The sequence below is a fragment of the Lycorma delicatula genome, chromosome 4 (genome assembly GCF_047948215.1).
Source record: "Lycorma delicatula isolate Av1 chromosome 4, ASM4794821v1, whole genome shotgun sequence".
NCBI lineage: Eukaryota > Metazoa > Arthropoda > Insecta > Hemiptera > Fulgoridae > Lycorma > Lycorma delicatula.
In genome coordinates, this window is record NC_134458.1 from 205188803 (window position 1) to 205423683 (window position 234881).

Genomic DNA, 234881 nt, shown 5'->3' on the forward strand with positions numbered 1-234881 from the left:
GTACGAGTGGCAGATGTTAATAATAGTCAGGACTGGATGGTCAGACTGGGATGGGCAGCCTCCCCGCCGAGGGGCTCTTTAGCCGTCTTGAACAGGTGGTCGAATTGCTCGTATGTCGCGAGGGGGAACCCGATGGATTAAGTCCAACGGGATAATTTATAGGGGGACAGTCAACTGCTACGGCATCCTGGGGCGACTGATGTAGTGCTTAACGGCGTTTCCAGTTGCCCAGGGGAAGTTAAAAAAAAAATATTGATACGGACCTTTTTTAATAATGTTGGTGTTGTGAAGACGTTCATTTCTCATTTTGTTTTTGTGTTTTGTTTACTGTTTCATTTTAATATCAGGGCCCTTTAGATTCTGTAAGTGTTCTCAGTTTTTTTAATATATATAAGTGTTTAAATGTTCTGGGTTGTCAATTTTGGTGTTTTTAAATAAAATGTAAGAGCCCTTTACCTTCTTAAATATGACGAACCTGATGATGATTTAACCCTTTTTAAAGAATGTGACGAAAGCCTTAGAAAGACCTTAGAAGTCGATGCCTGTATAAAAAAAAAGTAATAATAATAATAATAATAACAATAAAATATATATAAAAATATAATAAATAATAATTTTAAAAAAAGAAGGGGAAAATGACAATAGCCCCTCCCCTAAAACCATAAAACCATAGCCCCATAGTCGATTCCCCATATCGTACATGTTAGAAATAAACATTACAATAATTTATATCGGTCAGTTCTAAACTTCTGAAACGGAATAAGCATTTTTTTTTTAAATTTTAAAGTTGTTAATTTTGAAGATATTTTTAAACAAAGAAAAAGAAAATCTTTTCTTTTTTAATAACAACTAACACTATTAGTGGTAATGTTAAATTACACCGTTAGTGTAATAATATAAATGTGGATTTTTAATGGTAGTATTACATGATACGTCCTTATCTTCGTCCTTGGTCTTATAGTTTTCGTATTACGGGTCATACCGTATATAAGTAGTTGAAAAAGCTCTTCAGCATATAAGGAAATTAACATCGAAATAACGTTGAAAGGTTCTCTAAGACCTATTATGAAAAGAAATAAAACTAGAAGATATAAGATAGCAATAAGAAATAAAAAAACAAACAAAAATTTTAATATTTGTTTATATTCTTTTAACTGAAACTGAAGATTGGTTAGAAAAGATTATTGAATGGTATGAATTCACTGATAGGAGAGAAATTTAATTTGAAAATAAATACTAATAATGACATTTTTTTTTGGTTTATTTAGATAAAAGCTGTGGGTACCGAGGCGGTTCTAGTTTATATAGATTATTGTGTAAGGATACACCACATACATCATGGTAAAAACCTTTTTAATATTTTTTTAAAAATAACAATTTATACATTCTTAAAATGTAAGAATTTCACAAAAATTTGTCATAAATGGTTAATAATTTAATTTTTGGTTAATTTTTTTTTTGTTAATAAATTTTTCCCTGAATTATTATTATTAATTTTATAATCGGTTATTTTTTGTGTACTTCTACATACGCCGCCAGAAAACTATCATTTTACCTACATTTCCCGGTGTAAAGAAGAATATTTTTAATACAACGCTGACCTTTCTGGAGAAGTGTTAACCGCTACCTTTCATCCAGTGGGGCTTGGCATTTTGTTGTTATGAAAACTTGGAGCTTATATGGTGAATTAATAAAAAAAACTTCTTTTGGAAGGGTACTTGAATTTACTTCAGGCTGTAGGCTTATACTAAAAGGTTAATTATAATAGAGATTGAAGGTTTTTCCTATTTTAATGCAGTATAGCATTGCTTTTATCATGTTTATTTTCATGACTTACTAATTATCATCTATTTTTCGTTATCATAAATTAATTGAGAGCATAACTTTTTAATTTATTTACGAATTCGTGATCTTGTAATGAATTTAAACCCAAGATACTTCATCCGGTGTGTTATGTTCTGTCATTGTAGCAGCAACAATTCTAGTGATGATTATATTGAATGTTATATCTTTAATTTAATGGGTAATTTTATTCATATTAATGGTAAAAATTCATTCCTTACTTGGTCTTATTTTACATCCAAATTTAATTTCTGTTAACCTATAAAATTTCAATTCATTACTGAAATTTTTGGACCAAGACTGTTTCGCAAGTAGTAACTATTTCAGTCAGGGATGGTTATTTTTCATATCTGAATTCATTTTTTATTCGGTTTGTAAAAGCAAGTCTACAAACATGTTTATTTTAACGAATAACCATGTCTCACTAAAATAACTATTGCTTAAATAATATTTATAATCGGAAAACCGTGAATTGAAACAAACTCTATATCTATGAGAATAATCAGAAAAGATTGAACCGGTTAATAGGGCATATTTTTAGAATATTATATCTGTATTTCTGTATTTCTTAGTTGTGTAAATACCAGTAAAATTAAAGGTAATCAAAATGGGTAAATTTCTCTTTTTTATAGTTTTTTTTTTTTTTTTAATAATGAAAAAAACTTCAAAGGTTTACAGAAATATGTGACTACAGTGTAAAATAAGACCATTCTCGATTTTTTTCATTATCATGAAGCGAATTTTTAAGCTTCAAACTTATCGACACAGATATAAAGGACTTCTTAGAATAGATATTTTCAAATGAATATTTTGTAAAATGAACTATTAAACGTTTAAGATTTTTTTCTTTGAGAAAGCAGATGATGGATTCTTACAAAAACGTTCACATTTCTTAATTCACGTTCACATTTTTGCGTTAAGGATGAATTTTTCGATTATTCCAATCAACGGGACAGTATTTTACCTTCAAATACTGAAAAAGCTGGCTTTCTACATTTCAAAATCAACTACAGATATAACTTTGTGGTCTCAAAGATTAACGTACGTACTTTCAGAACATGGAAAGGTTATAGAAAATTCAAAATTGTGGAACAAACAGAACCGAAGCATATCGAGAAATCATTTCGATTCGTATTTGATAATGAAATTTGCATGGAGGCGCATTTCATGAACAATCCTTTCATAGAAATCATCCATTCTGTTAAAGACTTCTGGCTGTTTTTCATCGTTCAATAATGTAAATAAATGTCAAAAATAGTTCAATTATAGGTATGGCTTATGTAAGTAATCTTGTTTTAACGAACAGAAGATGATCTTTCGATCATTAATGCATTTATTATTATTTTGGCATATATAACGAAATAAAAAATAAAAAATAAAAGGTAACGCTGAAGAACCGTAAAACGAAAGATTAAAACTTAAAACTAGAAGCGTGTTTCGAGTTACAATCATCATCATCAATAAGACATAATTTAAAAATAAATAAAAACATTTATTGATTTAATTTAATAGTGAAATTTCTTCACTATTAAATTAAATTTGAATGAGAGTGAGAAAAAAATGGGGGTAAATTACAGAAAACCGATGATTTTTTTCTGTAGTTTAATGGATGTAACAGCTTAAAAATTTAGTAACGTAAAAGTTATAAATTATTATGAACTTACTGTGAACTGCAATACCTAAAAGTCAAAATTTAAACATTAGATGAAACAATTTTACACTACTGAGATCTACTCTATGTTTCAATTTTCCTCGTAGTCAGTAAATTTCATCTTAACAGTCTGCCGTTATTGTTTATTTGTGATTTCATAATAATTATTAATAATATTGACAGTTTCTGCCGAGATTAAAAAAAAAAAAACAAAAGTCAACATGAAAAGAAGAAGAGATAAATATTAAAAACACGACTACCAAAATAAACATCACTTTTTTTGTTCTGGTTTGGTTTGGTTCCATCGTGATTTTGTATTATACTAGCAAATACTCCGTTTGAATTTTGAAAATCGGAAGATCGGTTGCGAAGCTATAACATTTCCGAATAACCGATCTGTTAGATTGAGAGTGTACCTGATGCATGCAAAAGTTAGTCTTCAACCTGCATACAAATACCCCGTTGGAGTTTTGAAAATAGCACGATTATTTTCAGAGATTTTATAAGAGCATCCCATTGAACCTCCCAAAACAGCCCCCAGGGCAGCCCGTTTGTTACCAGTTGATGATGATGATCTGTCTAGCCTCACACGAGGTTCTCGCATCAAATTATCATTCTAGCTTCACACACAGTCCTCCACGGGAAGCCAATTATTATTAAATAGAATTTTTAAAAATTATATATAATTTTATTTAATTTAATGTATATTTAATTATATTATTTTTGTAATTTATTCATTCGAATCATTAATTCAGTTCAAACCCAGATCACACAGGATAGAGGCTCACAGTTCATTAATTCAATTCATTAAAGTTTGTGCTTTAATCGGCAAATCTCCACTATGTCGCGGTAACGAAAGGATTCTAACGCGAGATCATACATCTAAATGGTTCAGCGTTGAGCTGCTACGGTGGAACAAATATACATACAAATAAACATACATCCTAAATACATTACACTCCTTTTTGGGCAGTCGCGTAAATATACTAACATTAAAAAAAATAAACAGCCGTGGTCAACAGAATTATACACCAATTCATTTAAAATAACGTACATTACTGTTGAAAAACAGCGGAACAAAAATAATTTAGTTTGAATACCATGAACTGAATACTAATTTGGTTGCGCTATAAACAATAAACTCACTCACTGATCAGTGTTGAATTCACGATGTTTGCATACGGATAAAGATAGTAATAAATCATTTAGAATGGAAAAAGTGTACAACTAAAAAAATAAAATGGATATTTTTGGAAATAATAGTTTTATTATTTTCAATTCATATAAGGTGGTAATCAAACAGCAGGAGTAAAACTCAACCGTAGTAATTCCCTACTCTACCAACTGTTATGCAAAGTAATTACACTTATTATACAATGTCATTGTTTAGAATGATCGTTTACAGAACGACAGGTGTTGTGACAAGCCATAATAAAAGCACACCGTGTTCAGAATGACCGTATTACCATTAAACAACATGAAAATACGACATCAGACTTTAAAATTACATGTTGAATATTAAATGACTTACGTCTATTGTAATACAGCTTGTTGTTTCAAAGGTTTTTCATCAGATCCTTGTTCAATTTATTATCCGGTAGCGCTGTAAATAAATGTTCCTGTCTTTAAAAGTAAAAATTTCAAACAAAAATTAAATAGTTAATATAAAATACAAAAACATCTTTGTTAACCGAATACACTTTTTCATTTAAACCAAAATTCATAATTATCTAACTAGATATATCAATTATATTTGAGTTTCTGCACCTAGACACTACCTAAACGTAAGCGCATAACCATTAGCAAGAAATATCCATTAACCATTAAGTCAATTAAGTGCATAACCATTAAGTCCAGAAATACGGTGTGAGTAGCTTGTTCCTTTCCTTTTCAATAACGCACATAACCAAGTAATGTTTTGTACATGAGCACGGAAAAATTAATAATATTCAAAATGCAATCAATACATGACATTTTCTAGAGTATATTAATAAATTTCATCTCCCTCTAATAAATTATTATTTTTTTTTTTTAATAAACAGTTTGGCAATGTCAGTGCTTGACGACTACCAAATATTTCACTTCAATGAAGATCTTGGAATAATTATCAAAACTCAAGTATTGATATAAATCTGACAATTTATGACAAAGGGCTAATAAAGGGATTTAAGGGAAATGAACAATTTTATCTAAAACTAATAAATTTATTGCTGTCGTTATTATAACCAACTTTTACAGTAATTAATAACTAATTGTCTCAGTTGTATAGATATGATGGTTGCAAAGTGCCTGAGATATGTAAAGTATCACTAACTGAGGTTGCTTTCTTTGAAAGTAATGTTGTTCAGTATAAAGCTACTTATCATATTGATTGAAATGAAGGTTTGACCAAATATCACCTGCATTTTGCTTGACTTAGAATCTTGATATGCAACAACACATTTTATTGTGAAGAATTCAAGATGAAAACACTTCATTCCTCACCCATCTTAGAACCGGGGATGAAATTCTTGGGAATACATATGCCTTTTCTCTTCCTTTTTTTTTAGGAATAATTGGTGTTCCATATCAATTTACCGACAGTCGTCAGATTTGTGGCACGTACCGTCCATAATATTCGAGGTATGTTCGGAAGTAAGTTACATTTTATAAAAATCGAGAAATGTATATTTATTAATGAAATTTATATGACATATTTCACAAGTATACCACCAGTTTTCTACGTATTCGCCGTTCAGTTCCAAGCATTGGTGAACCGGGGTGTGAACTTTTGTATTCCTATCACACGTTCCTGCCGCCATTTCCTTTGACCATTCTTTGACACACGGCATTCTTAACCTCTTCGTCAGTTGAAAAGCGTTTTCCGCTATATAGTTTTCCGAAATTGAAAAATTACTTGGTTCCAGGTCGGGACTATGGGCAGGTGGTTCAGAACATTCAAAGCCAAACTGTTGAGGGGATCGACCGCTTTGCGTACGGTGTGGATCTGAGGTGTGGTGCAAGAGACACTCCCATTTGAATGGCCCAACGAAGCTTTCAGTGGGGGTCACAGTATCTATCGATATTTATGATTGACCTACAATCAAAAAATCAATAAACAAAATTTCTTTTCGATCCCAGAAAAATGTCGCCGTGTTTTTTTCATAGACTGTTGCGTTTTGAATTTTATGCCGACGAGGAACCAGTATGCCACCACTGTATAGATCTTCACTTTGAATTCCGGTGTGTAGTGAGCCACCCAGGTTTCACCGCCAGCCACAACAGAGTCGAGGAATTCTATACCTCCAGCTCGAGCTCGTAACGGAGAATTTTTTTCTGGGTGCACAATGAAGTACTGTGATCACGGCCCGGACACTATATTTATGTAGTAGATAAATGAATATTAAAAATTAAATTAAAAACTAAAAACCCAAAAATTGACATAAAATCACAATGAAATATAACATCAATAATCTAAGTTAAAAAATAAAATGACTAGCCGAAAGCTACTACTGAAAATTCAAATATTTGAATATTAACGGACGGCCCGGAGAAATCGTAAGAGATTATATAATATTTTTTCATTGTTTTCCAGCGGACTTTGCATTGGTTTGTCTGGAATTTCTCCCGCCACCACCCCATTCGGTCGCCCTAAAGCATAAGACCGAATGTCCGTGCCACAAACGGCAAATGAGCCTCGAAACAGTTTAGCGACCAGTATCCTAAATAGCTCCTAGAGCTTACCTAACAGCGTTAGCGGACTAAACGCTCTGCCATACACCACCCGCTTGCGTTCCTATCGCTCACTTGTCATATATTACTAAAATGGGTAGGCGCACGTCAACTACTAAAAGATATGATATCAATAAATTAAAATTTATTTCGTCTAGAAAGCAATTCGCTGCCACGCCTAAGTCTCTGAATGCCAGCAAGTACCTGTCCACCATTTTACAGGGCTTGGAGCCATAATTGGCTGGTGGTCAGCCATGCTCAAGGTTACCTTCCACCAGCAATGCGGTAAGAGTCATTCCCTTAAGTAAACTACTGATGCCGGTTGAACAAAGCTTTCGCATCAAGGAACTTCCATGCGGTCCGACAATGCGACTCCCGCCATATTGACTCACCGCTTGTGGGGCCAAATTTTACCCTTGACCTCTAAGTTTCAGGGTGGCCCGGTCACAGGGCCCCCCCCAAGAGCAGGACAGTCAAGCATCAGGTGTTCGTTCAACTGGACCTCCTCGCAGACGCACAGCTCATGAGCTGCCAAGCGGAACCGCAACAGATATTGGTTCAAATTGGCGTGGTTGGTGAGCACCTGAACATCCGTTGCCCTTAAAAACGAAGTCGAGGTTTACCATCCTCCCAGATCCTGTAGCCTCCTCTGAAGCCTCCTCCACAGGCTGGAGATGGGCGACTGTTCGAAATTTACATCCGGTGCATTGTGGTCACCGTTCCACTCCGGTACTGGCCCAGCTCAAAACTACATCCCTAATATCTCGGCCTCCCTGCCTCTTCGCAATATCCACATGGTTGCCCGAACTTTCACCACTAAATCGATTGAGGCTAAACCTGCAAGACCTCCCGAGGTTCCGCGCTCACCAAAGGTGGCGTCAAAAACACTCAGCCGCCCCGGCGGGAAAAAGCCAGAAGCCGCGTCCTCGAAGAAGAACGCCGGGAACGACTTTCTGTCGAGGATGTCAATAAAGGACGTTCTGCCCGAAATTTTGGCTGTATTGCCCCGCCTGTTACATGCAAAATCTATTAGGGACCTACTCCAGTCCTTCATTGAATACCTCATGACGTTACTCACCCGGTATGGCTAGGCAAACTTTGCGACTTCTGCAGTAGAACGCCCGTTCTATAGCAGGCAAGACGGCGGAGTTATGCCACCTGGCTGATGACCTACAAATTGATGTGATATTGTTAGCGGAAACGTACCTCAAGCCGGAAAAATCACTGACCCTTCAGAATATTTCACCTACAGAACCGACAGGGTTGTGCCACGCCGAAGCCCCGCCAGTGGCGGAACCGCTATTTTAGTCCACAAACGAAACACGCATATGCGAATCGCGGTCCACACCGATGTCATGGAACAGACCTGCATACATGTGCAGCATCTAGGCACTGTATACAGACTGGTCTGGGCATATAACAGGCCGAACTCAGCTGTACCCGGTGCTGACCTAGATGCCGTGCTGGAAAATTGGGATGGTCCCTTCACACTCATGGGCGATCTCAATTCTAACCACACGTCTTGGAATAGCAACTTAATAAATGCTAATGGCAGGTTGCTATGCGAAGAGGTGAGGGCTCCCAGACTAGTCGTCACAGGCCCTGAAGTGCCCACCTTCGTGAGTGCAAACGGTCGGTTGAGACCTGACGTGCTTGACATCGCGATTCTGAGAGCGGTACAAATGCCGTTCGCGGTAGAAACGATCGAGGACCTCAGCTCGGACCATTATCCGGTCTTACTGGAGTTGGGCCTAGTAATGGCCAGGCGAGACCCACCATTAACACCCCGGAGGTCAGTGAACTGGAGAAAATTCCATGAGGCTCTACAACGGGATTTTAGGCCGGTAGATCAAGAACTGTTGACCGCACCGGAGTACATCAACGGCACGGTCGATCGCGTCACGTCGTACATAAACGAGGCTCTGTCTTATAGCACTACGGAAAAGACCGCACAGCACCTCCGTAACGATCGCCTACCTCTCTTCTCCGAGGTAATCTTGGAAAAGAGCCGGCTGAGGAGATATAGCCTCACCCTATCTCCCGACGACAAGCGGGCATTTTTCAGACGAACGGACAGGGTGAATGTACTGCTGATAAAACATCGCAAAGAATCTTGGAGAGATTATCTTGTCTCGATATCGGACGACATCTCTTCGGTGTTCAGGTTGAATAAACGGCTACGCAAAGGAAATAACTCTCGCCACCCGGTGCTGGGACGACGAGGTTTCTTGGCTTATTCCGAGTCGGACCGGGCGGAGGTCTCTGCGGACACACTGGAAGAACAGTTCACTCCAAACCCTGTCGGCCCGAACAACGACCACGCAACCGAAGTGGAGTCTTTCCTCGCGGACTACTTCGCTCAGGTAGAGGATACTCCCCGCGAAATAGACCGCGTCAATGAAGCAGAAGTGACCGCTTCTATCAAGGCTACAAGCCCCTATAAGTCCCAAGGGGACGGTCTACTATCACACGACGGCCGCCATATCAAGAGCTAATAAGGTCTTACCTACTGGAAAGACAGTTCGCAGTACGCGTTGGTATTCTTATTAACTACCAGGGCGATAACCCCCGGGGTTCTCCAGGGAGCACTCCTTTCGCCGATTTTTTACACTGCATATACAAACGATATGCCGTTGTCGGAAGGCGTTAACACCGCTTTATACGCCGATGATACAGCATATTACTACACATCCCAAAATATGGATTATGCAGTCGGGAAACTTTAACGGTAGCTGGATTTAGTGGAGCCGTGGCTTGATATATGGAGAATCAAGGTCAACGGGGAAAGGTCCGTGCTATTCAGATGCAAACGACGGGTTCTGGTCAGACAGCTGGAAATCTCAGGGGAAAAAATACCCTTTGAGACAAAGGTTAAGTTTCTAGGAGTGGTCCTGGATAAACGGCTTACTTTAGGGGGAAATGTAAAATATGTGACCCCGAGGGCAAAATACACCAGGACTTCCGTATACCCAGTGCTTAATCCAGCCAGTTCCATTCCGCTGGTGACTAAGACACTCATATACCGACTCAACGTCTTGCCAATTTGACATACCCCTACCCGGCACGGGGGGTTCTGTTGTGATCTACGTTCTAGAGAAAGCTGGAGGCCGTCGAAAACGTGACGCTGCGGACGATTTTCGGAGCGCTGTGGTTTGTCAGAAACGCTACACTTCGCTACGACGCGGACATAAAAACCGTGTCGGAAGTGGACGTAGTACAGGCGCGCGGATTGTTCGGGGGAGCGGTCGTGTCCGAGCACAGCCATCTAAGGGACATCTGCTGAGAGAACCCTACACCGCAAGGTGTGAGGAAAAGTCCTCACGCCGTGTTAGATGAACCACCGTGAAAAGACGTGACGAGAGTTTGTGTATGATAAACCAGGTCAGGAGCCTCTACATCGGATGAGCCAACAGGGAACTCCCAGAAATGATTACGAGCCTTTAAAAAGAAATTCCGCATAAAGTCTCATATTGCGCGTAAAGTTGTTACAATTCATAAATGTATGGACATACGGTTTTTTCTTTTTGACCAAAATTAAATCAATTTTATTTACCCCATTTCAGCGCAGTACTACAGAAATAGAAAATATAATATAATAACCTAACTAAAGCTTAACAAATAATTAAACATTTAGTTGTGTTATATTTTATTCAAATTAAACCAAAATAAAATAAAATAAATACTGGAACCAAATTAATTTAATTGAGCCATTATAATACCCTACAATAGTGTAGACATATATAAAATCTAAAGTCTTTAAGAAGTGCATAATAATAATAATTGAACGTATGGTTTTGTTGAATACAGGACACAATATGATAAGACGCTGCTTCCCGGCCGGACCCTTTTCATTGTCTACGGTCAAGTTAGTCGAAGTCATCAGTTAAATAAACAAAATAAAGTAAAATATCTTTTAAACCTTTTATTCAAAATCCATTAACTTGGTATTATGTTGATCCCATCCTAATTTAATATTCACTATTACTGTCGTAAATATATCTTACCTGCCACTGTTAACTACTAGTAGACTACTTAATTATTCAAATGATAAAATAAATAAATTAACTTTTATTGAAATCATCTGAATCTAAGCCCATACTATCCTAATTAAATTTTTTTCAACATTATTAGGGGTTTTTCTTTTTTTGCGCGTGCGTGGGAACGTTAAGAACGATTTTACCGCGCTTCATAAAAAATTTAATTTTATAAAAATTTAATATGTAGCTAGGATGATACATGAGATGTTTCGGTTAGTCTGGCATTTCTCCCACTGCCAACTCGTTCGGTCACCCTAAAGCATGAGATCGAATATAACGGCTACTGTGCTTCAAAACGGTTTAGCGACTAATATCCTAATTATCACCTAGAGCTTACCTAACTGCGTGAGCGGAATAAGCATGGTTCCCTACACCACTGCCTGTCCCACCACTCACTTGTCATATATTTCTAAAATGGGTAGGCGCTTCCCGTTTACATATTTGGTTAACTGGCATTTCTCCCGCCACCATCCCATTCGGTCGCCCTAGAGCATAGACCAAATGTCAGTGCCAAGATACGGCTACTGTGCCTCTAAAACAGTTTAGCGACCTCGTTACCTAAAAGCTCCTAGTGAGCTACCTATCAGTGTGAGTGGATTAAGCAGGTGCTATTCACCACCCGCTTATGTGTCCCAACCGCTCACTTGTCAAAATAAATCTAGATCGGGGAGGCGCACCCCGTGTTACTAATTACTAAAAGTCATTAAATTTAATAATTTAAAAGACAGCAATTTAGGCTGTCACGCCTCGGTCGCTGTATGCCAGCTAGTGCCTGTCCACCATTTAAAGCGCTTGGAGCTTGTATCTAGTTAGTGGCCAGCCATTATCTCAGGAAAAACTTCCCACAGCAGCGCTATAGGAATCAGTATAACCCAGATTAATTAAAAAACTCTAGTGATGACGGTTGAACTTCGCAACCTCATCGAGGAACTCCCACACGGCCCGACAATGCGGCTCTCGTCACACTGACTGCCGAGTCAGTTTATGAGCGGCCAGTTTTCCCCCTGTCCTCTAAGTTCCAGGATGGCCCGGTCTCTGGCCTCCCCAAGAGCAGGGCAGTCGAACATCATATGCTCGTTCGACTGGTCCTCCCCGCAGACACACTACTCATCAGCCGCTAGGCGAAACCGAAACAGATATTGCTTCAAACCCACATGGTTGGTGAGCACTTGGGCACCCGCTGCCCTTAAAAATGAATTCGAGGCATACCATCCCCCCAGATCCTGTATAAACCTATACAAGGATCTTACCTTAGTCGTGGTGTGCCATTCAAGCTGCCATGCCTCCATCACGAGGCTCCATAGCTTCTTCTGCAGGCGGGAAATGGGCAACTGAACGAAATTTAGATCCGGTGCATTGTGATCGCCGTTCCGCTCCGGTTCTAGCCCGGCTCGAAACCGCATCCCAAATGCCTCGGTTTTCCGACCTCTTCGCAACTTCCACATGGCTGCCCGAACTTTCACCACTAAATCGTTTGGGAGAGCCTTTCCCAGTACGGTGGTAGCCACATAGGAGGTTGTTTTAAAAACACCAGTGCATACAATTAAGGCTCTGCGCTGGGCACTCCTTAAATTTTGAACAAGTGCTCTATTCATATTCAATCTATGCGCCCAAACGGGCGCCGCGTAAGAGGTCATGCTTTCAAAGACACCTCGGTACACCATCACAAATGACGGTCTGACAGCCCGTAATCCTTTCGAGCAATCCTAGGAGGATTGCTCTATGTTGCACAAGCTTAGGAAGCTTGTGCAACATAGAGATGGCGTCCGCCGCTACTTGCCTAATATGGTTGCTAAACAGCAACTTCTCATCAAACAAAACACCTTGGTACTTATGAACTCGAACTCGGCTGATTACACAGCCTTTATACTTAATATGGGGGTTACGACTGTACGATAATTTGTCTGCACGCTTGAGAAGCATATACTTCGTCTTGGGCACAGCAATCTTTAAATTCTGGGTGTCTATCCAGCCCTCTACGGTTGACAAAGCCGCCTGCGCCCGGTCTTCTAGCTGCGGTCGTGAATTAGCACAAACTAACAGAAGACAGTCATCGGCAAACGCCTGAGCCGTGTCCCCTTCTGGGAATGTCAATCCCAGAAATCCGTCGAATACCAGGTTCCACAGTATGGGACCGAGAACGGGACCCTGCGGGCTTCCTCTAGTGACGGAGTTTTCCACAAGTACATGCGCATCTCTAAACAGAGCCGTACGATTAGACAAATAAGGACTACAGCCTGCAGGGCTACGGGAACATTGCGGCGTTCCAACTCATAGAGGACAGAACTCCAACACAATGAAGGAAATGCTGTCTCTATGTCTACAAAAATTGCCAAAACATATATACAGTCGGCGCTTTCCACCTCGGCAAGAGCATTTAAGATGCAATCCTCGGTGCCAACCCCTTTCATGAAGCCATACTGGCCTTGATTTAGAAAACAGTTCATCTCAATGCTTTCCCAGAGCCGTTCCACAACCAGCCTTTCAAGCAACTTGCAGATTACCGGCAAGAAGCAGGTGGGCCGATAACTGCCACCTCACTAGGATCCTTTCCTGGTTTTAAGAGCATCCTCACCAAAGCCATTTTACAACAAGTCAGGAAGAAGCCCCAGCTAAGGCACTCCGTGAACAGCCTGCCATGCGGCACTCCTATGACAGGCAGCAGATGGTAGAATATATCCGGGTCAAGTTGGTCAGTCCCCGGTGCCTTTCTCAATGCCATTCGAGAAACCACTCGGTCTATATCTATGGGATTCACAGCCCGTACGCCAGGGAAGGGCGTAGCCCCCCCCCCCTAACACCGACTTCTGTTTCACCCTCCGAAGCATCTGGAAACAGAGTATCCAGGAACGCCTGGTAAGTCGCCACAGATGTTAAAGTGTGGTCACGACCACCAAACCCGCATCGAACACTGGACAGGAACTCTAACAATGAGAGGTTTGTCATATTTTCCTTAACGAGGTCTGTTATATCTTTCTTGCAATATAGAACATGCCTCCTTTTTATGTCTGTTTCAGGTGAACCAGCAGAATTTCGGTGGCCACGCGATTCCCCCAACCCCTTCCCGGTCAACAAACAATGTCTGGATAACAAACACTAGGGCCTCCACAGAAAGAAAATTCCTGTTAGACCGAAAGGGCTTCAGAGGACGGACTGAATGGGAATATTTTTGCCAGAAGTACAAAGTACATACACGCTTAGTCTCCCCATATCAGCCCCAGTCAATTATATCTCATTGGTCTAAAGGACCGGAACGCAAATACCAAATCCGTCCATAAGTAAACACAAATAAAATCTATAACCGCCACTAATCAAATAATAACCCGCCAGATAAAATAGAAAGACACAGCAGCAAGGGACATTCTCCAGGTTCTGCAATTGGTAGGGAGATTTTTTTTGGTTTGCTTGGCATTTCTCCCGCCAACACCCCATTCAGTCGCCCTAAAGCATAAGGCCGAATGTCTGTGCCACAAACGGCTACTGAGCCACGAAACAGTTTAGCGACTAGTGTCTGAACTAGCTCCTAGTACTAACCTAAAAGCGTGAGCGGATTAGGCGTGGTACCATACACCACTGGCTTGCGTGTCCCACCGCTCTTGTCATATATCACTAAAATGGGTAGGCGTACCCCGTCAACTACTAAAATATATATGACTATCAATAATTAATTTATCTTGTCAAAGACAGCAATTCGCTGCCACGCCTAGGCCGCTGAATGCCAGCAAGTACCTGTCCACGATTAAAGCGCTTGGAGCCTTAATATGGCCAGTCATATCTCTCGGTTAGCTTCCTACAGCAGCGCAGTATGAGTCTTTTCCCTTAGGTAAACTACTGATGTTGGTTGAACAAAGCAACCGCATCAAGGAACTCCCACACGGTCCGACAATGCGGCACTCGCCACATTGACTCGCCGCTTATGAATGGCCAATTTTCCTTTAGACCTCTAAGATCCAGGGTGGCCTGTGTTCTGGCCTCCCCCCCCCCAAAGATCTAGGCAATAGAACATTATGTGTTCGTTCGATTAGACCTTCCCGCCGATGCACAGCTAATCAGCTGCCAGGTGGAACCGAAACAAATATTGGTTTAAATTTACATGGTTAGAGAGCACTCGGGCTTCCATTGCCCTTAAAAACGAAGGACAGGCACACCATCACCGGGATCTTGTATAAATCTATACAAGGACCTTCCCTTAGTCGTGGCGTGCCATTCTTGTTGCCATGCTTCTATCGCGAGGCTGTAAAGCCTCCTCCGCAGGCGGGAGATAGGCAACTGTTCGAGATTTATAACCGGTGCATTGAGATCACCGTCCCGCTCCGGTACAGGCCCGGCTCGAAACCGCATCCCAAATACCTCGGCCTCCCTGCCTCTTCACAATTTCCACACGGCTACCCGAACTTTCACCACTAAATCGATTGGGAGAGCCTTTCCGACTACAGTAGTAGCCTCGTAGGAAGTTGTTTTAAAAACACCAGTGGATACAATAAAGGCCCTGCGCTGGGCACTCCTTAAATTTTGAATAAGTGCTCAATTTCTTTCCAACCTATGCGCCCAAACGGACGCCGCGTAAGAGGTCATAATTTGAAAGAAACCTCGGTACACCAAGTACAAATGACGGCCCGACAGTCCGTAATCCTTTCAAGCAATCCTCCTAAGCTTGTCACAGAGACGGCGTCCGCCGCTACTTGCTAAACAGCAACTTCTCATCAAACAAAACACCTTGGTACTTATGAACTCGAACTCAGCTGATTACACAGCCTTTATACTTAATACGGGGGTTACCACTTAATTAGCAAGGGAAACAAACTCCCGCTATCCTTGCGTTTTCTCCGTTCTATATACGTTCTCTCTCACACTTCAACCTATCCATAGCGTGACTTACTCGCAGTCACGTATAACATTCCCGATCACCTGGCAGGTAAAACGTACCACCAAAATGGCCTGTCCTTTTAAATATGTGTTTTTTCAGGGTATAAATATTATTCTATCTAAACCTCAGCATGCCTCTAACATGTTTTTTCTATATTTTTGAAATACAATTTTAAAACGGCCGGCCAAAATTTTAAACCCGACTAAAAAATAATTTTTTATTTTATTTTTTATTTTGTATTTCACTAAATATTAAATTTAAAGTTATTAGTATTTCAAAATGTCTCAAGGATTTTTTTTGAAAATAAATTTCGCAAAGTTAAAAATTCAAGGGTTGGGCTAGGCTCCACTATCCTTCAGCCAGATCTTCGATTTTGTATTCAGACATTACAAAAAAAGTGTAACACAAATTTTCACGGTGCCTCAAATACCTACCCAGTAATGTGTAACGGCTCTCGGGCTATCTTACCTAGGAAGCCCGGGCTCGCCTGCACGCAAGAATGTGGGAGTTGGGGCGTATCCGATGATGGCATGGGGAACCCTCATGAGTGGATGGGGTACGCGTGGCAAAGGGTACGCACAAGGCTTGTCTGGAACCAGGTAGTTCATGACCGGAAAGGGCTGCCTCCCCACCGAGGGGTTCTTTGCCGTCCTCAACAGGAGGTCGAAATGCTCTTATGTCGTGGATGGGACCCCGATGGGTTAAGTCCTACGGGTCTAGGGGGGTGGGTCAGTAAACTGTCACGGCATCCTGGGGCGGCTGATGTGCTGCTTAACGGCGGTTCTGGTTGCCTTTGGGGGTGCTTAAAAAAGAAGGGAAGGAAAAGAATTCTATGGATATGGACTCTTATGTTTTTAATAATGTTGGTATCGTAGGTACATTCGATTTTTATTTTTAGTATTTATTTTATTTATTGTTTCATTTTAATATCAGGGCTCTTTACACCCTGTAAGTGTTCTCAGTGTTTGTGCTTAAATTTTCTGTGTTGATAATTTTTGTGTTTTTAATTAAAATGTAAGGACCCTTTACACCCTTACGTATGACGAACATGATGGTGATATAAATCTTTTTTTAAAGAATATGACGAGGACTAATGACTGTAGAAGTCAATGCACATATATCCTTATTAAGAACAATAATAATAATGCCTTGAGGTAGATCCCACGTCCAGAAAATAACACCTATGTTTCACGTGCATGGTGGAAACAGTTGTTCATAAGTACGTTTCATAATGCTGGCTAATGGGACTCCAAGTGTTTTCCTCGGAGATGGAATTTTTCTTTGATCTGATTCCATCTACAGGCTGTAATACAACGACTGGATTTTCAGCCACCTGCAGATATGAAAAACTTTAATGATTAAGGAAATGGATTCACACCACCTTTAGAGCTGGTAATGTGGTGGCCAGGGCCGAAGTGATTTGGAGGTGTAACGGAGGCCCTGTCCACATGCCCCTCGCGATGGCAAGCATGTAGCTTAGGTGCCTATGTATGTCAGTGCTTGGGAGCCCTGAAAAATTCGGTGTGAAAGGGCCTGGAGTCAGTGCGGAGACTGCTCATCCATTCTCTGTCAGGACATATGCCGGTTCCACCAGAGTACCGGATCGGACTTCCAGGGTTGGTAACCCTGGGTGGAGTGGAGTGCCCTGGAGTGGCCGGTGGCTAGCCTTGCTACAAAAGAGACAGAAAATCATGCAAGTTGAACAATCTCCAAATGTGACAGAGGGTTCACGTAAACACCCTAGTCTTGAACCAGCCGATTTGTCTGAGATGAAACGGGGAAAAGGTTTGGAAGATAGAAAATGATGCAAAGAGTTTGTAGAGAGCTCTATTTAAGAGTAATGTACCAAAACCCAAGTATTTGGTAATTATAAGAGATGATGGCAATTTTTCGAGAGTAAGTCCTTTTCTTATTGCTCGAGAAATAAGTATTTACTTATTTCTCGAATTTACTTATTTCTTTAACTGAGCCTCCAGCATATTTGTGCTGGAGGCTCAGTTAAAGAAATCAGGAAGACATATAATGGACTTCATGTGGACATTACTATGCACAGTCGCAGAAGATCCTAGTGCTTAAGAATATTGGCAAATTTTCTGTACATGTCGATCCGCATGGCACACTCAATACCTCAAAGGGAGTTGTATGTTAGGATTTTCAGAATTGCACAGTGCAGGAAGTAGCTGAGGAATTGGTACCACAAGGAGTAATAGGATGCCAGAGGTTGAACTTGAGAAGCAACGGCGAAGTCTTACCTTCTGCTTCTCATGTCCTCACCTTTAATAGACCAACGCTGGTGGAGAACGTGTGTGCAGACATACACCGACTGGATGTGCGGGCTTTTATACTACAACCAATGCGGTGCTTCAAGTGCCAACGTTTTGGCCACACTGCTGCCCGATGCGAGATACTGCAAATTTGGATGTGTGGTGAAGAGGTTCATAAAGGGGACCATATAAGGTGTTCTGTTCCATGTTGAGCCGGTTGGTGCTGCACTCTAGCATCTACTAGTGCTGGCCGGCAAGTTAATCTAATATGACCATTCTACGTCAGAATCCTGCACAGTGAAGTCGTGTTTTCATTTCAGTCCAAGGGGACTCATAGTTTCTTGATAATGTTCAAGTTCAATTATGACTTAAGTGTCACACATTCTTAAGTTTAATGTAACTATTGTAATTCAATCAAAATGTCAAGGGTGACAAGAAATTAAATATAACAATTCAAGTAGAACATAGCATTGCTTCATTTCATCATCTACCATCTCATCAAAAATACAGTCCATTTACAGCTCTAAATTCTACCATAAGGATTCTCCTTCATGAGTAAACTGTAAAGGACAGCATTCATGCAGATCGAGAAACTGTCCTGTTTACAAAGATGAAGTAGTTATACAGGAAGTTAAAAACCCTGCAGAAAGTCAGTTACCTTGAGGCAAAGAAGATTGTAAACGCCCGCAAGCCTAGAACAACAACAACTTATGCTCAGGGTGCGGCAGCTGTTCCTGCTCCTGCTGCAGTTACAAAAGGAAGTCTCTCACTCATAAAGATCTCACAAAGCCAGTGATAAAAATACAACCTCCTGATGATACCTTGATTAAGAACAAAAGTGCTTCTGATAAGAAGAAAACAGGTACCAAACCAGAGGTCCAAGTTTGTTTAAGTGAAATATTGGGTGATGATGCGAGGAAAATTCTATGAAGGTCCCCAAGCCTCCTGCAACTGAGGTGGCCACAATACTACAGAGACCACAAAAATCCAAACAGCGGGGCCTTTCCCCCCTACCTGAGGTGGTATCTGGTTCGACTCCTGTAGCAGTGATCTCAGAGGTTCCCGCCTCTCAACCGGTGATTAAAGCAAGCGCCGATCAATGCCCGTTGTCGTTAGCAGTTACAATGGTCTCCCATTTGGAGGCCGGGAGCTTCACAGGCGATGACATACTTATCGAACACGAAGCTGTTCGAAAAATGGAAAAGAAGAGGTAGAAAGGATGGTCGAAAGGCAAATCAAGAGATTAAATAATTAAAAATTTAGTGAGTTGATAATTCAATGGATGTTTGTCAAACATCCATGAGCTCCAACGCAAAAAAAAAGTGTATAATGCTTTTAAGAAACTTCCAACATTAGAAAACCTAATTGCCATTAAAAAATACAGGAAGTATGCAAAAAGACTTATGATAGATGCTAAATAACGATCCTGGCAGCAATATGTGTCATCCATTAACAGAAATATGACTGCGTTGGACATCTGGAAGAAAGTGAGGGCTGTTTGTAGGTGTACAAACTTTACTCCCGTAACTTGCCTTCAATATGAAGATAAAGTTAGAGATCCTCCAAATGAAATTGCACAGTTACCAGCCAATCATTTCGAAGAAGCAAGCAAAATGGCTAACTACGATGAATATTTCAGTACACAAAAAACAGAACTTGAGGGTCTGCTAAATTTTTCAACTGAAATGAATTATTCATATAATGTACCATTCAAAATAGAAGAACTTGTGAAAGCATTGGAGAAAGCCGCAAAATAGCTGCTGCTCTGGATGAAATTCATTATGTCATGATCAGGCAGCTGAATACAACTGCAAAATGTAGATAGTTAGAGCTATATAATCAGATATGGTGGGATGGAACGTACCCGCAGCAGTGTAAAAAGCACATGTTCCAGTTCCAAAGAAAGATAAAAATATAAAAGATCCCAATAGTTACCATTGTATTTCTTTGACATGCGCAATGGGAAACATTTTTGAAAAAATGATAAATAATCTAAATCTTTTATCCTCACGTCAAGCAGGTTTTCGACAATACCACTCAACTACTGATCAAATGATTAACTAAGAGAACTTCATATATAACAGCTTCATCACAAGAAAACATTGTGTCAGAGTCTTCTTCGACTTGCAGAAGGCATTCGATATGACCTGGAGTTATGGAATATTGCTTGAAATACATGAATGGGGCATTCGCAGCAATCTGCCGGTATTACTCTGCAACTATATGAATGAATGTACTTTTCAAGTATCTGATTGAAAGATTGGAAAATGGCATACCACATGGCCCGCCATTGAGCGGTACCTTGTTCACGATCGCCATCAATAAACTAATATTAACCATTCAAGCAGAAATCAGAAAAAGTGTTTATGTTGATGATCTAGCAATTGTGTATGTCAGCAAAACCACAGCTACAGTGAAGTACAAGTTGCGATGAACGATAAATGCCCTCAATGAAGTTGCAAGGAATAATGGATTTAAATTTTCCCCAGAGAAAACATACTATATACACTTCTGTAGGAAGAGAATTCCTCACCAGAATCCTGTTTTGACCATGACGACCATCCAATAGAATACAAGGATATGTGCGATTTTTTACTAGATAAATCCTTTACATGGGGATTACATATACAGGACTTGAGTGATAGATGCAAAAAACCCTAAAACATTATTAAATATTTATTCAATATCAATTGGGGCTCAGATAAAAAATATTACTGAGGTATATAAAGCATATGTTCAATCGAAGTTTGACTACGGATGCATTGTATATTCATCTGCCAGAAATTCGCATTTACGAAAGTTAGACGTAATACATAGTAGCAGAAAAAGATGTGCCACAGGCACATTCAGTACAAGTCTGATGACTAGTTTAATATCGGAAGCCGGAATAATGCCATTACATTATAGAAGAGAGATCCTACTGCTAAGCTATGCAGCAAATATGTGAACCTTTTCTACCCATATAACAAACTTTATAACAATCATCCTTTGGCTGCATTATATGAACATCGTGCTACCTATTTCAGACCAGCTGGAATAAGGTATCACGAATTGACAAGAAAATATTAAATTGCTCTACCAGAAATATTAGCAATTTCTATGAGAGAAATATCGCCATGGCTTTTGCCATCAGTAAACACAAGGCTGGATCTCTCTTGGAAAGAAATAAAAAAGAAGCCAGCAGTAATCATCCAACAGAAATTTTTATCAACCATCAGTAGTTACGAAGAACACATTAAAATTTATACTGATGGTTCTAAAACCGAACATGGTGTTGGATGCTCCATATATGTAAATGGAAAATCCCATTTTTGGAAACTGCCAGATATGGCCAGTGTTTATTTGGCAGAACTTACTGCCACACAGCAAGTTCTTCGATACATGGAACACTGCTGTGAAGAGAGAGTGCTAATATGTTCTGACTCTCTAAGTGCACTTGATGTAATTCGGAACAAGAACATTAAGGACGTCCTAATGGCCAACATCCTGTCTATTTTAAATAAATGAGAACAGTGATTTATATTTATATGTACTCCTGGGCATACTGGTATAATTCCTGTACAGTTGGCAAATGTTAAAAATTGTCAATACTGATTGGAGAACAATAAATACAAAATTAAACTCGGTTAAAACTTCTCTGTTTAAATGGAAGAATAATATGAAGTTGACTCGTCGAGAACTAGTGGCTGTGATCAGACTTAGAATCGGTTACATATGAACAACAAATTTATATTTGTTAACTGGTGAAGAAAGACCAATTTGCGGTGTTTGCAATAAAACATTTACAGGCAAGCATCTAATGTAAAAGTGTACCATATATGAGGACCTCAGAAAGCGGTTCCAACTAAGAAATAATATTGCTGTTGATTTGGAAAAAATATTTGGTTATCTACATGCCAGTGGACTTCTTAAAAATCTGTAAAAAATTCAAGCTGTGTTAAAGAATCTCTAAGGGAGTGGCTTCTACGTATACAATGGGGTCTCGAAGCATGGCATGTATAGTGATGGGAGGTAACCCTCTTGCCTAGGCTGCCCGGGCTTGCCTGTATGCAAGAGTAGGGGAGTCGGAACATATCCAATGATGACATGAGGGACCCTCAAGGGTGGACTTAGGGTGCGAGGCCAAAGGTATGCGCAATGCATGCCTGGAGCCAAATAGGTCAGGACTTGGAAGGGCAGCCTCCCTGATGAGGGGTTCTTTGACCATCCTCTACAGGTGGTCAAATTGCTCTTATGATGTGGGGGGGACCCCGATGGGTTACGTCCTACGAGACTATTTACAGGGGGGAGTCAACTGTCACAGCATCCTAGGGCGACTGATGTGCTGCTTAATGGCGGTTCTGGTCACCCCAAGGGTGCTTAAATAAAATAAGTGAGACAGGTAAAAAAGGAGATATTGGTATTATAGTCTTTATATATATATATATATATATATATACTTGTGTTTTATTTTCTTTAATTTTAAGATCAGGGCTCTTTACACCCCATAAGCGTTGTTTTAATATTTTGTGGTTAAATGTTCCGTGTACTTTTGTACTTTTAAATAAAATGTAAGGGCCCTTTATACTCTTACATATGACCACCCTTATGGTGATATTAACCTCTTTTTAAGAACGTGATGAGGGCTAATGACCTAAGAAGTTGATGCCCATAAAAAAAAAATAATTTCATTTAAATATTTATACAGTAGAAGACTTGTATAAATATTTTTCCAGTTACAACTTTCATTATCTGATTCTAAAAAACTTAAATTTATAATAGTTTACTAAAATTATTCCCTTTTTTAAGGAGATTCCCATAAAATCAGGAATGTTATTTGTTTAAAATTTGTTATAAATAACATTACAGAAATAGGAAACATGATAAAACATTTTGCAGCTGTCTGAAGAATTAGTCAAGGCCCTACAGTTATTTCTTCACTGTTTTAAATATCTTTTCTTTTTATTTGAACAAAAATTGTTTTATTTGATGAATAATTTTAAGAAAATGTATTTGTCAGTAAGTTTAAAATGAAAATTAAAGTTTGGCTTCTTACTCATTCTTTGGATGTTATTCACTGTTGATATGATGCAGATGGTTGTATTTTTGTTTCTCAACTGTTTTCTAGTTAACCATTTTTTTTAATTTAAAAAAAAGTTTTTACCTTACCATATAAGTTGGGTACTTTTTGATAAAATTTATATTAAAAAAGTATAAGTTTACCCTTTTGTAATAAAAATTTCAGATAAAGGCCAAGAAGTACTATGTACTCATAATTTGCTTGCTAGAAATATTTTTCTGTGTATTATATGTCATAAAAAATATACTATTACATATTTGATGTAAATGTAAATGAAATAAATAGTTCATGAACACAACCAAATACAATAGGAAATGCATTTTATAAGTTTCTGTTTAACATATTATCCTATACAAAACATTACCTGCATTATGCAATTACACATTTGCATGAGCAAATCAGTAAATATCACATTACATTTAGATTGCAAAGGAAACTAATTATAAATCATAACAATGAGAAATAACTCTCTATTCTGGAATTGAGCATACTGCACTCCTTATAACTCAATGGTTCCACAACAATAAGAACATCTCAATGTAGCTTATATAGAAATAAAACTGTTTAATGGTTAAAACCACTTTAATGATTTAATTCCTTTAAATTATAAAAATTAAGTGGTGCTAGCGATTATTGGTATTCAACTGTACATTGTTGGCATTTAGTTACTGGTTAATGACCATACAGTTAATGCCAATTAATATAATATATATGTGTATAAATAAACAAAAATAATAAATTTCAAAACATTTTAAAATAAATGTAATCATAAAAAATAGTTTATAACAAATTAAATGCATTACATAAACTAAATAAGAATATTAAATAGATTCCTAAGCATGACCTTAGGAAATGAAAAAAAAAAATTAAGAATACAAATTAGAAGGCAAGTAATTGAACAAGTGAGTGATTTCAAATATCTGGGCAGCAAGATTAGTAAAGTGTTGTTCTTTAGTTAGGAAATTAGCAAAATTTGCAATGGCACACCAATTTTTTAAAATTAAACAAAGGACTGTTGTATGAATGTCCGAATAAAGATCTGAGAAGAGATTGAAGAAATGTTATGTCTAAAGCATGCCAGTATGTGGGAGAAAAACATAAGTACTGAAGAAAGAGCATGAAAGAATTACTAGAAGCTTGTAAAAATATGAATATGGAACAGAATGAGCAGGCAAAGTGCCAAAGTGGACAGGAAAGTGCTGAACATAATTGGAGAACAGAGAAAAATCATTTAAGTAATAAAGAACAGAAAAACTAACTATATAAAGCAGTGATTGAAAAAAGTATACTAATGAAGGCTTTAGAAGATAAGGTGGAAGAAAGGGATGGAAAAAGGAAGAGAACATTTCAAGCAATTGATGATATTAAGGAAATATCAGAAAAAGGTTGGCGAAAGATTGATTAGCTTGAAAGCTGGCTACTTGTTCAACCTATTGGGAAGCAAAATAAACACTTATCATCAAACAACAATAAAATGCCAAAAGTTAAAGCCATAAATTTGTTCAGACAGGCAAACTATTTTAAATAATATTAGTTGTAGTTTTAATTTATTTAAATAATTTCAGGTGAATTGTTGGCATTTTCAGTTGTGATGTTAGTGGCAATGCCACAAAAAACAAACCCAAAAAGTACTATTGATACATAAAACAACAGAAAATAATCTGGTCAGATAATTAAAGTTTATTAAATGATAATAATATGCAAAATATTATAAACTAAGTAATGTGATACTAAAGTAATATCACAGAATTTTAATATTAATGATACATGAGAACAGTTTCGTATCTAATAAAACTAATTAATACAATAGAACCTTGAGAATTTGTCATACTTGGGGCTCAATGATTGATAAACTGGAGAAAAATCTAGTAAATGCAACAAAATGAAATTTACTACAAGATATTCATACGTTGTTTTTTTTTTTGAAAATAAATGTTACTGTGTACCTTTCCCATACCATACCAAAAATTTTTGCAATGCCTCTAAACTATTGAAGTCATAATAAAGACAAGAAAATGATTGGTTTAAACTAACTAGAGAGCATAATTATACATCGGTTAATAAGAAAATAGGATAGAATTATATTGTTAGATATAATGATTGCAAACTGAAATGCAATCGTTGATTGCATTTCAAACTGAAAAGCATAGCAACAAAATGTTTTCTTCAAATTACTGAAAATGATTTTAAATCTCACTGAAAAAAAGTTAGTTACTCATAACTGATAACTCCTTTTTCACTGTGACTTTGTTAAGCATATTCTGTGATCACTGGAAATGAGAATACAATGGAAAAGGAGTCAAAGATAAGGAAAATAGATGGGTGATGTGAAGGATATTTCCTTCAGGGTAGATCAGAGTAGTTTACTGTCTCGTCCAGGACTGAATCCCTCCAACTTTTTTAATAACATCAGTGTTGATAACTACTGAACAGTCTCAGTGAAAGAATACAAATTAATATAATATAGATCTTCAAAGAGTCTGACACAGGATTGGGCATGATTTACCCCAATCAGAGGCAGTTCCTTCTACAGGTTGATTGCCCCCAACCTCTTTTGACTTTTTCCCTTATTCTTTATTTCTTCTTATTTGGATGGATAAAGATGGGTTTTTGACAGCTATCGTAATGGTTTTAATTGTGAGTGCAATAAAGGCACCTACTAGTTTCCGGCAGGGCAGCCACTTTTTTATTGTAGTTCAGTAGGTTGCAGAATTGCCCAAGGACTCTATCTGGGGGTTATACAAAAACCTAAACTAGTAGCTGAAATACCAGCAGTTAAAGCCAGCTCTAAAAATAATTCTTCAACATATATACATAAATAAATAAATATATATATATAAATTTAGGGAGGCAAATTATTAAGGTTCTACTGCAATAATATTACATAATAAAAATAAGTTAAAAACTGAATATATACTAATTAATTATTATAATTATAAATAATTAAATAACTAATTTAACTAAACAAATTGTGTATTTTTTACAATCACTCCCTATATAAAAAAAGATTATAAAATATAGACATACCTTTTTTAATAATTAATTTAACAATACCAATAACATAAAAACAAGATAATTTTCTTTTTAATTTCTGATGCAATAGTTGCTAAACACACACACACACACACACACACACACACACACACACACATCATTGAAGTCGACTGCAGTTAAAATTACATCATATGAACTAATTCCATCATAATAAAGATATGAAGCAATAAAAGATAATATAAAATAATAAATCTTGCTTTGTAAAAGTAATCAACACATGATGAAAAAAATGAATCGATACAATTAATTTTAGTCTTTTAGATGAACAGGTATGAGTAACATAAAACAAAAAAGTTACATTGATATATATTAATTACCAGGTAATTACTACATACTAAAATAATTTTACAAATGTATACAACTTTTTTCCTTTAATCAAGCAATGATTTAAAAAAAAATGTGCCTGTAATATGTATGTCTATTTCTATACATCACAGGTAAGTATAAGTATACATAAAAAAAATTAATTAGTACAGTATAATTTTTAAAATCATTTAAATACAATAATACTGATATAAATACATTGTGTATATTTATATATTTGCATTTTATTAAATACTGGAATATCAATAAAAATATTAAAGAAATTAATATTTCCTAAAGATAATTATGATTATGAAAAGCAATCTATATTTTATTTTTTGTTGTAAGTATATTTATAAATGTCATAATTATTAAACATTTACTTTTATTTTCATATGATTTGTTTCAATCATGTATATAGATAAAAAACTTTTTAATCAAAATTTCCTATTTTGATAGAATAAATTTCACCCACATTTAGCAAATGTGGATTTGCATTAAAAACCTGTAATACCACCTGGTCTCCGATAATCTGTATTTCCTTCAACAATACCACCATATAATGATATAGCAGTTACACAAGATCTCCATGTTTTTCCAAGGCGTTCTGTTTCATGACCAATTTTTCTTAAACCTTCAATAATTTCCTAAAAAAAAGAAACAAAAGTAAACATATATTTTTATTTATTTATTAATGATGAAATATGTTGGATAGCAAGCAGCATCCTGGAAAAATATAATGCAATATAAAAGATTTGAACTAAAGATAAAGTAAGAACTACCAAAGCCTAGTGAGTAAGAGAAATAACATTTATTTTTCTGGGCTGGTCAAAGGCTTTTTTAATTAAAAAAAGAAAAATGTATTTAGCAACAATATACTAGTATATAAGTTTATATTGTTTTAATAATAATGCAACTGATATTACTAATATATATATATATGTGTATGTTAGGTGTGACTTCATAAGAGGAAATGAATAACATTACTCTCGGTGAAAGCAAAGCATGACTGGTGTGTCAGGAAATTCTGATGCATTATAATCAAAAGAAGGAATAAAGCTGGTAGTGATAAGCAACAAATTAATGTAGTGGATTATATCTGTAATGAAATAATTCATTAAATACACTGTCTCAACACAATAAGAAAGGCTTTTACGAGATCAACAAATATAAATTGTGAAGGTGCGTATTTTAATTAAATATAATGTATTAACAACATATATATTATACTTTTATTTGGTCCTAAAGAATAAATAAGTTAACAAATTAATATAATAATATAATACAATAGAACATGATTCAAAGATTAAAACGAATAAAATAAGTAGTATTGTTACAATTAAATTTACCTAAAAAAAATTTGAATTTAAGCTCATTTCTTAGATGATATAAAAAAAAATAAAACTTAAAAATTATTTGTTTTTTAGTTATGAATTTCGTACATAACATTTTTTTGGTTTTATTTAGAATAATTTCAAACAGTCACTTTAAATTAATGTTACAAAACTGAAAATTCATATCATACTGTCAGCCAAATAGTTGGATCTTGAATATTAAGCTTAGCTGTAGATAGTGCTTACTTTTAAACATATTGCATCATTTTCTAGAAATGATGTAGGAAAAAATAACTAATATTAAATGATAAAATTATCTTTGTCTAATGACCTTTGTTAAAAATTGTCTGCGTGTCAGGGAATGAGAGATGACATGGCTAAAACATTTCAGAAATGGCACTGTTGGTAATTTTAGTAAAATATCCTCACTGGATATGCATTCTTACTGATCATTAACTAAAATATCTTATGCTTTATTTATTGTTGCTATTATTTTTTTATATCAAGAAAAAATTACCCAAGAAGAAATATTACCCAATTATTACAAAGCAGTTTAATTGCTTTAAAAGCAATGATTTCAGACCTCTATTCTCAGATTTCTTTTCAGCAGGGGGGATCAAGGCTGTAATTGAACGATGATTATACAACCAAACACAAAGTTAGAGAATGTTGATAATTAGATAAATTTGAAGGGAGAATAACTAGCTTTGCATTTCCACCTGTGACTCAAAAATAGCTGATAATATATAAAGGATGAAATACATGAATACTAATATAATGGGATAGTGATGAAAGGTGCAGAATGTGGATTTGTATTAAAAAAAGTTTTTTAATGCAAATCCAGTTTTTTAAGTTTGTTTTTATGAAAGTTATAATATAACTTCCATATTCATCACCTCTAGGGCTTCTAAGGTGATGGAATGAGGGATATTATGAATTTATGAATTCATCAACGTAACATACAGTTATAAAATATTAAAAAAATAAAAAAATACAAATTTCATTAATGTAGCCTCGACCATGAAGAAAACATATAATGCTATGTAGTCTAATTACTGTTGTGAATAAGATAAAATTACTGAATCTATTTTTACACTAATATAGTAGGAATTCAGTGTTTGTATGTTTTTTTTTCAACTGAAGAACATAAAGTATGTAACCTTTTTACCATAAGAGATTACAAACTGTTACATTAAAAATGTATAAAACTAACACACTAATGAAAAGAAATGTAGCTTTGTTCTTTCTCTCATACCATCTTAGATACATTTTATGGAGCAATTCACCAGCTTCCCTGCACATAACTTCACTTACCACTTGCAATTAACACTTCTTCTTTGTAGTCTTTCTAATATACTTTTAATTTGAGAATAAATAGTTTCTTTATTATATTTAAAATTTCATATCAAGCATTAATAGCGTCTTGTTTTGCCCATTCTATCTATTCTTGATATAGTGTTATTTTCTATCCTGGGTATATTCTGACATACTTCTTTTAATTCTAATATGAAATAGTTTTTATTCATTTCGGTGACTAACCTATTACTTCAAGTTTCTTGTAATATTGGTATATAACATGCACTCAGTAAACATGCATGATTTTATACACAGATAATGTCTATATATTATTCATTTAACATATCAGCAGTATCTTGTTTGAGAAATTAACAGATAATGTCATTATATCAATAATAATAAAGTCAGTAATAAATATGTAAGCGATACTAACCAGCATTAATTTGCTGTATGATGTTTGGTTAATTTGTAAAAAATGAAATAAATGTGTCTACAGAAATTATATACTATATAAGTTATGAGCAAATTGAGCAACAAATTTTTCTTTCCATTTTTATGTGCAAGTATGTTAAAAAAAGCATGCACATTCAGTTAGATGAATTCAGTTAAATTATAAGGGTATAGAAATAAAGGTGTGACAAATTAGAATAGTTTTTTAAATTAGAAAAAAAATCATTTTAATACAAATTAAAACTTTTGTTTTAAATTAAGAAAAATCAAATGGCTAAGGAAAAGACATAAAATATGGCATATAGATTTCAGGGAACTGTGTAAAGTAGTTTCATTAAATTAATCAATTTTATATTATAATGAAAATTATACTTTTACAGATAGGATGGAGAAGGATGATACAAATTAAGGTGGGACATTTTATTTCCAATAATAAGAGTAAAGTTTTTTATACATATAAATAAGGTTGAATTTATATAATTAAATCTTGTTAAAGAACTTTATACTTAAATGTGTAATAATATTATTATATTTGTCATTTCTGCTGCATCTTATATCACAATAAATCAAAATTATATACCATTTTACAGAATACTTCTGCATGCTTACTGTAAACTCCTACTGCTTCTTTATTCCTTTTAAAAAAGAAGTTTGACATGAATTTTTATGGGATCTTAACTCCAAAACAGATGAATTAATTTTGATAAAATTTTCTTTAGAATTAAACAATTTTTTGGGAGGGTTCTTCATTATACATAACCAAATTCACTTTCCAGAAAACAAAGTAGTAGTGATTCAAATGAGCTTAAATTTAGTTTTGCATACATTTAGTGCTTTAATTCAAGATCAAAACTGAAAATATTAAAGTAGTTTTGTTTAAATAATTAATTTTTCAGGAAGTATTTCTTTAAGAAGTGCAAAAAAAAATTAACAGGGATATTAGAAACAAATACAGGCTGCAGTGATTTCTTTTTTTTTATAATCAACTATGTATGCAAGAAAAGTTAATTTTCCCATTTTTAATAAAATTCCAAGAATATCATCAAGTAACAAAAAATTGAAATTAGAATTTTTATCAAATTATTTATAAGAAACATGTTTCACAATCTGAAATAAACAAAATTAAACAACATTAAAATTACTTATGTATTTTTTAATGCTGATTATTTAATTGTAATGAAATATTTCAGACATTTTATTTTAAGATACAGAATAATTTTTTTTGTGTAATTTCATGATGCAGAAGTAAATATTTGGGCTATATATTTTTTTTTTTTTTTTTTTTGTCTTCAGTCATTTGACTGGTTTGATGATGCAGCTCTCCAAGATTCCCTATCTAGTGCTAGTCGTTTCATTTCAGTATACCCTCTACATCCTACATCCCTAACAATTTGTTTTAATGTAAAACAAATCCTACATCCCTAACAATTTGTTTTACATTAAAACAAATTGTTAGGGATGTAGGATTTATTTATTTATTTTATTTTTTTTATCCTTTAAAATACATTTTCCAGCTGATTTTGAAGTTTTTAAATGTATCACCTTTCTATATTTCTTATATTGTATTATTTTGTAGTTATTTAAAACAGAGTCTTATAGTTGTATTATGTATGAACTATAGCCAGCAATATCAATTAAAATACCCAAAATAGAATTTTTCATTATTACTATACAAGTATTATAAAAAATATATACATAATAACAGATGTCTCGCCAAGATATGAAAAGAATTTCAAGACATGTATCAAAAGTAAAAATAAAGAAAAAGGTTACCAAAAAAAAAGGACCCAAACATGGGTCTGAAAAAGCTTCACTGAAAAAATGTTATTCTGATTTCTGTTAAAACGGATAAAATGAAGCAGTTCTTAAATTAAGAGTTAAATTTGATGATTTTTTTTTATGATTTTTGATCTAAAAACTTAATAGAACAAGTTTCAGAACTACTATCTCAAGTCATTTTAAAGAAAATTATTATTAAAAAATAAAAATTTAATCTTTTAAAACACAATTTTTAGGGTTGATATGCAATAATAAATAAATAAAATTTTGTATTTAATTTTGAGAAAATCTATGTAATATCAATGAACACGAAAAAGAATTTAAAAAATTTGACTTTTATTAAAAACAAAACAAACTGAAACATAGCAAAAAAAAGCTGTATCATAATTTATTAAACTTTTTAACATCAAAAACCATAGGAAACATTGATAAATATAATTTTTGTTTCCTAATATGCGATACATGATTTTAATCTGTTTTTTGATGCTGAAAACAAATATGAACTCAGAATTTTTCTATCACCCACCATTTTGAAAAATTTTTTAATTTTAATTAAAGGATCTTTTTTTTTTAATTTTTCAGCGTATAATTAGCATTTTAAGCTCCTATATTGTATTTTGTTAGCTCATTTTTTATTGTTTAACTTTGTTAACATAATTTGTAAGCTACAAATAAACAATACTAGACAAAGAATTAAATCATATTATAGTCACATATTATGACATCATATTAAATACTGAAGAGTGAGCCTTCATGGACAAGATTAATCATGTCTGTGCAGGTCAAAACACGTAGATGAAAACACAGCTGTGTTGTTTGTATTAAGCACCGGATTTAGGAATGAATTAATTTTTTTCAGTCTTATCGCTGTCTTAAGTTAGTTAACAGTGCAGTGTCATAATGCCTTGAAATTGTGTAAATGATGTGGATGCCTTTTGTTTTATATGTAGTGAGTTTGCCGTAAAATCAAATAGAAAAAACATTACACACCTTTAATTAAAAACGTATGTCATTTGTACTTTCAGTGTAAAATGGGTGATCAGGATAAGGTGTGAGCTCCTCATATAATAATTGTTCTGTATATTTAAGAGAATGGCTGAAAGGTACACGGAAGGCTTTGCCATTTGTGTACCTATGGTTTGGTGTGAACCAAAGAAAGGATCATGTAACCAATTGTTACGCTTGTTTAATAAGTGTGTCTGGAATTTCTAAAAAATCTAAACATACTGTAAAATATACTTCATTGCAATCTGCAATCAGGCCTGTACCACACAGTGAAATTATTCCAGTTCCTGAGCCACCTGTGAATGCATGTTTCAAAAGCAGCGATGAAGAATCATGCAGTACTAAAGACAACAATGATTTTGATTTTGAATTATCTTCCAATAAGCCACATCTTGTATAAATGACTGATCTTTAATTAAATGACTCGGTTAGGGATTTAAATTTATCAAAAATCTAGCTGAACGGTTAGAATCAAGACTGTAAGGTTAGAATTTACTTTAAAAAAATACAAAACTTTGGGGCTTTCGAAGGCAACAAAAATAACTTTCTCAGTACTTTATTGATGAAAATAATTTGGTTTATTTCAGAAATATTGATGAACTTATGTTGCACTTACAAGTTTGTTTTCATAAACCTGAGGACTGGCACCTTTTCATAGATTCGTCTAAGTATAGTTAAAAAGTGGTTCTACTACACAATGGTAACAAATGTCCTTCAATACCAATTGCTTATGGTATTAATTTGAAAGAGACATGCGATGAGATGAAATATGTTCTTGAAAATATAAATTATAAAACCATAGCTGGAACATATGTGGTGATTTGACAGTGATAGCTATTTTGTTAGACGTGCAGTTAGGCTATACTAAGTACATATCTTTTCTTGTGAATGGGACAGCCAAGCTAGGAATAAACATTATGTTACCAAAGAGTGGAAGAAACAAGACAACCCCAAATGGGAAAAGTATTATTCACAAGCCCTTAGTTGAACCCAAAAAAATATTTTTACCCTCTCTCCATATCAAGCTGGGCTAATGAAAATTTTGTAAAAGTAATGAAGAAGGATAGTCCCGAATTTTTGTACAGCAGGCAGAAATTTCTGATTGTAAATGAAGCAACAATTAAAGAAGGAATATTTGTTGGTCTCAAATAAGAGAGTTCGTCAAAGATGACGTATTTAACTCAATGTTAAATAACGTAGAAAGTGCAGCTTGGGCTTCATTTAAAGATGTTTACAAAAATTTTCTCGGCAAACAAAAATCTGACAATTACTGCATTATTGTTAATCAACTTCTTACTTAATACAGTGCTATGGGATGTAATATGTCTTTGAAAATACATTTCCTCCAGTCAAATCTGAATTTTTTCCCGCACAACCTCGGAGACGTAAGTGATAAACACAGTGAATGTTTCCACCCAGACATTTCGGTGATGGAAAGCTGCTATAAAGGGAATAACATGCTAGCCAATTACTGCTGGACATTAATTCAGGATGTGCCTGAGGCTATTTATAAAAGAAAAGTATCAGTGAAATCATTATTACACAGGTATGGTCATGCAAAGTTATAAATTTTACAGATTTGAACTATATTTTCCCTCAATTTTTTTTGAAGCATAATTTATTTAAAACTAAGGGTGATAGAAAAATTGTATTTACATGTTTGTAATGTACGCAAAAAAAGCCGTTCAAGAAATTGTATCACACTTGGAGAAACACAAAAAAATTGTTTTTTGTCTATCAGTGAAATCATCAAATTTACCTCTTAACTTAGGTTCTGAGAATTTCAGATGCTTAATTTTCCCCTGCAGCATAAATCAGGGTGAAATATTTTGCAAGTTATAACTCAAAAACAAAATGTTTCCAAACACATGTTTTTCTCTATTTTCACTTGTAGAATGTGTCCTGAAATGCTTTCCAATTCTTCATGAGACAATCTGTATAATGTTGTATACTTATACAGCAACATGAAAAAGTTTGACAAAACTAGAGATGATCATTTGCACACAAAATATGTTTGAAATTAAATAATTATATTTTTTTTTTATTGATGGTAAATTAAAAATTATTTATATCTATCTGAACTATAGACTGTCAACTGGATTTTACAAAATCTCTTCATTCCTAGATACTTCTACAAGAAATGAATCATCTATTATGTTGGTTCAAGATATGGCATTATTCTAGCACCATTTAGTAAATACAAAGGCAGCTAGCTACTTCCTTATTTAGAGTGGGGTGGCTATGGCTGTGGATTGGTTGAAGGAAAAACCTCCCTTGAGGAAATACTATACTCATGTTGCACATTAAGGCAAACTAATAGCAGAGTTCCATATCACTTAAATTTGGCCTCCTTTTACCAACAATCAATCTGATCAATAGAAGGTAGGTTTGAGGTTTCAAAAAATTGTGCAACACTATATTTTCATAATCAATCATCATACCACAGATCTGTAACACCTCAATAACAATGTCACTCAAGAAAAAAAAAACTGTCATGTTTAAATAGAAACAATTATTCAGTGCTGTATATCCAAGATAAAGTAAGGAGTGAAGTGGTTTCCCTTTGCCTGAATAATTCACTCAACACCTAACCTATCAGTACCTCCTCAGATCATTTAACCACCTTTTCCTTGGGCATTCTTTCATTCTCTTGCTTTACTTTTTTGTTAGATAACAACATTTTGGCAGTCTTCCATTATCTACTCTCATTAGAAAACAAAACCAATGCCTTTTTATTTTAACTTTTATCAACACTACAGTGAAACTGATCCAGATACCCTTGTTATGCATGTGGTCCTGCCTGTCTTATTCCCTAGTTTCTGCAGGTTTTTTTTAATAGTTTCCAGGATTCACAATCATAAATAAAATGATCTGTAGATTCAATAAGTGGTTCTACTTTATGAGATTTGAGTGTTAAAAAAAGAAGTTAAATTCATTTTGCCATTTTTCTTAAAATGGCAACTGAAGCCTTAAGAAAGCTTTTTGGATTTAAAACTTTAAAATCCCATCAAACAGTAAATGCCTTGTTACTCTTTATAATGCTGTTAATGAAGTTTATATTTCATAATTCATGAGTTTGTTCTGCGCATCTTGTTCTAGACCATCGACAAATATATTTTACAATCTGGTTTTAGGATTAATCAACATTTCAGTTCATATTTTCATAAAAGATTAGGATTACTAAGAGTTTAGGGTTTTGAATCCTTTTCATAATATTTATCATTAAAGTATTAATTACACTCTTAATTATAGCTTTTATCTTTTCCTTTCTTTTAAAATTAACAAACCTAATTACAACTAATTTTTCCTTTTTTATCACTTTCTTGCTATAAGAGTTTCAATTTTTGTATATTACTTTCTTGACTATTTAACTGGTTACAGAAAAAAGAAAGAAAAGAACTGTTAAATTTTACTTGCTATTACAAAGCAGATCTCAGTAGTCATATCATTATTATTTTTATTTGTCACATCAATTAAATACGAGTGCGTGTTTGTTTCATTAAATTCATGAATGCTGTTCTTTTATTTATTTATTTATTTTTTAAGTTAAATAATGTTTAGTATTGTATCTACAGAATGGCGCACGAAATGATCCAACATTTGTTTTGGCAATAATTGTTCAGGTAAATAATTAATTATTAATGTGTTTTATGTTGGCAGAAGTGACAGCAGTTCATGAATATTAGTTTCTTCTCTTTCTGAGTGCACTTCTTGTGTATCATTCCAAGTTGGCTGACAAAGGAAGACAGACTGTTGAACAGCATGTAACGACTGTATTGTTTTTTAATGAAACGAAAAGTGTAGTGCTTACACAGAGACAGTTTCTTGCACATTTTCAAACTCGGTGGTCACCCTCATTTAAAATAATACAGACTTTACAAAAAATTCAATAGTGATGGTTCAGTATTTGAGAGTAAGCATAAAGAGCCTGCTAGTGTTTGTACTCTACAGAATGTCAAAGCTGTCAGAGCAGTGTTGCTGAGCCCAGGCAAATCAACAAGAAAAGCAACAGCACAGCTTGGGATTTCTAGGCGATCTGTACAGCAAATTTTAAAAACTGATTTGCACTTGTATCCTTACAAAATAACAGTATTGCCTAAATTAACAGTAAAGCAGAAACATAATTTTAAGCATACTTAGGTAATCAGAACATATTTTCCAGGTATATAGTCCACACAAAATATGTAACACATTATATTTTACTTTTCTGTATTGCAATTCAAATAAATATTTTTTAACAAAACCGAATGTTGGATCATTTCATGCGCCACTCTGTACATCAGTGAAGCTCTACATCAGCTTGTCTTTAGGCTTTGTATGTACTAAACAGATAAATAATAAAAATGTAACAAGTAATGTTTTCTGTAATTTAAGTCACCAACAATTCTTTTCTATTGTTGCAAAATATCTTTGAAGTACTTCTTAAATCCTCTGACTTGTTTAAATGGAAACACCTTTTTAGTCAGTGATTTATCTCTTGTAACTTTGCTTCATACCAAAAGCTGAAAATAATGTATGCTGAAAGAAATTCATATTGAATTGCAGACATTGCTTAATGGACTTCAAAAGAGTTCTTCCAGGGAACAGCTGAGCGTGGCAAAAGTTCTGCGATCATTTTCATTCAGACAATAATTAATTTAAGATGTGATCAAATCTAAGTATAACAAATGTTATAAAAAGCAATGAAAGAAAAAATAACCTTTTCTGTTTTTATTTTTATTTTATACGTTAATCTTTATAATCTAATTCCAGGAACTTTCTGGTAGCATCTTTTAAGTGATAGGTAAATTAGTGAAAAGTGTCTTCAAAATTTGACATAATGTGAGAGTAATCTGCCTATAATGATATAAAGATATTATTAGGTTCTGGGTAAAAGAGTAAGTGCATCGCTTTACAATGTGCTGGGGTTCTACAGTACCACCCAGAGGTTCAAAAAGGATAAATGCTACTGCCTGAAGCAGCATATAACCTACCAGTTCCCATTCCATAAATCATTGAAATTTTTGTTTCAGTATTGGAAGCATTTATTGTACGCTGCTGGCATTTGTAAACTGGCTAATATCCATAGCACACACATTACAAAAAATATGACTAATGCCACTTTTAGTAATGCTCATCAAATTTATAGGTGCAAACTATTCTACATCATTGATAAAATATCTGCTTTGGCAAAATGCTAAATAAGTATATCAGAATAATCATTTCTAATTATACTTAAAAAGCATATTATGTTAAAAAGTTGAATAATATTTTGATCACTCATCTGCAAGTAATCCAAAATGTTAATCTCCATTTACAACCACCATGCAACTAAATCATAAAAACTATGAGCATTACAATGCAAATAAAATAAATAAGTATATTTTCTTTTGTATTATATATTGGTCGGAGATAAAGTATAAAAACATTCTTAGAGTAAGGTAAATAATTTTGGGATGAAAACATATAAAAAGTTAGTAACATACATGCAATGTATCTTAATATATATATATATTTGTTTTTTCTACCTGTGTTAACAATAATTATGATTAAAATAACTAAAACTATATATCACAGTTTTCAATGAAAGATTAGTAAATTTTAATGATTAATCAATTCCAGCAACACTTCCTATACGACGACGATCACAGTTTCCTGTAATATAATCTCCAAGTCTAGCAATACCTGTTACACTATTAGTTATAGGAGGCAGTGTAACACGTTCTGTATCATGCCCAATTTTTCTCATTCCTTCTATCACATGCTATTTTAGAAAACAAGATTGTCATACTAAAACAATATAATCATGCAAAAGACACAAAAAAATTTACAGAAAATTAATTTTTAATACAAAACTTAAAACTAAATATTAATTTTTTAAAACTTTTATTGGAGATAATACAACATGCATCTAAAATTTATCAAGAAATCAAATTATAAAAGTTCTTGGGACTGTTCAGAAAGTAACTTAAGTTTTAAATGTAACATTTTAAATATGGGAGTAATGCTACCATCTTAGTGCAGCAGTCTAGTGGGACTCAGTATGCACTTAGCAGTGGTAGAAAGAGATCCATGCTTATTTACATGCTTATACTCTTATTTGCTTAATAACAACTTTGTAAAATGCATATTGCAATTGAGAATACCACTAGTAGTAAAGTAATAAGATTCTTGTTAACTGCCAGCGTAAAATGGTTGAAATCCATTTCAGTTTAATAAATTGGACAAAGGACAAAGCCAGAAAGATGTTGACAAATTTATTCTGCCAGGAAAATCACAATAACTATCTTTTGCAACAGAAGACCATCATCAAAACAAATGTCTTAGCAGGCTGTGCTCTGGTATTGTTTTTTGAATGATGACTACTAGCATATTGCTGTAGTACTGCTGAGCGAACTCAATCTTTGCTGTTACAATCCAACTAGAAAATGTTACTTATTCTCCTTAAGCCTAGATTTGGTATCCAGTGATAATCTCGTCACGAACATAAAAAAGGCTTGGATTCCAGCACATTAACAAGAATTCTGTATTGCAGTCCAGTATGGAAGGACTTAAATTTCAGGTGGAAGAATTTTATGACAATGAAATTCAAATTTTGTGAAGTGCTATGACAAGTTTCTCAGTTTGGCTGGATAGATTATAAAAAAATAGGTAAAAGTTGTAATTTTAAGTTATATATATATATATATATATATATATATATATATATATATATATATAAATATATATGGTATATTTACATTTTTTTTTTTTTTTTACTTAAATAGAAGTAAATTACTTTCCAGATAGTCCTGATAAAACATATAAAGATCTTTCAGGTTTTTAATTTTTGTTTATGTTGGTAAAATAGTTAGGTAGTAAATAATACCATTCTTAAGCAACAAGTCCACGTCACGACACTCCAGGTATGGCGTGTTGTCTGAAAGGGGCATATAAAATAAAAGATTACTCTCAAAAAGAGCTACCGGTAGGCCGACCTGCCATGCCAGTATATAGCTGGTAGGCGGGAAGGCCTATTTGAGTATAAAGACACTCCCCTGGGTGGCGTAATACCAACAAGTCAACAAGGCCCAGGGGAGCTGAGAGAAAAAAAAAACAAAATGCAACAAGTTATCTCCTAAATGAAAGGTTTTACACCTGCATAGGAGTATGAATAAGTGAAGCAGACTAAGCTACTTCTTTCACAAATGATTCTCAGATAAATTAACGATAAGAATTACAAATGATTGCCTTTTAAACCCATCAGTTTAAAGACTTATATCCATTATAATTTACATAGGAGCAGTAAATACAACCAGGTGATAGAAATTATCAGTCAGGTAATTACATTAACAAACCGTTTTCTAAACATTGATATAAACTAAAATAACTAAACTGTTTGTTTGGTAAACTGAGACCAAATAATGAGAATGAAGAGTATGAAAGCCAGCATCTCTTAAGACCAAACAAAAAATAATTTGTTTAAAGGTATGTTTACTGATTTAAAAAGAAATTCATTATTACAGAAATTTTATTGAATGAAAATAAAAAATTAAAATGCCATAAAAAATACAATTGCAATGAAATATCAAAAAAACACCTTACTATTACTTCAGGTCCTTTTTCAACTTAAAAAAACAATTCTACTTTTAAGAGAAAAGAAATATATTTTAACTGATTATTAATCAAATAATTGTTTACTGTTTACTAGGGAAAGTATGATAGAATTCAGGAATTATGGAAATCATGAATACAATAAAAAATAAATATAATTTAAATGAAAATTACAATTTCATAATACAATACTGATTGTTTATCTTTGATATGGGAAGGAAATATTTTGAATAATATTATTATTTGAAATTATACAAAAAAAAAAAAAAAAAAAGGTGTTCTATTATAACACAAAATTGTTTCAAAACTGAAGGCTGCTAATAACAGTCAACAGAAATTAAAGAACACATTTTTTCATGACAAAAAAATAAAATAAAAACTGATTTACAATCCTGCAACTCCTCCATGACGTCGATAGTCACAATTTCCATTTACTTCATCGGGCATTTTAGCGATTCCGGTAACAACTGAGCCGCCATTTAATCGAGACACATTGTGTCCAATTTTTCTTAAACCTTCCACAACATGCTAAAATGGATATTATAAAAAAAATAAATACATGCAAACAGGTTAATTAGATACAAGCACAGTAATACTACAACTAATCTTAATAAAAGCTATTATAACCTGTTAATATATTAGCTATTATGTATGTTATTAAAGAAACAAACCATGCATTTACTTTTTTAAATATTACAGCCTGTATGTATTTATAAAAAGCTAACATAATATGCTTAATTGAAAAACATTATTCTACAACAGGAATAAGCCAAACTACATACTTAATTCTTACAACATGCTTCATATAAAACAACTATCACTAACAAACACTAAGCAATCTATCAATCACTATCACTAAACAATTATCACTAGATGTCAATCAATACATTCTAAGAGGTTAATTTATTTGTAAAATTATAAAGTACTTAAGCACTACAAAACCATCAACGCTACGTTAGTGAAGCGCTAATATCTTAATTTCAAAATTTTAGACAAAGTTTTTCATTCTAATGTACTTATGGAATTTTTTTCTTTTAAATACTGCTTTAAAACTGAATAACAAGTTAAAAAAAATCCTACTTAATGTAACTGTCATTCACACATATTACCAGTTTCACTTTCTTCATTAACACTCTTGATTAATTCCGTTTACAAAAATTGTAACACTAGATTTCCTGACTAAAGAAAAGTAAACTGATATTACTAAAATTCCTTCAAATGATATCTGGATTTATTTTAAATACAGTTTGTCCACAGACATGGTGAATTTTTAAATTACTTTTATTTTAAAAAAAGAAAGCATTTAAACATGAAACAAGTACCAAATTAAAGTAAAATTTCAAAATTTAATGATGAAATCTAGAGTGAGCTTCATACAAAGAGTTTGGTCTGAGCACATCATGTGGTAATACATTTCCAGCTCTTCTGAAAAAATGCATGCAATTATCTCTGAGATTTACTGTTTTATACGATAGATATCACTGAACTATGGTAAACAAATTTGTATGATAAATTTGTTTAAAAAAAATCTCATAAAAATATCTAAAGGAATGTATATTGCTTCTATTTACCTTTCCATTCCATCATTAAATATGTCTCACGGAAGAAATTAAAATACAGTTTACATAATGTGGCATGTTGAAAGATGGCAATATCATCTTCTATTTAGAGAAATGAAAACTGTTCAATTACATCTAAGTAATAGTAAGATGTCATAGTAAGTTTCACAAAAACGTCTATTCCTTGGTCTTTTCCAAAGCACACAAATTAAACAATTTGTGTGCTTTGGAAATTTGTGTTCAAGGGATCATTTTCATGTTCAAAAAATTCATAAGAATTTTTGGTGGTCCAATTCCGTATTGTATATTATATGCTGGCTTAAGGACATAACCAATCAATCTGTTACAACCAGTCAACTGTTGTAACAGATGTACTACGTGATCTAGGTTCAAATTCAGCTAAAGACAATAGCTAAATTTTAAAAGTGCTTGAATTTTCATGTTATTGTTAAACTTTGGTTGTTAAGGTTTAATTTGCACTAAGGTCTCAGAAATTTTAACCTGGTTAGGGCTTAATCAACTATAATTATTAGTTAGCTTTGGTAGTAACATCATGAAAAAAAACATTCTTGTGATATTAAAAACTTTCAAATTATGTTTGTCTTTTATTGCAATCTATTCAACTAATGAAAAATAAGCAACTCTCCCATGATTCAATAGGATGAGGATGGTATATATGATATGTAAATGAGGTGTAGCCTTGTACAGACTCAGGTGGACTGTTTAGAATAATATTGTAAAATGAAATGTAATTTTTTAATTCAGTAAACAAAAATACTGATGATGTTAAATAATTTTTATCAACAGAATCTAAAAGTAACAGTTACTTATTGCGGGAAAATAGAAAATACACTTAACATGTATCAATTATGTGTTAATTATTGTTTAAAAACTCAGCATTCATTTCATTTTTGGAAGACAAAAAATCCATTAAAAAACACCAATGTACAATAAAATTAAAATTCAGATAAAAAAAATGTGAACAGGTAGAAAACTGCAATTGATAAATGTAAACAAGACTACACCTCGTTTACAAGATGGAGTCTTGCACAGATTCAGGCCGACCACTCCTGAGATGTATGGTTGATTGTATCCCAACCACCAAAAGTACACTCGTATCCATTGTCCAGTATTCAAATCCATATGAAAGCAACTACCTTTTACTAGGAAAATCAGCTGCTAAACAACTGATTGTGATGATGAGTTAACCACTAGACCAGACTGGTGGGCTTAATTACATTTTGTAATTTAAAATTTCAGCACAGTCGTACTTTGTTGATAAAATATACATAAATTGTGTTTGACAAAGGATGAAAATATTCTAAAATTTTAAACTGCAAAAATACATTAATATGTATTTTTCCAAATTTTTAATGTTTGGATGGACAGAACAGCTCCTTTAGAAGGTGAAAAATCTTGTAAATGTTCAGAAAAGGGATTTAATTAGATAGATTATTAATATTTCTAATTTTAAACGTATACTTTTCAATAATACATAATAGGTTGCAAATCAATATCAAAATTTAATGTGCATATATAAATTTTATGTTTGTTTAAATTTATAAAATTATATTTTTATTACATATGTATGTACACTTATTTATTTTTCCCTACTGAATGGAGACAATGTATACTGTAGAAAGGGGTACATCGTTTGTAATTTTATGTCATCTATTCCAGTCTTTCTTATGGCTGTGATGCATATAAATGACTGACATACAGAAAACAGCAGTTAGGCTTACTTTCTCTGAGAGTAATGGTATTTATTATCCAGTCAGAGTCTACAATGAACAATTTAAAGGTTGTAGGATTGGATTTCTCATTTATTTCAATGGGCTTGGCATACTACTGAAAAATATATATTCATTGTTTCTATCAAAAAGAAAATTAGGAAAACTCTTCACTTGTAGTGTACAGTTCATAATATTCAAATCTGTTTTATTCAATTGTCAGGTCAAAAACCATAAGGAACCATCAAGTTTATCCCTTAATTTGGGTTCCTAGAATCTCAGTATGGTTTTATTTCACTCTTTGCCCAAGAATCAGGGTGAAATCTTTCGCTAGCCATAATTCACTAACAGTATGTGAATCACTCTGTATAACAGTACAGATAAAAAAAAATTAGTACAAAAATAATAAACAAGGCTTTGAAGACTGAACTACTGATTATCAATTAAGCAAGTTATTGGAAAAAAGCAAAAGATAAAAGAAAAAACTACATTAACTAAAATTATTTGCCACCTGTATAAATACTAAGAATTTAAATCATAAAGCGTATGGTATTATGCTGCAATTAATCATTTATACTTCAACATGCCATAACAAAGTTCTAAGAAAATGTTATTTTAAAGAAAAATAATTATGACAAAAAATACTTAGATTGAAATAAATTTTATATAAAAAATAAATAAAATCCTAATACTTACTCTAAGTACACCATATTCATATGTTATCTTCATTGGCATCAATTGATGATGTATACGTGGCTCATCAATTGCTTCTTTAATATTTTTACCAAACCATAAATTAAGTAATGTTACCTAAAGGAATAATATCAATGTAACTGAAATTAGCTTAATTATAAAAAAAATTAATAAAGTGAGATATAAAACATAGAACAAAGCAATTATTTAATAAATAAAGAGTACAAATTTTTACAAGAAGATTGTAAAATATGGAACAGATTAATAATTAACATTTATTTACATAATATGTATGAAAAAAGACTAAGAGAGGGTATAACCAATGCTATCATTATCTTAGAAAAGTAAACCACTTTGTTTACCTCTGAAAAGAAGTACATCTTCATTTACTGATTTCATTATTCTTATTTTTGTCTTCCTGTCCTGTACTTTTTTATATGTTATTGTCAATAACCTTTTCTTCAATTTGCCTTAAATATCCTCTTCATTTGTACTAATCATTCTGTAATAACATTACTCACAGCCTCTATTCTTGTTTTTCTGGGTTCTTTTTATTAGTCATATTTTGCTGTTCTAAAGCAAATCAATACTTATAAATATTTCAAAAAAATTCTTTTAAATTCCTAAATGTATGTTTAATATCTACAGATTTTGGCATAAAATCTCTTTTGGCATGTTTAGGTTAAAATATCATCTGTATTTCATCCATCCTTTATAATTTTACAATATAAAAAAAGATTGTACTGTGTTCTATGAGGGTAATATTTAATTCCTCATTATTTTCCTTTCTGTTAAATTTAATTACTTCTCTTTACTTCTTTACTTTCAAAGTGAATTTCTCTAATCCATACCATTCATTAATTCTTTTAGCTCATTACTAGCTTCAATTAAAATAAAAACACTATTAGGTAATCTTAAACAATTTTATTGAAGTACATGAACTGTTTCTACAGTCACACATTTTAAGAAATTGAAGCACAAGATGCTAAAATGTTAGTGTTATAGTTCTCACATATTTATTTGGTAAAATAATGCCTTTTTTAAAATGTGAGGGTAATTCTGTGGTCTCATAAATTTCTCCAAAAAATATGTACAGCCTATTTAATATAATTCTCCCGGGCAGTGCAACAATCCAGAAAAGTACATCACCAAGTTCCTACTACTTTATTCTTGTTTAAATATTTCAGAGCTCTGTCAAATTCTGATTGTAGCTTTTTCTGAAGTCATAATCAATTCCTGACAATGAAAACAATTTTACTTTCTGTTATGCTTAATTTATACATATGAAGCTTTTACAACAAAGTAGTACATCAGATTTTACTTGCAGGTTGGTACCATGCTAAATGAGAACACATTTTAAAACCACTGGAAGACAGAGGAATATATATACACATCGTATATGAACAGCCACACATCGTGGTGTTGCTATTAAATAATGAGACTAATGCTGTAAAATATTTTATTTCAAATTTATACATATTTAGTTATTATCCCCTTCAATATAAAACCCTCCTCTAATCCTACAATGCTCCATGCAAATTTTCCATTGTTCAAAATAGTGCTGTAAGTCTTCTGTGAACTCTTTCATGACACATGCCGCTTTTTCTTTCACAGCTTCAATGGTCTGAAATCTTGTTCCTTTTAATGCAAATTTGAACTTGAGGAACAGATAAAAGTCACATGGTGTCACGTCAGGCAAATAAGGCAGATGATCTAACACTGGGATGTTATACTTGGCTAGAAACATCTTGACAGACAATGCAGTGTGAATGGTGCGTTATCCTGATGAAGAACCGTTGACTTTTTCTTCCACAGTTCAGGTCATTATTTTCTTATTTTTTCACAGAGTTGAGTAAGGTCCTCAAGGTAGTAATGTTGATTAATAGTTTAACCTTCAGGAACACACTGTAGGTACACAATCCTATGCATATCGAAAAAACAATTACCATCTCTTTGAATTTTGATTTCTCATGCCTTCCAATGCATAGACTGATGCTTAGTTTCTGGATGTTATCATCTGCTGATGACATACTGAAAATTGAGCTGGTAATGCCAGATAACAAATAAAATTGATATGAAAACAATCTCTGCATTGTGGCATATAATGTGTAACATGCAATCTGGATGGAGGTAGTTGTTTAAGTGCAAAACGTTCCTCTGTTCTGCTATGAGGACTTAATATTTATAGAATTACTAAAGTTTACTATTAATCTTGTTCTTATATATTATAATCTTTACTTCTTTATATTTTTTTATGATAAAAATTTCAAGGATTATATCATTACAATATAAAAAAATAAAAGGAGATGAACACACTTTGAAAAGAAAAGTAAAAGTTTTTCTGTACAAAATAAAAGAAAAAACAAAATAAATTGAGCCTATTTTACACAAAATAAAACTTTAGCTAAAAAATTTAAGCAATATTTTAAAATGATTTTGTTTCACAAATAAATAGATTACACTCATACCATAAATAAAAAGGATTTCATAGAGTACAGACTGAAGTATCAACATGAATAACAGATTAAATGATCCGTTCTCAAAATAATACGTTGTAAATAAATAACATTTATACTAATCGTTGTTAATATAAACAAATCAATGATGAACTGATCAATCAAGTTATGTTTTTTAATTTTAAGAGTAAAAAAACCAAGAACATTATTATAATCTATACCCCAAAAAGATGGCTGATGCTGTACAGTTAAAAAAAATCAATTATTCCATTTAAAAAAAAAGAAAATAGAAAGTAGTCAAAAGTTTACAAAAGAAAGATTTCTAAGTCACAGGAACAGTGTGGTGCAATGCAACAGAAAGAAACAAAAAATAGGAAAAGGTTTGTAAAGGGACTCCATCAAAACATAAACAAAAACAGATTAAGGTGGGCATAAACAATTGATGAACAATTAAAAGAAAAAAATATACTCTCAATAGACAAACAGTATTGTAATTATACATAAATTGAAAGGAATCTAAGTGAAAGCGTTAAGAGAGATATTTTGAATTAAGGAAAAACTACATTCAACTAGTAAACATAAACTAAAATTCTTTTGAAAGGCAAGTAGTTTTGAAAAATATAAACACTTTATTTATCTCAACCACATTATTACCTAACTTACTACCAATTTTATGTTAACTTAAATTTTTGCAATAACATGTACAACATGCTCAATCAAGGAGAATTTAACAAAATATTGTACAGCACTATCGATGGAACACATTAGCACATCCCTAAATGTCATAACTCATCATCTGGTCTGGTTTTCTTTTTTAGGGTGAACTACCTGAAGGATATTATTGCCAGAATGAAAAATATTCCTAAGTGGAGAACATAAATTATGTTTAGAAGAGTTTTAAAAACAAAAACAAAATCATAGGAAAAATAACAAAATTACAAACTAAACAATTGTATAAGGGTGCAGTCTTTATTGACAATAAACTTTTAATTTATTTTAGAATGCCAAGATTAAACATTTTTAAAAATTTTGATAAATCTTGTATACCTAATTCAATTGACAAAGGACAAATGTCTCACATGGATGGTAATGCACGATTTCTAATATGATAACAATGGTGAGATCTGACATTCTTCTAAAAAAGATAACAAATCGCCTTATTAACAATGTACAGAAGTTAGTATTTCGATTTATTATCCTGACTAGGAACTGAAAGTTGCAGGTTTATGTAGTGATATAATAAAATTAATTAAATTGTTAATATAAAAAAGAAACTTAAACGAAACTAAAATTAAAAAAAAAATAAATGAAACACTTACATATGCAATAGATGTGGTAATTTTTGTACCACCAGCAGAACCAACAACCAATCTAACATCACCATTTTTATCCACAATGATGGTTGGAGCCATAGATGACATTGGCCTTTTACCTGGTTTAATAAAATTTGCAGGTGAAGGAGGTACACCGAAATAATTTGTAATATTTGGAGCAGAAAAATCATCCATTTCATTGTTAAGTATAATTCCTGTGCTATTTGACACAAACAAACTACCAAATCTGTGATAAAAAGAATAAAACCAAATAATGATAAAGCAATACAGACACAGTAAACAGTGTTAAGATTCATTATTTTTAAATCCAGGCATCATCTTTCAATGTACATATTTTAGTAGATTAAAATTAAAATTCGATGATAGCAGCTCAAAAAATTATTCAGTGGATTGATTATAATCATCTAACCTTAAATATGGATAAAAATGTTGCATTATGGTTCTCAGGTAGACAAATTATCTGGATAGAATTTTCATTAATGATAACAATAGTATTTCAGTTGCACTTAAAGCAAAGTTTCTGAGTATTTTATTTATTTATTTCATTTTCTAGATGATAATTCATCATATAAGCTGGAAGCTTGTGCATGGGAATATGAAATGGAAATTTTGTAGCATATGAAAAATGCCATGTCTAACCAAGATTTGAACTCAGAACCTCCGGATGAAAGGAAGCGACGCTAACATTCCACCACAGAGATTGGCATATTCTTAGATGACAATTTCTCTTGGGTTAATTAAAATTGATTTTGTTTAGAAAAAAATCAAACCAAAATGTTTTGCTTTAAAGTGCCTTAATAAAACACTAAGCTTGTCATAATCATTAAATATTTATTATGCTTATACATACTCTCATCTTAAGTATAATTTCATCTCTTAAGGCTCCCTCAAAAAGTTAAATGAATTTTCAAGATACAAAATTGGGCTGTTGGATCATTGTTTGGCGCCCTTACGTATGAATCATATAGACCGTTATTTAGTAAATTAAATTTTTTGACTTATCCATGTGTTTACATTTATGAATGTATGTATAATCTTTACTAAAAAGAATAGTCACTTATTCTTAAAAAAATAACAATATCCACCTCTACCAAACCAGAAAACAGAACTGTTTTCATAAATCTCAGCACAATATTTTGACTTATGAGAAAGGGCTTTGTTATGTTTGTGTTGCCATTTTAACAGATTAATAAACTGTTTAAAAACTCTTTGCACCAGTTTATCTAAAATACAATAAAAAGGCTTTCTTTTACAGAAATAATATTACTTGGCTGATAAATTTTTAAATAGTACTAATAAAACATTTTTAAAAAACCCTGAATTTTCTACATCTATTCAGTATTTATATAAACTCCTCAAATAATTTTTAATAAGTCTTCTGAATTGTGAATTATTTTGTAGTTAATTTTTTATATGTAATATCTTCATACATTTAATATTTTAGCATTTTTAATATAACTATATTTTAAATAATTGTTATGGACTTTAAATACATCTGTTTTTATCTTACGATTAAATGCCCCATTCCTGATGTGATTTATCTAATGTATTATTATGTACCATTCAGAATTTATTTAGCAATATTATTAACTTAGATAAAACAGCATTTTTTTAATCTTTTATTAATACTAATATATTACAGAGAGCCAAGTTTAGTTCCCTAGCATCTATTCGCAATAAATATTCCTTCCAACATTTTCATTTTCCAGTGTATTTACTATTTTATTTATTTACTTTTTTAAATTTTATATTTGCATCACATTTACCTTTTTTAATGCTCTCCTGATTTTAATTTATAACATTTATCTTTATCCTTATAACATATATGTATTTTTCCCTTTTGTTTTACTTGTATATAAACTATGAAAATGCTTTTTTGTTTATATTACAGCTATACATACATTTGGATTTTAATTTTATTTCCCTTTTCATAGTCCTATGGTTCTGTACTGTGTTTTTTTTGGGCAATTATGACTTTCCTGATGATTATTTGCCTACATGAACTCACATAAAAAATACATAGTATTTCTGATTATAAAAAAATACATAAAATGCAATATTATAATAAATTAGAACAAATTTAATTTATAAATAGAAATTACTTACACAAGGTTAACGGTGCTTGTAACAGAAACTGCATCACCATTTGGTGCAAGAACAGCAATATTTGCAGTTCCATGATCTGGTTCCAAATCAAATTTTGCCCCATAATATTTGTAATCCTGTGATGTAAAGGTGTCTGAGATATTATTCTTAATCTGTTGTATATATTCAGGGGAAGACAGTTCTTCTAATAACTATAAAAAAAAAACAGCTAATTAATTTTTTTGAAATAAAGAAATAAAAATGAAATTCTAATTTAAAATTACAAACACATTTCTTTTGGTTTATACACTATAACATTTAATGCAGATGCAATATATTCATAATTTTTTCCAGGTCTGTTTGCTAAAATTTTGTTTAAAAATTATCGAAGATATTTTAATAAAATTTGAAAATGATCTTACATTTTATTCCTTTCAATACAACTGGAAATTTTTATGACTTCTTTTCAAATATTCTAATTCATCAGTGAATGGAACTTAAGCAACCCAAAAAAAACAATTTCATTCTAAAAGTATTAGTGACTCTCTTTATGACAAAAACATTCTGAAATAAAAAAAAAAAAATGGTGAATAATACAAACCTTCAAAAACATTTACTGTGTAAAGACAACCCTCAAAAATAATTGTTTGCCTTGATTCAGAAAAAAAATGATATTTTTAAAATTACAAAGGTTCACTCATTATGGCTATTTCAACCACAAAATAAGTAGCAAAATAATGTTATTCTAAATAGGTGTTGCTCTTAACAATCGAGTAGCTTTTTTCATGTTTTTTTTGTGTGTTTTTTAGTTGTTATATTTTGAAACAGCTATGTGGTAAGTGAATCCATTTTAATTTTAAAAATATCAATTTTTTTGCGATTCAGGGCATACAATTGTTTTTTGAGAGATACCTTCCCAAGGTAAGAGTTTTTTTTTGGGGGTTTGCCTTATCTACCATTTGTTTAATTTCATAATTAGTATTTGTCAAAAGGAGATTCACTGACATTTTTTCAATGAAATTTTGTTTTTGGTGGTTGTGATATCAGTTATTCTGGTTATATCTTTCGATCACTTTTGTAATGATGTGTATGATAACATAAAATAAATAAAAAACAAATGGACCACTTTACCTTTAGACCGTATTTTTGATTTTTCTAGCAAAAACACTTCTTTCATATATGTGTATTATTAATTAATTTTTCTTATTTATTATTTACTAATAATAAATTTAAGTGTAATATTTCAATTTTTTTTATTTCAATTTGTGGTTATTCCTTTAACGTAGACTAGCCAATCATAATTCAGTTTAATTTTACGATATTTACCCTTCATTATAATAATACACAAAAAAATATAATTATATTTAATTAATATAATATATATATATATATACAGGATCATTCACGGGAACCGGATGTTTTTAAAATAATCATAAAAAATTGAATACTTTCTTAAAAAAAGTTTTATTGGTACTGAAACACTTGTTAAATCAAAGCATTTGTTACTTACTCATGAACGAAAAATTATGTCCGGCAAGTGATGTCCATTTTGGGCAATACATTGTTGTAGCCTTTCACGGTAACTGGCCTCAATTCTTAGCAGCATGTCTACATCAATCTGGGTGACGTGATGACGAATTGCGATCTTTAGGTCCTCCAGTGTACGCGGTTTATTGCCGTACACACGCGATTTCAGAAACCCCCATAGAAAAAAATCACAACTACTCAAATCGGGGGACCGAGGGGGCCAAGGAATGTCGCCAAATCTGGAAACGATCCGTCCCGGAAACAAGTTACGGAGAACAGCCATCGTTGCCCCCGCTGTGTGCGCTGTAGCTCCATCTTGCTGGAATAACACATTTTGCAAATCGATTCCCCGGTTTCGTAACTCAGGGATGAAAAACGTATTCAACATCGCAATGTAACGATCAGCTATTACAGTTACGGCAGCGTCATTTTCTTCAAAAAATACGGTCCAATAACACCGACCTTTCCTATTGCACACTAGACGGTCACCTTTGGGCTATGAAGTGGTCTCTCGTGAAGCTGATGCGGGTTTCTTTCTGCCCAATACCGGGAATTCTGTTTTTTGACGAAGCCATTCAGATGAAAATGGGCTTCGTCACTCATTAACAATAACAATTTTCATTTTCTTCAAAAATGGTAAGCATTTGTCGACAAAATTGTAATCGCTGCATGAAATCTTGCTCGTTTAACTGCTGCACGACGGCTATCTTGTAAGGATGGAAATGCAGGTCTGTATGCAGAATTCGTCTTACCGTACTTGTGCTCATTTGAAGCGCCCCTGAATGCCTCTGAATAGAGCGGCGTGGGCTTCTGACAATGGCTTCCCTTACTCGTTCGATGTTCTCCGGAGTGCTAGCAGTTCGTCGGGGACCCGGTGGTTTTTTCTTCAATATTGAACCACTTCTTCGAAGGTTGTTTACCCACCCAATATTGTGTTACGAGAAGGGACACTTGCATTACGATGGATATTATACTGACGGCGGAAATCTCTCTGAACAGCAGTTACGGATTCGTCATTTCGCACAAAACTGTCATACGCGTACAGGCGTTGGTATAGCGTCCACAGCTCCATCTCAACGACTAAAATGTAAATGCTATGAAGAAAGGAAACGTCAGACACCAGCCACGTGCCCCTCCCACCACGAACGCCCGAGTACAACCCACTTCAAAAACATCCGGTTCCCGTGAATGACCCTTATATATATATATATATATATAATTTAATTTTTTTTAAATTTATTTAATTCATATTCAATTATATTTTTATGTCTAATTTACTAAAAAAATTCATAATAACCTTTTGATACATCCTAGAATTTCTGAACCCTGATAGCTGTTTACGTAATACACATGGAAATATAAATGTTTCAATTTTTGTTGATTAGAAAGGAGTAAAACATGTAATAATAGCCTGCACCATCTGACTAAATATAGACTAAAAATAATCTATTTTTTATTAAGTCAATATAAGTTGGCTTGCTGTGAGAGAAGAATAAAAATGGCGGATTCATTTTGCTCGACTAGAAATATTAAAAACATATAAAATGTGTCATTTAATGAATATTTAATAGTGAAAATAGCTTTTATATAAAGAAAAATACACAAAGCAGTATTACCAGTGATCATGTTAGTGTATGTTTTTGTGAACGAAGTCACTACCTTTCATAAGAAGCTATAACTTTACTGTGAATAACACATGTTTGTTGTTTTCTTGTGTTTTTTCACTCTTGTCTTTTGGCGAAGATTCACTCGACTCCCAAACAGGAGTCTTGGTATACTTCTTTTTTTTGGTTTATTAAAATAAGGCGTACATCTGGTAGATCAAATACAAATCAGGGGTACGCCTGGGATGCAAGAACTACCATTGCTGTTTCCAGGCACTTAAATCATCATTTCCCTGAAAAATGGATTGGGTCGTGGAGGTCCAAATTCCTGGCCACCAAGATCGCCTGATCTAACATCTTTAGATTTTTGCACCTGAGATGGATGAAACATATTGTATACAAAACAAAAATACTTTCTCGTGAGGAATTAATTGACCGCATAATGGATGCGGCTGAGCAACTTGAGGTGCTGAATTCCAAGTGAAATCTTTCACTAGCTATAACTTGCATAAAGCATTTTAGGACATATGTTATATGAACTTTTTCATATAATAAAAACGTTATGATACACTCTGTATAGTATGTGTAACTAAAATTTTAAATATAACTTCATGTAAATAAACATAACTTGAAATAGAATTTAAAAAAGAAGTACATTTTTTCCTGGTTTGAATACACTCGTATGCTGACTTTTAGACAAATAATAACATGTTTAAGCTGTATTTGACATTAAAAAGCTTCATTTCATAATATGGAAGTAAATGTATGACTGTAGTTGCATATAGATCTGAATATAGATTTTTTGCTGAATAAGCAAAAATTATGCACTGGACATATCCAGCAAGTAGCTCACCAATATTTTTTAAATCTTGGTGAGTTAAGATCTGGAAATTTTCATATATCCAGATTCAGCTTGTGAAAGTTTTAATTATTAAGTTCCAAATTATTTTTCCTCAGGTATTCTGTTCAATAGTCATTAGAGGAAGTATGAATGATACAGTGAATTGCACAACCACATATCACCAGTGCAAAGCCAGCAACAACAAACATCTGTTACAAATGTATATAAATAATTAATATACGAACCTCTGCAATATCAACAAAGAGTGGATCACCAAATTCTGTTCTTCTGCCATATGCATGTTTAAATGTTTCAGTAATGCGTTGTATATTTGTTACATTACTACCACCTTTCGCTGGTACAAGTCCATCTAAAACTTTTAACATGAAGGCAAGAAGAGCTCCAGATCCTGGAGGTGGCATTGTATATAAAGTTAAATTATTACTAAGATTTGCCACAATTGGATCAGCCCATCGCACTCTAATAAATAAATTAAAAAAAAAAAAGTTAAATTTATTAACTTCATTTCATTAAATGAATAGGGAATTTTAACAATTTGTGAATTAAAAATTATTGTTATTAAATTACAAATTAACAAATTTAGTTTATATAAATTATTAGTATTTAAGATCTCAGTTACCACAAATTGAGTTAAGATTTAAATTTTAAGAGTAAGGCTAAGATTTACTAGATTGACACATCCGACCCACCGGGTTGGTCTAGTGGTGAACGCGTCTTCCCAAATCAGCTGATTTGGAAAGCCGAGAGTTCCAGCGTTCAAGTCCTAGTAAAGCCAGTTATTTTTACACAGATTTGAATACTAGATCGTGGATACCGGTGTTCTTTGGTGGTTGGGTTTCAATTAACCACACATCTCAGGAATAGTCAAACTGAGAATGTACAAGACTACACTTCATTTACACTCATACATATCATCCTCTGAAGTATTATCTAAACGGTAGTTACCGGAGGCTAAACAGGAAAAAAAAAAGAAAAAAGATTGACACATCCAGTAATTGGGGATTTTTGTGTAACTCGGAGAGTTCAATGGGAGAGTCATCACAAGTCCCAATAAAAATACTCATACCTTTACATGGAATAAGGAATGAAGGATAAAAAAATGTAGGATGGGAAGGGGGCCCATCGGGCTGGTCTAGTGGTTAACTCATCATCGAAATCACTTGATTTCGAAGTCAAGAGTTCTAAGGTTCAAATCCTAGTAAAGGCAGTTACTTTTATATGGATTTGAATACTAGATCATGGATACCAGTGTTCTTTGGTGGTTGGGTTTCAATTAACCATACTTCTCAGGAGCAGTTGACCTGAGATTGTACATGACTACACTTTATTCATACATCATCCTCTGAAGTAATACCTTATGGTGGTTCTGGAGGCTAAACAGAAAAAGAGAGAGAGGACGGGAAGTGGGTGTCAACACTTAGATACTGCCTTCAGATTGAAGAAGGTTGGGTTAGAACTGAGATTAAATTTATCACCACAATAAAATCTTTCAATGGATACATCTATTTAGTAGATCCTTCTATTAAGCAGACACATCCGATCCAAGGTTTCCTTGATGTATGCAACATTTAATTTACTTAGAAATCTGGTGTTCCAATATTTATCCAATGTTCTATTGCAAAATGGGTAGAAAACAGTTTAAAATTCTGTAAATGAATGATTCTTTAGTCCAGCTTACACATAAGATGTTTGATTGTGATTTACAAAAAACGAATTGCATTTGAACGCTTTATTGCATTTGAACGTTTTGGAAAGCAACATTTTTAAAAGTAGGTGTGTCTTTGGTGAACAGCACAATCTTTATTTAAATAAAAAATAATTCCAGTAAAACAGATGTAGGCATTTTTATTAAAATGTCTTTTATTGTAAATTTAACTTCAGAAGAGCAATATAATTTGAAAATTTTCATAGCAACTGAAGATGATGCTACACCGTGCAACAATGAAATACCTACTGATTGATCTGTAGGAGATATTATGTTGTGTTTAAGTAAAAAATATTTAGGAACTGAAGGAATTTGTTAATTCAGTGCAAATGAAGCAGGTTTTTTTTATGCAGAACATATGTTAATAAATGAAAGCTGTGCAGCAAAACAAAAATGTAAAACTATAATTATGAACTACTTATAACATAGTTAAAAAAACAGCAGTATTACATTTTGCAATACAACTAGATCAAATCACATGAATTAATTTTACAGCTTTTTACAGTTTCCTTTTTTTTCTTTCTAATTAATAATGATTTTTTTCTGATTTTCATGAATTTCATTTCATATTTTTACAGTAACTGATTTATTACCTTAATTTTCACCTTAAATGTCATGTTTCATACTATAATAACAGATTCTTTAATTCATATTAGTATAGATTACAGAAAGTATCAAAGTTAGATTTAATTTGAAGGAATTACAATATACATTGAAAATATAGGTACTGAATTATCTATCCCCTTTAAATGATACCTCCAGAGTATGCACAAGCAGCATAGAATCAATGATGCCTACTGTTCAGAAGTTACACTGAATTTGCATCAGACCAGTTATAAAATATTGTTACATGTATATATTTGATTTAAGAGAGGTATTTTCAATCTGTAGATGAGTGCTTGCTTTTGATTAGAAATTAGTACTTCATCTTATCGGGAATTGCTTTTGCCGCTTTTTTTGAAAGAAGAGTTTTAATTGAAATCTCCTTTTAAAGCATCAAAAAACAGCTTAGCTCATCAGTCCACTATGCCCTAAAAGTGGTTCTAAATCCATTCCTCCTCCCTCCAGGAATTCTACATTTTTTCTTTTTATCCTCCAGGACCACCATTAGGTATTACTTCAGAGGATGTGATGAATGTCAATTTTTATAGCATGTGAAGATGCCATGCCTGACCGGGATTTGAACCTGGGACTTCTGGATGAAAGGCCAAGATACTACCACTTGTGCCACGGAGGCCAGCAGGCTGGCCTCCTTAGAGTGAGTGGAATTCTACATTAGTACAAGGAATTCTACATTGCACAACTTTTACCACACACAACATTGACAAACTTTATGAATTCAGACACAAGTAATTCAAAAGTAAACTTTCTTTAAGTAAATACAAGGACTGATAGATAAGTCTATGTAAAATCAAAATATGGTGTTTGTAGTACATTTTTGAGGTCATTCTAGTTTTCTCCATTTCCACTAGAAGCATGCACCAAGTTTCAGACAGATAAATTTATAATTCTTTAGTTGGCAGTTACTTGAGTCAAACAAATACTGAGATTTGTGAAAAATGAATGAAGAGAATTTTATGAGGTGATCAAACATTACTTTTGGAAAGGTTTTGCCTTTCCAAAATGTTTCACCTATTTTCTAATATGAAGAAGTGGATCTGCCTGTTTTGAAGACTCTGTTAAATCAGACCATAAGGATGGAATATATGAACTTCAGCAGCATTAAAGTAAGTAAGTTGGACTTGAAAGGAGATTGAGAAATTTAAAAGGTTTTTCCTGAAGTTGTCTTTTTATTTTTGCACAGATTTCAAACCCCAAACTTCACAGGGGTATGCAACAAACATAAAATGGTGGCTGATTAAACCAACTGGTTCAGGTTTTTATGCCAGATAAACGGTACCTGTAAGATTTAATTCCTCATTTCAGTTTGGAATTTTTTCACTATTTCATACATTTATATTAATAAATATTCTTGCTAAATTAATTAACTGGGGGAATATTAAAACAAAAAAACAAAAAATGAATTTTTAGAAAAATTTAATTCATTAACTATGAAGAAAATATTTCAAATTAAACATTAAAAACCATAAAATAATTTCTTTAAAACAAACAACTTTACAAAATTTAAAAAATTTGTAATAGTTACTTGAAAAACTATTACAGATGAACTCCAAAGTAGGAATATAAGTGTTTTTAAAATACTTATTTGATCTTCACAACTAATGGACACCAGATGTTATATGTTGATAGAGTGTAAGAATTTATAATTTTTTTCATAAAATGAAAGAATTTTTTTCTTATATTTAGTCCAATTCTGATTTTTTTCTCTATATTGTACTTACTGACTAAAGTAATTAATTCTTCAAGTGCAAATTTCTTATTTATACAACTATGTTTTATAATCATTTTAACGTTCAAATACAATAAAGTAATCAAAGAAATAGATGAATGGGTGAAACACAATATATATTTTTAATTACTAAATTGAAATACAAAAATAATCCACACTTATAAAAATAAATTTAACATACTATTATAAACAATAGACAACATGCTGTTCTATTATGAACAGCATACAACAAAATAAATTAATGTACTACTTAACATTAAAAAATCGACATGTATATAACTATGAATATTTAAGTGAATGCTAAGGATGTATAAATTCATAATAGTATTCAGATGTCTTATCTTATTAGTATTTCTTGTTATCATATAATGTATTAGTTTTTATTTCTCGATTAAAATTTTTTTTCTCTCATTCTTTAGATCATGAATTTATTAATTTTTATTTTACTGATTTCAATGTCAATTCAAATAATTTTACATTCTGGTTCTATGTACCTTTTCTTTCAGGTCTATTTTATTTAACTTAATTTTTCAATTTAAATTTTTTATGTTTATTTTTTTTTTATTTTTATGTATCATACTACAAAAATCATGTATTTTCATTTAGTTAAATTTTGTATTTTTATTTAGTTCTTTTTAATAATCATCCTGTTATTACAATATGAACTCACAGCTAGTACTCAAGATTTCTTTTACTAGTTGCATCAAGGATAAATATGTTGAATAAAACTGCATATGTAATCTTCAATTGCCAATAAAAAAAAAATATATATATATGTATATACGAGGTGCGACAATAAAGTAATGAGACTGATTTTTCTTTGCAAGATGTGGCAACCCTGCAGCTAGCGTAGGCTCACCATCTTTGACCTTGGTCTATAAGCTACTTCTAGTCCAAGCGGCGCATTGATGCAACTGCTCAGTCGTGAGTTGTGCTGTAATAAGTGAACACGTGTTTGTGTCTCTCGTCACAGAAATGAAACCGCAAAATATTGCGCAACGGTATGCCATTTATTTTTGCGTTAAATTGGGTGAAAACGCGACGACAACTTATGGTAAGCTTCAGAAGGCTTTTGGAGAGGAGGTTATGTCAAGAGCTCAAGTTTTTCGGTGGCATAAAATTTTTAGTGAAGGCAGAACGAATGTTGAAGATGAAGACCGCAGTGGACGACCATCAACCTCACGGACAGATGTCAACTTGACCAGGGTGCGTGAAATCGTACGATCTAATCGAAGATTATCCGTGAAAATAATTGCAGAAGAATTCAACATCAATCGAGAAACGGTTCGTCTAATATTAACTGAAGATCTTGGTATGAGAAAGATTTGTGCAAAAATGGTCCCCAAAAAACTCACACAACAACAGCGAGAAACACGGAAAAATGTGGCAGCCGATCTGTTAGAGCAAACGGAAATCAATCCAGATTTGTTGAGCCGTGTTATCACTAGCGATGAAGGTTGGTTTTTTCAATACGATCCAGAGACAAAACGCCAAAGTTCGCAATGGTGCTCAAAGGGATCATCCAGACCAAAAAAAGTTCGCATGTCAAAGTCAAAAGTGAAATGCATGCTTGTGTGCTTCTTCGATTCCAAGGGAATTGTTCATAAAGAGTGGGTGCCTCCTGGACAAACAGTTAACCAATGTTTCTACAAAGAAATTTTAGAAAGACTTCGTAAACGAGTTCTTCGTGTCCGTGCCAACATTGCTGATAATTGGATTCTGCATCACGATAATGCGCCATCCCATACTGCTCTGTCAGTACAGCAATTTTTAATCTAAAAACAAATTTCAGTACTACCACAGCAACCTTATTCACCAGATATCGCTCCGTGCGACTTTTTTCTATTTCCAAGAGTGAAAATGGCGGTCAAGGGACACCATTTTCAAACAACACAAGATGTCCAATAAGCTGTGACGAGGGTCTTGGAGGATATTACAGAGATGAGTTCTAGAAATCAATGGCAGAAGCGCTGGAATAAATGTGTGCAATCAGAGGGGAACTACTTTGAAGGAGACAACACTAAACATGACTAAAACGGTAAGCAACATTTTTTTTCACATCAGTCTCATTACTTTATTGTCGCACCTTTATATATATATATATATATATAACTATGTAATTATGACAATTTAAATTGACTACAGCAATCAACTCTATTTGTGCTAATTTTATATTTTCATAATAAATATGTTTATACTTCAATTGTTTTGGGAAATAATAGTAAAAAACAAAAAAAAAGACAAAAAAAATGTTACATGGTCAACACACCAATGATCTCTGAGGGAGACATGATAACATCTGTGCACCTCTTAAAAATTAAATTTGAATTTTTTTACAAAGTTCATGTATTGTCTGACCTTAAGGGGCCTTAATAACATTTAATGAAAAAATAATCTTCTTAAATGGGAATCAAAATGTAATTAACAAGTAATGGTTATTTTGTAGATATATCTAGATATAAAGTTAGTTTACATTTAAATAATGCTGTTCGATGGATCTCCCCAAACCTATCTACATTCTTTTTTCATAGCTATGATTGTCTAAATTTAGAATACCTAATAAGGATTAAAAATATCCCCTTTCCTTTACATTATATAGATTTGGTAATGTTAGATCTCAAATTCTTAAGCCACCGGCTTTGGTTGTTAATGTATTTGAAAATCCAATAATTACTTATTTAGTCATGCTAATATTCATAAAAGGCTTGTTTCTTGAGTTCTAAGTATAGATTAGTCTTCAAAGAACACAAAAAATTAATAATTACAGAAAACTTACGTGTAATTTGCCATATCCTGTCTAGTTATTATTCCACCTCCAATTTTTATGTCTTCAATAAATGCATCAGTTAATGATCCATCATATAATTCATCAGTTTTGTAAGTACTGTATGCTATCTTTCTCAAAGTTTTTGCTAATTTTGGTAATTTTATTGTTTCACCTAATTTGGGCAGTGTACCATCTGGTCTTAACAATATATTACTGAAAAAAAAGTCAATGTAAATAATGAAAACAAATATAAATTTACTTTATGATTACTTAAATGTAACAGGTTTAATTATTGATTGTCTCACTATTGTCTCTCAAATTATTGATGTCTAATAAAATTTAAGTTAATGTAAATAAAAATAAAAAAATTCATTTGATCAGTAACTGCTGTATATATAAATAATTACCAGACAAACTTTTTTTCTCTTTTTCATCACAATTATTATTACTACATTAATAATTAGTAAGTTATAATTAAAAATTAAGTTGATTTAAAAATCAAAAGACATCCCTCTAATGGTGAGTTACGTTCAATTAAAACTGTATTTGGTAGTTTATTATTGCAACTAATGACTATGAATACATTTGTAACACTATTATTAAATGCAGTCTTTATATTACTATATCAAGGGCGTGATTAATTAATATTTATGTTCAATAAAAATAGATTGGATACTATATTTACATTAACTTTAAAATCAGCACACACACACACACACACCCAAACACCACACACACACACACACACACACACACACATATATATATATATATACAGAATGGCCGGGAAGTCACCGTACTCCTAAAGTTAACGAAAAAATTGAGTTAGGATACGTGTTTAGAACATACGGTATTTTTGTTGGGGATCGGTTGGCAACAGTTTTTTACGTTACACACTCTTACTAAAAGGCAGTTGTGCTAAAATGGCTGACATGAGGAGCTACAGCGTCGAGGAGCGGTTAGAGACAAGTTCATGAACGACAACATACGAATCAAACAATGAAGCTAATTAGTGATGTGTTTCGGCAACGCTTTAATAAGCAGCCACCACGAAAAGCAACAATATTGGATTGAGAAAAACGTGCGTTTGAAATTGGGCAAAGATAGGCCGCGGAGTGAATGAAAGTTAACGCGGTTAGAAACATGTGCTGCTGTTGCAGTTTCCATTGAACAATCCCCGATGAAATCGACTCGTAAACGGTCAGCTGAACTTCGTATACCGTGGATGACAATGCAAGACCATATGAAAAAGGACATTAGTTTGGCCATTTCTTCCGATGTTCATCGGTGAACTGTTTGTCAGATACAGACATGGAACGTTCTACCTCGGCTCTTGGCCGAGGTAGAAGACACAGTCGTTAGCAACTGGCAAACCGCATGGTCATCCGCTCAAACAGGAGAGTGGACAAGGAGACTTATTCCCAATCTGAAAGAGTGGTTGGGTAGGGAGAAAGGCGGACTAGATTTCCACACCACTCAGTTGATGACAGGACATGGGTCGTTCGCGAAATACCTTAATAGAATCGGGAAAAGGCAGACGTCAAGGTGTTCGTACTGTCAGGAAGAAGACGACGCGGAACACACCGTATTCAACTGCTATAGATGGGAGGGTCTCAGACATGAAATAAGGCATAATAACCTGACACCTGACAACCTGGTTAGCTGGCTAATGCAATCCAATAACAACTGGGATTGGTTTTACAATTTAGCGAGCACCGTCCTCAAATCTAAAGAGGAAGAGACAGACACAGACGATAGGCGCGAAGATAGGGCAGGGAGGACAGTCCCAACCCGGAGGGCCCGTATGCTTAGGTATGCGGGTTCCGGTGATGGGGTGGGAACTCCTGGGGTTGCTTGAAAGGGATAAAGAAAAGACCGAGTCCCGGCCGGCGGTGTCGGTTCCTGGGGGCGCTTCGGTGCTTGCTGGGGCTGGCGCCGCCGGTTTGAGGAAGGCATAAAAGAGTAAAGACCGAGACCCGGTTCTCTGCGTGTGGGGGGGGGGCAGCATAGCTGGACCTTCCCTTACGTGCGGAGGATTAGAGGCGGGCAGCAATAAGAAAAGATCCGGAACCGGGGGGGCTGATCTGCCGTGCCGGACGTACAGCCAGTGGGTGGGGAGGCCCCCTTAGAGTCACAAGGACACATCCCTGGGCCGTGTATACTTGAGTGGATGTCCGGCCCAGGGATGTAGGGGAAAAAAAGACATGGAACGTCGCGCTGCATGCTGCCGGGCTTTATTAGAAGAATTCCTCGCTGCTCATTACAGATTTTTTGTACTAACTTTAAGGAGTACGGTAACTTCTCGGCCCCTGTATATGTAAACTGTGTGTCCCACGAAGAGGTATACGCTTTTGATTTAGGATCACTCACACATCTCCCTACCGATTCTATTGAAACTTTGCAAACCTTTTAACGAACGTTTTAAAAATATTTTGTGAAAAAAAATATTACCTTTATTAATCTCTTGGGTCAACTGATAAACTATACAAACTTTTTTTCTAGTAAATTTGAAGTAAAATATGTCTTATTACATATATATATATATACACACACCACAATAATATACAGTGTTCCGGGATGTATCAGTTGAAATTCAGGAACTGATTCAGACATCAAAATGAGCAAAAACGTTCATATCGACATTAGTCCTATTTTGCTTTGTTTTCCTTCTGGACGTAATTTTGTGATTTTCAAGAAAAAAATTATTTCTCAGGAACGGGTAAACCTGCTTTAATTAAATTTGGCATATCTAAGAATAAGTGTTTTGTTCTACAAAATAAAAAAATTTGAAAACGTCACCTTCAAAACTTTAAAAATGGCGGCCATCTTAATTTTTTAATTTTCAATATCTTTGTGATTATGTTTGATCAAATTTTTACTTTGACAAAATTTATTAAGTATTTTATTTTGAACAAAATGATACTCATTTGTAAAAATCTGTTGACAAACAATCGAGTTATTGAGTTATTGCTTGCACCATAATGCAAGCTGACAATCTTTTGCCTGTTTTTATTTCCTCCACTAAATGTAATAAAAACTGTTAATAATAAATAATAATAGTCAATTAATAAAAACTATTTTATGAAAACAAATCAAAACAGGACTTATGTCGATATGAACTTTTTGTACTCATTTTGGTGATATAAATCAGTTCCTGAAGTTCGGCTAATACGTCCCGGAACACCTCCGTATATACCTTCATAATAATGGTAAACTGTTGTCCCATGTTTAGTGAGTTTCTCTACAATCCAACGATAACAGTCCTGTGTGAAAATATATTGGTTTTTCCTTTACATTTGTATGTATTTTCAAAACGTTCAAAGAAGATTTTAGTTCCGTAAACAGAAAAATGTCTGTAGAAATTGATTTTGGAGACATGAACAACAGTCACAGCGTACTTTGCTAAAACTTGATAAGAGATGGCAGATGAAGCAGTCTATCAATGCCTTTGACTTACTTCATTTTCGCTACCTCTCTCAAACCCTTCTCTACTGTTAAATAAAATTTTTTATTGTCTGTTAACCTTGCAAGAAAAACTCTTTATGAATAACAGAAATGTGAAGACAATCAACATGACCTAGATGCTGGAATGACAATCATGTTGTTTCTTGTCAAGGTGATGACTTTACCACTCTACAATGATAGTGTTTTGGTTTCCTTATCATAACTATAATGAGTCACATAACCTAATATGATGTTTTCAAAATAAGGTTTTTCTATTACCATTTAACTGATTCAAAATATTCCAAATGGCAAAAATTGGGTTTCTTCTTGTTTAATTCCCAACACAAATTATGCCATAATGTGAAACATGATAAATCTTTTTGGTCAAAGCAATTGACCATTTTAATTATTAACACACATTTTTTCAATATAGTTTTTGTCAGTCAATATTCATGACTCTAGATTTTATTATTATTATGCCTAGTTTGAAACAATTAAACTGCTGTATGTGTATATCATTTATAGATTATTACCCATACCTTTGTAGAATATTTAAAAAATTTCAGTAGAAGTATACATATTTATAAAAAATTATGTAACAGAAACACTGCAAAAGACAATTTGCATTCTCAAATAATAAAAGTAAATTTAATGCAAAAAATAAACTGACACTAGTAACAGCAATATACTTACAATTAAATCATATTTTGCGATCAAGTAGTGACAAAAACCTATTATGTAAATTGAGTAAACTTTTTCAACAGCTGACATTAAAATTGAATGAATAGTATGAATTTATTATAGCAAACACAATACATAGAAAATATCATTTTAAAATATTATCTGCCAATTCACAAATGTGACATAAAATTTTGTCTGCTAGATTGATGATAAAAAAGGAAAACATTACTAAAACAGTACTGTTAACAAAAATAAAAGTAAAATAATTGCTTGGCATATAAAAAAAAAAAATTATCTACCTATAGCTCTGATCTCAATAGTTAAGTACAATATAATACTTTCAAATAAATAGGAAATTTAAAAGACTTTTAATCTAGTATAAATTTTTTACTACATATAAAGATTACTTATAATGTAAAGCATACTATATGTTGTAAGGAGTATAATATAATATTTCCTGTACAAGGAATAATAACAATATGACTGGTCAGTCTTTTAATAACTTTGCATTTTTATATTTATTAATCAACATTATTATTTACCTTCAATCATAATTCAACTTGTTTTACTGTTTACAAATAACTAAATGGATTTAATAAAAATATTACAAATAATGAACCCCTAGAATAAAAAGTATAAAATTTATCTGTTTAAAGTTTTTCACAGTTCTGATTCTCATGTAATGGCAAAGTGGTAAAAATTAATTTAGTTCAACAACTGATATATGAAGTAATTTACATTTTCTATTTTTGTGACTATTGATTGTAAAATATGTGTATTACAGAGAGGTTAACAGTAACTCTGCAAATTGAAATGAGTTCAAACTGATGATTTTATGGACTGTTTACTAAACCTATATCTGTCCCAATACTATCATTTTTAAAAAAATATATTTTTTACCTTAATGTTTCACTGATTCTGATTTTATCTTCTAAGAACATTAGATTAGCAGCAAGATGTTCATTTATTGGTACTCCTTTTTCACATAATTCAATAGTGGGATCGAATAATTCATGCCATTCTATATTTCCACTTCTATATTTTTCAAATGCTGCTTGATAACCTCTCAATTCACCTGGTATCCCAGCAGACCTTGCTCCTAAAATTTTTATTAAAACAATAAAAACTAATTCATGGTTAAGATATTAATGTTAGGAGAACTGTCACTTAATAAGCTTTGTATTATTTGCAAGGTACTTACTAATTCATAAAGTGTACATATTATTTTTTAATAATAATGACTGTTGGAAGTGCAAATGTAATGAAAGGGAAATAAATATAAAGCATAGTTTTGTGTTTTAGGAAAGATCTGTTTGAGATTACAAATAGGAAAAAAACATTATAAGATAAAAATAATTTATTATAGGCAAATACAATCTTCTTTATCTTACATACAAATTTTTATTTTTCCACAAAATCATCATTGAGTCTCATGCATTTTTTAAACTGTTTCAACAGCTTACTTATTTTAGTGATATAAAGTCCACCACTTGATACATTTAGTAACATTGTTCTTCAGTTCCCTGTCATTTTCGAATCACTGTAATCTGAATTATATCTTTAAATGCATGAATGAGTGGTAATCATTTGGTGTGTAATCAGAGCAGGTGGTCCAAAATTTTCTAACAATTTTTCTGATAACTGATCTGTTTGAATTGATGTGTGTGGTGGAACATTATGCAAGAGTATGATCCAATTGGATAACAACCCACATCTTTTGTTTTGAACGGTATATTTAACTGTCAGTAGAATTTCATAGTTCATTTCACCAAATAATAGTCATTCTGCTTTCCAGAAAATCAATCAAGATGGTTTTCTTATCCCAGAAGACAATGGTCATGATTTCTGAAACAAAAGGTACTAACACAACTATAACGTTTGGAGATGATGAGTGTTGTAATTACATTAATTATTATTTTGATTTGATATTTATGTAGGAAACCAAGGTTTCATCCCCGGCGACAATGTGGTCAAATAGACCATCCCTTTTTTAAAACACTACTCATAAATATTAATTAATTAATTAATACTCATAAATATTAATTAATATTAAGCATTTTTGGCACTTATTTTCTGTGTCACAATGTTGTGAATTAACATGAGTGAAATGTTCAGTAACTAAACTAAAAATTCTGAACCATAAATCACTGACTGCCATGAACTTTTGCAGTCATTTCTTTCAAATACTGTTCTGTTATCACTGTTAGTCAATTGCTATAATTTGTATCATGAATATTTGTTCATTCTTCCATAAACTAATGACTCTATTCCTTAACTTTACTATCGCTAATGATGTTTGGCCTGTAAACCTCACAAAGTTGCTTTAAATTTGAGCAGAAGAATTGCCTTTTGCTGACAAAAAATATTACAGAGTGAAATTATCTGTTGTAACACATCTATTGTAAATTGCCCCCACACAACAACAATCACAGAGCTGATGCTAACTAAATGGTGAAGAGCTGGGTATTGCATCATATTGAAACATCGCATATCCACAATCTCAATGTTACTACAATCATCAGTAATTTCAAAAAAAAACTTACTTTAAAAAATGTACCCAGTAAATTAAAATGTAATAATAGCAGAAATAAATTAACTATAAACATTCTGTATTAGTAAGATATATAAAATTAATAAAAAACTCAAAATTCAGAAAAACATCATAGTGTTTTTGAATTTTAATTAACTTAAAAAATGAGAAGTTATGTGGTTCAAACCGCATTTTTTTAAGTACGTTTGAACCTTACTGTTCTGAAGCTAGTGATTATTTTTTAATTTTATTTTGAAGATACTTTTTCTACTGATTTCCCTGAAAGTTTCTTCCTTACAACTTAATTGGAACACTTCTTAAGTTTGTGATCACATACATCACAACAATGATCTAAGTTTCATTTTTAATGAATTAGGAGTAAAATAATCTATACATTTATTCTTTCATTTATTATCACCATTATTTACTATTTAATTGTTATATGAGAAATGTAGGACAATGTGAAGTCATTTTGATATTCAAAACTTAAATAAAATTGACTGGAAAGCTTTAAGTAAAATAATAATTCATAATTCCAAATTCCAGACAAGCTCAGCCACACTACATGTGCGTGTAATATATATATATGTATATATATTATTTTAAAGCTAGAAGTAGGATGGATCAAAGAAATTAGAGAAGATATGAAAGAATTGGGAATTTCCCTGACTGACCTACAGAATAAAACTGGAAAAATTACAAAGCTAAAAGACAAAAGCATTAGATTTAAACAAAAGACAGACAAACTATAAAATACAACGAAGAGGGTGTTTACGGATGAAGAAAAGAAAGCAAGATCTGAACAGATGAAGAAATACTGGGCAGCTCGGAAGAGTAAAATAACACGCTTTTCTCAGAAAAGATCCAACTAAAATTGACTTAAGTGGTCCCATGTTGGCTGTAAAAGCATAATAATAATAATAATATTATTTTACTAAAATTAATTTTTTTCCATCTGTACAGATGGACTGTACTAAATTATATTAATATAAACCACCTAGTACAGAATATTGAGATAAGAAATATTTTAGCTTATCTTAATTTTATCATGAAAGTACTTTTCGCAGGATCCCACATCCTTAGTCATTGAAATATTTAATTAAATATTTAATTTGCAATTTTCATTATAATATTATAGTAATGTAACGTTACATCCATGAATGTAATGTTACATTACATGTTTATTGTAATGTAACTTTGTTACATTACATCCAATGGAACCACATCATTCAATGGCAATCTTTGAAGAAGTTTAACATAGAAGCTAGCTCAGACAAAGGAAAAGTTTTTTGCAAGTTTCCCTGTTTAAAAATGGTTTGTTTTAAATTTGACACATCTGAAAAAGTTGAAATCTGAAGAAGTTAAAATTTACAGAATTGTGTAGTTTACGGATTTATTTTTTATTTTATGTTTTGTGTTTTCAACCTTATTTACTCTTGTAATAAGGTCTATATTTGATAGTTTTGGTGGTTTACAAGAACCAACAGGCTGCTGAGTTGTTTTTCTTAATAGAAGACTGATGTCAGTAATACTATGTCACTAGCTTGGTGAGTCTTAGTTAAACATTTTCTAAGTTCTTACAAGACAAACTAGGGGAATACTACCTATCCTTTTTTCTCCTAACCCTTTCCTCTCCCTCTTAATCTCTTGGGATGGGGGCTCATAATCCCAACCCCCCATCTTTATACTCCCTTCCCTCTTCCAAAAATTCAGACCCTAGATTTGGGAGAATACATTTTCCTACCCCCCACTCTTCCAAAACCCCCCTAGCGCTTCCAAATAGTGCCTTGTGAGGTATAGTTTGATTTGGAAGAAGGTGGACATTACGAAAAAGGTGGACATTACGAAAAAGGTGGAATTTATTATTTTTTTTATATTGTGTAAGAAAATCCAAAAAAGCAGTGACGGCCTCGAAGGAGCACAGCACTGAGCATGGCGAAGTTATGGAGGTTGTGCCCTCTTAGTCTAGTGCGAGCACTTCGGTGTAGATGCAGGTTGGAGCCCCAACTGGGGAAACACTGGAGGAAGGATGTTCCCTGGTGGCCCAGAAACCCCGGATGGAACTAAGGAAATCTGCCAAGAGACTGAAGTAGTATCACAAGTCTTCTAACGAGGAAGAGGAGCTACTCCGTAGCCGATGGTGGCCGAGAATGCGGCTTACGGCTACCTTTCGGGTTTCGGAGAGACTGATTGCCACATGTCGGCTTCCCGCGGCTTTGGCCGCTGACATAAGAGTAATGGTAGAGTAAAGATAGGGTATCTTGATGGGTAGATACTATTGAGACCCCATTAAAATGCTATAGGTGCTTCAAAAAAGGAAAGGAGCAATTGGAGCACCTCGCCTGAAATTGTAGTGGTGTAAACATGGAAAACAACTGTTTTAGGGCGTAGCTCTGCCTCGCCGGGGGCGGTCCTTGGTTGTGACTTGGTAATGTCACGCGGGACTCCATGATGGAACTGGGTGGAAGTGCGAGGTTTGTCCCCAGCTTCTATGCAGACCGGGATGGGGTCATATTTCCCTTGGTAGGTGACCAGATTTGGTCAACTTATTGGGTGTAGATCTGAATTTTTATGTTGCGTAAAACACGCTTTTAACTGGTATGAGTGTAGCGCTTATTTGACTTATTACATGTTAATTTTCTGAGGCGATTATAGACACGAGCGGTGATGTTAAAAGTGTACTAGGCGCGGGGTTCGCGCTTCCGTGATTTCGGTTAGTTAGTTTTGAGAGTGTCATGTTAGAAAGGGTGTAAAAATGTCCATTAGATGCCTAGTGAAGGCGAAATCTGATTTGTGATTATTTACCGATGTAAATGTCTGCCGAGGGATTTACCTCGGTGGCATCCCGACTAAGGCCTGGCTGATGACTGTGATATGTAATCAATTAGAGGGTCAAAAGACTACCTCCGGTAAAGCCCCTCAGAGCTCGGAACGGAGGAAGTGGTCTGGCGACCTTTAACTTTACAAGGTGAGTGTGTCTTCCCCTACGGGGTTGGGATGTGGTGAAGAGGGCCATTGGGCTGCTGAGTGCGTGAAGAGTTCTAGGTGTCTGACATGTAAGACTGAGGGGCACCGTACTGGCGCCGCTGCGTGCCCTAAGGGTCTTGCAACTACAAGGAGTACGGCAAACCGGGGGAGGATGAGGAGTTTTTCTACCCGGAAATGAAGCTTGTTCAAATAAATTTGAATCATTCGGCACTTGCCCAAGATATTTTGGCACGTAGTATATCAGAGATGAGTGCTGATATAGCAATCATCTCCGAACCATATCCGACCTGGCGTGGTGCGGACTGGTTGGAGTCGGCGGACGGTGTAGATCGGCCATATGAGTGTGCTCTCCTCTGGTGATTCTTGAGCTATTATGTGAGTATGGTTTTGTTCGGGCCAGGATTTCCGGAATCTATGTATGTAGCTGCTATGTAAGCAACGGTTTAAGGAGGCATTGTCTGCGCATACTGGAGACATAGCTACGCCTTGTAGCAATACATAGCTATGCATTGATTGTGGGCGATTTCAATGCGTGGTCGACGACATGGAGTTCTGTCAGAACGGACGCAAGGGGAAGACTGTTGACCGAGATGACTGCATCCCCAGTATTAATGAGGGGAACACTTTTACTTACCGGAGAGGAACCTTTGAATCGACCATTGATGTTACCTTTGCCACCCCCACCCACGCAGCGAGGATTGGTGACTGGCGGCTATCGAAGGATTTTACTGGAAGTGACCACCAGGCGATATGTATTACCATAGAGGACGGTAGACAGAGTGCAGCTGTATACGTGGCTGGAGCATGAGGAGAACTGACTCTCATGCACTTATCGAAGGACTTAACTTTCACAAAGTTACTGCTGCGGAAGAGAATGTCCGCTGTTTGATGGAGGCCTGCGATGATCTCCTCCCCCGAAGGTACATCAGGAGGGGATGTCCTTCGGTTTATTGGTGGACTGAGGAGATCCCGCAAAAGCGGAAAAAATGCCTGAGGGCCAGACGGCAGGATCAGATAATGTACTACAACTCTGCCATAGATTACTGCACAAACAGGTACAAGGAGTGTCGGAGAGAGCTCCAGAAACTTATAAAATACTCTAAGAGGGCCTATTGACGAAAATTAATCCAGGAAATAGAGAATGACCCGTCGGGTAGGCCTTGTAAAATCTTAGTTAAAAATGTCCTTAAACCGAGAGCTCGTGCTACCCCGAGTCGGGGACGTAGAAGTTATAATGAATGGTTTATTCCCCCATGGTGAAGGAGTATTTCTGGATGCAGATGAGGTAGAAAGCCTCTGTCATTTACTAAAGAGGAACTTGTTCAAGCAGTGGAACGTCTACCTCGTGATAAGGCCCCAGATCCGGATGCCTTGCCAAATTTAGAGGTCAAGCTGGCAATTGTGACATTGTGTTTTCCTAGACATATAATACCTTTTTAGAAGAGGGACTCTTCCTTGAACTTTGGAAGAGACAACGTCTTGTCCTAGTACTGAAGCCTGTGCGCGATCCGGCTCTCCCGTCTTCCTTTCGTCCCCTAGCAATAATTAATGCAATGGGAAAGGTCACGGAGCAAATGATACAGCAGCGATTGGACCGAATAATTGAAAACTCTGGCGGCTTTTCGAAGAGACAATTTGGCTTCCGAGCTGGAAAGTCTGCATTGGACGCGGTGGCGGAGGTGACTGATGCGGCCCGTACTATCGTTACTAAAAGGAAGATGTGTGCGATAATGGCATTAGATGCGAGGAACGCGTTTAATTGCGTTTCTCATACCGCCATCGCCTCAGCATTGGTGAATCTTCAGGTCCCTAGCTATTTAATGAGGATGAAATTGTCATATCTGAGGGATAGGAGGCTTATATACGCTTCTGACAATAACACTTAAGAGAGAAGTGTCGATTGAAGTGTTCCGCAGGGATCGGTCCTGGACCGACCCTGTGGAACGCTGCGTATGATATACCCTATCATACTCCGCAGTATCCTATCGCGCTCGTGGTTTGTGCAGTCACTAAGAAGGATATTGCCGACAAAATTCGGACTTCATATCGAGCCGTTAGTGCCTGGTTGGCTGGTGTAGGATTGGAACTAGCGCCAGAAAAGACAGAGATGGTCTTAATTACTACTAGGAAACGACGCTCAACCCTGATCGTTGAATTGGAGGGAAGGAGGATTGTGTCCAAGCCTGCCATCAGATATGTGGGGATATGGGTTGACGCGCATCTTAGATTTGGGATCCATATGTTGGATGCCAGAGAGAAAGCAGAAAGAGTAATGCGTGCGGTTGAGGCTCTCCTCTCCAACACAAGAGGACCTAGCGAGCAGAGGAGGAGGCTTCTGTCGAGCGTGACGTACTCCTCGCTATTATATGGTGCAGAGATTTGGGCTAATGCGTTATTATACACTAGATACAAGGAAGCGTACTCACTGTATCGTAAGTGTTGCCTGCGGATATCTTCCGACTATGGGACGATATCTCGCTAGGCAGTGGTGGTACTGTAGGGGCAATGCCGGTTGATCTACTGATAGTCCTCAGAGTGAAACGAGCGGAAACTAGGAGGTTGCCACCCCAGGAGAAAAAGGAACAGCTTCAGGCCTATACCAGGGAACTAATGTGCGTATGACAGGATCGGTGGGACATAGGCCAGAAGGGTCGGTGGACCCGCCATCTGATTGGGGACATTCGAGCTTGGTGTGAGAGAAAACGTGGCCAAACTGATTTCGGTACTTACGTATTAACGCCACCGCAGCTACAGCTTTATTTAAAAACAAAGTAGTCAATCGGATTTCGGTGGAAAATGAACAGTCTCTTTATTAATTTTAATAAATGGTTATTTATATTTATTTATATTATAAATATAATTTAACCAAACTTAACCTACGCTCGCTAACCTTGACTAATTAACACCGTAATTTTTTAAGTATTTATTTAATAAATTCAGTAATTATTGCAATTATTTATTATTTAAATAATCAAAACACTCCTGTTAATTAACACTCCGATTAACTACTTTGTTTTTAAATAAAGCTATAGCTGCGGTGGCGTTAATATGTAAGTACTCTGATTTCTTCCTCACGCAGTTTTTGGCGAGGGCACGAGGGTTATGGGGCGTACCTTTATAGGTTTGCCCTGGACCACTTGGACCGTTGTCCGTTCTGTGATGACGAGAAGGAAACGGCGCACCATGTTTTCTTTTCTTGTATGGGATTTAAGGCTGCTCGACGGCGTATGTTGGATTTACTGGAACGTGAGGACATGTTTACACCAGAGGAACTCCAACGCATCATCCTAATGGGAGAACAGAAGTGGACAGCAATTGCAAGTTTCAATAATTTTATAATGGAAGAACTAAGAGCTGCAGAAGCAACCCAAGGGAGACGTTGAGGGTGCCGGTGAGGACAGGCCCGCAGCCGAGGGAACCTCCTGAGCGTCTGGGGGTCGCCTTGATATGGTGAGACGTGGACACTCTGTTTCTGGTGCCCGATGGTGTTCTCGTTACTACGGAAGACATTTGCCACTTGGTAAGTTCTGTTTTGTGATTTTTTACTCTTTGGTGTTGGTTATTGTGGTTACATGAGTTATGTTGTGTGAGTGTGTGCTACCATGAGTGTTCACGATATGGGGAAAAAAAATTCTTTGTTATGTGTATTTTTTCCTTGTGATGTACAAGGGATTTGTTACTCTTTGTGAAGATGTTATCTTTGGTGTTGCATGTGTTGTGTTGCGTGAGTGTGTGTTTGGATGTTTCAGTTGTGATTACGGTGACTGATTGTGTGTGCTGGTGTTTCCCCCTTCCTTAAGTAATGCTGCATAAGCTGTTCCCAGGAGGGGTGGAGGTTAGTCGGTAGTGTGCAGGAACAAATACGCACTTAATAACTTCTTGTAGAACCTGTTAGTAAGTCCGACACTGCTTTGGCGCCTGAAAATGGGGTCCTCCACCTCTATAATAAAAAAAAGAAAAGAAAAAAAGCTATTCAATGAGTACACAAAGTATTTGCTATCAAAGGATCTCCTTGGCAGAGTGGCAGAGTCTTGGTCTTTCATGGAGGTTCCAGGTTCAAATCCTGGTCAGGCATTGCATTTTTCATACACTACAAAATTCCATTTCCCATGCACAAGCTTCAAGCTTATGTGGCAATATCATCAAGTCAAAAAAAAAGGAGAGGAAGAATACGTAAATATTAATTTGATTACACATTTAAATATTTGTCATCAGAATGATTAATTATGCCAAGATTATCTAGACTGAAAAAAGTGGCAAGGGCTTCAAGAATACTAAATTTTATTTTTATTCAACTTGTTTAAACATGTGCTCAAATTGATATGTACTCACTGTCACTTGTAGACTGACATAAGAGTTTGATACTCATATCAAACACAGAAAAGGATAGTTTCAATAGAGAAATAGGATCAGAGAAAGTGTAGATAAAAAATGCATTTAGTTCTCCAAATAGCAGTAAGATTAATAATATTTTTTTTTAAATTTACAACTATAATGTATACATTTCCTGTACAATATTTTTTTTGGAGTTCAATACAACAAAAAACATAACAAAACTGAAACTGTTATCCAAAATATTATTTTCATATCAAATAATCAATGCCATTTGTGAGATTAATGATCTTAACTTTAGTTATGATGCTAATGATTTGGTTAGATGTTGTATAGGACCAAAATGATGTAAAAAACAAAGGAATAAACATTCAAAACTCTCATCTCTGTAGGGCTACATTAAGTTTTTCAGGGCTTTTATATTTATGAGTTAAAACATAAGATGAAATTTTACAGAGTGGTCAGATCGTTATTTCTTTTAATGTAAAACCCATTCTTTGATTATTATAAAATAGGAGTATACAAAGTTATCAGTTTAATGGATGAAACAAACACTTCTTGATTTAATAATTACTTTTATAAACAAATAAATAGAATAGGAATACGTACCCCAGTCTGGATTCCTAGCTTATGGTTACCTTCAAATGAAAGCTAAAAGTGAATTTCAAACTTCCCACAAATTTTATAGAGATGTATGGACTATTTTTCTGCTGCTTTTGATAGTTCTTATCAAAAACATTGAAAACTTTGTTAAAAAATGGAACAAAACAAATAGAAACATTAAATTTATGCATGAAATGGAAATTAAACATTTGATAACATTTTGGATTTAAAATTAATTCAAATGTTAATTAGTCACTTTTTATAACGTACAGGAAAAAATGATGAACATACTGATAGGTATATTCTGTTCCTTCTAATCAACAAAAGATGACAACTTTTAATGCAATGGTTTTCAGAGCAAAACCGAGTGCCATTTAATCTGAAAGCTTGTCACAGAGAAATTAATTTTACTTAAAATACATTTGTATTCAATGGTTTCACTAGAAAAAAAAAACTGATAAAACTTTTGCAAATACAGCATGACGATCTTACTCCTGAGTAACAGAGAAACAGGATCGAAGAAAGTGTAAATAAAAACTGCATATTATCCTTCACATAGCATTAGAATTAATAATATTTTTTTAAATTCACAATTATAAAAATTCCTTATAAAAATTAAATCCAACGAAAGAGTAGGTATTTGTAAATTGATTTGTAAAGGCAATAATTGCAAAATAAGATGCTGGACAAACTAAACAAAGAATTGAAATTAGAATAAATAAGCTTTAATTCTCATTATAAATATAGAAAATTGGAGAAAGTAAACATTTGTAAATGAATTTTGACTGTTTTCTTGGTTTTTAATTCATTAAAAAACTTTAACAAAAATTACCAAAATGTGATGCATATTGGCTGCCATGATACATATTTTCATTTGCAGCTGCTGGTGCTGTTTCTCTAGCATCCAGTGTTGTTGCAGTTTTAGTTTTTCTTTCATATATTGTCATTAAAAACCCTCCACCTATACCCATGTATTGCATACAAGTCACTCCATCACATAGAGCTGTAGTAATAGCAGCTTCTACTGCACTTCCATTTTTTAATAATATCTTTCTGGAACAGAAAATAAAATCAATAAAAATTCACGTAGTTTTGTAATTCTATAGTTTTAAATTGTATTATTTTTTCAGAATTACAATGAAACACTTTATCTTCATATCCAGTTTATTATCCATGTTGAGAACAGATGACAGTTACAAACTCCAAACTGTCAACTTATTATCTGGGAACCTTTCTGAAAAATGAAGTCTTAATAAAATGAAGTTGGGTAAGAAGAAACAGAAATATTTTATTTAAAAACAAATTACTTCATTTTTACTTGTTCAAATAAAAAAAAAAAAAAATTGTCATTAGTAGAATGTCTCAAGGCTCTTATTTACATTGTAAGTACTTAGGCTGCCTTAATTTGTATTTAATATTTGTTAAAAATCTTAGTGTATCTTCATGCTTTTAAATCTTTATGAGCAATATATAATGAAAATGTATTAAGTTACAGGTAATATTTTAACAATAATTATCTTTAAAACATGAACATGAACATGAAATATTCTTAAACATCTACATTTTTCCACAAAAAACTACTTCAACTTATGATCATTAAACAAGGAATTACATTTGAGACAAAGGTTATTTTGTCAGTAATATTCAAGTATGGGTTAAAATAGGTTAAAATATGAATATTTAACCCATGTTGATAATATTGGGTAAAAGAAATTTACAGCAAAATAGTAATAAGGAACTGAAAAAGTAAATTTAGATAAAATATAAAAAATAAACATTACTGTAAATTTTCCAGAGTATAAAGATTTGCAGAAGACAATAAAGATTAAAACACTGATGTCAAGTCTATAAAAATCCACCATCTTTTAGTGACAACAATTTTATAGTCCCACAAAACTTGGAATATCTGAAGGAGAGCACCCTGGAAATTGAGAAGGATATGATGTAAGGATAAAGAGCTAAGTTAAAGCCATATTTATTGGTTCCAGCAGGTAATAATAAGTGTTGCTTCATGCATGGTATTGTAGTACTTATTTGCAGCCAAAGTTCTTAGCAGTTGATTCTACTTAAAACTGAAAGTGTAAGAAAAGAAAAATTAGCAATTTGAAACCTGTACCTGAAATTAGGCGTGGTCTAGAATCCGGGAGATATTTTATTTTATCTTTCTACAAAAAAAGTTATAAATACCACTGACTTAAAATTACAGGGATAATGGGATTTTAACCTCAGAAAGCTGAAATGAACCACATTTTTAAATTAAAATAATGTAACTGTTTTATTGCACAGAAAAATAGAGCTTGAATACATTATTACTAAAATAACACAAAAGAGAATGTGTTACAATTATTTACGTTAGTTACTTAAATAATTTTATTGAATATTAAAAAAAATTAGCATTAAAGATTCAATTTCTTTCATATAAAAAAAATTACGTTTATGATATTTTATCTGGAAATTGAGTTAGATCTATTAATCCACTAATATTATAAAAGGTATTGAAAAATAAATAAAAATTTCAATTAAGATTTAAATAATTAAGCTATACAGCTAATCTGATAGTCAATAGTTGACAAACACTTGAGTTTAAAATGACAAACATAATTTAAAAAAACTTATAGGTTTTATTCATTTTTAAATGTAATTTGAAAGTTATCCAACAGATCAGAGATCTGGATGTATTCAGGCATTGCTTTAAAACTATCAATATTTTATAATATTTTTATTCAACGTTGCAACTATCACAGAAGATGACTGTAAGATTAGTTTAGTATTTTTGTAATATTTGTTTAATATTAATAACATTTTTATATAGAAAATAATATTTATGTTTTGGAAATGTAAAACAATTGAATTTTATTTTCTTCTATTTTAAATAGCAAAACTTGATATGGTTTTTTGCTACAAATAAATTTTTAATGTAAAAATACTTATGACAAAATGTACATGAAAGCAGAACTAAAATGCTCAGAACAATAAAACATGAAAAAAAGGAAATGTCATCCATAACAATTTAGTGATTTAATATTCGTTTTAACATCTGCTGACTTCACGTTAAACTGAATAATTAAATTGGAAACTATCAATGAAAGAGTCTTTGAAGCCAAATGAAAATAAGCCCCTATATTATTTTATTACAAAGAATTACGTAGGTACAAAAAGAAGTTACGCAAAATAATTTTTAAAATTAACTAAATTTTTTAATTAACTTAAAATTGCCTTATAATTTACTAATTTTATAGTAAATAGTAATGTGTACGATTTTGCCAAGTAAAATTTTTATGAAAATAAAACTGTTATTTTGAAATTTATGAAAAGTCCAATTTTGATTAAAAAACTGATAATTTTTGTTTTAATAGCGATCACCACTACACCAGCTACAAGAAAGTGGTGAAACGTCTTAATGCATTCCTAATATTCTAAGAAGGATAACTGAATAATTAAATATGGATTTCGCCTTCTCGACTGTCATACACAGCAAAGGGAAAGACCTCTGAGATTTTGCATTTATGGATTTTGGAGAATCCAAAATGAGAATATTTGTAAAAATATTTTCTAAAAGATATTCTAGATGTATCTATTATGTATATGCATTTCTCCCTAAATCACTTAATATTTTAATATAGAATATAAAAAAAGTTATACAAATTTGGCATGATGTCTTATTTGTATATCTAATTGATGGCATTCAAATTTATTGCTGATATCTTATGGGAGTAAGGAGATACTTGTGGTGAGGAAGGTCATATTTTGTGATATGTAAAATCTGGTGAAAAGTTTAGTCTGATTCATTTGAATGCTGATCAAGACATTCATAATTAGTAAAAAAAAATATTTTAAAACACAACCCCAACCATTAAATAATGTATTCTTTAATCTTTTTTTGTTGTTTTTATTATTTTCTTAAGCTTTAATTTAACTTGTATCTAATGGTGTGTAAAATTTGGTTATAAAAATATTTCTTTGAAGCATTTTAGCACTAGTCAAGAAATTCATAATTATTTTACTTATTTTACTGATTAATTTTGCAAACTAAATTAAATACAAAACTGCTGGTTTTATAAAACCAGCTTAGACATTTATTTAATTTTTTCTGATTGTAACATTATTCTTAAAAGTATTCTGAATAACATTTTTATATGAGATTATCTTCGTCTAATATGTGAAAAAATCCTTAACCTATCTTTTACTTTTCATACTCTTTAAATACCTATCTTTTATCCATCCACTAAGTCAGTCACTATTAAAGATTAAATAAACCTCAATAAAAAAATAAACAATTAAATCTAAATAAGCTATTAATCTATAATAAACTCTTAACATGATAAAATATATTAATAAAAAATAAATAAATAAAAATATATATTTTTATTTACACCTGAAAAATTTCTTCTTTATTACTTTAAACATATTAATAAAAATCAATTTATAATTCTATTATCCTTCTCAATGTATTAGATATGTATAAACAAAATTTCATCTTTTTCTAATACTGTTTTAGTAGTAATCAAGGTTAAAATAAAAAAAATGATTAATTTTCTATAATTATCCTTTTTTACGGGGCAAATATTATGGGTAAACAATTTTCTATAAGATAAATACATTTTAGATGATTTAAGAACATTTTATGTTAGATTGTATTAGCTAAACTGGTAATGTAGGTCTGGTTTTGCACTCCTGAATAAAATTCTTTCTGTCCCCAGATAAGCAGCAAGGTAGCCCAATATACTCAAGTTTCAAGGTGTTAATTAATATCTCTAGTTTTAATATTACTAAAAACTATCAATTATTGTAAAAATGTATGAATATAGTAAACTATGATTAAATAAATGCTTGCAAATAATTAAGACAAAGCAACATACTGTCCAAATTCTGCACATGGTCCACCATTACTCACAACTGCTGCTTGTTTATATTGACCCAGAATTGATTTAGATTGGTCTAATGGTTTATCAACATCTGGAGGATTTAATTTATCTTCATAATCATCAATGATTGTGGTGTTTTCCTTTGGCTTTGTGATATAATAAATTCCATAGCCAGCACCAATCACAATTAAAGCAGCAATAATAAGAAGTAATAAACGTTTTCCTGAAAAGCTACAAAAAAAAAATTACATAATATTAGAAAAAATGTAAAATATATATTTAAACGCATAAAAATCACCAAAAAGATTAATATGAGCTGAAAAAAATCTTTGTAAATATATTTCTTTAACATGATAAAGGAACATAGATATGTGTCACAGTTTGATGTTTACTACTGAGTGTACATGCTTTTGTTTTATTTTAATAGAGTATGTAATAACCCACCTGCTTGTTCAGTATAAAGGTTAGGGCAGTAATTACAGATGATCTTACATTTGGGGATGACAAATAATGACAAATTTTCAGTAAATGTATTCATTAAAAATATTTAAAACAATTTTTAAATTATTCATTCCTGAATGTTATTTAACATTTTTTTTTTTTGGAAGGACGAAAAACGCTTTGCGTTATCATTGGCAAAAACAAACATATTCTAACAAAAAAAAAAGAAAAGAAAAAAAGAAAAAACTAAAATTAGATCTAAACTAAATATAAAAAAAACAAAGTTTTATAGTCAATATATCACAGGTATCACTAAAAACTTACTTAAAATTAATATTACAAAAGCAAACAAAAAATATAAAATTTAGACAAACTCAAATAAAATTTAATGAAGTCTGAAAGGAGTGAAAAGAGCCCCTTGTCAGATAACAAAACACATTAAAGAACTAAGATAAAAACAGTCTCAGCACCATAAAAAATATACATGCGAGTAAACAAAAATTGAATCAAAAATGATTGTTAGTTTCAGATGGTAAAACAATATTAAATTCTAAGAAGTATATTGATACTTTGTAAAAATAATATCTGGTCTAAAACCTCTTTGTCATTGCCTAGGATACAGCGAATTTTTCTTTATAATTTAAATTTATGACACAAGGCTGCATAACATATGCAATCCATAAGGATATAGCGCACAGTCAAGCAGTAGTTACATCATACACAAAGTGATACATTTTCTGATGACATCAGATACCCATGGATAGTTCTAGTATGTCCTAACTGCAATTGGCTGATGACCACTTCCTCTTGGCAAATTTTTCTACATGAGGTATCCCATGGCAGCACAGTATCCTTGATGTGTCAGAGTTTATTGTCTACTTTAGCAGTCTAGTCACCTTGCCACTCTGCTCAAAAAGTGTGTTTTACAAAATTAATAGTCAGCAGTAATAAGACAAGTGGTGAAAGACAGTTGAATACATGCATCCTTACCAGTGGAATCCGCATGTTCATTACCCAAAATTCCAATGTGGCTTGGGATCCAGCAGAAAATCACTTTTGAGTTGCAATAGTTCAATTCAGCGATGGCATTATAGATTTTGCTGGTGATAGGATGTCTAGAATACAAATTTTCTAAAGCTTGGATTGCACTAACAAGTTGCTACAAATAAGGACGTGATGAAACTCTGGGTTAATGATACTCAAAGCTTTATTAATGGTGTACAGTTTGACAGTGAAGACACTTGTGATACTTGGCAGATTTAACATATAGGTTCTGTCATTAACGATAAATGCGCATTCAACTGTGTCATTCTGTTTTGACCTATCTGTGCATACTACTGCATCTGGGTTTATCTTGGAGAGAAAGTTGTAAAACATTTACTGAAAGACAACAGGAGGTGTTGTTCATTTAACATGAACTAACTTAAAATTATGGAATATCTAAATAGGAATCCATACATATAAATTTATAAATCTTACATTAATTATATAGAGGACGGAACTCAATACATTGGAGAAGCTTGAAACAACTCACTTGACAGACTGAAAATATCCCTTAATGAGCGACTAAAATTCAGATTGCACATTCTATTTATTTTGATGATAAAATTATACTTCAAAAAACCCTTCTCCCTAAACCTTTAAATATATTTTTTACTCTTCTACCTATACTTTTACATTTTCTCCTCATATACTAATTTTGTTATTATAGTGATTTTATGCTCATATTAACACCTGCATTTTGGAAATCTGTCAAGAACTTATTATATATATATATATATTTAATTCAAGTATGATTGAACATTAAAAAAAAAGAAAGTTATAGGTGTTTTTGTTTGCAGCAACAAACTAAAGTCCCTTTTTTTATGTAAAAAAAAAGAAAAAATTGTTTTCATTTGTTAGAAAAAAAATATGTTCTAGAAGGTCGTACGAATCTCTGTTGATGGAGACTACCTACCTAGACATTAATGTATAATTTCATATTTGTACCCTCTACATGACTACAGAGTAATACTTAAAGCAACTTTAGCTTTGGTTAGTAAAGGCATTTTCAGATAATGGATCTGGAAGTGATAGAATTCAAGAGAACTGTAGAATTTTTATTGCCACAAATTGAATTTTTCTTTTAAACTTTTTGTAGTACTGCTGAAATTATATCCATTGTTTATTTCTTCGAAGGTTACTAATACTGATCTACTGATACTAGTCTAATACTAATACTGATCTATCACCAATGTCAGTAACGAATAATGTTATCAATTTTTATAATAATTATTTGTAATGTTCATGAACAGGTTACATGAAGGCAAAAATTATTTAAAACACTTCTTGCTGAGTTTGGTGTTGTCAATATCAAAATATGAAGGATATGACTGAAACAAAATTTGTAGAGAATTCTCTTCATCAAATATTTTGTGATAACAGTTCTTAAAAAAGAAGGGACTAAATTAAAAACATTTGTTCGCGATCTATTCTTTCTTTTAACTAATCCTGATGTAATGGGTGGGTGATATCAAACTCTGTAAAGGATAGTAAAAGAAGCTAACACAAACAATGAAGGTCATCATTTATTATAACTGGTTGAGTGATCAGAAACTTAAAGATGGTGAAAATTTAATTACAGCTTTCTCTAACTTCCTGTGTAGGTTTTGTTACAGTTTTAGTTGGTTTTCATCTACATTAGAGGTAATAATTCAGGGTTAGACTTGTTATATTTGTTTAAAAAAATTAGAAACTAATATGGAGCTGAGCTATAGTCATGTAAATGCTTGTGTGTAGTGTATGCGTGCGTGCATATGTGCGTGTGTATAACACACAGACACACACACTTCACCTCAAGTATTTCATGAAGTGTTATGAATTATCTGCTGAAGTGTCATGAATTGGATGTTGTGTAATCATTTTAAAAGCTGTCCTTATAAAATAAGGTAGGACACTTATTCATATGATAATTATGTATCAGCATTATTAAACACGTTAATTATTTTCTAGATATTAATTTTTTTTTATCAAGATCACAGATTACCGAAAATTTTTATTTAATATTCACCCCTCCCCCAAAAAACTACTTTATATATTTTTATTTTTTTATCTATATATTGATTCAGAAAAGGAGTTAATGAGAGTTTCTTGCATCTTTATTTTTTACATCAATAGGGTTCCAAACTGTTATAAATTTTTAAAAAAATTTAAACTATCTCACAAGTTATCCATTGCATTTAAAATGTGTAAAACTTAATTTTTTGATAGCCCTTACTCTTTAGTATTAAAAAAACTAGCCAAGAATTTTCACCCCTTCCTAGAAAATTAAAACTTTATTTAGAATTATGGCTGTATCCTTGCATTTTTAAACACTTTTTAAATTTATTATTACTACTTATGGATTATTTTCCTACAAATTAATTTTATCCAAATGCTCTCTTGAGTATGGAAGCCCCCAAAATGAAAAAGAAGTAGCTTTTTATAATTTCAAGTTTTTCATGCTCAAAACATATTTTGTTAAACAATAAAATGACTAAAATAATGTAATATCCCTTCCCTGATGGGGAAGTTCTCAAATTAAAAAAAAATAATTTTAATTTTAATTTATTTAAAATCAATTTTTTGTGAATTTTTTTAATTATTAAAAAAGCCCCCTGATGCATGAGTCCAAAATTTTCAAAAAGTCTAAAACATGTTTTTATAAATTGTGATGCTAATATACTAATAATAAAAATTTTGGTTATTGCTTTATTTTGTTGAGCATCTTAGCTTCAGAAATTAAAATTAAAAGGCTTAAATATAATCACACAAGTAATTTTATATTTAATTAAAATAATTTTTTAAATTAATAATATTAAAATTTATTATGAGACATAATTTTTTTTAACATGTCGAAGAAATAACTGAAACTGGCTAACTGGCTTTAGTCAGAAAGTTTTTTCAAAAATGAACTGCATTACTTGACTGGCTTAGCTGGGAAAGTTATACAATTCATTGCAGGCTTTTTTTTTTAATGTAATACTAATGGTTTAAATGATCATCCTACCCATTTATTTTGAAATTAATTTGAGGAATTCTATTTATAGTACAATATTACTCTATTAATGAATCCTTTAAATAGTATTTTTTAAATAATTAAATAAATCTGAAATTTTTGCGTCCTGAATTTGATGTTCACTTAAATAATTACTCAAATATTTTAAATATAATTCTTATTTTAGAAATTATTACATTTTCACATAGTACCTCATTATTATTTAAATAATTGTTAAATTTATATATTATTTTAAATTATAACAATTTCTCTTTTTTATTCAGTAAAATTTTACTTTGTAATGCTGCTTTGATAAAGACTTTTCCATAGTTTTTCTTTGATCCTTTGATGAAAATTATTGGATGGAATAGTTTTTTTTTGCTACTTGTGGAATAGCAGATTATTTCTGATGACATCTATAATTATGTTTTGACCTGAATAGAACTAATTTATTTATCAGAACAAAAATAAACTGATAATCTGAATACTGAAGACAATAACATTATTTTGTATTTCCATGTATTTCTTTCAATATAAATGACATTTCAATTTTTTTTAGCATTAAAGCTCTCTATCGTTTACTTTTTTGTAAATAATGTGAAATAGGCTAAATCAATTTTAATAAAGTTTGCAGTAAACTTTTAACTTTTTTAAAGATAAATGTGATAAGATATCCTAGACAATATCTTATCTTAAACTCTTTGAGGCTCCATCTTTAATCTAGATTTAACTACTTTTTTGTTTTCATACTCAGGATACATTCAGAGAAAAACTTCAAAGAAAAAATATTTCAAGTACACAAAATATTCCAACAATTTATGTCTGAAATATTTCTTGATACGTTTATGAGGGCTCTTTATATAAAATTCTTTATTTATCATTGGTGTAATACAGATGAACTGGAGGAAAGTAATTGATCATGAATGATAACAGATCAAGAATTAAATTTTACAGTGAAACTAATTTATTGTGATTTTCTATTCATTATTTTCTATCTATTTATCTCTGCTATAGGCTTCATACAAGTAGTCAAAGGAATATTTTAGAAATCTATTCTTTAAGATTTGTGATGGATAATGATATATATTTTTTACTTACAAAGGATTTTAACAGAAGCAGAACAGAAACAAAATTAAGTTAATAAAAGATATTTGTTACATTGATAAACTAAGATGTTTATAAAAAGTTTGTTCTAAGTTCCAATCCTTTCATGAAGAGAATCATTGTTAGCCAGTTAGCTTTTTTTTTAATTTTAGAGGTTTAATGGGGAACAAAAGATTAAATAAAAATTTAATTTGACCTTATACATTTTTTGTATTGAGGTTATGCGGTAGACTGCATGACATGTAGCTCAGTGTATTGGTTGCTAATACATATTTTTAGAAACTAAACTAGATTTTTTCTGTTTAAGTCTTAAGCAGAATATTTTCTTTATATACTCAGTATATCTGTAATAATTTAACAATGTGTTCTATAGTCAAATTAAAGTAAAGAACTTTATATAAATTTGGGTAACTTTAACTTTATGTAAGTTTGGTAATGGATCATTTTTAAGTTTATTATAAAAGTTTATAAATTAAATATAACCTAACAAAACAAAGTGTTTACAAAGGCAAGAAGGCAGCATTAATTTTGTTTACATGGTGCTAGAGAGATAGTCTCATAAAGATGGGTAAAACTGCCTTTGTTACATGTTTTAGTTGTTATGCAACATGAACCATAGAGATTATGTCAATAAATGAAATCTTTATTTGTCATATAACTTTCATTTACATGTTATACTTATATGTTACTTTTTTACGTAGTAGACTTAATGTTATTTCATAATTATAGCAGTACACATTATATGAAATGGAATAATTTAAAAACAAGGGTTTCTGAAAATAATAATTAATTTCTGCATAACTAACAATTAAATTAGAAATTACAGAGAGTATTGAAAGACATATAAAATTACTATTTAGTAGTGTCATTGAATTCAAACTAAACAAGTCGCCAAACTCCTTGTTAGCTACTTTATTTTAGTACCTAATATATTTTGTATATTTTATATGTTCTTGGGTAAAATAACAAAAAAACTGTTATAACATGCAAAAAAAGCTGTAAATTTCCTCAATTATTCTTTTTGCATTGAAAGCAATTTTTTTTTTTACTATACTTTTATTTCTAGCCATTAACTTACTAATAATAAAAACCTTTTCACTTACACAAAACAGCAAAAGGAATTGTTTCTGTTTGCCATAAAATACTATACTGATTTTTAAAAGCAAAACACACTCTTAAAATACTATTGACTTACCCTGAAATACCTACAAGTTAATTAAATTAGACAAGTTAATAGAAAATATAGTTATTACTTTAATAGAGAAACTGCTAATACTTCAATGAACTACATAAAAAGTTAATTAAAAATTAAAATTTTACCTCTCTTCCAACTTTTGCACCCTTTTTTTAGCAGGTAAGAGAAGAACATCTGATGTCGGTGATTCATCTTTTTTACCTGGCGTTTGATTTCCCTTAAGTTCAACAATATCATATAAATTCTCAGATTTTGATTCACTTTCCAATGATGAGAAACTCATTTTCTTTAATATATTAAAATGAAGAAACTTATGTTTTAATTTTATTATTTTATTATTTATTTTTTTTTGAGAAAGAGAATACATAAACAATAATGGTAACACAAATATTAATAGTACATAAATTATTTGTATGATTATTTTGAAATTACGATTTATAAATTATTATTATTATTAAAGCCCCTTCAATAAAACTAAAAAAAGATCACATTTTTTATTTTGTTTTTTATACGTTCACTCATCTATTCACATCAATAGTCCGATACAAAATAACATAGAATTCTTTTTGTATCATATTTAATCAAAGCAAGGTTACTTGAAGTCTCTGAATGAAATGAATTAAATCATTCCATCCTTATCATTTTTCTTTGCTCTTTAAACAAAAAATTAACCTCTTAAATAATTAGTGGGTCAAAGATAAAGTGAGTAAAATGATTTATGCTTACATAAGAAGTTATGTTTATAAATAAAATGTGATATGTAAATGTAGCAATATGTAAACCCCAAAATACCCTGGAAGACAGTTTTTATTAAAGTTATATTTATTAAATATAAAATTATTATTTTACTTATAATATACTTCTTGAATAGTAATAATACTAGGTAAATCAGTATGGGGAAATCCACATATGAGGGGATAATTTAAAGAAACTATTTAAAAATATTATTAGTAGAGTAAAATAAGATTACATGATGGATAAATAAAACTGAAGTACTGAGTGTGACTATTTTGCTACAAAAAAAATTTCCATGGCAAATTTTTTCATTGAAATGATTATTTATTCATACACATCATTTAAAAAATGTTTTTTTTTAAATTATGGTAAATAAATTTTTAAAAGTTGTGCTTGGTATATCTACTAAGATGTATTCTAAGAAAATCATGCAGAGGTCAGTACAACCGTTTCAGAGAACATGCAGTGTAAGAATGTAAGTTTTTTGTAATAAAAATATAGGTTTGTTTTCATTTACAGAGTAAATCATTAAGTAACAGGAATGTTTTTTTGAGGGTGTTTGGTACTGTGTTTTACTTAATGATGTGATTGGATCACTCATATTTTTACAAATGCCTTAAGGGAAGTTACAGAAACTTACTTATTTCTTCTTTTGTAAGATATTATTCACCAACAAACTGATTAATAAAATATGATTGACAATTAGTAGGCGTATATTCAACAGAAATTTTAATCTCAAACAAAGAAAAATCATCAAAGAAAAAATGACCCAAGAATGACTCTGATGCATGGTCTACTACATGAAGAATTGGACCAACAACCAATGAAATTGATTAGAAATCTATAAGGCCAGGTTGAAAAAAATTTTACACATTTTGAAGGTAATTCTGTAAAAAAATGATTCTAAAAAATTTGAGAGAAAGAGAAAAGTAAACTTGTTTGGAGAACAGCACTTTACCTATCAATGATTATGCATAAACTAGCTGAATTATATGCTGCCATCAACTTATATAACTGCTTTGCAGCTATTCAGCTCCATATATTTTATATGGAGCTGATAGCTCCATATAAAATATATGGAGCTGAATAGCTCCATATAAAATATATGGAGCTGAATAGCTCCATATAAAATATATGGAGCTGAATAGAAACTTTTAACCACAGAAACTTTTAATCCAACATCGAGGTTGCAAACCAATCTATCAATAAGAACTCTCCAGATTTATAACACTGTTATCCCTAAGGTATCTTAATCTTTTAATCAAAATAAAGGATCAAATCTACATAAAAAAATGTAAAAAAAAAATAAAGATTAAAATTTTATTTGTCACCCCAACAAAATTTAATTTATAAAAATTTAAAAAATAAACTAAAAAAAAAAAATTAAAAACAAAATAAAGATCTATAGGGTCTTATCGTCCCTCTTCTAAATTTAAGCTTTTTAACTTAAAAATAAAATTCAAATTAAATTTTAAAAATAAAGTATAATTTTCGTCAAACCCTTCTGGAATGAAGGGTTTGACGAAGGAAGAAGGGGGAACTTCATTCGTAGTTACTTTTGCTTTTTTAATGCAGCAGAGCATTCATTATCCATTAATATAGATGGGTAATATCTAAGAGGCAGCAGAATAGAGTAGGGTTCAAGCAAAAGAAATTAAGTTTTTGAAATCAGTAACATTTTTAAGAGATCACTATACAAGATGGGATAGGATGAGAAAGTTTGACATTAAATATTTATTACACTGAATGTAAATAGTATAACAAAAAAGATTTTTTAATTGGTATTGTTTATGATTGTTTAGGCAGATGTAGATTTTTTGTTGTTAGGGGTCTTTTAAATTATTTACTTTCTTCTGAGAAGAGTAGATCAGGATGGTTTGGATATGCAAGGAGGATGGAAGATGTGAGAAGCCTGAGAGAACAGAAGAGATGCAAGTAGAAGAAATGTGATCAAGAGGGAAATACAATGTTTGGCACTACCAAGGTGAGTGTAGAGAGAAGTGTTTCATGGGAAATGGTGGAGGAGAAGTAATGTTGGAATGATAGGAGAACGTGATGGGATTATTAACACTCAGGCCCAGTGACCTGGAGACCTGGAGAAGGAACTACTTCAGACATAGGTTTCCTTAAAGAAAATAATAATGAATTCCCAGAATGGTATAGAAGTACCTAAATTAACTATAAAACAATCAGTTGGACTCATTATAAGATAATTGCCTTAGTTCCTTTATCATTTACTACTTCATTACATATAGTCAGTATAAAGCTGATTTTGTATGTAGTTTTTATCAGCTAATCATATGGAATGATAAAGGAAGTGGGAGATGTTCCAAAAAACATATTTCACCATAAAATAATATAAAAATAAATGATAATAATCTAATTAATAATTACTCACAAAACCACCACAAACACACCAAATTAATAGCAAGTTAATGCAATTCGCCAATTTCCAGAAAAAGTACTTTTTAAATTTATTGATTCATTATCAGTGACTTAGATACTATATTAGGTAAGGAATTACTTTGCCATAAGTTAAAAACTGATACTTATCACAATCAACTAAGCTAAGATTGGTTAGAATTAACTGATGAATATCAATGGATTTGAAAGGTAATTTTTATATAAATTGTTAAGTTACCATTCAGATTTTTTAGTAATTTGGCATGTTTATGTTGGTAAGTATTCATCATAACACACTGGACAACATGCTTATTAAAATTAATTTAATTATTTTTAATGGATTATTTTAAATTACTGTCATAACACTTTGTTATGGATATGACAAAATAAAATCCATCAGTTGAATAAAAGATTGGCATCGTCAATAAACTGTTGTGAGAGATATTTTGTGATGTAGAATCTTTTTTTTAAGTATGGTTGCTTTTAACTAAATTTTAAATATTGTAATACTGGTGTATATAAGTCATTTTTAGTTCAATTAATGAAACTATCTTGGAAATGGATGTCATGGATGAATGAAAACAATTGTTGAGATTCAGTTAAGAAGATTGTCAATAAAGCGTAGTTATTTTTCAACTTTTTTTTATTTAGTCAATAAATATGAATGATATACTGCTCTATATTACAATAGAGGATTTTAATAATTTTGAAGTATTTAAAAATTACTGTCAATATTGTCTGAAGAGTAACTTGATATGGCAGTGTTAAATTAATATCCATATGAAGATTTATGAGATAATAAAAAATTATCAGGTATATGAGAAGTCTTCGCTGTTTTACACTATCAGTTTTATGGTGGAATTAAAATTTATTAGCTTTTGTTAGTAATAAATATGTACATGTATAATATATATATTAAGAAAAAAAATTATCTTATTTAATAGACTAATCCAGAATTTAAGTGAGAAGTATATCAATAGATATAGAGATAATATGAATAAATTATAAAGAAAAAAATTCTGAAAACTTCAATTTAATTCTTTAACATATTAAAAAACCTTAAAAATTTAAGAACATTAATAAGAAAAATGAATAAACATTTATTAACAACCAGTACCGAACAAAGGAATATTTCTACACACTATTTAAATTGATCTTTATGTAAATTTTTATAGTCCATAAATAAAAATAATATGTTAAATCTTTGAACCTCTCCTTTTTACACAGAAGAACAAAGAAGTTAAGTATATAGGTATCTATTTATTAGATGTAACATCTACTTTTATATACTTTTAATGATATTATACATAATCATTTTTGTTTATCTCTTCCTTTTTATTATTTAACCTTTTTTTCTTTACTTTTTTTTATTACTTTATGCATATGGATATATTTTTAGGTTATTTTGGTAGAGATTACATTTTATAAAGATAAACAATCAACCATCATAAAGTTTACCAAAAACACAATGATTGCTCAAAAAATATTCAGAAATAATTTGTGGTCTAAATTATTTTAATTCAATTTATTATTATAATTTTCCAAGAGTTATTAAAAATATTGGTGTGATATGAATAACAACAATAATAATGAAGAGTAGAGAATTAGCAATGGACCTCCATAAAAGTTGAGCCATTTCTTATAATAAGAAAATTATTGTTACGGTTTTTAAAATCATTTGAATTCTGTCATATGTAATTTATCTATCTAAAACAAATGAAAGATCTAGTTGTAAAGCAATGTAATTAAAAGCTACTTAACACGAGATTCAGAAGCTACTATTTTTGGTGAAAACATGATCAATCTTTTATAAGATATCTAAATAAACTGTTAAAAAACTGGTAATAAAAACTGGTTCAAACTCTAGTAAAAGTTTGTTGCTTTTAATAGATTTGAATACTAGATACAGGATACTGATATAATTTGGTGGTTGGGTTTCAATTAACCACACATCTCAGGAATGGTCGGCCTGAGTCTGAGCAAAAGTACACTTCATTTACATGTTACACATATCACCCAAATCTCATTGGGCTGGGAGGGGGTTTACTTATTGTTCATTAGTTGAACAAATTGCAACATACACATTAAGAAAAAAAAACGTTTACATGAATCATACGATCATTTTGTTATTTAAAAATTAAGGCTGAATTCAAAATGTCTGACAGCTATTTCACACTTTCTATAAAAAGCAGTACACTCAGCATCTGTTTTTGTCACCTAATTGCACTTAACTTTGTAATATTAATTTTGTAACTTATACATTTTTTATTAACACAAAATAATAAAATTCAAATATTTAATTTATTAAAAAATGAAATTATAGTCATAAAATTAAAAAATTTATATTTTAAAATTATAATTAATATAATATTGTAATATTTGTCATTAATATAACATAATAAAAAATTTTAATTTGTCATGACACCAAATATTATCTGCATTAGGAACAAATAAAACTGGGCAGATGAACTTAAACTTTCCTTTTTTGTAGGTAAATTTCAATGTATTATCAGGAATGATTGTTATAGTATGATAATTGTATAGAACAGTGTTATAGTACATTTAAATACATTTTAAACCATTAAAAAAAAATCCTGTTAAGTTTAGATTTCAATAAAAATCTAAATTTCTTTTTCACAGATGTATTTAAATAATTAACATATGTTATTTAGTATTAATCCTTTTAACATTACTAATTTACTTATTTATGTATAAATATATTGTACTTTTCAGTTGGGGGGTTCTGTACTATAATTTTATAGCCAGTTATTTTCTTCTTTTAATTTGAAATTGCCACAAATTACTGTACTATTTGATGCACTGCTCTTATTTATTTTTTCTCTGTTAATTCTCTATTTTCTCTCTGTTGTTTTGTTTTTTATCTGTTAATTCTGTAATAAGAAATAAATGGATTAGAGTTGTTCCATAATAACAAGTTACACCTTCTGCTCATGGTTAAAAATATTCCAACAAAAATTATTTTTCCTCTTCATTATCTACTTACAGGTCTAGGCAACATGGTATTACTTATGTTTGGTAAAATTAACTTTCTTTAAAAATCAACATAAATAGGCTGATATATTTATTTTAATTTTTTTCGTTTAATGTACTATTTTTGTGAGCACCCAACTTCTGTATCAGATACTGTATATGTGTATGACAGCGTAGATAATATATCCATATCAACTGGAATCAATGATTAGTTTAAAAAATTTAAACATTCTTTACCACCAATAATTGGATTAAAAAATCAGTGCAAACACTTAATTGCCTTGAACCCCTGCTGTGTATATGTAAATAATAACCTTTGAAATATACTCTACATAAGCTACCACCTACATATAAAAAAGGAATCTGCAATTTTTTAATACAATGAAAAGTTCAAATTATAAGTATTCTTAAAAAAAGAATTATGTTATCTTCAAAAAATAATAAAAATTATACTTACCCAGAAACAAGCATCTTTAAACTTGATTAAACTTCAAAAAATTAAGGAACCAATAGATATCTAAAAAAAAAATTATATTTTAATTATGATATATTATTATAATTGTTATATTATATTTTCAAATAAGGAAAAGAAACAGAAATATTAGTTTAACAATAATACAAAGAATTATTGATTAAAAAAATATTTGTATACAGTCTTCCTCAATTACAAGTAATATATTTATATAATTTATACACATTGAAGTTACAAATACTAATGGTTTTATTATCAACATTTTTCAAGACAGCATAATAACATTTTTGTTTATCTGAAAAATTATATTAGAAAAATAATATAATAATTTGAAGCAATTAATACCATATTGCTTATACTGTCAAAAATATCTATTTCAAAACATCAGTACTTATTACACAATAAAGAATAATTTAATAATGAGCTATTTTATATATACTATAGACAGCCATGTGGAGAATATGGAATGGTCCATGAAAAATTACATTTGACTTATTATAAAATCAAATTTTTTTTAGCCTGGAAAGTAGTTCATCTCTATCCTGAAATTCAACATCCGCGATTTAAATATTAGGAGACCTAGCTAATAAACTTTTTCTTATGAAAGTTGATTGAAGTTTAAAACAAGTTTATTACATTGGGATTATAATATTTTCTTTTTGATTAGCGATAATTTACATACTACTGACAATGGTTGTAATGTATACCAATAACAGAAAGAACATGTTAAAAAAACTATTACTAAAATTATCAGAGTACCAGTTCCTAGTCCTGGAATTTTTAAACAATATGTGTTGTTTCTGTAGATATTATCAATTAACTGATTTAGACATTAGCTTGTTCAGTATGTTTTAAAAATAATTGATTAGCGTGTATTGCTACCCATTGTTAATTGATTGGTTTTATAAATAACTAAATACATAGAGTTGTAAAACTATTATAACTAAATAAACTTAAAGTAAACTAATAAAAAGTATACATTGATGTAATATCTCAGTGCATGAATATCAATATCTATTCAAGAATAAAAAAAAACATAACTAAGTTGTGAAATAAAATTACTTTAATAAATCAATAAAGTTAACAAATAATGAATTTATGCTGATAAATTTACTGTCTTAGTGGGCTGTGTAAAACAACTTGTGTACATTTTATGTTGCTATTAAGTATGAAAAGTGATTTATCTTATGGTTCATATTTTTTATTTTTTTATGAATCTGTTCTTCATTTTTATAAAAAAATTATTATTTAATTTAAAATTCTTAAAAAGTTTAATAAAAACTACCAAAAAAAAAATACTGAAAATATTTAACCTTTTCTTTACATTGTAAAAATTACAGACTACTACTATCACCTGCATTGTAGATGGGTTTGGCATGGTTATATCCAACAATATATTTGGCTCAGTAAAGAAGGCAGTAGAAGACCACTTCACAATTCACTTTCCCTAGTAAGTCTGGGAAAAGATGCTTGTTATTCTTGAAAATGGCTTTGTAATTTTTTGGAATGATGTGACTCAAGTTGGATTGCCTACAAGCATTATAGTACAACATACGTACAGATACGGCATTCTTTCATGCACGTACATCATAATTCTTTATTTTAATGGATTTCACAGACTTTGGTATACTTCAATCAGTAATTCTTGAGAGGAAGAATCCTTTCTCCTTTAAAAAATCAACTGTTTTCTCCCCTACATTCTTCAATTTATAAAGCTACATTGGAAAATTGTTTACATATGTCACCTCTTTTAAACTATCATAGGGAAGATTATGGAATGCGAACTGTTGTAAAAATAGAAGAAGAATAATACACTAACAATTATTGATTACATATAAACGCTGAAATTATTCATAATAATTAAATACATAGTTAATGATAAGATAGGATGCAATTTTTTGGTGTCCATGCCATAATCTTGAACTAAATTAAAGTTTTGATCATTATTGATCAAAAGTGAAAATAGGAAGAGAAAAGATTATGGAGGTAAAAGAATTTTGTTATTTGGGAAGTAGAATTACTAAAGATGGACGAAGAAGGAGTGATATAGAATGCCGAATAGCACAGGCGAAACGAGCTTTCAGTCAGAAATATAATTTGTTTACATCAAAAATTAATTTAAATATCAGGAAAAGATTTTTGAAAGTATATGTTTGGAGCGTCGCTTTATATGGAAGTGAAACTTGGACGATCGAAGAACCTGAGAAGAAAAGATTAGAAGTTTTTGAAATGTGGTGCTATAGGAGAATGTTAAAAATCAGATGGGTGGATATAGTGACAAATGAAGAGGTGCTGCGTCAAATCGATGAAGAAAGAAGCATTTGGAAAAATATAGTTAAAAAAAGAGATAGACTTATAAGCCACATATGAAGGCATCCTGGAACAGTCGCTTTAATATTAGAGGGTCAGGTAGAAGGAAAAAATTGTGCAGGCAGGCAATGTTTGGAATATTTAAAACAAATTGTTAGGGTTGTAGGATGTAGGGGGTATACTGAAATGAAACGACTAAAACTAGATAGGGAATCTTGGAGAGCTGCATCAAACCAGTCAAATGCGAAGACAAAAAATAAAAAAAATAAATATATATAAAGCAAATATCATTTACAGTGACCTCCAAGGAACCGACGATTTTAGGTCTTTATGACCGACAGTCACAAAACTGATGTTTAGGTAGCTTAGTGGTACTACTTTAGTATGCCATCTACATGGGTATCGTAATAGAGTAAAATAATAATAATTTATTTCTGTAATAAGATAATATAAAAAAACAAAAATATACAATAATAAATACAAATACGGTAAAGTAAAAGAAGATAGAGAAAAATTGTAAAAAATACTTTATGCAAAAATTCGGTAATTTTGCTTTGTTTTGAACATTTTATGTTGTAATACGGTTTTTGAAGTTTGTTTTCTAAATCAAAACACTCTTTGTTTCTTCATTAGCAGTTTCTGTAAAACTGAGGAACCGGCAAACGGTTTTCATTGCCGCTAAAACTTCCGAAAGAATTGGCGGGTTGATGGCTTCATCGTTATCTTCGTTGTCATTACCTACGTCCCCGTCTATTTCTGCTAGTACTGAAGCCACTACATCATCATCTGTTACAGTTTCATGCGTTCTTTGTCAACCTCTTGATAATCTTCAAACAATGCATTTGACAACGTTTGATTTTGCAGACTCTTGCCCCATTCCGCTAAAGATTTTTCTTTGAATGTGACATCAGTAACTTCGCCAGCCTGTGGTAAAAATCCTACATATCGAAAGCAAATTTTTACAGTCAGCGGAGAAACCTCATTCCATGATCATTCTAACATAATTATAGCACCCAGAATAGTTATTTGCGTTTCCTTTTTTTGATCTAAATCCTGTATCATTTGTAAAATTAGGTGTTTTCTGTAGTGGACTTTTTTACCACCGCCTTGATCTAAGGACTGTAAGACTGCTGTTGTTTTCGGTGGTAAGAACACTAACTTTATACACGAAACATTTTCAACGTGTGGATGAGCCGGACAGTTGTCAATGATCAGATTTTGTCATTTTCAATCTTTAATTCACGGTCCCATTTTCGTAACCAAGATGTAATGATATCACTTGTATTCCAAAATTTCTTGTTACTTTCGTACATAACAGGAAAAGATTTCAAATTCTTAAAATATTTTTAACACTTTTCCCTATAACCAGAATCTTTTTTTTTGTCAGTTCCAGTCATATTTGTAGCAATTAGTACTGTTAGTCTTTCTTTTGATAATTTTCCCCGAAAACGTTTCGCCTTTAAACCGAAGGGGTTTTCCGGCATCAGTTTAAAAAAAGACCGGATTCATCAGCATTATAGATTTTTTGGTCTGAATAGCCCTCTTTTAATTTTGGCCAAATGGTTTCTAGCCATTTTTCTGACACACCAGTTGGAGCTGCTGCGGCCTTACAGCTTATTTTCCCCGACACATTATCGTGACGCTGACGGAACCGTTGTATCCAAGCTGAAGTTACTTCACGTGGTTTAGCGAATTTTTCAGAAAAATCGTTCGCCTTAGTTTGCAATATAGGGCCGCTAATAGGGATATTACCAGCCCTCTGGTATTTAAACAATTTTAATAGCGCTTGGTCTACATTATTATGCTGTCTAGGCCGTAAATTTTTTTGATTTCATAGAATTTATTTCAACATTTTTCTTAATTTTTTCACGGTTCTACCATATCACCGATATTGTCGAATGACCTACGCCTAATTCTTGGGCAATGTCCTTATTAGTTTCACCATTCTCTAACCGCCAGATAATGTGCGCCTTTTCCTCTATCGTGATTGTTTTTCGCGAAGTCATAATTAAATCACTATTAAATGAATTACACAGGATACGAAAAATAAATACTGTACTCGCACGAAACTATACTTTCATAGCAAAAGTTTAATAATTGAATGTGGCTGCTTCAGTTTACAATAATCTGGTACAGGAAGAAGATAAAAAAAACAAGAACTTTAGTAAATATGCAGGTAAAAAGGAAAAGGTGACTCATTTTAACCGTCAAAATACTTCCGTAGCTACAGTGTAGATATACAACGTAACTGACGAGTCACTTCTGTCCATCATTATAAGCGATAGAGTGTTGCTTTGCATTAGAAAAAATAAGTCATAATAACCGATATGTCATTACAATCGATGTAATTATAAACAATAAACATACTGTATTTATGTATTAACAGCATCACAAACCAACCAAGAGACAAGTTTTTGGTCACTATATCCGATGTCACTATAAAGAATATTTACTGTATATATTTTATTTTTTTTTTACAAAAATTTAATTAAAAAAGCCTACTCATTGCTTATGAGTGAACACTGTTTAGGCTAATAATCATTATGTCTGTTAATTTGTTGCAATGAATGAAACACAAAAAATATAACATTCTTTTAATTTTATACGAATTAAATTAATAAACAAGCAGACTGTGTAAAAATTTTGCGATTTAAATTTTATAAAAATAGAAACAAATTACATTATTGCTGAAATAAATTATTACAGCAGTAATAATATATTTCTAAATAAAGGAAAAATAAGTGTAATGATTGAAATGTTACAGTAACAAACTGTACAAAACATTAGAAAACATGAAAAATACAGCTGCTATAAAAAATTTGTACTGATTCTGGTTGGATCACTGTGACTAGACGGTGGCACATTGGTAGTGATTGGACGGATCAATGGCCAGTGAAACAAATTTGAATTTTAACTAACTTTTTTGCATTTTTAATACTCTTCCCTTTCTTTTTGTCTAAAATCTGTTTGATGCACAGCTGGGGGTAATTTCCTATCCAGAAATACCACATTTACAGGGATTTGTGTTGATGGTTTTTTATAAATGGTGCAAAATAGTCATCTTTTCGTAGCATGTTATATACAGAAAGATAATTAGTAAAGTAAAGAAAAAAAATTATTATTAATTATGCAATAACCAAGATAAATTAGAGAAATAAAAATAATAATCAGTAATACTTACATGTAGGAAACCCTTTGAAAAGAAAAAAATGTATAACTTTAAAAAATAAAATCAAAATCAATACAGGACTCTTACTATAATAATTATGTATATCATTTAAAGCTTCTTAGTACAATATTTAATAAGTTTTTACTGCCTATTAATCATAGATTCAATTTATATACAATTAAAGAAAGCTGGTAGTTTACAACATAATTATCAAACTGATTTTTATGGCAGATGTAACATTAATGATACTAAAACAAGAGTACTTGAGTTAGTAACACTAAGTTTTAGTAATTGTAATGAAAACATGTAGTCCTTGAAGTATTCTATGAAGTACAAATGTAATCTATAAGTACCACACTAATAAAAGATCGTCTATAGATGACATCATAGCTAGGCTAGATAAGTTGAGCCTTGTACAATTTGTCGTAACACAAAAGCATGAAAATATTATGACTGAATTACTTTCATATAAACTTCAATAAGAGTAATTTACAACTGAATTTAGGGTGATAAGCCTACAATAGGGTTTTGTTTTTACGTGAGCATTATCTTAGTCTGGTTGATTAGTTGGAGTACCTTATAGAATTAAATAGATTATTTTTAAACTATTAAACTTTCCAGTTTGAAAGTGAGTAAATTTAATACTCAGTAATTTTAACATGAAACAAGAGTTTATCATTCTACAACAAAGTAAATAATAAGGCAATCCTGCATAGAGAATTTTAAAATGAGCAGTTTAGTACTTAATAATTTTAATGATTATAATGCGATGTATGATTAACTTTTTGTAATATATTACAACATTCATAACATTTTAAGAATATCGTATGCTTATATTTAATATTATAAAAGTAAGAATTTTAAACTTTAGATTTATTTGGACTTTTTACACTTATATTTGAATGGTGTATTTTTTTAAAGAGCAAAAACTGTTGGTATCATATTAACTGTCTAGTTATAATTGTATGTTTAGTTTTGTTAATTCAATTTTCAATTCATTAACTCAACATTCAGTTGAATTAAGTCTTTTAATATGTATTCATTATTATTATTATTATTAGTATTATGTACATATTTATTTCATATATTTTATTCATGTTTATAAAGAAATTTGATTTGATTTATATTCGTTTTAAAATTTCAAATATACGACTAAACATATATCTAAGGTTGTAAAATAAATAACGAAATGGTAGGATACTACGTTAATTACATATTAGCGATCAATTTTGTCCTGCTTTCAGATAAATATGTATAAAATTGTTATAATTAAACTCTAACAAACAAAATGAACTGGCAATATGAGCATTCAAATCCAAATTAAAAGTTATATGTAACTTAAACTATAGTTTAGTACGTAAATCTTGTAGCATCTCAGAATAACTATTTTCATAACATGACATTCCAACCCCGTAGGAGGAAGACATCCCCACCTTGTGACAATACCGGTCGCCACACCACCTCCTCCGTTCCGAGCCCTGAGGGGCTTTACCGGAGGTCGTCTTTAGACCCTCTAACTGATTACATCTCATTGTCATCAGCCAGGCCTCGGTAGGGATGCCACCGATGTAAATGCCTCGGCAGACATTTGCATCAGTAAAATACATATCAAATTTAGCCTTCACATAGGCCTCAAACGGACATCTTCACATCCAACCTAACTTGATTCTTTCAAACTAACTAACCGACAAAGCGGAAGCGCGACCCCGCGCCTAGTCCAGATTTGACAGCACCGTTCGTGACTTTGAATGCCTAAGAAAACGAACGAGTTAAAAGTTAAATCCGTGCTACACTCATACTAATCAAAATTATGTTTTGCGCAACACTGAAATTCAGACCTGCACCAAATAAGTCCGCGTAGGAGTCGGGGACAAATCCCGCAGCCCCACTTGGTCCCATCATGGAGTCTCGCGCGGCATTTCCAAGTCACAACCAGGACTGCCACCGGCGGAACGAAGCCACGCCACCGGTCGCAAGGGCTACCATATCCCGGCAGCGCGGCCGCCCTTACCAGCGGGAGCCCCAAATCAAATTACAAACATCACCAATGTAATCGTGGCACAATGCCAATGCGCCTACCTCCAACCAATCTAATGCCTAGGCCGGAACCCTAGCCATCCGCGATCCTACCACGATGGTGTACCTAGATTAAACTCCCTCTGCAGACCTACACACCGTAAGGGCGCGAAGAAAACCAGTCACTATAGACCACTCCTCGTGGATCATGCAGTTAATACGGAGATCCAGAAAGGAGTGTATTCTCTCAAGTTCCCTAACAGCTTGTGAACGTTCGATCTCGTATCGGGGACAGACGTAGAGGACGTGGTCCACTGTATCATCAGTCCCACAATCCGGGCATTGACTCGAATCCACCAAACGAAACCTAGCCAAACTCGCCCGAAAGGCACCATGCCCGGAGAGAAACTGTGTGATAAACCGATTGGGGGAGAACCATCCAATCGCCCCTAAATCAGGCACTGTAGGAATACACCATCCGTGTAGCGACCTGTGGGGGATTCGTCCCACCTGACCTGCCAAGACGCAAGGCCTCGGTCTTCAATCTCCTGCTTTTGTTCTGACGTCAATAGGTTATTTACCTTGGAAATGTAACGTTCCTTACGCTCATAGCATGACAGTGCAACCACTTACAGTCTTCTTACATAACTTTTATAATGATAGTACCTAACATCATTTTTGAATTTCTATGTGTTGATTTCCCTGCAGAAAATTTAAGGCATTCATATTTCATAAAAATTTGTAAGTCATAATATATCATTCATTTTTCACAAATAATGTACTGGTCAATTGAATCTAATGTTGAAATGTAATCATTATGTCTTGATGAATCAGATACATTAAATTAAAAAAAAATCTCCCTTAGCTAACTTTCTTCTTTGTTAAATTTACGCTTCAAACTAAAATCCTGCATTTTTATTAATAGTATTGCTATGAAAATAAAGGAAACTACGTGAAAACAAATTATTAATTGTAACATACTGGGTGGACTAAAGATTTAGCACTTTTAAAGAACATTGAAATTATAAATAATTTATTTACAGAATGAAGGATTATTGGTAATTGTTGAATTGATTATTATTAGTAGGGTTCTAAGTAAAACCATCAGTATCATGGCGTAGCCCAGATTATTAAATGAATTTTTGAAATACATTAGTCATTTGGGTGTACCCATAATATTTTATATAGTTTCACATAAATTATCCAGGATCAAAATCACAATTCTGCAACGGTTGTTTTTTAAGTGGTGCTGACTTATATAGTCATTAACTACTAAAAAATACCGATACAGTGAACTACACACCCAGCATTCTTAACTTTGGTGATCAATGGTAATCAGTTCACTCTTTTTCTTTTTTTTAGGGGAAAAACATTTTCGTGATATCATCGCCCGGAAAACAAAAATATGAAATATAAAAATAAATTATAAAATCTAATAAGACAACAATAAAATTAAAACAAAGTAAAAACTTAAAGTAGAAATTTAAATACAAAATTAAAACTCAAACTAAAATACTAAACACAAAAACAAAATAAAAAATTTAAACTAAAATGTTAGATACAAAAATATACAACTACCGTAAAAAAAGAAAATTTTAAGAATACTATTAAAAAGTATGTAAAATATTAATACTTCAGAGAAATAAAAATACCCGGTTCAGAACTTCTTTATTATTGCCCAGGATTTGACGAAAACTCCTAGGCAATTTAAATTTACGACGCAAGGCCGCATAATATATGCAATCCACAAGGATGTGGCGGACAGTCATGCGGCTCTTGCATCGTGTACGCATGTCGGTGCATTTTCTGCTGACATCAGGTATCCGTGAGTAGCGCTCGTCTAACCTATCCGCAATCGGCAGAGGACTACTTCCTCTCGGCGAATTTTCCTGTGAGAGGAATCCCATGCTTTGATATAGCGAAGTTTGATGTCGACTGTGGCAATCCAGTTGTCTTGCCACCTCGCGCAAAGTGCGTGTTTGAAATGGTTAATAAAGTCGGATGTAGTAACACGAGTAGTGAAGGATGGTTGACTACATGCGTCTTTAGCACCGGAATCTACACGTTCATTACCCGGAATCCCCATGTGACTAGGGATCAGCAGAAATTCACTTGTGTGTTGCGATGGTTCAACTCGGAATTTGTATTGTAGATTTCAGTGAGGATAGGATGTCTGGAATTAAAATTTTCTAAGGCTTGGAGAACACTACATGAGTCGCTACAATTATGGATGTGACAGTACTTAGGGTTAATGATATTCAAACCCTTATGTATAGCGTATAGTTCAGCAGTAAAGACACTCGTAAGACCGGGCAGACCAAACATATAGGCTCGGTCATTAACAATAAATGCGCATTCAACGGTATCGTACTGTTTCGATCCATTTATGTATACTACTGCGTCTGGGTTTGTCTTGGAGAGAATATGGCGAAATATTTGCTGAAAGAAAATAGGTGGTGTTGATTCTTTATTGTATATCGTGAGGTCAAACATAAAATTTATAAGGTTGGTTCTCCACGGAGAATACGAACACGGATAAATCAGAAAAATGGAAGGTGCGTCAATATTTATAAGAGGTAGTAAACGCCGGGTACGAATACCTACAGGAGTAGTATAACGTGGATGGTCCTCATATCTTCGAAGATATGGATTTCCAAGGACTGCGTCAAAAGCCGGGTGACTTGGCTATCTTTTAAGACGGGTAAAATAAGATGCTAAAACCTGGACCCGTCTATTGCAAAGTGATGGCTCACCGCAGTCAACAAGGATGCTTAGGGCAGGGTTTGATCTAAAGGCACCAGTAGCTTTACAATTTGCATTGTTTTTTTCATTACTGACATTCTTGTCCGGCAAAGCTGATCGAGGCCTTTTCACAAGATTCTTTTTGGTGATTTTTTCAGATGGACCACCAACCATCATAGGGGTTTCTTGTAGGCTTGTAATTTTGGTCCCACGAGTACCGGCGATATAACGGACCACTTCAGCAGAGTACACGCGTACTGAAGCTAGAACTAAATACAACTGGTTTCGCCCAGGTGCTCAGAACATCGTTCGAGACTCACTATGTAGAGCCATTCACCCATTGGCACCATAGTTCCCACCTTTGGTTACGGTTGTTATACCTACTGCAACGGCTGGTGAAAACGAAGTATTGATATTATCCATGGTGCATAATAGGGATCTTGATGCGGAAGTGATGGCCTATGAGGTCCTGACTACGGTCAGGAAAGTACTGAAGGGCTCCACTTAGGCCAGAGCTTCCTCGATACGCCAAGCTTATGACAATTCGCAGAATGCCACTGTTATTTTGCCGATGGGCGAGGCAAAGAGCCTGACGACTGAAGGCAGAATAAGGATTTGGTGTTCTGTCGTGCTGAAATCAGGAAGCCTCATGTTTCCTGTTTTCGATGATGGGAGTTGGGCCATTCCGCAGCTGAATGCAAGGGCACGGACAGACGTAGGCTCTGTTACAACTGTGGAGGCCTAGGACACAAGAAGTACGATTGCAGAGAAAAGATACGTTGCGTAGTGTGTGATAGTGCTGTTCATTGCATGGGGAGCCGGGATTGTAAGCAAAGGAAATGATGTGTTTTTACCTTAATGGTAACAGAAGCACGGTCTCGCATGATCTGCTTTGGCAGTCAGCTGTTAATTCTGGGGTGGATTTCCTTCGTTTCGGAGCCGAACAAAAGGTCAATTACTTCTCAAGAATGACTCACTAACGAGGATGGGGACTCCGCTATTGGAATCATCTCGAGCAGGTATGCAATCACGAACATTGTAAGAGGAGTTGGTTTTGTGGCAGCTGAACTGTCGGATTATCTACTAGTCTGTTGTTATATTTCCCCTAATTCTGGTGTGGACAGATTCCAGGAATTTCTTACTGATCTTGAGAACCTTATTAGGGGCACTTTGAAGCTGGTTATCCTGGTTGAGGATATGAACGCAGAGTGTGCAGATCTTGGAGGTCATTGTTCTACGGCAGAGACCTTGGACCTTGTTATATATTAACAACAATGCTAGGGGGTTTAGACTTGGTGACTGTGAACACCCTCTTTGCCCCGACTTTTATCGGTAGAGGACAGTGTTCGGTATTAGACATTACTGCTGTCTCTGCATGTTGTATCCACAAAATAGTTAAAAGATTCTCAGAATGTACTGAGCAGGTGGAAGCGGTGTATAGATCAGCTAAATACAGGTTGTGCACTGAGATCAAGGCACAATGCCAAGAAGGAGGTATGAATAAATCTTGTTGATGGACTCGGGGTGGCCCCGTGGGGGAGGGCCTACCGAATTGTCATGAAGATATTTGGGGACCCTTCCGCCCCGCTACCCAGGGGGCAAACTTTAAAGACTGTATCAAAGCTTCTGTACCCAAGAAAGACGATTTTCCATAAATGAGCTTAAGTGGGCAGTCATGAGAATAAATCTTAAGAAAGCCCCGGGGCCTGACGGTGTCTTGGGTATCTTCATTAAGAGACTAGCAGAGAAGTACCCATGGGAAAATCTTGAGGCGGTTAATAAAGCATTGACAAAATGTAGCTTTCCTAGAGCCTGGATAGAGGCTTGGTCCTGATTCCTAATGATAAAAGGGGTCAGGAGTCCACATTAAGACCGATTTGTTTCCTCATGCCATAGGGAAGGTCTACGAGCGTATGTTAGCAGAAATATTGAGTGAAGAGATACAGGACTCCGGGGGACTTTCTCCACAGCAATTTGGATTTATACGAGGCAAATCCACCCTTGATGTAATAAGCAGAGTGACTAAGTGAGCTAAGGATCGGGCAGTGGGAACCAGAAGAACAAGGCAAATCCCGCTGGTCGTCCTATTAGATATTCAAATTTATTTGGAAGTCTTCCTTGGTGGCTTGTTTTGAAGGAAATCAAGAAGAGAGGCATTAGCGAATATCAGTTGGCTACCATCAATAACTACCCGTTTGACAGAACCATTAGCGTGGCTACGGAAGAGGGTGATATCGAGTTTCGGATGGGTGGAGGGGTTTCGCAGGATCGGTGCTGTGCTCCATTCTTTGGAACTTGGCATTTGATATTTTACGACAGAAGCTCCCGGGGAACAATACTTTGAATGCCTACGCGGATGATTTCGGTCTTCTCACTGCTGGCCATACCGAGTTGGAGGTTGAGGCTTCTGCAAATGGAGCAATAAGGATTATTAATTGGTTACAAGCAAGAGGCATGAAATGTTATTTATTCAATTGCCTCGAATATTGTGAGACATTTGCACACAAATTGGTTCTGTAAAGTGTAGAACTAACCGCTGGTTTCGTGCTTCCACGAGCTCGGTTAGCTAGTTCAGAGGGAAATGATGTAGGACATTCAAGATGTCCCTATGAGGATGAGGCCTGCAGCGAAGGCAAAATATGAGTTATAAATCAGTAATGTAAATGGCTACCGAGGCATTTACATCGGGGGCATCCCAACGAGGCCTTGCTTATTACTATGAGATGTAAAAGATAGAGGGCAAAAGACGATTTCCGTTAAAGCCCATCAGGGCTAGGAACGGGAGGGATGGTTTGGCGACCGGAAACATCAGAAGGCGGTGTCTTCCTCTACAGGATTGGGTTGTTGGGATTCTCTCTTACTTGATAAATTGAACTCTCAGTATGGTATCCAAGATATTTCAGTGTTATGGAACCATCAAGTTGTAAGGAAATACAACATATTTTACCCTGATAAAGATCAAATATAAACTGTAATGCATGTAAAATTATTATCAACCACTTGCAATTATAGCAAATTGTAATTATAATTTCCAATTATAAGCTGGCAAATTATTATAACGTTTATTTTTAAAATTATTATCTTGTATAAAATATAACTTTAGAAGATTATTAAGTAACAGTGAAAGCTGAAAATTATTGAGATATAATACATAAAAACTGAAGGTGTATGAAAAAAAATTCAAAGTAACGTGAATGAGTGACCAATTAAAAAGTTTAGGAAAAGAACAGAGCTACTATAATGATTGTACAAAGAATCATTTGCTACATAAAAAAATCTGATGTTGACACCACATGATCCCTTGTACGCCTATTAAATTACATATATACATTTTTTTTAAAATGAAAAGTACATAAAAGTTTATTTCATTAATAACTTCTGATACGTTTTCATATTTTTTTTTGATTTTGGGCTTTTTTTGGACATTTTTGGTTGAGTCGATTGTAATCAAAAGGGGAGGTGCACAACTAGATGTTACAACAGTCCTAAATCCATAATTTCAATATCCTACGGCTAATCGTTTTTGAGTTATGCGAGATACACACGTACGTACAGACGTCACGCCGAAACTAGTCAAAATGAATACAGGGATGGTCAAAATGGATATTTCCTTTGAAATCTGAAAATTGCAATTTTTCGCTATCACAATTCTTCCTTTACTTTGTACAAGGGAGTAAAAAGGAACAAAATTTGAATGCCTGTACATTAATAAAAATTTGTTTAAGAGTTATTTCATAACGCTTAACGCTTAACTGCCAATCACTAATCTTATTGGATTCAGTGACGGCTCGCGTATAGGCACTGTGGAACTGCAGCACTATTTCTACTTGATATTATCGATAACATTTAATGTAATAAGTCCTTTTTTCTTTAATTCTTTCTTGATACTTGTAAAATATATAATCCTTAAGCTTAATGTCAGTAGCCATCCTCCAGTTTATGAAAGGGATACAAAAATGTTTGTATGGAACTGTGCGCTTCACAGTTCCAGTGACATGGTGTTTGGCTGTTGCGCACATAGGAAGCTGCACGCGTTCCTGCGAGGGAGAGGGAGCACTGTCGCTCCCGCAGTGCCGACCCTGGAGTGCTGGTGGAAGTTTTTTTTACTCCGTGGTATGGACGTTCCTTGATCGCTCCCTTTTCTAGTTTAGTCGGTGAAAGGAATAAGAAAGTGGTTTAGTTTTTTTTCAATAGTGATCAGAAGATGGCAGAAAGCAAGGGCTCTGATTGCCAAATCTGTCCAAAAACACGCTGGAAGTGCGAAAGAGAAGGATATTAGTAAAAACTAATTATGTATTTCTTTCTGTGCAAATAGAAATCTAAATTAAATACCATTGGACTGTAGTATTTTTAAGTGGATATTTTATTAAGTTATTATTTAATAATACTAAAAAAAATATTATTTATTTATTATTATGATACTCGGTTTTTAAGCACAATTTGCTTAAAAACCGTGTATCATATTCTTGAATGTGATAAAGGGTAGAATTAGATTATTATTCTGCTTCCAGGTATACTATTTGATTCATTTTTTTTTGGTTCTTTTATTTTACAGAAAACTTTAATCATGGCCTTGAAAAGGTCCAGAAAAAAGTTTTCTGGAGCAGCACCCCCAATAATTTTAGCTACAAGCCACCGCCACTGTTTGGATTAACAATTATTAATTTTTGCAATGTTTTTATCTTTAAAAATCACAGAATCAATAAAAAAAAAAGAAGAAATGTTGATTGATGCTTCAGAATCAAAAATAAAATACAAATCATTCATTTATAATTTAGCTGAAAAGAATAAGTGAATGAAGATCATGCTCCTTCCTACTTATTTGACTGGTTTTAACAAAACGAATTCAAACACACATTTTTTAAAATAGGAAAAATTTTTTTATGTGATATACTTGAAGTATTTATAGTTAAAGAATTAAAATATCATGCTTAAAAAAAATTAACTTTGTTACTGATTATTAAATATAACATGTTATACCTTAAAGTTAATAAAATGTCGATTATAATATACATTTATGAAATTTTTCAAACAAAGAATATATTTATAAATAGAATTATCTATTTTTTTATTGATATGTTTATACTTAATTTCTAATTAACGGTACAGTCTTGTGTAATGACAAGAGACAAGCCAGATACAAATTAAAACACAAAATAGTATCATTCTAATAAAAATATAAGTAATAAAATATAATAGAGTTATAAAGATTATGTAAATCAGTAAATTGTGAATTTAATTGCTATGTATCTGTGTGTAAAAAAAGAATTATAATATTCTGTACAAATTATTTTAAGTAGGTTGAGATAGAGAGAATAAACAATTTTTTCTAACTGATGCTGAATATTGACTATTTACAGAAATATTTCTTAAAACTTATGGTAAAATGGATCAGTCAATATAAATTCAAAATGAAAACTAAGTGTACATTTTTGGAAGCTTAGTTGTTCATATGCACTGATAAAATTGTTACTACTGTTAAATTCGTTTTAATAATATTAATATTGGTAAAAAATTGACACCCTAATCAAATATGAGAGCCTGAGAAAAACAGCAGTATCATATTTTAATCTGCTTAGAGCAATTATAATTATGGAAAGAAGTTATGAGTAATCTGTAGATGTTTTCAAGGATAAAAAAATACATATCACTCTTAGAATTTCTGTTGTCTTGAAGTATTGATTTAAAAATATGAGATTTGAACAAGTCTCTATTGAGGTCAATTTTGCCAAGAAAGGTTGATGTGTTGTATGTAGTGCTCATACATGTCATTTCTATCTGTGTGTAAATTATGCATCCTACCTGTTTGGTGAAGTATTTAGGATAATTATTAAAATTTAACTTACTTACTCTTGGTTTGCTATAATTGTGTCTTTTTTGGCTTGTAGTAATTACCAGTAGTTATGTAAAATTATCAATATATTTAGGAAGAATGAAACTGTCATTTTATAAACTACAAACAAAATATAAAGATCATACTTGTACTTACTGATGATCTTAACAGCGATACAATGTCTTTAATGTATGACAGTTTTTCAAATGGTTTTTTTATCTTGCACAAACACTTTTTAGTATTATATATAATTATTTCTTTTAACCTAAATATATTTTACATATTAGAAAAATATAAATACCACAATTCATAATTAAGATAATTATACAAAAAAAGTAATAAATTTATTAGCATAAAATAAGGAAAATCAGTTGACAACCATAATATTATTATAATCACAAATAAATTTGACCTTCAAATTAGTTCGTCAATAACATTCAGATTATGCATGAATCGTGTAATATCCTTAGACAAATAATAACAAAAGACTTGATGTAAAAGATAAAACATAATATCTCATTAACTATCTGTTTTGTATTTCTATAAAATTTTTTTTAAAGAAAAAATGCTGATTGCTTATCTTCTGATTTGCTTGAAGAAATTTATAATTTATTACTTTCCTGGTTGTAATAAGGGAAAGTATTGTAATAAATAAAAATGTTGGATACCTGGCTTTTCACAGTTTTTGATACTTTGAGATTTCCTCAGTTCAAATATGTAAAAATAAATAACAAATAAAAAAATTAAGATTATATTTTGTATATATTGAAGTGTTTTGTGTAGCATCTGTTTTAAGCAATACCTCTGGAGTAGGTGAATCAGTAATCATTAAATTTGCTGTGATGTACACATGAGGCTTGAATACAATTCAATTTTTATGGGAGCTATCCAAGAAATCTAGGGTAGTTCTGTGTGAATTCACAGTGGGTTTAAGTACAGCCACAAAAGTTTTACATCCTTGTTGCTGGTTTGAAAAAAGGATATAATAAATAAAAAATGTTTACTTAACTTTCTTTATATTTTAAATTCTGTAAAAATTTGTTATTTCCTAATGTGCCTTACATATCATTAAAATATATTCATTAAAATGTTTATAAAGAAGAATGTTACTCTGTTTATTTAAAACTCAGCAGATATGCAAATATATAATTTTTTTCAGTACCAGTTATAGTTAAAAAATACTTCTTCCCAAGAACATATTACTTTTTTTGTTGATCAACTATAACCTAATACCCTTTTGATAAATACTGGCTTTGACAGAGTTTTGTGGGTAAAATATTTGACTTAAAATTTAAAAAAAATTATGATTAGAAATATCTGATATTTTATTGTGGAGATGATTGGAGAAAACTGTATGACATGTAAAGTAGGAAGTGAAGTACAAGTTAATCATTTATAAAAAATCAGACACAGAATTTGACCATACTTGAAAATATCTAAACTTAACGATCTGATGTAGAAAGCAACTACGCAAAGATAGCAATTTATCTTCATGTGTCATCTAGAGATGATTATCCAAAACAATAACTTTTTTGCAATTTAAATGATACATGATGTAAATACAAAGTCTCAAAAAGATGAACAAATAATTATGACCATGACTTCCATTTTTATTTGCTAAGGTTATAATGTCAGAAATTAAATTGTATTTTAAGATGTTTGATGGAATAACAATTTAAAAAATCTACAAAGCAAAAATTAAAAATAAGCAAAAACCGTTTGAGAGGTTAACTATTATAGTCTTTACTATTTTGCCAAAAAGGACATTTGTGGGGATTTCCAGTGTTCATCTTACTGAAGAAATCCCAGAAACCCCATTTCTTTTGTTCTGTGGTCATGCGGCATCTCTGTAAGATCCTTGCTGTGTGCTGGTTCAATCACGTTTGGTAGATCCCATGTAATGTTGTTTTGATGATGGCTGTACTGAGAACACCAATGTCCTTTCTATTGTGATTCATTCGGTTATTCACTGTTTTGGGCCTTTGCTTTTTGTGTTGATAGATGTGGCAAAGGTCTTTAAAGAAATATTCCATGTAGTGATCTTCTTTGCTGTTAAGTCTCTTGTTTTCCCAGTCCCTTTTTTAACTACATGTCTCGTTTTTATGATTTTTCGGTCACCCTGTTTTCTCTTCACAGCTCCCTTTCTTCTATTGACCCTCATTTTTCAAGAGATTCGTCAGGTTAATCTCTCATGTCTTCCCTTTTGTTTTTTTTTTGTCGTAGATCTGGTATTACAGAATCTCTCACCTGATGTGTTTGTGTACTACCATTATTACAAGCACTTGCTGTTGCTTATTCCGAAGATGTGATCTTGTTCATTTCCACTATCTGGGGTAAACAAATGATCTCAGTTACTGGAGGAGTTGAAGTTCAAGGTAAAGGGAATGGTGATGACTTTTTGGAGGAAGATTAGAAGATTGGTTTGCTTGGTATTTCTCCTGCCACCACCCTATTCGGTCGCCCTAATGTCTAAGACAAACTGTCAGTGCCATAAACGGCTACTGAGTTTACTCAGTAACAGTTTAGTGACCAGTGTCCTAATAGCTCCTACTAAAATTAAATATGACTTCAATAAATAAATTTATATCATCAAGATAGCAATTCGCTGCCATGCCTAGGTTGCTGAATGCCAGAAACTACCTGTCCACAATTTTAAAGCGCTTGGAGCTTTAGTTGGCTGATGGCCAGCCGTAATTCTCGGGTACATTCCCACAGCAGCGAGGTAGGGGTTTTTTCCTTAGATAAACTACTGATACCGGTTGAACAGAGCAACGGCATCAAGGAATGCCCATACAGTCCGACAGTGTGGCTCTCACCACATTGACTCGCCGCTTGTGAATGGCCAATTTTCCTCTTGACCTTTAAGTTCCAGAGTGATCTGAGTTCCAGCCCCCCCCCCCCCTAGAGCTGGGCAGTTAAATATCATGTATTCGTTGGAACACCACCACATATGTTCGTCGGTCGACTGGACCTCCCCACAGACGCACAGCTCATCAGCTACCAGGTAAAACAGAAACAAATATTGGTTTAAATTCACGTGGTTGGAGAGCACTTGAGTTTCCATTGCCCTTAAAAACGAAGAAGCATAGCATCCCCCTAAGTCCTGCATAAATCTATACAAGGACCTACCCTTACTCATGGCGTGCCATTCTTGCTGCCATGCATCCATTGCGAGGCTCTAAACCCTCCACCATAGATGGGAGATGGGCAACTGAATGAAATTTAGAACCGGTGCATTGCAATCACCGTTCCGCTCATGTACTGGCCCAGCCCGAAACCACATCCCAACTACCTCGGCCTCCCTACCTCTTCGCAACTTCCACATGGCTGCCGAACTTTCACTACTAAATCGATTGAGAGAGCCTTTCCAATACAATGGTAGCCTCGTAGGATGTTGTTTTAAAAACACTAGTGCCTACAATTAAGGCTCAGGGCTGGACACTCCTTAAACTTTTAATAAGTGATCTCTGTCCAATCTATGCGCTCAAACGAATGCAGCATAAGAGGTCATACTTTCGATAACACACCCCCGGAACACCATGTTCAAATGACGGCCCGACAGTCCGTAATCTTTCCGAGCAATCCTCCTAACCTTGTGCATCACATAGTTGGCGTCCGCTGTTACTTGCCTAATGTGGTTGCTAAACAGCAACTTTTCATCAAACCAAACATGTAGGTACTTATGAACTCTAACTTGGCTGATTACACAGCCTTTATATTTAATATGTTGGTTACGACTGTACAATAATTTGTCTGCGCACTTGAGAGGCATAAAATTCGTCTTGGACACAAAAATCTTTAAATTTTGAATGTCCATCCAGCCCTCTACGGCTGACAAGGCCGCCTGCGCCCGGTCTTTTAGATGTGGTCGTGAATTACCACGAACTAAAAGAAAACAGTCATTGGCGAAAGGTAGGACCCCTTCTGGAAATGTCAATCCCAGAAATCCGTTAAATACCAGGTCCCATAGCAGGGGACCGAGAACGAAACCCTGCGGGCTTCCCCTGGTGACAGACTTTCCACAGCAATGTTCGCATCTCTAAACTGAGCCGTACTATTAGACAAATAGTCTCGCACTACGGCCTGCAGGGATACGGGAACATTGCAGCGTTCCTACTCATAGAGAACAGAACTTCAACACAAGGAAGGAAATGTTGCCTCTATGTCAATACAATTTGCTAAAACATATTTACAGTCAGCGCTTTCTACTTTAACAAGAGCATTTAAAATGCATTCCTCGGTGCCAACCTCTTTCATGAAGCCTTATTTACCTCAACTTAGAAAACAGTTCATATCGAAGTTTTTCCAGAGCCGTTCCACAACCAGCCTTTCAAGCAACTTGCCGATTACCGGCAAGAGGCTGATTGGTCGATAACTGCCAACCTCACTCGCATTCTTTCCTGATTTTAAGAGCACCCACATCAAAGCCACCTTCCAACAAGTAGGAAAGCAAACCCCAGCTAAGGCACCCCGAGAAAAATCTACCAAGCGGCTCTCTTATGACAGGGAAAAGATGGTAAAAAAATGCCCGGGTTAAGTTTGTCAATACCCGGTGCCTTTCTCAGTGCTATTCGACAAACCATTCGGTCTATATCTACGGGATCAACAGCCTGTACGCCACGGAAGTGCATAACTCCCGCCCTAACGCCAATTTCTGCTTCACCCTCAGCAGCATCTGGAAACAAAATATCCAGGAACGTCTGGTATGTCGCCACAGATGTTAAAGTGTGGTCGCGACCACCAAACCCGCACCGAACACTGGACAGCACGTGCAATGGCTTTGGCCGGTAACATGACTTTGCGAGCTGCCAGGGGTTACCCTACAACTCGCGCATGGAGTCTTTCCAAAAAACTTGAGTTTGGCTTCCTTGATGGCATGAACGTATTCGCTCCGGACGCGCCGGTAGATACGCAGGCCCTCAGCACGCACGTTATCCACGATAATTCCCGTCAGGGGGCGACGCTGGTAGATTCTACGCACGGATCTAACTCTTGCGCGCAGCACACTCAGGTCAGAGGACCACCACTTGTTCTCACCACCGCCTGCGACTAATAGACGGCCCCCCGGAAACAGAAGTCATGGCGGCTCCATACTCTCTTTGATCAGCGGACTGGCCACTACCTAAGGGTCCGTCCATTTGCCGTGGTCGCCGTAGAACCCTCTCGCAGCCAGTCTTGATGGCCCAGCCGAATTGCTCAACATCAATTCCACCTCCCCCTGTGCTCCATACGCAATTCCAACCCCTGTAAGGCAGCTGCACACCCGTCGCAGCCTGTCCTGATCCAGGTTCTTTAGGTTGTAGCGACCTGAATTTAGAGTTCTTAAAACGCCTCCGTAAGCGATCTCATAGGTTACAAGCCTACGATCGCTCACTCTAGCGTCGGGCCAGACAGTCAAACTACTTGTACACCTAAGCATATCACCCGTCACCAAGATGAGGTTGATGTAACTTTCCCCCATTTTGCAAGAGAAAGTCGGCGGTTGTTCTGCCTCGTTAATCAAGTAGGTTCTGGATTCAACGAACTGTTCGAGACCAGCACCTCTGGGGTCAGTGAGTGGTGAACCCCAGGCGGAAGACTTGGCTTTAGCGTTCACAGGAAACAGCATTCTGGTATCCGGGAGACCGTCCAGAATCCTTTCCAATTTTTCCAGCAAGTCGTCGATACTTCATCCAAGCTGGAAGTATCCCGAGACTAGTACAACATCGAGCGTACCCCTCGTGACTCGCACGACGGTGAATTGCTCATCAGAAAACTGGGACATCCAGAATACACCCAACGAGACCACGACCGCACAGAGCGTCCGTCCCCCACGAGAGTGAATAACATCAACTCCGTGGAAGCCGACCACCCTATACCCGACTGTGTACGGCTCCTGGACAAAGAGGACCTCGAGATCGTACTCCTCAAGGATCCTCATAGCTTCACTGGTGGCCGCCCGGGCGAGATGCATGTTTAACTGTCCCAGGCGCAAGCGTTCGATATGGTGTCGACCATCCTCGAAAGCTTCCCCCAATTTAGGGGTCGCTATACGCCGTATTATGCACGATGTTTGCCCGGGCTATGTCATGCGACCTGCATTGTTTGCCCCCGACCCGGTGTCCGGCATCAAAGCCTTTCACCACGGCACAAGGAGCGCGCTTTGCAGGCGCGGTCTTTTAGGGCAGTCAGCTGCCCTGTGCCCAGCAAGGACGCAATGACCACACATCTCTGACTGTTCTCTACAGCGGACAGAGGTGTGATCAAAACTTTGGCATTTGAAGCACCGGGGTACTTTTGTATTGTCAACGATCCTGCAAGAGGTCCACCCACGGAAAAACCGACCAACGGCCACCAAGACCTGCCAGATCTTTGGCAAGGTCTCAATTATCCAGTGGCTCTTTGTGGTCTCTTTCCGCCCCAACTGCCAGACCACCCTGGTCCCCTTGAAGAAGTCCTTGACAGCCATATCCGATACTGGATTTTGCCTATGTATGGCCTTGAGGATTTCAGGCTCCTCCATCCTTTTTGCCTGAAGGAGTGAAGTTCAAGTTAAAGGCAATGGTGGTGACATTTCGGAAGAAGACTAGAAGATAAGCACAATGAGGAAAAAGGTCCTGAAAATCTTTCATACGGTGCTGATCATTATTTAGTTTAATAATCACCAATATTAACTTCCAGCAATCTTCAAATTCCCTTTTCGAGAAAAAAAATGTTATACTTTTAAGTAAAATTTTCTCAGGTTCCACAAAAGATAGAAATATAAATCTAGTCTCAATTTTTTCAGCTCATTAATCTCTACAAACTGAGTGTTTAGAATCAAATAATATTCATAATGAAAAAAAACATAAAATCAATCAAATTTTTTTAGTAAATGTGGACATTAAAAAATATTGTTTTTTATCAAAACGAAGTTGTTACTCTCTCCTTAATATTGTTTTATAAATCTGAAAAAGAAGTGAAGGGTGGTACATGATAAAAATGTTGCTATTTTATGTGGTACATTTACAGGTTTAGTGAATCACAGTGATAGTAAGTTTTATTTGATCATTACTCTATGATTAACTGCTTAAATTTCTCAAATTCTTGAACCAAATAAATGAAAATGATCAGAATGTTGTGTATGTGTTAGTATCGTAATTATAATAGTAGCATAATGTACCTAAACTAAATACTATTGATATTTAGCCTTTCAATCGTGACCTTCACTATTTTCGCTACAGGAACTGGCTACACAATAAGTTTCTCTACAGCAACTCTAAGCATTACCTTTTTATATCTAACGTGCTTTACATGTATCACAGCCATAATAGTGACTGTGGTGATAGCTTAAAGGAATAAATTAATGTGTCCTTTTCTATCATGAAGCAATCCATTATGCATGCTGCCTCAGTTCAGATGGGAAATATCAGCATATTAATAGTGGCTACATGATTAAATCTCCAATTAATCACAGATAGTCACAACAAATTGCAACATATGATACATTTGCTAAGAATTAATAACAATAATAATAATTAACATAGCCATAATAGTTGTAATAATATTAATGTTAATTAAAATCATCGCATATTATATAATTATTGAAAAATCAAGTTTTCTAATAAACATGCTTCATTACTGATTTTTAATCAGTATGACAGTTATTCTTAATTAAAAATAAACAAAGTCATCTTGATTTAAGAATGAAAATCAAAAATGATGTAATTATTATCTTACAATAGTAAGCACTTAAATGCAACAATAACAACATATCACATAAAATAATCTTTTAAATTAGTCAAAGTAAAAAAAATTATAACAAAATTAATGATTTATACACTAATTAATTTTTAGATAAAATTTAACTAGCTAACCTAACATACATTAAGAAAACATTTAATGGTTATTAAAGCGTGAAGATATGTAAAAATTAATTAATTACAATTATTTCTACAATATTGTAAAATATATTTATATTTTTATTACAATATTTCTATACTTAAAAAAAATAACAACACTTGAAAAATGATAAAAAAATTATTGTTAGAAAAAATTGTCATGGGTAAACCTATATCCCAGATTAAAAAGAACATACTTTTTTTAAGAGGGGCAGTCTTAGAACTAACATTTTGTTTGCCATGAAGCACTTAAGATTAGATATATGTGTTAACCTTTTAAATGTGTTAATGGATTTTTTATCTTAATGAAAACTCTAACATATTTATATGTATAAACTACAATAACAATGTTAATTTGATATATAATGAATAATTTAAAAAAAAGAAAAGTTTTAAATGGTTGTTACATCAGTTAATAGTTCTCATTATTCTTAACTGTTGATTAAACCACTTTCTGATCAAAGTTATAAATTATGCTATTATGCTAATTATGCTAATCAACTTGCTAACAATTTGAAAATTTTAAATGAATGGATTTATTTTAAAAAGGTCAAATCATAATGCTTTCCATCACTTTTGAGGCTATTTTTCAAATGAGAAGTGTTGCTATTTTCATCCTTCTGGGTCAGAATATACAGATAACCAGCAATGATGGATCCACTCATTCACGATACCATAAACACCCCAACCTCACAAAGATTATTGCTTTTGGAACTATGGTAAATATTTTACGCAACCCCTCCATGTCATTTGAAAATCATATCCACCTTAAGATTATGAAATATGTAGTATACACATAATATACAGTTGTACAATCACTGATTCATATCTACACAAAATAAAAACAAACATAAAGATAACCAAAACAAAAAAGTAGATCACATTATCATATGTAACTATGACTCAGAGAAAATAGTTCAAAATTTAAAAAAGTTGGATACAATGTAACCATCAGAACAAAAAAATAATACTATTTCATGCGAAATACAATCTCTAAAATATCAATTCATCAAATACAAACAATATCCTTGAAATATAAACCAAACTGGTCTGACCGTCCAATATTCTACACTGGACAAACAGGATGAACCTTAAAACAAAGATAAAATAATTCATTTAAAAGCATTTTGTAGCAACATGCAGTCAAGTTTTGCTATCTTATAAATAAATCACAAACCTAAGAAGATTAAAAACAATCTTGATACTCTTCAAGCGCACCCACGCTCGAAGAGGATCAAGTCACACGCACTGGTGCCCACACACACACACACACAAAAAAGTACCAAATCTTAAAGCACTTGAATGTTAAAAATATGAATAAAAACATACCTTTATAAAGTTACTAAGATTGAAATAATGTTAATAATTTTTAGACAGATCCATCTTCATCAGAAGTGTAATTTGTAATAAACATTAAAATTAACAGTTTTAATCTATCCACTAAATCAAAACTTATTACCTTCATATTTTTTATTCTTTGTGTTTTTTTAAAAATTATTCCTCTGATCAAGGTGGATTCATGGAAAACATGTATGACAGTACTTTGATTTTAGCAAATTTATAAAGGTAAGTTTTTTATTTTTATTAATATTGCATTATGAAATATATATATATATTCAACATTTGTGCAAAAAAATGTGCTAAATGAACAGAATGGGCCCATTTAAGGGTTTCCCTGAATGGATGATGAGGTTGGTGAAGATGATTGATGATTTGATGGATTTCCACTCTCTGGTGTAACATACCTGACAATAGTGTATAAACTGTCATATTAAATTAAAAGACAATTGAAATATTAAGTATAATTTTCAATCATATCCTGAACAGATCTTCCTGACCTAAGAAATCCATACAATAATATCTTGTGATACCTGGATGAACTCAGCATTAGCCACTGAAGATTAGCAATATTGACTAAAGCATTACGACATGAGATTTAAAAATATTACATTTAATAAATTTAGTTCTATTTATAATTAAAACATTTAATAGTTTAATAAGATCTAGCAAAACTACTTAAGAACAACTGATACTTTGCTTGTAATTACAATCAAAATATCAGCATACAAACACTAGATTAAAATTTTTTAATTGAACAACTTGGTAGCTCAGAAAGTAAATTTTAAATTCAGTTTTAATTCATAAATGAAGCATACAGACATTCCAGAAAAATGAAATTTCTGTATTTGAAGTTTATATTATATTAGAGTGTTAGAGATTAATGGATGCTCTTTAAACTCAATCGCAACACTTTACATAGTCTACTTTCTATATAAATGTAATGATTTGTAAGATAAGAAAGATTATCTTATAACAACTTATAATTTATACATAAACTATTATAGATTTTGGAAAAATCATTTAATTTCATTGAAATTACATAAAATAAATATGCTTCATAATATCTTTCAAAATAAAGAATCTGTATTTTAAAAAAATCGTCATTTCTAAGCAGTGAATTCATATGAACATACAATTCATATGATAAGAAATACAAGTTGATCACATATGTACAATCTAATTTTAAATGAATTTATCATGAACTCCCTGAAAACAATTTTTCCTGTTTTAAAAATGTCATCATATGCAATACTCTTTGCTAACAATAATCGTGTTATGAATCTACTAGCAACTGTTAACAGGTTACTGTCTTTTTGTATAATGCACCATTATCACAATAGTTTTGATGAGCTATGAGTCATTAATATGAATGACACAATCATTCTCAAGAATAACAAACACCTCACGACAGCCTTACTAGAGAAGAATTGAAGTGGTTTCCTGTTGTCTTTTTTACTGAACCAAATATATAACTGCATCAGCATGCTAAGTCTAACAAAATGCAGGTAAAATTCAGTTTAAGTGTATTCAGCTCTCACTCTGTCCCTTGAAATATGATGTAAGATGAAAATCATATATATTTTTTTAATGAAGGATCAAAGGAATCTTGAAGAATGTCTGATCAAGAAACATGGCTACAGTGAGATTAAACATTTTGCTGGTCCTCAGTATGATACTTTGGAAAAGAAAGGATTGAATATTCTAAGCTCTCAATTTTGAATTAGGAACTGAAGGCCTTTAAAGGGCAAGGAAGATTGATTATCTTATAAAACATTCTGTTTATTAACATTTTTTCAGAAGATAGAATACGTTTTTAAAAAGAACAGTTTTAATAGTCTGATATTTAAATTTTTGTTAATTAAGGGACCTTCTAGGAACATGAGCTATTTGGAGGCCAAGAAGAGATGAACCTCTTCTTTGCAAGTTTTTTGAAGGTAAAACACAGTTTTTTAAAAGAAACATTTGAATATTTCAATTTTTACAGAAGCAAATTGTGAGGTATGTCTGATAAAAAGCTATGGAAGACTTAAAATCTTTTCAACCTTGGTGATCATATGCTTCTGGTCCTGTAGAATCGAATTCCAAAGTCTAGAGGTTGTGTGATGAACACTTTTTTCACCACCAGACTTTTGTTTTTTATTTATATGTTATAATTTTATTTTATTATTATGAAGGAATACTTGAGGACAAACTTGAGGGATATTTAGGGGGCACTTCATGATGAGAAAATTGGTGTATGGTGTGCTGTTTCTGATATTAGTATAGTGGAGGCCAATATTTTTTGATGACTGTCAATTCAAAAGTGTACCATACAATCTTTGAAAAATTATATGATCGATTAACAGATTGTGAAAATGGTATGGCTTCTTCCAAAAAAACAGAGCAACATGTCACACATCAAACAATTTACGTTCATGCAGCTTTTACAGAACTGTTATCAGATGGTGGTGACCTTTGCTTTCCCCAAATTTGCCCAGTTGCAATCTTTTCCTCAGAGGCTATTTCAAGGATAGAGTTTACGAATCAAAGTCTCACGCTATCAATAAACTGAAGGTTTCAACAAGAAATTGATGGCACTGATAACATTTTGTGTCAAGTGACTGAAAATGATTACTCAAGCACAAAAGTGCATCCCTACACAAGGCACTCGCTTTGAACATTTTTTTTTATATATGGTGAATATGTAAACTTCTGTTAATTTAAAAAAAGAATTTAATTTACATATATTTTTTTTTCATTTCATTCATACAATGTTACATGTGGAAACTCACTAAAACTGTGTTTAGTGTGTTGCAGTTTGGTTTTAAGTCGCTCGTCTGGTATAATATAGACAGAAATGACTATGTAGCTTGTGAAATTCAGGAAAAAGTAAAGTTTAAAACACTGTGGAAATTTTTATATCGGTTCAGTAGTTTTAGAGTTACCCTAGACAAATAAACAAACAAAAAACTCTATATTTTCCTGTATGAATAACAGTACAAATCCACAAGGGTATGATTTTATATTTTATAAATTCAGACCTTGAATGCAGTGAATGGAACAAATCATACCTTTACAGTCAGTTTCAATAGACATCCTGCTATCTTATTATTGTGATAGCATATATTATTGTATTACAATAACATAAAATAATAAACAATATTGTAATTTTCTTATTAATGCAAGTTATATTGTTGCACAAAAAGTTTATAATTTCAAATGATGTAATAAAATCTTACAGCGTATAATTATGTAATTTTATTGCAATAAATTAGTAGTGTTAAGACCAGTAGGCCTTACGCAATAAAATAATTCATAAAAAAGGGGCCAAGGTTCACAAATAATGGTGAAAAAGGTTTCTACACAAAGGAAAAAAAAATATATATATATACCTACAGCGTGTCCTACGAAAAAATGGAGAAACACTCAGGATATGTTCTTCTGGTGAAAATAATGAAAAACGTCCGTATAATCACAGGTCTGTAAACGCTTTGTTTTCGAGTTACGGCTACCGAAAGATTTCGCCCTAATTTCAGCACTTCTAATAAAAATTACCTACTGTAATTTTTGGACCCCAAATTAAGTAGTAAAGTTGGTGATATCTTATGTAATTTGAGCTGGTAAGTAGGATAAAACAGATCCCAGAACTGTAACTCCAGTAGTTTTTAAGATATACGACATAAAACATAAAATTCGGTGTCTAAAAACAAGTTATTTTAGGTTTGTCGTAAAATAGCTTTGTTAAATGACTGAGAAATCGGAAGATTTGGTGACAAAACTCTACAGAATTTAATTCTGAGAAAATTAATGTAAATACAGCCAATAAAAAGTAAATAAAAACTTTTAACAATCGGCTTTTTATTCAAGTAAAACACGAAAAATTGACGAAAAATCGAATTAGTCTTTTTGCACCTAATAAACATTCTTTTTAAAAAACAAAAACACTAATTACTGAAAATAATTTTAAAAGAAATACATAATTTATAAAACAATATTTGTGCTGTGTATTCAGTAATTTATACAGGTAAAACGAAATAATTACATAAAAACCTAAACTGAAATGTATGTTACTTACGGATATTTTAAAAAAAAATTATCGTATAAGTTGGCAATTCTAATAGCAAGTTAACAATAAAAACTGCTTATTTCATTTGAATCTGTTGTCATGAATTATCATACAGATAAAGCAAGTGTAGTGTTATCACATCGTTGTGTAAAAATGCTGTTTCAATTTTCTAACAAGGAATAAGACGAAATTATTTTTGTTCGTCGATTTTATAATGGAAATTCTGAAGCTGCTCGACGTGAATATCAGGAGAGATTTTCTGGAAGGCGGATTCAAATATGAAAACCTTTTCATTAGTGTATCAGTATTTACGAACGAAAGGGTAATTTGCAACGTGCTTATTTTCTGTTGAACGCCAATTAAATCATCTTTTTAATAATGAACATCGTGTGATTCAACATATTCAGCGTAATCCAGGCAGTTAAATTCCAGGATTAGTCCAGGATACTTTTACGAGAAACGGAATCTTCAATTCTAAGAATAGTCCTTTTATGGACACTGACAATTCACACTGGTACTGTGGAACTAGTTCCACAAGTTCTGACAACCACTGTGGAACTAGTTCCCAACATAGATTTCATATTAATGTTTGGTGTGGCATTATTTATGACAAAATTCTGGGACTGTTTGCTTTCAATGAAAACCTTACGGGAGATGAATACGTTCATGTCTTGAAAAATAATTAGCTGGCTCTTTTGGAGGATGTATCTTTACAAACTAGGTTGCAAATGATTTTCCAGCACGATGGTGCAACGCCGCATTTTTCTTTAGTAGCTAGAAATCACTTGAATGCTAATTTCTTAAACCGGATTGGATGTTGTTGAACAATTGATTGGCCACCATGATCGCCTAACTTAACGCCACTAGATTACTTCATTTGGGGCCATATGAAAAGATAGTATACCGACAAAAAGTTAATACTAAAGACGAGTTACTCATTAAAATCGAAATGAGATTGAATTTATACGAAACGATCCTGACATAATACGGAAAGCCACAGGAGCAGACTGCACCGGGCAGAGTGCTGTGTACATTGTGAAGGATGGAATTTGAGGAATTACTGTAACTGTGATTTGTTATTCTGTTACCATTTATCATTTCATGTATTTTATTTTTTGTTTTGCTTTTTTTTTTGTCTTCAGTCATTTGACTGGTTTGATGCAGCTCTCCAAGATTCCCTATCTAGTGCTAGTCGTTTCATTTCAGTATACCCTCTACATCCTACATCCCCAAAAATTTGTTTTACATACTCCAAACGTGGCCTGCCTACACAATTTTTCCCTTCTACCTGTCCTTCCAATATTAAAGCGACTATTCCAGGATGCCTTAGTATGTGGCTTATAAGTCGGTCTCTTCTTTTAACTATATTTTTCCAAATGCTTCTTTCTTCATCTATTTGCCGCAATACCTCTTCATTTGTCACTTTATCCACCCATCTGATTTTTAACATTCTCCTATAGCACCACATTTCAAAAGCTTCTAATCTTTTCTTCTCAGATACTCCGATCGTCCAAGTTTCACTTCCATATAAAGCGACACTCCAAACATACACTTTCAAAAATCTTTTCCTGACATTTAAATTAATTTTTGATGTAAACAAATTATATTTCTTACTGAAGGCTCGTTTAGCTTGTGCTATTCGGCATTTTATATCGCTCCTTCTTCGTCCATCTTTAGTAATTTTACTTCCCAAATAACAAAATTCTTCTACCTCCATAATCTTTTCTCCTCCTATTTTCACATTCAGTGGTCCATCTTTGTTATTTCTACTACATTTCATTACTTTTGTTTTGTTATTGTTTATTTTCATGCGATAGTTCTTGCGTAGGACTTCATCTATGGCGTTCATTGTTTCTTCTAAATCCTTTTTACTCTCGGCTAGAATTACTATATCATCAGCAAATCGTAGCATCTTTATCTTTTCACCTTGTACTGTTACTCCGAATCTAAATTGTTCTTTAACATCTTTAACATCATTAGTTCCATGTAAAGATTAAAAAGTAACGGGGATAGGGAACATCCTTGTCGGACTCCCTTTCTTATTAGGGCTTCTTTCTTATGTTCTTCAATTGTTATTGTAGCTGTTTGGTTCCTGTACATGTTAGCAATTGTTCTTCTATCTCTGTATTTGAACCCTAATTTTTTTTAAATGCTGAACATTTTATTCCAGTCTACGTTATCGAAAGCCTTTTCTAGGTCTATAAACGCCAAGTATGTTGGTTTGTATTTCTTTAATCTTCCTTCTACTATTAATCTGGGGACTAAAATTGCTTCCCTTGTCCCTTTACTTTTCCTGAAACCAAATTAGTCTTCTCCTAACACTTCTTCCACTCTCCTCTCAATTCTTCTGTATAAAATACTAGTTAAGATTTTTGATGCATGACTAGTTAAACTAATTGTTCTATATTCTTCACATTTATCTGCCCCTGCTTTCTTTGGTACCATAACTATAACACTTTTTTTGAAGTCTGACGGAAATTCCCCTTTTTCATAAATATTACACACCAGTTTGTATAATCTATCAATCGCTTCCTCACCTGCACTGCGCAGTAATTCTACAGGTATTCCGCCTATTCCAGGAGCTTTTCCGCCATTTCAATCTTTTAATGCTCTCTTAAATTCAGATCTCAGTATTGTTTCTCCCATTTCATCCTCCTCAACTTCCTCTTCTTCCTCTATAACACCATTTTCTAATTCATTTCCTCCGTATAACTCTTCAATATATTCCACCCATCTATCGACTTTACCTTTCGTATTATATATTGGTGTATCATCTTTGTTTAACACATTATTAGATTTTAATTTATGTACCCCAAAATTTTCCTTAACTTTCCTGTATGCTCCGTCTATTTTACCAATGTTCATTTCTCTTTCCACTTCTGAACACTTTCCTTTAATCCACTCTTCTTTCGCCAGTTTGCACTTCCTGTTTATAGCATTTCTTAATTGCCGATAGTTCCTTTTACTTTCTTCATCATTAGTATTATTATATTTTCTACGTTCATCCATCAGCTGCAATATATCGTCTGAAACCCAAGGTTTTCTACCAGTTCTCTTTATTCCGCCTAAGTTTGCTTCTGCTGATTTAAGAATTTCCTTTTTAACATTCTCCCATTCTTCTTCTACATTTTCTACCTTATCTTTTTTACTCAGACCTCTTGCGATGTCCTCCTCAAAAATCTTATTTACCTCCTCTTCCTCAAGCTTCTCTAAATTCCACCGATTCATCTGACAACTTTTCTTCAGGTTTTTAAATCCCAATCTACATTTCATTATCACCAAATTATGGTCGCTATCAATGTCTGCTCCAGGGTAAGTTTTGCAGTCAACGAGTTGATTTCTAAATCTTTGCTTAACCATGATATAATCTATCTGATACCTTGCAGTATCGCCTGGCTTTTTCCAAGTGTATATTCTTCTATTATGATTTTTAAATTGGGTGTTGGCAATTACTAAATTATACTTCGTGCAAAACTCTATAAGTCGGTCCCCTCTTTCATTCCTTTTGCCCAGCACGTATTCACCCACTATATTTTCTTCCTTGGCTTTTCCAATGCTTGCATTCCAATCTCCAACTATTATTAAATTATCATCTCCTTTTACGTGTTTAATTGCTTCATCAATCTCTTCGTATACACACTCTACCTCATCATCATCATGGGCGCTTGTAGGCATATAGACGTTAACAATCGTTGTCGGTTTAGGTTTTGATTTTATCTTTATTACAATGATTCTATCACTATAAGTTTTGAAATACTCCACTCTCCTCCCTATCTTCTTGTTCATCACGAAACCTACTCCTGCCTGCCCATTATTTGACGCTGAGTTAATTACTCTAAAATCACCTGACCAAAAGTCGCCTTCCTCTTCCCACCGAACCTCACTAATTCCTACTGAGGTTTGTTTTGCTATATTAAGAATAATGTTTATAAGGTACAGAATAATACGATTTTCTATATTTCGTCTGTTTTACTTGAAAAAAAAAAGATTGTTTAAAGTTTTTATTTAATTTTTATTGGTTGTATTTACATTAATTTTCTCAGAATTAAATTCTCTACAAGGTTTGTTACTAAATCTTCCGCAATTATTAGTCATTTAACAAAGCTATTTTACTACAAACCTAAACCAACTTGTTTTTCGGCACCGAATTTTGTCTTTTACGTCGGATACCTTAAAGACCACTGAAGTTACAGTTCTGGGACCTGTTTTATCCTATTTAGCAGCTCAAATTACATAAGAAATCACCAACATTTCTTTTTATCAGAAGAGCTGAAATTCGGACGAAATCTTTCGCTAGCCGTAACTCGAAAACAAAGCGTTTCCAGATCTATATTTATGAAGTTTTTTCATTATTTTCACCAGTAGAACATGTTCTGAAAGTTTCTCCGTTACTTCCTTCGTAGGATACTCTTTATATATAAAATTGCACTCTTTATATATATATATATATATATATATATATATATAAAATTATTATAAAATAATATACATACTCGTAGTTTATATATAAAATTATTATTATTAAATTTTACTTCATTCTAGTCAGTTAAATTTAAAAAAAAACCAAATCTGTTTTAAATTAAATAACTTTAATAAAAGATATTACTTTACCAGGTTTTTAAAAGCCACCACCATTTTTACCAAATTCCAATAATTTAATTGGATGCAATCTAATTATAGATTATAATTTAATTATAAATGTTTCTCTACAGAAATTTGTGGACATAATTAGTTTATATTAACAAAAGAGAAGTCATAATAATAACAGCTCAGGAAAGTTTTTATTTATAAGATCTAAAGACACTTTATACAGTTTCCAACTGCAAAATACCAGTTTAACTCTTAAGACCCATGATACAGAATACTGTACTTCGTAATTTTTTTTTGAGAGAATACAGTACTCTACTGTGTATATTTTTGATCTAGTGGCTTTCTTCTGAACTCTTTTTATCCAGTCAACAACTAACCAAGCTCATTTCTCTTCAGTGTTTAGTACTATTTGTTACATATGGTGGCATCCACTTCTCATCACAGCAATCCCCTGCTGCTGTCAGAGGTAAGTATTTATATTATTTTATTTGCAATAACAATTAAAATTATTGCAGAGCTTTTGTGTTACTGAAACTTCAGTGTTAATATTGGTTCATGTTTTTTTACGTTTATCTCATTCCAAAAGAAATTATTTCCATCAGTTTTTGGAAGTACAGAATACTATACTTCTGGTTTATATTTATGTATTATACAAGTACATCATAGAAGTTTTTCAATGAATAGTTCTTTTATCATTTCATACTGCTTTCTTATAATATAATATCACTAAATGTTGCAAAATATTATTGCTTGCACTATACAAATAAACAAAATTTTAAAACGGTGGATTCAACTTTTTTCCTTTTCTCATAAATCTTGTATAATTTTTTTTTGTTTATTTTTCAGATGATGAAATTATTGACCTTCTTCAGCAACTCGATTCATCTAATGGAGAATTATCAGGTGATGAAGACTTTGAGAACAATACAACACAGATTGAAGGTACATATCAATCTTCTCCACTCAGTGATTCTAACTCATCAAACGAAGACGAAGAGGTAAGATACATTTCTATTGAGTTGTTTTACCCTAAATTTTTGGTTTTCCTTAAAATGGTGCTGCAATAATGACAAAATATTGTTGCAGGTCGATGAACAATCAAATACCAGTTCATCCACATCAAAGCTGAAGTGACGAAGGAACGATATCGTCCAGTGGCTCATCAGCCAACACTTCCAGAAATTAACATAATTAATTTTAGTTACTCAGATTACTGGAGTCAGTATCTGCAAAGAGGGTAAGTTAAATGAAGAAGAGCAGCGTTTTGAGCTACCCACAACAAAGAAGAGAAAACTACCAGTACAGATGCCTGGCCATGGTATGCAAAAGAAAGAAGTTGATCATCTGCCAGTTATTGAAGGTATCCCGAATTGGCAGAAATGCAGGAATCCGAATTGCAAGGAAAGTACTCGCACTAAGTGTAAAAAGTGTAACATTTTTTTATATTTACTTCCTAAATGAAGTTGTTTTACATCTTACGATGAAGCATAATTACTAAAATCTTAGTTCAATAATAAATTTGATTTTCCGTGTAATCTTTCATTTATATTTCTTGAGTGTGTCTTTTTTTAAATTAATTAATCTTAGTGTAATTTTTAAGAATAATATTATGTAAAAATAACACACTTTTCTTCAGTTTTTTGCTACTAATCTCATAAAATGAATTGTAAGAAAACTTAAATGTTAAATATATGTGTAGTGTAATAGAAATTATCATTAGTAGGTAGAAATAATTTTTTTCAGTTATAATAAAAAAAATATTATTATATTTTAAAAACTGATCAGATCAAATAAATAATGTAAAAAAAGCCACAAGTTTTTTATTAAAAAATATTATTGTATAAAGTAAGAGAAAGTTTACTTAATTTGAGGTGTCTAAGGCTACAGCCTTAGACACTTCCTATAAGTGTGTAAGGCTATAGCCAAATTGAACAACAAGAAGAGTCCTGGCCCAGATGGCATCCCGGCGGCGGTTTTGAAGGGTTTAATGTTGAAAGTGCCATGGGAAATGACAGATGTAGTTAACTACGGTCTTGAGAACAAATGCTTCCCGGGTTGCTGGAAGGAATCGCGCCCGGTCTTTACCCCAAGCAAGCTAGAGAAGGTCAAGCTGTCGAGTATCGCCCGTTATGTCTTCTTAACAATGTCGGAAAACCAGTCGAAAGGATACTGGTGTCCCGCATAGTTCAGGTGTTGGAGGCGGGCGTCGGCATCCACCCCAACCAATACGGACTTTGGCCAGGAAGGTTAACAGTACAGGCAGTAAAAAAAGTGGTCAATTGGACCTTGTGTTTTACTGTGTGACTAAATTGTATTCAAATTATGTTAACACGGGAACCTGCTGATAAAATTTATGTCTTAGCGGGATCCAGTATTGTACAATTTCTGAAAACAAATAAATAAAATAAAAAATAAAATTATTATTTTTAATGGTTTATTACGGCAGAATTTAAATTCGTTATTAAGAATAAATACTTCACTTTCAAGCAATTAAAATTATTCTTAATGCGTATAATTTCACGAAGAAAAACTCTAAAGATATGAAAATTATCGGAGAACAAGCATACAGTAAGCATCCAAAAATAAGAAGAAAGGACTGCTACTGTTTGGTGAATATCAAGATCACAGTTTCAAAAAGAAAGCAAAGTGCTTCTTTAATCGACATTGCAATCACGTTCGTTTAGTGCACGGAAGAAGTATAAACAAAACCTATCAGTGGATTGGACGTCGTCTTTAATAAAGGCGTTAGAAAAAGAATAAAATTGGGTTTTACATAAAGAAGAATGAATTGTTTACCTTAAAAAAATTGCATCAGAAACTTCAGACTGCTATTGATTTTAAAGGTAGTGAAACTACTTTATCGGTTATTCTGAAATACAGGTTGTCCGGGCTAAAGCTATCCAAAAGTAATAGCTTATATTTAGAAAACGGTCGTAATTTCTTAAAAGTAGACTCAATTGACAGGAAATATTTCCAAGATTTGTTCTACATAGTCCCAAGGTCAGCGGAATACGCATGCGCAGGCAAGCCGACTCACAATGCAGTTGAAGTCAATCTGTAGTCAGTTGAAATGTGGACCCCACAAAAGAAGATTCAGTGTGTGCTTTGATTACTGGAATTTAAATCAGTTACGCATGTTCAACAGCGTGTTCGGACTGAATGGAATATAGATCCTCCTACATCTAAGTTTATTCGTCAATGGCATATTTCTTTAAGAGGGACTGGAAGCTTGATTTCACAAACTGGAAATAATCAAAACATTTCAGTTACCAGACTGTGGATCTTGTACGTGATGGATTCAATGTTAGTCCTGGAAAGTCAAAACTGGCTAGTTAGGAAATGCAAATTGCTCCACTGTTCACGACATTGTTCATAACTGCCAACGTACAAGTTACAACTCCTTCATCACATTAAACGATGGTCCCCTACGATATTCATTTGCTGCAAAGGTAATATACCGTGTCGAAACTAATCCTTATTATCTTGAAACGTTGTTATTTAGTGACGAGGCAAACTTTCATACGTGCGGGAAAGTTAACAGATGCAATTGTCGAATTTAGAGTACTGAAACTCCTGTACAGTAATCGAAAATGAAAGGGACTGTTGTCAGTCGGCTTGTCTTGTGCATGCATATTCCCCTGATCTTAAGAGTACACTGAACATATCTTAAAAATATTTCCCGTCGATTAAGCCAACGTTTAAGATTACGACCACTGTTTTTCTAAATATAGGCCATTACTTTTAGATATCTTTAGCTCGGACAATATATTTAATTTTAAAGTGATGTAAAACTTGAAATTTTTAAATGAGAAAACCGATATTCGGTAGAAGAGAATTGTATATTAACAAGAAATTATTAATTACAGATAAGGTAACTTTTCTGTAAATCGTTTGTTAGGACGAATCGTATATTCTAAAACTTCAAACTGACGACTGACAAAGTTATAATCCAATGGTAATGGTTATAGGCTTATAAAGTGCCAATTAATAAAGATCATTTACTAATAATCGCTCTCTCTGTGAATCGTGAGACCTCGCCGATGGTGAGCGGACTTGACTGCTCAGTGATACAGAGTAGCTGAACAGAAGGTGCAACCATATCGGAGAGGTATCTGTTGAGAGCCAGACTAAGGAATGACTCCTGAAAGAGGGCAGCAGCTCTTTCAGTAGTTGTTAAGGGCGTAGGTCAGGACAACTTAAACGGCCACATCAACATCACTCAATCCTCTGAGTACTGCGTAGCTGAAAGCAATGGAAAACTACAGTTGCTTTTTTTTTCAAGAAAATGTAGTTCTTTGCACTTTCATATAGTAAAGATGGAGACGCCTTCCTTGGTAAACTAGTTCCCTGTTCGGATCTCCGGTTGGGGACTACTAAGGAAGAGGTCACCAGAAAATTAAAAAATAACATTCTACGAGTCGGAGAGTGAAATATTAGAAGTCTAAAAAAGGTTGGTAGGTTAGAAAATCTAAAGAGGGAAATGGATGGGTTTAATGTAGATGTAGCAGGAATTAGCGAGGTAAAGTTGGAAAAGGAAAACGACTTTTGGTCTGGTGATTTTAGAATAATTAACTCGGCTTCAAATAATGGGCAGGCAGGAGTAGGTTTCGTAATGAACAAGAAGATAGGGAAGAGAGTAGAGTATTTCAAAATGCATACTGATAGAATCATTGTAATAAGGATAAAATCAAAACCTAAACCGACAACGATTGTTAACGTCTATATACCTACAAGTGCCCATGATGATGATGATGATGAGGTAGAGTGTGTATACGAAGAAATTGACGAAGCAATTAAACGCATAAAAGTGGATGAAAATTTAATAATAGTTGGAGATTGGAATGCAAGCACTGGAAAAGGCAAGGAAGGAAATATAGTAGCTGAATACGGGCTGGGCAAAAGGAATGAAAGAGGGGACCGACTTACAAAGTTTTGCATGAAGTATAATTTAGTAATTGCCCAACACCCAGCTTAAAAATCATAATAGAAGAATATACACTTGGATAAAGCCAGGTGGTACTGCAAGGTATCAGATATATTATATCACGGTTAAGCAAAGATTTAGAAATCAACTCGTCGACTGCAAAACTTACCCTGGAGCAGACATTGATAGCGACCATAATTTATTGACAATGAAATGTAAATTGGGGTTTAAAAACCTGAAGAAAAGGTGTCAGATGAATCGGTGGAACTTAGAGAAGCTTGTGGAAGAGGAAGTAAAGAAGATTTTTGAAGAAGACATCACAAGAGGTCTGAGTAAAAAAGATAAGGTAGAAAACATAGAAGAAGAATTGGAGAATGTTAAAAAGGAAATTCTTAAATCAGCAGAAGCGAACTTTGGCGGAACAAAGAGAAATGGTAGAAAAAGTTGGATTTCAGACGATATATTGCAGCTGATGGATGAAAGTAGAAAATATAAGAATGCTAGTGATGAAGAAAGTAAAAGGAACTATCTACAATTAAGAAATACTACAAACAGGAAGTACAAATTAGAGATAGAAGAGTGGATTAAAGAAAAGTATTCAGAAGTGGAAAGAGAAATGAGGATTGGTAAAATAGACGGAGCATACAGGAAAGTTAAGGTAACTTTTGGGGTACATAAATTAAAATCTAATAATGTGTTAAACAAAGATGGTACACCAATATATAATACGAAAGTTAAAGTCGATAGATGGGTGGAATATATTGAAGAGTTATACGGAGGAAATGAATTAGAAAATGGTGTTATAGAGGAAGAAGAGGAAGTTAAGAGGATGAAAGGGGAGAAACAATACTGAGATCTGAATTTAAGAGAGCATTAAAAGATCTGAATGGCAGAAAGGCTCCTGGAGTAGACGGAATACCTATAGAATTACTGCGCAGTGCAGGTGAGGAAGCGATTGATAGATTATACAAACTGGTGTGTAATATTTATGAAAAAGGGGAAGTTCCGTCAGATTTCAAAAAGAGTTTTATAGTCATGATTCCAAAGAAAGCAGGAGCAGATAAATGTGAAGAATACAGAACAATTAGCTTAACTAGCCATGCATCAAAAATCTTAACGAGAATTTTGTACAGAAGAATTGAGAGGCGAGTGGAAGAAGTGTTAGGAGAAGACCAATTTGGTTTCCGGAAAAGTACATGGACAAAGGAAGCAATTTTAGCACTCACATTAATAGTAGAAGGAGGATTAAAGAAAAACAAACCAGCATTCTTGGCATTTATAGACCTAAAAAAGGCATTCAATAACGTGGACTGGAATAAAATGTTCAGCATTTTTAAAAAATTAGGGTTCAAATTCAGAGATAGAAGAACGATTGCTAACATTTACAGGAACCAAACAACAACGGTAATAATTGATGAACATAAGAAAGAAGCCGTAATAGGAAAGGGAGTCCGACAAGGATGTTCCCTATCTCCGTTACTTTTTAATCTTTACATGGAACTAGCAGTTAATGATGTTAAAGAACAATTTAGATTCGGAGTAACAGTACAAGGTGAAAAGATAAAGATGCTACGATTTGCTGATGATATAGTAATTCTAGCCGAGAGTAAAAAGGATTTAGAAGAAACAATGAACGGCATAGATGAAGTCCTACGCAAGAACTATCGCATGAAAATAAACAAGAACAAAACAAAAGTAATGAAATGTAGTAGAAATAACAAAGATGGACCACTGAATGTGAAAATAGGAAGAGAAAAGATTATGGAGGTAGAAGAATTTTGTTATTTGAGAAGTAGAATTACTAAAGATGAACGAAGCAGGAACGATATAGAATGCCGAATAGCACAGGCGAAACGAGTTTTCAGTCAGAAATATAATCTGTTTACATCAAAAATTAATTTAAATGGCAGGAAAAGATTTTTGAAAGTATATGTTTGGAGCGTCGCTTTATATGGAAGTGAAACTTGGACGATCGGAGAACCTGAGAAGAAAAGATTACAAACTTCTGAAATGTGGTGCTATAGGAGAATGTTAAAAATCAGATGGGTGGATAAAGTGACAAATGAAGAGGTCTTGCCGCAAATCGATGAAGAAAGAAGCATTTGAAAAATGTATTTAGAAGAAGAGACATACTTATAGGCTATATATGAAGGCATCCTGGAATAGTGGCTTTAATATTAGAGGGTCAGGTAGAAGGAAAAAATTGTGCAGGCAGGCAATGTTTGGAATATGCAAATCAAATTGTTAGATGAATAGGATGTAGGATGAATAGGATTGTTAGTATGAATAGGATGTAGGGGGTATACCGAAATGAAAAGACTAGCACAAGATAGGGAATCTTGGAGAGCTGCATCAAACCAGTCAAATGACTGAAGACAAAAAAAAGTAATAATCGATGTCGGAAGAGAAAAGCGGTTCCTTCCTGACGTGATGTTACCTTGGAAAGCCAGTTCAACTATTGGTGACTCATAGAAACATAAATGTAAACAATTTCATGAAGTGGTCATCTTAAAAATTAATTCCCAATCTTCCTCCATAGTTAGTGGTAGTTCTCGATAATGTACCACTTAACAATTCCAAGCTCAAACTCAAGAAAAACACGGCCGACTGGCCAAAAAATACATATTTCTTTTATTACACTTATATTAATTAATTTACATAAAACTACAAGAAAGTATCTACTTGAAGGACTTTTAGTAGAAAAATGGTCGTCGCTTTCTTAGAATTCCATCTTACTATCTTGATTTTAGTTCAGTCGAGGTGGTACGGCTGTAAATAATTTTTGAGTTCTTGAGTTTTATCTTAAACTTTGAGTTTTTGAAGTTGGCGTCAAATATATAAAAAATCAATTTATTGCACCAGTAACACAGCATACCTTTTTTGTTTTACAGATTTCTCGAAGAAAAGACGAGAAAAGTATTACTTTTGGTTGGATGGTGTAAGTGGGAGGTGAAATTGATTTTCCTTTACTTTTTGAGGCATGAGAAATACGAAAATACCACTCACTTAAATTGGGGTATCCATACATATATATATAGGTCTACGTGCAAACTTTTATGGCTCGAAAATTTCCAAAACTACTAGTTAAATTTAATTGACATTTAGATGCGTTGTAGTAGTATACCTGAAGTTGTTCATGTGAAGATTTGATGAAGATTGGTTGAGCCGTTCTTGAGTTACGCTAAATTTAAGGCCGAAAATGTTTGAGCGGGGTAAGTTAGAAGCGGGGTAATCTTTTAATTTCACGCCGATCTGCAGAATTGAATTTAAAGAAGAATTAAATAGTAATTATACTAGCATGTAATTTTAAACTTTTTTTTTAGTTTTTTTTTCAGCAAAAATTTATTTTATTTTTAATTTTTTTATTGCTATATGAAATCTGGTTAGCTGTGAAAAAAGCAGTTACTTTTATATGGATTTGAATACTAGATCGTGGATACCGGTATTCATTAGTGTTTGGGTTTTAATTAACCACACATCTTAGGAACGGTCGACCTGAGACTGTACAAGACTTTCTTTACAGTCATGCATAACATCCTCATTCTTCCTTTGAAGTTAATACTTTAGATGATTCCAGAGGCTAAACAGAAAAGAGGGAGAGAGAGAGAGAGAGGTGTGCAAAAACGAATGAGTTAACAGTAAAGCTATCTAGAATGCAGAAGTTTTTTTACAACCGGGTGTCCGACAAAAAACTCCGCAGTTTTAAATTAAATTACTTTATTACATTTAGAATTACGAGTGTACGTGTTTTATTACATGAAAGTAAAAAAGTTGAACCTGCGATCTTTATATTCCACAAACAGCAGCAATTTTTCTCCTTATATTTGGATGCTTTTGGCCTGTTTATCTTTAGAGCTTCTTTCTTAACGAAATCATACCCATTATTGATAATTTCTAATGTAGTAGTTGAATTTCTTTAAAAGTTTCCCATCTCTATCAATAACTAAATCTCGTGGAAAAAACTCGGTGTCATGAGTGTTTTCCACGAGAAAGGTTTTTCTGAATTAAAAGAATGCAGAGCAAAAAAATTCAGAAATAAAAGTTCTGTGTGAAACATATTTTGTTACACGTCATAAGAACTACGTAAACTCACCTAAATATTAATCTACTTTAAATAGTAAATTCTACTTGTTTATTAAGTGATAAATAATATTTTTTTTTTTTAACTCCAAATGCAATTAACGCAAAATATAACATTTACATAACAGTACACATTTACATAAAAATATTTACTTTTTGACCTTGCCGCAAGAATAAATTTGCTTTTCTTTCATTTAACCTATTAGTTATAAATAAATATTATTAATAACGTGTCGGTACTAAAATGTTAATTATCATTTGAGATTAGTCTAAATTCTGTTTGTTTTCTTCTATTTATAAATTTAAACAATAAATGGAATACATAGATTTTCACCACGTTACAAAGAAAAAAAAAATCCAAGAAAAAATATGAAAACATATTTTTAATAATAAATAAAATTAAGATAAATAAAATGATTTATCTTCGTACATTATTGTTACTTTTCTGAAATGTTTTTAACGAACAAATGTGATGAAAATGCATAAATTGTCATCAGCAAAACCGATTACTATAACGCGTATTCAGGCGTTTCGTGTTATTTGTATATGAATTAATTACGATATTATTGTTCTAAGTAAAGTATATCGTAATATTTAGTTTTATTTTCTTCATATTTTACTCATACATTGAAGACGTGAGGAAAACAACACGAAAGGGTCGTCACAACATGTTTGTGAATTTTATTTTTCTGATGTCATTTATTTAATTACCGTATATATTTCAAAATAAGAAATAGTTATAATTTTTATTTAAAAGAAAATATTTACTTCCTTATACTAAGTAAAGGAAGTATTTTTTTTTCTTTCCTGTTTAGCCTCCGGAAATCACCGTCAGGTATTACTTCGGAGGATGAATGACGATGATACGTACAAGTGTATGAAGTGCAGTCTTGTACAGTCTTAGGTCGACCGTTTCTGAGATGTGTGGTTAATTGTAACCCAACTACCAAAGAACACTGGTATCCACAATCTAGTATTAAAATCCGTATAAAAGTAACTGCATTTACTAAGATTTGAACGTTGGAACTCGACTTCGAAATCAGCTGATTTGCGAAGACGCGTTCACCAATAGATCAACCCGGTGGGTAAAGGAAGTATTGTGATGGCGAAAAATTTCGGTTTTCAAATTTCAACGGAAATATCGATTTTGACCATCCCTGAATCCATTTTGACTAATTTCGGCGTGACGTCTGTATCTCGCATAACTCAAGAACGATTAGTCGTAAGATGTTGAAATTATGGATATAGGACTGTTTTGATTTGATTTGTTTTGTTTTGATTGCGATCGACTAAACCAGAAGTGTTCAAAAAAGCCCAAAATCCAAACAAATTTAGACTTTTGACTTTTTATTAATTGCAGTAACAAGCCCTCACTGAGAGTTTTTTAACGATATATCATAAGTGGTACTTATTTTCATTGTTTCCAGTGTAATAGCCAAATAAAATTTTAATTAATGAAATATTTAGATCAAGGAGAAGGTACATCGGTTCGAATGAGACTTCATCTTTTTTTTTTAACTTTTTTTAAATTTAAATATATTGATTTATTAATAATTATTAACCTCTGATTGTAAAAAAAAAATTACGATATATAATAATTCAATAATAACAATAAAAAATTAAAAAAAAAAAAAATATCAGAAGTTATTAACGAAATAAAGTTTTATGTACTTTTCATTTAAAAAAAAAAAGTGTATATGTATTTTAATAGGTGCACAAAGAAATCATGTAGTGCCTACCTCAATTTTTTTATTTTGGTTGAAAATAAGCTGGATTAAAGTCGAAGAACCGCAGTTATAGAGTAGACCACACAATTATTTGAAAAAAGACGCTAAAAGTAACTTTTGCCAAAAACTTGCCCTACTTTCGAAATAACGCTTTTAATAAAAAAAAAGAAGAAAATCGTTCACTTCTTAGGAAAAGTAGCACAATATGTTTCGAAAGAATAAAAACATTTATACTAAAATTAGGTTTTTTTGACTTATGGTAATATTCAACCGTCTTTTTATGCCAGTTATGCCGATTTATCATTAATTTTCTTTCGACAATCATACGTTGATTACTAACAAATGTAAGATGACAAAATCAAGGATGACATGGGCGAAATCTTAACAATTTATTAAATATAATGTAATAAAAAATACAACTGCATAGTGAAACATGGCATAAACAGTAACTGACTAACAACATTACCTATCCCCCATCTCTTTTCCTGGTTCGATATGTACAAAATGTATCGCGAAGTTCTCCCGAGATTTTAATAACCTATTCTACTGGTGAAAATAACGGAAAAAGTTCACATAAAGATATGTCCTAAAATGCTTCGTTTGCGAGTTACGGCTAGTGAAAGATTCAGCTCGGAATTCAGCTACTTCGGTGAAATGAGGTCGCACCAAAATGTTTAGAACTTAAGAGACAGAATTAGTGATTTCTTATGGTTTTTTTACCTGAAAAATCCAAAATAAAAGGTCCAAGAACCGTATCCTCAGTAGTTTTTGAGAAATCTGGGGTGAGAACTAACAAGCTAAAAAACCCGTTTTTTATGTTCGACTTACAATAACTTTGTTAAATGGGTGATAAACACACAAAACATTTAAACACAACCTGTAGAAAATTTAATTCTAAGTTGGGTAAGATTCTGATTTCTGGCCCTCCCAAGAGCTGGGCAGTCGAATATCATGTGTTGATTCGACTGGACCTCCCCGCAAACGCACAGCTCATCAGCTGCAAGGCGGAACAGAAACAAATATTGGTTGAAATATACATGGTTGGAGAGCACTCGGTCTCCCGTTATCTATAAAAACCAAGGAGAGTCATACCATTCCCCGAGATTCTGGATAAATCTATACAAGAACCTTCCCTTAGTCGTGACGTGTCATTCTTGCTGTCATGTTTCCATCGCGAGGCTGTAAAGCCTCCTCCGCAGACAGGAGATGGACAACTGTTCGAAATTTAGAACCGGTGCATTGCGATCACCGTTCCACTACAGGCTCGGCTCGAAACCTCATCCCAAATACCTCGTCCTCCCTATCTTTTCACAATCTCCACATGGCCGCCCGAACTTTCACCACTAAATCAACTGGGAAACTCTTTACCAGTACAGTGGTAGTCTCGTAGGTAGTTTTTTAAAATCACCAGTGCATTCGCCGCGTTCAGGTCATACTTTTGAAGACAACTCGGTTCATCATGTAAAAACGACGGCCTGACAGCCCGTAATCCTTTCGAGCAAACCTCTTAAGAGTGTGCATCACAGAGACGGCGTCCGCCGCTACTTGCTTAATGTGGTTGCTAAACAGCAACTTCTCATCAAACAAAATACCTAGGTACTTATGAACTCTCACTCGGCTGTTTGCACAGCCTTTATACTTAATACGGGGGTTACGACTGTATGATACTTTGTCTGCACCCTTGAGAAGCATAATCTTCGTCTTGGGCACAGAAATCTTTAAATTTTAAATGTCTATCCAGAGCCCTTTGCGGTTGACAAGCCACCTGCACTCGGTCTTCTAGCCGCGGTTGTGAGCTACCACGAACTAAAAGGAGACAGTCATCAGCGAAAGCCTGGGCTGTGACCCCTACTCAAAAAGTAAGTTCTAGAAATTCGTCGAATACCAGTTTCCATAGCAGGGGATCGAAAACGGAACTCTGCAGGCTTTTCCTGGTAACGGATTTTTCCACAAGTAGGTGGGGATCCTTAAACAGAGCCGTTCCACAACCAGCCTTTCAAGTAACTTGCCGATTACCCGCAAGAGGATGATGGGCCGATAACTGCCGATCTCACTCGCGTCCTTTCCTGATTTTAGGAGTACTTCACCAAGACACCTTCCAACAAGTCGGAAAGCAACCCCAGCTTAGGCACCCAGAGAACAGCCTGCCAAGCGGCTATCATATGACAAACCGCAGATGATAGAAAATATCCGGGCCTATTTGGTTAATTCCCGGTGCCTTTCTCAGTGCTATTCGAGAAACCAATCGGTCTATATCTACGGATTCCACAGCTCGTACACTAAACAATATTGTCTCACCCGCCCTAAACCCGACTTCTGCTTCACCCTCCGGAGCATCTGGAAACAAAATATCCAGGAACGCCTGGATATTTTCGGAACGCCAGAGAACGGGTTCCGTTCTCTGCTGTGGAACCTGGTTTTTGATGGATTTCTGGGATTGACATTCCCAGAAGAGGTCACGGCCCAGGCTTTTGCCGATGACTGTCTCCTTTTAGTTCGTGGTAATTCACGACCGCAACTGGAAAGTAGAGCGCAGGCAGCTTTATCAACCGCTGATGGCTGGATGGACATACAAAATTTAAAAATTTCTGTGCCCAAGACGAAGTTTATGCTTCTCAAGGGCGCACACAAATTATTATGCAGTCGTAACCCCCACATTAAGTATAAAGGCTGTATAACCAGGCGAGTAAGGGTTCATAAGTACCTAGGTGTTTTGTTTGATGAGAAGTTGCTGTCGAGCCGGGCCAAAACCGGAGCGGAACGGTGATCACAATGCACCGGAGCTAAATTTCGTACAGTTGCCCATCTCCCTTCTGCGGAAGAAGCTATGGAATCTCGCGATGGAGACATGGCAGCTTGAATGGCTTGTATAGGTTTATACAGGATTTGGGAGGATGGTATGCCTCGAGTTCATTTTTAAGGGCAGCAGGTGCCCAGGTGCTCACCAACCATGTGGATTTGAAGCAATATCTGTTTCGGTTCCGCCTAACAGCTGATGAGTTGTGTGTCTGCGGGGAGGTCCAGTCGAACGGGCATATGATGTTCGACTGCCCCGCTCTTGGGGGGGGGGGGCAGAGACCGAGCCACCCTGGAACTTAGAGATCAGGGGGAAACTTGGCCGCTCACAAACGACGACTCAATGTGGCGAGAGACACATTGTCGGACCGTGTGGGAGTTCCTCAATGAGGTTGCGATGTTCAACCGTCATCGCCAGAGTTTTTGATTACTTTTGGCTATATTGATTCCTAAAGCGCCGCTATGGGATGTGTTTCCTGAGATAATGGCTGGCCACCAGTCAGATATAAGCTCCAAGCGCTTTAAATGGTGGACAGGTACTAGCTAGCATACAGTGACCGAGGCGTGACAACCTAAATTGCTGTCTTTTTATATATTAACTATTTTTGTTTTATTAGTAACAAGGGGTGCCCCTCCCCGATTTAGTTTTAGATTTGACAAGTGAGCGGCTGGGATACATAAGCGGGTGGTGAATAGCACCCTGCTTAATCCGCTCACGCTGATAGGTAGCTCACAAGAAGCTTTTAGGAATTGGGTCGCTAAACCATTTTTAGAGGCACAGTAGCCATTTCTTGGCACTGACATTTGGTCTATGCTCTAGGGCGACCGAATGGGGTGGTGGCGGGAGAAATGCCAGATAACCAATTCTGCTTCACCCTCCGGAGTATCTGGAAACGGAGTATCCAGGAACGCCTGGTAAGTTGCCACAGATGTTAAAGTGTGGTCACGACCAACAAACCCTCTTCAAACACTGGACAGCATGTGCAATTTGGCCGGTAAGTGACTTCGCGAGCTGCCACGGGTTGAGCTGAAACTCGCGCGTGGAGTCTTGCCAAAAGTTGAGTTTGGCTTCCTTGATGTCATGAACGTTCTCACTACGGACGCGACGGTAGATCTGCCGAAACTCAGTGCGCGCCTCGTTAACAATAATCCACGTTAGGGGGTGACGCTAGTATCTTCTAGCGAACCTACCTCTTGCGCGCAGCACGCTAATGGTCAGAGGACCACCACTTTCTGTCTAGCCACCAGCCAGACAGTCCAACTACTGGTACACCTAAGCAGGTCGCCCGTTACTAAGGTGACATCGATGTAACTCTCCTCCAGTTCGTAAGAGAAAGTCGGCGATTGTTCTGCCTCGTTAAGGAAGTAAAAGATTCCTTGCTTCAACGTACTGTGCGTCTTTGGGGTGAGTGATAGGTGAATTCAAGGCGGAAGACTTGGCGAAGTCCCGTTACCGTTAACAATATTAAGCGATGTTCCCTTAATAATATGTTCCGAGAAATGTTATATTTTAGCCTATCCGCCCAAACAGGCGTCGCGTATAGCATAATAGCCACGCACACGCCTTTATACAGGAAGCTCATGGTCTTAAAGTTAAAACCTCAATTAGGATTGACCACACGTCGAATATCGAAGAAGATATTGGAGGCTCTCTCCGGGACGTATTGAAGGCGCTTCTTAAATTGCAGTTCCCATCAAGAAACACCATGAGGTACTTTTGAACCTGAACATACTTTATACGCTGGCCTGCCATCGAAACACGGACACGCCGACTCACGGCGTGTCCGTGTTTCTGCCAAACTGCCAAACGGCCTTTGAAGAGTATCATCTTGGTCTTTCCCGGTCTAAACGCCATCTTGTGTTGATGACCTTACAGCTCAAGCATCCTGCAAGCCCAAGTAACTCGGAGTTACCTCCCTCCGCGAGCTTCTTTCGACCAGCAGAAGCCCATCGTCAGCATAAGCCACGGTGCAACACCCGCTGGGCAACGTCAGCCGCAGGAGAGAATCAAACTTCACCACCCACAATAATGGACCCAACATGCTGCCCTAGGGACATACCTTAGATTGCGTCGTGCCAACCTCATGGCTGCCCTTACGGAGCAGCACATCCCGATGACTGAAGTAACTTTGCATAACTTGCAATTCACTTACAGTACATTCTCTTTTTTAGAGTTGGTAAATAGGAGAAGGCCACCATACATTATTAAATGCTCCGGAAATGTCCAGGAAAATCGCCAGAACATATTACGTCTCACTGGTTTTTACCACACTCATCAAACGGAGTATGGCGTTCTCCATACCCCTTCCGGGACGAAACCCGTACTGATTCTCCATCAAAAATCTGCAATTTTAACCTCTCATCTATACGCAGATACAGAACTTTTTCAAAGACCTTGCCAATAATCGGAAATTACGTCAGAAGCCTATACGACGAACTAACAGCGGGATCCTTGTCGCCACTTCTAAACAACAATTTCACAATCCCTTTTTCCAGCATAAAGGGAAGTATCCTCCAAACTACAATTTATTAAATACAAGTGAGACAACTCTCACACTCATCCCAACCAAGCGAACAAGAAGCACTGCCGTTATTCCATCAAAGCCTGGGGCCTTACTCCTACCTAACTACACATAGCATGACGCACCTCAGCTTCTGTGATCTCTAAGGACACTGCACCCCCGCGGAACTGAGCGACTTCTCACCGCACCCACAGATGGTATGTGGTCTCTCCAGCTTCACTATCATCAGGCAGTAAATCGTCTAGTAATTTGTGTAAAATCTCAGAAGTATCCGAAATTACACCAAACCTGCTCGAGAGAGCAGACAAAAGAACGTCCTTTCGTTGTTTGTACCTCAAGACGCCCCAGGGATCCCTGTTCACCTGTTCATGAACAAAGGAACGCCAGGAATTCCTTTTCGTAGTCCGGACTTTATGAAGGTAAAAACACCTCAGGACGGCCCGTCGTTCCGGATCGCCCTCACGTTGTCTCTACAAACGAAAAACCGCCCTCTTCATGCCGGACAGCTCCCTATTCCACCGTGATGCAATCCTCTCTCGACCGAAACTTCGGGGAATTGAACACTTAGCGGTATCAAGAAACGCCGCCGACAAATCAACTGCCAGATCTTCCAAATCCAAGAAATCTAGACTCCGATCCAAAACTCGGAGCCTGGTCGAAAATAATAAACAAATTTCTTCCAGTCCGCACGCCTGTGCAGGAAACGACCCTACTGAATCGGAACGTTATATCGGTAGCACTCACTCAAGTCACCAGCAATTTCGTATACAACCAATCGATGATCGTTCGAGCAGTCATCAACTACCTTCCAATTACAAACATTGGCAGGGATAAACCTACCAACGGTAGCATCAATGTTCGTTCCACCAAACAATCGACGTCCATCTAACATATCTACGTAGGTGGGCAACTCACCAGGTACCTTATATACCTGTAGATCATCCTGGACCAAAAAGCCCTGCATTAATTTACCGCCATCATCAGTGAAACCACTATGCCACAAGAGCGACTTAGCATTCACACCCGCAGCTACAAGGATTAGACCAGTGCCAGAGAACCGTAGGAGTTTATCCCAGACCTCAAGATGATGATCAGCAGGAATTTTATACTGGAAATATGAACTAGCAACATACAGATGCAAGCTCTGAACATCCATACGGACAACGACATGATGATTATCTGAGAGCTGTCGAATAAAGACACAATCAAGTTTTCTTCTGTACTAAATAGCGGACATGCTTTCAGAACCACAATAGATCCTCTTCCAACGAGAAAAACCTGGCAGATCACCGGACATAATATATGGATGCTGCAACAAAACAACATCCAAATCTCTACGTAATGCAATCTTTCCAAACTCAACCTGAGCAATGTAAGCTGAGCATTCAACAGACCAAATCTAACCATTTAATGAAATAGAATTATAGTACATATCGAGAGCTCTCTGATAACACCCACAATCTTTACTGTTCACAGAGTCCTTATAATCCTTCAGAAGACGTTTGCAATTAACAGAAGTCGGACCCTCCAACTTCTTTGGACACTCCTGACGCATGTGTCCATCACTACAATGAGCGCTAACTGCCGGACGTTCACAGAACTTAGCCCTGTGACCAAACCTGCAGCACCTAAAACAGCGCTGGACATCTAAATACTCCTTGACCTTACACGAAGAAAAGTGTACAAACAACCTGCCCTCCTCAGTGAAGCTGCCGAAAGGCTTAACCAGAAAATCCCGCTATCCACCACTAGCGCTCCGCCACTAGGATAGGATAATATCGCTATCATATACGATTTAAATAATAATCGACATAAAAACTTAAATATAGCCTCATCCATCTGAGTATTTTGATCCCTAATGAGAGCCATTAAATCTTCCTCAGACAGCCGTCGATCTATGTCATAAACAATCACTTTAGGGCGCCTATTGCCTTTAGAGTCTACTTTCATGTCCAACTTTCCGACTTTAAAGGAGTCAGAAATGACCCGCACAGTTCTTTGTTGTCAGCAATGACGACTAAACCTTTCTTCGTCTCTCTAACATTACGAATTCTCAGGTTCTGCCTCTTATGTTGAAGGACGGCCTGAATCTTGTTCTACATCTCCTTAGTTGTTTCAGTAGCTGCCCCTTCCTTTAGGTTGACGAACACAGCCTCTGACTGCTTACCAGACAGACTAGCCTCCCGGCTCACAGTCAGAATCTCTGCGTAGCGTTTACCCTGTGGAACCATGGGATGCAGCGGAAACTATCTCCCTCACAAACTCTCTTACCTCAGGCTTAATAGCCAGTCTTTCATAGCCTTGAACCAAGGCTTCAACAATGGGTTTGAGTTCCCTGATTTTAGCGAGGATCTTACCTAGTACATTAGCCTTAGCACTTTTTGGGTTCTTCAAACATTGAATCAAGAAGTCATACTTCTTTTCAAACGCCCGCACCAACGGGACCGAGCCTCCAGTCCTCCTATTATTTTTAGAAAACTTCTCAATCATTAATTGATCAATACTCTTCCCAGCCCGCGAAGAACCGGAAACACTTGTTCACGACCCCTCATCACCAGAAGCGGATAAAGTCGTCAAGCCTAACCCCAATCGTCTCCGTAATCTCTTCGCGAGTTTTTTTTCTTTTTAACCACACAAGACCAACCGGTAACCGCCGAGACGTTGCCTCGGTTGACTTTATGTGACACGGCGATGTCTGGTCACCACCCTTCAGCATTGTCCACCCATTGGACCTTCCCAATGGGCCCCCCCCCGGTTCATTGAAGCAACACGACCTCCGCTTCTAGATGCCGTAATAACTCTTCCCAGGAGGGCTACCCTCCTCGTTCCTGCTCCTAGTCGGGGTCCGAGTATGCCCCCATACATACCCCCCCAGCCATCGCGCGCCCACCCCTCAAACCTTAAGGGTCCTTAATGCTTCATTAGAGCGTCCCGACCCAGTCACTCTTGCATGTGACCAGGCCAAGACGTTTTCAGCAAAAGGGCTACCTCCTTGGTTCTGCAGGGTTCCGCGCCTCGATCCCACTGGCTACATCATTTTTTAGCCATCTCCCATTTTTTTTTTTTTTTGTAAAGCATCAGCCTCGCTTATGAGGCATACAGCAGCCCCCATAAGCATCTCTTACGTCCTGCACACGGGTCAGCTCCATGGCTCTGATCTTAACCGCGGGAATGCCTGCGATTACCCCAACCGCGTCTCCCGACACGGTGCAGTATGCAGCCGCAATCCGAATTGCCGCACGACGCTCCAGAGAGACCAACCGATCTACATTCCTTTGTCGGTCCAGCGCTGTAATTCATACCGGCACGGCGTACATTACTGAAGACATCGCCACCGTCATCAGTAAATTCCTCTTATTGGATTGAGGTTCCTTTTGTGTCATCATCAGTCGTCCAAGTGCCACAACAGGTTTTTCACTCTTCGCTGCCGCTTCACGAAGATGGGCGGTAAAGAACCCAGTCTAACCAAACACACGAGGTATTTCGCGCTGCGCTGCTCCAACACCCTTACTCTGTCAATATCCACTGCAATTGGTCGCAATTAGCGCCTCCTAACTATCGCTACCGCCGCCGTTTTTCGGGCGGGGGCAAACCTCATGCCCTACTCACGCAGTCATACATTCACCCTCGAAACCGCAGCATTAGCAACGTCTTTCATCTCTTCCTCAGTGCGGCCGGCGACCAAGAGGGCCAGGTCATCGGCATATGCGTCTAGCTCTTACCTTCCGCTAGTTCCATCTTCAGGAGGTCGTCATATACCAATTCCCACAACAATGGTCCCAGCACCGACCTCTGTGGTACTCCACACGTCATAATGTAAACGCTACGCAGAGGTTCTGAATGGGAGGCGGGAGGCTAGTCTTTCCGGTAAGCAGTCAGAGGCAGTGTTCGTCAACCTGAAGGAGGGAGCAACTACTAAAACAACTAAGGAGATGAAGAACGAGATTCAGGTCGTCCTTCAACATAAGAGGCAGAACCTGAGAATTCGTAATGTTAGAGAGACGAAGAAAGGTTTAGTCGTCATTGCTGACGACAAAGAAACTGATCACACATTCTAACACCTGATTCAGTGCAGGACTCACATGCTTTGACGCAAGCGGTTCTCTGTGAGCAATGCAATGGGTGCACAGTGCATTTGGTGATTTGCTTCGAATAAAAGTGCCTGTAATCCTTCACAGCAGCCAGACATGGAGCGAGCTCCATCAGTGCAGACACCAACGTACTTAGGCCAGTTCAAATTACTTTCAGATATAAATGTATCAAGAATCTCGAACAGGTCCTGAGCCTTCGCTCCTGCAATGATTTTTTACAAAACAGAAGGTCTTATTTAATATTATTACTATCTATAACCGTACATAGCATATCCAATGAGCATCATTATTATTATCCGTAGCCTCATCTAGCTGCAATCCAAATTCCACTCCTTTAATTCTCTTCAGTTAATCGATCGTTGATATACTCCGCCATATGTTGCATTCTCCGACTAATTGTGTTATTGGACAAAGGCACTTTTAAAAGCAGCTTCCCAGCAGACTCACCAACCATGATGTTCACCATATCTACAGCAGCCGGTAGAATATGTTCTTCTTCGATAGTATGTGGCTTCTTGCATTTCGCGATTCTGTAAGCCACCTTGTAAGACGCTAGCAAAGCGTTGTTTGGTATTGATGCAGTCTTAAAAAATGTATTTTTTCCTTGTTTCAGTTCTTTCAACTTCCTGGCAAACAATTCACGAGATTTTCCAACCATGCTGAGGTTCTAAATTAGCTTCTAAATGGCACTTCAATTTACTTGGAAGCATCCATTCCTTTGCCAAAACGTTCGTACACAATACACATTGTGGTCTTTTTTCACCATTAATTTTTGTTGACGTAAAACCAAACTCTAATTAACCGTCATCATATTTACTATATTTTCGTTTCTTCACAGTCGTGCCACTGGTTGAAGACATACGTTCTTTATCTGCACTATTACGTTTATTACTGTCCAAAAACCATTGGACAAAATCATTAAAGATACAACAGCAAAATATCACAAAACTATTTATCAAAGACAACAAACAAGAAGTTATATAACACTAAGTAAATTACATGAACTAATTTATATGACTGTTTATTTATATGAAGCGCTGAGTTTAATTTCACTAAACTTAGATTATAAACCGACTGACTGAATCGAGCCGGCAACGCTTGCTTATGTGCTTTCCGCAAGATCTTCCAGAAAATTCCAAATCTGTCTCGAAGGGTTTACGCATCTCGACGTGTCTAGCGCGATCATATGGTGCGATCGAGAAAGGGCAGCGTTGCCGGTTCGCGTTCGCTAGAATATTCTGCGCCGGCGACTTTACTTTTATTCAGGGTCAAGTAAAAACAAACCGCAAAAAAAATCTAGATATTTTTAGCTTCTCACTTTGTATTTTGTTTAGTTAAGTCAAATGTAAATGTCATGGCTCAGTTAATTATGTAGCTTTTACAATATTTCGCAGCGCCCCTGTGAAGAGGCCGCGACTCCCCGGGGCGTCGCGGCCCACAGTTTGGGAATCACTGCATAAGGAAGTAAACAAAATGAGTATTACGAGCAAATTATAACAAAGTGTTAATTTATGTAGCCTTAAATTTATTACATTTCAGAAAACCGCAAACTAATAAAAACAATTTCAAATAAACACATCAATCATATAAAGGCTTTATAGTTTTTTTTTTTTTGCAAAAGAGCTAACCAGTCGTAGTACATTGAACTTCGACATTAAGGAATTTCAGAAGGCTACGACCAATTGTAGATGAGCGGAAACAATAAGAAATTAGTTATTGTTAATTTAATTTTCAAAAACTTTTAATGACAATTAGGCGATAAGTAAATTAGATAACGATGTTAAACGACCACGTAGTCACGGACGAATTAAATTGGTTAAATATATATAGCCAATTAATTATACAACTTGTGTTACTGCGTATAATCATTTCTAGTACATTTATCTTCAGTTAAATAATAAATAATTATCGTCTTGGTATTTGATAAATCTATTTTACTTGTACCACATAAATTTCATAATTAGCGAAATGTAATTTATTTCATTACATAGTTACAATTTTGATGATGCGAAATGAAATATGTACTATAGTACTTTGATTATGTCAAGAACCATTATCTTAACATATTTAAAAAAAGAATCTTACCAGTTATAAAATATGCTAATAGTATAAATTGTGAATTATTTATTTCAATAAACTTTTATTTTTAATCAAAAGATAAACCCACACGTCAATTCAAATGCACAAGCGAAATACCATCTTATTTATTCCGTCTTATTTTATTTTTATTCCGTCTTTTCTTTGTTTCTTTGGTATTTAATTTCAATTACGGTTGTTTAATTGTAACAACCATAATTTAAAAAAAGTATAATAGTAAAGTAAGAATTAAAAAAAATCGAATTAAAAAATTATTCATTAAATTTCCAATTTCTGAAATCGGTACCAAATTAATTACCAACAATTAAACGCCAATTTCCTTGAAGCGCCGGTTTCAAGGAAATCAAAATTAAAAACAGAAATGTTTTACAAAAAAATATATTTTACTTTATTTCTTAATGTGTTTTTTTATTAAGTTGATTTTAAAGTATATCTTTTACGGTGTATACATATGTATTTATATTTATAACTTTTAATTTTTTTATTTTAATTTATTGAACAATATGATGAAACTTGATAACACTTTAATATTGTTGAATATTAAACAATTCACTTTCAGAATATTCGAACTTTTTTCTGAAGGACTTTCAAAGCTAATTATAAGACCGTGTTAAAAGTGTTATAATTTTAACACTTTACCAGTTTTATAACTACTACTAGGTAGTGTTTTTGTTAACGACACCCGTCTTAAAAGTATTAGGAAACCTCTTAATTATGAAACACGATTAATATATTCAATCTATGTTGTATAAATATGTTTTTATATAAAATTTTGTACGTTTGTAAATGTTACATTATTCAACAGTAGTGAAATTTTGTTTGTATGTGCTATATATAAGATTTGTACGTAATACAGTAGATAAAATGTGTACTGTTTCGATCAGCAGTTGATCGATTTGAAAAAATAGATTATCTTATACTGAATAGCGCTTGTTATTAATTCCTCGTTAAAGAACTAGTAATGCAAGTTCCTTGCATCTATGGATAAATTTATATAAAGTCGTGAAAGAATTTGTACTTTCTACTTCAACATTGTGATGACAGTGAACTTATCGACTGATAAACAAAGCCCAAACCAATATCTACAATAAAATTTATTTCATCGAGTATTAAAATTTTCCCTGGCATGCAATGAAGTTAGTTGCAGGTTTGTCTTAAATGGAGTGAACTTTACCCTAAATACGAAAAAAATACACAAAGTTTGAATAAAACCATTAAGAGAAAAAAGTAATATGATTTTATTCTTATCAACTGTCCGATGACAGATAATACAGAATTGTTACCCGGGGCATTTCAGTTTTCGGCTAAATTAAACAATTGCTATAAAATATAGGATAAATTTTCTTTGCTGTAAGTTGAATTCCTAAACTAGTTTATAAACTAGACGATATTTTTTTAATGAATTACACCCGTTCAGGAACGACCTCGAAACACAACAATAATTCTGCGGAAACATTGTCAAAGGTATAATAATACTAAAGGATATTGACCGAAAAGTAATAACCATTATTATTTTACAACAAACACAAAAAAATGATTAAATAATTTCTATTTACTTGATAAACTTATCTATATTAGTCCTAGCTTATTAAATTAACATTATTATTATTTCATTAATTTATTATTAATGAAGTTGAAGTCTAGGAATCGTTTTTTAAATTTTTAATTAAAATATTTTTTCCATTATTTAATTTACAATTGTTACGTATTTGGCTAAAAAAAGACAAACGAGACAAGTTTGCGTGCATGTGTAAATATATGTAAGCACGACATTCGTCAACATACCTATAGATTACGACAAAATGTGTATATAAAATAAACATTAATATTGTAAAGTATTAATGATCATAATTAGTAGAAAATGTAAACTAGTTATTATAATAGGACGATTAAAGAACTCGATCAACCAGATTAAGAAGCAATAACCCGAAAATTTAAATCGAAAAGCAGTTAGATACTTTTAAAATGACGCTGCTACTCGTATTATTACTTTATTTAAACATTTCTTTTTTGTAATATTTCTCTGTTTCAAACATGATTTTCAATTAAAAATAAATAGATAAGTACCTTGACCTCGGACATTATTATTACATCAACTGATTAGCAACCTAACCGGTTTTGACATAAACCCGTTATATCTTTTAACCGGTTAAAAAGATTGTTTGCAGAAACCACCCTGTTAACATTTAATAACTAACGACCTGTAGATGCTGCTTAAAATACAAATAAAATGAACTGTACTGAAAATAGTGATTCCGGAACAAATTATTTCAAACTATGTTGAAAAATTACTCGTATAACGACGAATTCGGGTATGATTTATGAATTAAATGAATTTAAATGCTAAATTAAAAACAAAAAAATATTGTAAACTATCAACAAAAAAATAATCCGATTCGTTCAACGAACGTGTTAAACTAAACAGCCAAAACATAATCGTACTTATTATCAGGAATGAAAAAGATAACGCTGATAGATGATATGTAATAAATGAAGTAACAGTACGGATAAGAAATTTGGATCAATTATGCAGTATTGTGTATAAAAAGTGAAACGAATACTCAGTATTATGTTTAGTTTAGTAAGATTTTCACGGATTTGTAAAACTATGGGTGGCTAGTAAAAATATCAGGTAATTCTGACCTTTTTGCATTTTATTTGATTAGAAAAAAGGCGAGCCTATGGCCCGCGGCGAAAATGTTATATGGTTTATGTTCCATTACACGTGATTTTGTTAAATGTTTTTGCCAATAGTAACTAAATAACGTTCATAAATTTAATGTACTAACAACAACAACAAATTTTACGACAAAAAGCTTCAATAATTAAAAAAAAATTACAACAGCAATGAAAAAATAATAAAAAGAATTAAAATAAATTTGCTTTATTTTTTCAACACAAAAAAGGAAACTTTCCAAAAAAATAAAGCAAGCAAATAATGCAGTTTGCTCCCCTTTGTTGCAATTTTGTTGTTACGCTTCATTCAAAATAAAAATGTGAGTGCATACAGCAAAGAAACCAACGCACCGTGCTTCTTCAATTCATCTGGTTGAGATGTGAGATGATAATTTATGTTAAAACTAGAAGACTCAGCAATGATTCATTGTTGCTAGATTTGAGTATACATAGATTAAATGAAGACAATTGAAAGTTTGATAAAATATTAAAAACTGAACATTACGAAACTTTGCAAAATTTAACCTTTCGCTTCATAAAAGTCAGAATGCAAATAAATCTTATTTTGCAAAACGATAGCACTACCTATCGGATTTAATTCAAACTTTTTCTGTTTATGAAAATAGATATTAAACAGAAACTGTAAACATCTCATAACTGTTTAAAGAGACAAAGCATTTTCGTTTGTTCCCGATAATCTTGAAAATTAGTGAATCAATTATTACGAAATTTAACTTTAGCTTTCTTGAAAACCCCCGAAATGTTTACGATGGTTCAAACCTTACCGATCTCACTGTTATGTAAATCGTAAATAAAAAAAGCGTGTAAATAAATAACTTTGAACTTCTTTTGCTAAACTTAACGTCATTATCGTTCGATATCGAACTACATATCTATCGAATATCGATGGATATTTTCTCTACCGATTGTCATTGTCTGTATCGAATGTTATCTGTCAATATCCACTTTTTCAGTAAGTTATTATGTGATTTACTAAATTTGATGTCAACTGTGTAAATTCAATGATATTGTCTTATTAGATTTAATGTCATTGTTAACGTCACTATCGTTATCTTAATGTGACTTACTAACAAAAATTAAAATCATTTGTTAAATTTAATGTCATGATATTGTCATAACAATTTGTATTATTCTCGTAATATAAAAAAAAAAAACAAATTGTTAACTAGTATTTATTAATTAATAAAATTAAAGAGAACGGCAACTATTTAGAGATTTAAAAAATTTTTGATGGTTTGTGGCGTATTGAATTTCGATATAGATATCGTCTCCTTCAGAAAGTTATTGTTTTAATAAATTTAATGTCATTTTCTAATCTAGCAGCGACCCGCGAGAACTCATGCTGACGCAAGCAAAGTAATAGACTGCAGATTTTTATATACTGAGCTAAGAAGTTCCATCAGAGTAAGTCACACATAATCGACATAGGTGTAGTTGCATTATTGGTATAGTGATCGGCCCTAGGCGGGAGGTAAGCCTTTTCTTTTTTTTTCCTTTTTCCTGCTTAGCCTCCGGTAACTACCGTTTAGATTATTATTCAGAGGATGAATGAGGATGATATGTATGAGTGTAAATGAAGTGTAGTCTTGTACATTCTCAGTTTGACCATTCCTGAGATGTGTGGTTAATTGAAACCGAACCACCAAAGAACACTGGTATCCACGATCTAGTATTCAAATCCGTGTAAAACTAACTGGCTTTACTAGGACTTGAACGCTGTAACTCTCGACTTCCAAATCAGCTGATTTGGGAAGACGCGTTAACCACTAGACCAACCCGGTGGGTGGGAGGTAAGCCTGTTGAGATGCAGGTGAACTCCGGGTCCAAACGTTTAGGGCGGATCGAGGGGATGCAGTCGGAGTGGACCAAAATGTCTAAAAAGGAGTCAAGACTATCCTTGGAGATTCGGCAGCTTGTCGACTCCTGTTTGAGTCAATGTGCATTGTTGGTCTCGGATCTGGTATTAAAATGTGAGGGACTCCAAGGTACCAACCTTGCTTTGGACTCCGTCTTTTCACGACTGTCCGGCAAGGTGTACCAGGTTGTGGAGGGAGTCAGCGGTTACAAGCCGGTGATAGGTGAAGCACTGGGTGAACTCCAAAAATCTATAAAACGGGTGGAGGAGAAAATTAAAAAGCTTGTCTCCTTCGCCGTAGTGACTGCCACGCCTGCGCCTGAGCGGATTAGGCCACCGCTGCCAGTTCACGCGCCGGCGGTAAAAATTAAGCGGGCTACCATGGTTCCGCTAAAACCTGCTCCGAGGGCTTCGTCGTTAGCGACGGAGCTAACCCAGAAGAAGGTCCCGCGGAGGACCCGCGTAAGAACGCTCAAAAAGGCTCTTAAGAGACGTAAAAAGGATTGCTGGATCAGGCTCTGCGAAGAGCTTGACATCAATCCCTGGAGCCAGGCATTTGGTTAACTGGCATTTCTCCCACCACCACCCCATTCGGTCGCCCTAGAGCATAGACCAAATGTTCCGTGCCAAGAACGGCTACTGTGCCTCATAACGGTTTAGCGACCCAAATCCTAAAAGCTTCTAATGAGCTACCTAACGTACGTGAGCGAATCAAGCAGGGCGCCATACAGCACCCGCTGAAGTGTCCCAATCGCTCACTTGTCAAACATAAAACTAGATCGGGGAGGCGCACCCCTTGTAACAATATAAAACTATACGAGTCAATAAAATGAAAGACAGCAATTTTGGCTGCCACGCCTCGGTCGCTGTATGCCAGCTAGTACCTGTCCACCATTTAACAGCGCTTGGAGCTGATTTGGCTGGTGGCCAGCCCTCTTACCAAGGTAATAGGTTTCCAGCAGCAAAGCTTTAGGAGTCTAAATGCATTTACATTTAATCCCTTAAATTTACCGATGACGGTTGAACATAGCAACCTCATCGAGGAACTCCCACACGGTCCGACAGTGCGGCTCTCGCCACACTGCCTCGCCGCTTGTGAGCGGCCAGGTTTCCCCCTGACCTCTAAGTTCCAGGGTGGCACGGTCTCTGGCCCCCCCAAGGGCCGGGCAGTCGTACATCATATGTACATTTGACTGGACCTCCCCGCAGACACACAACTCATCAGCCACCAGGCGAAACCGAAACAGATATTGGTTCAGATTCACATGGTTGGTGAGCACCTGGGCACCCGACGCCCTTAAGAAAGAACTCGAGGCATACCATCCCCCCAAATCCTGTATAAAATTATACAAGGATCTACCCTTAGTCGTGGTGTGCCATTCAAGCTGCCATGCCTCCATCGCGAGGCTTTGAAGCCTTTTCCGCAGACGGGAGATGGGCAACTGGACGAAATTTTGCTCCGGTGCATTGTGATCACCGTTCCGATCCGGTTCTGGCCCGGACCGAAACCGCATCCCAAATGCCTCGGCCTCCCGACCTCTACGCAACTTCCACATGACTGCCCGAATTTTCACCACTAAATCGATTGGGAGAGCCATTCCCAATACAGTAGTAGCCTCGTAGGAGGTTGTTTTAAATACACCAGTGCATACAATCATGGCTCTGCGCTGGGCACTCCTTAAATTTTGAAGTAGTGCTCTATTCCTTTCCAACCTGTGCGCCCAAACCGGCGCCGCGTATGCGATCATGCTCTCGAAGACGCCTCGGTACACCAAGTACATTTGGCGGCCCGACAGCCCGTAGTCTTTCCGAGCAATCCGTCTAAGTTTGTGCATCACAGAGACGGCGTCCGCCGCAACTTGCTTAATATGGTTACTAAACAGCAACTTATCATCAAACAAAACACCTAGGTACTTATGAACCCTTACTCGGCTGATTACACAGCCTTTATATTTAATGTGGGGGTTTCGACTGCATGATAATTTGTCTGCGCCCTTTAGAAGCATAAACTTCGTCTTGGGCACAGAAATTTTTAAATTTTGAATGTCCATCCAGCCTTCGGCGGTTGACAAAGCCGCCTGCGCTCTGCTTTCTAGCTGTGGTCGTGAATCTCCACGAACTAAAAGGAGACAGTCATCGGCGAAAGCCTGGGCCGTGACTCCTTCTGGGAAAGTCAATCCCAGAAATCCGTCAAACACCAGGTTCCACAGCAGGGGACCGAGAACGGAACCCTGCGGGCTTTCCCTGGTGACGGATTTTTCCACAACTAGGTGCGCATCTTTAAACAGAGCCGTTCGGTTAGACAAATAGTCTCTTACCACGGCCTGTGTGGCTTCGGGAACATTGCGGCGTTCCAAAGCATAGAGGACAGAACTCCAATACAAGGAAGGAAATGCTGCCTCTATATCAATAAAAATAGCCAAAACATATTTGCAGTCGGCGCTTTCCACCTCGGCAAGAGCATTTAGGATGCAATCCTCGGTGCCAACCCCTTTCATGAAGCCGTATTGGCCTCGATTTAGAATACGGCTCATATCGATGCTTTCCTCGAGCCGTTCCACAACCAGCCTTTCCAGCAACTTGCCGAAAACCGGCAAGAGGCTGATGGGTCGATAACTGCCGACCTCACCAGGATCCTTTCCAGGTTTCAGGATCACCCTTACCAAAGCCACCTTCCAGCAACCCGGAAAGCAGCCCCAGCTTAGGCATCCCGTAAACAGCCTGCCGAGAGGCTCCCTTATGACAGGCAATAAATGATGGAAAATATCCGGGTCAAGTTGGTCAATCCCCGGTGCCTTCCTTAATGCCATTCGAGAAACCACTCGGTCTATATCATCGGGTTCCACGGTCCGAACGCCAGGGAATGGTGTTTCACCCGCCCTGACGCCGATTTCCGCTTCACCCTCCGGAGCATCTGGAAACAGAGTATCCAGGAACGCCCGGTAGGTCGCCACGGATGTTAAAGTGTGGTCACGACCACCTAACCCGCACCGAACACTGGACAACACGTGCAATGGCTTCGGCTTGTAACAAGACTTTGCGAGCTGCCAGGGATCGCGTTGCAATTCCCGCATGGAGTCCTTCCAAAACTTGAGTTTGGCTTCCTTGATGGCGTGAACATATTTATTACGGGCACGCCGGAAGGTCCGCAGACGCTCAGCGCGCACGTCGTTGACAGTGTTCCCCGTTAGGGGGCAACGCTGGTATCTAGCCCGAGCGGACCTCACTCTTGCGCGCAGCACGCTAAGGTCAGAGGACCACCATTTCTTGCCGGGCCTCCGTCTGCCTTCCACAGACGACCCCCCGGAAAATGGGGTCATGACGGCTCCAGGCACGCTCAGATCAGCGGACTGGCTGCTTGTGACGGGTCCGTCCATTGGCCTAGGCCGCCGTAGGACCTCGTCGCAGCCAGTCTTGATGGCCCGGCCGATTAGCTCCGCCATCAATTCCACCTCCTCCCTGGACTCCATGCTCCACTGCAATCCCTGCAATGCAGCATCGCATACCCGCCTCAGCCTGCGCTGATCCAGGCCCCTTAGGTTATAGCGACCTGGATTTGGTGCCCTTAGACCGCCTCCGTAAGCAATATCATAGGTTATAAGCCTATGATCGCTCACACTGGCCTCGGGCCAGACAGTCCAACTACCTACCCTCCGAAGCAAGTCACCCGTCACCAAAGTGACGTCTATATAACTCTCTCCCAGTTCGCTAGAGAAAGTTGGTGGAGCCAGGCATATCGTATTGTGACCAAAAGGTTCGGGAGACGTATGCCTATCCTCAATAAGACCAGTGTTGCAAGGGAGGTAGCCAGGTTGTTCCCGCATACAGTGCCTGATATCGTGAGATCCACACCTTGCGACAATAGAAGATTCACCATGGAAGAGCTACAACTTGCGGCGAGGAGTTTGGAACCAAAAAGAGCCCTGGCCCGGACAAGATCCCCGCGGCAGTGTTCAAGGGGCTGGTTCAGAAGGCTCCCTGGGAGATGCTCGAGATTTCCAGCCACGGCATGGAGAACAGAGATTTCCCCGACTGCTGGAAGGAGGCCAGAGTGGTATTCCTACCTAAAGGCACCTCTTCGGAGGAAGATATAACCTATAGACCCCTGAGCCTCCTTAACATGATGGGGAAGCTAGTAGAAAAGATGCTGGCTGGCCGCATCATCAAAGAACTAGAAGAGGGAGCCGGAATCAGTCCTAACCACCAGTACGGGTTTATGCGGGGGCGATCCACCGTGCAGGCTATCTGCCGAATTTCGGGATGGGCCAACGAGGTGAAGAGAGGCACTTGGCGAACCAGGAGAATTCCACTGATGCTGTCACTAGAAATAAAAAAACGCGTTCGGAGCTATTGGTTGGGGTCACATTAATGACGCAATTGCGGCTAGGGGCCTCAGCCCGTACCTGCGTAGGCAAATTGAATGTTACTTGTCCAACAGAGGATGTCTGGTAGAAGCACAGGAAGAAACAGTATATTTTCAAATGCACGGTGGAGTTCCGCAGGGCTCTGTTCTGGGGGCCGTTGTTGTGGCTGGTGATTATAGATGAACTCTTTCAGAAGGAGTTTCCTGTCGGCGTCCAGGTCCTGGCTTATGCAGATGACCTTGCAGTCCTCGTAGAGGGGACGGTCTTGGAGGTGCGGGAGAGGGTGTATGCGGCCATCGACACTATACAGGAGTGGTTGAGGTCCAGGGGTCTGCAACTGTCTACGGAAAAATGCCGGTGTATTGCCTTTACGGGTAGAAGAGTGCTAGAACCGTTCAATATTTCCATCAACGGTCATGCTATAGAAGAAGCGAATAACATCAAGTACTTAGGAGTTATCCTCCAGAAAAATGGTAGATACACCGAGCACATAGTCAATGTATGCAACAAGGCAGAAAGGATGATAAAAAGTCTAAACATCATTATGTCATCGCAGAATGTCCCTCGGGCCTCAAAGCGCCGTTTACTGGCGACCACCGTCGTGTCTTCGCTTATGTATGCCGTTCCGGCCTGGTGGCGCTCTATCGCCATCAGGCGCAACAAAGAGAGACTGGCGAGGATGCACAGGTGTGTGCTCCTAGGTGTTGTATCCGCATACAGGACAGTGTCCTATGCCGCCATGTGCGTGTTATCGGGTACCCTCCTATTGACCTAATCGCAAAAAGAGGGTGGAGAGGGCACAAGGCAAGCCAGAACAAGAGGTCAGGGATGCTGTTTATAATATCTGGCAGGAAAGATGGTCGCAGGAAGCTGTGGGTCGATGGACGAGAACCCTCATCCCCAACATCAAGCCATGGTTGTCGAGAAGATTTGGTGAGGTTGATCATCACCTATCGCAGTTTTTTACAGGACATGGTTCCTTCAATAACTACCTGCACAAAATAGGCAAGAGAGAAGAGCCAATTTGCAACTACTGCAACGAGATAGATGATGCTGAGCACACCGTTTTTGAGTGCAATAGGTGGGACACACTTAGACATAGTAAGGCACTCACAGATATAACTCCAGAGACAACAATAGACTACATGCTAAGAAGCGAGTCAAACTGGAATAATTTTGCTAGTTTTGTTAGACAAGTTGTTCTACAGAAATACTCCGATGAGAGAAGACAAGGTGTTGGCTAGAATAGGACTGGGTGGACAGCCTTGCTGGTGAGGTCCAGCATGCTGCGGTGTGTTGGCACTGATGAGCCACCAAGGACTCCACGGGTAACAGTCAGGTAACATCACACTGAATACTGAAGGGACCCGGCGCCGCGTCGCGGCGAAGTGGGTCTGGCGTGGTGTCCAAAAGGGCAATATTAATAAAGAACTCTCAAAAAGAGCTAACCGGTAGGCTGACCTGCCATGCCGGTATATAGCCGGTAGGTGGGGAGGCCTATTTGAGTTTAAAGACACTCCCCTGGGCGGCGTAATACCAACAAGTCGGTCCGGCCCAGGGGAGCTGAGAGAATAACAAAAAAAGGTGTGAACGATAAACGGGTAAAGGTCTTAAAATTAAACGATTAATTGAACATGCAGTTGGATACGGTTACGTTAAACAGACTAACTACGTCTTGTCTAAAAAATAATGTTCTCGCTGTTAACGTATATTCACCGCCTCTCGTTTTGCAACCGATGGATGGAGACTTGTGATGAGATAGATTACTTTTCCCATAGTAATACACAAAAACCAAAGGAACCACCGTCCGTCCGTTAGCATCAATTTATTTCATAATGCACAAGAACTATTTACAACGTGAAGTATGTTATACTTCATTGAAAAGGGTACTTCATTAGTATTCTATAAAAATAATAAACAGTCCTTTTCAGGACTACAACTCTTTAACACAAAATTAAATATATAAATACACAAAAAAAACACGTTAAACTCTCATACGGTAATGTACGACTATAAATAATAACCGCAGAGCTAAAATATATATTAATTTGCTTTATCAACCAGATTTTTCTTGTAACATGTAAGTGCATGTATAACTTAATTAAATGTCTTTACTAATAAATTGGATAATCTATACCGCTTGCTTACTGTACCTAAAATTATATAGATTTAGGATTTCTTTAAAAGAGTTGTTAGTAAGTCTTTATGACATATTCGTGTATTCATTGGCTAGCATCTCATTTCAATGAAGATTTAGTGTACATCAGTTAGCTATACCGCTTAGGTTATTTAATCCGCAACAAGACAAACGATGTATATGTTGTATGTATGTACATGTTTGTGTTGTATGTATGTAAATTGTGCGTGTTTGTATATGTATGTATTATAATAGCTAGTCTGTAAATCGTTTAAGAGTGTAGGTCATTTTGAAGGTGATGTAATAATTACACAAATAGGTATTTTAGCTTGTAACAATACATTACTCAACAGATTAAGAATCATAACATGAGATTACAATTATAAATGTATCTACAATAATAATAAAGTACATAAATATTAAATTAATCAAATGTATCTTCCAAAAAATATCAGCATTTAAATTATCTAACTGTTTTTTAAATGAATAATTCATGTTAATCTTTAGAAATTCGTAAAAAACATCATTTATGTACAGGTCTTTTTAGTGAACTATTAGCAGTGTAAACATCAACAACTCTGACTAGATTGTCAGAACCTGATATACCTAGATTATAACTCCATGCTTTCATTGCGTAGGTGAAGCATTTTTGTTGGTAATCAGAACTAAATCTTCAACAGAAAGGTTACGAAAAGGGAATCGCCATTTGTTGCGTTGTTGTAGATAATGTAGATAGTCCTTAATCATCGTCTCCAAATAAATTGTATAAATGTTTGGAGTAGTTGCCAACGGCCTAAGCGCGCAATTTCAACCTTCTGATAACTAAATTCCGGCAAAGATGTGAAGGGACATCCAAGAAGAAAGTGTCCTGGTGAAAGTGGTACTGGATCTCTATTGTCTGTGGAAATAGCAAAAATAGGACGACAGTTAAGACACGCCTCAATTTGTTCAGCACTTTATAAAATTCCTCAAAGTTGAGGATTGTTTTTCCTATTACTCAACTTATATGATATTTGACGGTTTTGATTGCGCCTTCCCATAAATCTCCAAAATAGGGACAAGAAGGAGGAATAAATCAGCAAGTAATCCCTTGGGTAGTTGAAAAAGCTTGAACTTTTGTTTTAAATTTGTCTGATATTAGAAGTTGGTATAAGTTATACAGAATATTTTTAGCAGAATGAAAGTTTGCACCGTTGTCAGAAAAGATTTGAAAGGTTTGAAAGGCCCTGCCTGAAATAAATCTTTTGAGGGCGGAAAAAAACGACTGCGATGTCAAATCAGACTAGCTCTAAATTAATAGCCTTAGTAGCTAGACATATAAAAAGTGCTATATAAGCTTTACTCAATGTTTTAGATCTCTGCCCATCATGACGAATCATTGGGGCACAATAAACAAGTTCCCAAGAAGAGAATGTTTGAGAAGGAATCCCTCTAACAGGTGGTAACTGGCCAAATTGTTGGGATTGAGTTTCTTCATTAAATCTAAAATAGTCAAACATTTATGAATGATTGACGAAATTATTCCTTTTGCATTTATTATCCTTCTGACGCAAAGAATGATGTATTAATTGTAAACAACAATGTAAGAGTCTTAAGTGTTCAGAATTGATAATTAGTTTCGTAATGTTCACACTTGGTTGCGGTCTTCCCGCCCACCGGTTTTACACCCGGCACGGCAGGTCAACCGCCCCGGTATTAGATCTTTTCTTACCTGCCTCTAATTCCCGCCGACGAGAGCAAAGCCCGGCTATGCCGTTCCCCACCCCCGCCGACAGAAACCGGGTCTCGGTCTTTATGCCATTTGCCTCAAACCAGCGCGACCAGCACAAGGAGCGCGCGCACCCCCAAAACCAGCCACGCCGGCCGGGTCTAGGTCTTTTAATTTTATCCCCGCAAAATCTCCCCGGAGTCCCCGTCCCCTCACCGAAACCTGCACGCCAGGGTATACAGGCTCTCAGAGACGGGGCTGTCCACCTATCCCTATTAACGATTGAACCTAACGATTCCTTCGTCGCACCTCCTCTTCCTTAGTGCGAAGAACCGTACCGGCGAAATTGTTAAAAACGTTCCAGTTCTGCTCCCTCCTTAGCGACCACTCTACTATGTTATTCGCGTTCAGGTTATTGACTGCTATGAATTGTCTGTATTGTGCCCATCTTCGGCATTCGAACATCGTATGCTCTGCGTCGTCCACCTCCTGGCAGTAGTCGCAGTTGGGTGTGTCTCTCTTGCCGAATCTTTTTAAATAGTAACCAAAACATCCATGACCCGACATCATCTGTGTTATGTAAAAGTTCACCTCGCCATGTTGGCGATCCAACCATGCGTCCAAATCACTTATTAACCTTCTGGTCCAGGCCGCAGCGTTAGTCTCTGCCCATACTTCCTTCCACCACTGTCGGGACATCGCCTCGGTCTCAGCTCTACTACACCCTTCCGCTCTCGCTTTCCTGCTCTTGATCTGAAGTTCTATCGGCGGGACCGACACAAGCACACATATAGCTTCATATGACAGAGTACGATACCCAGCCACCACTCCCAACAATGCCGTTCTTTGCATTCTTCGCAGTTTATCCTTGTTTCTTTGTATCCTGATTGCATCAGCTCAAACCGGCGCCGCGTATAACGCCGCAGACACCGCCGCCGACGCAATCAGTTTCCGTTTGGAGGCCCTCGGTACTGTGTGTTCCACGAATAATCTCCTGATGGCTTTTATGGTGAGCCCTACTTTTTTGCACACATTTTCTATATGCCCACCAAATTTGAGACTTTTATCTATTGTCACCCCTAGGTATTTTGTATCCTTGACCTCAGTTATAACCTCTCCACGGATCACGACCCGAACGCCGCGCAGTCTTCTCCTACCCGTGAAGAGGATACACTTGCTTTTTGCCGGGGACACCTCCATGTTGTTGTTTATTAGCCAGTTGCCTATGAGTTGGAGGGAGCGATTTGCTTTATCCTCTGCATCACCAATTTCCTTATCTTCCACCAATAGTGCAATGTCGTCAGCGTAAGTGACTACGCTGACTCCTTCCGGATAAGGAGTCAGCTTATATATAGTCAGTTATATATAGCTTATAGTTAGTTATATATAGCTATATATCAGCTTATATATATATATAGTCAGATACTGAACTAAGCTTACTTTAACAAAAACTTGATTATTTTTAAGATTCTTTATCTTATTATTAGATATAATTATAAGATTACATGAAATCATATAATGTTTAGATTAATAGATTAATCATTTAATGTTAGATTAGATGTAATTATATGGTTGGTGAATAAGATGCGTATATAAATGCAACAACCGTAGCCCTTAATGGATGCATAGGAAAATTCATAAACTTGAATTTAATAAATGTTATTATCATTGTTAGGACTAATAGATCTACTTATCTTAAATAATTCAATTAATTATACAGTGAAAGCCATTGTATTACTAAAGATTTGGGTAATATTTCGTCCCAATAAATTTTGAGTAGTTATAATGACTGCATAAACTGTTTGTACAAAAATGAAGCTAAGCCAACAAGTCCTATAGGATCATAGACACCTGCAATGATGGAAAAAATATTCCTCTTGGTATAAATTTTTGAATTATTAGAATGAGTAATTGTAAATTTAGACTATCTGAATTGTTGTTCCATAGAACTTTTAGAGTACATATGTTATGTTCTTGTTTAGATGGTATGGATGAATTATGATTAGATTTTAAAATGATGCGATTATTAGAAAACCATGTACGAAGTGAAAAACCGTACTGTTGTATATTTGGAGATTTCGTTTTTTAGTTTATAACTTCATTTAGTTTGTTTGAACTTGTCATGAGATCATCGACATAGAAATCATTTTTAGTAGCTTAGAAGCTTGTGAAAAATTATTTTCATTTTCAATTGATATTTGGACGAGATATCTTGTGGCTAAATATGGTGCACAAGAGGTTCCATAAGTTACGGTACGTAGTGCATAATATTTTATCTCCTGATTTGAGAATCACGCCAGAGGATCCGTTGTAAATTAGAATTATTATAATTAACTAGAACCTGTCGATACATTTTTATTATGTCACAGGTAATGGCATATTTATAAATTCGAAATTTTAACATTATAGAAAATAAATCTTGTTGGACTACAGGTCCGACTAGTAGAGATAATCCATTAGTTATTTTAGCTGGACCATCAAAAACCATTCGATGTTTAGTTGTCAAACTAGTTCATTTAAATACTGGCTGGTGGGGTAACACATATTTGATTTGTCTATTAACAAATTATCAAAGTTGTGTAATGACATGTGACCCAAATCTAAATATTTGTCCACGAAAGTGGAATAGTCATGTTTAAGATTGAGATTATTGTTTGGCTTTCATTCCAACGATAAATATGTATTCTTTGCATCTATGAAAGAATCGCCTAGCCTTATATTATCGTGCTTACGTGGTAACGACATTACGAATCTGCCTTGACTTGTTTGAGTAAGATTAAGTTGAAAATGTTTTTCACATGTAGAACTTTCATTAAATGGAATATCAGTATTGATTTCCTCAATCTTCCAAAAGTTCTCAAATACAGTTGAAAGATTTGTAGAACCTTTACGAGAATATAATGTTATAAAATAATGTTATAATATGAATATAGAATAAAAGATATAATGTTATTATTGCCCTTAGAGTAAGTCGGAAAGCAACCACTGAGAATATATCCAAATTTGGTTTCTTGGAGAACAGGATATTTAAGATTTTGAATAAATTTCCTAGGTAAAATAAGATTCAAATAAAATTGGGCTCCAATAAGGATGTCAATTTCATTTGTTATGTCAAATTTAGGATTTGCAAAAAACAGATTATTAGGTAAATCAAGATATGAAATATCAGAGGTGTATGTCGGTAGGCTATCTGTTATTTCTGTTACAATAGCACATTGGAATTGGAATGAAAAGTTCATATATAATAAATGCAATGTCAATACAACATTGTATTTAGTATGCGAAAGTGTATTATTTATTTTTAAAAGGGAAATATATGTTACAAATGGAAGTCCTACCCTTCGTGCGAATTTATAGATGCAAAGGTTTGCTTGATTTCCGGAGTCTAATAATACTCGACATGTATGAGTATTACCATTTACATCATGGTGACGAATATTGCGGTTGATAAAATTATTTTTTTGTTTAATTGCAATTTAAATGAATGATTATTATTTCAGACTTATTGTCTTTTAATTTAGAATTAATATTATTTGTATGAATAAGAGTATTATATTTAACAAAACAAATCTCACATACACTATTTAAATAACATACGTCAACAGAATGACCCTTACTTAAACTATTAAAATAACAATTGTTACGTTCCAGAAATTCTTTTTGTTCATCAGCAGAGAAAATTCCTCACAACAACGTAAATAATGATTAGAATTACAAATTAGACATTGCTTATAATTAAATTTTGAATAACAGTTAAAATAATTTACCTTATACTGTTTGTTAGCATTTACGTTAAAACGTCTAGTATAAAATTTAGTTCTATCGTTGTGCCAATGTTCCTTGGAGTTATTTCTTAAGATGTCTTGATGGTTTGACCTACTTGCATTAATATTTTCAAGCATCTATCTTTTAGTTTCAAGGTATTCTATGAAATCTCTAAAAGTGGGAAATTTTTGTTTTGAAAGTTTGTCCTTCCATAATCTGCAGGTATTTTAATCTAACTGATGTTAACAACTGAACAACAATAAATTCATATGTATCGATTGGAATATACATTGCCTGAAGCGCATTCACTTAGAAGATACTTCGAAAATAAATTTGGATAAAATATTCAAAGATTCTCCCTTTATAGAATTTAGTTTTAAAATACGATCTGCATTATGAGATGCAATTAAATATTTATTGTCAAAACGTCTTTTTAATAGATCTAGTGCAATCATATAATTTTCATTCGTGATTGGTAGATTTTTAATAATAGTTAAGGCTTAGTTCTTCAAGGAAGAATGTAGATAGTGCAATTTTTGTAAATTACTTTAATCGTTTCTATTATGTATTAAATCGCTAAATAAACCAGAATAATGTTGCCAGTCAAGAATATTACCTCTGAAAAATGGTAAATTAATCAGTTGTAGTTGTGTTTGTTTAGTTGCTGTAACTACCTTGACTTATTGATCAATTGTTGTTTGCTTGATATTATTATCTATTAATCATTGCAACTTACATTCAAAACTGAATAAATCGACTTCAACCTGTACACGAATTAAACAAATATTCTCATCATCTTCCATCTGAAGTTGCGTTTGAATGGTATTATCATATTTGCCTTACAACTCAAGAAGGTTTCTTAGTTTAATTCGTAAAATATGACTATCAACTTGAGAGACATTGTTTTTCAATGAATTTATCGATTCTAGTTATAGAGGATTTAATTAATCCTCTATCTTATTAATTGTTCTTTGTCCATCATAAAATTAGTAATCTTAATTAACAATATTAAATATAAAATATAAAATTACTTAATGGTAATGAAGAAATAAGTTGTAGGCTGATTTCCCGTTGAATAGTTGTCGACATGAATAGATCCTTGTTTGATTAAACATAAATTAACATATTGAATATTTGTAGAATATAGCCTGGACTTTCTTTGAATTGAAGAATGCCACAATTAAAATAAATTTCACATTATCTGGCCTGGAGAACCAAAGAAAAATGTTCGAATAACTATGCCTTAATGCACCTTTTATTATTCCTAACGTACGTCGTTGGTTCATTCATATCTTTAAATAAATTGATTGTTGAAAATTTATTTATTTTTTGATAATTTAACACGTATTTATGTTGATTATAATATTGTTACACAGGATATCCTTTACATTTATATTAGTTTATATTCTATTTAAATAGTGTACATGTAGTTTGTTATGTGTTTATTATTAGAATAATATATTACATTTATTAAGTGATGTTACAAATTTTAATTTTTAACTTAACTAACAATACAATTAGAAAAAGTTATGCATAATAAAAACGGTTGTTGAACTTTCAACTGAAAGTAAGCAATTTATATATTTTTATGAAGTAAAAAGAGATAAGTAGTTACTTTGTTTACCTTAAATAAGGAGGAAAAACATGGGACTTAACAATATGTACTCTGCAGTATGAGGATGGGGAGGAATAAAGTAGTCTTTCTATCTAAGCGATTCGCCGAACGCTTAGACGGAGACCAGATAAGGCAGCTGGTAGCAATGAAGACAAAATTAGTCTTCAAGGGGATTGTAGGGAAAACCTACAATGTCGTCTTTAAATGAACAGAACGTCATTCTGAAGAAACTATAAAAAATAGTCCTTTTCAGGACTACAACACAAGCTTACACATATAAATACACAAACCAAAAACACTTTAAACCCCCATAGAGTAATGTATGACTATTGTTTCAATTTACATAAAATATTAGTTATTAGCATTACTGGATGAAACGGTTCCAAGGCCCGTGATATAATCTGATATTGGATTCGCTCACTGTCAAGTTATGTTGCAAATGACGAGGGGATTGTTTAATACATAAATATGTTTTTGTTTTGGTTATTCTTCAGAAATTCATTTATTACTATATAAACAGACTTAACGTAAATAACTGCTTTATTTAAATATATTGCAATAAAGAAGGTGTGGGATGTTTAAACGATGGACATAGATATACTTTTTGTCCTTAAACTTTATTATTAACTTGGTTGTGGCTCTTTGCACGCGTATAGCTGTAATCGACTGGTTGCTGCTTTTGCGTAGGATTTGTAATGATTTACACACACACACACACACACACACACACACACACACACACACAGAGAGAGAGAGAGAATTAAGATAATAATTATTTTATTAAAACATATTGAGATAAATAAGGCGTGGGATGTGTGAAAGTCGGTTACATTTAACTGATGTCCAAGGTCGTCGCACGGGCGCGCGTAGAGTCGTAATAGACTGGCTAGTGCGTATGCGTCGCTTCGAATCCGGGCGCTGCGATTGGTCGCCAGGGCGTGGCACTTTTCACGTGACGACTGTAACGGCAGTTCAAAAACGACGCTCAGCCGTGTCCATGTTCATCAGCTGTTCTTCAGTCGCTCGCCAAATCTCGTTCCGTAAACATCCATACCGCTTTGCTGACGCACCACGTGCAGACACGCACAAGGATAATTTTCGAGGTACGTTTATACTTTAATTTTTTACATATATCTTAAGACGTTTTCCTCAAGACAATTTTAATAATACATTTTTCTTATGACGTCACAAGATGGCGGATGCGATACTAACGGTCCTAGCGGTCCTAGGGGCACTAGTGACTCAGTAGCCGTATTTCAGCACTACTATTACAGATAAACATAATTTAAACATCTAGTATAAAATACCACATTTTTATATACTATATGTATTCATGTATTTATAGTATTTTTTTAAAATAGTTTACAGTTAATTAACTTTTATGATAAAGTATAACTACTGCACGTTTAAAAAGCGATACGTTTGCTTGTAAAAAATAATAACAAATTTAAATAACGTAAAATGCATTATACTTATTCATTAAATATTATTAAACATTCTTTAATGGTATTGATACAAATATAATCGGAATACAGTTGAACGAAGACTAAACAATTAAAAAGGTTGTTACTATTATTTTTATTTTGTCTTTCAACGAAAAAAAATTGAATTGTTTACTAAAGTAAAAAATAAATATTTTGTTTAAGTTTACGTTTATTATAGATTCTTCTGTTTCAATCACAATAAAATTAACTTCATAAGTACAATACGTACGGTAAAATAATACAATTAGTTAATATTTCGTTTAATATAAAAAAAGATTAAGCAAGTAACGCTGGACAGCATTCAATAATATAATAATACGTGCTCATACCTCAGGATGGACTTAAAAATTAATAAAATTTATAATATCTGTTCATTGAAGCGAATTTAACAAAATAATACTTGCTGTATTTTTGAAGTTATTAGAGGGTCTTAAATATAATATTAACATTTTTTAAGTACAAGAAAAACATTTTATTGTCCACTACAACGCGTCGAAAAATTGAAGTTAGTTTCAAAAGAAGCTTGTGAAAACCACATGTCAACATTTTTTGACCAAAAACCACAGACGTTCTGTAGCGTCACGATTATGGTGCTTCCGGAAAAATGGTTGAAGGTCATCGAAAAAAATGTTGCATATGCGGTCTCATAATTTTATTTTCCAATAACAATAAAGTATTCTCAATTTTTGCCCCCAAATGCTACACACATTTTAGATAACCTGATATTAATTATAAAAAAGTCAGCTACCATAAGATTAATTTATTAAGTAGATAAAAAACCAAAACGAACTTATCAGAATCAACAAAGATAATTTTAAAAAGATTGTTAATTCCACGCCGATTACCGCGGTGATATTTGTAATGTAGTGGCATTTTTTTCATGGTGAGTGGTGACGTTTTTCCTTTAATCTAGTTCTACAGGTAAGACATTTTTCACGGGATCCAAAAGATCAAGTAATGAATTATCGCAGTCAAAGTGAACAGAATGTAGGATAATTTTTTCTCCTTTAAAACAAATTATGAACATTCACCACAGCTATTCATTGTTCCTTAGGAACAGATTGAAGATATTTGAGTTAAAAAAACCCACGCCTTTTTCTAAAGCTAATATATTTTAAAAGTATTTATCGCTAACGAACTTGTTTACACAAATCGAATACGCTTTCTTTTTTTTAAATACAGTAAACAGTAGGATGTCGTGTTAAATAAACTCACCGGAAGTTTAAACAAAAAAAGAAGAAAAAGATATACTAACATCTCAAAAACTTGCATAAAAAATGAGTCGATATTTGAAAATTTGTAATTTTTTCCTTCGTAAATCTTTTTACACGAAGATGTTGCTATTTTAACAGTTTCATTCAAAACAAAATGTGTTGAAGAAATTTTTAAACTGAACAGAGTGATTATTTAAGCAATAATTGAAAACGTAGGTGACTTTTTCTAGATACAGTAGGCAGATTACAGATATTAGTAAATAAATTAGTTTTTTTTACATCAAGAATATTTTAATTTGATGATATTGTGATTTCTACACGATGTTAAACTGTGTACTCTACACTTTCCGTCGTTTTAAGTAATATTTCATCTTAATTCATTTTCGAATTTATATAATCGGTGAACGACTGCGTTAAAGATGACAGTTAAAGTTACATATTGTAGAATACTTATAAAAATATGATGCAGACGCTTCCTGTACCGTAGTCTTATCGTTGTTTGATAATCAGCTTTTGACTAGTTTTATTCGGTTTCGAGTGTACATTTTCATTTGAATGTTCTGCTAAAATAGGAAGTAACATTTGCGTTTGATTATAAGATGGGCTCGAATTTTTAGAAAGCATTACGTAGAAAAATAATCTGTCTTAAAGTTGAAACAAAGCCATGATAATTTAGTTGAACAGTAGCTAAATCTTCAAAGATTGAACTTAATTATAAAAAAAATTGAGTTTGCTTTATTCAAAACGAATAATAATAAACCATTAAGTCAGCCCTACTGTAAAAAAAAAATTATTTATTTTTTTTTTAAGAGAGAATACTATTATCTTATCTAAACTAAAATAAATAAATAAATACACACACACACATATATATATTTAAAAAAAAGAATTCAAGTATATAGTTTGTTACTTAAAAAACATAAATCAATAATTTTTTATTCTATTCACCATAATAAAGCTACTCATTTAATGCACGAGAGAAACGTAATTATTTTATTATTATATGAAATTTAGCCAAAATAAAAATCAAGAAATAAACAAAAATGACATTTTGGTTCTACGTATGACGTAAGAACATGGTATTGCAACAGAAAAGTGTATATGAAATAATTCTAGCAATTTGTCAACAATAATCTAATCTCGTTTTATTTTTCACATCATTAATTAACCTTACATTATAGTTTCATTAAAAAAAAAACATACTCGTATGTAATTTTAAAAAATAACACAATAAAATTAAATAATATTTTATTATGAATAAAATTAAATAAAGGCAAAAACGTTTTCATAATAGTTAACATAAAAATTTTATTAAATTCAAAACTATGTTTCTCAAAAATATAATTCGCGTTTTTTTTCATAAAATTAAAAATCTGCTGTGGACACCACATGACTTCCTTGTACGCCTATTAAATTATATATACACATTTTTTTCTGCACTTCATTTAAACTTATTTTATTTGAATGTGAGATACGATCCTTCAATTCTTTAATAAAGTGGACAGTTTCACAATTGCTGAAATATTAGTTTTTATTAACATCAAATATTTATACAATTATCATTTCAACAATCTTACGTGAAATACTAGGATAGAGTAAAAGTCCCTTTATTACTCGTATTTCTAGATCAGTATTATTCGTATCTTCGTGAGTTGCTTATTAACAAAAGTTTCAGATTTCTGGTGTGCCGTTTAGATAAAAGTTAATAATGATTAAACTATTCCATTTAGTGAACTCCTGTATACTGATTACAAATGTTAATTTCGATCTTACGATGTAAAATATTCAGTTTTTATTATTACATTATTTGCTGAATGATCAAAAATGAAAGAGACCATACAGGAAAAAGAAAGGTAACATGAAAAAGAGCTCAGACAAACGACAAGAAGATGAATATGAAGAGGAAGAAAATGTTAAGAACAAGGGAAGAATAAAAACATTAAGAGAAGATGTTAAATATAAAGAGGAGGAAAAGGTTAAAACCAAAGAAAGAATAAAACGATTAAGATATGATAAATTTAAAAATGAGGAGAACGTTAAGACCAAGGAAAGAATAAAAAGATTAAGAGAAGGTGATGAATATAAACAGAAAATTTGAAAACTAGAGAATGTGTACACAAATTAAGATCAGAAGAATTACATCAAACTAAAGAGCGATTAAATGATTGGCAACAAAAAACAAATAAACAAAATGATGATCAACTCCGACTTAGGGAGAATATTGTCCGACAATATCAGAGGTGTAATGAACTAAAAGATAAGAATTTTTTGCAATTTATGCCTCGGTGTATATATATACACCGAGGTGTAAATTGTATATATGAGAGACAGCATAAATTGAATATGAGAGAGCCATAAATTGTTCTTATGAGAGTATTTTTCAGTCAGTCTGTAATTAATGTAGATAAAATTAAACAGAAATTCCAGAATAATTAAACTAGAAAATCCAAAAAATAAGATTCTAAATTATAATTTTCAATTAATATTAAATAAACAGATGTTTCACTAAATCTATTACATACACACATGTAATAATGCCTATTAAATTACATACACACATTTTTAAAAGTACATAAAATTTTATTTCACTAATAAGTTCTGATTTTTTCTTATTTTTTATTGTTATTATTGAATTATTATTTATTGTAAAACGTTTTTTACAATCACAGGTTAATAATTATTAATAAATAAATATTTTTACATTTTTAAAAAAAGTTAAAAAAATAAAAGGAGATGAAGTCGATACGAACCGATCTGCCTTCCCATGTAAGATCCAAATATTTCGTTAATTAAAATTTTATTTGGCTATAACTCTGGAACCAATGAAAATAAGCACCACTTATGATATATCGATGAAAAGCTCTCGATGAGGGATTATTACTGCAGTTAAGAAAAAGCGCAAAATCTAAGTGATTTGGGATTTTTGGCTTTTTTGGACAGTTTTGGTTCAGTCGATTGCAATCAAAAAGGAAGGTGCACCAGTAGATGTTACAACAGTCCTAAATCCAAAATTTCAACATCCTACGGCTAATCGTTTTTGAGTTATGCGAGATACTTACGAAGGAACGTATGTACAGACGTCACTCCGAAACTAGTCAATTGGATTCAGGGATGGTCAAATGGATATTTCCGTTGAAATCTGAAAACTGAACTTTTTTTCGATCACAATATTTCTTTTACTTCGTACAAGGAAGTAAAAATACATTAATTTTTTTGTAATATTATTTTTACTTTCCCGGGAATATAATTAAAACAGCTATATTAAAGGGGAAAGTATGGTGAGCGTTTCAAAAATGGGGTATCGGGTGTTTTGAAGATCTTTAGGTTTTAGGATCCAACCAGTTCATCTAGACCAAAAATCTATATGCATGAATGTACGTGCGTAAGTAAATACGTACATACATATATGTGTCACACAGCTTTTGACCTTATATCTTAGGATTGACCCAACGATTTTCTTCAACTTTGGCTCAAATATTTCTATATATGTGGGACTGATGATATTTTTTTCCAAAATTCGTTAAGGGGAGTGGGGAATATCGCGAAAAAATTAATTTCCATTTTCTTTACAGGCATTTTAAAAAAATTTTACTTTGGCAAATTTATTACCTACATTGCATAAGTAATTATTCCAAAAAATTTCTGTTCAAAAAAGCAACACGTTCTTAAAATTGAAATATATGAATTTTTCTCTATCTCCGTTCTATTTTAATATTTAAATTTTTATATTTTATACATTCCACATAAGCCTAATAAAAAATGTCTGCAATTTTCACAAAAATTAAACTCCGGACCTTAAACACAGAAAAGCTTTTTTGAAAACTTTTATGCTTTAGTTTCAGCCTTTACTGGAGGGGGTGTTAGATTTAGAGAAAACTTAAGCTTAATCTATATTGAGTGCGGCTAGCGCTCAAGGCTTCTTCTGCCAGCTGCGTTAAGGATAAATATGTTGAATGAAATTGTATATGTAATTTTCAATTGATAATAAATAAATTTCAATTGAAAATAAATTTGAATATTTCTAAACCATTAAATCAAAAATATATTCTCTACCTCTAAAAAGTATAATGTTCTGTTTTTTTGTTTTTTTTTTTACTCTAACTCTTAATTTTTACTATAAAAAAAATAATTTTTTTATTACTTTAAGGGCGATTAACATTTACGTAATTTTGGCCTCAGACCCAAAATAAGAAGCATTGTTTTCATTACTATTGTAAAAGATATATTTTGTGATATCACCACATAAGCTTGAAGCTTGTGCGTGGAATATAGAAATGAAATTTTCTAGCGTGCGAAAAATGCCATATCTGATCGGGATTCAAACCCAGGACCTCCAGACGAAAGGCTGAGACGCCACTACTCCGCCACGGAGATCGGCACAGAATAGTTGTCCTCACAGAGTAAGAGAGCATCCAAAAAAAATCTTTATTTTAAATTTGGAAATTTTGATGCTTAAATCTTATTTTGGTATAATCATTACAATCAATAAAAAAGTTCAATTTTGGTAGCCCCAAAATTGAAAAAAATAGATATTTTTTTTATTTATATTTAAACCTTCATTATAAAAATAAAACTTTTAATGACTGAATTATAAAGACTTTCCGGCTTCGCCGGAAAGGTTTTCTAATGAAAAAGCTGTGCAAGGTATCGTATGACTTGATCAGCATAGCCGGAAAATGAAAAATGTTTAACACCTGCTAGATTTTTTATAAAATTAATGAAAAGAAAAATTATTCCGTCCAAATCATAGTAAAAAATAATCTCTGTACACTACGTAATGTTTGGATTCAAAAACTCTTCTGCAATAGCTATCCTGAGGAAACTTAAAACAAATTATTATAGAAGTTACATCCTTTCATGTACAACATACATCTCTCATCGTGTACGCCTGTACGAAATAAAAAAAGGATCAGTTATCGGAGTCACTTCATTTGGTAAAATGTAAGGTTGAACAAACAAAATAAGGAATCAGTATAACAGGTTTTTTAAATGAAGAGCATAACAGCTATGATCATTAGTTCGGTGGAAATTGGTAGTATATGAAAAGATGCCATGCCTGACCGGGATTTGAATCCGGGACCTCCACACGAAATGCCGAGACGCTACCTACTCAGCCACGGAGGTCTTTAGTTTTAATTCGGTTACCGAAGGAAATTAAATATCAATCCTCATAAAACACAATTACAAAAATAAATTAATTAATAATTGAAAAGATTTTTACCACATTTAATGTCATGTTAAACCAGGACGCATGTGCAAAGTGTAAACTCAAAGCAATATCTGACTTTAAATAAGAAAAATAAAAAGTTTTTTTTTGTATTTTATTGGATACATCATCTAGGGGTATAAAAATACATTGCATCAGAATAAAATTAATTTTATATAAAGTTTTAGATCTTACAAAACATTTTACCTCGCTCTATTCATCGATCGCTTCTCAAGATTACGAATGGGGAAAAGAACATTACCCTGAACTAATTGACGGCTGATACAGCCTGAACGAAAGCTTAGTAGACTTTGAATACTACATGACTGAAAACAATGGAGAATTACAGCTGTATGTTCCAAGGAAATGCTTTCCATATATAATTTTCTTTTTTATTAAATGCTTATGATAATTTTCACTTAAATAAACATTCTGGAGATAAAACACTCCTCCCCACCGGATCTCCTCCGGCCAATAGGGACTGTTCAAGAGAAGATTGTCAAACAAATATAAGAATTCTTCGTCTCGGAGAGTGGATTTTAGAAGTTTAAATAAAAATGTTTATTTTTACGATAGATATTTTTAAACTGTAGAAGATAAATATTGGAATATGTAAAGTGGATAATTGAGACTATAAGGTGTAATAAATGTTTTGAGGTTAAAAGATAAGCGTAGAACAGAAAGAAATGGAGAGACCCTAACAATAATTTTAAAAAAAGCTTTGTACTTTATATTTATTAATGTTACAAGAATTTATTCGAAGATTAAAAGTTTATGCTTTTTTTTGAAACGAAATAAATTTCCGAGAAATCTTAGTTTTTGTAAATTTTTCTTAGTTACAAAAATTTGGAATGCATCGATACAATATTAGCCAATATCCTCCTTACACATCACAAAATTTGAACGAAATGAAGTCCTTTCTTTAGTGTCTAATGGAGAGTAAAACTGTCAGATGGAAAAAGATCTTTCAGGGCAAAGCAAGATTTAAATTAAAAAAACACTAATTTTAGTATTTAGGAATATTAAAATGTTAATACGCATTAAAATCTTTTTGATATAATGTTTCAAAAACAGTAAAATTCTCTTTTATATATAAATATATATATATATATATATATATATATAAAATTATCTTTTATAATTGTTTGCTTGAATTTACGATGTAATGCATTTAGTACCTCCTGAAAAATTAATTGGCATCTATAAAATCTTATAAGATTGTGCAATTGATCGATTGCTTAAATACATATAACAGAATCGACTGATTTCTAAGTATTAGGTAATAGTACTTAAAACCATTTGGCTTAAGAATCCTATTTCTGTAGTTTTCTTGGAACATCAGGAAAATTGGGACTGAGAAATCTATACATGAACTGGTCAATAAATTTCATCGACAAATATTTAACGAACTATTTCTACAATATTAAGAGCATACTCTTAAATTATTCATACTAAAACCGGTTAATATGAATAAAAAAAAATTATTTCTATTCTATAATCAATAAACTTTATTTAATATCATAAAAAAGAGCGGGTAAAATAAAAATATAACTGGCGGAGTGGGAAAAAAGTAAAAAAATATATGAATTAATAATGTTGACATTATCTAAACAGATTCAAGTAATTTGTCAAAAAAAATTAATTTTCTTAAGTGGAATTTTGTAATTTTAATTAAGTGTTTCGACCTTGAACAAGCAGCAAACGATATTAATGAAGAGTTTTAGATGGATAAAATTATAGATGATATAATTTGCTAAGACAATAGCCGAGAATTTTCCAAGACTAATTGATGTTACTAACATCGTAATAACTAACTACTAAAAAAACTTTAAAAAATAAAATAATATTTTAATAAACTAATATTGCAACAAGTAAAAAATATTCTCCTTTATTATATATTAAATATTAATCCGCCGGGTTAGTCTAGCGGCTAAACTCGCCATCGCAAAATCAGCTAATTTTCGAAGTTGAGAGTTATAAGGTTCGAGTCCATGAACCAAGGAATGATGTTCTATGGGTACCGGTGTTTGGTGATTGCTTTTCAATTAGCCACAAGTCTCAGGAGTGGTCGACCTGAATCTGTTTTAGACTACATGTTTACCGGTACATTTACACTTACACTACAGCTGGCGTTTCAGTCGATGCTTTATTCTTTCAGCGTTTATAGAACAATCCGGGGGAGATTGCTTGGATGACTTGGTCGGTTTGGCCAAGGGCTTGGTGGTCGATGACCCCTTCAAGGCGCGAAGGTCGATCGGCAGGTCGCCGCCGAGACACCGGTCCTCCGAGAAAGAGGTCTCGGGCTTCTCCACGAGGATAGTGGAGCATTCTTGTGCACGGTTGGCTTGCACGAAAAGTCCTGCCGAAGCCTCAGATTCGAACTGTGTGGGGAAGACCTTGGTCGCAACCAAACTGAGAGTGCTAGCCTCCCAGGCGCGCTCTGGAGGGCGCGTCAGGTCGGAAGGGCGACTCCTTGCGAAGTCCAAGGTGGTGGAGCGCAGCGGTGAGTTGAATTGCCCTGAGCAGAAGGTCTCCGTGGGGGAGCGTAATAAGGTAAACCCCGGGTCCAAGGGTTTAGGGCGGATTGAGAAGATGTGGTCGAAGTGGACGAAAATCCCCTCAAAAAAGGAGTCGAGATTGTGCTTTGAGATTCGACAGCTTTTCAGCTCCTATTTGAGTCAATGTGCGTTGGTGGTCTCGGATCTGGCATTAAAATGTGAGGGAATCCAAGGTGCCAACTTTGCCTTGGACTCGGTCATTTCACGATTGTCCGGCAAGGTGGACCAGGTTGTGATGGTGGGAGTCAGGGGCTTCAAGCCGGTGAGGGGTGAGGATCAGGATGAACTCTACAAGTCTATTAAACGGGTGGAGGAGAAGGTTAAAAAGCCTGTCTCCTTCGCCGCAGTAACTGTTGCGTCTGTGCCTAAGCGGATTAGTCCACGGCTGGCAGTTCAGCCGACAGCGGCTAAAATTAAGCGGGCTACTGTTAAGGCGGTTCCGTTAAAGCCTGGTCCGGGGGCTTAGTCGTTAGCGACGGAGCTAATACTGAAGAAGGTCCTGGAGCCGCGGAGAGAAAAGATCTAAGTCCCCCGGGTCACAAAAACAAGGGACCAGTGTCATCTTGAAAGTGATAAGTGTCCGGCAGGCGAAGCAGCTGCTGGAGGACGACGTTTTGACAAGGAACAGGCTGAAGGCTCAGTTGCTGGCCAAGCGGAGGGCGCAGATATTGGTATACGATATGCCAAGGGCGTCAAGGGTGGAGGAGCCCGAAATACTCAGTGGCGTGTACGGACAAAATCCTATTTTGGATATGTCCGTCGAGGATTTCCTCAGGGAAACCAAGGTGGTTAGGCAGCTGGGGAGGAAGAAAGTATCAAATAGTCACTGTATGTTGCAGATATCGACATAGATCCGGCAGGCCTTGGTGGGTGGTAGACGTCTGTTTTTGTTTTTCGGATGGACCTCATGTAGCGTCGTCGACCATATAGAGGACGCCCGATGCTACTAGTGTCAGGCTTTGGTCACAACTCTCTCCGCTGCAAGGGCAGTCGGAGATGTGTTGTATTCCAGGGCACAAGGCAGCCAATTTCCTTCCCAAGTCTGCGCCTGCCAAGTGCGCCGCCTGTAACTTGGTGAAAGGCAACGATGCTAGACACCGGGTCGCGAGTAGGCAGTGCAGGGCGTATGATATTGCGCGGGCGAGAGCTATAAAAATAGCTTATGGCGACGCCTCAATTGGGGAGAAATTGGGGAGAAAGTTATATCAACGTCACATTGGTTACGGGCGACTTGCTGCGAAGTACAAGTAGTTGGACTGTCTGGCCCGAGGCAAGTATGAGCGATCATAGGATTATAACGTATGTGATCGTTTACGGAAAGGTCTAAGAGCTCCAGACTCGGGTCGCTATAACCTAAGGAACCTGGATCAGACAGGCTGCGGCGCGAGTGCGCAGCTGCCTTGAAGGGGTTGGAATGGCGCATGGAGCGCAGAGAGGAGGAGAAATTAATGACTGAATAATACGGCCGGATCATCAAGTCTGGTTGCAATAGGGTCTTACGGCGGCCTCGGCCAATGGACGGATCCTTAGGTAGTGGCCAGACCACTGATCGGGGAGTGCCCCACTGATCGGGGGCGGAAACCCAGGAAAACGTGGTGCTTTTAATGTGTTGTGTGCAAGAGTTAGGTCCGCTAATAGACGATACCAGCATCGCCCCCTAAAGGGAATTATGACGTGCGCGCTGAGCGTCTGCGGATCTACTGGCGTGCCCGTAATGAGTATGTTCATGCCATCAAAGAAGCCACACTCAAGTTATGGCAAGACTCCATGAGAGAGTTGCAGCGCAGCTCCTGGCAACTCGCAAAATCTACAGGCCGTGGTACGTGACAATTTGTCTAATCGTAGGGCTCTTTAAGGATGCGCACTTAGTTCCGGAACCATTAGTTACCACAGGAAGACCGCAGGCTTCCGTTCTCGGTCCCCTGCTGTGAAACCTGGTATTCGACGGATTTCTGGGATTGACATATTCAGAAGGGGTCACGGCCCAGGATTTCCCCGATGACTGACTCCTTTTAGTTCGTGGTAATTCACGATTACAGCTAGAGGACCGGGCGCAGGCGGCCTTGTCAACCGCAGAGGGCTGGATGGACATTAAAAATTTGAAGATTTCTCTGCCCAAGAAGAAGTTTATGCTTCTCAAGGGTGCAAACAAACTATCGTACAGTCGAAACCTCCACCTTAAGAATAAAGGTTGTGAAATCAGCCGAGTTAGAGTTCATAAGTACCTAGGTGTTTTGTTTGATGGGAAGTTGCTGTTTAGCAACCACATCAGGCAAGTAGCGGCGGATGCCGTCTCAGTGATGCACAAACTTAGGAGGATTGCTTGGAAGGACTATGGGTAGTCTGGCCGTCAAATGTACATGGTTTAACGAGGTGTCTCTGAAAGCATGACTTCTTACGCTGGGCCCGTTTGGGAATATAGGTTGAATAAGAATAGAGCACTTGTTGAAAGTTTAAGGAGTGCCCAGCGCAGAACCTTAATTGTATGCACTGGTGTTTTTAAAACAACCTCCTACGAGGCTACCACTGTATTGAGAAAGGCTCTTCCAATCGATTTAGGGGTGAAAGTTCGGGCAGCCATGTAGAGATTGCGAAGAGGCCGGGTGGCCGAGGTATTTGGGATGCGGTTTCGGACCGGGCCAATACCGGAACGGAACGGTGATCACAATGCTCTAGATCACAAGTGCAAGTTTATACGGGATCTGGGGGGGATGGTATGCCTCCAGTTCGTTTTTAAGGGCAACGGGTGCCCAGGTGCTCACCAACCATGTTAATTTGAACCAATATCTGTTTCGGTTCCGCCTGGCAGCTGATGAGCTGTGTGTCTGCGGGGAGGTCCAGTCAAATGAACACCTGATGTTTGACTGGCCTCCTCTTGGGGGGGGGGGGGGGGGGTACAGTGACGGGGCCACCCTAGAACTTAGAGGTCAAGGGAAAAATGGTCACTCACAAGCGGCGAGTCAATGTGGCGAGAGCCGCATTCTCGGACCAAGTGGGAGTTCCTTGATGCGGTTGCTATGTTCAACCGACATCAGTAGTTTACTTAATGAAAAGACTCCTAACGTACAGCTATGGGAAGCTAACCTTGAGATATGTAGCTGACCACCAGCCAATTAGGGCTTCAAGCGCTTTAACATGGTGGACAGGTACTTGCTGGAATTCAGCGACCTAGGCGTGGCAGCGAATTGCTTTCTAGACAAGGTAAATTTTAATTTATGAATGTCATATATATTTTTAGTTGTCGGGGTGCGCCTACCATTTTAGTAAATATATGAGAAGTGAGCGGTTGGGACACGTAAGCTGGTGGTGTATGGCACCGCGCTTAGTTCGCTCGCGCCGTTAGGTAAGCTCTAGGAGCTATTTAGGACACTGTTCGCTAAATTCTTTCGAGGCTCAGTAGCCGTTTATGGCACAGACATTCGGTGTTTTGCTTTAGGGTGACTGAATGAGATGGTGGCGGGAGAAATGCCAAAACCAATATACAGCCGTCCTGTCTTCATCCCTGCAGTTCCTTGCCAGATATCCTGTTTCTAAACATCGGTAGCATTGCAGAGGGAGATCAACAACATCTACTCTACAGCTCACAAGCTCGATCTTCACCTTTTCCTTATGTACGATGGGTGTAACAATCGGTGCCGGGAGGCGACTTATCGCCACCCCAGTTTCTCCAAAATCCGGTCTAATTGTTACTCTCGTTTCAGCCGACAACTCCTGACCGGAGGCCGTAGACAGCCCCTGTAAGATCTCACCCGGAACCCGGAGAAAGGCCGTCCTGGTCTTAAAGGTGATAACACTACCACCTTTTATAGTTGACAGAAGTATCTGTTTAAGGGCGCTATAGGTTTCCCTTTTCTCCTTAACTTTAATCTCCATATTACGGCCAACCTTCCTTATAGAGAGAATTTCTGAATCAGACTGGGGACTTCCCACCTCCAACTTCCCCTATCAGTCTCGTCTCCAGAGCAGCCGAAACGACATTCCTAGCTTTTATTTCGGATTTACCTCTGCAGCTGGGGAATTAATTAGAAGTCTTAGCTCAACAAGACCAGCAGGCAAAGGTGGTATTTAAACCTGATGTTTAATGAAATCCCACCAGAAAAAATCTGCTAGGGTCAAATCTAGTGAGCGAGGTGATTATGCGATTGGACCTTCACGATCGATCCATCAACCTGGGAAACGATTATCAAGAAAATCTTGACTTCTAGGTAGTAGTGAGGTGGTGCTTCGTCTTGCTGGTAGTAATGGCGTCCACATTGGTCATCATCGTGTAACTGAGGATTTAGAAACTTTTTAATCATATCCAGATAAACGATACCATTTACGGTCGCCTCCTAGAAGAAGAATGGGCCATAAAGTATTTGTTTGCTTAGGGCACAAAAAACATTACCCTTAGGGCTAGGCTAACACGAATGTGCTGTAAAGTTTCATGAGGGTTTTCGCTGCCCCATATTCGGCAGTTATGGGTGTTCACCTTGCCACTGATGTGAAAGGTTGACTCGTCACTAAAAATTACATCGTCTAAAAATGTATCCTTGTCTGCAGTTCCATCTGTCATTTTCACACAAAACTGCAGCCCAAAAACATTGTCGTCATCTGTAATGCGTTGAACCACGGTTAGTTTGTATGGTTTCAATTGCAATGGTTTTGAGACAGGTAAGCGAATATCTGAATAACTAGTGGGTTATTAATAACAAGTCATACTTGTATGCTATTGGCAGGCGGGTGTCTACTGAATGCATGTACTGTGATTCCCAAGATACAGTCGAGCATACGCTGTTCCACTGTCCGCAGTGGGAAGAACACCTGATGCCAGCACCTGGGAAGTGCTGGCATCAGTGGCCTAGAGCCGGAAGATTTTACAGCATATATGCTAAACTAGGAGGACAACTGGAGAGCAGCTGAGGAATTCGCTAGAGCGACATTTCAGTCTAAGAAAGCAGAGGAAAGGAGGAGGGGTTTCTAGTAGAATAGATTATTTAAACAAAGCCCTGTGTAACAGTTGAAGAAAAGGACTGGAGAGCGATGGAGTGAAGGTCAGCCTCCTGCGGAGTCGTCATTTATCCGCGCTTGTGTGGATGGGTGTCGGCGATGATGCACGGGGACTCTAGATCCCCTGAGCTCGAAGGCACCTCCAAGGCTAAGTAATACTTGATTGCGGGTCCAGCCCCGGGAGGGGAGGATCGGTGAGATAGGAGGTTTAGTCGGTAGAGCGCAGGCACACATACGCACTCTTAATAACATCTTGCGGAACCTGTTAGCGAGCCTGACACTCCGCTCGTAAATGGGGATCCTTCAACTCATCGAAAAAAAAGAAAATCGCAACAGTGGTTTACGTAATACACTCCAAACTGCCGTTTGTGGGATGCCAGTCTCACGTGGCGCACGACAAGTCGATTTCTTCTGAATACGTGTAAACCTTTATCTGAGTTGTTCTTGAGCAGCTTCAGTGGCGCATAGGCGTCCTGATGATTTTAGATATTTAGTAGAACAACCTTTCTCGACGAATGCTTGGTGCCAAGAACAAATTATATGTCTACTAGAAGCCTTCCTACTATACTCAACGAAAATTACGTTGAACTGCAGTTGCTGACTGCAAATCGTGAAACCAAAACACAGAGCGAGCATATTCCTCACCAGTAAATATATTCATTTTTAACAACACTGGTGACAGCGCTATGACCGAATTCGGTACTAATGAACTACGTGAGGCAAGCATGATGCGTTTTGCTATGAAATGATACCTCAAACAAATCTGTAAGCTATCTAAATAAATCTTTGTATGCTTTTAAATCTGTGAAGTTCTTTTTGAATCACCCGATACAGTAATCATGCCGTTCTAAAATGTATAATTGGACTCCTCTGGAATAATGGGTGGAATAATGGGTAGTAATCTTGTTACCGTCAGTCCAGAGCGATATGTTTGAACGATTAAAGAGTGTCTGTCTTCTCAAATATTGGTCACCAGAAATCAATCCAGACAGATGGTTTCAACAGGACGGTGAGACCAGTGACACAACTAAATCAATGCATTTAAATGATTGAATTGTTATCAGTCCACGTTATTTCCAGACATGATATTCAGAGTAGCCTGCGAGATCACCGAATCTCACAGCATATATTTTTTTGTGGATTAATCCAGTTTTTTTTTAGTAATCCAGTCCACGAAGTATCAAAAAATAAATTTGTTACGAAGTTACTGCAATTCTTGTGGATATGTTACATCTTTTTTTTATGGAAAACAAAACTTTGTTTAAAGAAATAGTAATTCGAAATAATGGAGACCGCATTCAGTATGTAGTGTTCGGAACTATTATGTTACACTTAAACGCTATTAACCAAATTTCCGAGTAGTTTATGTCATAAATATATGTAAATATTCATATTTATTTAATAATTTATGCGCATTAAAAAAACTCGAGTATCGATTGGCGATTCACATATGAATTGTTCAGGTGTTTATTCTATAGTTATTGTTGCTATGTTGTTAGTAGATATTTATCGTGTTGTATGTCAGTTAATAAAGGATAGTAACCGATTAGATGTTTTATCATCGAACGTTTTTTTTTATAACGCTGAAGCTTATATTAATTATGGACCTCCAACAGTTAAATTTTTAAATACATAAGAAAATTATTTGATTCTTAAAATCGGCTCTTGTAATGGCACAAATATTATAAAAATTTGTATAATAAATTGTCCTTGAAATAAATCGATTTCACTTCGTTATCAGACGAAAAAAATGTAATGGAAAAAAAAATTATTTTTAAATCACCTTTCGTCCTACAGACGATAAAATAAATTGCCATAGATAAAACGTTTCATATAATATTACATCAGATGTGTTTCACGTGAAGAATAAAAAAGCATTGTAGAGAATACAATAGTGAAAAATTTCCCATTTTAAGACAATAAAGGGAAAGTACTATTGCTTGAATAATCTAGTTTTGTTTTCCATAAATTATTATAAACTTTTACGGAAGAATGAAAAATAAACACGTCGCTATATCGTTTAAAACAAAGCAACAATAAAGTGTTTGGTAAAATAAATAGAATATAACATGTCTTAAAATATAGAAAATTCCTTCAAAGTAAAACTTAATAAATAAAAGCTACTTAGTAATACGAAATCCTTTTACACAAATACTCGTTTATGTTTGGGTATCGAATTTATCTACGAACAATTTCTCAATGATACAATAGTACTCTAAGTTGGTATTTATCAGTTTTAATTATAAGGAGGTAACGATTAATGTAGTGATATATTCGGGGACTGACGCAACTAGACCGTGAATTATGTGATATAATAATTACGCACAGCGATAATTTAGCTAACATTAATCAGTCTTGACCGTATTCAGATATGAGAGAGGTCTGACCTTTCACTATCATTCAAATTCGTAGAATAAATTATAACTAACATAAAAATGTAATGTTAATGTAAAAATAAACTTTGTCAAAATATTGCGAATAAATAAAATTAATAAATTTCTGTAACCAAACTACAGAACATTGGAAATAGTTAAAACAATTAGACTATGCGTTACTGCGTAACGGGCAATTACTCAAAAGAAGAAAAAAAAAACACTCTTACGATGTAAATTTCCGGGGCGATGAGACTGTTCATCCTCCTTCGTAAATGATGAGTTTCAGCTAAGAATTATTTCAAATGAAGATAAAGTCTCTAAGGTAGAAGGAACTTTGCGGAGGATCACGATTAGATCTATATTACCACTTTAATTAAAGTGCTGTATTTATTTATCTGTGTTAACGAAACCCAGTGCCTAAAACTTATTTTCCGTATGACCGACTATCTGAGCTGTTTACGTACAAGGCAATTAAAAAAAAAAAAAATACATATTTTAAATATTATTCAAATAAGTTTTGCTTCAACAGAAAATTTATTTTTATCGAGCTTTGTTTTTACTGGGTATTTAATCGACTTTTTTGGAATTCGTAGCGCAAAACATACATACATTTAGATCTACGTTGAACTAATTATTATGCATGATTTGCCTGCAGGGCCGTCACACGAAAAAGCTCATGAATGTTTGTCCATCGCTATGGACTGCTTGGAGTGACAGATAGATGCAATTCTACAAAGATTCTTATTTAAAAACGATTACGTGATCTTGCAACTCATAAATGAAGATCAACATTAAAGCAAGTAACGATAATAATTTTTTTTAGGAAGAAATAGCGTTTTAAAAGTTACGTTTTGATTACTAAGTTGCCAGTAAGTTTTATTCTATTAAACGTATGATATTATTTATAACACACAGTAACTTAACTTAATTTTTCCAGCAGGTATAATAAACCTTTTTCAGTTTTTAATTAATCCGAATCTCTGATTATTCGGATTCGGCCTTGCTAAAATCAATCCACCTAATCGGCGTTCCACGCCGAAAAAAGATTATACTGAATTTTATACCAATAATAATCGAACACAAGTTCTAAATAAAATTCTGAAAATGATTCTTAGTGCAAAGAATCGCATGCGGGCAAGAAGAGACGAAACTTGTGACCCGACTGCAGAGTTCACAATTGAAAAACTATTTCTATTGTTTACATTAATTCTGTTAATTATAAACTAATTTATTATAAAGTATTTTTTTTTTTTTTTTTAATATAGAACAGAAAAGGAAACCAATTATTTTCATAATGAATACATAAAATCGTTAATTTTTTAGGTAATAAAAAATATTATTGCCGAAACGAAAAAGTTGAAACAAAAAAAAAACTTTCCCTATTTATATCGTTATTTAATATTATAATTATCATCTCAATTTTATAACTTTATTTTCAATTTTAAATTTATCATAAAATCTAATAAAAAATAGTACTGCGCATCTTTTTATTTCTGCTGTAAAATTATGACGTAAATCAAACAGTTATAAAATATTACTTAGAAATTTATGAAAAAAATTAATTTAAAGAAAACTGATATTTTGTTTAACTGTGATTAATATTTAACCAGCCAATAGTAAGCGGTGAATTTTTTTTTGTGTTTTCCATTTCCAGATATTGTTCAAAGGATAATATAATTAAAAAGTACGAATTAGTTTTAACTTTTAAAGCGTTGGAGGACTTTATCTAACTTATAAATATTTTATTTACACAACCGGAAATTCTGTACGATTCATCAGCTAAGCGGTTAAAATGTATGACAATCATTGTATATTAGCCCTGAAAAGATTATGTCTAATTGACTGATGAGATATCGGGATATGTACTTGTATTTCACGTATTATGATATCTAAAACACATCACGCAAATACTACCGAACAGATTTTAATAAAACTTTGCAGATTTATAACTTAGAGAGTTGGTCATTACCTCCAATTAAAAATTATCACGAATTATCCGAATTATTCTGTTAACATTGTAATAGAAATATAACGAAGTAAAGTTATTGATTTTTTTCTTTAAAGAATATCTGTAATATTTTATTATTATTATTTTGTTTAGCTTAATTAAGCACATTTAGCGAATTTTAATAGTTTATTTTAGTTGTCGATATTAAATTGTAAAAAGTTAAAAAAAAATTCCTTCAAAAAAAAAAAAGTAGAAGTAACTTTTCTTATTAACCAAAGTCTATTAAAAGAATGAGATTATCTCGGTGCTCTCAAATAGCTGAAGAGCGTGATTGATACTCGGTTAACTGCTGACCGAGAGCACTACGCCCAGACTCGAGCTCCATCTTCGACCATGAGAATAACGAACACATTGGGGTTCAGACGGCTAGACGGGATGGGCGAGCCAAGTGAACCCTAACCGGCTAGTTGATATTAATTAAAAAGTTACAATACTTCGTAATCTAGATTTTTCTTTTTTTTGATTCAGAAGACATCACAATTCCAGGAAGGAAAAAGGTCGGATTAATAAGCAATATTTATAAATTACAACTGTGGCTATAAATTACAACTCGTTTCTTTTAGCCCACCGGCTGGTTGACTTGTCATCACAAATCAGTTGTTTAACAGCATAGTCGAAGGATCTGAGTTTTAAAAATCAGTTAAATGTATTCGCTTTTATACGGATTTGCATACTAGGGAGTGGATATCGGTGTAGTTTGGTGGTCGACGTTCAATTAACCTCACGTCTCAGGAACGGTCAGCCTGAGTCTGTACAAGACTACACCTATTTCCTCATCATACATACTCGTATCATCCTATTTCATAGGGGCGTGTGAGGGTTGCTTATCGTTCGCTAGTTGAACAGATTCAGTCGAGTTGTGGATGACACTGCGTGTAGACGTGTTTTCTGAGCTCCGCGATCTTGTGCTTTTTCGGTTGGTTTTTTGGTTATTTAATTGGAACAGGACATTGTAAACTTTGAAGGTAAGGAAAACGGACAAGTGTATAAGTTTTTATGAGATTTGGATGTGGATTACTAAAGTTATTAGAGTTTTTAAAAAAAAACAAATATTTGAGTGAAGTGAAGTGTTTTACTGTTCTTTTTGGAGAACAGTTAAGGTCCTTATAGTGGTGTAATAATCATTGTGAGTCATTACGTGTCAATTTAATTGAATACAGTGAGTTAAAAACTATTTTGAATTAGTTTTTTTAGAACTTAAGGATTTTTTAGAACTTAAGCCAAACTTCCTTGAGATCTATCCGATCCAAAAACTTCCCTACCCTTTGACCCCCTCCCCCCAACATTTTGGACCATATTTTCGGATAGATACATTTTACCTCCACCCTCACCCCCCAAAAAATTTGTTTTGGGGCACCGACCGTGTGGGGTATCGTTAGATGTGGAATCGCACCCTGATACCAAATCCAAGGTATGAGACGACGTGGCTCGCTGCCCGTTGAAGACACAGCCTCGCAAGAGGCTGGACCCTCGCGAAGGAACACTGGAAAGAAGGAAAACACCACAGAAGAAACCGAAGGTATGGACATCAGTGTAGCTAGTCAAGATAAGATAAAATGGAAAACCGTTGAGGGGAGAGCGGCTAAAAGAGCAAGAGCCGGCTCGTCAGAGGAGGAGGAGGCCCCTCTTACCTTAAAAGAAGTCACTTATAAGTTAGGGAATGCATTGGTTCAACTGAGACAAATGACTGGTAAGGTGAGTGCAACCACAATTAAAGCACACGAAAGAGAATTGACAGACATTTACAAGGAGCTACTGAGACTCAACGAACCTCCGGTTTGTCACCGGAGGTGACAAACTAGAGCACACAGACCGAGGGTCACTATAAAAGTGAAATGTTCGACATACTTGACGTCGACTTATCAGATGAACAACTCATCGACCGATTACCAACTAGGTGGTCCACATGGGTGATGAACCGGCTGACTCAGGTAAGTGTTCTAAAACCTGGAGACGATAGTTGCCACTTCGTGGACTTAAAAGGTTTGAGGCCCAACAGTAAGTACGCAGAGGCGAGACAGGGTGCAACGATTTTGCAAGATTCCACAATTCTGGATGACAAATAACCACGGGAGGAACAAAATATACAGTCATTTACGATTCTGATCGATTCTGATGAATATCAACTTAGACATTAGAGGAAAACGAATTATAGAGGTCAATAATGCAAAATATCTTGGAGTTATACTGGACAAAAGCCTAAAATTCGGGAACCATGTCGATATGATAAGTAAGAGGGTAACACCACTATCAAGGTTCTGAGGGGTCTCTTTCATAACCACGGCGCACCAAGGATGGAGATTAGGAGGTTAATAACTGCAGCCACTACGTCTGCGATACAATATGCGGCCCCGGTATGGGCAGACGCTATGAGCATCCAGAGGAACAAAATGAAACTAAGAAGCGTTCATCGGCTTGCTTTGCTACGGGTTGCTGTAGGGTACAGGACTGTTTCATATGATGCACTGCGTATACTGACTGAGGTCCCCCCTATTGACCTACAAGTCAAAGGGCGTACATTAAGATTTACGGGACTGTCAAGAGATGAGGTTGCAGTTTTAATAGATCAGGAATGGCAGAATGCATGGGCTTGCTCAAAAGTGGGGGATTGGACCAGAAGACTAATCCCTAACATAAGAGATTGGAAAGGTAAAAGAATGGGCAACGTAGACTTCTATGTTACACAATTACTGACGGGTTATGGCTCCTTTGGTCAGTACTTATATAAAATTGGAAAAAGGGCTACACCGCAGTGTGATTACTGCCAAGAGATAGACAACGCTTAACATACTATATTTGTTTGTCCCAGATGGGCACGCAACAGAAGTGAGATCTCTGCAAACAGGCTAACACCGGATATTTTAATCAACTGGCTGGTGTTCAGTGATGTAAACTGGAATTGGTTTAGAAGGTTCGCGGGTGAAGTTCTCCGATCTAAGGAAGAAGAAGCTAAAAGACGGGGAATGTAGTAGGGATGGGAGGACAGTCCCTCCGTGGAGGGCCCGTATGCCGAGGTATGCGGGTTCCTGAGAAGGGAGGGAACTCCTGGGGAGAAGTTGGGTAAAAGAAAGACCGAGTCCCGGCCGGCGGTGTCGGCCCTGCGGGTACCCTGGCACTCGGTGGGGTCGGTGCCGCCGGTTTGAGGCGTGGCATAAAGACCGAGACCCGGTTCCCTGCTAAGGGGGTGGGGGGCGGCGTAGCCAGACTTCATCTCTGCGGCGGGGAATTTGAGGCAGGCAAACAAAGAAGTAAAGATCCGAGACCGGGGAGGCTAACCTGTCGTGCCGGGCGTACTACCGGTGGGCGGGGGACGCCTCCTTAGAGTAAATGGACACTCTCCCCAACTGAGTTCTACTTAATTGGATATCCGGTTGGGGGGAGAAGGGGATAAAAAAAAAGAAAAGTTGAACAGATTGCAACGTACACATTCAGAAAATAAAAGAATCTGTTTATTTTTATCACTTTTATATCCTCGATCACTTTTAATTCCTTTATTTACCGATGATTATTTTAACACTCGAAACGAGGATATTATTTTAGATTTTGTTTTTAAATAGTTCATTAGCATTTTTTATTAGTAACTCTCTCTCTCTTTCTTTGTATTAAACATTTTTGTTAATTTTTTAAACATTTTTATTCGTAATTTGCAAAAAGAGCGGATCAAACGGATTTTGTTGTTTTATGTGTATAGATTAGAAATATTACTAATAAAATAAATAGGTAATTTGATGATAAACTTGTGATCGGTTGGTATTAATAATCTATTACATAACAACTATTAGATAATTTTATTTATTTTTTTAATGAATTATCTTCCCTCATTTACTCCTTTTTAGATCAGAAATCTAAAGACTGATAATCTGTTTCATGTCGTAACTGCAATAGTTGTGTCACTTAACATGAATTATTTTTGATTCTCAAGCGGCAGTTCCCAAAATAACAAGAATCACGTACACGGTTTACTATAGAATACGAGGAGTAAAGTGATTTCCCGTTGCCTTCTTTATTAAGTCGAATGTGGAGTTGTATATTAGCAGACAAGCCCGCTGAAACCCACCGGGTTGATCTAGTGGTGAACGCGTCTTCCCAAATCAGCTGATTCGGAAGTCAAGAGTTCCAGCGTTCAAGTCCTAGTAAAGGCAGTTACTTTTATACGGATTTGAATACTAGATCGTGGATACCGGTGTTCTTTGGTGGTTGGGTTTCAGTAAACAACACATCTCAGGAATGATCGAACTAAGACTGTACAAGTCTACACTTCATTTACGCTCATACATATCATCCTCATCCATCCTCTGAAGTAATACTTGAACGGTAATTACCGGAAGCTAAATATGAAAAGAAAGAAGACAAGCCCACTGAAATGCAGAATATATTCAGCTCAACAAATGAATGACACGTTTACACTATTCGCCACGATTATTGGCTATTAAGTGAACATCGTTGCTCTTAGGGAAAGGAATTCGTACTGGTGATTATTGTTCATCAAATTCTTTACGTACATCATAATCGTAAGAAAGATTCGGGCTATCTGCCCGATTCTTATAGTTAGTAACCGACCGTAATTAGTATTCCATTATTAATTGAAAAACGCGTTGTACATTCGGTTTCAACTGAGAACGAGAAAAATAATAACGGATATCCAACAAAGGACTCTGCGATTTTAAATTAATTTACTTTATTAGATTGAGAATTACAAATGCGTGTGTTTTATTACATGAAAATACAAAATAAAAAGTATATTTTAATTTTTAATGTGTTTTTTAACTTCTGTAACCATGTATGGCTGTAACCATTTACAGCCCTTTACAGCAGACTTGTTACTGATAATCTACCTCATTCCAAACTCTAGCCAGCATGTTTGCAGAATCACTTCCACAGCTGCTGTTATTTTTTGATGCAGGTGGTCGATTGACTGGATTTCTTTCTTGGTATTCGATGTGTTTCATATAAATCTAAAAAAAAATCCATCGGCGTCAAATCGGGACTTCACGGTGGCCAAGCGATGGAAGCTTCTCTGCCTATCCAACCTTCTGGGAATCTGTCTTTGAGCGCACAACTTCTGCATGATGTGGTGGGTTCCATACTATTGGAAAAATTAGGTCCTACCTATTTTCAATCTGTAGAAACGCTAAGTTCTCTAACACGTTCGAGTTCACTACACCCGTAATATTCTGCTCGCAGAAAAATAATCGCCCAAACATTTGACTAAGCACGATATCACACTGTATATTAACTTTCGGACAGTCGCTGACGAATTCCACCGATTCGTATGTATTTTCATGGCCCCATACTTGACAATTATGGCGAGTCACAATTCCATAAACATGAAATGTTTCATCAGAAAACAGAAAGCGCTGCAGGTAATTTACATCAGCAGAAATAGAGTCTAACATAGTCTTTTCAAATCGAACTCTTTGCGGCTTATAGTTAGGTTTAATTTCATGGAGTAGCGGCAGTTTATAAGCAAAAAGTTTCAATCGCTTGTGAATAACACCATGGACAGCGCTTTTAGGAACGTTTAGTTGACGACTAACAAAACTGAAAGTTTTAGACTTTTTGTTTTTAAGAACCAGTACACGCATCACGCATTCTCTTGTGGCAACGCCATGATACTGAAGCCCGGGATCATAACAGGCTGACCAACAGTCAAACACAACTGCTATCTGACGGAGAATCCGTAAACTAAACATTTAATTGTAGCTTCAAGATTACGCGTAAAACACTATTGAGTTTTAAAAGTCAATAGTATTAATGCGTTATCTTGAAGCGGAAAAAAAAATACTGTAATCAAATTAAACTATATTAGCTGTTAAGACCCCGAAATTCTTTTTCGGACACTCGGGACAATATAAGTATAATCTACGTACAAGTATAATTCTCGAGTTTGGAAGATTACCCTGTTAGTCAGGTTACGTTAATATTTTCAGAAATATGCAACGTGCAACATGCGCTTTGCTATTATTGTTAATTATTATTATTTTAATTATACAGAGTGATTCAAAGAAACGGGAAATTTTGAAAGTTGTGTTGGTAACCATGGGCGATTGGTACCACTTGATAAGTGGCGCCAACCTCTCTAACCTAACCTGCCATTTAGTTGTCATGGGTCCTTGGAGTGGTGCGCAACATGCATTTGCTATCAAAGCGTTTTACAAAAACAATGACAGTGTGGAGGGAGCGCGTAGAGAATTTCGCCATCATTTTAATCTGGGACGGCACGACCGTGTTCAATCAGCACATGCAATTAAAACACGGATATCTAATTTTGAGGAAACTGGTTCGGCAATGAAAAAGAAACCTCCAGGCCGTGAGCGAACCGTCCGTACACCACAGAATGTTCAAGCTTTACAAGATGCTGTCACACGAAGTCCACATCGGTCAATCCGTCGTCTTTCAGCATCTTTACAATTGCATAGTTCAAGTGTTCGAAAAATGTTAGTGAAGGACTAGCAATACCATCCATACAAGTTGCAGATCATCTAGGAACTGAAACCGAACGATGCAGTTGTGCGAGTCGTTCGGTTTCAAATTCTGTAATGTAATGCTTCAGAAGATAAATGATAACGAAGAGTTTGTTCACGAACTGTGGATGTCAGACGAAGCGCATTTCCACCTCAGTGGATTTGTTAACAAGCAAAATTTCAGACACTGGGCACAAGAAAACCCTACGCAGCTATACCAGCGTCCGTTGCACAGCCAGAGAGTGACCGTGTGGTGTGCTATGTCATCTTACGGTGTTATAGGCACTTATTTTTTTGAGGATGACAACGTCTTACGATTACAGTGACGTCGGCTCGTTACGTAGCCATGCTTGAAACCTTTGTTGTGGAAGAACCAAAGAGATTTCCACCAATTCTTAACACAGCCTGGTTTCAACAAGACGGAGCAACGTCACATACTGCAGGAATATCGATGGCAGCTGTACGCCGATTGTTTGGACGTGTCATTTCACGAAATGGTGACATTAGATGGCCTCCCAGATCGCCTGATCTCTTAGCTTGCGATTACTTTTTTTGGGGTCACCTTAAAAGCAAAGTGTTCCACAGTAGATCTGCTACAATTGAAGAACTGAAGGCAAAGATCCGAGAAGCAATTGCGGAAATTCCAGTTGAGATCTTACGTCAAACCATGAACAATTTAACGAAGAGACTTCGTGAGTGTTTACGTAGAAGAGGTCACCTGCAAGATGTCATCTTTAAAAAATAAACTAAAATGTATGTATCCTAAAATGGCAACATTTGTACAATTACATGAAATAAAATTAATTTTCTAAAAAAAATGTTTCATTAACGTTATTTAATTTTTTAAATTTCCCGTTTCTTTGAATCACTCTGTATAATAGTTGCTCAATTAATTATTTACTAATAAGTTATTTATATCTTATAACTGTATAATTTTTAAATATTTATTTTTAATTTAATTGCAGTATTATGAAATCGTAATTATTAACGTTGCTTGATTTTGCTTCTTTTGTTTAAAAAAAAATTGTCAGTTTAAAAATTTCATAATTTCTAAACATATAAGAAACTTATAGTTCATATTTAGTTCTGTTTACCAGTTCTTTTTATTCAATAAATACAGACGTCAAAGATTTTACAGCGTCTTATCGTCATGTTTTTGTCAGTAGTTTTCAAAATGATTTGTTTGAGGTAAGCAGTTCAAATAACACTGATAGACAAAAAAAATGTTTCTCTAAGTGTGATAACATTTATTGAATTGCTTTTTTACGTACATTACAGATTTATAAATACAATTTTTCTGTCACCCTTAATTTCAAATAAATTACGCTTCAAAAAAATTTAGGGAAAATATACTTAAAATCTGTAAAATTTATAATTTTGCATGGCCATACCTGTGTTAGAATGATTTCGCTGATGCTTTTCTTTTATAAATAGCCTCAGGCACATCCCGAATTAATGTTTAACAGTAATCGGTTAGCGTGTTACTATTCCATTCCCGTTATAGCGGCTTTCCATCACCGAAATGTCTTGGTGGAAACGTTCACCGTGTTCGTCACTTACTTCTCTGAGGTTGTCTGGGAAAAAATCCAGATGTGAGTGGAGGAAATGCATTTTCAAAGACATATTACATCCCGTAGCTCTGTATGAAGTAAGAAGTTGATTAACAATATCGTGGTAATTGTCGTATTTTTGTTTACCGAGAAAACGTTTGCAAACGTTTTTAATGTAGCCCAAAATGCACTTACTTCTACATTATTTAACATTGAGTTAAATACATCATCTTCGACCAACTCTCTTATTTGAGGACTAACAAATATTCCTTCTTTAATTTTTCCTTCATTTACATTCGGAAATTTCTGTCTGATGTACAAAAATTGGGACTATCCTTCTTCACTGCTTTTACAAAATTTTTCATTAGTCCCTAGCTTGATATGGAGAGGGGGTAAAAATATTTTTTTTGGGTTCAACTAAGGGCTCATCAATAATATCTTTCCCGTTTGGAGTTAAGTTGTCTCGTTTCTTCCATTCTTTGGTAACATAATGTTTATTTATCCCCAGCTCGGCTGTTCCATTCGCAAAGAAAACACATGTACTTAGTATAGTCTAACTGCATGCCTAACAAAATAGCTTTCAAATCACCACATATGTTCCAACTATGTTTTTTATAATTTATTTTTTCGAGAACATCTTTCATCACATCGTATGTCTCTTTCAAATTAATACCATAAGCAATCGGTATCAAAGGATATTTGTTACCGCTGTGTAGTAGAACCACTTTTAAACTATACTTGGACGAATGACCAATACTGTTCTTGGCGCCAGTCCTCAGGTTCATGAATAAGTGCAACATAAGCTCATCAATATTTGTGCAATAAACCAAATTATTTTCATCAACAAAGTACTGAGAAACTTCTTTTTGTCGGCTTCGAAAGCCCGAAATTTGTTTTTTTTTTTGAAGTAAATTCCAACCTTGCAGTCTTTATCCTAACAGTTTAGCTTGATTTTTTGATAAATTTAAATCCCTAACCGAGTCATTTAATTCATTTTGTGATATAAGATGTGACTTTTCGGAAGATAATTCAAAATCACAATCATTGTTGTCTTCTTCAGTACTGCCTGATTCTTCATCGCTGCTTTCGAAACATACATCACAGGTGGCTCAGGAACTGGAATAATTTCGCTGTGAGGTCAGGCCTGATTGCAGATTGCAATGAAGGAATTTTACAGTATGTTTAGATTTTTTAGAAATTCCAAACACACTTGTTACAAAAGTAACAATCGGTTACATGATCCTTTGGTTCACGCCAAACCATAGGTACACCAAATGCCAAAGCCTTTCGTGTATCCTTCAGCCATCCTCTTAAATATACAGAACAATTATTAAGGAGCCCACGTCTTATCCTGATCAACAATTTTACACTGAAAGTACAAATGATATGCTTTTTTAATTAAAGGTGAATTGTTTTTTCTATTTGATTTTACGGTAAACTCACCGCATACATAACAAAAAACATCCACATCATTTACAAAATTTCGAGGTATTATGACACTGCACTGTTAACAAACTTAAAACAGCAATAAAACTGAATCCACCGTGTTGGTCTAGTGGTGAACGCGTCTTCCCAAATCAGCTGATACGGAAGTCAAGAGTTCCAGCGTTCAAGTCCTAGTAAAGGCAGTTACTTTTATACGGATTTGAATACTAGATCGTGGATACCGGTGTTCTTTGGTGGTTGGGTTTCAGTAAACAACACATCTCAGGAATGGTCGAACTAAGACTGTACAAGTCTACACTTCATTTACGCTCATACATTTCATCCTCTGAAGTAATATCTGAACGGTAATTACCGGAAGCTAAACAGGAAAAATAAAAAAAATAAAACTGAACAAAATTAATTTATTTCTAAATCCAGTGCTTAATACAAACAACACAGCTATGTTTTCAGCTACGTGTTTTGATCTACACAGACATGATTAATCTTGTCCATGAAGGCTCACTGTTCAGTATTAGATTTGATGTCATAATATGTGACTATGATATGATTTAATTCTTTATCTAGTATTATTTGTTTATTTATAGCTTAAAAATCGTGTTAAAAAAGTTAAACAATAAAAAAATGAACTAACAAAATACAATATAGGAGGTTAAATTGTTAACTATACGTTGAAAAATGAAAAAAATCCTTAAATTAAAATTTAAAAATTTGTCAAAAATGGCGGGTGATAAAAAGATTCTGAGTTCATATTCGTTTGCAGCACCAAAATAACAGATTAAAACCACGTATCGCATGTCAGGAAACAAATTTATCAGTGTAATCGTGTAATATAACATTAATAACTTAAATAATACATAATAACATCTGTCATAATTTCAAATTGGAATTAATCGTTTATTTTTGATCAGATACATTTTTAATATTTTTATTAACAAATAATATTTTATTATATAGAATCTATTTTACATTAGTTCTCAAAAAATAAATTATTTATTTGGTAACAGGGGTTACCAAGTGCGGGGTAAATGTCTATAGGTCGGGTAGTAATGGCCACTCCAAAAACACAGAGAAAAAATTTTTAGTATAACTATAAGTGTGTAAGTGAAAAAATTAATGCAATGAATTTCATTAATAAATTGTTAGGGTGGATAGCAATGGTATTGGCAAGTGAACACTATACGATTGTTTGTTAATGCAAGACTAGCGGTTAAAAAGGGTTAAGACTAGTGGTTTCTTTTGTCAATGATTAAGACACAGTGACAGTGATTAAGAGACAGTGGTTAAGACACTGATTTCGATCAATTCTTATTGAAAATTTAATCGATGAACCAAAAAGTCATTTCTTTGAGGATATGTCCCCCTTTGCTCAAGATTTGTCGATTCGGTACCGGTTATCTCGGGAACTAAAATAAAATTTCACTTCATTTATAACTTTGTTCGAAAAAAATTTGGAATATGCTGTAACTTTTAAATCGTTAATTTTTAATAAATACATTTTTAAACTAAAATTGAAAAATAATTTTCAATTTTATCTTGTGTCTCTTTAAGCGAACCATTATTTTCACCTAAATCGTTTAGTATTTTACCTCGAGATTTAATCAAACAGTAAAAACGTAGACAAAGTTGCTTTATTTAAATTATTTTTTTCTTTTTTAGATTGTACCCATAAACTTATACACGCGCGGATACGCCAGGCTAAAATACTTATATTTATATATTAAAAGTATTAAACTATTAAAAATTATCTAATTTTTTTGCGGTCATGAATCCTTTTTTTCAATCTTGTGGTCGATCTTATTTCCTTTGGTCCATAGTAATTGGTATGCGAGTGTATACATACATATATTTGTTTATTTATTAATAAAATTATAATTTACAAGGATAATATTATATTAAACCGATTCTATTTTGTTTTATAATTTAGTTTGACATTTTTTTACTTATTTTACACGGCTAACAGAAAATTTATAATTTATTTTATACTGTAAACATGTTTTACTGAATTTCATATCCCTTATTGTTTTAAGTATATTAATTTTTACCTTAACATATTAATTTATAATGTTTGTCTGACTATCACACTTCTTATTTTTTATAAAGATAATTAAATAGCTAACATTAAACAATATTTATATTATAATTACCGGGTGTTTGTTTTAAAACAACCCAGTTTAAAAAAAAAAATTATGTGATATATTTAATGCGATTAGTTATAAATATTGCAATTATTTGTGCAAAACAATATTGAGATCAATTTCTTTTTAACACATGTTGAAAGTGTCCATCATTTTCATCGATGCAAGGTATTACCTTCTTTTTCATATTTCGTGCAACCTTTCGAAGCGTACCTATTCCGATGTCTGGTAATTCTTTATTTCTGTTGGCTTTCAGTTCTTCAGTGGTGTGTGGGCTATTTTTGAATACACAACCTTTTAGATATCCTTAAAGAAAAGGATCTGCAGGAGAAAGATCAGATGACCTAGCTGGCCATAAGCCGGTCGATATTACTCTTTTCAAAAAATAAATTTCACAAAAGGTCCTTTGTTGCTCTTACCGAGTGACATGCGGCCCCATCTTGTTGAAACCAGGAATCTGTCTCATTTAGTTCTAGATTTTAAAAAACTGCATTACAATTTCTCGGTAGAGGTCTGCATTAAGAGTGTTTTCAAATAATATGGGGCCAGTTATTCTTCGCCTGGAAATTGCACACCACACACCAATTTTTTGTGGGTGTAGAGGTCGTGAACGGATGATGTGAAGATTTTTGGAGCTCCAGTAGCGATCATTTCGACTATTAATGTAACCACCCAAATGAAACAAAGTCTCATCTGTAAAATAACATTATCCAGTACTTTAATGCTCTCCCGAACAAACTGATTAAACCATTGACAGTAGCGGAGTCTACCAGCATAATCAACCGAGTGTAATTCATGTAATGTATGAATTCGGTGCGGCTTTAAGTTAAGTAGCCGGGTAGCTTTACAGGAACATTACAGATCTATTCCTTTTCGTTGCACAAATTTTCATAATGATTTGTTACGTGAGTTTAAAAAGCTTAACCTAACGTCTTCCAATGTTCGTCGTCATTTAGTACTGAACGTGTCTCTGATTGCGAACAGAATCAGTCTCCCTAAATTTCTTTATGTAACGATGAATTGAAGATTTATTTGGTATATTCTTAACCGGGAACTGCAACTGAAAAGCTTTTTGCCACAAAACAAAAAATTTATTCGTTAAATAATCTTCTACAATAAAAATCCTTTTTTTCCTTGTTCAAAACCATTTCTTCTTAATAAAAAACACAGATAACCAAAAATAACTGCTCACAAAAAAATAAATAGAAAATTTATCTGTTGATTATTTATTTATTTAGCTACGGCACCAATTACAGTCAAAAATTACAAGCCAATATCTAACAAATTAATATAAGCTACTGATTCTGGAGTCGCCATCAGGAAATCTTCAGGAGTCCTTTCATAAGCTGTCCTAGGGAAAACTTCTGTGATGTGTTTAACAGTTTGATTTTCACCACACTCGCAAAGGGGCGTCGGTGTTTTACCCCAGTTATACAGGAAATAGGCGCACCTACCATGCTGAGTTCGTATTCTGTTTAACGTTGACCATCTCTTACGTGGCAAGTCAGAACCCGGCGGCTTTTGAGTATCACATTGAATTTGGTTATTCTGGTTTGCGGTCCATTCTTGATGCCAGGCGTCGGTCAGGTTGAATTCTTCCTCTGCGGCAGCAATTGCTCTTTTGATAGATGGCTTCCTAGATAGAAGGTGACCACGATTAGCATTCTCAATGTCCTCGTGTATCGGTAGGTTTCGATTGTCCATTATCTTTTTGTACTCTCTTATAAGAGCGTTCATACGGCGCAGATTTGGGGTGGTATGTGGCTCGATACTGGAAGCCATTTCACAGGAATAGACCTGATAACCCCGGCAATCACTCTCATAGTGTTATTAAGTTGAGCATCAATTCTATGAACATAAGGGCTGTTAAGCCACACTGGCGCACAATATTCCGCAGCCGAGAAGACGAGGTTCAGAGCCGATGTGCGCAAAGTGGAAGCCGATGTTCCCCATGCTGTTACAGAGAAACAACATTAAAAACGAGAAACAAAATGTTGTTTCTCGTTTTCAATTTCTCTGCGGCTTTCATTGTGCTCCTTAAATGAAAGGTATAATGCAGCCATAGGATGGTTGTTGAAAAGTTTATTATTTACATGGGCAGGATAAGCCCATATATTTGTTGCGTATCTTAGTAAAAGGATCTCTTTTCTGTAACGTATTGGCATTATTCCGGCTTCAGACATCAGACTAGCCGTCGGACTTGTGCGGAAAGCGCCTGTTGCATATCTTATTCCGCTACTGTGAACTACGTCTAACTTTCTTAAGTGCGACTTTCTAGCGGATGAATATACGATACATCCGTAGCCTAGTTTAGATTGAACCAATGCTTTATACAATCTCAATAATGTCTCTTTGTCTGAGCCCCAATTTAAGTTCGATAAACATTTTATAATGTTTAGGGCTCTTTTGCATCTATCACTCAAGTCCTGTATATGTAATCCCCATGTAAGGGATTTATCCAGTACTAGTCCTAAATATCTTACGTTGTCTTTATATTGTATTGGATTATCATCAATTGTCAACGCAGGACTTTGATGAGGAATTCTCTTCCTACAAAAGTGTACACAGCACGTTTTTTCTGGTAAGAATTGGAATCCGTTATTCCTTGCAACTTCATTTAGAGCATTGATCGCTCGTTGCAATTTGTACCTCACCATAGCAGTCTTGTTGCTGGCATACACAACTGCCAAATCATCAACATAGACGCTTTTGCTGATTTCTACTGAAATGGCTAATATCAATTTATTAATGGCAATGGTAAACAAGGTACCGCTCAACGGCGAACCTTGTGGTATGCCATTTTCCAAATTTCTTACAGATGAATATTCGCTATTGACTCGTACTTGAAAAGTACGGTCATTCATATAGTTGCTCAGTAAGACTGGAAAATTTCCACGAATGCCCCATTCATGTATATCTGGAGCACTATACCATGACGCCAGGTCATATCGAAAGCCTTCTGAAGATCAAAGAAGACTCCGACACAATGTTTCCTTGTAATAAAGCTGTTATATATAACGTCCTCTAAGCTGATCATTTGATCGGTGGTGGAATGGTACTGTCGAAAACCTGCTTGATATGGTGATATCAGGTTTTATTTTTCTAAAACCCAGACGAGTCGTTTATTAATCATTTTTTCCAGTATTTTTCCCATAGCACATAGCAATAATAATAATAATAATAATAATAATAATTCATTTAAATTAAAATTATTCATTTTTTTATCATTTATTTTAATATATATATATTTTACGAGTCATAAAAAATAGTTGTAGGCGACTTAGCATATGATAACTGTCACTTCTAAAGATGTAAAACCTGCTTTCAAGAATAACAATCATCCCGTGCCATACTTATGATTGTAAATCAGGAATAGAATTGTTTCCCCGTTGACTTCTTTATCAAGCCAAATATTTAAATATATCGTTGCTATCAACATTCCTTGCTCACTGAAGTGCAGGTAGCTAATATTCAATTCTATCACTGACTCTTTCACTCCTCCATAATGACTGGTTAAATGAACATCATTACTCTTAGAGAAAGTAACCGAAAGGAACATTTCATTTTATCTTGGTTCCTTTCTTTGGTTTCTTTTTTTGAAAGGAACTAATTCAAAATTTATGTGAAATGCTTTACACGCGTCGGAGTTATAAGAATAACTGAAAAGTTAATTTAAAGTAATTAATATTTCGCTTTCTATAAGAAATAATACTATCATTCAGTAGGAGAGTGTACCAAGCCTGAAAATAAAGTAACGAGACTGGTTCAGAAAAACTTTTTACTTACAATCCAATTATACATTGACATCACCTTCGAAATAGTTTCCTTGGGAAACCACACAACGCTTCAAACGGTTTTCCCACTCTTCATAGCAGTGTTGGAACTCAGAAACCGGAATATCTTACAGATGGCCGGTTACATGTTTTAAATTTTTTTTACTGTTCCAAATTGGCGTCCTTTGAGGTGTTTTTTTTTAAATTCGGGAACAGGAAGAAGTTGCAGGGACTCAAGTCAGCTGAATAAGGTGGTTGAGGAACTACAGAAATGTTTTCCTTTGCCAAAAACTCATTAATTGAGAGTGCAGTGTGACAAGGTGCATTGTCATGACGCAGCATCCAGTTGTTTTTGATGGCTGGTCTCACGCGAGCAACTCTTTTCCACAGTCTTTCAAGAATTTCTCAGTAAACATATTGATTTATAGTCTGTCCTGTAGGCAAAAACTCCTTATGGACAATGTCATTACTATTGAAGAAACAAATTAGCGTGGTTTTAATTTTGATTTGCTCTGGTAGAAGTTAGAGCTAGTGTGGATTGTATTTTTGATGAGATGGTAGATGTTGATATGAAGCAACGCTATGTTCTTCTTGAATCGTTATATTTAATTTCTTGTCGCCCTTGACATTTTGATTGAATTACAATAGTTACATTAAACTTATGACTGTATGACACTTTAGTCATAATTGAACTTGAACATTATCAAGAAACTATGAGTCCCCTTGGACTGAAATAAAACACGACCGCACTGGGCGGGATTCTAACGTAGAATATAACTAACGCTAATTGTCCATCCGGACGAAATGAATAATGCGACCGCACTGCGCGGGATTCTTACGTAGAATGATCATATTAGATTAACTCGCCGGCCAGCACTAATAGTTGCTAGAGCGCAGCACCATCCGGCTCAACATAACCGAACATACTCATTTTTGCTTTTTTGGGATGTGGTGAGTTTGAAGTGTGCCACTACATGCTCTGGCGTTTTGTTTCTGGGTCGTACTTAAATATCCAAGATTCATCACCAGTTATAGCATTTTTTTTTTAGAAAATCAGGACCAGTTTCAATTCGTCCTAGAAGATCGCGCCACACTTCCACCCTGTTATTTTTCTGTTCAACAGTGAGGTGTTTTAGGACCAGTTTTACACAAACTTTTTTCATGTCCGATTCGTTTGTCAGAATTTGATGGACTGTGGTATGGTTCAAATTCAATTGTTCAGCAATCATTCTGACAGTTAATCGCCGGTCATACCGTACCAAGTTTTTGATTCGTTCAACATTGTCGTCACTTTTTGACGTTAGCTGTGGTTCCAGAGCGTGGATCATTCGCAACTGATTCCCAGCCGCCTGAAAATGCTTTAAACTACCTAAAAACTTGGGCTCGTACAGAGCACCATCTCCATACACCCTTTTAAATTTTGAAAAAGTTTCAGTAGCATTTTCACCGAGTTTAACACAAAACCTGATTCCACAATTTTTCTCATAAATAGTAATACTCATTTTTGTAACGCACAACAAAAAATCGTCTCACGTGGTAACAATAGACTAAAAATATTAATACCTAACAAAAGTCAGCTGTTCATATAACCATATGTTTACTAGTAAATTTATAGTGTTGTCACTTTGGCTGCCAAGAAAAACTAGTCTCATTACTTTATTTACAGACCTCGTATATGTTTAAATATTACGGTTATATTTTGTGATTAAATAAGTTTTATTTTTATTTTTTATTTTTATTCGATTCTTTAAAATCTCTGTAATTATAATTTTCAATATAAATTAAAAAAAAATCTGTTATTTATTTTCTTTTATCTGATCTGTTTTGAACTCTATTTAAATAACTTCAGTAATTTTAAAAGATATTTTTCATATCAAAGTTAATATAAAATAAATTATTTCTATGATTAATAATTAATTACTGTGTAGTATTAATTTACGTATTAATAATTTATTATTTATTTTCTAAATTGTTTTAATCGTTACGTAATGAATATGTTATATTATGAGTAACATTCTAATACTTTAGTAGCTGCAAGTAGCTTTCACTGTTGTTACGAAGTGGTGCAACTGATTAATATTATATAATACACGTTGTTTTTAGTTTAATTATTGCATACTGCATAATACATCTATGATTGCAATTTTGCAATGTAGATTGAACTGAATACTATTTATTATCTTAGTAAATGTTTTTCATTCATAATAATGAAATCACAGACTTAATGTAATCTATTTTTATGTCTATGAACTATGTAAAACTGTATCTTTTTATTATAATAAAACATTATTTTTGAACAGTTTTAACAAAAGTGGTAATTGATATTTTCGCGTGGTTCGAGAACAATATTGAGAGGTTGACAATTTAAAATGTTTATATTATTACACTTTATTGGTTTAAAATGTTCATAATTACAACCATACAAATTAATAATAATAACAATGGTGATAAATACAATAATTATAATAATAAGTGACAATAATAAAACAGTTAATAAAAAACAGTAAACACATAAATATTAATATAGGTATTACAACCACAATAATAATCAGGATAATAGTACTAATAATAGTGGTAAACGATATTAATATTACATGTCAATAACAACACATCAAATAATTAATACATAATATGGTACATGACATAATAGATAACATAATCAAAACAGTAAAAATGGCATAAAAACAGAGCGTAACCAACAAAGAATAACAATCAAGATATTACACATCAAATAGTGATAAATGTTATTAGTAAATAATAAATAGAGATTACACACAAGACAGAGTTTAAAATAAATAATCGTTCGGAATTTATTCCAGTTAGATAAATAGAAGACCAGCATTCAGACCCTGTGGTCTGAATGCTGGCGCGATCTTCTAGGACGAATTGAAACTGATCCTGATTTTCTAAAAAAAAAATGCTATAACTGGTGATGAATCTTGGATATTTAAGTACGACCCAGAAACAAAACGCCAGAGCATGTAGTGGCACACTTCAAACTCACCACATCCCAAAAAAGCAAAAATGAGTATGTTCGGTTATGTTGAGCCGGATGGTGCTGCGCTCTAGCAACTATTAGTGCTGGCCGGCGAGTTAATCTAATATGATCATTCTACGTAAGAATCCCGCGCAGTGCGGTCGCATTATTCATTTCGTCCGGATGGACAATTAGCGTTAGTTATATTCTACGTTAGAATCCCGCCCAGTGCGGTCGTGTTTTATTTCAGTCCAAGGGGACTCATAGTTTCTTGATAATGTTCAAGTTCAATTATGACTAAAGTGTCATACAGTCATAAGTTTAATGTAACTATTGTAATTCAATCAAAATGTCAAGGGCGACAAGAAATTAAATATAACGATTCAAGAAGAACATAGCGTTGCTTCATATCAACATCTACCATCTCATCAAAAATACAATCCACACTAGCTCTAACTTCTACCAGAGCAAATCAAAATTAAAACCACGCTAATTTGTTTCTTCAATAGTAATGACATTGTCCATAAGGAGTTTTTGCCTACAGGACAGACTATAAATCAATATGTTTACTGAGAAATTCTTGAAAGACTGTGGAAAAGAGTTGCTCGCGTGAGACCAGCCATCAAAAACAACTGGATGCTGCGTCATGACAATGCACCTTGTCACACTGCACTCTCAATTAATGAGTTTTTGGCAAAGGAAAACATTTCTGTAGTTCCTCAACCACCTTATTCAGCTGACTTGAGTCCCTGCAACTTCTTCCTGTTCCCGAATTTAAAAAAAAACACCTCAAAGGACGCCAATTTGGAACAGTAAAAAAAATTTAAAACATGTAACCGGCCATCTGTAAGATATTCCGGTTTCTGAGTTCCAACACTGCTATGAAGAGTGGGAAAACCGTTTGAAGCGTTGTGTGGTTTCCCAAGGAAACTATTTCGAAGGTGATGTCAATGTATAATTGGATTGTAAGTAAAAAGTTTTTCTGAACCAGTCTCGTTACTTTATTTTCAGGCTTGGTACACTCTCCTACTGAATGATAGTATTATTTCTTATAGAAAGCGAAATATTAATTACTTTAAATTAACTTTTCAGTTATTCTTATAACTCCGACGCGTGTAAAGCATTTCACATAAATTTTGAATTAGTTCCTTTCAAAAAAAGAAACCAAAGAAAGGAACCAAGATAAAATGAAATGTTCCTTTCGGTTACTTTCTCTAAGAGTAATGATGTTCATTTAACCAGTCATTATGGAGGAGTGAAAGAGTCAGTGATAGAATTGAATATTAGCTACCTGCACTTCAGTGAGCAAGGAATGTTGATAGCAACGATATATTTAAATATTTGGCTTGATAAAGAAGTCAACGGGGAAACAATTCTATTCCTGATTTACAATCATAAGTATGGCACGGGATGATTGTTATTCTTGAAAGCAGGTTTTACATCTTTAGAAGTGACAGTTATCATATGCTAAGTCGCCTACAACTATTTTTTATGACTCGTAAAATATATATATATTAAAATAAATGATAAAAAAATGAATAATTTTAATTTAAATGAATTATTATTATTATTATTATTATTATTGCTATGTGCTATGGGAAAAATACTGGAAAAAATGATTAATAAACGACTCGTCTGGGTTTTAGAAAAATAAAACCTGATATCACCATATCAAGCAGGTTTTCGACAGTACCATTCCACCACCGATCAAATGATCAGCTTAGAGGACGTTATATATAACAGCTTTATTACAAGGAAACATTGTGTCGGAGTCTTCTTTGATCTTCAGAAGGCTTTCGATATGACCTGGCGTCATGGTATAGTGCTCCAGATATACATGAATGGGGCATTCGTGGAAATTTTCCAGTCTTACTGAGCAACTATATGAATGACCGTACTTTTCAAGTACGAGTCAATAGCGAATATTCATCTGTAAGAAATTTGGAAAATGGCATACCACAAGGTTCGCCGTTGAGCGGTACCTTGTTTACCATTGCCATTAATAAATTGATATTAGCCATTTCAGTAGAAATCAGCAAAAGCGTCTATGTTGATGATTTGGCAGTTGTGTATGCCAGCAACAAGACTGCTATGGTGAGGTACAAATTGCAACGAGCGATCAATGCTCTAAATGAAGTTGCAAGGAATAACGGATTCCAATTCTTACCAGAAAAAACGTGCTGTGTACACTTTTGTAGGAAGAGAATTCCTCATCAAAGTCCTGCGTTGACAATTGATGATAATCCAATACAATATAAAGACAACGTAAGATATTTAGGACTAGTACTGGATAAATCCCTTACATGGGGATTACATATACAGGACTTGAGTGATAGATGCAAAAGAGCCCTAAACATTATAAAATGTTTATCGAACTTAAATTGGGGCTCAGACAAAGAGACATTATTGAGATTGTATAAAGCATTGGTTCAATCTAAACTAGGCTACGGATGTATCGTATATTCATCCGCTAGAAAGTCGCACTTAAGAAAGTTAGACGTAGTTCACAGTAGCGGAATAAGATATGCAACAGGCGCTTTCCGCACAAGTCCGACGGCTAGTCTGATGTCTGAAGCCGGAATAATGCCAATACGTTACAGAAAAGAGATCCTTTTACTAAGATACGCAACAAATATATGGGCTTATCCTGCCCATGTAAATAATAAACTTTTCAACAACCATCCTATGGCTGCATTATACCTTTCATTTAAGGAGCACAATGAAAGCCGCAGAGAAATTGAAAACGAGAAACAACATTTTGTTTCTCGTTTTTAATGTTGTTTCTCTGTAACAGCATGGGGAACATCGGCTTCCACTTTGCGCACATCGGCTCTGAACCTCGTCTTCTCGGCTGCGGAATATTGTGCGCCAGTGTGGCTTAACAGCCCTTATGTTCATAGAATTGATGCTCAACTTAATAACACTATGAGAGTGATTGCCGGGGTTATCAGGTCTATTCCTGTGAAATGGCTTCCAGTATCGAGCCACATACCACCCCAAATCTGCGCCGTATGAACGCTCTTATAAGAGAGTACAAAAAGATAATGGACAATCGAAACCTACCGATACACGAGGACATTGAGAATGCTAATCGTGGTCACCTTCTATCTAGGAAGCCATCTATCAAAAGAGCAATTGCTGCCGCAGAGGAAGAATTCAACCTGACCGACGCCTGGCATCAAGAATGGACCGCAAACCAGAATAACCAAATTCAATGTGATACTCAAAAGCCGCCGGGTTCTGACTTGCCACGTAAGAGATGGTCAACGTTAAACAGAATACGAACTCAGCATGGTAGGTGCGCCTATTTCCTGTATAACTGGGGTAAAACACCGACGCCCCTTTGCGAGTGTGGTGAAAATCAAACTGTTAAACACATCACAGAAGTTTTCCCTAGGACAGCTTATGAAAGGACTCCTGAAGATTTCCTGATGGCGACTCCAGAATCAGTAGCTTATATTAATTTGTTAGATATTGGCTTGTAATTTTTGACTGTAATTGGTGCCGTAGCTAAATAAATAAATAATCAACAGATAAATTTTCTATTTATTTTTTTGTGAGCAGTTATTTTTGGTTATCTGTGTTTTTTATTAAGAAGAAATGGTTTTGAACAAGGAAAAAAAGGATTTTTATTGTAGAAGATTATTTAACGAATAAATTTTTTGTTTTGTGGCAAAAAGCTTTTCAGTTGCAGTTCCCGGTTAAGAATATACCAAATAAATCTTCAATTCATCGTTACATAAAGAAATTTAGGGAGACTGATTCTGTTCGCAATCAGAGACACGTTCAGTACTAAATGACGACGAACATTGGAAGACGTTAGGTTAAGCTTTTTAAACTCACGTAACAAATCATTATGAAAATTTGTGCAACGAAAAGGAATAGATCTGTAATGTTCCTGTAAAGCTACCCGGCTACTTAACTTAAAGCCGCACCGAATTCATACATTACATGAATTACACTCGGTTGATTATGCTGGTAGACTCCGCTACTGTCAATGGTTTAATCAGTTTGTTCGGGAGAGCATTAAAGTACTGGATAATGTTATTTTACAGATGAGACTTTGTTTCATTTGGGTGGTTACATTAATAGTCGAAATGATCGCTACTGGAGCTCCAAAAATCTTCACATCATCCGTTCACGACCTCTACACCCACAAAAAATTGGTGTGTGGTGTGCAATTTCCAGGCGAAGAATAACTGGCCCCATATTATTTGAAAACACTCTTAATGCAGACCTCTACCGAGAAATTGTAATGCAGTTTTTTAAAATCTAGAACTAAATGAGACAGATTCCTGGTTTCAACAAGATGGGGCCGCATGTCACTCGGTAAGAGCAACAAAGGACCTTTTGTGAAATTTATTTTTTGAAAAGAGTAATATCGACCGGCTTATGGCCAGCTAGGTCATCTGATCTTTCTCCTGCAGATCCTTTTCTTTAAGGATATCTAAAAGGTTGTGTATTCAAAAATAGCCCACACACCACTGAAGAACTGAAAGCCAACAGAAATAAAGAATTACCAGACATCGGAATAGGTACGCTTCGAAAGGTTGCACGAAATATGAAAAAGAAGGTAATACCTTGCATCGATGAAAATGATGGACACTTTCAACATGTGTTAAAAAGAAATTGATCTCAATATTGTTTTGCACAAATAATTGCAATATTTATAACTAATCGCATTAAATATATCACATAATTTTTTTTTTTAAACTGGGTTGTTTTAAAACAAACACCCGGTAATTATAATATAAATATTGTTTAATGTTAGCTATTTAATTATCTTTATAAAAAATAAGAAGTGTGATAGTCAGACAAACATTATAAATTAATATGTTAAGGTAAAAATTAATATACTTAAAACAATAAGGGATATGAAATTCAGTAAAACATGTTTACAGTATAAAATAAATTATAAATTTTCTGTTAGCCGTGTAAAATAAGTAAAAAAATGTCAAACTAAATTATAAAACAAAATAGAATCGGTTTAATATAATATTATCCTTGTAAATTATAATTTTATTAATAAATAAACAAATATATGTATGTATACACTCGCATACCAATTACTATGGACCAAAGGAAATAAGATCGACCACAAGATTGAAAAAAAGGATTCATGACCGCAAAAAAATTAGATAATTTTTAATAGTTTAATACTTTTAATATATAAATATAAGTATTTTAGCCTGGCGTATCCGCGCGTGTATAAGTTTATGGGTACAATCTAAAAAAGAAAAAAATAATTTAAATAAAGCAACTTTGTCTACGTTTTTACTGTTTGATTAAATCTCGAGGTAAAATACTAAACGATTTAGGTGAAAATAATGGTTCGCTTAAAGAGACACAAGATAAAATTGAAAATTATTTTTCAATTTTAGTTTAAAAATGTATTTATTAAAAATTAACGATTTAAAAGTTACAGCATATTCCAAATTTTTTTCGAACAAAGTTATAAATGAAGTGAAATTTTATTTTAGTTCCCGAGATAACCGGTACCGAATCGACAAATCTTGAGCAAAGGGGGACATATCCTCAAAGAAATGACTTTTTGGTTCATCGATTAAATTTTCAATAAGAATTGATCGAAATCAGTGTCTTAACCACTGTCTCTTAATCACTGTCACTGTGTCTTAATCATTGACAAAAGAAACCACTAGTCTTAACCCTTTTTAACCGCTAGTCTTGCATTAACAAACAATCGTATAGTGTTCACTTGCCAATACCATTGCTATCCACCCTAACAATTTATTAATGAAATTCATTGCATTAATTTTTTCACTTACACACTTATAGTTATACTAAAAATTTTTTCTCTGTGTTTTTGGAGTGGCCATTACTACCCGACCTATAGACATTTACCCCGCACTTGGTAACCCCTGTTACCAAATAAATAATTTATTTTTTGAGAACTAATGTAAAATAGATTCTATATAATAAAATATTATTTGTTAATAAAAATATTAAAAATGTATCTGATCAAAAATAAACGATTAATTCCAATTTGAAATTATGACAGATGTTATTATGTATTATTTAAGTTATTAATGTTATATTACACGATTACACTGATAAATTTGTTTCCTGACATGCGATACGTGGTTTTAATCTGTTATTTTGGTGCTGCAAACGAATATGAACTCAGAATCTTTTTATCACCCGCCATTTTTGACAAATTTTTAAATTTTAATTTAAGGATTTTTTTCATTTTTCAACGTATAGTTAACAATTTAACCTCCTATATTGTATTTTGTTAGTTCATTTTTTTATTGTTTAACTTTTTTAACACGATTTTTAAGCTATAAATAAACAAATAATACTAGATAAAGAATTAAATCATATCATAGTCACATATTATGACATCAAATCTAATACTGAACAGTGAGCCTTCATGGACAAGATTAATCATGTCTGTGTAGATCAAAACACGTAGCTGAAAACATAGCTGTGTTGTTTGTATTAAGCACTGGATTTAGAAATAAATTAATTTTGTTCAGTTTTATTTTTTTTATTTTTCCTGTTTAGCTTCCGGTAATTACCGTTCAGATATTACTTCAGAGGATGAAATGTATGAGCGTAAATGAAGTGTAGACTTGTACAGTCTTAGTTCGACCATTCCTGAGATGTGTTGTTTACTGAAACCCAACCACCAAAGAACACCGGTATCCACGATCTAGTATTCAAATCCGTATAAAAGTAACTGCCTTTACTAGGACTTGAACGCTGGAACTCTTGACTTCCGTATCAGCTGATTTGGGAAGACGCGTTCACCACTAGACCAACACGGTGGATTCAGTTTTATTGCTGTTTTAAGTTTGTTAACAGTGCAGTGTCATAATACCTCGAAATTTTGTAAATGATGTGGATGTTTTTTGTTATGTATGCGGTGAGTTTACCGTAAAATCAAATAGAAAAAACAATTCACCTTTAATTAAAAAAGCATATCATTTGTACTTTCAGTGTAAAATTGTTGATCAGGATAAGACGTGGGCTCCTTAATAATTGTTCTGTATATTTAAGAGGATGGCTGAAGGATACACGAAAGGCTTTGGCATTTGGTGTACCTATGGTTTGGCGTGAACCAAAGGATCATGTAACCGATTGTTACTTTTGTAACAAGTGTGTTTGGAATTTCTAAAAAATCTAAACATACTGTAAAATTCCTTCATTGCAATCTGCAATCAGGCCTGACCTCACAGCGAAATTATTCCAGTTCCTGAGCCACCTGTGATGTATGTTTCGAAAGCAGCGATGAAGAATCAGGCAGTACTGAAGAAGACAACAATGATTGTGATTTTGAATTATCTTCCGAAAAGATCGATTATTTAATGTATTAATTTTCAATAAGAATTGATCGAAATCAGTGTCTCATCAAATAGTCGATAAATGACTTTTTTGTTCGGTGAATGACCTTGAAAGCTGTTGACATTAAGACAAAATTCTGAATCGACTACGTTTATTTTAAATGTATTTCGGTATAGCACCTGAAAATATTTCAAATCCACCGATCTACAGAACTTAAAGCTGTACTTTAAAAAGCAACAGAATTCGCCTATTTATATTAATAATAATAATCTCGTTTATTGTATAACAAATAGACACAAGCCTATCCTTGCTTGCAACAAGGAGATGACACAAGTGTAGAGGTACTTCCTCTGAACGAATTAAATTTACGTGGTACTTACGTATTAACGCCACCGCAGCTACAGCTTTATTTAAAAACAAAGTAGTCAATCGGATTTCTGTGGAAAATGGGCCGATATAGAGTTTAACATAGATTCAAAACAGTCTCTTTATTAATTTTAATAAATGGTTATTTATTTTATAAATATAATTTAACCAAACTTAACCTACGCTCGCTTCACTCGCTAACCTTGACTAATTAGCAGGAGTGTTTTGATTATTTAAATAATAAATAATTGCAATAATTACTCAAAAAATTACGGTGTTAATTAGTCTAGGTTAGCGAGCGTAGGTTAAGTTTGGTTAAATTATATTTATAAAATAACTAAATATAAATAACCATTTATTAAAATTAATAGAGAGACTGTTCATTTTCCACCGAAATCCGATTGACTACTTTGTTTTTAAATAAAGCTGTAGCTGCGGTGGCGTTAATACGTAAGTGCCAAACCATAAACCCACCAGAAAGAAAAACAGTAATATTATTTTACATACTTTTTATTTCGACATTCTTTTTAAGTGAAGGCTATTGTTTAATTTTTTTTAAATTTATTTTCATTTAAAATATGAGTAAATGAACAAAAAATGCTGGACGAATTAAAAAGCAACAGTTCGAAACAAACGGCAAAATGATAAAATTGCATCTTGAAAAAGGTAAGAAATTTAATCTTAAAAAAAGGAAAGAAACAACTTAGATAAGAAATTGCTAATGAACATATACCAAGGCTTTGTGGAATGCAGGTATATGTGTACGAAATTTCTTTTTAAAGTTTTCCAGATAATTTGACTGACAACTTTCTTGAAATTGACATAATCTGAAAAAGTTTTAAAAATTCCCATACTGTACCTTCAATAATTTTTTTCTAGAATTTATACGGGTTCTTTTGATTGATTATACCACTTAATATTCAAACTATATAAATGTTAAATAATTTCTTTTTATTCCCAATAAAATGCAGAAATTTAACGCAAAAGCCGTCAAAATAGAACCGGGTTTGCCAGGCATAAGCAACTAACATTGAATTAATTTTGTTGATCGTAGATTATCACACTTTATCCTATTTACCGTAAATTATTAGTTAGAAACAAAAATAAATATTAAAAATATACAGACAATTTTTCTTGTCTTTCTTCTTATAAATATATCGGTAAAAAAGCTTCTTATTCACGTAAAAATAATTTAAATGAGAATGGCAGAATAAAACAATTAAAGTTTTAGTAAACAGATTTAAAGATAATTTTATTTCTTATGAAAAATATTGTAGGAGATAATAATGCCGATAAAAAATGAATAATAAGGGTAAATATTTTAATATAGCCTATAAAGAAGTAAAGAATTAAACAAACCATGAAAATAAAATTACGGTATTCATTTTAATTACGTTAAATGCGTTTTTTTATTAAATATACATATATAAAATAAATGCTTACCTTAATTAATTGATGCTATAGTATTTAATAGGTAATAGTGACACAAATAAACTGGTTACAATATTATTATAAAAATAAATAAACAATAAACTGCATTCATAAATAATACAAGTACGCGTAAAATGTATATAACAACAAAAAATAATAACGATTTTGTTAATTATTCGTAAAAAAAAAACAATTATAATCAGTTGTAAACAAAGCTAACAACAATGATTATTTGAAAAAAAAAATCATGAACATAATAATATAATATAACGTGAATCGCGCTAAATGACGCGGAGTCGTCAACTAGCGGTGTACAACTGAAGTTTAGCAGGTTGTAGGTAAGTAAACAGCAGACAGAATGATTAGTGAAAGTCTTGCGTTACTTGAAGTAGTAACGGGTTTATAAAAGACAGCCTTGAACGATAAATCATAAAAGCTATCCTTTGTACTTTAAACCTTTCAAGGTTTTAGATTTCACGCTTCCTCAATATTAACCAGGAGAAGAATATCTTTTTGATATGTCTTCAAAGTATTAATAATTTTAATAACCTTAAACGATCGATAAACTGAAGCTAATAATTATTTTAATAGTTAACATTACATATTGTACTAAATAATTGCCTTTGATTTAATCCCAGTTCACTAAATAGTTAGTTACCTTTGATTTAATCCCAATTCAATAATAACCCTAATAATCTAAAACTTATTGGCATCAAATAACAGACAGTAGGCTTTACAGTTTTTAATTTTTATTTTTTTGGAGGTTGAATCATGAAAGTCCTGGCATCTACCCAAGTAGGATTTATGAGTGTGTCAGACATTTAACCATAGAAATGATGATGGGAAAGAAAGGATAAGGAAAATGAATGAGTGGTAAAAAAAGGCTAATCTAACTGTCGAGATAGTTAACAGGATTCAGGCTTCTTGGTTAAAGTTCCATTCTATCTAATAGTTTCTAGTTTCTATTCATTCTAATATTAATAGTTTCAATTGGGTTTGTTATTTATTTCTTTTGTTTTGTAAACGGGTCAGATCAATTCCAATTATTTGGAGATTACAGAGTGATTAATTAACCACGGATTTGATTCTCAAGTGAAGATTTGGTTGTACCATTTACAGTTTAATTGGATTCTCTAACATGCAATAAAATTCAGGAGGAATTTTCAATTCAGGTTTTCCTTAGCAAACCCTGTTTTCAAATGACTATTTACTAACTGAAGAAAAAGCAATTTGTAGCAACAGATACAAAGGCCATGGAAACACAAACCGAAATTTGTTTACAAAGCTTTATTGATATTGGATAAAATTACAAGTAAGTTAGTTTATTTTTCTACATAGTTTCCTTCAACAAAAATTCATTTTCTCCACTGGTCAGGTATCTTCCTAATCCCATCATCAAAAAATCAAGATGGCTGCCCTAACGACCAATTGTCCACTTAATGCTCAACTGCGGCATCATCTTCAAATCTTTTCCCTCCCAAAGCTAAACTAGATATGCGGAAATCACATGTGACACATCTGGACTGTACGGCGAGTGTTCAATGAATTTTAACGAATTTATTGCTAGTCTAAGCTGCTGCATGCAGCCATACATTGCATGGAGAAGGAGGATGTTGCAAATCGATTTCCGGTGTCATTTGTTGCTTTAAGTAGCCTAACATCATCCAACAACTGGCAGTAATATGCCTCATTTACCATCCTTCGAATGTGCAGAAAATCAATCAGCAACACAACCTTTGAGTCCCAAAACACAGTTGCCAGAAATCTTCCAGTTGAAAAGTGTTTCTTGGCCTTGATTGGTCGCCTACCCTCTTTTCCACCCCTCCATACTTCTTTACTTGCTTTCCAGGGTGTAGTAGTGGCCCTGCGTTTCATTGCAAGTCACAATAAAAATGTCTCTCCTTCTGCCTCAAAGCGATCAAAAGCTGCTGACGATGTCTTTCTGGACATATTTCTCTGTGCATCAGTGAGAGGATTTGGAATCCACCTCTCTGATACTTTACTGAATCCAACAGTGTCTGACAATATTGTATGCACACTTTCAACACTTATGCTCACCTCTGATACAATCTCAGCAACAGTAATGCGACGGTTACCTTCTACAAGGTCACGAATGGCCTGAATGCTGTCATCATTGACTGGTCCGCGAATAACGTTCGTGACTTTCATTTTCCACAGCATCACGGCTACTTCAAAGTTTATGGTCCAATCAAACACTTGAGTTTTTGAATAGCATCACAGAAACAAATCACAGTGCAATCATCAATATAAAAATTTTACATGTAAACTCTAAAGGATAAAAATGAGATAAATTTGAGTCTCTCGAAGCATACAAGAACATGTAAAATAACATTATAAAAAAACAAATCATATTTAAATAAACAACATTATGAACAACAAAGATCCTTAAAAACCTAATCTAAACACCACATCCAGCGACATAACAATTAGTTCTCTCAGTGGCAGTCAGAAGAAGTCTTCATTAAATGCAAAAGCTATCTTACACTAAGAAAAAATGTTATAACTTTCACCTTAAATTAAATTGTACTGTATATAGTAGTCATTTTAATGTTTTATACTTTTTAATAACGATGTCACGGATAAAAAATTCAAACATAATTAAGTAGTTTATAAACTGTTGAATTACATTAATGATTTAACAGAAATAAAATCAGTTGTCACTGCATAAAGATAGAATGATGGAAAGAAATAGAAATTAAAAAATAAAATAATTTAAAAATGTTTTGCTATTTATGATAAAATGTAATAAAAAAGAAAGAAAAAACTGTAGTTAAATTTAAACCGACACAATTGGTAATTCTCTCAAGTGAAGGAAAAATCTTAAAAACCAAAAAAATTGTTTGTAGAGAATTAAAAAAAAATTACATAATTAACTTGTACACGTTTTTTTATAATTAAATACCACTTCCATTAGGTTTAAGCATTTTATGCGAAGAACTTTATTTTATTATATTTTAATAAGATACTTAATTTAACTATGAGATTAATGGTTAGTTCAAACTTAAAATATATCAGAAATATTGTTTTTAAAAAGTAGTTTTAAAATGTTTTACACTTTATAAAGCAGTTAACACAACATAAAGCAGTTTTTAAGATAAGTTTTTAGGGAAAAATTGAATTCCTGTTTTTTTTATATCAGCAATACTGGATTTAATCAAGAATTTTTTGAAATGATAAATGTTAATGCTGCAAGAATGGCTTGGAGTACTAATTAAGAAATCTATTAATTTTATTTTTACTTCAGTTATTTATGTTACCTTATTACATACAAGAATACATCATTCAGTTCTCCCTAGAACATTGTTACATGTTCGTTAGAGATCCTTATCTGAAATATATCTAAATTCTTAGAATTTGAAAAAATTCAAAATTTAAATTTTTTTTACACAGGCAGCTCCCAATTGTACTACCATTAGTAACTTCTTGAAATATAGAAAGCCCTAGTTCACTGCAAATAAAGAAATCCATTTACACAATATCTGATAAGGTAAGCACGGTTGCAATTCTCAATAGCTGAACTTTGACTGATTTCTCTGCCAATGAAAGCTTTTCTCACACAATGGTGAACTTCTTGGGAACTGGAGTCAATAAATGGTGGCGAAGCACCATTTATTGAAAGAACATTTCATAAACATCTCTTATTTGCATTATAATTCTTGGAACCAAATAATTCTAAAGCATCATTATATATAAATAATTACTTCTAGTTGTGTCTTCAAAAAAGTATGGGCCCAATATATCAAGAGATAATATTACATACCAGATTGATTGATATCCTTTTCAGTTAAAATATTGTTCATTAGAATTATTTATGACACTGAAAAATTACCATTGTGCTAACCTATTAAGATAAAATTACAATTTTTGTAATACTAAATTTTCAGCTAAATTTTATTATATTACGGTTGTTAAGTTGAATGAATTTTATCTGTTTATTTTAATAAATTAACAGACTTATTTTCCTCTGTCAACCTATTGTCAGTGCCAACCTATTAAGATAAAAGTATAATTTTTTGTAATATCAAATTTCCAACTAAATTTTATTGTATTATGATTGGTAAGTTGAATAACTTTTATCTTTTTATTTTAATAAATTAACAGACTTACTTTCCTTTGTCGAATAACATTTATACTATAATGATAATATTTATAAATAAATTAATAAAAAGAATTACTTCAAAAAATTAAGAAATGCAATTATGAATCCAGTATTAGATCTTAGATGATATGAGGTGAACTTATTTGATAGATAACTTGGTCATTATTTAAGGTTCTTTAGCAACCTCCAAATAGAAAACAGAACTTAAAGAGCCAGTACATTCTTAATATCTGGTAGGAGAGTAGCCTGTTGCCTAACTTGGAGGCTCTATTCTCTGACTGTTGTCTGCAATACAATTGTAGATAGGATTTTAAGCCTGAGCTTCAAAAGAATATTCCTTCCGATAACCTGATATGTTCATTACACTATTACTTTTAAAATATACATAACATTAACAATTCACTTAAAAAGAATTACTGAAATCAAGAAATAAATTACCAAGAGATTTCAGCTAATTCATAACAAATATACATGTGTAAATCGGAAGCTAGATGCATTTGCTTATAAAAGGTACAACTTTTAAAACTGTTACCATTGGATGATCTTAATAATGATTTTTATTTATTACTTTGTTTATTGAACTTTTTAGTATGTTTTTAGTCATAAACAGTCGATAACTATAACATTACATTTATTGTTTGAGATAAACTAACAATATTTTTTTTATTTTAGAATGACATTCATGTAGTAATAATTTTGTTGTTAACTAAATAACATATTTTAAGAGATAATTGTATGAAACTCAGTAATGAAATTTAGAAAATAATTTATTTTATTTTATTTCATCTATTAATTATTTTCCTGTTAAAAAACTTTAAACAGAAAATTTTATTATTAAGCAATTTCTTTTAGGAAGTAATTTTCATAATACTTTTTCATGATTTCTTTGCTGGGGATGTACATTTCAGTAAATATTTCAAATATTTGTAATAGAAATTAATCCAAATAAAATTTGAAATGTACAAAATAATTATATTAGTATTTATCTTAGGGTTTCCTTCCTGATAATGACACGATATCTTGTGAAATACTGAAAATTTAGTTTGTAACTTGGGTAAGAAACTTTAAGTAATAAATTTCCCACATTTATTCCAATTGCATTTTTAAAATGATTCTAAATTTATTATTAATTAAATGTGTTAAGAATGAATAAGATTTCTGTTTGTCTATAAGAAATGGGACCTTAACTTATTCAGGATTTTTAAGAAAGGCAGATGGTTGAAAGTAAAAAAAATGAATGTTCTGTTTTTTCAATTGGAAATGATTCCCTCACATATCTTCTTTATTTTAAAAGTATATTTACTTCAATCTGACACCCAAAGAGTGCATAAAATTAATTTCTTATACAGTATTGTTTTATTTGTTGCCATGCTTATCTCTGCTGCGTTATATAAGGTTTCATTTTCATTAAAGCTGAAAATTCCACGCAGTCCATTGAAAGTGTAGTAATGTTTTAATGATAAAAATGCTTTTAGTAATATTTTATTATTTTAAATCTTAAGTTCTCTGTATTATCCTTCTATTGCTTATACAGCTTGTCAGTGAGAAATCTAATCAGCTGTTAATCAAATATTCTTTTTTTTTTTTAAATAATGCTAAATGAAGTTTTTTTATACTGTTGTTTCAAAAATTACAGAGATAAATATTACTTTTCTTAATTTATTTTTATAATTTATAGAAATTGTAAGAATTACAATTTTTTATGCAAAATTGAATCTACCATAAAAATGCATAATTTCAACTTTACTGTTTTTGAAATATCAGCATCAGTTAACCTGTTCAATAATTTTTTGATAAATAGTAATGATTAAGTTGAGATTAAAGAAAATTTGTTGTATTAAACTTTTTATTTTTAATTTCTTTACAAATAATCAACCAGTAGCAGTACAAACTATTCAAATAATCAGATTGAATACAATGAAATATTCAATGCACTTAAATTGAAATTGTCCATTGCTAGTTTATGACGGTCATTTTATAAATAAAAATGTCTTAATGCCATATTTATGTTGGAGAATCATGATGAGTTTTAATTTAAAAAAATTGTTATCCTTTTTTACTGATTGGACACACTATTTATTGGGCCTTTGATAATTTCAAGGAACCATTTAGAATACAAGAAGCCAGCAGTCTACATGACCAGATTGTTGCTTAGTCCACACCAGAATAAACGTTAGATCAATCTGTTTTAATAGAACATGAAAGTGGAATGGTTTTTGTTCCAGTCTGTAACTAGCAAAGTATTTTTTTTACAAAAGGTTGTAAATACATTCTATACATTACACAGTATTCTCATCTTGCACTCTCTTTTGATTACTGTTGTGAGGTTCATTGTCAATTGGACTACAATGGACCACTCATGTTGGTTTACTGCACTGTATCAAACAAGTCTCTCTCTCTCTCTCTCTCTCTCTGGTACACTGTAGGAGATGAGGCAAATTAGGTTGTATATTCTTGAAAGAATATCTTTTTGAACAAATTTAATCATACAATTTAATTAAAATAGACTTGTTTTGTTCAAAACCAGTGGAATATTTATACATCATTTGTTACTGAAGAGCACCTTCTATTTATATATAGAAATATATAACTGCACTTTTTGCAATACATTTTTATAATAATTGCATTTATTAAACATAAGTTTGTGTACGAGTTACTAAACTGTGCATCAAATAATATATTTCTAAATAATTATTCTGTTTTTTATTATGCAATTCATAATATTTAATTTTTTTTTCTAATTTGTAAACAAAATTATAAAAGTTTACTTTTTCCATTAGGTGTTATTTATATTAAAGAAAATTTATCTTAGTGTTATATCTTTTTATCTATGAATTTTCTTGAAATAAACATAATTCTCTTGACAAATATTTTGTTTACTCATTGTAGACCAGATATTTATAGCATTTCATTCAACCAAAATATCACTTAATATTTGAGTGAGAATATAATTTTACACTAGATCAACCAGAAACTTTAGGTATTATGAAATTCTACCATTTAATTCTTGATTTATACTTATAGTTAAGTAACTTATGGCTTAATGTTATTTTTTTTTTCAAATTGTGTTTCCATTTTTTTAATCTGAAAATTCATTAAAAAATTTATTTATAAGACTAAAAAACTATAAGTAGTAAACTACAAGTTATAAGCAATAAACTAAAAAACAAAAACTATTTTTCCAGCATTATTTTCTCTAAAAAAATCAACCAGCTAATAAGTTAACACCCTTTTTATATGGATCACATTTTTTTGTGATTTCATGTTTTTTAACGATAGAATAAGAAAACATCAATGCTGTAAAGTAATTTTAAAATGCTGAAAATGTCCCAATAATAAATAAAATATTAAAATATATATGAAGTTTAAAACATAAAAAAAAGAGAAAAAGTCAGGCTTACCTTGGTTAACAGATTTGATTTTTTGGTTAAGATGATTAAAGAAATATAAGAATACTCTTATAAAACAAATGAAAAAAAAAATTGAACTAAAGATAAAACAAAATATTTTATAATCTGTATAATGCAGCATAATGTTATCTTTAAACAGATAACATTTAACAGCAGACATGTATAACAATATAATGTTCTTATTCATAGGTAATTAATCTGAAGTAGGAAAAGTAGTATTACATAGAAGTTAGATTTTATATGTAATTTATACATTTAAAAAAACAACTAAATAATTCATGAAATAAGAACAACATACAACAAAAACTTAAATGTTTTAAAATTGAATGAAAGGATTTATTACTTTTTTGTATTTTTATTTTAAAATTTCCAATACATTTATGAAAAAGTTAAATACTTTATTAGTATTGTTGTTAACAAAATAGTGTAAATTATAATACTGTTATAGTAAGAAACACAGGATATAATCAATAGTGTTATAAACGTGTATTATAAGTATTATTAACTTTATTACTATTATTAATTATAGAATTAATTATGTACTAATAAGTATTATATATAGTTTTATTGTAGTTTAAAATATACTAATAGAATATTTAAAAGTAAATTTGACTTGGAGCTCAGTTATTTAACAGGGAATCCTTTAATTTCAGGTTACAGAAATTCTGGTTAATCCATATTATGAAAGCAGACTTCCATATAATCATTAAGAAGTTATTGTTAATAAAAAATGTGAAATAGAATATAATTCATATCCAAAAACTTATTTATTTATAAACCAACTCTAGTGAATGTTTTAAATGAAAACATATGTATGTATATTGCCATCAAGAGAAAGAAATATTTTTTGAAAAAAATTGTTTTTTTTTCATACTTTACATTATAATACAAAGGATACAAGATTATCCTGCAAGACTTTGCACTAAAATGATACCTTACGATTGATTACAGTTGGTTCTATATTGATATAAGATGCAGTATAAGTTCAGAATAAAAGAATTGATTTAAAGATAAATTAAACGATTTAAAGATAAATTATTACTATAAATGTATTTAAAGATAAACTAAGTATTTAAATAACGATCAACAAGAAGTTTTTTTTTTTTTTTTTTGTTAAATTAGTTATAATTCTGATGAAATGATTTTGAACTTTAATATTCCCTCTGCTCCAGTAGAATTGCCCTATCCCCATAAACATAACAGATTTTATTTTAATACACTATTCTTCATACTCCAAGAGAGTGAAATTTGTCAAAATATATAGGGCACATAATATACTGGTTGTTTGCTGAAGTGATGTCATGTGAGGTTTTCGACTTAAATATCTATTTTTAAACTGCAAAAAATACGCAAATCAGTTGAACTTAGGTTGTATCAAAATGTAAGAATTATACACTTTTGTGTTATTGTACAGTTGTAATGTCATGATAAGAATATCTGTTTTGCTTTTATTTAACAACAAACCGTTATATTTAAACCAATTCTTTAACAAAGTTTTTTTTTTACCAAGTCTCAGAAAGAATGAGAATAAGTTGTGATTTTAATTCATTAAATTTATTTGCTGTAATTACCTGGATGTATTATATACTAATATTACTACATCTGCAGTAAGTTGTGGAGGTAAGCCATTAATAAAAACAGTATTAAAATGAAGCTGTATGAAGCCATAAGTAATAACCAACATGAGTTATTTTATACTTTGTAATATCATAAACAATACAGGTTATTTTTGTCCTACACATTAAAAAAATATGAACCACTGCACACATGCACTAACCTTCAACCAATAGTTTCCATAACGAGCAGTAATCAACACAATCACCTAGAAGGGAGTCTAGTCTACTTCATTCACTTTTAAAGAGAATTTCTGATGATAAAAAATGTTTACAATATTTATATAGAAAAGAATTTACTCATCATCATTAAAGAATTAAAAATATGGAAAGAGAATAAAGCAAAATGCTGAAATAGTTAAACCCCCAAAAATATAATAATAATAATAATAATTAATTCTCATTTTTATGTAGGTAAGGAACAAATGGAATTTGACAACAAAAAAACAATAGCATTTATTTTATTTTCATGTAAAGTTGTTATATGTAGTAGACCAAATTACAGTTACGTATGATGGTAGATTTTTTATAAAAAATGGCCCAGCCTAATTGGAATTCAGATGTAGAACCTTTTAGATTAAAACCACATTATATTCATGCAACATAGATCAGTGAAATTAAGGAACTTTTTGATAAAAAAATTAAAAACTATAACAGTATTGATTGTTGTATATTTAATCAGTATTGAGGTTGTTAGAGAAGAAATATAGGCTGAGATGGGATCAGTATAATAAAGACTTTTTGAAACTGTAGCTAGATCAAAAGAGTGAAAACGTCAGAGTAGTCTGAGATAAAAAAAAGTGTGTCAGTGAAGTATACTCATTTTCATTACCTCCTTGAATGAGATTAAGATCAGTATGTAAAAAAGAACAAAGAAAATTGTAAGAGACAAAAGTTGACATCATTCAGTGATCATAGGAGAAACATAGCAGGTGTAATATGTAAAGACTTAAATAAATGTGGAAAGTATAGAATGGAATTTAACAAGAATAGTTAAATTTATTTAATAGTTAAATTTAACAAGAGACGGTATTTATTTCAACAAAATTACACATTGCTCAGAAAAAAAACAAATATCTTAACTAAATGTTAACATTATGGATTTCATCGAGCAAGTTGTATGATAATTTACAAGTCTTTGAAACATATACAGTGTAGGTTTATTCAGTCTCAGGATCCCTAAGCTGTGTTCCCTTGTTCATAGTGAAAACATTCATGTATCTTCATTACACTGTAACTTTGTTGGAGCATGATATAATTTTATCTAGTTAACTACCACACTATAGTTATATTTCAACCAAACTACTGTCCAATACTAATCTTACTATACCAATATCTTACCTTACTTACCAATATTAACTTGCTGAAGCACACATTTGCTAATAAGTGGCAAACTGGCAAAAAATATTTTTTTATATGTACGTCAAATAAATAGGACTTATAAAATTCAACCAATTCTGACTTCTGGTGGAATAACATCTAAAATGATCAAAATATGTAAGAAGGTACAAGTAATAATTTTACTTCAATATTATTAGCCTGTATTCTCAATGAATTTATTGTTCTGTGTTCTGTACATTTTTTGCACAAGTTTTCTTCAGAATGACACCAATTTTGAAAAAACTGGTACCGGAAAATGTACACAGAACAATAAGTTTAATAGCCCATGTCAATAAATATTGTTCAGAGGTTGGTAAGAATAATGTAAAGGAATGGAGGAGAGAAACAGTTTGGCTTCAGAGAAGGGAAAGGAACTAAGATACTGTTGGATTACCAAGCATGATTGAAGAGAGATATTTAGAAAGAGGAACAAATCTGTGTTTCATAGATTTTGAGAAGGCATTTGATAGTCAAACAAGAGAAAATTATGAAGACCCTTACAAAGAAAAAACTAGAATGGAAAGACTTCTTTAACTTCCTTAAAGTTAATTAAGGAAATATACATAATGCAAACAGCAGCATGACCTCTTTTCCTCTTTTATATTAGTTTTGTCTGGTGTTACTTGGTTTCTTGTGCTATTCCTTTTTTTGCTTCAGCTTCTTTTAATTAATTTGTTCTTTGAAGGTTTTTAAACTAATTTTGTTTTTATTTAAATTTATTCAAAAAATATCTGTTCTTGACTTACTTTACTAGGATTTAGTTGTTTTTTACTTGGGACTTATGAAACTTAAGTTTTTTAAACTTAATGGTTTTTCTTTGTTACTTAAATAATATTTATTTTTAACTTTTCTTCTTAAAAAAATTACAAATTCTTTGAATGTGTGAAAAATTTTTCAGAAACAGTTAAAAATGACAGTTTATAAATTAAAATTAGTACAAGGAAAATTACATAAAGAATTTTAATAGGACATGCAGAAACATGTTGATGAAGATATTTCTTTCATTGCCTAATTTTTATTGATGACACTTATATTTTAAATTAGTGGAAAAGTCAACAGACACAACGTGTGGTTGTGGGAAAAGAAAACTTTAAAGAAACTGTGCAATATATATGCAGTTCACCTAAATTAAGCTAAATTTTTACACTATTTCCCAAGAAAAGGTGCGTGGACCATTCTTTTTTTACAAACACAGTAATTGGATAAGTGAACAGCTAATGCCTCTACTTGAGAAATATACTAAGAACTTTATTTTCATACAAATTATAGCTTCCCTGTCTCACTGGCTTATAGAGATTTAAAATTATCTGAATGAACACCTATTAAGAGGTCGGATTGGCAATGCAAAGTGATGAAAACATATGTTGATATGTTGTCCACCATAAAATTCATATTTAACACAGCTTGTAGCTAATTTTTTGTGGGATTTTATAAAAGAAAACGGTTTTGCCCTTCCAATTCTTGTCACTAAAGATGACTTAAATCAATGTACCACAAATGCTAATGTAGTGTTGAGCAAGATATGCTTTTTTATTAAAAGCATATCTTGCTCAACAATTAATCATTTTTTAATGAACTCACAAACGTCAACTAACTTGTAAGAAAATATATATTGAACATTTTATTAATTGAACATGAATATATTTCACTTTCAAAAGTAGCTCAATTATTTAATTTTCAAAGATTAACAGAAATATTAGAGTATTAATTGCATTTTTTATAGTGTGAACTGTTAAACCTTTTTTAGGTTTATCACTTACAAAAGATTAAATCCAGAAAGATTTTAAACCTCCATTTCACAAAAGTTGCTTTTTGTACCCTTGTACTACCAGTTAGAAAGTTAGAAGCATGGCAAAGATGAATAAATAAAAGATCCAGAACTGGTGGATCGACCTGCCATGCCGGCGTACAGCCGGTGGGTGAGGAGACCCATCAGAGTCAAAAGAACACTCCCCTGGGTTGAGTTATATTTGAGTGTTGAACCAACCTGGGGAACAGAAGAAAAAGAAAGTGTTTTACCCCTACTAAACCGCCACCTTACATCTGTATGAAAAATTATGTCACTATACTGAGTATCTGTTATATTCAAAATATTTCGAAACAGTCGATGACGTGTAGAAGACGATCTGATATAGTTCACCACACGAGTTAAAACTTTCATGACATGATCAAACTTTAAAACCTTTGTGTATAAAGCTTCCTGGTGGATAATGCAATGATAAGAAATAAATTCTGGAAATGATTCACCCTTCGCACAAAGAGATAGAAATCCATTATTCCTACCAGTCATAGAAGGCATCTGTAGTTGTAGCAAGAAACTTTGAAAGTGGAAATTTACTATCTTTAACAAATTTAAGAAGTGCATTAAATATGTCTACTCCCCTAGTTTGTCCATGAAGTGGCAACAGTTTGACAAACGCTTCCTTTACTGTGAAATCATAGAAAACAATTCTAATAAATACACACAATTCAGCAATACCACACCATGTCAGTACTTTAATCAAACTGGAGTGAAAAATATTCACATAATTGCAAATCCTGATGTAATTGATATTCCAAATTATTAGAAATCTGTTCAACCTGCCTAGCAACAGTTTGGTGAGACAATTGTAGTCCTTTAAAGGAAGATATAAGTGCAAATTTATCTTTGTGACCTTCGAGGAGATATTCAGCAGCACTGATCATTGCTTCTTTTACTATTTCACCATCGCTAAACGGTTTCTTCCCTTAGCTAGTACATAACAGATTTTGTAAGAAACTTCTATCAAGTTACTGGCATCCTGAACAGGTTTCATAAACCCTTTTTTTATCAGTTCAGAATTCATAGAAAATTCATCATTGAACTGTTTGTAATTAGAAGAAATCTCGCTCTACATTACTTCTTTTAGAAACAGACACATTAGCATTAAACAAAAAAACACACAGGTTTTACCCTATATTCAGTAAAACAGTATTGATTCTCCCATTCACTGCTAATGCTGTAAGTTCTTTGCCTTTTAGCCATGTTAAGACTTTATTAGATATTTTGTTAGAATAATAGCTAATAATTTAAAGAACTTCACTTTTTTAAGTTAAAATAAAACAAGAATGGGATGGCACTCAAAGGGTCACAATTGTTTAAATGTGCCAAATTCATCTCCTTAATGGCTGAAGACTTAATTATATTGAAAGATAGAAGCTCACTGGTTTTTCTAAATAACAGAAAATTCACTGGCCATATCCACATGCAAATTAATTAAAAAACTCTCTCTCTCTCTTGAGAAACATTCCACCAAGGGACAGCAGGTTGCCTTGGCTTTCCAGATGTTAAAGGAATAAATTCATTTGCGCTATCGAGTATCAGGTGTATAAACTTGGAAAGTTGATGGATCACGCTACCTCCCTTTTCTTGCTAGCCAAAGGAATCCTTGTATCCGATCTAGTCCTCTTTCCAAACCACCTATCTACACGGCTGACTCTGAGGCAAATACTACTACCGATGGAAATAACCGGTCTGTGATCGCTTCCAAAGAAGCTTTTGGAAACACGGCAGGTAAGACGTGGAAGTAGAGTTACTGAACATAAGGACAGATCGATGCAAGAAAATGTACCTGATGAAGATGACATAAACGTGTTACGACCCATCGTTCAATAAACAAAGATCTAAGTTCTTACTCAATCGATCAACTACAGTGTCTTGGAAGAACATGATAATGAGCTCCATGAAGAGTGATGGGTGTTGAAATCACAAATTACTAAGCAGGTCCAAAATAATCTGTGAAAACAAACTGAACAAATCATCCTGACTAACATCGGAATTTGGAGAAAGGTGTAAGTTGCAAATATTTATTTTAAATGGCACCAATATCTTCACTGAAACTGCAGGGATGTTTGTCACCAGTGGATACGCGCAGCTAATACGATTTCCTTCAGGAAAACAGCCACAACTTCTCAGTTTGATGGTCGTATCTTTCGTAGATTTATCAGCGAAAGAATACATCATCCTGTGGACGGAGGTTAGTTTTCTGCAGACACAATATTAAAGGATCATTTTCCTTTATTAGAATTTCAATATCCTCACGGCGATGGCATTAAAATGCGAGGGACTCCAAGCCGCCAACCTTGTCCTGGACTCAGTCGTTTCGCGGCTGTCAGGGAAGGTCGACCAGGTTGTGGAGGGAGTTCGGGGTTTCAAATCGGTGACGGGTGAGGCCCTGGGCAAACTCCAAAAATCTATTAAAGGGGTAGAAGAGAAGTTTAGGAAGCCTGTCTCTTTCGCCTCAGTTGCTGCCGCGCCTGCGCCTAAGTAGGTTGGTTCACCGTCGTTAGTTCAGGCGTCGGCGGCAAAAATTAAGCGGGCCACGGTCAAGGTGGTCCCGCTTATACCTAGTCCGGGGGCTTCATCGGTAACGATGGAGCTAACCCTTAAAAAAGTTCTGGACCCGAGGAGAGAAAGGATCCGACTCTTCCGGGTCACGAAAACAAGGGACCATAGCGTGATCTTGGAAGTCGTTAATGAGTGGCAGGCAAAGCAGTTGCTGGAGAAAAACGGGCTGAAGGCTCACTTGCTGGCCGAGCGGAGGTCGCAGATATTGGTATATGATATGCCAAGGGCGAAAAGGGTAGAGGAGCTCGAAATCCCAGGACCGTGCACGGCCAAAATCCTATTTTGGATATGGCCGTCGAGGAATTCCTTAGAGAAACCAAGGTGGTTCGGCAGCTGGGGAAGAAGGAATCCCCAAAGAGTGTCAGGGTTTTTAGAGAACTCGCCTAAGATCCAGCAGGTTTTGGAGGCCGGTGGACGATTTTCGGACGGACCTCATGTAGGGTCGACCATATAGAAGTCGCCCAATGCTTCAAGTGTCAGACCTTTGGTCACACCTCTGTCCGCTGCAGAGCGCAGTCGGAGATGTGTGGTCACTCTTTCGGGGAACAGGGCAGCCAATTGCCCTGCCAAGTGCGCCGTCTGTACCTCGGTGAAAGGCAGCGATACTAGACACTAGGTCTGGGGTAGGCAGTGTAGGGCGTATGAGATTGCTCGGGCGGGAGCTATAAGGAATACCGATTATGGCAACGCCTGGATTGGGGAAAGCCTTTAAGGATGGTCTCCATCATGTCGAACGCTTGCGCCTGGGGCAGATAAACCTGCATCATTCCCGGGCGGCCACCAGTTAAGTCATGAGGCTCCTTGAGAAATACAACCTCGAGGTCATCTTGGTCCAAAGACGTACGCGGTCGGGGATAGGGTGGTCGGTTTCCGCGGGGTGGATGTTATTCATTCTTGTGGGGGACGGCCGCTCTCCGCGGTCGTGGTTGCCTCAGGTTCATTGGGCGTATTCTGGAAGTCCCATTGGTCTGATGAACAATTCACCATTGTGCAAATCTCGAGGGTACGCTCGATGTCATACTAGTGTCAGGATACTTCCAACTTAGATGGAGTATCGATGACTTTTGCTGGCGAAGTTGGACAGTCTCTCGGGCACCAGAAAGCTGGTTGCTCTGGACGCTAACGCCAAGTCTCTCGCCTGGGGTTCACCACTCACTGACCTCAGAGGCGCTGGTCAGAACAGTTCATTGAAGCCAGGAACCTCTACTTGATTAACGACGCAGAACAACCGCCAAAACTTTCTCTTGCGAACTGGGGGAAAGTTACATCGAGGTCATTTCGGCGACGGGCGACCTGCTACAAAGTACAAGTAGTTGGATTGTTTGGTCCGAGGCCAGTGCAAGCGATCATAGGTTTATAATATATGAGATCGTTTACGGAGGCGGTCTAAGAGCTCCAGATTTGAGTTGCTATAAACTAACGGGCCTGGAGGCTGCAACGCGAGTCCGCAGCTGCCTTACAGGGGTTGGGATGGCGCATGGAGCACAGGGAGGAGGTGGAATTGACGGTTGAACAATTCTGCCGGACCACTAAGACTGGCTGCGATAGGGTTCTAAGGCGGCCTCGGCCAACGGACGGACGCTTAGGTAATGATGGCCTGTCCGCTGAACGTAGCGTGCCTGGAGCCATCATCACAGCTACTTCGGGGAATCGTCTTTAAACAGAGGCGGAAACACTGGAAAAAGTGGTGGTCCTCTGACCTTAGTGTGGTGCGCGCAAGAGTTAGGTCCGCTAGAAGATACCGGCATCGTCTTCTAACGAGGATTATCGTTGATGACGTACGCGCTGAGGGTCTGCGGATCTACCGGCGCACCCGTAATGAGTATGTTCATGCCATCAAGGAAATCAAACTAAAGTTATGGCATGCACGAGTAGCAGCGCTTTTTTTTTTTTTTTTTTTTTTTTTTTTTTTTTTTTTTTTTTTTTTTTTTTGGGCGAAAAACGAATGATCGTTATCATCGCCCGGAGAATCGATAAATAAATAAAATTAATTAAAACTTAAAACTACTATCACAGGAAATCAAATCCGGAATGGGTGTAAAAGGCCCATTCTCGGATAACAAAAATACTAACATGTAACTTAAAACTAACTACTATGTTAAAAACTAAATAAAACTTAAAATTAAAAAAGGAGATAAAACTTACAACTAATATCACACAAATCTTACAACTAATATCACAGTCAGTCTTTAAAATATTAAAAAATAACTTATAAAATTTAACAAATTCCGATAAGGAGTGTAAAAGGCTCCTAATCGGATAAAAATATCAAACATTCAGAGAAAAAAAAAATACATATATTAAAAAAAATAAACTTATTAAAAAACTAAAAGTATTAAAATATATAAGAAACAGTATTAAATTTTTTGTGTTAACCCTATACTACGTAAAAACATAAACATCCGGTTTAAAACCTCCTTATCATCACGCAAGATACCACGGATGTTACTAGGTAATTTAAATTTACGACGCAATGCCGCATAACATATGCAGTCCACGAGTATGTGGCGCACAGTCACGTGGCAGTTGCATCTTGCGCATAGAGGTGGTTGTCCTCTTCTAAACAGGTACTCGTGTGTCCTATCCGCAATCGACAGAGAACTACTTCCTCACGTCGGGGTTTTCTGTATGAGGAGTTCCATGGTAACACAGAATCTTTAATCTGACGGAGTTTATTATCAACGGTAGCTGTCCAATCACCTTGCCACCTTGTTTTTAAAAATTGTTTTACATAGTTAATGAAATCAGCAGTAGCAACTCGGGTGGTGAAAGGAGGCTGGTTACATGCTTCTTTGGCAGCAGAATCCGCATGTTCATTACCTGGAATCCCTACGTGGCTAGGGACCCAGCAAAAACTTAATTCTGTGTTGCGATTATTCAACTCAGCGATTGCGTTATAAATTTCAATGACGATAGGATGTTTAGAATAAAAATTTGTTAAGGCATGGAGAGCACTACACGAGTCACTGCAAATAAGAATTTTTCTATATTTAGGGTTAATGATGTTTAGAGCCTTATTTATAGCATATAGTTCAGCGGTAAACACACTCGTAATACTGGGGAGACCAAACATATAAGTTCTCTCATTGACAACAAAAGCACACCCAACCGTATCGTTTTGTTTCGATCCATCAGTGTATACAACCGCGTCTGGTTTCGTCTTGGAGAGAACACACTGAAACATCTGCTGAAAGACGATAGATGGTGTTGATTGTTTATTATATGTAGTCAGGTCAAAATTAAAATTTATGAGGTTTATTCTCCATGGAGGATATGAGCAAGGGTACATAGGAAAGAATGACGGTGTGTCAACATTTATATGCTGCAGCAGACGCCAGGTACGGATACCTACAGGTGCAGTACGACGTGGATGATCCTCATACTTTCCTAGATTAGGATTTTTAAAGACTGACTCAAGAACCGGGTGATTTGGCTGTCCTCTGAGACGAGCAAAATAAGATAATAAGAGCTGGTCTCGTCTATCCCAAAGTGATGGTTCACCACAGTCTACAAGTAAGCTTGCGACAGGACTTGATCTAAACGCGCCTGTGGCAAGCCGAAGGAAAGCATGATGTACACTATCCAGCATTTTAAGCACGGTTTGACGAGCTGAAGAGTAGGCGACACAACCATAATCTAAACGGGAGCGAACAAAGGAATAGTAAAAACGTATCATACATGATCTATCGGCTCCCCAGTTGGTGTTAGTAAGGACTCGCATCATATCTAGAATTTTGGAACATTTTGTTTTCAATTCTTTTAAATGTTTGACCCAAGTAAGACGACTATCAAAAAATAAACCTAAAAACTTGACGTAAGTAGAGATAGTAATAGTCTCTCCGTTCAGAAAAATTTGCGGAATAGAAGGGTTTCGTAGCCGAGAAAAAACTACACATTTTGTTTTTTCGGATGAAAATGTGAAACCAGTAGTCCTGGACCAAGCTTCAAGGTGATATATAGTGTTCTGCAGTAGTCTCTCTGCTGTAGGTGCCGAACGGCTTGCAATGTAGATAGCAAAGTCGTCAGCAAATAGAGAGCATGAGACAGGAGCCTGAACACATTTGGTAATATCATTTATGGCTACAGAAAATAAGGTGGCACTTAATACACTACCTTGGGGCAGTCCATTCTCTAAGATGACACTATCTGAGAGCGAATCATCCACACGAACACGAGCCGTTCGGTGATTTAAGAATCCCCGGATAAAAGCAAGCATATTGCCCTTGATTCCCCATTTTTTGAGAGTATTAAGGATACCACGTCGCCAGGCTGTGTCATACGCCTTTTTTATATCAAAGAAGATAGCGACGAGGTGTTGCCGATTGAGGAAAGCGTTTTGTATGGCTGTTTCTAGTGACACTAAATGGTCAATGGAAGATCGTCCTTGTCGAAAACCACACTGTTCTGGAGATAGAAAGCCATGTTTCTCCAAGTACCATGTAAGTCTGCGGTTTACCATTCTCTCCATTATTTTACACAAAACGCTTGTTAATGAAATAGGGCGATAGCTTGAGGGGTTCGTCTGGTCTTTACCAGGTTTTAGTACTGGTATAATAAATGCTTCTGACCAGCCGGGTGGGAAGACTTGTTCGGAGAATAAACCGTTGAAAATATTCAAAAGTTGTTGTAGTGCCGAATTAGGAAGGTGTGAAAGCATGGAAAGGCGAATGTTGTCCGGTCCAGGGGAAGTGTCCCGTGAATTTTTAAGTGCATGTGACAATTCTTTAAATACG

General features: G+C 34.2%; 1 protein-coding gene and 1 long non-coding RNA gene across 11 annotated transcripts; one reads left to right on the forward strand and one right to left on the reverse strand.

Annotated features, from left to right (window-relative positions):
* Positions 1 to 25091: 25091 nt before the first annotated feature.
* On the reverse strand, positions 25092 to 215557 carry LOC142324238 (scoloptoxin SSD14-like). Of its 8 annotated transcripts, none has more exons than XM_075365089.1 (11): positions 215272 to 215557; positions 93681 to 93740; positions 80334 to 80570; positions 76307 to 76527; positions 65922 to 66120; positions 60906 to 61109; positions 54299 to 54533; positions 50103 to 50293; positions 47982 to 48222; positions 44210 to 44323; positions 38124 to 38395 (listed from the first exon to the last, which is right to left on the reverse strand). In XM_075365089.1, exons 2-11 carry the CDS (start codon positions 93692 to 93694, stop codon positions 38240 to 38242), a joined length of 1812 nt encoding a protein of 603 aa, XP_075221204.1. In that variant the 5' UTR covers positions 93695 to 93740; positions 215272 to 215557; the 3' UTR covers positions 38124 to 38239. The 8 variants fall into 8 exon arrangements, with proteins under 8 accessions (XP_075221199.1, XP_075221204.1, XP_075221202.1 ...); XM_075365087.1 differs by lacking the exon at positions 215272 to 215557 and adding an exon at positions 109922 to 109977; XM_075365086.1 differs by lacking the exon at positions 215272 to 215557 and adding an exon at positions 109783 to 109899.
* On the forward strand, positions 26844 to 36869 carry LOC142324239 (uncharacterized). 3 transcript variants are annotated; one of them, XR_012756249.1, is made up of 3 exons: positions 26844 to 26922; positions 27742 to 27970; positions 36313 to 36869. It is a non-coding gene; the product is annotated as an uncharacterized LOC142324239 (long non-coding RNA). The 3 variants fall into 3 exon arrangements; XR_012756250.1 differs by lacking the exon at positions 36313 to 36869 and adding an exon at positions 30765 to 30946; XR_012756251.1 differs by lacking the exon at positions 36313 to 36869 and adding an exon at positions 30249 to 30408.
* Positions 215558 to 234881: the final 19324 nt, after the last annotated feature.

What these genes read in the sequence shown, in the direction of transcription:
- LOC142324238 (XM_075365083.1), bottom strand. Translation starts at nt 87,461, where the DNA reads ATGTATTCTCTTTCTCAAAAAAAAATAAATAATAAAATAATAAAATTA. An exon ending in GTGCAAAAGTTGGAAGAGAG is followed by an intron (nt 80,571 to 87,219) that starts GTAAAATTTTAA and finishes TTTTTTTTGTAG; the next exon opens with CTTTTCAGGAAAACGTTTAT. An exon ending in AGAATCAGTGAAACATTAAG is followed by an intron (nt 61,110 to 65,921) that starts GTAAAAAATATA and finishes CTTTTTTTTCAG; the next exon opens with TAATATATTGTTAAGACCAG.